We start from the raw sequence: 288,358 nt of genomic DNA, 5'->3' as shown, positions 1-288,358 counted from the left end.
CATTGTTTTTCCTTTTCTGAGTTCGGTTTTTCGTCTCTTGGTGTCGTCTCGAGTGCTCGGGAATGGTTTCTAAGACTCTTTCCTTTGGATTGACAACTTTCTTGTGAGGACCGAGTCATTTCCTCATTTTCATTTTTCGACACTATTCACCTTTCGTATTTTTCTCGGTTGTCACTTTGTTGGCACAACCCCACTTTTCATGTTCGGATTTGATTCCGGTTTTGCATGCATCCGTGATATTTAAATTCCACGCTATGTGTATTTTCACTTTTGTAGAAAAGCATGCTAAGTGCATACTTTTCTTGTAAAAGGTATAGACGCATAACCTTTTTGTAATTTTCTAAACTTTTGGGATTTTTGTGTAATTACTGTAAAGTAATTATTTTTCATCTTAGGGACCATTTTGCAATTTAATTTGGAAGATATTTTGGAAAAGGCCCTTTTTGTAATTTTCGAAAAGTGTGACAAGTGTCACACTCTCATTGGTCCACTTGTTGACATTTGTGTGGAAACACTTTGATACCTTGGATGATGACATGTGGAGGGTGGAGATTCAAGCACTTGTTGGCTTAGGATTGGTGCAGTTGTTGGCTTGGATGGTTGACAAGTGTAGGCTTGAGATTAAGCCTAGGATGGAGCCTTGGATGAGTGACAAGTGTAGGCTTGGGATTCAGTCTTGCAAATTACTTTTGGGACACTTTGCGATTATGGTTTTAAGGAGGGGTTTTTGTGCAATTGACCATAATTGTGTGTGTTGACCATAGTGTAGGAACACATAGTGAGTGGGGGATTTCTATTTCCTCCACTCACCCATTTTTCACCTTATGTCATTTCTTTCTCATCACAAACCCTAGCCTCCATGGATAGAGCTTGAAGCCTTAAGCTTTGACCTTGATTTTTGAGGGCCTTCCACTCACCTTAGACCATGAAGCTTGGAAAACTTTTTGTTCTCCTCATCCTCCTCTTCATAACCCTATAAGGGTTTGCCATTTTGTGTTAATTTTGCCTTGGATTCTAGAGAGACACTTCTCTAGTGAGGTAGGGGATGTTATAGGGTTATATGTTTGTTATCTTGCATGTTTTTGATGCTTACATGACTTATATGCTTGTGTTGTATTAATTTGAGAAATTATGATTAATGGTAGTTTGCTTATAACTCACTTTTGACTTGGTATATGGCATGGCCATGACTTGATCTTTGTTGTATGTTAATTTGGAATGATTTGAATAGGTTTTCAAATCTAGAGATTTAATGAATTTAAATTGATTTAAATTCTAGTAAATTGTGTATTGCTTGTATCCCATTTTGGACTTGATATATGGTATGACTATGACTTAGTGCTTGTTATATATTTATTTGGGATCATTTGAGTGACTTTTGAAAATTAGAGATTTAATTAATTTAGGATTAATTAAATTCTACATGATGGTATCTTACCCATTTTGCACTTTTGATTTGATATATGTAATGACCATGATATGTCTTTTAACATATATTATTTTGAGGCCATTTGGGAATGAATTGAAATCTAGAGAGTTTAATTATTTTCATTTAATTAAACTATATCTTATTGTTCCATGGATTCAAGCATGTTTTAGAAGTTGCTTCTATATTAGGATTATGGACTTAGACTTGTTGTATATTCACTTGGTTATGTTTGGAGCATTGAGTAACATTATTGTTATATTTATATTCATAAAATCATGTTTTCTTTGTGGAATATATTCTTGTCTTGTGTAATGAGTTGCACACTTTATTTTCGACATCTTCCATGCCATAATAGTGGTGGACTTAGCGCATGTATTGTATGTGTTTACAAATTTGGTTGTGCATGGTTGACAATTGGTTATCTTGTATATACACGTTGATATATACGTTGTTGCACAACTTGTTGATTTTGGAAACTTGGGGATGTCGTTGTTTGGCTACGACTAGGACTTGGTTCTAGTACGGGGGATTGTCCCTCTATATAGTCTAGTGCGCACATAGGGAGGTTACCCATGGGCTAGTAACCCTAAAGTAACTATGTTGTCGGTCTGATCCGGCGTGATGTCCGAGTATCCACCTTGTTTGATTTCGTATTCCATTTCAAGTTGATAACTAGATGATATCGTAACTTGTTGTTCTTTGTTTGATTTCCCATTTTAAGTTGCAAGGTGTTAACTTTGAGAAATCATGCTTTAAGCGTTGTATTGGAAGTTCCAATATTGGTTAAGTTGCATCGATATCACAATTTGTGTTTTGATGTTCAAATGTAGTTTAGGAATGATCCTATAGATTCACTTTGAACATAAACGTTAGGTGGCATGACCCACTCTTGTTGTTTTCGTATCTTGGATTTCAAGTTGAAGACTTTGAGAATCTATGTCTTGTTGCCTTGTATAGCATGCTTCTATGTTGTTTGTATTGCATGGACAGTGTGAATTATGCTAGAAATGATCTAGGGTAGTTTAGGATGCTCCATGAGTCTCACCCTTAACATAGACATTAGGTCGATGCATGCTCATCTCCTACGAGTAGCTTTATGTTACTCACCCACGTAGTGGGCACATTTTTCAGGTACAAACATCAGGGTTGAGTTTCTTATCATGCTTGGATGATTTGTGGACTTGAAGACTTCTATTCTTGTGAAGGTGGGCTTGAAAAGCCATTTGTAGCCCTTTTATGTCAAAATGTATATATTTGATTCCATATATGTAATGTGTACATGAGTACACTCGTTACAACGTAGTTGGTGTGTATGAGATGAGGCCGGAGGCCAATGACATGTAATTCGTATACTATGTAATATTTGACTTCATTGAATATTATGAAAATATTGAAGATTATTGAGTTTTTGTTTCACCATGTTTGCATTGGGTGAGGAAATTCCATTTTAATTCTTTCGTAGGATCTCATTAGTCATGTATGAAGTGTGTGGTCAAGGGCCAAACAGTCATTTGAAGTCATTTGTTGATTTTGGATTTCAAAATTTTCATTTTAAGTTCATTTTCGCCTTTTTGGCCGTTGGGGGGGTCGAATTTTAACTCAGCTATTTTCGGGAGCCGCGGACCATTCCCGCACACTCAAAATCACTTATTACGTGTGCGTGCATATTTGTTTCAGCTTAGAAGTGCATTTGGGGTCAAATGTATGCTTGGTGCAAAATTACATTTTTACCGTTTGAGCTTAAACTGATTTAAGGGCAATTTGGGGATTTACTTTGGGAAATAAATTCCGTTCTCAACTCCATCACATAGAAAATGTGATTTTAGGGGGAGTTTCCTTTTCGTGTTTTTCCGAAAAATGTTATCTTGACCTCGAAAACTTCATCGCAAGTTCATTTTGCTGTTAAAAGCACTGTTCCTGCAATTTTTGAGGTTCCAGACCACCCCTCGGCCTCATGTGGAGGGCCCTTGCAATGTTTTGGCGGACGCCCGCGAGAATCTACCATGTTTGGCATGCCCCCACGGGTCTTTGGCGGGCGCCCGCGAACACTGTTCCTACTCCAGACATTTTTTTTCAACGGGCCATATCTCACTCATTTTAACTCCAAATTGGTCCGTTCTTGAGTCTAAATTGACCATGTCGAAATGAGATTTCAAATGGTACTAATTAGAGCTTTAGATTCCTCTTGTAAGATATTCAAGTTTTAGTAAGGTAGTGTCAGAATTTGGTTCAAACCGGGATAGGGTTTCCTTTCCTTCGACTTCAGAACTTGATATCTTTTTTGTCCGAACTCCGAATCAGGTGATTCTTGAGTCTAACTTCATTAATTTTTTGTTTTCTTTCCGATGGTACCAGTTTTAGTTTCAGAATTTTCTCATAGCTCAAGATATCCTTGTTTTAGTGAGAGGGTGTCGGATTTGGTTTGAACCAGGATAGGGTTCATCTCGGATTTCTCTTCCTTTGGCCTTGGGACTTCATGTAAAATTACCAAAGGGTGTTTTAGGATGTTTTAGATCTAATTTGACTTGTTGAAAGTTAAATTCCTTCCTCTTAGGGTAAAATGACCATTTTACCCCTGGTTCTTCTCTTGTAGGGTTTTGATGCCCTTCTCATCATTTTGTTTCTGTTGAGTCTTAAAACTCCTTGAGAGTCCATTTTTGTGCCCTAGGGATGACATACATCCCTAAGGACTTGCCTTTGTCTTGCTTCCGCACTTTATTCATTTGAATTCCGTGACTTTATAGGGAGTTATCGTGGTGCCTAGGGATGGCGCACATCTCTTGAGGCCATTTTGCTTCTTTTGTTTCCACATCTTGGATCCGATTTGGGTCACCACAGGACACACTGGGTTGAAAAATCCAGGGTCGTTACAAGTGGTATCAGAGCTCCTAGGTTTGAATACCTTGGACGACGGGTTTTGGGTGCATATCATGCTATGTTGCCATGCTCCATGTGCTTATATGCTTCATGATAACATGTTTTTATGCTTATGTGCTTATGTGGTATATGTAGTATGCCGTTTGTTTAAGCATGATTTTATTCTAATGTAAAGAGCATGACATGTGATGTGTGATAGATTAGAATTGTATATGCAAAACTGTGTTGCATATTCAGTATGACACGGGATTGGTCTTTGAGGCAAGAGTTGAGGTTTATGGTGATTGAAGTCACGGTCTCGTGGTAGTATAGGTTGTTGTTGACCTAGGATCGACTTTAAGGTAGGTGGTGAGACACCTTTTATTTAGGCTCTCGTGAGGTGAGTCATTTGGCGTTGCCGTAGTGCTGGATTTATTGGTTTTGGGCCATGATGAGGTTATGGACCTCTTAGGATCCTTGGTTGTTCGGGATAATTCCTCTGGGATTGTGATTTTCGTGGGCGGGTATGTTTGTGGGCGGGTGCATGGCACTGTCATGATACCGTACTGGCTAGTTACAAGTGCAGTTTGGATGGAATCAGTGTTGGTTTTGTTGTGATAGGCGTTGTCCTTTTGAATAATGATGATGATGTTTATTTTGGAGATCAGTCGTAGTGATTGATTTAGTTGTTGTTGGTATGGCTATAGTTGCCTTTTTCTTTGAGTTCTCCTTATGTGACGATGCTTTTGGGGTCAAGTCGATTGATTGATGTTTCGGGTAGTGAGAGCATTACAAAGTTAGTGTCACTTGTAGTGTCACCTCTAGATTCAAAGTTGGATTGTTAGAGTCTTATTATTGTGGTAAGGGCTGACATTTGTTTTGAGACAATTTGTTGTCACATTGGGTTTTTGGAGACAGTTTATGGCTAGGATTGGTCTTTCCTTTTACCTAGACATTCTAGGACACGATGTCCATAAGGTTCATTATTGCATCATTTTTATCTTCTGTAGTTTCGTTTACTACCATGTTAGTAGTATAAATTATGATATTGTGATGCATGAGTAGGTAGTGTGTCCACATTGCTTTCTTGTTGTGTGGCATTAACATGCTTTATTTATATGCTTAGAGATGCCATGTTGTTACTGTACTTTAGTGACATGATTTTGTGCTTATGTGGAGACGTGCTGCATGTGACCTCGATTTCATCATTGTGAGTAGATTTGCCTTTTTGGTAGTTGCATTTCCTTGTTATTTGCATGACTACCATGTTTAGTTCTTCCTTTTGTTCCCCTTTCGTACTCGTCGTGTTGACATTTCTTCTCTTTTCTTAGTTCGACTAAGGGACTTCACAAGGAGTGAGTCTCTTCTCTTCGTTGCGTTGTGTACAGCCTTGGGGTTGGCTGGTCCATGGGGATCACCATTGTTGTCTTGAGTCCTTGGTGATGATTTGGTTGATTTGGGTCGACTTACTTCCATGTAGGGGGTGAAGTCATTGACCTTGTGTCTTTCGTTTCAGAGACTGAGTCATGGTGTTGTCCTTCTTAAGACTGGTGGTTCCCTTTCTTCTGTATCTTCCCTTGAGGAGTTTTTGCTGTGGTTATTGATGGGTTGTGGTGCTCAGAGTGAGTGGATTGGTGTGAGATCATTTTTCAGGGACTTGTGTCCATATCATTGAGGATTTATTTGATTCGTGAGGTGAGCTCGATGCTCTTTTGAGTATGCCTATTGGAGACTTGTTTCAGTTTTGGAAATCTTGATGTGGTTGACTCTTAGGAGGAGTTTTGAAGGATCGTTATTGGATATGGCTTGTTTGTGGAGTCATCTCATCCTAGTTGTGACTAGGTATAGTTTTAAGGATTCTTAATTCCAGTGATTGTTTATAGATGGAAATTGAGGAATTTTGACTTAACTTGGTGTGGCCAAGTACGGTTTTGAGAGACTCATTTTGTGATTTTGATTGTTGTCAGAATTTTGATATATGTGCCACTTGGTGGACTTGTGTTTCGAGGATCTAGTTATCCGTGATAGGGATGTGAATCCGATGTTTGACTTCGGTGTAGTCTTGTAATTGATCTGTTTCAGGGAGATATGTAGGACTTTCGATGAAATGTCTTGTAATGAGATTTATTTTGGTTTCTGGATGTTTTGACTTGGTTTTCAGGATTGGGACTCTTGATTGATGTTATTATGGAAGTATTTTGAAACATTGGAGTTGTCAGCTTTGTTGTACTGAGGATTTAAGGCATTAAGCGTAGCGGTACCTATGGCATTGTTGTCAGAGTTTGGGATTGGCCAGGATGGTCCGGCCGGACGTCTTTGGACCATATCTCAACTCTCACAAAATGTCTGGCCTCCGTGGTGCTTTTGGTATTGATCATTTTTGGCATTGATGTCATTTGTATCGAGAGGTTTCATGGGTAAACCTAGTGGGGGGCAAGTTATGAACTAGTGCCTTGTACTGTCATGCTACCGTACAAGTTGTGTGTTGTGGGCGAGTGCTAGTTGCCGTCGATGCTACCTTACTGACGAGTAAGTGTGGGTGGGCACTAGGCACTGTCATTGCTACCACACATTTGAGTACATCGTGGGCGGGTTCTGGTCGCTATTTGTACTGCTATGTCGTCTTTGTTCAGTACCCTGATTTGATACGTGGTTATTTTGGAGTCCTTTTTGGTGGATGTTTTTGGATCTGCATGATGGTTCAGCAGGAGGGATGATTTCGGTTGTGGTCTTCCATTCCTTTGTTTAACCTTGTGTTTTGTGTGTGACCTTGGACTTGTCGTGTGGCCATGAGGTCACTTTTCTTTTGAAGAGGTTTCCTGTCGTGAGCACGTGGGTGCGAATGACATTGTGTTGTATGTTGTCTTTCGATTTTGGGATTTGTTTTCGTAGCATGTTGTGTGGGATACTCGGAGATGTACTTCGCAGTTATCCTGGTTTCGCCTTTTGTTTTGTTGGGGCTGAATTTCGGGGACGAAATCCCTTTAAGGTGGGAAGATTGTAACGACTCGGTCATTTTCCTTCCTTTCCTTTTCTGAGATTTTACGGATATTTTTTTTTTCTCGTCGTTTTTCCTTTTCTGAGTTCGGTTTTTCGTCTCTTGGTGTCGTCTCGAGTGCTCGGGAATGGTTTCCAAGACTCTTTTCTTTGGATTTACAACTTTCTTATGAGGACCGAGTCATTTGCTCATTTTCATTTTTTGGCACTATTCACCTTTCGTCTTTTTCTCGGTTGTCACTTTGTTGGCACAACCCCACTTTTCATGTTTAAATTTGATTTCGGTTTTGCATGCATCCGTGATATTTAAATTCCATGCTATGTGTATTTTCAGTTTTGTAGAAAAGCATGCTAAGTGCATACTTTTCTTGTAAAGGGTATAGACGCATAACCTTTTTGTAATTTTCTAAACTTTTAGGGTTTTTGTGTAATTACTGTAAAGTAATTATTTTTCATCTTAGGGACTATTTTGCAATTTAATTTGGAAGAAATTTTGGAAAAGGACCTTTTTGCAATTTTTGAAAAGTGTGACAAGTGTCACACTCTCATTGGCCCACTTGTTGACATTTGTGTGGAAACACTTTGATGCCTTGGATGATGACATGTGGAGGGTGGAGATTCAAGCACTTGTTGGCTTAGGATTGGTGCAGTTGTTGGCTTGGATGGTTGACAAGTGTAGGCTTGAGATTAAGCCTAGGATGGAGCCTTGGATGAGTGACAAGTGTAAGCTTGGGATTAAGTCTTGCAAATTATTTTTGGGACACTTTGGGATTATGGTTTTAAGGAGGGGTTTTTGTGCAATTGACCATAGTTGTTTGTGTTGACCATGGTGTAGGAACACATAGTGAGTGGAGGATTTCTATTTCCTCCATTCACCTATTTTTCACCTTATGTCATTTCTTTCTCATCACAAACCCTAGCCTCCATGGATGGAGCTTGTAGCCTTAAGCTTTGACCTTGATTTTTGAGAGCCTTCCACTCACCTTAGACCATGAAGCTTGGAAACTTTTTGTTCTCCTCATCCTCCTCTTCATAACCCTATAAGGGTTTGCCATTTTGTGTTGATTTTGCCTTAGATTCTAGAGAGACACTTCTCTAGTGAGGTAGGGGATGTTATAGGGTTATATGTTTGTTATCTTGCATGTTTTTGATGCTTACATGACTTGTATACTTGTGTTGTATTAATTTGAGAAATTATGATTAATGGTAGTTTGCTTATAACTCACTTTTGACTTGGTATATGGCATGGCCATGACTTGATCTTTGTTGTATGTTAATTTGGAATGATTTGAATAGGTTTTCAAATCTAGAGATTTACTGAATTTAAATTGATTTAAATTGTAGTAAATTGTGTATTGCTTGTATCCCATTTTGGACTTGATATATGGTATGACTATGATTTAGTGCTTGTTATATATTTATTTGGGATCATTTGAGTGACTTTTGAAAATTAGAGATTTAGTTAGTTTAGGATTAATTAAATTCTACATGATGGTATCTTACCCATTTTGCACTTTTGATTTGATATATGTAATGACCATGATATGTCTTTTAACATATATTATTTTGAGGCCATTTGGGAATGAATTGAAATCTAGAGAGTTTAATTATTTTCATTTAATTAAACTATATCTTATTGTTCCATGGATTCAAGCATGTTTTAGAAGTTGCTTCTATATTAGGATTATGGACTTAGACTTGTTGTATATTCACTTGGTTATGTTTGGAGCATTGAGTAACATTATTGTTATATTTATATTCATAATATCATGTTTTCTTTATGGAATATGTTCTTGTCTTGTGTAATGAGTTGCACACTTTATTTTTGACATCTTCCATGCCATAATAGTGGTGGACTTAGAGCATGTATTGTATGTGTTTACAAATTTGGTTGTGCGTGGTTGACAGTTGGTTGTCTTGTATATACATGTTGATATATACGTTGTTGCACAACTTGTTGATTTTTGAAACTTGGGGATGTCGTTGTTTGGCTACGGCTAGGACTTAGTTCTAGTATGGGGGATTGTCCCTCTATATAGTCTAGTGCGCACATAGGGAGGTTACCCATGGGCTAGTAACCCTAAAGTAACTATGTTGTCGGTCTGATTCGGCGTGACGTCCGAGTATCCACCTTATTCGATTTCGTATTCCATTTCAAGTTGATGACTAGATGATATCGTAACTTGTTGTTCTTTGTTTGATTTCCCATTTTAAGTTGCAAGGTGTTAACTTTGAAAAATCATGCTTTAAGCGTTGTATTGGAAGTTCCAATATTGGTTAAGCTGCATCGATATCATAATTTGTGTTTTGATGTTCAAATGTAGTTTAGGAATGATCCTATAGATTCACTTTGAACATAGACGTTAGGTGGCATGACCTACTCTTGTTGTTTTCGTATCTTGGATTTCAAGTTAAAGATTTTGAGAATCTATGTCTTGTTGCCTTGTATAGCATGCTTCTATGTTGTTTGAATTGCATGGACAGTGTGAATTATGCTAGAAATGATCTAGGGTATTTTAGGATGCTCCCTGAGTCTCACCCTTAACGTAGACGTTAGGTGGCATGAGCCCTTTAACATGTTTCACCTTAAGGTGATAAAATTATAAAAAGTTAGGTCGATGCATGCTCATCTCCTACGAGTAGCTTTATGTTAGTCACCCACGTAGTGGGCACATTTTTCAGGTACAGGCATCAGGATTGAGTTTCGTATCATGCTTGGATGATTTGTGGACTTGAAGACTTCCATTCTTGTGAAGGTGGGCTTGAAAAGCCATTTGCAGCCCTTTTATGTCAAAATGTATATATTTGATTCCATATATGTAATGTGTACATGAGTACACTCTTTACAACGTAGTTAGCATGTATGAGATGAGGCCGGAGGCCAATGACATGTAATTCATATACTATGTAATATTTGACTTCATAGAATATTATGAAAATATTGAAGATTATTGAGTTTTTGTTTCACCATGTTTGCATTGGGTGAGGAAATTCCATTTTGATTCTTTTGTAGGATCTCATTAGTCATGTATGAAGTGTGGTTAAGGGCCAAACGGTCATTTGAAGTCATTTGTTGATTTTGGATTTCAAAATTTCCATTTTAAGTTTATTTTCGCCTTTTTGGCCGTTGGGGGGGTCGGATTTTGAATCGGCTATTTCCGGGAGCCGCGGACCATTCCCGCACGCTCAAAATCACTTATTACGTGTGCGTGCATATTCTTTTTAGCTTAAAAGTGCATTTGGGGTCAAATGTATGCTTGGTGCAAAGTTGCATTTTTACCGTTTGAGCCTAAACTGATTTAAGGGAAATTTGGGGATTTACTTTGGGAAATAAATTCCACTCTCAACTCCATCACATAGAAAATTTGATTTTAGGGGGAGTTTCCTTTTTGCGTTTTTCCGAAAAATGTCATCTTGACTTCGAAAACTTCGTCGCAAGTTCATTTTGCTGCTAAAAGCACTGTTCCTGCAATTTTTGAGGTTCCAGACCACCCCTCTTCCTCATTTGGTGGGCCCCTGTAGTGTTCTTGCGGGCACCTGTGAGAATCTGCCGTGTTTAGTGGGCCCCCGCGGGTCTTTGATGGGCGCCCGCGAACACTGTTCCTGCTCCAGACATTTTTTTTTTTTAACGGGCCATATCTCACTTGTTTTAACTCTGAATTGGTCCGTTCTTGAGTCTAAATTGATCGTGTCGAAATGTGCTTTCCAATGGTATCAATTAGAGCTTCATATTTCTCTTGTAGCCCAAGATATTCATGTTTTAGTAAGGTAGTGTCAGAATTTGGTTCGAACCGGGATAGGGTTTCCCTTCCTTTGACTTCAGAACTTGATATCTTTTCTGTCCGGATTCTGAATCTGGTGATTCTTGAGTCTAACTTCATTAATTTTTTGTTGTCTTTCCAATGGTACCAGTTTTAGTTTTAGAATTTTCTCATAGCTCAAGATATCCTTATTTTAGTGAGAGGGTGTCGGATTTGGTTTGAACCAGAATTGGGTTCATCTGGGATTTCTCTTCCTTTGGCCTTGGGGCTTCATGTGAAGTTACCAAAGGTTGTTAGAGGATGTTTTAGATCTAATTTGACTTTTTGAATCTTAAATTCCTTCCTCTTAGGGTAAAATGACCATTTTACCCCTGGCTCTTCTCTTGTAGGGTTTTGATGCCCTTCTCATCATTTTGTTTCTGTTAAGTCTCGAAACTCCTTGAGAGTCCATTCTTGTGCCCTAGGGATGACATACATCTCTAAGGAATTGCCTTTATCTTGCTTCCACACTTTATTCATTTGAATTCCGTGACTTCATAGGGAGTCATCGTGGTGCTTAGGGATGGCGTACATCTCTTGAGGCCATTTTGCTTCTTTTGCTTCCGCATGTTGGATTCGGTTCGGGTCATCACAGGACACACTGGGTTGAAAAATCCAGGGTCGTTACAATATAATCCAAATAGATAGTAAGCAGAATCTAAACAGTTCATCATCTATAAACCAGAATCCATACACGTAACTAACAAGACAAGGTTTAATAGTTCGTCAAGTTAATTATCCATCATCCATCCAAGCAATTGACTGAAAATATATATAATTAATTCTTCAATTAATTCCAGGCCAACCTCCAATTAGGTTAACAGAACCTAAGTACCAATTCAGCAATTTAAGTCCAAACCCTAATCCCAATAATTGCAGTGTAGTGCTTAATATTACAGCAATTAAAATCCCAAGCTTAATTCCATGTATCGCAGTACAGAATCAATATTTCCAACAATTAACATCTAAGGTATGCATAGATTAAACATGATATATAATGACCCTAGCATGCAACCAAAAATAAGATTATGAATATATATATAATCCGTTAAATTGCTAAAATTAAATTAGGGAATTAAACCCCTTCCATCCGTTAACAGCCGGCACCGCTGTATATTTTCCTACGATTAACTCCAAGAGTGCAAAGCCATTAATTTATTTAATGTGGCTTTAGTATAGCCTAATATCATGTTTAGAGTCCATGCTACAATCCGTTAAATTTTTAAAACAAGAATTAACAATTTAGTCTTTTCTATCCGTTAGCAGCGTAAAAAGTTCAATAATTTCATACTGTTTGTCCTATTGACTTAGAGGTCAAATTTAATCAATTTAAGGTCTTAATAACACCCAAAAATCAACTTCCTAACTCCCCTATGAAATCCCAGAACCATCAGAACAGTTCCCATACTCAAACAGTAACCACAGTTCATTAAAAAAAATGTCAGAATGTCCAATTTGAAGGGAGTTTTGGAGCAGGCTCAAAGTGTTTGGAGCCTGCTCCAAAACACTTTGGAGCCACCTCCAAAAAGGGGTGAGCCACCTCCAAACTTCTGGAGCCGGCTCTCTCCTCTTTTGAGCCCACTGTTCCGCTTCCTTCTTCGTTTTGCATCATCTGTTCATCTCCGGCCTCTTCCCACCCTTTTATTCTTCCTTAAGACTAACTTTAATAGTCTAATATTTATACATTATCATCCCAGTACTTGGTTTACAACAGTAAGTACCACAACAACAATTAAAACCATAACAGTTTCATGCTTTAAAACTAACAACGAAGAACAGGGATGCGAGGAAAATTTCAGACATATTGTAAACATATACAGATGATTATTTTGGCATATGATAGGCATGGAAAAACTCAATTAATATTTAATTAACACCCTAGAGACCATCTAAGAGTGCACAGAACACAAGCCAAGGGGAGAGAGACAGAATAGAACTTGCCTTTACAGTTTTGGATTCAAAACCATGTCGCTGTCTTTCTAAGCTTTTCGATGAAGTTCGAGTATTGTCAACTCCACCTTCTACTGCTCAGTCTTCCCTTCTCCTAAGTTCGAACCCTAATCCGCAGCCGAAACCCTCACCTAGGTTACTCTGTTTTCCTCAAACCCTCTCTCTGTTTTCACTCTAAAAGCTCTCTGTAAAATAAACCCTTATATACGTGAATAGGGTCTGTGTTTATTTTCCAACCCTAAGACGACCTATTGTTGTATTTATATAGGCTTTAAGAAAACCTAATTCCAATTTTGAGAGGAGATGGGAAAAATAAAATTATACTAAGTTGGCTAACTCGTGAGATTAAACGAAACCCTAAAATTACAATATTCATTTAATAATAATTTTCTAATTTAATTATTAATAATTTCTAATAATTAAATTAACCCAAACATACATATATCCCAATAAATACATGAATATAAAATCATGAGTATTTACCGTACCTATGTAATCCAACCCATCCAATCGGCTAAAATAAAAATAAAGCAACTAATCACAAATAAACCAAATAGACTAGTTAATCAGATACACGGAAAACTCAATTACACTATGAACAATTAAATCAAGTAAAAATAAAATAATTAAACACATACACAAATAGACACAAAATCAATTAAGAATGCACAAAAATAAACTTTAAATTCCAATTTTATCCTTTTGGAAACTTTTGGAAAATAGGGGTATTACAATTGGCCTAATTAAGATTTTGAATGAATATATGTAATGACCATGCTATGTTGTTTAACATATATTAATTGGGAACCATTTGATTGAGATTTGAAACCTAGAGAAATTAATTAGTTATTTAATTAATTTCTGTTTCTATTCCATTACTAATTTAATCATGTGTTGACATTGGTAGTATGTTTAAAGTATGATTTTAGGCTTGTAATGGATTCATGAGTTTATGTTTTCAATATTGAATTATATTGTTATAGCGTGTAATGAATCGCACACTGAAGATTCGACATGTGATGTTGTTATAGCGTGTAACAAATCGTACTCTAAAGATTTGACATTTGTCATCCTATAGTAGTTGTGGATTTCGAGCATGAGTTATGTGGTTACAACCTACTTGTGCATAGAAGGTAGCTTCATGCGTTATTCAAATTCGTGTATAAGTTGTTAACTTATTTGTTTTAGAGTCACTTGGGACATTGTTATGTTGAGATGGCTGGGGTTTGGCTCTAGTACGGGGACAAGAGTCCTCTAAGTCATTAGTGTGCACGGGGTGGTATTTCCCAGTGGGTTAGTGCCCGGAATAACCGTTTAGGTCTTGGTTTACTCCGAGATTTAATGTCCAAGTCTTCCACTATTTGTTTTTGCATTCAATTCCAAGTTGGCAACCAATGTTTAGTTGTGACTTGTGGTTTTGGTTATTGGCGATTTAATGTTGTTAAGTACATTTATGCATTATGATTTTTAAGGAATCATCGCATGTTTTTTAATGTTGTTAAGTACATTTATGCTTTAAATGTTCAAATGTAGCTTAGGAATGATCCTATAGATTCATTTGGAACATAGACGTTAGGTGTCATGATCCTCTTTAATTGTTCTCGTATTTTAGATTTCAAGTTGATGGCTTTGAGAATCTATATCTTGTTGCTTGTGTAGTATGCACTTATGTTATCTAGAATTGCATGAATGATGTGATTTATGTTAGAAATGTTCCAAGGTAGTTTAGGATGCTCCCTGTGTCTCACCTTTGACATAGACGTTAGGAGGCATAACCTTTTGAATTGTTTTGCATCAATGAGATAATCTTATAAAATGTTAGGTCTTTGCATGCTCATCTCCTACGAGTAGCTTTATGTTACTCACCCTAAAGTTACCGGGGACATTTTTCAGGTACAAGAATTAAGGTTAAGATTCTTATTATGCTTGGATGATTTGTATACTTGAAGGTTTCCATTTTTGTAAAGGTTGGCTGAAACGCCATTTATTGCCTTATAAGTCAAAATGTGTATATTTGATTTTAAACATGTAATGTGTGCCTATGCACACCTTTTGACATTCATTTTATGTGTATGTATGACGTGAGGCTAAGGGCCATTAATTTTATAGTTCATAGGTATGTTTTAAACTTGTTTCGGATCATTGGAATGCATGTTAAGCTTTAAGGTTGGACCTAACACCTTTTCCATGCATTGCAGCTGCAGTTTTGCTGCTTTCTATTTCGTCGCTGGGCTATTAAGAGCTTTCTGTTTCGTCGCTTGGCTGTTAAGAGCTTTGTGTTTCGTCGCTTGGCTGTTAGAGCTTTCTGTTTCATCGCTCAGCAGTTAGAACGCCTGACCATGTGAGTCTGAATGCTTGACTCTTTTGTCAGAACGTCTGACCATGTAGGTCAAAGCGTTTGAACATGTAAGTCCGAACGCTTGACCATTGGTCAAGACGATCGGCCTTAATGAGTGCCAAACAGGTGCTTGGCCTTGATGATTGCTGAACAAGCGCTCGGCACTGATGAGTGCTGAACGAGCGCTTAATGCTTTCTTTTCTTTCTCTTCCACATTTAGGACCCATTTTTGGGTCAACTTTCAGGTCATCACTGACTCACCAGGTAGAAAAACTTAGGCCGTCACACCCTGTTTCCAAAACCATTCTATCACAACATAACCCACTCTAAAATTGTTAACACTACCCTGACCCTAAGCAACTCCTAGCCATCACGAAGGGAACTGGCTAACTATCCCTGACTTAGTGTAACGACCCACTCCACCACATGGAATGATATTGTCGGCTTTGGGCCTGAGTCCGCACGGTTTTGCTCTTGGGCTTTACCCCAAAAGGCCTCAAACCAATTGGAGTGACACATCTACATATAAGCACTTCACCTTTTCCTTTCCTAGGTGATGTGAGATTGTGCACCCGTAACTTACCCAGTGTGGTAGCCTGTCAGTGTCTCGCACCCGCCCACGGCACACCCGCCCACAAGGTCATCACACCTAAGGTGTCTCCCTAGTGTCATTTAGGGCTTAGGTAGCTCAATTATACACGTCCAAATTTTATCTTGTGCCCCCTTCTAGATTGGTTAATCCTTGGACCACACGGCAACTCCAAGGCGCCTGGTTTTCACAAACCTTTCACGAAAACTTTTCAATTTCAAATTAACACTTTAAAACCTTTGAAAACCATTTCATCAAATCCTTCCAACCCATGAACCCAACCAATGTTCATGACATGCATGCTGTACATAAATCAAATTATTTGCATTCTCAAGAAATTAATATACAACATCATCATAATAGCATACTTTTACTCAATAAACCCAATCATCACATTTATAGCATGAATCAAGTAAGGCAACAAATATCTCAAGAAAATCAACTTGCAAAGAATAACACCTTAGTAAAAAATCATGCTTTCAACAAATACACATAAGAAAAACTCACAAAGATCAAAGACATTGTAGTTTAGACTTCCCTACCTCAAATAAAGAAATCAAAGCTCAAGATCCAAACCCGAAATCCCACCAAAATGATGCAAGATCGGTGTCAAAACGTATCCCTTACCAAGATCTACACTTTCTCTAACTATGGCCTCAATAAATTCCTACCCATGTGTGCAAGATTATAGAGAGAAGGTGAAAAAAAAAAAAAAAAAAAAATTAAGGAGAGAGGCAGATTGTGACGAGAGAGAGAGAGAGAGAGAGAAAATGATGGTGATGAGTGGTCCAAAAAGGTGACCCTAAGGTCATTTAAGTCATAGTCAACATTAGGTCAAAGTCCTCTTTGCATAAAATGACAAAAATACCCTCCAAACTGATTTAATCACATTCCATACCACAAAATATCTCTCTCTAGTAACCAACCACCTATATATATTTATACACACACCCTTATACATATATATATACACACCCATATATATATATATATAACACCTCAATGCTCAAATAAATAAATAATGCAATAAAATCACTGGGTCCCATATGGCATGTAAAACAATGCATAATAAATAAATAAATAAAATACTGAAAAATCCAAAAAAAAATCCAAGACATTATAATCTCCCCAAGTTAAAAAGATTTCGTCCCCGAAATCAAGCAGTACCTGAGGAAGAAAACAAGTTTGGGTACTCAAAACGAACCTCTTATTCTAGTTCCCAAGTAGCCTTCTCAACGCCATGATGAAGCCACAAAACCTTTACTAATGGAATCGTCTTATCCTTCAACACCTTATCCCATCTGTTAAGAATCTGAACTGGCCTCTCCTCATAGGTCATATCCTCGTCAACCTAACTCAAAACGTGTGATGGATCCGACTCGTACTTCTGAAACATAGATATGTGAAAGACATTATGGACTCTATCCATGTGTGGTGGTAATTCTAAACGGTAAACAACCTTGCTAATGCACTCCAAAATCTCAAACGGATCAATGAACCGTGACAACAACTTGCTACTCTTCCCAAACCTTATAAATCCTTTTCGTGGTGAGACCTTAAGGAAAACATGATCTACCACCTCAAAAGATAATGGCCATCTTAGTTTGTCAGCATAACTCTTCTATCGACTCTGAGCCGTGAGTAATCTCTGTCTGATAAGCTTGAATTTTTCCATAGACTCATACACAAAGTTTGGCCCTAAAATGGCTCCTTCGCCCATCTCAGTCTAACAAACCGATGACCTACAAGGTCTACCACACAATGCCTCAAATGGAGCCATCTCAATACTCGCCTAATAGCTATTATAGTAGGAAAACTCCACTGACGGTAAGTGATCTTCCCAAATGCCTCCAAAATCAAGAATGCAGGCCCGAAGCATATCCTCCAAAATCTAGCTAATACGCTCTGATTGACCATCCGTCTGTGGATGAAAATCTATGTTAAAATGCAACTGTGTAGCAAGTGCAGTCTGAAATCCTTCTTATAAACCGAGAATTTGTCTGCAACAATGGTCACTAGAGCACCATGTAATCTCATAATTTCTCTCACATATAACCAGTTAAGCGCCTCAACATCATTCGACATACTCATAGGCAAGAAATGGTCCGACTTGGTCAATTTGTCAATTATGACCCAAACTATGTCATTATCCCTTATTGACCTTGGAAGTCCTGTCACAAAGCAGTCCAGTCACAAAGTTCATGGTAATATGCTCCCACTTCCACTGTGCTACCTCCAATAGATGAAGTAAACCCGCTAGCCTTTGGTGCTCGGCCTTCACATGCTGGCAAGTAAGGTATCTAGCTACGAACTGTGCCATATTTTTTTTCATCCCTTTTAATCAATACTATCACCTTAAATTATGAAGCATGAAACTCCCATAAAATGTCCTCACAACAAGGCGTAGGAATTATTGTTAATCCTTTGAACCGTAATGCTTCATCCGAATGCAAGGTCCAACCTTCAATTATCTCACCACCCAAAATCCATGACTGGATAACATTAAGCTCTTAATCTTGCTTCTATGAATCAATGGCTCTACTAACAAGTGTCAGTTAAGCCATGAGACTGAACAATGTGGCGGGCTCACCACTATCACTGAAATACAATCCCATTGCTACAATATCCTCCATCATCTTCCATTCTTGAATGGCAAGAAAAGCAAAATTGCTACGAGACTTTCTACTCAAAGCATCCGCTACAACATTCGCCTTTCTAGGATAATACTGCAAATCAAAATTATAATCATCAATGAACTCAACCGGTCATCTTTGTCTATTATTCAAATCCTTTTTGCACGAAAAAATACATGAGGCTTTTATGGTCCGAGAAAACTTTAAATTTCTTGTCATACAAATAGTGCCTCTAACTCTTCAAGGCAAAAACAACTACTGCTAACTCCAAATCTTGAGTGGGGTAGTTAAGCTCGTGAGTCTTCAACTATATAGACCCATAAGCAACAACTCTTCCTTCCTGCATTAAGACACAACCCAAACCATCGTGGGAAGTATCACAATAAATGACATAACCCAAGCCATGCTTAGGTATAACCAGAATCGGTGTCGTAGTCAACCTTGTCTTCAATTCCTAAAAAGCGGATTCACACGCTTCATTCCACGCAAACTTCACACCCTTACGAGTAAGCCTCATTATAAGAGTAGCTAGGCGAGAAAAATCCTGCACAAACCTTCGATAATATCCCGCTAAGCCCAAAAACCTCTATATCTCAAACACATTCTTCAGACTTTCCCAATTCAAAACATCTTCAATCTTAGAAGGATCAATTGAAACTCCTCCTCTGAAAACAACATGTCCCAAAAACTTCACCTCTAACCACCAAAACTCACATTTCTCATACTTGGCATATAACCGATGCTTTCTCAAAATCTGTAGTACCATTCTCAAATGTACTTCATGCTCCTCCTTAGACCATGAATACACAAGTATGTCGTCCACAAGCACATAAGCAAACCTATCAAGATAGGCATGGAAGACATGATTCATCAAGTCCATGAATGCTGCTGGTGCATTTGTCAAACCAAATGGCATGACTAGGAACTCATAATGACCGTATCGTGTACGAAAAACAGTTTTTGAATTATCTTCTTCCTTGACTCTCAACTGATAATATCCAGCTTTCAAGCCAATCTTTGAGAAACAATAAACACCTTTTAATTGATAAAACAAGCGGTCAATTCTAGGCAACGGATACTTGTCTTGATGATGGCATGATTCAACTTCTGATAATCAATGCACAATCTTAAAGAACCATCTTTCTTCTTCACAAACAAGACCGACACTCTCTACGGCGAAGCACTAGGTCGAATGAAACCTTTCATCTTCAAATCATCCAATTGCTTCTTCAATTCCTCTACCGGTAACATTCAATACGACACCATAGAAATAGGCGTTGTATCAGGCATAAGATCAATAGCAAACTCAACTTCCCTTTATGGCGGTAACTTTGTCAAATCTTTTGAAAACACATCAAGAAAATTATACACAACTGCCGAATACAACTCCCCATGAAAATCATCATCGTCGGCTAAAAGATTAGCCAAAAAGAAGTCGCGACAGTCATGCCCCTTAGCGCTATAAAATGATGAAACAAGAGGATCACTGCGATCTCCTACAAAATAGAAACAATCTCCTTCCAGAGTGCAAACCAATACCCTGCACCTGAAACAATCAATAACCACCCGAAATATAAAAGATATGGAGTTTGATTTGTGATTTGAGCTATATTAGATCTCAAAATCCAATATTATGTGAACAAAAATGCATTGATCATTAAGGATACCTCCTATTGCTGTTTTCTGGTGCAAATTCAAGGTCTAGAGGTTTCAAAATGGTTTAAACTTACTCATGGACATTGTGAAGGTTGATGCAAGTGTACTTTATAATATTAAAACTGCAGAACTTTTTTTTACACTCTTATTCCTGCTGTAATTGATCTTGATGTCTCAGACCTTCATTGTGTAATGACCCAGTCATTTTACCTCCTTTCATTTTTCTCAAATTTTACGGATAAATTTTTTTCGTTTAATTTTCTTTTCCGAGTTATGTTTCTCATCACTGGGTGTCGTCTCGAGTGCTTGGAAATGGTTTCTGAGACTCTTTCATTTGGATTGATAACTTCCTTTAAGGACTGAGTCATTTCCACATTGTCACTTTTTGGCACAAACTCACTTTTCATGCTCGAAGTTGATTTCCGACTTCATGTACCTGCATCCTAAGTGGTTTCCACGAAACATGTATCTTTACTTTTGTAGAAAAGTACTCTGGTTGCTCCTGGTATCCATAGGGGCATGGATGTATAATTCTTTGGAAACTTTTGGAGATATTTTATTTCAGGGGTTTTTAAGAAAATATTTTTGGAAAATATTTTCATTCTGGGTCATTAGTGAAGTTAACCCTTTTTGGAGGGGCCATTGTGCAATTAACAAAAGTTATTACAAAAATATCTCGTTTTGAGCCTGGATCCTCGTACAAAATTCATTTTCACATTTCGTTGAATCGTGAACTCTTAAAATTTCTTTCTGGTCATTTTTTTTTTTTCCAGTTTCAGGGTTTCTGACCCTAGTTACCGCTGAACTTGTTTGGGCATATCTCTCGGCTCGGGACTCGATTTTTGATGTCGTTTCTTCCGTTGTTCATATTTTCTCATTTTAGTTCTTTTTGTTCATGGAGTTTTGCCGTTTGAGCGCGTTTTCTCAAATTCCACTTTTCCGGACCCGGCGGGGCCCTTTTGGGGGCACTTTTAGGGTTTTACTATAAATAAAATGTCTTGAAGTGAAAATTCACTTTTTCATCATCTTCTTCCTCTCTTTGGCCGATAACCATGGGAGCCCAAGGGGCTGCCACCACTCTTTCTTCTTCTCCACTTGATTTCCTTTGTAATTTGTCTTCCGCCTTAACATTTATCGTAGGCCTCGTCGTGCTTTACCTTTCCCCCTTATTAGAATCCATTTCTGACCACTTTTGAGTTCGGGTTTGGATTTTCATGGTATCTTAAAGGTTAAAATTGTTCCTCTCATTGTCCCCGACATAACCTAGGAGTATCGTCAGATTCAGAGCGTTTTTCTTTCAGTGGGAATTTGAGATTCCATCTCAAATTGAGGTGGGGGGTGTTATAGTTTTATATTCTTAATGTATTGCATGCTATTGATGCTTATACAACTCATTTACATGTCTTTGTATCAAATCTAGAAATTTTATTATTTATTTTTCTTGTATGAGATTTGATTCTCCTGGTTGGTTGTAGCTTGGTTTAAACATGTGACATAATAATATATTACACTTTGATATGATCATTGACATATATTGAATTGAGAGTATTTGGACAAGTATTGAAGTTTTTATTTAATATTTTTCTTAAATGAAAATTTAATTCATGTGGCCTTATCTAGCTTGAAATCAATATGTGATGTCATATTATATTAGGCCCTAGCATATTCTTCAACATATGTGAAAATTGAAAGTATTTGAAGATGTTTTAAAATCTAGAGATAATTAATTAATTTATTACAAGTGCACTATTCACTCCATTGGATTTTCGACTTGATATTATTGATGTGCATGCCATATGCTTTCACATATATTAAATCGGGAATATTTGATTAGGTTTTGAAACCTTTCATTTATTATTTTTCTTGTATGAAGGTTTAATTATCATGGTTGTAGCTTGCATGGAATTCACTTGTATCATGCTATTAAATCAAGTCTTGACATGTTATATAACATACTTTAATTTGAGAGCATTTGGATGAGTTTTGAAATCTAGAGATTTTAATTAAAAGAATTAATTAAAAACTATTCAATAGTTCCATGAGCTCGATTAAGTTTCTAACTTGGTATTCATGATTTCCTTGACAAGTTTCTTCACGTGTATCAAATTGAGAATAGTTGAATGAGTTTAGAAGACTTTATTTAATTATTTTCTTGTATGAAATTTAATTCACCTAGTTGTACCTAGTGTAGAATTAACTTGTAACTTGATTTTAAATAATGTCTTGACATGTTCTTTAACATATATTAAATTGAGAATATTTGAATGAGTTTAGAAGACTTTATTTAATTATTTTCTTGTATGAAATTTAATTCACCTAGTTGTACCTAGTGTAGAATTAACTTGTAACTTGACTTTAAATAATGTCTTGACATGTTCTTTAACATATATTAAATTGAGAATATTTGAATGAGTTTAGAAAACCCTATTCAATTATTTTCTTGTATGGATTTTAATTTGCGTAGTTGTAACTAAGGTAGAATTAGTTTGTGACTTGATGTTAAAGTAGGCCATGATATAACCTTCGACCTATATTATTTTTTAGAATATTTGGAGTTGCTTTGTAATCTTGAGAATTTAATTATTTAATTTAATTAAATTCCATTTATATGCTTCCATTGAGGTAATTAGGTGGTGTTGTTGTTTTTATGCTTAATTTATAAATTTGGAACTTGTTGTATGATTACATAATGATATTCCATGAGTTAAAGTTATAATTTAACTTGCTTATATACACATTATATATATATTTGACATGTCGTATGCCATTGTAGCTTGAAGACATATGACATATATTGTGTGTGTTTTACATGACTTGTTTGTACATGGTAGTTGATTAAGTGTATTGAGTATATGTAATATGCCTTGATGCACAACTTGTTGATTTTAGGAAAGCTTACATGGACATTGGAATATGTTACGGCTAGGGTATGGCTCTAATACGGGGGATAAAAGCACCCCCTACAACATATAGTGTGCACTAGGTGGTTCCCTGAGGGCTAGTAACCCTAAAACACCAATATACGGTTTGATTCTAGTTTAGTGCGCACTGGGTAGTACCTTGCGGGCTAGTAACCCGAGATTAGCTTGTTTGGTCATTGAGACTGTATGTTCTTGTCTTTTCACCACTACTTGATTTCGTATTCAATTCCAAATTGTTTAATATGGATTATTTGTAGCTTGTGATGTGGTGTTTGACATTTCAATTAGGTGTAGTATACGCGTGCTTAGTATACTTGCATGCCTTGTTTTTCAACACAAGTTAATAGCACTAAATTGTTATAACTTGTTGTTCTGTACTTTAGATTTCAAGTTGTTAACTTTGATAATCTATGCCTTGATGCGTTGTATTAGAAGTTCTAATGTTAGTTAAAATTGCATTGAAATTGTAATTTGTGTTTTAATTATTCAATATAACCTAGGATGATTCCTTAGACTCATTTGGAACATAGACGTTAGGTGGCATGAACTGTTTCGGTTGTTTTCGCATTTTAGGTTCCAAGTTGACAAATTTGAATACCTATGTCTTGTTGTGTCATACTATATGCTTCTATGTTGTTGAATTGCATGAATGATGAGGTTTACACTAGAAATACTCTAAGGTAGCTTAGGATGCTCCCTGAGTCTCATTTTGACATAGACGTTAGATGGCATGAGCCCCGTTAACATGTTTCACCTTAAGGTGATATTATTGTAAGAAGCTAGGTCTATGTATGCTCATCTCCTATGAGTAGCTTTATGTTACTCACCTCAAAGTTACCGGGGACGTTTTTCAGGTACGAAGACTTGGTTCATGATGCTTATTATTCCTTGGATGACTAGTAGTTTTCAAGTTTACATTTCATGCAAATGTTAGCATGAAATGTCATTTTGTAGCCTTATATGTTAAAACTTATATCTTTAATTCCATATATATAATGGGTACATAAGTACACCTTTTACGATGTATTTGACTTGTATGAGATAAGATCGGAGGCCAATGACATTTATATTGCATCTTATGTAATTCTTGATTTCATGAAATGTTATGAAAACCTTGAAAATTCATAAGTCATTGCTTCATTACTTTTGCATCAGGTGTGGGAATTCCATTTTTATTATTTCATAGAGTCTCATTAATCTTGTATGAAGTGTGACCAAGGGTTAAACGGTAATTTGACTCCATTTCATATGTTTGGATTTCAAAATTCCAATTCCAAGTTCATTTTTATCATTTTTGTTCGTCGGGGGGTCGGATTTTGAGTCGGGGCTTCTCGAGAGCCGCAGACCATTCCCGCGCACTTAGAACCATTTATTACACTTGCATGCACACTTGTTTCAACCTAGAAATGCATCTAGGGTCGAATGCCTACTTGGTGCAAAGTTGCATTTTATGAGTTTTTAAGCCTTAACTGATCTAGGGGCATTTTGTCCATTTCACAGTATGTTTTTTTTTTCATTTTCTCTCATGTAGCCGGGTAGAAAATTTGATTTTGGGAGGGGTTTCTTCTTCGTGTTTTTCTAAAAAAATTCGTTTGATAGCCCGTTTTTGCTCTCAGATGTGGACAGTTACTGTAGCAGCTTTTTGCCCTCTTAACCTCTTCTAATCTAGGGGCATTTTGGGGATTTCACAGTGAGTTTTTTTCATTTCCTTTCATGGATTCAGGTAGAAAACTCGATTTTAGGGGAGGTTTCTTCTTCGTGTTTTTCCAGAAAAATTTGTTTCGGACCTCGTTTTGGCTCACAGTTCTGGCTGAATCTTTTTTCCCCTAGCATGTCATGGTGCTAGTCAGGATGCTCGTGGGGTGCTCATGGTTCCCCATCTCGACGTCGTGACGTCGATTTTTGTTTTCGCTCATTCTCCTTCGTTCGGATTCCAAATTGAGTGAACTTTTTTGAACTTGACTAATTTTTTGCTGTCTTTCCAACGGTGTGCTCGGTTGCACCCGGATCTTTCTGAATAATTACCAGTTTACCCTTTTAGACTTAAGTGCTTGTTTTTCTTTGTCATGCCATTTCTCCTTCGTTCGGACTCCAAATCATGCGATTCTTGAGTCCATCTTGATTAGTTTTTTTTTTTTTTGTCTTTCCAGCGGTGTGCTCGGTGGCACCCAAATCCATATTTTATGAAATAACTATTTTGCCCTTAGGGTTATTTTTGTCCGATTTTTCTTGCTTTCCGCTTCCGCTACTTTCTTTTGAGTCCCGTGACTTCATGGGAAGTCACGGATGTGTCTCAGGAATGATATACATTCTAAGGATGTCATTTTCATGTAAAATAACTATTTTGCCCCTGGGGGCTTAATTGTTATTTTTTCTATCTTTTGCTTCCGCGTCATTTCTCATTGAGTCACATAACCTCATGGACGATCATCAAAGTGTCTTAGAGGTGTGATGTGCCTTGAGAGACCGTTGTCTTGTTTCTTGCCTCAGCATTTGGATCTGCTATCGGGTCAACCTTTGGTTCATCACAGGACGCACTGGCTTGAAAAACCAGGGTCGTCACACATTATGATGTTATTTTCTAGTTTAAGTCTATTATAATGATCCCACATTGTTATATCTTGATGTGAGTATGCATTTTATCATTTGACCAAGATTATATTATTGATTTGAGGTTGTTCTAGCTGAGATTTTTCTAGCGAATTAACCATTTCACTATTTGGTCTGTCAAACCTCAATAGTTAGGGTTTTTACTAGAATTTGAACTTTTTTGTGATTTGATTATGTTATACCATGTTATTCTTATTGTTATGATCTATTAAGCAGAAGTATAAAGTTGAAGTAAGGCTGTAGGAACCATGGCCTGATATGCTTTATTGTGAAATACCAATTTTACCCTTCAGAACTTGACAGCTAGGGTTTTCAAATGTAAAAGCTTCTAATCTGTGATTCATCTATTGTTAACTTGTTGTGCACTTCATGATTATTATTTGAGTAAGTCCATTATGTTATTTGGGAGTTGTGAATGCCATAGGTTGGGCTGAGTTGTGGTCATTTCTGGATTTCACTCTTGAGACCTAGCCAAGATTAGTTTTATGCATAATCCAGTATTGTTGTGCTCTAAGTTGGTTATACCTTGCTATATACTTTGAGTTTACTATTTAAGTAAGTGAATCTTGTTGATAGAAGACTAGGGACATCAGGCTTGGATCTATATTAAATCTGCATTGTATTTTAACATCCTTGATCTCAAGTTCTGCAGAAACTTGTGAAGGAATTTGTACATGTTTATACATTGAGCTATAATTCCATTCTTATCATTTGTAGTAGCCATTGTATATTTGTTGAACATCTTTTGTAATGTATGTGAGAAGTTGTGAGAGCTAAATTGGTCCAATTAAGGGTGCTTAAGATAGGTAGAGTGTTGTTGAGCACCAAGTGGAGCTAATGTTTGTGTGTAGAGGCTGTGAAACCAAGTGTTTCATCATGTCCAAGGGTGTATGCAGAGGGTGAGACAGTTAAGTGTGTAGTTACTTGCATACAACTAGTGGAGATTACATTGGATGTGGCCAAGAACCAAGGTTTTTGATCTCTAGTTGAGAGAGATTTTCCTTACAAAATCTTGTCTCTCTATATTTGATATTGTGGCTCAATACACTAGTTACTTAACTATGATTGCAACACTTGTAAAGTAAATTGTATAAGGTGCAGAAAAGTGTATGAACCAATTCACCCCCTCCCTCTCTTGGTTCATCATAATTAATCAAGATAAAATAAATTATCAAGTTATAGCTAACTTTAATAATTTAAAAAATCATTTAGGTATAGATGCCTAAGATAACAAAGCTTAAACAAGTTGTAATTAACTAGATGAACAAAAATTTATCATGTTGTAACTAACAATATAAAACAAATCTATCAAGTAGATATGCAAATCTATCAAGTTGCAATTAACAAGATATGCCAAAATTTATTAAGGTATAATTAACAAGATAAATAAATCTATCAAGTTGTAACTAACGAGATATGCAAATCTATCATGTTGTAATTAACAAGATACACAAATTTATCATGTTGTAATTAACAAGATAAACAAATCTATAAAGTTGTAATTAACAAGATACACAAAAATTTATCAAGTTGTAATGAACAAGGTACACAAAAATTTATCAAGTTGTAATTAACAAGATATGCAAATCTATCATGTTGTAATTAACAAGATATATAAGAGATTTATCATGTTGTAATTAACAAGATAAACAAATCTCACCCAAAATTTATCAAGTTGTAACTAACAAAGATAAATAAATCTACCAAGTTGTAGCTAACAAGATACGCAAATCTATCATGTTGTAATTAATAAGATATGTGATCGGTTGATCAACTATACATCAACCTTCGCAATAGCACGAATCACTGTAAAATAGGGCTATTGGTCGGGTAAGTCGAACCACTGGGACTGCGCTAATCTATGGCAACCTAAGTGTCTAGAGTCATTTTAGAGTGATAAGGGGTGTTCATAGAGGGTTTGTGTGTTTGTCACTAAACTAAGAAATTAAAGTGCATAAAACAATAGATTGCAATGAAATTGAAGAAGTGAGATACAAGTAGAAAAGACTAGGGAGATGAATCCACACTACACCCTAAGTACATGCTAGATTAGGTCTAAATCTGGGGATAAATAGCATATATGCAATGGTCAAGAAATATGAAGCAACTCCGTTGCTTAATAATCATCAAGAAGTTCACTTAATCAAAACAAGAATGATCCATCAAAAGCTACCATAGTTAAACTACTTAAACTAAGGTGTAGAATCAAATACACTATCTCAAGCAAAAGACCATCAAGCTTTCAATCAAATGGTGAAGCACATGAAGGTAGGAATCAAGTATAAACCATCAAAGGAGGTACTTAAGCAATGGAATATCAAGTTTCAAAATCAACATGCCTTGAAAAACATTCATAGTCTATATTTTCATTGTCACTATGAAAATAAAAGCAATGAGATTGATCCAAGAATCATCAAAGATATGACAATGAACTTACATCAACCATTTACACATTAAAATTCATTACAAGAAGGAATATGCTCTTAGACTATGAAACTTCCATACATTATACATTATAGTCCCCAAAAGTATAGCCTAATCTAGAACATGATCAAAAGAGGAGGCTTCATCACCTCCCTAGATGGAGGTTTAGCTCTCCATTGATACAAAAATGGAAGAAGAAGAAGAAGAATACAACTTCATTTTCGAGCTCTACTGTAGCACTCAAGAACACTCTCTTCCTTGCTCTCTTCTCTCTCCTCTAATCTTGTAAGAAATGAAGGATATGATGCATGTGGCCCTTAGTTGCCTTATATCTTTCAACCAAGCTCTCTCTCTCCTCTAAAGACATTCCCAACCACTCCATAAAGAAGGAGGGTGGAAATGTGGAAACCAATGCACAAGTGGGCTGAAGAGGGGTTCATTTCCGAGCTGCAATCTGGCCAAATTTCGAGCACTCGAAGGGTGGCCTCGAGCACTCGAAATTAGTGTAATGTGTAACATGCAATTCTTGCCCATCACTGACCCACTATGGAAGAATGACCATAACTTTGTGATCTGAACTCCGAATGATGATCTATTTGAAGATTTGGAGAGCTGATTCAGAGCTTTTAAAACTTCATGTTTTGATAAAGACCCAATTCTCAAGTCTGGGTGGTCGAAAATGGGGAGAAAGGCAGCACTTCAGTGCTGCCAGGCAGTTCTGCGCACCTCTGGTAAGAAAATCATAACTCTCTGCTCCGAACTCCGAATGATGAACCGCTTGAAGATTTGTAAAGCTGATTCAGAGCTCTAAATCTTTTATGTTATGATGGAAGTCCAGTTCTTGAGTTTGCTAGGTCGAAAATGGCAACAAAAGTCAGGTTCTACTGTTGCCAGAATTTCAAAATTGGCACCCTTTTTGTTCAAAATTCCACAAGGCATCATTTTTGCTTCCTTTTTGCAATTTAACCTGAAAATGTACAAAAACATGCAAATGGAGATAATCTACATAAAATAATCAATTAATGGACTTTGTTAATGTAATTTAGGGCGCTTGAATATACAGTATTCAGCGCTTATCAATATGCAAATTTATCATCTTATAATTAACAAGATAAACAAATATATCAATTTTTAATTAACAAATACACCCAAAATTATGTTGCAATTAACAAGATATGCAAGAGATTTATCATTGTGACGACCCTGGATTTTTATGAACATAGTGTGTCCTGTGATGACCCGAAACAGATCCAAAATGTAGAAGTAAAATATAAACAAGTCTATAGAGATGTAAATCATCCCTAAGACATGAGAGTGGCCTTCCGAGGAGTCCCATGACTCAATAAAAGTAAAATCGGAGTTAGGGTTTTAAAACCCTCCAAGGAATAGACCAAGGGCAAAATAGTCATTCCAAACTAAAATGGATGCTACCAAGTATACCATTGGAAATACAACAAAAAATGAATGAAGTTAGGCTCAAGAATTGCCTGATTCGGAGTCTGGACAGAAAAGATATGAAAATAGGACAAAACGGCGTCCTCTGATTAAGAGATACCACGACCATATCTCACTAAAACTATCATAACTCTCACTACGGTTGGAGTTTTTGTGTGTAGTTGGTACAATTGGAAAGCTACCTTCAAGATTTTAAAGTTAGGCTTAAGAATCACCCAATTTGGTTATGAAATTAAGGACATATGACCCTTTGAAGTTGGCTCAAAAAAGCTGTCTAAGAAACTAAAAGGAATTCAAGCTTCAGGGAGGATCAGCTGACCGATGGCAAGGATCAGCCAGTCGAAAGTGCATCATTAGCCGGCTGATGGCAAGGATCAGCCGTGTTGAAACGACCTGTTTCATATGCAAACTCACTGGAATTGGTCTTAAAAGGCTATCAGCCGGCTGATGGTTCTTGTCAGCCGATTGACGCAACAGATAGCAGCAAAAGTTGCTGCTGCAATGTGTGGGGAAGGTGCTCAGTCCACTCCAAATGCTATGCATGCATCCTAAGTGTCCTAAAACAAGTTTAAAAACCTCCCATGGTCACAAATACGCATCCATAACATGCTGAAACAAGATGGAAGCTTAAGTCAAACTCCAATGCATAAAATTTGCATAAAAACTCATAAATCGCCCCCATGGCGTTCCAAAGTTAAAATTTAAAAGTTTCGCGAAATGTAGACATGCACGAGAACGTAAAAAGACGTTTAAGACGCGTCCCAATGGTCCGCGGCCTCAAAATACCCCCAATGCAAAATATGACCTCTCAAACCTCAATTTTTCATAAAATTGCCTAAAAATGCAATAAATAAAACCAAAATGCAAAACCTAAAACAAAATGGTGTTTGACCCTTGGCCACATCTCATACATGGTTAATGAGACTCTATGAAAGAATAAAAATGAAGTTCCCACACCCAATGCAAACATGGTGAAACAATGACTTGACATTTTTCATTATTTCCATAATAAACCTTGAAGTGAAAATGCATAGAATACAAATTAGATGTCATTGACCCATTATCTCATCTCATACATGTCAAATACATTGTAAAAAGTGTACATATGTACACATTACATGTTTAGAATCAAATATAACACATTTTGACATATAAGGCCACAAGTGGCATTTCAAGCCAACCTTTATAAGAATTGAATTCTTCAAGTCTATGAATCATCCAAGCATAATGAGAATCTCAACCTTGATTCCTATACCTGAAAAATGTCTCCGGTAACTTTGGGGTGAGTAACATTAAGCTACTCGTAGGAGAGGAGCATGCATATACCTAACAATTTACAAGGTTATTACATTAATGCGAAACAATTCAGAAAGACGTCTATGTTAGAAGTGGGACTAAGGGATCATTTCAATCTACTCATGCAATTAAAATGAACTACGGCACACAAGTATATATGCTCAAGTACACAAGACAATGTTAAAACATGATATACGACATATAAGCATACATTTACAAGTATACTAAATCATGTTAAACGAGATAAGCAATATCTAGCATACCTACATAAGTATTCGATATAAATAGAGCACTCATAAATCAAGTGTACCAACACAAGTATACTAAGCTAAACGAAATACGCACAAGACAAGTATACACAGCATAAGCATACTAAATGAAATTTAAACTCACGGAGCAAGTATACAAGTTCAAGTATACTAAATAGGATTCAAATTCCCAAGTAAGCATCAATTCTCAAGCTACAAGTAATCCATGATTAACAACTTGAAATTAAATGCGAAATCAAATAGTGGAAAGACTAGGACATGCGGTCGCTAGATCAAGCAAGTATTTTCGAGTAATTACGACCCATAAGGTACCACCTAGTGTGCACTTATGACGTAGAAGACTCTTGTCTCCATACTATAACCAAACCCTAGTCATCACATAAATTATGTCCTCACAAGCTTTTCAAAATCAATAAGTGCGAAACTTATACAAAATCAAATGCAAGTTACCACATTCCATGCACAAGTAAAGTTGAATCTACACAAACCATGTCAAAGAATTCAAGTCTATATAACATATGACATGTCATGTCCTCAATATGCAATTTATATATAAAGTAAGAATATTTTACAACAATTGAGCCAAACTAACATTCTAAGGCACAAGTACTAAATAAGCTACAGTTTAGTAATAAGCTTTCAAGGTAATCAATTGTAATATTCTAAACAAGCTATATACCTACACAAGATATATTTAAACAAGCTTTGTAAGACAATGATATCCTATATCATGCTAAGTCCAATTACCATTTTAAGATGCCACAAGTACTAATTCTACATCTAATCAGTAATATGCTCACAAGGTAATTTATTGTACTATATTTCATGAGATTATCACCTTAACATGAAAAGTCTTTAGATTTCAAATCAATTCCAAATAGGCTCAAATTAATATATGTTAAAGGTCAGAACATGGTCTTCACATATATCATACCCAATATCAATTTAAGTGACTACAACACTTAAAATAAAATTTTATGCTAATTAATTAATTTTATCTAGATTTTTAAATAACTCCAAATGTCCTCAAATTAACATAGGTTAAAGAACACACCAACGCCTACTTTAATATCACATTACAAGTTGATTTCATACTTGTTACAACTATGTGAATTAAACTTTCATAAAAGATAATTATTAAATAAAATTTGCAATTCATATTCAAATGCTCTGAATTTAATATATGTTGATAAACATACCAAGGCCTAATTTACTAGCATGCCACGATTTAATTCAAAACTATACACAACCATATAAATTAAATCTTAAACATAAAAAATAATTAAATTAAATTTTAAAACTTGAACAAAGGCATGCTTACAAGTTGTATGTGCTTATAAAACAATCAATACAACATTAATATAAACCTAAGACATCCTTTACCTCAATTTGAGATGAAATGTCAAATCCCTACCGAAATGAAACCGCTCCGAATCCGACGAAACTTCGGGGTTTTGTCAGGGACAACAAGGTGATCATTAAACCTCAAGGGAGTCACACCAAAATCCAAACTTGGCTTCAAACCTAAACTCAAAAAATGTTCAAAACGGGATTCCAATCGGTTAGAATCGAAGGTCTTGCTAAGGCGAACATTAAACATTAAGGCATCACCACTTTTTAATAAAGGGAAGAAGTCCAAAAGAGGGAGAGAAGATGGCAGCCATGGGAGGAGCTTTGGCTGGCCAAGAGACGGAAAAGAGATAAAAATATCTCATTTTTTATTTTAGAGACCCCTATTTATAGAAAAACCCTAAAAGTGCCCCGAACGGGCCCTGCCGGGTCCGGAAAGTGGAATTTGAGCAGACACGCTCAAACGGCAAAACTTCGTGAATGAAAAAAAACCAAAATGAGAAAATATGATCAACGAAAGAAACAACGTTGAAAACTGAGTCCTGAGTAAAGAGATATGCCCCAAACAAGCTTCACGCTAATCGGGGACGAAATGTGAAAATGAATCCCATTCGGGGATTCAAACCCCAAGGAGACACTTAACAATTAACTTTCATTAATTGCACAAAAGCCTCTACACAAAAGGATAACTGCGCAAGTGACCCTGAATGAAAATATCTTCCAAAAGATATTTTCTTAGAAACCCTTAAACCAAATTATCTTCAAAAGATATTTATGAAAAACACCCCAAGAAATAAAAATGTTTCTGAAGAATCTCCGCATCCACGCCCCTGCCGAAAAAAGAAACAACCAGCGAGCTTTTCTCCAAAAGTAAAGCTACGCCTTTCAAGGAAACCAACAAGAATAGAAGTACGAGAAGTCAAAATCCAACTCCTAGCACGAAGAGTGAGGTTATGCGAAAGGAAATTTCAAAGAAAAAATTAATCCGTAAAAATTGAGGAAAAGAAAAGGAAGGAAAATGACCGGGTCATTACAACCTACTCTTCTTAAAGAGATTTCATCCCGGAAATCAGGAACATTCCCAAAAGAATCGAACAGGGACCGAACACATGGTCACACCAAGGAATAGATTATAAAACACCCAAGGACAACTCCAAAGGTCTCAAGATCAACGAAGAGACACGAAACCATGAACAGTGAGACACCTCTCTAAACGAATTGACATACTAACCCAATGTCAACCACCCAAAGGAGATCAAGGCAACTACACATAGAAACAAGGAACACAACTAAAAGCAACATGGCAGCACGAAAAGTGACTAGAACCCACCCACAACGTACTCAAGGTGTGGTAGCATCGACAGCATCAAGTGCCCGCCCACACTCACATTACTAGCTAGGTAATGCAAGGTAGCATCGACGGCAACTAGCACTCGCCCACCACATACAACTAGTACGGTAGCATGACAGTATAAAGCCCTAATTCATCACCTGCCCCCAATAAGCTTACCCATGAAACCTATTAATACAAATAACATCAATGCCAAATGATCATTACCAAAAGCACCACAAAAACCAGGCATTTTGTGGGAGTTGAGATATGGTCCAAAGATGTCCTGCCGGACCATTCTGACAACAATATCATAGGTACCGCTACGCTTAAGGCCTTAAATCTTCAATACTGGAAAATCTGACAACCCAAAATCTCAAAACACCGTTGTTAATCACACTAGTCATGAATCCAAAGCCTGACAAGTCTATGCCCTCAAGCCAATGGATCGGACTTTACAAAATCAAACAACATCATTATTGCCTTAGTCACAACGACTCCCATCAAAACAATCCACCCAAGAACTTCCATGTCATCCTAAAGCTGACCTACTACAAGGCTACGCCTAGAAATCAAGACATTAGATTAAGCTCACACACACAATCCCAACAACCATGGTCATACAACCCCAAGCACAGTACAGAATGATAAAGGAAATGAACTAATAAAGCAATTAGTCTTGAAATATATATATACATATGCAAGTATACATTCATAAGTATACTAAGAAATATCAAAATGGAAACGCAATATATGTATATGTATAAATATACATTCACAAGTATACTAAGCAGTACTAAATTCATGGCATACAAGTGTACAAGCTCAAGTATACTAAACCAAAATGAAATGAAATAAACAATGTGCAAGCATACTAGGTACAAGTATACTAAACGTAACTGAAAATCCACGCACCATACAACTAAACACATAGTGTACAAGGGCAATCAAATATGCTACCTATCACATAGGGGTTAAGCATCAAAGAAACACCACACATCACCTATGACGCTAGCATGACAAGCAGATATAGCAAATGAAAAACACATCATCTATATCAGCAAATAACTAGCAAATAGTCACATTCCCTAACTTGTTTATAAGGCATGCTCATAACAACAAGGCATATAAACATATAAGAATGACTATGCAAATAATAATCCCGTAAAATCATAAGCAAGAAAGGATGAAATGCCTCTCAAAAGGACAAAGTCACCGAAAGTGAATCCTAAAAGCCCGGATGGTTCCAATCTCTCACCGTGAAGAAAGGAATCATCTCCCATAATGAACACTAAGGTTCCCGAAACAAAGAGTTTACAAGTCTTTCCCAAGACTGGCTCAAACACAAGGTGGAATCCTAACGCCACACAAAACAAATAACGATGTAATGGATAGTCCCAATAATAACCATTACAAGACACTAACAAGAGAACTCAACCCAAGATGTCAATGAGTTCGATGAGAACTCTACAAGATCTTATCAGAACCCTAAATGCAAAATCCCAAGTCTCCAAGGATGAGGGAAAGTAATTAATTATACCAACACAATTAATTACATGAAAAAACTCACACCCCAACCTAAGCTCACATGAACTATCCAAGACAAGAAGAATCCTAGGTCAATGCACCTTTCAAATCCCAATCCCTAAGGAAGGACTCGAGTCAATCCTGTTGACCATAAGGATTCCATCCAAGGATAATCTAAGTATTTTGATGATAACAAACCATTAATGGTGTTTAAGGACTAATGTTTACATTGAGTGTTATAAATGATTTACATTCAAAGAAGAACCTCAATGAAGATCATAAAGACCATTCCAAGTATTCCATTACTCAAGATCACATCTATCGAAATCAAAGGAAAATGAAGTTGCTAGGAACCAACTGCAAAGTTCATCCAAAGATAGCTTGGACTACAATGAGTAAGAAAGCAACTCAAAGAAAGGAAGAAATCAAGTCTACCTGAAAGCCTACACAATCATAGACAAAGCATGAAGAAAGGGGTAGATAGATTAGTGAGTGTTTAGGATTCATTGTCAAGGTATTTATGAATCCATTTGAAGCTCATTTCCATAGGATCATGCATATCATTACATAATTAATATGTTCCTATATCTATTAGCAATAGACTATGCACTTCATTCATATAATTGACACATGAAGTCTTTGCTAAAAGAATGAGTTAGTTCAAGTTTGCATAAGCTTAGAAAGAACTCATCACTTGTGCTAGAAATGCTAAGACCATGCACATCAATCACATGATTCATATTGGTCAATAATTAAGGCATGAGAAGCCTCCATTACCGTAAGTTGGTAACGGACTTTAGGACCCTTGTATGCGTATCATGAAAACTGTGTTTTTGGCTAAGTGTGAAAAATAGATTTTTGAAGAAAACATTTTTCCAAGATAATTTTTCCCAGTAATTACTCTTTACACTTCAAATAGCCTAAACTGATTTTATGGGATTTTTTCATTAATTCTACATGAGCCTACACGGAGGATTAAGTTTTATCAAAACTGTTGGGAACCCCAATTTGTACTAAAATTGAATTTTCACATTTTGATTTAGTTGGATTTCAATTTTCTTATATTTTTTACTGAATCAAACTAAGTCGACTTGTGTTGGCCGAGACCAACCATTTCTGGAACCTCAATTGAGTTGACTCAGTCTCCAATCGAGCCGACTTGTTTGGACAGAGCTTTATCACTTTCAGAACCCAGAAAATAGGTAACTCAGCCGACTCAGTTTCTAACTGAGTCGACTCAGTCTTGAACTGAGCCGACTTAGTTCATAACTAAGTCAACTTAGTCCTGAAGGAATAGCCAACGGCTATATTCCTTCTATGTGAGAGCTGCGCCTCTTCTTTAATCCTTCTATAACTTTTTCCCATGCTTTACACAGACCTTTATACACATATTTCGAGCACCTTTGCATCAAATACAGATATGCCCATCAAGTAGAATCCAAAATAACGGTCATATTGCATCTCATAAACTTCATATACATGCATCAATTTTGTATAGCTGAAACTAAGAGAAGAGAGAGCCATATTTGTGAGCCTTAAATAGAGCTTTTGTTCTGGGTTTCACTTACCATTTACAGAGCTTTTGCTCTCGTATAATCCATCTTCAAAGGAGCTTTTGTTTTGATAATTTCCAGAACTTGAGTTCTGATTGTTTCCTCATCATCTCTCATACATTTAATACTTAGAGTTTGAGCTTCACTTGATTTCATATATACTCTATTGTAGGTTTGATTTGTATCAGTTCTTGAGAGGATTTCTTATACTCTAAATTATATCTACAAATTTTTTGTAAGCCTAAGATAAGGAGTTCTCTTAGCAAAGTTATTATAAGGGCTGGTGTGGCCTATATAAGACTAAGAGAGGTGGTCTCTTAGCAAGGATATTGTAAGGGTTAGTTTAGCCCAATAGAAGTCTAAGAGAAGGTGTTTCTTAGCAAGAAGAAGTAAGGGAGTTGCTTCACTATAAGGTTTGCTCTCCACCTGTAAGGAGAAGTGTGACGGCCCTGGTTTTAAGGCCAGTGCGTCAGTGATGAACCGAAAGGATAATCCAGTAACGGATCCGAAATGTGAAAGCGAAAATAGAAAACAAAACTCTAAGAAGTCAAAGTCACCTTCCATGAGGTCGTGGAACTCAATGAGAACTGATGCAGAAGCAAAAGATCGAAAATATGACAAATAAGTCCCCAGGGGCAAAATGGTAATTTTTAAAACTACGGATTCGGGTGCCACCGAGCACACCGCTGGAAAGACAACAGAAAAAAAATCAAGATGGACTCAATAATCACTTGATTCGGAGTCCGGATGAAGAAGGTATGAAACGTCAAAGTTTCAAAAAAATCAACTTTCCGGGTTTCAAATCAGTTCGGCAAGGGTACTTGACAAGGGGTAAAATTGTCTTTTCAAACAAAATAGACGTAATTAAGCATACCATTAGATAGATAAGGAAAAATTAATAAATCTAGACTCAAGAATCACTTGATTCGGAGTCCGGATGAAGGAGATATGAAACGTCAAAGTTTCAAAAAAACTAACTTTTGGGTTTAAAATCAGTGCGGTAAGGGTACTTTACAAGGGATAAAATGGTCTTTTTAGATAGAATTGGATGCAACTGTGCATACCGTTGGATAGACAAGCAAAACTTAGTGAACTTAGACTCAAAAATCACTTGATTTGGAGTCGGGACGAAGAAGATATGAAGCGTCAAAGTTTCGAAAAAACCAACTTTCTGGGTTTCAAGCATGTACAGGACCTGCATAGATTTTCAGAATTCAAATGGGGTTTTGAGCGCTTAAACGACATTTTTTGGAAAAAAAAGTTGTGAAGAAACCCCCCCCCCCCCCCCAACCCCCCAAAAAAAAAAAATCATGTTTTCTACATGACCATGTCAAGAGAAGTTTTTATTTTGTCAAGTGAAATACCCGAAATGCCCTTAAGATTAGAACTTTTCCGGAAAAACCTGAAACGCACCAGGTTTCCAGATCTGCGAGTTGTTTTCAGTATCAAAACGATTTGTTTTGTAAAAACACAAAGAAGAAACCCCCCCTAAAATCATATTTTCTACCCGAATGCGTAGAAGGAAATGAAAAAAACACACTATGAAATACCCAAAATGCCCCTAGATCAGAAAAGGGCAAGAGGGTCAAAAAGCTACTACAAGCATAGCAAACAACCGAACTTTGCACCGGATTTCTGTCACCAAGACGACATTTTTTGGAAAAACACGAAGAAGAAACCCCCCCCCCCCCTCTCTAAAATCACGTTTTCTAAGTGACCATGTGAAGACCGGAATTTATTTCCCGAAGAAAAATTCCAGAATGCCCTAAAACCGGATTATGCAAGAAAATTGTAAAATGAGTCCATAGGAGGCTCTCAAATCACAAAGGAAAGGGTTTTTCTTGAAAACGGTCATGCACGCAAATGTAACTTACCTATTAGGATGTGCTACAATGATCTGCGGCTTAAAAATACCACTGATGCAAAATTCGACCCCCCCCCACGGCCAAAAAGGCAAAAATGAACTAGAAATGGGAAATTTGAAAACTAAAATTAACAAATGATTTCAAATTACCGTTTGGCCCTTGGCCACACTTCATGCATATAAAATAAGGCCTAATGAATGTGCTTGTGCACACTTTGCACCACCCGATTTGGAAATGAACCCTTAAAGGCTCGGACTTTACTATTTTAGCCCAAAACGCAATATATGAAACTAAAATGCAAAAATGAAAACAAAATGGTGTTTGGCCCTTGGCCACACCTCATACATATAAAACAAATGCTAGATAATGAATTTCACACCCAATGCACACTCCGGCGCATAAATGACATATTAAAACGCATGGTTTTCATAATATTCTCATTAAGGCAAATTTCAACATTTATGAATATATATAAATTTCAAATATGTTTTGGCCCTTGGCCTCATATCATATATATAAAATGAGAATAAAAAAGTGTGCTTAGGCACATATTACAAATTTAGAATCAAATATACACATTTGACACATAAGGCTACAAATGGCTTTTCAAGCCAACCTTTACAAGAATGGAAGTCTTCAAGTCCACAAATCATCCAAGCATAATGAGAGTCTCAACTTTAATTCGTGTACCTAAAAAATGTCCCCACTACGTCAGTGAGTAACATAAAGCTTCTCGTAGGAAATGAGTATGCATCGACCTAGCATTTTACAATTTTATCACCTTAAGGTGAAACATGTTAAAGGGGCTCATGCCACCTAACGTCTATGTCAAGATGAGACTCAGGGAACATCCAAAGCTATCTTAGATCATTTCTAGCATAAATTACATCATTCATGTAATTTAAACAACATAGAAGCATGTTATACAAAGCAACAAGATATAGATTCTCAAAGTCCTCAACTTGAAATCTAAAACACGAAAACTACTAAAGTGGGTCATGCCACCTGACGTCTATGTTCTAATGAATCTATAGGATCATTCCTAAGTTACATTTGAAAATCAAAACACAAATCTCAACATGAATGCTATTTAACTAACATTGGAATTTCCAATATAACGCATAAAGCCTGATTTCTCAAAGTTAACATCATGAAACTCAAAATAGGAAACCAATTAAGGAATAACAAGTTACGATATCATCTAGTTATCAACTTGAAATAAAAAGCGAAATCAAACAAAGTGGATACTTGGACATCACGCCGGATCAGACCGACAACATAGTTACTTTAGGGTTACTAGCCCATGGGTAACCTTCCTATGTGCGCATTAGACTGTAGAGGGATAATCTCCCGTACTAGAACCATGTCCTAGCCGTAGTCAAACAACGACATCCCCAAGTTTCCAAAATCAACAAGTTGTGCAATTACGTATATATCAACAGGAATATATAAGATAATCAACTATCTACCAAGCACAACCAAATTTGGAAACACATACAATACATGCACTAAGTCCACAACTATTATGGGATGACAATGTTGAATCTTCAGAGTGCGATTCGTTACACACTATAATAACATCACATGTCGAATCTTCAGAGTGCGATTCGTTACACACTATAATAATATCACATGTCGAATCTTCAGTGTACGATTCGTTACAGGCTATAACAACATAATTCAATATTGAAAACATAACTTATGAATATAAATTTAACAACAATGTTACTCAATCCTTAAAATATAATAAAGTGAATACACAACAAGTCCAAATCCATGATCTAAACATAGAAACAACTTCTAAAACATAATTAGATCCATGGAACAATGCGATAGAATTTAATTAAATAAAAATAATTAAATTCTCTAGATTTCAAATCAATTCCAAATAACCTCAAAGTATATATGTTAAAGGACATAGCATAGTCATCATATATATCACATCAAAAACTTAAATAAGCCCATGGAACCATTAAATAGATTTTAATTAAGCCTTTCTAATTAAAATCTCTAGATTTTCATACTCATCCAAATGCTCTCAAATTAAAGTATGTTAAAGAGCATGCCAAGACTTAATTTAATAGCCTATCATAGGTTAATTTCATGCAAGGTATGGCCATGGGAATTAATCTTTCATCAAAGATAATTATTAAATAAAAAGTACAATTCTTATTCAAATAATTCCAATTTAATATATGTTAACAAACATATCAAAGCATAATTTATCATCATGCCATAATTTAATTTTAAGCTATATACATCCTTATGAATTAAATTTTATACAAAGAAATAAATATTACTAATTTTCTAAATTTGATACAAGGCATGCAAACAAGTTGTATAATCATAAAAAACACTTAATACAACACATATAAAATCCTAAAACATCCTTTACCTCAATTTGAAATGAAAATCTCAAAAGCTACCAAAATGAAACGGCTCCGAATCCGACAATACTTCGGGGTTTTGTCGGGGACAACGCCATGAACATTAAACTCCAAAGAGGACCTACCAAAATCCTAACTTGACCTCAAACCCAAACCCAAAATTTGGCCAAAAACGGGTTCTAATAAGGGGGAAAGAAGTGCGTAGTCAAGACAAACACAAAACGCAAAGGCACTATGACTTTATAACAAAGGGAAAGAGGTTTGAATGAGAGGAGAAAGGTGGCAGCCCCCCTTGGGCTGCCATGGGAGCTTCTGGTCATGTTTGAAGAGATGAGAAAGTGACTTTTTAATTTTATAACCCCCTATTTATAGGAAAACTCTAAAAGTGCCCCGAAAGGGCCTCGCCTGGTCCGGAAAAGTGAAATTTGAGCAGACGCACTCAAACGGCAAAACTCCATGGATAAAAAAGATTTAAAATAAGAAAATATGAGCAACGGAAGAAACATTGTCAAAAATTGAGTCCCGAGCAGAGAGATATGCCCCAAACAAGTTCAGCGGCAATCGGGGCCAGAAAACCTGAAACTGGGGGAAAACAACCAGAAGGCAATTCTAAGAGTACACGACTCGATGAAAAGTGAAAATGAGTCCTGTACGAGGACACAGGCTCAAAACGAGACATTTTTGCAATAACTTTCATTAATTGCACAATGGCCCCTCCAAAAAGTGAAAACTGCACTAATGACCTAGAATGAAAATATCTCCCAAAAATATATTCTTAAAAACCCCTGAAATAAAATATCTTCAAAAGATATTTATGAAAAACACCCCAAGAAAAGACAAATATTCTGAAAAACTATGCATCCATGCCCTTATGGACACCGGGAGAGTACTTTCCTGCAAAAGTAAAGATATGTATTTCATGGAAACCACTTAGAATGAAGATATGTGGAGTCAAAAACCAACTCTGAGCTTGGAAAGTGAGGTTGTGCCAAAAAGTGACAAACGAGGAAAAAGACAAAATAGGGAAAAGGACAAAAAAGTGAATAGTGTCCAAAAAGTAAAAATGCAGAAATGACTCGGTCCTTAAAGGAAGTTGTCAATCCAAAGGAAAGAGTCTCATAAACCATTTTTGAGCATTCAAGATGACACTAAGTAATGAGAAACCAAACACAGAACAGAAAAGACAACGAAAAAAATTTATCCGTAAAATTTGAGGAAAAGGAAAGGGAGGAAAATGACCGGGTCATTACAAAAAGCCATAGTGGATTGGGAAGTCTCAAGTGGGGTCTTGAGCCGAGGAGTAGAAGTTTCCAAACCTCGTTAAAATCACCGTGTCTATGTTTACAATTTCTCTTCCCTTATCTCTCTTATTATTGTGCCATTAACTTGCTAAATTTATATCTCTAGTATTGCACAATAGCTACAATTTACTTGCTAGAAATTGAAGCTGCATAATCTGAAAATTAGTAACAGCTTGCTACTACATCTATTTGCTGATTTTGTTTAGCTCATATTCACCCCCTTCTAGAGTCCATTCTTGGGCAACAAATCCGACTCATCGTCCTATGACGTTAGAAACAAGACCCCAATGACGTCATCACATCAAGGTCACCACGAAACTTCAAGAGATGATACCCTAGCATCAATCTCAACCAACCAAGTTGGGACAACCTGCAATGCCTAAACAAGACATAGAAATAAACAGATACTAAGTAACATAACAACAGACTACATACTCACACAAGTAGTAACGAATTACATAAGGCATGTCAATGTATGCATCATACAATCATGCTAAGGATAACAAGCACATGTAATACGCCAAAGCAAATAAACATAACCCCCACATGCTAAGCAGTCAAGCGTAAATCAACATGCTAAAATAGACAAGCATATACAGTATGCTATGGAAGACAAGCACATACAACATGCTAAGACCTACAAGCATATACAATGTACTAAAGTAAACAAACACATATATCATACGGAGACAGTTTAAGTAAACTTCTAAACATACGTCTATATAAGCACATGAACATGTTATCAAGAAGTAACTAAAAACATAAAGCATAGCAACACAAGCATGATATGCACCCAAAACCCGTCGTCCTAAGGCTTTCGAACCTAGGAGCTCTGATACCACCTGTGATGATCCTAGATATTTACGAACCTAGTGTGTCCTATGGTGATACGAAACGGATCCAAAATGCGGAAGTAAAACATAAACAAGTCTATAGAGATGTAAATCATCCCAAAGACACGAGAGTGGCCTTCCGAGGAGTCCCGTGACTCAACGGAAGTAAAATCAGAGTTAGGGTTTCAAAACCCTCCAAGGAATGGACTAAGGGCAAAATGGTCATTCTAAACTGAAATAGATGCTACCAAGTATACCATTGGAAATACAACAAAAAATAAACTAAGTTAGGCTAAAGAATCGCCTGATTCGGAGTCTGAACGAAAAAGATATGAAAATAAGACAAAATGGCATCCTTTAATTAAGATATACCACGACCGTATCTCATTAAAACTATCACAACTCTCACTATGGTAGGAGTTTTTGTGTGTGGTTAGAACCATTGGAAAGCTAACTTTAAGCTCTTGAAGTTAGGCTTACTAATAACGCAATATGGTTATGAAATAAGGGAGATATGACCCTCTGAAGTTGGCTCAAGAAAGCGATCCAAGAAACTGAAAGGAATTTAAGCTTCAGGGAGGATTAGCCGACCGACGACAAGGATCAGCCGGCTAAAAGTGCATCATCAGCAGGCTTATGGCAAGGATCAGCAAGCTGAAATGACCTGTTTCACTTGCAAACTCACTGGAATTGGTCTTAAAAGGCTATCAGCCAGCTGATGGTTCTTGTCAGCTAATCAACGCAACAAATAGTAGCAAAAGCTGCTACTACAATGTGTGGGGAAGGTGCTCGGTCCACTCCTAATGCTATGCATGCATCCAAAGTTTCCTAAAACAAGTTTAAAAACCTCCCATGGTCACAAATACGCATCCATAACATGCTAAAGCAAGAGGGAAGCTTAAGTCAAACTCCAATGCATAAAATTTGCATAAAAACTCATAAATCGCCCCCATAGAGTTCCAAAGTTAAAATTTAAGAGTTTTGTGAAATGTGAACATGCATGCGAGCGTAAAAAGACGTTTAAGACGCGTCCTAATGGTCCGTGGCCTAAAAATACCCCCAATGCAAAATATGACCTCTCAAACCTCAATTTTTTATAAAATTACCTAAAACTGTAATAAATGAAACAAAAATGAAAAACCTAAAATAAAATTGTGTTTAGCCCTTGGCCACACTTCATACATGGTTAATGAGACTTTACAAAAGAATAAAAATGGAATTCCCACACCTGATGCAAACATAGTGAAGTAAGGACTTGACATTTTTCATTATTTCCATAATAAACCTTAAAGTGAAAATGCATAGAATACAAATTAGATGTCATTGGCCTATGGTCTCATCTCATTCATGTCAAATACATTGTAAAGAGTGTACATTTATACACATTACATGTTTAGAATCAAATATATACATTTTACATATAAGGCCACAAGTGGCATTTCAAGCCAACCTTTACAAGAATTGAAACCTTCAAGTCTACAAGTCATCCAAGCATAATGAGAATCTCAACCTTGATTCTTGTACCTGAAGAATGTCCTCGGTTACTTTGGGGTGAGTAACATAAAGCTACTCGTAGAAAAAAAGCATCCATAGACCTAACAATTTACAAGGTTATTGTGACGATCCTGGTTTTTAGGCCAGCGTGTCCTGTGATGAACTAAAGATTGACCCGATAACGGATCCGATACGTGGAAGTGAAAATAGAAAACAAGACTTTAAGAAGTCAAAGTGCCCTTCCATGAGGTCGTAGAACTCAATGAGAACTGATGCGGAAGCAAAAATCGAAAATATGACAAATAAGCCCCCAGGGGCAAAATAGTCATTTCTGGAAACTGTGGACTCAGGTGCCACCGAGCACACCGTTGGAAGGACAATGAAAAACTAATCAAGATGGACTCAAGAATCACTTGATTTGGAGTCTGGATGAAGAAGATATGAAACTCCAAAGTTTCATAAAATCAAACTTTTGAGTTTGAAATCAATGCGACAAGTGTACTTTACAAGGGCTAAAATGGTCTTTTTAGGCAAAACTGGAAGCAACTAAACATACTGATATATAGACCAGGAAAAATTAATGAATCTAGACTCAAGAATCACTTGATTCGGAGTCCGGATGAAGAAGATATGAAACGTCAAAGTTTCAAAAAAAACCAACTTTTGAGTTTAAAATTAGTGCGGCAAGGGTACTTTACAAGGGGTAAAGCAGTCTTTTTAGATAGAATTGGATGCAACCGTGCATACCTTTGGATAGAAAAGCAAAAACTAATAAACTTAGACTCAAAAATCACTTGATTTGGAGTTGGAACGAAGAAGATATGAAGCCTCAAAGTTTCAAAAAAATCAACTTATTTTCCGGGTAAAAAATCTGGGCAGGAATAGTGTTTTTACAACAAGCAACATTTGTTTTTTTCTCGGAACTGAGGCTAAAAACGGACCCTTAAACAAGTTTTTCTGGAAAAACACGAAGAAGAAACCCCCCTTAAAATCACGTTTTCTACCTAGCATCGTGAAAAGAATGGAGAAAAACATGCTGTAAGATCCTTAAAATACCATTAGATCAGCCTAGGTCAAGAGGAACCCAAAAAGCTGCTACAAGAAATTTCTTCAGGATCAGTCCACAACTGAGAGCAAAAACGGGCTATCAAATGAATTTTTCTGAAAAAAACACAAAAAAATAAACCCCTCCCAAAATCAAGTTTTCTACATGAATAACGAGAGAAATAAATAATATAAAAAAAAAAACTCAATGTAGAATGCCCAAAATGCCCCTCCATGAAATCTGGTCATGAGGGTCATAAAGCTGCTAAATGTAAAACTGGAAGTTGAATTTTGCAATGGATTTCCGGTATCAAGACGACATTTTTTGGAAAAATATGAAGAAGAAACCCCCCACTAAAATCACATTTTCTACGCGACCATGTCAAAAGAAGAAAATAAAACTGATGTGAAAAGTCTAGAAAGCCCCTAAATTAGATTATGCAATAAAGTTTCAAAATAAGTCCATAGGAGGCTCATTTCACCAAAGAAGAGGGTTTGCCCAGAAACAACCATGCACGCAGACATAACATACCAATTAGGACGTACTACAATGGTCCATGGCTAAAAAATACCACCGATGCAAAATCCGACCCCCCAACAGGCAAAAAGGCAAAAATGAACAAGAAAAGGGAAATTTGAAAACCAAAATTAACAAATGATTTCAAATTACCGTTTGGCCCTTGGCCACACTTCAAACATGATTTATAAGACCCTATGAAAGAATAAAAATGGAATTTTCACACCCGATGCAACTATGGTGAGACAATGACTTAGCATTTTTCAATGTTTTCATAATATTTCATGAAGTTAAAACATACATAGAATTCAATATACATGTCAATGGCCTCCGACCTCACCTCATACATATCAAATACATTGTAAAGAGTGTACTTAGGTACATATTACATACATAGAATCGAAAGATACAAGCTTTGTCAAAATAAACAAAAGCAAACATGATATGCTAACATGTGCATATTCAATGTCATCAAAAATACTTCAAGACTTCTAGCATGTCTAAAAGTGTTGTGCATCCCACAACAAAGCTTCTTTACCTACAAAACACCCAGTAACTTCGGGGTGAATAAACAAGACTAACAAGTTTATTCATAGGGGATAAGCATGCATCGACTCGATTTCTTTAAGAGATTTTTAAGACTAACATGATATAGTTCAAAAGGGATCATGCCACCTAACGTCTGTGTCAAAGATTAGACTCAGGGATCATCCTGAGCTACCATGGAGTAATAGCAACAAGAATCATGATATATATACACACATGAAACAAGTCATAGTTGGGATAATCCAAGATCATGACAAGAGGGATACTAGAACATAGGTTAACATGAATTGCATTATCAAATACAATTAAGCAAGATTTAGAATGATTCCATACAACACGACAAAAAGATACTAGAATACAAGGATTTCATTTTCAATGCAATTATCATGGTTAAAGCATTCCAATTAACACGATAGGATTAATACACGAAGTCAAGAGCATAGCATAATATCTATGCAATTTAACAAGGTTTGGACATTCTAATTAACAAGACAAGAATAGTACATAGAATCATGGATAATACATAGTATCAATACAATAAAACAAGATTGGGGCATTCCAATTAACAAGGTAAGAAATTATACATGAAACCAAGAACAAGGCATAACATATATGCCATTTAATAAGGATGGAATCTTCCATACAACATGAAAGGAGTCTTAAATCTTCAAGGAATACAACACTTGAAATTTAAGGAATTAAATCACGAATGAAGCATAAAATCTATGCAATGAGACAAGATTGGACCATTTTACATACACGACAATGAACCGAGTCCTAGCCATGTCAATTCTTGATTGATATCCCAAGTCCCAAAATGTAACGACACGATCATTTACCTCCCTTTCCTTTTTCCTGAAATTTTACGAATGAATTTTTTTCGTTTAATTTTCCGTTCTGAACTCTGTTTCTTGTCACTTAGTGTCATCTCGAGTGCTTGGAAATGATTTCTAAGACTCTTTTCTGTAGATTGACAACTTCCTTTGAGGACCGAGTCATTTCTGTATTTTTACTTTTCGGACACTATGCGCTATTTCGTCCTTTTCCCCATTCTGTCTTATCTCCGTTTGTCACTTGTTTGGCAAAACCTCACTTTTCATGCTCAGAGTTAGTTTTTGACTTCACGTACCTTCATCTTCAGTGGTTTTCTCGAAATACGTATCTTTACTTTTGCAAAAAAGTACTCTGATTGCTCCCGGTATCCATAGGGGCATGGATACACAATTCTTCATAATCTTTTTCATTTCTTGTGGTGTTTTTCGTAAATATCTTTTAACGATATTTTATTTCAGGGGTATCTAAGAAAATATCTTTTGGAATATATTTTCATTCTGGGGCAGTTTCGTAGTTAACCTTTTTTGCAGGGGCCATTGTGCAATTAATGAAGGTTATTGTAAAATACCTCGTCTGAAGCCTGGATCCTTGTACAGGATTCATTTTCACATTTCATCAAGTCATGGACTCTTGGAATTCCATTCTGGTCATTTTTCTCCAGTTTCAGAGTTTCTGGACCTAGTTGCGCCGAACTTGTTCGGGGCATAACTCTCTACTCGAAACCCAGTTTTTGATGCCGTTTCTTCCATTGTTCATATTTTCTCATTTTAAATCTTTTTTGTTCATAGAGTTTTGCCATTTGAGGGCGTTAACTCAAAATCCACTTTTCCGGACCCGGCGGGGCCCTTTCGGGGCAGTTTTTGAGACTTACTATAAATAGGATGCCCTAAAGTGAAAAATCAGATTTTCACTCATCTTCTCTACTCTCTTGGCCGGCAGCCGTGGGAGCTCCTTGGCTGCCACCCTTTGACCTTTTCCTCCACTTGATTTCCTAAGTGAAATATCTTCGGCCTTTACGTTTATTGCTCCCCTCTACGTGCTCTATCATTCCCCCTTATTAGAATTCATTTCTGACCATTTTTTGAGTTTGGATTTGTAGTCAAGTTGTGATTTTCATGGGGCTTCCTTCGGATTCATGTAGATCGTGTTGTCCCCGACAAAACCCTTCGATTTCGGCGAATTCGGAACACTTTTTTTTCGGTGGGGATTTGGGGTTTTCATCTCAAATTGAGGTAGGGGGTGTTATAATTTACTTTCTTGCTATATTACATGCTTGTAATGCTTATACAACTTGATTGCATGCTTGAATCACAAAATCTAGATTTTATTATTTATTTTTCTTGTGAAGGATTTAATTTTCCCGATTGTCCATCGCTTTGTTTAATCATGTGGCATGATAGAATATTACCCCTTGATATGTAGATTGACATATATTAAATCTAGATTATTTGGACAAGTAATGAAGATTTTATTTAATATTTATCTTGAATAAAATATTAAATCATGTGGCCTTATCTAGCTTTAAATCAACATGTGTTAGCATATTATAGTAGGCCCTAGTATGCTCTTCAACATATATTAAATTGAGAGTAATCGGAGAAGTTTTGAAATCTAGTAATATTTAATTTATTAGATTAATTAATTTGCTCCAAGTGTACTATTCATCCCGTTGGATTTCTGACTTGAAATTCTTGATGTACATGCAATGTAGTTTCACATATATTAAATCTAGAATATTTGATTAGATTTTGAAACCTTTCAATTATTATTTTTCTAGTATTAAAGTTTAATACTCGTGGCTTTACCTTGCATGAAATGTACTTGTACCATGTTCTTAAATCAAGTTGTAACATGTTGTATAACATATATTAAATTGAGGTCATTTGGATGACTTTCAAAATCTAGAGATTTTAATTAAATGAAATAATTAAAATCCATTTAATGGTTCTATGCACTTGATTAAGTTTCCAACCTTGTATTTATGATTTTCTTGATAAGTTTCTTCATGTGTATTACATTGAGCATAATCGGATAAGTTTTGAAACTTATATTTATTCATTTCTCTTGTATGGAACTTGACTCATATGGTTGTGTCGTGTATGAAATGAACTTGAAACTTGACATTGAACTTGGCCTTGACATGATCCTTGACATAACTTGTTCGTAGAACATTTAGACTTGCCATGTAACCTTAATAATTTAATCCCTTAAGTAGATTAAATTTCCTTTTATGTCTCCCTCGAGTTAATCATGCCTTGATATCATGTATCTAGACTTCTTGTATCTTGGTTTCATTAATATGCTTAATGAACATACTCAATTGTTTCGGAATGGTTTATTCACACATGTGTTGTTTAGTATACAATTGAATCATGTATCTTATACTTATGGTATATTTGCTTCGATGGATTCCATGTGCTATTTATCTTGGTTGTGGTCTATATAAATGTACACATTGATTTCTTGACATTTCACATGCCATCATAGTTGAGAACTTAGGGCATGACTTGTGTGTTCCAAAATCGTGGTTGTGCATGATATGTGGTTAATGCATTTCTTGTATTTTGATACAATCTTGACTTGCACAACTTGTTGATTTTGAGACTTGGGATATCAATCAAGAATTGACATGGCTAGGACTTGGTTCTAGTACGGGGGAATGTCCCTCTACACTATAATGCGCACTAAGGGAAAGGTACCCATGGGTTAGTAGCCCTAAAGTGATCTCAAGAGTATGGTTTTAATCCGGGCGATATCCAAGTTTCCACATTGGTTGATTTCACTCTTTAAATTTCAAGTTGCTATTCCTTGAAGATTTAAACTTGTCGTGTATGTGAAATGCACCAATCTTGTCTCATTACATAGATTTTATGCTTCATTTGTGATTTAATTTCTTAAATTTTAAGTGTTGTATTCCTTGAAGATTTAAGACTCTTTTCGTGTTATATGGTAGATTCTACCCATGTTTAAATGCATAGATATTATGCCTTGCTCCTGACTCCATGTATCTTCCTTTCGTGTTTTATGGAATATCCCATCTTTGTTTAATTGCGTAGAGATTATGCATTATCCTTGATGTCATGTGTAACTCTTTTCGTGTTATGTGAATGGTTCCAACTTTGTCTAATAGCATAGATATTATGCCATGTTCTTGATTTCGTGTATTAACCCTTTCGTGTTAATTGGAATGCTCCAATCGTGTTAATTGTATTGATAATGCAATTCATGTTAATCTATATTCAAGTATCCTTCTTATCGTGTTCTTGGATTATCCCAACTTTGACTTATTTCATATATGTATATATATCATGATTCTTATTGCTTGGACTCTATGGTAGCTTAGGATGATCCCTGAGTCTAATCTTTGACATAGACATTAGGTGGCATGATCCCTTTTGAAATATATCATGTTAGTCCTAAAAATCTTTAAAGAAATCGAGTCGATGCATGCTCATCCCTTACGAATAAACTTGTTAGTCTTAGTTATTCACCCCGAAGTTACTGGGTGTTTTGCAGGTGAAGAAGCTTTGTTATGGGATACACAACACTCTTAGATAGGCTAGAAGTCTTGAAGTATTTTCGATGATATTGAATATGCACATGTCAGCATATTATGTTTACTTTTGTTTATTTTGACAAAACTTGTACTTATTGTTTAAGCCATGTAATGTGCACTTAAGTGCACTTTTTGACACTCTTTTGATGTGTATGTAATGAGGCCGGAGGCCAATATCATATATTATGTATGTTATGCACTTTTACTTACAAACGTCATTATGGATATATTAAAAATTCATGAGATATTATGTCATTTTCGCACCGGTGCGTGCATTGTGTATGTAATTCATCCTTTAGCATTCATTTGCCATATGTGAGGTATGGCCAGGGGGCAAACACCATTTAGTTTTCATTTTTGCATTTTAGTTCACATATTGCATTTTTGGGCTAAATAGTGAAATCCGAGCCTTTAAGGGTTCATTTTCAAATCGGGTGGTGCAAAGTGTGTTCCGGCACCTCTACTAGGTCTCATTTATCTTTTATAAAGTGTGGCCAAGGGCCAAACGGTCATTTGAAACCATTTCCTAATTTTGGTTTCCATATTTTCCATTTAAAGTTCATTTTCACCTTTTTGGCCGTTGGGGGGTCGAATTTTGACCCAGCCATTTCCGGGAGCCGCGGACCATTCCCGCGCACTCAAAATCACCATTTACGTCTGCTTGTATGATCGTTTCTGGGACTTTTCTTTATGATTTGAGCCTCTTATGGAATCATTTTTTAATTTTATTGCATAATCTGTTCTAGGGGTATTATAGACTTTTCACATCAGTTTTATTTTCTTCTTTCGATATGGTCGCTTAGAAAACGTGATTTTAGGGAGGGTTTCTTTTTCGTGTTTTTCCAGAAAATGTCGTCTTGGTGCCGGAAATCGATCGCAAAGTTCAGCCTTTTGTTTTTTTTAACAGCTTTTTGGACCTCCATGACCAGATTTCATGGAGGGGCATTTCGGGCATTCTACAATGCATTTTTTTTTTTAATTCTCCAAAAGTCATGTATAAAACTCAATTTTGAGGGGGGTTTCTTCTTTGTGTTTTTGCAAAACAAATTGTTTTGATGCCAAAAACAACTCGCAGATCTGGGAACCTGGTGCGTTTCAGGTTTTTCCAGAAAATGTTCTGATCTTAGGGGCATTTCGGGTATTTCATTTGGAGAACAAAATCTTCTCTTAACATGGTCATGTAGAAAACATGATTTTTTTTTTGGGGAGGGGGGGGGGGGGGGGGGGTTGTTCACAATTTTTTGCCAAAAAATGTAGTTTAAGCCCTCAAAACCACATTTGAAGTCCAAAAATCTGTGCAGACCCTGCACATGCTTGAAACCCAAAAAGTTGTTTTTTTTTAAACTTTGAGGCTTCATATCTTCTTCGTCTCAACTCCAAATCAAGTGATTTTTGAGTCTAAGTTTATTAGTTTTTGCTTGTCTATCCAATGGTATGCACGGTTGCATCCAATTCTATCTGAAAAGACTATTTTACCCCTTCTAATGTACCCTTGCCGCACTAATTTTAAACTCAAAACTTGGTTTTTTATTAAACTTTGGAGTTTCATATCTTCTTCATCCGAACTCTGAATCAAGTGATTCTTGAGTCTAGATTTGTTAATTTTTTGTTGTCTTTCCAATGGTGTGCTCGGTAGCACCCGATTTTATATTTTCAGAAATAACTATTTTGCCCCTGGGGGCTTTTTTGTCATATTTTTTATCTTTGCTTCCGCATCAGTTCTCATTGAGTTCTACGACCTCATGGAAGGTCGCTTTAACTTCTTAGAGTCTTGTTTTCTATTTTTGCTTCCGCATTCGGATCCGTTATTAGGTCAATCTTTGGTTCATCACAGGACACACTGGCTTGAAAAACCAGGGCCGTCACACAAAATCAACAAGTTGTGCAAGTCAAGATTGTAACAAAATACAAGAAATGCATTAACCACATATCATGGATAACCAAGATTTTGGAACACACAAGTTATGCCCCTAGTTCATCAACTATCATGGCATTTGAGATGACAAGAAATCATAATATGCAACTATATAGACAACATCCAAGATATATAGCACATGGAGTTCATTAAAGTAAATATACCACAAGTATAAGATACATAATTCAATTACTTTCTAAGCAACATATGAGTAATTAAATCATTCCAAGACAAGTGTGCATATTCATTAAGTACATTAATGAAACATAGATACAAGGGGTCATGATTAAACCGATGGAAGCATAAAAAAGAAAATTTAATCAACCTAAGGGATTAAATTATCATGATTACAAGGCAAGTCCGAATGTTCTATAAACAAGGTGTGTCAAGGATCATATCAAGGTCAAGTTCAATGTCAAGTTACAAGTCCTTTCATGCAAGACAAAACCATGTGAATTAAGTTCCATACAAAGGAAGTAAATGAATATAAGTTTCAAACTAATCCAATTATTCTCAATTTGATACATCTGAAGGAATTTGTCACGAAAAATATGAATTCCAAGTTAGAAACTTAATCAAGACCAATGAGCTATTGAATGGATTTTAATTATTACATTTAATTAAAATATCTAAGTTTTGAAATTCATCCAAATGATTTCAAATTTAAATATTTTATACAACATACCATGACATGATTTAAAAACACGACACAAGGGAATTCCATGCAATGAATGGCCATGAGCATTAAACTTTAATACTAGAAATATAATAACTGAAAGGTTTCAAAACCTAATCAAATATTCTAGATTTAATATATGTGAAACTACATTGCATACACATCAAGAATTTCAAGTCGGAAAGCCAACGGGATGAATTGTACACTTGGAGCAAATTAATTAATCTAATAAATTAAATATTACTAGATTTCAAAACTTCTCCGACTACTCTCAATTTAATCTATGTTGAAGAGTATGTTAGGGCCTAATATAATATGCTATCACATGTTGATTTAAAGCTAGATAAGGCTACATGATTTAATATTTTATTCAAGATAAATATTAAATAAAATCTTCATTTCTTGTCCAAATAATCTAGATTTAATATATGTCAATCTACATATCAAGGGGTAATATTCTATCATGCCACATGATTAAACAAAGTTATGGACAACCGGGAAAATTAAATCCTTCACAAGAAAAATAAATAATAAAATCTCTAGATTTTAAATCCAAGCATGTAATCAAGTTGTATAAGCATCATAAGCATCTAATATAGCAAGAATTTAAATTATAACATCCCCTACCTCAATTTGAGATGAAAACCCCAAATCTCCACCGAAAAAAAGTGTTCCGAATCCACCGAAATTGAAGGGTTTTGACAGCGACAACACGATCTACATGAATCAGAAGGAAGCCCCGTGAAAATCACAACTTGACTTTTAACCCAAACTCAAGAAATGGTCGGAAATGAATTCTAATAAGGGAGAATGGTAGAGCACATCGAGGGGAGCGATAAACATAAAGGCCGAAGAGATTTCACTTAGGAAATCAAGTGGAGGAGACGGTCAAAGGGTGGCAGCCAAGGAGCTTCCATGGCTGCCGCCCAAGAGGTGGAGAAGAAGAGTGAAAATCTGATTTTTCACTTTAGGGCATTCTATTTATATTAAGTCTCAAAAAGTGCCTCGAAAGGGCCCCGCCGGGTCCGGAAAAGTGAAATTTGAGAAAACGCGCTCAAACGGCAAAACTCTATGAACAAAAAAGATTTTATGAACAACAGAAGAAACGGCGTCCAAAACCGAGTCCCGAGCAGAAAGTTATACCCCGCACAAGTCTGACGGCAATTGTGTCCAGAAACTCTGAAACCGGAGAAAAATGACGAGAACGGAATTCTAAGAGTCCACGACTCAACAAAATGTGAAAATGAATCCCGTGCGAGGATCCAGGCTCCAGACGAGACATTTTTCAATAACTTTCATTAATTGCACAATGGCCCCTATAAAAAGGGTTAACTGCGAAACTGCCCTAGAATGAAAATTTCTTCCAAAAGATATTTTCTTAGATACCCCTAAAATAAAATATCTTCAAAATACATTTACGAAAAATACCCTAAGAAAAGAAAAATATTCTGAAGAATTGTGCATCCATGCCCCTATGGACACGTGAGCAACCAGAGTACTTTCTTGCAAAAGTAAAGATACGTATTTCGAGGAAACCACTCAAGATGAAGGCATGTGAAGTCAAAAACTAACACCGAGTATGAGAAGTGAGGCTGTGCCAACAATGTGACAAATGGGGAAAAGAAAGAATAGAGAAAAAGACGAAACAGGGAAAAAGACGAAATACGCATAGTGTCCGAAAAGTGAAAATGCGAAAATAACCCGGTCCTCAAAAGAAGTTGTCAATTCACATGAAAGAGTCTCGAAAACTAATTTTGAGCACTCGAGATGACACTAAGTGACATGAAACAGAGCTCAGAAAAAAAAAATTAAATGAAAAAAATTCATTTGTAAAATTTCAAGAAAAATGAAAGGGAGGCAAATGGCTGGGTCGTTACAACCTACCCTCCTTAAAGGATTTTCGTCCCCGAAATTAGGAACATACCAAAGAGAACAGAATAATGACCGAACAAAAGGTCAAATCAAAGGACAGCTCACAAGGCACTAAATGACAAATCCTGAAGTCTAAAGATCAACTGAAGGAACGCGAAACCATGAACTGAGACAACACCCCATACGAATTGGCACGTTAACTCAACGTCAACCACCGAGAGAATCCCAAGAAAACAAAACGTCAAACGCGGTGAAAGAAGAGAGTGACAAGGTAGAACGAACAGCAACCAGAACCCGCCCACACTTACTCATCAGTAAGGTAGCATGACAGTATAAGGCACTAGTTCGTAACATGCTTCAGAAGGGAACTTTTCGATACAAATGACATCAATGTCGAAAATGATCATTACCAAAGGCACTACGAAAACCAGGCATCTGCGAGAGTTGGGGTAACTAATCCCAAAACTCTGACAATAATGACACTGGCACCATTACGCTTAAGGCCTTAGATCTAGAAGCCACGAAGGAAAAGGAAATGAAACGGTGCCTCCCTAGCCCACGTCTCACTCCACCAGACAAGAATTACGATTCTACACTCACATGAGCCTTACTCGCATCAATTGACAGAACAGACAATAAGGTTCCCGACATGGGTCCTTACAGAATGAATTTCTCCTATCCAAGGAAAAAACTCGTGAAACAAGAATGCATCCAAGGGATACGACAGATCCTTAGAGACAATGCCAAAACCAGACATAGAAGTAAACAGCTTCCATGCATCATAGCAATGGACTATCTACTCAAGGTGCCACATAAGCAAACATGTCAAACAAAGAAGCTTTTAAACACATAAGCATATAAGTACAGAAAATATGTCATCACACCGAGCATGTTATCAAATTAAGCACGTAAACATGTTATCATACCAAAACATATTATCATAGGCATATAAACAAATCAAGGTACACCAACAAAAGTATGATATGCACCCAAAACCCTCCATCCTAAGGTTTTCAAACCTAGGAGCTCTGATACCACCTGTGACGACCCTGGTTTTTAGGCCAGCGTGTCCTGTGATGAACCGAAGATTGACCCGATAACGGATCCGATATGCGGAAGCCAAAATAGAAAACAAGACTCTAAGAAGTCAAAGTGACCTTCCATGAGGTCATAGAACTCAATGAGAATTAATGCAGAAGCAAAGATCAAAAATATGACAAATAAGCCCCCAGGGGCAAAATAGTCATTTCTGGAAACTGTGGACTCGGGTGCCACCGAGCACACCGCTGGAAGGACAACAAAAAAACTAATCAAGATGGACTCAAGAATAACTTGATTCGGAGTCCAGATGAAGAAGATATGAAATTCCAAAGTTTCATAAAATCAAACTTTTGGGTTTGAAATCAATGCGGCAAGGGTACTTTACAAGGGGTAAAATGGTATTTTTAGACAAAACTAGATGCAATTGAACACACCAATAGATAGACTAGGAAAAATTAATGAATCTAGACTCAAGAATCACTTGATTCGGAGTCCGGATGAAGAAGATATGAAACGTCAAAGTTTCAAAAAAACCAACTTTTGAGTTTAAAATCAGTGTGGCAAGGGTATTTTACAAGGGGTAAAGTAGTCTTTTCAGATATAATTGGATGCAACCGTGCATACCGTTGGATAGACAAGCAAAAACTAATAAATTTAGACTCAAAAATCACTTAATTTGGAGTTGGGACGAAGAAGATATGAAGCCTCAAAGTTTTAAAAAAATCAACTTATTTTCCGGATAAGAAATCTGGGCAGGAATAGTGTTTTTACAACAAGCCACATTTGATTTTTTTCTCGGAACTGAGGCTAAAAACGGACCCTTAAACGAGTTTTTCGAGAAAAACACGAAGAAGAAATCTCCCTTAAAATCACGTTTTCTACCCAGCAAGGTGGAAGGAAAGGAGAAAAACATATTGTAAGATCCCTAAAATGCCCCTAGATCAGCCAAGGTCAAGAGGGACCCAAAAAGCTGCTACGAGAAATTTCTTCAGGATCAGTCCACAACTGAGAGCAAAAACGAGCTATCAAATGAATTTTTCTAGAAAAACACGAAAAAGAAACCCCTCCCAAAATTGAGTTTTCTACGTGACACAAAAGAGAAATAAAAAAAACCTTAATGTAGAATGCCCAAAATGCCCCTCCATGAAATCTGGTCATGAGGGTTATAAAGCTGCTAAATGTAAAACTGGATGCAATGGATTTCCGGTATCAAGTTGACATTTTCTGGAAAAACACAAAGAAGAAACCCCCCCCTAAAATCACATTTTCTAAGCGACCATGTTGAAATAAGAAAATAAAACTGATGTGAAAAGTCTAGAAAGCCCCTAGATCAGATTATGCAACAAAGTTTCAAAATGAGTCCATAGGAAACTCATTTCACCAAAGAAGAAGGTTTTCCCGGAAACAACTATGCACGCAAACGTAACCTACCTATTAGGATGTGCTGCAATGGTCCATGGCTTAAAAATACCACCGATGCAAAATCCGACCCCCCAGCAGGCAAAAAGGCAAAAATGAACAAGAAAAGGGAAATTTGAAAACCAAAATTAACAAATGATTTCAAATTACTGTTTGGCCCTTGGACACACTTCAAACATGATTTATAAGACCCTATGAAAGAATAAAAATGGAATTCTCACACCCGATGCAACCAAGGTGAGATAATGACTTAGCATTTTTCAATGTTTTCATAATATTTCATGAAGTTAAAACATACATAGAATTCAATATACATGTCAATGGCCTCCGGCCTCACCTCATACATATCAAATATATTGTAAAGAGTGTACTTAGGTATACATTACATACATGGAATCGAAAGATACAAGCTTTGTCAAAATAAACAAAAGCAAACATGATATGCTAACATATGCATATTCAATGTCATCAAAAATACTTCAAGACTTTTAGCATGTCTAAAAGTGTTGTGTATCCCACAATAAAGCTTCTTTACCTACAAAACACCCAGTAACTTCGGGGTGAATAAACAAGACTAACAAATTTATTCGTAAGGGATGAGCATTCATCGACTCGATTTCTTTAGAGATTTTTAGGACTAACATGATATAGTTAAAAAGGGATCATGCCACCTAACGTCTATGTCAAATATTAGACTCAGGGATCATCCTAAGATACCATGGAGTAATAGCAACAAGAATCATGATATATATACACACATGAAATAAGTCATAGTTGGGATAATCTAAGATCATGACAGGAAGGATACTAGAACATAGGTTAACATGAATTGCATTATCAAATACAATTAAGCAAGATTTAGAATGATTCCATACAACACATCAAAAAGATACTAGAATACAAGGATTTCATTTTCAATGCAATTATCATGATTGGAGCATTACAATTAACACGATAGAATTAATACACGAAGTCAAGAACGTGGCATAATATCTATGCAATTTAACAAGGTTTGGACATTCCAATTAACAAGACAAGAATAGCACATATAATCATGAATAATACATCGTATCAGTGCAATAAAACAAGATTGGGGCATTCCAATTAACAAGGTAAGAAATTATACATGAAACCAAAAACAAGGCATTACATATATGCAATTTAATAAGGATGGAATCTTCCATATAACACGGAAGGAGTCTTAAATCTTCAAGGAATACAACACTTAAAATTTAAGAAATTAAATCACGAATAAAGCATAAAATCTATGCGATGAGACAAGATTGGAGCATTTCACATACACAAGAAGTTTAAATCTTCAAGGAATAGCAACTTGAAATTTAAAGAGTGAAATCAACCAATGTGGAAACTTGGATATCGCCCGGATTAAAACCGTACTCTTGAGATCACTTTAGGGCTACTAACCCATGGGTACCTTTCCCCTAGTGCGCACTATAGTGTAGAGGGACAATCCCCCGTACTAGAACCGAGTCCTAGCCATGTCAATTCTTGATTGATATCCCAAGTCCCAAAATCAACAAGTTGTGCAAGTCAAGATTGTATCAAAATACAAGAAATGCATTAACCACATATCATGCACAACCAAGATCTTGGAACACACAAGTCATGCCCCTAGTTCATCAACTATCATGGCATATGAGATGACAAGAAATCATAGTATGCAACCATATAGACAACATCCAAGATATATAGTACATGGAGTTCATTGAAGTAAATATACCACAAGTATAAGATACATAATTTAATTACTTTCTAAGCAACATATGAGTAATTAAATCATTCCAAAACAAGTGTGCATGTTCATTAAGTACATTAATGAAATCTAGATACAAGGGGTCATGATTAAACCGATGGAAGTATAAAAAGGAAAATTTAATCAACCTAAGGGATTAAATTATCATGATTACAAGGCAAATCCAAATGTTCTATGAACAAGGTGTGTCAAGGATCATATCAAGGTCAAGTTCAATGTCAAGTTACAAGTCCATTTCATGCAAGACATAACCATGTGAATTAAGTTCCATACAAAGGAAGTAAATGAATATAAGTTTCAAACTTATCCAATTATTCTCAATTTGATACATGTGAAGGAATTTATCACGAAAAGCATGAATTCCAAGTTAGAAACTTAATCAAGACCAATGAGCTATTGAATGGATTTTAATTATTACACTTAGTTAAAATCTCTAAGTTTCAAAATTCATCCAAATGATCTCAAATTTAAATATGTTATACAACATACCATGACATGATTTAAAAACATGACACAAGGGAATTCCATGCATTGAATGGCCATGAGCATTAAACTTTAATACTAGAAAAATAATAATTGAAAGGTTTCAAAACCTAATCAAATATTCTAGATTTAATATATGCGAAACTACATTGCATGCACATCAAGAATTTCAAGTCGGAAATCCAATAGGATGAATAGTACACTTGGAGCAAATTAATTAATCTAATAAATTAAATATTACTAGATTTCAAAACTTCTCCGATTACTCTCAATTTAATCTATGTTGAAGAGCATGTTAGGGCCTAATATAATATGTTATCATATGTTGATTTAAAGCTAGATAAGGCCACATGATTTAATATTTTATTCAAGATAAATATTAAATAAAATTTTTATTTCTTGTCCAAATAATTTAGATTTAATATATGTCAATCTACATATCAAGGGGTAATATTCTATCATGCCACATGATTAAACAAAACTATGGACAACCGGGAAAATTAAATCCTTCACAAGAAAAATAAATAATAAAATCTCTAGATTTTACATCCAAGCATGTAATCAAGTTGTATAAGCATCATAAGCATGTAATATAGCAAGAATTTAAATTATAACACCCCCTACCTCAATTTGAGATGAAAACCCCAAATCCCCACCGAAAAAAAAAGTGTTCCGAATCCGCCGAAATCGAAGGGTTTTGACGGGGACAACACGATCTACATGAATCCGAAGGAAGCCCCATGAAAATCACAACTTGACTCTAAACCCGAACTCAAGAAATGGTCAGAAATGAATTCTAATAAGGGGGAATGGTAGAGCACTTCAAGGGGAGCGATATACGTAAAGGCCGAAGAAATTTCACTTTGGAAATCAAGTGGAGGAGAAGGTCAAAGGGTGGTAGCCAAGGAGCTTCCATGGCCGCCGACCAAGAGGTGGAGAAAAAGAGTGAAAATCTGATTTTTTTACTTTAGGGCATCCTATTTATATTAAATCTCAAAAAGTGCCATGAAAGGGCCCCGCCAGTTCCGGAAAAGTGGAATTTGAGTAAACGCTCTCAAACGGCAAAACTCCGTGAACAAAAAAGATTCAAAATGAGAAAATATGAACAGAAAAAGAAATGGCATAGAAAATCGAATCTCGAGCAGAAAGTTATGCCCCGCACAAGTTCGGTAGCAATTGGGTCCAGAAACTCTGGAACTGGAGAAAAATGACCAGAATGGAATTCTTAGAGTCCATGACTCAACAAAATGTGAAAATGAATCCCGTACGAGGATCCAGGCTCCAAACGAGACATTTTGCAATAACTTTCGTTAATTGCACAATGGCCCCTACAAAAAGGGTTAACTGCGAAACTGCCCCAGAATGAAAATATCTTCCAAAAGATATTTTCTTAGATACCCCTAAAATAAAATATCTTCAAAATATATTTACAAAAAACACCCCAAGAAAGGAAAAAAATTCTGAAGAATTGTGCATCCATACCCCTATGGACACCGGGAGCAACCAGAGTACTTTCTTGCAAAAGTAAAGATACGTATTTCGAGAAAATCACTCAAGATAAAGGCACATAAAGTCAAAAACTAACTCCGAGTATGAGAAGTGAGGTTGTGCCAACAATGTGACAAACGGGGAAAAGACATAATAAGGAAAAAGACGAAACAGGGAAAAGGACGAAAGACACATAGTGTCCGAAAAGTGAAAATGCGAAAATGACTCGGTCCTCAAAGGAAGTTGTCAATTCACATGAAAGAGTCTCAGAAACCAATTTCGAGCACTCAAGAAGACACTAAGCGACACGAAACAGGGCTCAGAAAAGAAAATTAAATGAAAAAAATTCATTTGTAAAATTTCAAAAAAAAGGAAAGGGAGGCAAATGACCGGGTCGTTACAGTTATTACATAAATGTGAAACAATTCAAAAAGGGGTCATGCCACTTGGCATCTATGTTAGAAGTGGGATTAAGGGATCATTTCAATCTACTCATGCAATTGAAATGAACTACGACACACAAGTATGCATGCTCAAGTACACAAGACAATGTTAAAACATGATATACGACATATAAGCATACATTTATAAGTATACTAAATCATATTAAATGAGATAAGCAATATCTAGCATACCTACATAAGTATTCGATATATATAGAGTACTCATAAATCAAGTGTACCAACACAAGTATACTAAGCTAAAATATGCATAAGACAAGTATACACGGCACAAGCAAACTAAATGAAATTTAAACTCACGGAGCAAGTATATAAGTTCAAGTATACTAAATAGGATTCAAATACCCAAGTAAGCATCAACTCTCAAGCTACAAGTAATCCATGATTAACAACTTGAAATTAAATGCGAAATCAAATAGTGGAAAGACTAGGACATGCAGTCGCTAGACCAAGCAAGTATTTTCGGGTAATTACAACCCACAAGGTACCACCTAGTGCTCACTTATGACTTAGAAGACTCTTGTCTCCGTACTAGAGTCAAACCCTAGCCATCACATAAATTATGTCCTCACAAGCTTTCCAAAATCAATAAGTCCGAAACTTATACAAAATCAAATGCAAGTTATCACATTTCATGCACAAGTAAGGTTGAATCCACACAAAGCATGTTCTAGAATTCAAGTCTATATAGCATATGACATGTAATACCCCGTAATTTATTAAAGAGTTTAGTTATTTAAATTCAATTATGTGTGGATTCCTTTACCTATTATTGTGCATACTGCATTGTTATATTAAGTTCATTTAATGGTGCATGTAAATTAATTGTGTATGTTAAAATAGTAAATTTATTCATTTAATTGTGCATGTATTATTATAATTAATTTTATTTGTTGATTATGTTTAATTAAGCAATATTAGTTAATTAAAGTATTATATTTGTGTTATAAAGTATTATGATGATATAATGTATTCTTATGTAAAATTATAATAATAATAATAATAGTTTAATAATATAATAATAATAATAATAATATAATAATAATAATTATAAAAGTTTATTAATAATAATAATAATTATAATAATAATCATAGTTATAATAATAATAATAGTATTAAACCAATGTCATGATGAAATTAGAGATTAGGATAGGATTTCATCAATGTTTATAGGTGGACTTGAAGCCATATGGTCGGGAAGATGGTTAGTAGATGAAAAAAATTAGATATTTGTAATATTTATATTATATATTTTGTATATAAATTAACTAGCTTACCTTAGAAGAAAAGAAAGGGAGTTAGAAGCAAAGTATAAATTCTAGTGAGCTATTTTATAAGAGTGAAAGGAAAAGAGAAAGAGAAAGAAGCTTGGACCGGTGTAGGCGATTTTACCCGACTACGCGCAGACCGGCGGATTTATTTTAAATCCAAAAAGGCAAGTTATTATCTATTTTTCCCCTTTGAATTAATAAATTAATTGTTTAGTTTATTTATATTATTTTAGAGCATAGAGACCATGTAAGGAGTTTAATAAATTAGGAATTTTAGTTTATTAAATTTGTGAAATTTTAATTATATAGGATGGTATATATTTATTTAATGTCCTATGAAATTAATAATGGCTAAAAATAATTAAATAAGGCTTTAGGGATTTTTCTAGAATTTTCTAGAATTTTTCGGGATTTTTCTGTAATTTTCGGCGAGACTCCGGCGAGATTTCCGGCCACCGGCAACGAGGAAGGTGACCGGAGTGATCCCATGTGGTGCGGCGCACAAGGCTTACTATGCGCGCGCATCAGTAGCGGTTAGATTGGATTTTAAATCACAGATCGATTCAGTGTAGCGTAGCACACAATAGCATGGTGCACGCAAGTTAGGAGCCGTTGGATTAAAGGACGAGCCTTGGATCAATCCAGTGTAGCGCGCCCACATAGAAACGGTACAACCGACCAACCAGCACACGCCGCGTCATCAGGATGCATTAGTGCGCGCGTGGCAGCGCGTGCGCGCGCGTGGGACTCTCCAGACGCGCGTGGGAGCGCGTGGCTGATGCCAGACACGCGTGGAGGCGCGTGGGAGAGTGGGAAAGCTTGGCGGCGCGTGTGGGGAGCTCTGGGAGGCGCGTGGGGGCGCGTGAGGGACCCCTACAGCTATTGGAAAAGTCCAGAATACCCCTAGGGACTGTTTTGTAAATTCCAGAACCTTAAACTTGGATTTTTAGGTACTGTGTTGGTATTTACGGGTTTAACGGGCCACGAAATTATTATTTTAACACCCGTTACTTATTCTTATGGCCGATTAATCTTTTCTAAGCATTTATTGGCTCGTTTACAGTACGGATACTAATGTGATTTAATTAACGACATTGTTAAATATAAATAGTGTTTCAGATAAATTATCCATGATATTTTATGGGATGTTTATACTGTTAAATGATATATAAACCATGATTATTATGCTGTGTGCATTTCAGGAAATAAATGGACTGTTTAATTATGTCGCATTTATATTATATGGATGTGTTGCCATATAGAACCATATGAGCTGGCTAATAAGTTTAGACTCATTTATACCTTATGCATTCATTGCGATAGACAGATGTGTGGCTGTCGGGGTATGTGGTTTAATATTATTGGCATGTGTTGCCCAATTGATATACTCGGTATATTTATTAATATTACTGGCATGTGTTGCCTAATTTGTATGCTCAGTATATTCATCAGTACTTTGAGAGGTGTTAACACTGTGTAGTTCATTATAGTCTGTGTTGTCAGTACCGTGCACCATGTATAATAGCTGATTTCCCGGGTAGGGAAAGGCGACACTTAACCACCTAGTGTGAGTCTAAGTGATCACCGTCTATTCTGGTTGAGGTCATGTTATACATTGGATAGTTCCTTTAGGATGTATACAGATATAGTACTCAACCGATTCATAATGATTAATTTATTTGATTCTCTGATTTGGGTCATAGTAGAGAGGACTTGCTCGTGGGGTTGACCCACCATTGTTGTTATTTCAGGATACGGTCAGTATCCGTTTCAAGGTTGAGGTTAGCAGTGTGGGACCACCATCCGAACTCATCTACTCTTACGATCCAGTTCAGGGTAGAAGTTTTATGTGTTACTTCAGTTTCAGTTTTTATTTACTTTTGATGTTAAACTCTCAGGGTTATACTTAGGGATCCTTGACATAGGATTTCCAAGTTGTAATGAAGTACGGTATTAAATAAAGGATGGATGGATGTTGTATTATTTAGTGTTCCTTTCCTGTCTAAATTCTTTTATTATCATCATTTTTGTATTCCATGCTTGTATATTGCCAATTGTTTTTAATATCCCTCGTTTTTCGTGTATAAGCCTGATCAACTTATGCGTGGAAAATGTGGGGGTGTTACAGTTGGTATCAGAGCATTCCAGGTTCGAGTGTCTTAGGGATCTGTGATTACTATACTTTCGCGTTGTGTATTCTGATAATTAGAGCCTAAGTATTAGGGTTCTTTGTATTCTTTTAGTCGGTCCATTATAATGTACTGACGTTAGATTTTTTCTGAATTTAAAAGAAAGATGTCTCGGCGTGGGACAAGGAATGCGAACCACCATCGCAGTATTTCCCCAACTCAAAATGAGAATCAGGAATTTTCCCCTCAAGTTGCTGATATCATTGCACGAGCTGTGGCAGCAGGAGTAGCATCTGCTCTACGAAACCAGCAACCTCCTCCGATAGTACCTGTTCCTGAACCAGTGGCACAGCCAATGTCATGGGACAAAACTCGTCACTCGTTTATCAGGGGGAATCCACCGACATTTGCAGGGTCCACAGATGTCCTGTTAGCATATCAGTGGAAACAGGAGAGCGAGCGTCATCTTCGGATGGTAATCTATACCGAAGTACAGAAACAGATGCTAGCTACGTTTATGCTGATAGGCAATGCATTGCAGTGGTGGGAGTCTATTACTACTGTCGAAGAGAGGACCAGATTGACTTATGCTGAATTTCAGACTCGCTTTGACGACAAGTATTTTCCTATGTCAGTAAGATCAGCGATGAAGACTGAATTTCTAGATCTGCAACAGGAGGATATGACTGTGGCTGAGTATGAACAGAAGTTCATTAATTTGTCATTATTTGCACCAGAGGAGGTCAATACGGAAGAAAAGAAGAGAGACCGCTTTGTGAAAGGGTTAATATGGCCGATTAAAGTGGTGATCATAGGTAGTCCTGCATATACTACTTATATCCAGGTGGTTAATGCTGCCTTGCAGCACTGCCAGATGAGGAGTGATTACCGGAAGTCCAAGGGAGATAAGCGGGCTAACCGAGACTACCAGACAGTGGAGAAAGGAAGCAGCAGTGGTACCAAGTCCAATGATCGGGGCAGATTTCAAGGACATCAACCTTGGAAGAAAAACAAAGGAAACCCAGATGTGCAGAGGGATGGAGTCCCTAATCAGGGTAGACAAGGTGGGATACCTCAGACCGGACAGGAACAGTGGTCGGGAAATCAACAAAGAAGGCAGGCAGGTCCTTTTACGGGACGTTGTTATCACTGTAGAGAGATTGGGCATCCGGCCAAGATGTGTCCCAAAGCTAAGCAGGGACAGTATGGGCAGCCGAGACCTAATCAGCCGTTACCTCTACCGGCCCCACCGATGCCACGTGGGCAAATTCAGAATTTTTCGGCACTTCCAGCACCACCATTTCCTCCGGGACAACCTCCACAGCAGTTGCATCACGGCAGAGTTTATAACTTCATGCCACATAATGCGCAGGCTCCTCAGGCTATTGAGGGTATGTTTTCTATACATGGTAGAACTGCTCGTATACTGTTTGACACTGGTGCATCACATTCTTTTGTGTCTAGATCTTTTGTTATCTTATCTGGGATGACGACTCAGTTATGTGACCAACCTCTTAATATTTATACACCATTGGGAGTTGGCGCAACTTTACGAGAGTGTAGCGGTGATATCCTTATAGATATGGGCCGGCTTCGATTTCTTGCAAATTTGTTAGTGTTAGATATGCATTCGTATGATGTTATACTTGGGATGGACTGGTTATCTCAGTACCATGCTCAGGTTAACTGTTACGAAAAGTCTATTGTATTTTCTATACCAGGACAGGAGATGTATCTTCTCGTTGTACCACAACCTGATAGAGGGCCTAGCACTTATTTATTCGTTCTTGAGGAGGACTCGCAGGAAGCGACTGCGGTATCTCTTGACAGCATCCCGGTAGTACAGGAATTCCAGGATGTATTCCAGGAAATTCCAGGCTTGCCACCGAGTCGAGAGATAGACTTCGTCATTGATTTAGCTCCAGGCACTACGCCTATTGCTAAGGCGCCGTACAGAATGGCACCAGTGGAGATGCGAGAGTTGAAGGATCAAATTCAGCAGTTGCTCAGCCAGGGATTTATTCGTAGGAGTACTTCACCATGGGGAGCACCAGTACTGTTTGTAAAGAAGAATGATGGATCTCTTCGTCTTTGTATTGATTACAGAGAACTGAACAAGGTCACTATTCGCAACAAGTACCCGTTGCCCAGAATTGATGACCTGTTTGATCAGTTGAAGGGAGCTACTTACTTCTCAAAGATCGATTTGAGGTCTGGTTATCATCAGCTACGAGTCAGAGAACAAGATGTTCCAAAGACAGCATTTCTCACGAGGTACAGATCTTATGAGTTTCGTGTTATGCCTTTCGGTTTAACGAACGCTCCAGCTGTCTTTATGGACTTGATGAATAGAGTATTCAGAGAATACTTAGATTAGTTTGTCATTGTTTTCATTGATGATATTCTAGTTTACTCTAAGTCGGAGAAGGACCATGCCAGACATTTACGCACAGTATTGCAGACACTTCGAGAACATCAGTTGTTCGCGAAGTTTGAGAAGTGTGAATTTTGGCAGAAAGAGGTCAAATTTCTGGGTCATGTAGTGTCAGAAGAAGGGTTAGCAGTAGATCCAGCCAAGGTTGCGGCCGTTATGGAGTGGGGACAGCCTACCTCACCGACAGAGATTCGCAGTTTTCTGGGATTGGCGGGGTATTATCGCAGGTTCATCCAGGGATTTTCCAAAATTGCGGGTCCACTTACTCAACTGACTAAGAAGAATGTACCATTTGTATGGGATGATTCTTGTCGGACTGCTTTTGCTGAATTGAAGAGCAAGTTAACTTATGCACCTGTCTTAGCCACACCTCAGAGTGGAATCGAGTATTTAGTATTTACCGACGCTTCTCTGAAGGGTTTGGGTTGTGTGTTGATGCAAGAAGAGCGACCAGTTTCTTATGGGTCTGGGAAGCTTAAGCCTCATGAGCTTAATTACCCGACTCACGATCTAGAGCTCGCAGCAGTGGTTTTTGCCTTGCGTATCTGGAGACATTATCTTTTGGGGGAGACTTTTCGATTGTTTAGCGATCATAAAAGTCTACAGTATTTGTTCACACAGAGGGAACTGAATATGAGACAGCGCAGATGGTTGGAGTTCGTGAAAGACTATCACTTCTCCATTCAGTATCATCCAGGGAAAGCGAATGTTGTAGCAGACGCACTCAGCCGCCGACCCTATGTCAGCCTTTCAGCTTTGTTTGCAACAGAGTGGCATGCTTTGAAGACTGTTAATGAGTTAGCAGACGCTTTTATGGCATGTGTGGTAGTAACTCATTCTATCATTCATTAGGTCATTCAAGCGCAACTCTCAGATCAACAATGTATTGATCGGGTTTCGGAGTTAGCCTCCAGAGATGTTCCTTTTTATTCTATAGGGACTGATGGAGGATTGAGGTACAAGGGACGTTTAATTGTGCCTTCAGCTGATAATTTGAGAAATGTTGTGATGAGAGAGACACACACTTCTCAGTTCTCTGTACATCCAGGGGGAGACAAGATGTATCAGGACATGAAACGCCAGTTTTGGTGGGCCGGCATGAAAAGAGATATAGCTATCTTTGTCTCTAAATGTAGCACCTGTCAGATGATTAAGATTGATCATCAGAGACCGCCAGGATCGTTGCAGCCACTTCCCATACCAGAGTGGAAATGGGAGAGTATTTCCATGGACTTTATAGAGGGATTACCTACTTCACAGCATAATCACAACTCTATTTGGGTCATTGTTGATAGATTGACCAAGTCCGCTCATTTTCTGCCTGTTCGGTCAAATTTTACGTCAGAACAGTATGCTAAGCTGTATATTGCAAAAATGGTGAAACTTCATGGAGTACCATTGTCCATCGTATCAGATAGAGATCCGAAGTTTGTATCAGGATTTTGGAGGAGCTTTCAGCAGGCTTTGGGTACAGAACTTTATCTTAGCACTGCCTATCATCCTCAGACAGATGGACAGACTGAGCGAGTTAATCAGATTTTAGAAGACATGTTGCGGGCATGTGTTCTTGATTTTAAGGGCAATTGGGAGGAATATTTGCCGCTTTCAGAGTTTGCTTATAACAATAGTTATCAGAAAACTATTGGTATGGCACCATTTGAGGCTTTGTACGGTAGACCGTGTAGGTCTCCTGTCTGTTGGCTTGGAGTTGGTGAGAACAGCTTTTTGGGTCCTGAATTTATTAAGGACACGTCAGAAAAGATCGCTATCATTAAGGATCGGATGCGTACAGCTCAAAGCAGACAGAAAAGTTATGCTGACCGTCGAACTCGTGCTTTGGAGTTTAAGGTTGGTGATCAGGTTTTGCTTAAGGTTTCTCCTATGAAGGGAGTAATGCGGTTTGGGTCAAAGGGTAAGTTATCGCCTCGTTTTGTGGGTCCTTTTATGATTACAGATCGGATTGGGGCAGTAGCTTATCGTCTGGCTCTACCAGATAATCTTCATAGGGTACATAATGTTTTTCATGTATCTATGCTGCGAAAATTTCTACGGGAAGAAGATCGATATCAACACATTGATGTGGGTGAGATTGAGTTGCAACCCGATGCAACCTATTTGGAACAACCTTACTGTATTCTCGATCGTAGGAATCAGATACTGCGCACGAAGACTATTCCATTAGTACGTGTACAGTGGAGTCATCATAGTGCTACAGAGTCTACTTGGGAACGGGAAGATATTATCCGTGCTAAGTATCCAGAGCTCTTTAAAACGGGTATGTAGTGAATTTCGGGGACGAAATTCCATTATTAGGGGCGGAGAATGTAATACCCCGTAATTTATTAAAGAGTTTAGTTATTTAAATTCAATTATGTGTGGATTCCTTTACCTATTATTGTGCATACTGCATTGTTATATTAAGTTCATTTAATGGTGCATGTAAATTAATTGTGTATGTTAAAATAGTAAATTTATTCATTTAATTGTGCATGTATTATTATAATTAATTTTATTTGTTGATTATGTTTAATTAAGCAATATTAGTTAATTAAAGTATTATATTTGTGTTATAAAGTATTATGATGATATAATGTATTCTTATGTAAAATTATAATAATAATAATAATAGTTTAATAATATAATAATAATAATAATATAATAATAATAATTATAAAAGTTTATTAATAATAATAATTATTATAATAATAATCATAGTTATAATAATAATAATAGTATTAAACCAATGTCATGATGAAATTAGAGATTAGGATAGGATTTCATCAATGTTTATAGGTGGACTTGAAGCCATATGGTTGGGAAGATGGTTAGTAGATGAAAAAAATTAGATATTTGTAATATTTATATTATATATTTTGTATATAAATTAACTAGCTTACCTTAGAAGAAAAGAAAGGGAGTTAGAAGCAAAGTATAAATTCTAGTGAGCTATTTTATAAGAGTGAAAGGAAAAGAGAAAGAGAAAGAAGCTTGGACCGGTGTAGGCGATTTTACCCGACTACGCGCAGACCGGCGGATTTATTTTAAATCCAAAAAGGCAAGTTATTATCTATTTTTCCCCTTTGAATTAATAAATTAATTGTTTAGTTTATTTATATTATTTTAGAGCATAGAGACCATGTAAGGAGTTTAATAAATTAGGAATTTTAGTTTATTAAATTTGTGAAATTTTAATTATATAGGATGGTATATATTTATTTAATGTCCTATGAAATTAATAATGGCTAAAAATAATTAAATAAGGCTTTAGGGATTTTTCTAGAATTTTCTAGAATTTTTTGGGATTTTTCTGTAATTTTCGGCGAGACTCCGGCGAGATTTCCGGCCACCGGCAACGAGGAAGGTGACCGGAGTGATCCCATGTGGTGCGGCGCACAAGGCTTACTATGCGCGCGCATCAGTAGCGGTTAGATTAGATTTTAAATCACAGATCGATTCAGTGTAGCGTAGCACACAATAGTATGGTGCACGCAAGTCAGGAGCCGTTGGATTAAAGGATGAGCCTTGGATCAATCCAGTGTAGCGCGCCCACATAGAAACGGTACAACCGACCAACCAGCACACGCCGCGTCATCAGGATGCATTAGTGCGCGCGTGGCAGCGCGTGCGCGCGCGTGGGACTCTCCAGACGCGCGTGGGAGCGCGTAGCTGATGCCAGACGCGCGTGGAGGCGCGTGGGAGAGTGGGAAAGCTTGGCGGCGCGTGTGGGGAGCTCTGGGAGGCGCGTGGGGGCGTGTGAGGGACCCCTACAGCTACTGGAAAAGTCCAGAATACCCCTAGGGACTGTTTTGTAAATTCCAGAACCTTAAACTTGGATTTTTAGGTACTGTGTTGGTATTTACGGGTTTAACGGGCCACGAAATTATTATTTTAACACCCGTTACTTATTCTTATGGCCGATTAATCTTTTCTAAGCATTTATTGGCTCGTTTACAGTACGGATACTAATGTGATTTATTTAACGACATTGTTAAATATAAATAGTGTTTCAGATAAATTATCCATGATATTTTATGGGATGTTTATACTGTTAAATGATATATAAACCATGATTATTATGCTGTGTGCATTTCAGGAAATAAATGGACTGTTTAATTATATCGCATTTATATTATATGGATGTGTTGCCATATAGAACCATATGAGCTGGCTAATAAGTTTAGACTCATTTATACCTTATGCATTCGTTGCGATAGACAGATGTGTGGCTGTCGGGGTATGTGGTTTAATATTATTGGCATGTGTTGCCCAATTGACATACTCGGTATATTTATTAATATTACTGGCATGTGTTGCCTAATTTGTATGCTCAGTATATTCATCAGTACTTTGAGAGGTGTTAACACTGTGTAGTTCGTTATAGTCTGTGTTGTCAGTACCGTGCACCATGTATAATAGTTGATTTCCCGGGTAGGGAAAGGCGACACTTAACCACCTAGTGTGAGTCTAAGTGATCACCGTCTATTCTGGTTGAGGTCATGTTATACATTTGATAGTTCCCTTAGGATGTATACAGATATAGTACTCAACCGATTCATAATGATTAATTTATTTGATTCTCTGATTTGGGTCATAGTAGAGAGGACTTGCTCGTGGGGTTGACCCACCATTGTTGTTATTTCAGGATACGGTCAGTATCCGTTTCAAGGTTGAGGTTAGCAGTGTGGGACCACCATCCGAACTCATCTACTCTTACGATCCAGTTCAGGGTAGAAGTTTTATATATTACTTCAGTTTCAGTTTTTATTTACTTTTGATGTTAAACTCTCAGGGTTATATTTAGGGATCCTTGACATAGGATTTCCAAGTTGTAATGAAGTACGGTATTAAATAAAGGATGGATGGATGTTGTATTATTTAGTGTTCCTTTCCTGTCTAAATTCTTTTATTATCATCATTTTTGTATTCCATGCTTGTATATTGCCAATTGTTTTTGATATCCCTCGTTTTTCGTGTATAAGCCTGATCAACTTATGCGTGGAAAATGTGGGAGTGTTACATGACATGTCATGTCCTCAATATGCAATTTATACACAAAGTAAGAATATTTTACAACAATTGAGCCAAACTAACATTCTAAGCCACAAGTACTAAATAAGTTACAATTTAGTAACAAGCTTTCAATGTAATCAATTGTAATATTCTAAACAAGCTATATACCTACACAAGATATATTTAAATAAGCTTTACAAGAAAATGATATTCTATATCATGCTAAGTCCAATTACCATTTTAAGATGCCACAAGTATGAATTCTACATCTAATTAGTAATATGCTTACAAGGTAATTTATTGTACTATATTTCATGAGATTATCACCTTAACATGAAAAGTCTCTAGATTTTAAATCAATTCCAAATAGGCTCAAATTAATATATGTTAAAGGTCATAACATGGTCTTCACATATATCATACCCAATATCAATTTAAGTGACTACAACACTTAAAATAAAATTAATTAAGCTAATTAATTCATTTGCTCTAGATTTTTAAAAAACTCCAAATGTCCTCAAATTAAAATAGGTTAAAGAACACACCAATGCCTACTTTAATATCAAATTACAAGTTGATTTCATACTTGTTATAACTATGTGAATTAAACTTTCATAAAAGATAATTATTAAATAAAATTTGTAATTTTTATTCAAATGCTCCCAATTTAATATATGTTGATAAACATACCAAGGCCTAATTTACTAGCATGCCATAATTTAATTCAAAACTATACACAACCATATGAATTAAATCTTAAACATAGAAAATAATTAAATTAAATTTTAAAACTTGAACAAAGGCATGCATACAAGTTGTATATGCTTATAAAACAATCAATACAACATTCATATAAACCTAAGGCATCCCCTACCTCAATTTGAGATGAAATCTCAAATCCCCACCGAAATGAAACCACTTCGAATCCGATGAAACTTTGGGGTTTTATCGGGGACAACAAAGTGATCATTAAACCCCAAGGGAGTTACACCAAAATCCAAACTTGGCTTCAAACCCGAACTCAAAAAATGGCCAAAACGAGATTCCAATCGGTTGGAATCGAAGGCCTCGCCAAGGCGAATATTAAACACCAAGGCATCACCACTTTTTAATAAAGGGAAGAAATCCAAAAGAAGAGAGAGAAGATGGCCACCATGGGAGGAGCTTTGACCGGCCAAGAGAGGGGAAAGAGATGAAAATATCTCATTTTTCATTTTATAGACCCCTATTTATAGAAAAACCCTAAAAGTGCCCCGAACAGGCCCCGACGGGTCCGAAAAAGTGGAATTTGAGATGACGCGCTCAAACGACAAAACTCTGTGAATGAAAAAGAATTAAAATGAGAAAATATGATCAACGGAAGAAATGGCTTTGAAAACCAAGTCCCAAGCAGAGAGATATGCCCCAAACAAATTTGGCGCTAACCGGGGCTAAAAACCCAAAAACTATAGGGTTTGACCGCAAGACAATTCCAAGAGTATACGACTCGACGAAATGTGAAAATGAATCTCGTACAGGGATTCAAGCCCCAAGGAGACACTTAGTAATTAACTTTCATTAATTGTACAAAGGCCCCTACACAAAAGGATAACTGCGCAAGTGACCCTTAATGAAAATATCTTCCAAAAAGATATTTTCTTAGAAACCCCTAAACCAAAATATCTTCAAAAGATATTTATGAAAAACACCCAAGAAATAAAATGTTTCTGAAGATTCTTTTCATCCACGCCACTACGGGAAAAAGAAACAACGGGCGAGCTTTTTTTAAAAAGTAAAGTTACACCTTTCAAGGAAACCAACAAGAATAGAAGTTCAAGAAGTCAAAAACCAACTCCTAGCACGAAGAGTAAGGTTGCGTGAAAGGAAATTTCAATGAAAAAAATTAATCCGAAAAAATTGAGGAAAAGAAAAGAAAGAAAAATGACCGGGTCATTACCATCATGTTGTAATTAACAAGATAAACAAATCTCACTGATGAATTCATATTTCTTACATAATTTACCCCTAAATTTATATTTGTTAGTATTTTATTTATATTTATTTTAGTTATTTAGTTGATTTTTATAAAAGATTGGTTTATTTGTATTGTGCACAAAAAAAATTAAAAAAGATTAATTAGAAGGAAATTGGTAGACAAGTGAAAGTTGACTACACGTTGTAAGAGTATAGATAAATTTTCAGTCAACTTATAACACAAGAAGTGCGCCAGCAAAGATGGTTGAGTGCTTAGCCTATTTCTTCAAAGTTTCAAGTTCAAATCTAAAGAGCAGCATATTTTGTATTTATTTGGGTCCGCCATTCACCGCGTCATCATCAGTCGGGTCCTCCCACTGCCACATCATCATTCGGGAAAGAAGTAGATTGGGAATTTGTGGGCAAAAAAGGAAGAAATAAAGAAAGGAAGAAAAGTGATGAAATGGAAAAATGCAATTAATCTCTTGAAGGGTTCCGGCCATTTAATGCAAGGCAGAAAAATTAGGAGGAGCAAAATCAGGCACAATGAAGATATTAAACAATGGAAAGAATCAATAAAGATATTAAAGAATGGAAAGAATCAAAGTAAAATATTGCTTTGGAAATTTCCGCAGAATAATCAGGAGGAGCAAAATCAGGCACAATGAAGATATTAAAGAATGGAAGGAATCAAGGAAAATATTGGCCTTGCTTGGATTGCATTTTAGAGAATTGTTTTTGAGAACAGTTCTCAAGAATAGTTTTTAGAGAACAGTTTTCAGTTTTTTCAGATTTCAAACCTGATTGGTTAAGAGAATTTACAAAACAGTTTCCAAAAAACAAAAACTCATAAAACTACTGGGTTGTATGAGTTTTTGAAAATAGTTTTCTAAACTAAGAAAATAAATAAAAATATTATTGTACCTCATTTTTTTATTTCTTTAATTTATGATCTTAACTATTAATGTAAATAAGTGTTGAAGGTAAATAAGTGTCGAAGGTAAATTCATTTTAGCTAGTATTCTTAACTTAATAAGAATTACACAAATACATATATTAAGTTTAATTACAATCCTCTTTCTGCATAACTCCAAAATAGAGGTTTTGTTTGGTGCTTATATTTTGTTTCCCCTTCATGGGACTCCACGTACATTCTTCCTAAATTGAAATACAATAAAAGAGTTACATGAAACATTATAAATTAAACATAATAAAAAGTACACCAAAACAAAGTTTTCATAACATAAAACATAATAAATTATCCCACACACGAATATAACATAAAGTCACATGCATATGGGGAAAAAAAAACAAAATAAGGCATAAGGAAATTGTTCAATAACACATAAAACCAAATATGTGTTTCAAGTCACATGTAACCAAAAACTAAACCCTACATTCAGTAACCACTCAAGTCAGTCCAAGCTCTTCAACCAAGCAAACTTCAAGTTAGTCCAAGCTCTTCAACCAAGCAAACTTCCTAGAAATACCCATCTTAATGAACAATTCTCTATAGTGCAATTCCTTGAACTTTTCAGTTGCCTTCAAATATGTGACATCATCTATCTTATCAAGACCCTCAAGGCATTCAATACAATTACTTAGAGAGTATGCGTCTGGGCTAGTTGCCTTTTGAGTATGTTTCATTTTCTTATATGTCTCTGCCTTAGCTAATGAAGCTTCAGTCCTTGCTTTGGAAGCTTCAACAATACAAGTAAGAGTATCACTAATGGAATCTTTTTTACGCTCCTTTTTTTGCACGACGATCAGAGGATGTGGATTTACGACGACGAAGATTATTGTCTTCAACTAGAATATTATCTGAATCATCTTGACCTTCAACAGTTGAACTAAAATGGACACCTGTATTCATAAATTGATCCTCCTGCTCTCGTTCTTCATCTATATTAGGTGGATCTTGAGTGGATGCATAGTGAAGTTACCTAGTAACAGTCGACGTATTAAAAAGAACTCCCAAAAGTTTGTAATTTTCACAACCTTTTTTGCGAAAACACTTAGCATTGGGATGAGCCTGAAAAATATATATATATATATATATATATATATATATATATATAAAGATTGTTAGGAATAACCATGTTCAAAAATTAAACTAACTATTGTAAAATAATTAATTAAATACAAATTTTACCCGCAAATATGTTTGTCAAGTTTCTTCATCAGCAGTCACAGTGTTTGTTTCCACATCCCAACCAAACCCAGTTGTCTCATTTAGAAGAGTTGAAAACTCATGATGCTTTGTACGTAATCAATTAAAATTTTCCTTTAGTTGCTTCACATTATAAGCGTGATTAGTCTTGTTTTTGAACTCCTTCGCAATCTTTTTCTAACACTTGGAAGTAAATATCCCAGATGGCATGTTCCCCTTGTTGACATCCTCAACCATTATATCAACAAAACATCTTTCTAATTCTGTAGACCACAGAGCTGACTCCTCAACATCAGCAATTTGAGATGCCATCCTTTATTTGTGCATTAGGCAAAGAATTACAAGCAATAAAAGATTTTCACACAACTCAAATATATATCAGACCCATAAAGTTAATCCACCTCTGAACATAATTTCTAATCCAAATTGATAATGCTAATCCAATAGTTAAGAATCAAACAAGTTTTAAATATTTAGAAACACCAGTAAAATATTTAGAAGCTGTACACACACCATTCCAGTCACTGATTTAATTATAGCCTCAATTTCACACATGTATGATGAGATTCGACCACAATGATGCTGGGAGGTCGGCTTGCTCCACCCAATCTTCATGTTCAGTATAGCTCTATATAAATTATTTCTAGATGGGAATTAATGGACCATACATGTGTTGGTAATTAACATACTTTATAACTAAACTATATAATATATGTGTGTGTGTGTGTGTGTGTGTGTGTATTATAATATAGGGTGATGATTAAGTATGTCTATTTAACTATATGATTTAAATTATACTCAATCTTCATGTACTCAATTATGATTTAAATTAAAGACTATGTAGTAAAAAGTGATTTTCACCTATTTCTAAAATAGGGAGCTCTTATCTACTATCAAATTTGATCTTTTAATTAATTTTCACAAGTGAAAGATTGAGGTGTCCAATTTGGGTTTGGGTGTTGAACACATATCCATACCATGTTGTGATGTATTGATACGAGTACGTAAAGGGAGGTAAGAGGGTACATGTAACTCTGGATTTCAGTTGATTGTAGTACTTACTTTTGAAGGTCACCCACAGGATTTTCATGGTTAAGGATTTTTCAGTCAGCCTTAGCTGACAGGATTGAGGCAGCTTTCCTAGCAGAGCTAATCCCAATCAGATCTTCCCTTTAGGTCTTACTCATATTGTTCCAATAAAAAAAACTGACTTTTCCTTTTGTCAAGATATTATTAAATTGAAGAGACTTCCCTAATAAGTTTAACATCTATATAGTGTATTTCAAAAGGGCTGAGGTTACAACTCGAACAAGGTCAAAGCTGTTGGAAGCACTTTGGATAAGATCATAAATATGATGTTGCAAAGAGAGATCTAGAATGGGTGATGGTTTCACAACTATCAATTTTAGGGATCAAGATGGAGAATTCAGTTGTTATCTCTGAAATTTCTAGTTGAGATTGCTTAACTGATCTTGCTATGGATTATTTTGCAATAAACATTTGAAAGAAAAAAGGTCAGGAAACCATCAGGGACCAAAGTTCAGTTATAGGCAGGGATTGTCAATTGATATGTCATTGCTAAACTGGTTGCTGAAGTCCTCCTGAACATGGTTTTTGAGAACAACGTGATCAGAAGTCCAATTGCCTTTAGGGTCCTTTAAAGTTTTCACTTTATTTTCCCTTCTGCTGCTAATGATTTTCGAAATAGACACCTCCTGTTTTACTCCCCAAAAGTGATCCACATTACTCTGGACCTTTGAAGTCAGTTCATTTCTTCTTATTAGGGGATCTTACTATAAGATTGCCATGAAGTCTGTGTCTTTTTCCAAAAAGATTTTAAGGAAGTCTAAATAACTTAAAACCTAGTAGTGATTCTTCTCTTGTTTCTGAAAGAATTACCAAAATCATTTTTGTTCCATTCCTTCACTGCCTTCAGAAAGAAATAAGAAGCTACTACTGAATCATTGAGGATTTTGGGAGTTCTGTTGCCAGGCTTTCTCAAGGATTCCTTCAAATTGTTCATAGGCTGTCCAGAAAATTTGGGCTGAAAGGAATTTTTGTACTAGACATACTTGACAGTTGATGAAAAGAGGGTTAGGGCTTAATGAGTATACCCAGGCAAAGGATTATGAGTATTTTAGTATTGTTATGTTTAGGATATGGATTGCCGATGACATTGAAAATGAAAGTAGGATGAAGATTTTTTTTTTTTTTATAAGTGAAAATTGGATGAAGATAGAAGCAATTAGGAAAAAAAAAATTGCAAAGATTTAAGGTAGGCTTTAGATATGCATGTTGGTGATAGAACACTATAATTTGTGCATTTGTCTATTCTATTTTTTGAGGAGTACAAGTAGGCATCTCTATTAAAATTGCAGTCCTGAACTTGCATAAGTTTTGACTCCGATAAGAGATACTCTTAATCAACAGTATTGGACTGTCGAGGCAGACTATTTTTGGTCAAAATGCTCAAATTAGAGGAGACATGCATGTTGGTGAAGAAAATCTATCACTGGGTGGGTGAACCGAACCCAAGAATGACCATATATATATATGTAGACCAATATATACATACACATATATATATTGAAAATCAAATCCCTAAATTGAAAATCAAATCCCTAAACTAAAAACCATAAATCCCTAAACTAAATATCAAATCCACAACAAAACTCACCCAACCAACAAAATCAATAATCAAATCTGCAACCAAACTCATCCAAAAAACAAAATCCATAACCAAAAACTTGCTACAGAAAAATACCAGATTTGTGTTTACCTGAACAGATGGAGCTTGAAAAAATCTAAGCAAGAGTGTGGATGCAGAGGAGAGAAGTACAGTGTTACAAAGCGATCTTATAGAGAGAAGCGGTAGATAGGAGCAGGATGCCGGTTTCAGATGAGGTGTTGCAGAGCTTCATCGTGAAGGAGCGAGATACTGGTTTCAACTTGCACAAAACTGTTATAAATAAGGATTATAAAAACGTACGGGCCGCTTTTTTAAGTGGAGAACAGTGTTCTCCGTATGTTCTCAAAAACAAGGTAAACAACTCTGAGTTGTTCTTAGAAAACTGTTACTCTAAGAACTCAGTTTTGAAAAAACTATTTTTATAATATAATTCCAAGCAGGCCAATTTTTTGAAGAACTGTTTTGGGAGAACCATTCCAAGCAGGGCCATTGCTTCAGGATTTTCAGCTATAAATTTCCATAAAAGACTAAGATTTTGAGAGAGGGGAGCCACGGATTGGAGCACAACAGAAGGGGTTTTTGATAAGTGCTTAAATGTTGCACATTTCAGCACCTAAGTTAGGGCAATCTTTGCATCTATCTTAATTTCATGTTTTAGTTCTAATTTATGTTTATCTGTATTTCAGGGTAATAAAGTTAAAATGAGCTAATTTTGGTTCACTAAAGCCTTTTTAGAGTTATGCAAATATATTCAGAAAAAGTTCAGAAAATGACAAAAAGGAGGTCGTAGCCCATTGCTCGTATAGTATGTTTATTCTTCAAAAGCGGTCAATCTCAGGCCTTTGATGATGTTCCCAAAGATGAAGAAGCAAACCAATAAGCTCAGGGTCAAAATGGAGCTAAATATGGCTTAAAGGAAATTTCCAACTCTTGGGGGATCGATCCCCCAGGGTGGGGGATCGATCCTCCAGGACTTGGCAACATTATAGGATTTTCTTACTATTTGGGCTTATTTTGTGAACTATTGGGCTTATTTTGTGAACTATTGGGCTTTAATAGGGTTATTACTTACGGCCCAGTGAGCCATTAGTTTAGGGTTAGTTTTTATTTTATTGAGGTAGAGATTATTATTTTAATGATTAAGTTTTATATTCTGTACCGATATCACGTTCTCTCGAAAAACAAGCGAAAGAGGAGAAAAAGCAAGAACAGGCTAGGGTTTTGAGAAGAAGCTTAGAGATGATGAAGTAGATGATGGAACTTGTTGATACCTTGAGTCCATCAACTATGAGCGGCTAAATCTTCTACTTAGGGTTGGATAAACTCTAAGCATGTAACCTAATCTCTCTCTCTTTTAACTTTTTGGGGATTTATTTGTGTAATTTTTGTATAGCCTTGAAATATAAATTAATTCTTTCATTTGATTATCTATGTCAATTTCATATTGTCTTATATGTTTTTTATTGATAATTAATCTCTACACTTGATTTCTTTGTGAATTGAATCTTGTGATGGCTATGTATTGTGTTAATTAGATGTAATTGTGTTTTAATTTGATGAAATTTTCTTCTACTAGATGGGTTGTACTACATAGTTAATTTAATTAGGTTAAATTCTTGTTGAATTTAGTTAATTTCAGGCTTAATTAGTTTAATTGCACTTTCATTCTTAGGTAAGTAGACAATCCATGCTTGTGTTTGATTTCCATGCTTGTTGCCACAATTTACATTATCATCTAGATTAATGTGAGTTGAAATTGCTAACTGAATTGATAGACCATGCTTTGAATTGGTGAATTGATTTACATTTAGTTAATTGTCATTAGGTAAATGATTCAAGCTTTAAATTGATGTTTCATACTTTTCATTGCAATTGTTAGCCACATTTAGATTATACATTTTATTTCCCCAATTAGTTGAAAGTTAGTGAGTTAGGAAATATGCTTAGTGGTGAATCCTACACCCTAAGTCTCTTCCCAATCTCTTAAACTCTATTTATTTTATTGAAATCATTTAGCTTAAAATTAGTCTAATCATAAACAAAACCCTTTTTTGCAATCACATAAGCACTAAAGTAAAATTCAATTATGAAAAACCTATAATTGTTTAGATCTCTTGGGACAATCCCTGCTCACTTCATACTCCATAGTAGAAGTGTTTAGTGGCTTTATAAATTTTTAAATATGGTGCCCACTTGACATTATTTCTAAACCTAAAGTGTTGTGCATTATTTTGTGCACACACTCGGTCGCGCCATAGTTTTAGCGCCGTTGCCGGGGATCTAACGGTTTTAAAGAATTGAATTAGACATTAGTTCTTTGTTGATTATTTACTTTTAAGTCATTTTAATTTTTTTTATTTCCTCATTTGATTTGTCAATTAGGTACTTGAAGGAAAGTGGAGCAAACGCTGGACTTAGAAGCAATTAAAAAAAATTTGAAGTTGCTTAAGAACCATTTGTAAATTTCTCTTTAATTTTTGTGCTTAATTGTTTACTGTCTTACATGCTTTGGACAGCCCAAGTGGAGGCTTAATTTGAATTGTTTTAAGTCCAAGTATACCTTCTTGTAGAAGGCATCGGCCCGTGTGGAGGCATTTATTTGTTTTAAGTGCATTGATATTATTGAGGAGTTTGGGAACATCGTATGTGGAGGTTAAAATTTTGAAGTGTTGGTGTGTTGACTTATTCTAGTGCATGTGTGGTCGTAGATCACTTAATCGTCCTCTTGTTCCTGTAAATCAAAATCTCAAAGTTTTGCTTCGGCGTTTAAGAGGTAGTACTAGGAATAGTCATCCTAATCTTCTAAATTTTGATTTTCCATCACATTTAATGGAAGACCCAATAGATCCAATTGAAGATCCCATTGTAGATCTTGGTCATGTGGATCATAACGGTGTGCACCACCCACCAAAAGTTCATATTGTGGATCCTCAAGGTGTGCATCCACCCTTGGGAATGCCACAACCAGTTAATCATGCGGTGCAACAACCTAATCTAGGGATACCAAGGCCAAATGTTGTTCCCCCAATTGGTGAGCAACAACAACAATATGTTCAAATGGCATACCCTCAACAAGGTCAAATGGCATACAATCAGTAAGGTCAAATGCCATATCCTCCTCTCAATCCTCTAATGGTCCTTAGGGATCGTTACACTCCAAATCAATATAATGCACCCACTTGCATTCAATTGCCAAATTTCCGTGTTCATCATTATGAGATTAAGGCTTCCACCATTAACATGTGCCCCCTTTTCTATGGGTTGAGCAATGAAGAGCCTTATAAACATTTAGATGAGTTCTTGGAAGTTTTTTCCACCGTGAAAATCTCGGATGTTCCAGAAGAAGTCCTTAAAATGAAGCTTTTCCCTTTCACTCTTCGGGATAAAGCTATATATTGGTTTAACAACTTGCGGCCAAATACAATCACCTCTTGGGCATAATTGCAACAAGAGTTCCTAAAGAAGTATTACCCCGCAAGTCGAACCGATGCCATGAGAACTTCCATTCGTGAATTTAAACAACAAGAAGGAGAACCCCTTTATGAAGCATGGGAACGGTTGAATGACTTGCTACTGAAGTGTCCACATCATTACATTCCTAAGTGGCAATTAGTTCAATGTTTCTTCTCAAGTTTATCCGATGCCAATAAGGGCATTGTTGATGCTTCTTGTGGTGGAAGCTACATAGAAAGAAATGAAGATGAAATTTGGTTTCTTTTCGAAAAAATGAGTGAAAAGTCAATGCATAGATCTTCATCTTCTATGCATAGATCTGCATAGGTCTCTTAGCAAATATGGGAGGCAAGAAAGCTCTAAATCAAATAGAGTCTTCCATGGAAATTGCCGCCGAGATCAAAAATCTTACTCAAAGATTTGATAAATTCCTTTTGAATCAAGGTCCAGCAATTCAATCTTATTCTCATCCTTCCAATGAAATGTGCATGACTTGTTCTAGTTACACTCACCATACTTTAAATTGCCCTCTTGGACAAGTCATACCAAGTGAGTCTCAAGAACAAGCAAATGCATTTTTCATTCATCAAGGGAACAACCCTTATTCCAATACTTACAATCCGGGGTGGAAAAATCATCCTAACTTTGCATGGAAAAATCAAGGAGACGGTGCAAACCCTCCTTAAAATCAAGGTTACCAAGCAAAGTATGTTCCCCCACATCTCCAAAATCAAAATCAGAATTCTCAAGGTTACCGTCCTTCATTCTATCCTCAGAATGTGAATCAATACTCTCAACCTCAAGCATCAAATTCTCAATCCTATTCTCAACCTCAAGCATCAAATTCTCAATCTTACTCTGATCCAAATCAAGCGCCTCCTAAAAGTTCCGCTTTTGAGGACAAGGTCTTGCAAGCCTTAGGTGATCTTCGAAAAGATAATCAATTGTTTCATTCTCACTCTCAATCAATTGCAAAGCTTGAAGCTCAAATCGAGCAATTAGCTAATTCTTTAAATGTGATAGAGAAATGTAAGTTGCCTAGTCAAACTGAGACCAATCCTAAGGGGCAATTTATGGCACAAGCAAGTCCTTCATCAGAATTTTCTGGAAATGAGCAAGTTCAAGCAATTACTACCTTGAGGAGTGGTAGGAAAGTGGATAATAAGGTAGAGGTACCTAAGGAGGATTGTGAACTGAAGCAACTAAGTGGTAGCATCCGTCCCATTCCAAATCCTATTCCTATTTCTTTGGATGCTAGTGGTTCCAAAATGGACATTCCATCATCTTCATCATCATCTCCCCAATTAAAGAAGCCTTATGAGCCAAAAGCTCCATTTCCTCAAGCTTTGAGAGAGACTTCATCATTTGGGAGACAAGAAAGGAAAATTCATGATATGATGGAAGTGTTTAAACAAGTAAAAATCAAACTTCATCTTCTAGATGCAATTAGGCAAATTCCACCGTATGCAAAGTTCTTGAAGGACTTGTGCACACAAAAGAGGAAGAGTAAGGGAAGGGACCCCAAGAAAGTGCTTTTAACAGAACAAGTGAGTTCCATTATTCTGTCTAACACTCCTCTTAAGTTCAAGGATCCAGGTGCTCTGACCATTTCTTGTGTTATTGGAAACCAAGAGATTCGTTGAGCTCTCCTTGATTTAGGTGCAAGTATCAATCTCATTCCATACTCCGTTTACTTGAAATTAGGATTAGGGGACTTGAATCCAACATCGGTAGTGATCCAACTAGCCGATAGATCAATTAAGAAACCGAGTGGAATTGTTGAGGACATTCTAATTAAGGTTGATAAATTTTATTTTCCAGTTGATTTTGTGGTGCTTAATACTGAGCCAGTCCCTAACTTACCAATCACATTCCAGTCATCCTATGAAGACCATTCCTTGCCACCGCCAATGCCACCATTAATTACAGATCTGGCATTATTGACATCTCTTTTGGCAACATGATGGTTAAGCTTAATGTATTTAATGCAAGTCAACATCCCACAGATGAAGATGAGTGTTTCCTAGTAGATGTCTTAGATGAAACCTTAGAGGAGACTCTTCCCTCTATTCTCTCTAAGGACCCTCTTGAGGCGTGCCTTTGTGAAATGTTTGAAAGTTGTGGTTTTGACACAGAAGGATCCATAAGTGAGGTGAATGCTTTGATGGACTCTGTGGCCACTTTGGATTACCCACCATGGAAAAGCAAGAAAGAACCTCTTCCTTCACTTTCTAGTACTCCACTAGTCCATCTCTCATCTCTCCTCCTATTCTTGAGCTTAAGCCCCTTCCATCAAATCTGAAATACACATTTTTAGGCCCAAAAGAGACTCTTCCGGTCATCATTGCTTCCAATCTTGAAAATGACCAAGAGAATGATCTTTTGGAAGTGCTTAAAGCTAATAAAGAAGCCATTAGATGGAGTGTGGCTGACCTAAAAGGCATTGACCCTTCTATTTGTATGCATCGCATACACATGGAAGAGGATGAAAGGCCATTTAGGGATGCTTAAAGGAGATTAAACCCAAATATGAAGGAAGTTGTCATGAAGGAGGTTGTGAAACTTCTAGATGCATGAATCATTTATCCTATCTCTGATTCCAAATGGGTTAGTCCAACTCAAGTGGTTCCTAAAAAGTCGGGAATCACAGTTGTTGAAAATGCTAAGGGTGATCTTATCTCGAAACGCACCGCCACTTCGTGGTGTGTTTGCATATATTACCGAAAGCTGAATTCCGCCACTAGGAAGGACCATTTTCCATTGCCTTTCATTGACCAAATCTTGGAAAGATTGGCCGGGTAACAATACTATTGCTTCCTAGATGGTTACTCGGGGTACAATCAAGTGGCCCAAGATCCATTGGATCAAGAAAAGACCACCTTCACATATCATTTCGGTACATTTGCTTATCGACGGATGCCTTTTGGATTGTGCAATGCTCCTGCCACTTTCCAAAGGTGTATGATGTCAATTTTTTCGGACATGGTGGAGAAGTATTTAGAAGTCTTCATGGATGACTTCTCGGTTTTTAGGTCCTCATTTAATTCGTGTCTCCAAAATCTAAAAAAAGTGCTTCAAAGATGTCGTGAGACTAATTTTGTGTTAAGTTGGGAAAAGAGCCATTTCATGGTTTAAGAAGGAATTGTGCTTGGACATGTCATCTCTAAAAGAGGAATAGAAGTAGATAGAACAAAAATTGAGCTGATTTCCGAATTGTCTCCACCTACTACGGTGAGAGAAATCCGCTCATTTCCAGGACATGCCGGTTTTTATCGCCGGTTCATTAAAGACTTTAGCAAAATTGCTAGACCTTTGTGCAACCTTCTTGCCAAGGGGACTCCATTTGTCTTTGATGAAGCATGCCTAAATGTTTTTCATCAACTTCGCACTCTTCTATCATCCACTCCCATCATGCAACCTCCAAATTGGTCCTAACCATTTGAGATTATGTGTGATGCTTCCGACTTCGCAATAGGTGCTGTTTTGGGGCAAAAGGTAGGTAAACTACCATATGCTATATACTATACGAGTAAGACTTTCTCAGGTGCCCAATTAAACTATTCTACCACCGATAAAGAATTACTTGCCGTAGTATATACCTTTGATAAATTTCGATCATATCTCTTAGGATCCAAGGTAATTGTGTTTTCCGATCATGCCGCTCTTAGGCATCTTTTAATGAAAAAGGAAACCAAACCTTGCTTGATAAGATGGATCCTACTTCTTCAAGAATTTGACTTTGAAATCAAGGATAAAAAGGGCTCCGACAATGTCGTTGCCGATCATCTGTCTAGATTAATGGTTGAATCTTCTCCAAATCTTGAAATTCATTAATTATTTCCGGATGAACAACTCTTTCAAATCTCAAATGGGATGTTGCCTTGGTTCGCCGACATTGTTAATTATCTTGTAACCGGCAAACTTCCCATTACTTGGTCAAAACAAGAAAATGACTGATTCTTTGCTAACATCTTAGGAAGATCCCATTCTGTTTCGTTATTACCCGGATCAAATCATAAGAAGATGTGTGCCAGAAAGTGAAGTTTCGAGCGTCCTTGTGTTTTGTCACACACTCGCTTGTGGTGGGCATTTCAGTGGAAAAAAGACCGCTTTGAAGGTTCTTCAAAGTGGGCTCTTCTAGCCCACTATCCACCGAGATGCCTATAACTTTTGCAAGGTGTGTGTTCGGTGCCAAAAGTTGGGATCAATGTCAAAGAGAGACATGATGCCCTTAACTTCAGTCTTCGTTGTTGAAATCTTCGATGTATGGGGCATAGACTTTATGGGACCATTCCCAATGTCTTATGGCTTTCAATACATCCTCATTGTCGTTGATTATGTTTCGAAGTGGGTTGAGACTTGTGCTACCAAATCGAATGACCACTCCGTGGTAATTGCATTCGTTAAATCAAATATCTCTGCTCGTTTTGGTATGCCTAGGGCTATGATAAGTGATGGAGGAAAACATTTCTGTAATCAATTCTTGAAGCAACTTTTTCTTGAAATACTCCGTCACACATAAAGTGGCCACTCCCTACCATCCCCAAACAAGTGGGCAAGTCGAGGTGTCAAATAGGGAAATCAAGCATATTCTTGAGAAAACTGTCAATCCGACCCGAAAAGATTGGTCAAGGAAATTGAATGATGTTTTATGGGCTTACCGGACAGCTTACAAAACTCCAATAGGCATGTCTTCATATAGACTTGTTTATGGGAAGCCTTGTCATCTTCCGATTGAGCTAGAACACAAAGCACTTTGGGCAATAAAAAGGCTCAACTTTGATCTTGATAAGGCTGAACAGGACCGTTTGTTAGAGGAATTGAGAAATGATGCCTATGATAGTTCAAAAATCTACAAGGAAAGGACAAAAGCATTTCATGATAAACATATTGTGAAAAAGTCTTTTGAGGCCGGTCAAAAGGCTTGGTCATTCAACTCTAGGCTCAAATTCTTCCCTGGAAAGCTTCGAACCAAATGGGAAGGCCCTTATCAAATCATCTCCGTCTCACCTCATGGGGAGGTTGAACTTAAAAATCTAAAAGATGAAGGGACCTTCAAAGTAAATGGTCAAAGGCTTAAACCATACATTGATGGACAAACTTTTCAAAGAAATGTGGAATCTGCCCTCTTGGTAGATCCCATTTACTTTGAAGATTGAGAGCATCTCACATCTTTCTAGCAACGTTAAACATTAGTTGTTTCAAGTTTCTCCTTCATTGCATTTTAATTTCCATTTTATTATTATTTTATTTTATTTTTATTTTTTTTCCTTTTGTACATTTATGCATTTTTAAATTCAAAAAGAAAAAAAAAAAAAAAGTAACAAAATAAATAAATAAATAAATAAATTTATAAATGGGTAATGTATGTTGGTGTTTGATTTTATTTCTATTTTATTATTATTTTTATTTTTATTACTTTTATATAAATTTCATGTTAGTTTTGCTTTATTTAAAAACATAAAAAAAAAATTAAAAATTAAAAATTAAAAAAAAAAAAGTACTAATTAGTATAGGTTGATAAGTGATTTTATTTCAATTTTATTTATTATTGTTATTATTTTTATTTTTTTTATCTATTTTGCATTTTAGTGTATATATTCTTTTTAGTTTTGTTTTGTTTTTTTTTTAAAAAAAAGAAAATTAAAAAAAAAAAAAAAAAAAACGATCGATCCCCAAAATGGGTGGGAGATCGATCCCATTTTCTTGGTAGAGAGCAACAAAAAAATAGCCCAAGTGGATTGATCCCCCATCCATGTAGATTGATCCCATTTTACTTGTATTTCCCCCTTCTCATTACACAGTGAAGGGGACATTTTTTTGCCTAAAATTGTCGATCCCCCATCAAAGCAGATCGATCGCCCCTTAGCCCTTGAAACCACAAATACACTCCTTTTCTCTATTCCTTAAAATTTTGCTTCTTTCCCTAAAAATCTCTAAACCCAATTTCATCGTCCAACCCTCACGGTTCGCTCTTCTCTTCCGCGATGTGGCAGGCCTTCAATTCCGGCGGCTTTGCTTTCCTTTGTAAAACGTTGTTAGGTGCGATTACAAGGGTGGGGTTACCGTTCCTGAAAAATAGTAGCGCCGATGGTTAAGTTCTTCTCTAGTCGCATCTGGGTCATCTTTCTGGCGTCGCATCTCTGTTCTTTCAATGGCGTCGCAGCTGGGTTCTTCCGGCGAGCTTCCCAGCGATTCGCGGCTGTTCGCGAATCGGTTGTTCTTTCGGCGATTTTGATTTGGCCGACGGTTTTTGAGTTTGTGAATCGCCGTTTTCCTTCTGGCAATTTTTATTTGGTTTTCTCCACCGATTGCGGCTGTTCGTCTTTCCGGCGTCGTGGCTATTCGATGTTCCTTCCGGCGATTCAGATAGCGGCTGCTTCTTCCAACAGTGATCACGGCCGGTTCTTCCAACGGCGTCGTGGCTGGGTCGTCATTCTCCAACGAGCTTGTGGCTCACTGTTCTTTTATGAATTTGGCTTGGTCTCGCCGGCGATCAAGGCTGGTTCTTCTTTAGATCGCGGCTATCTTGTCGACGGTTAATCTCTTCTCCGACGAGCTTCTGTGTCGCCATTCTCCTGCGAGTTGCAGGTCCTTCCGACCGTGTATGGGTCTGATTCTTGAAAAAAAAAAAGAAAAAATTTATTACAAATGTAATGACCCGGTCATTTTCCTTCCTTTCCTTTTCTCAGATTTTCACGGATATTTTTTTTCCGTTAATCTTTTCCTTTCTGAGTTCAGTTTCTCGTCACTTAGTATCATCTTGAGTGCTCGAGGATGGTTTCCGAGACTCTTTTCCTTGGATTGACGACTTCCTTTGAGGACTGAGTCATTTTTATATTTTCACTTTTGTGACACTATTCACTTTCGTCTTTTTCTCGGTTGTCACTTTGTTGGCATAACCTCACTTTTCGTGTTCGGATTTGATTCCGATTTTGCATGCATCCACGATATTTAAATTTCATACTACGTGTATTTTCACTTTTGTAGAAAAGCATGCTAAGTGCTTACTTTTCTTGTAAAGGGTATAGATGCATGACCATTTTGTAATTTTTCAAACTTTAGGGGTTTTGTGTAATTACTGTAAAGTAATTATTTTTCATCTTAGGGACCATTTTGCAATTTAATTTGGAAGATATTTTCAAAAAGGATTTTTTTGCAATTTTTAGAAAATGTGACAAGTGTCACACTCTCATTGGTCCACTTGTTGGCATGTGTGTGGAAACATTTTGAGGCCTTGGATGGGGACATGTGGAGGGTGGAGATTTAACCACTTGTTGGCCTAGGATTGGTGCACTTGTTGGCTTGGATGGTTGACAAGTGTAGGCTTGAGATTTAACCTAGGATGGAGCCTTGGATTTGTGACAAGTGTAGGCTCACAATTTGATCTTGCATTAGTGTGTGTGTGAGAGGTAGTGTAAGAGCACATAGTGAGTGGAGGATCTCTATCCCCTCCACTCACATTTCATCTTCATCATTTTTCATTTCCTCCCTCTTTTGTAAAGAAAACCCTAGCCTCCATGGATGGAGCCTAAAGCCTTAAGCTTTGACCTTGATTTTGAGAGCCTTCCATTGATTTCCAAGCTTGAACTTGGGAATACATTTTGTTCCCCTCATCTTCCTCTTCATAACCCTAGAAGGGTTTGCCATTTTGTGTTGATTTTGCCTTGGTTTCTAGAGAGACACTTCTCTAGTGAGGTAGGGAATGTTATAGGGTTATATGTTTGTTGTCTTGCATGTTTTTGATGCTTATACAACTTGTATGCATGTAGTGTATTAATTTGAGAAATTATGATTAATGGTAGTTTGCTTATAACTCATTTTAGACTTGGTAAATGGCATGGCCATGAGTTGATCTTTGGTATATATTAATTTGGGTTGATTTAGATGAGTTTTCAAATCTAGAGATTAAATGGATTTAATTTGGTTTAAATTCTAGTAAATTGTGTTTTGTGTGTAATCCATCTTAGACTTGATATATGGTATGACCATGACTTAGTGCTTGATATAAATTAATTTGAGATCATTTGATAACTTTTGAAATCTAAAGATTTAATTGATTTAAATTAATTAAATTCTATTTGATGATGTCTTGCTTATCTTGCACTTTTGATTTGATATATGTAAAGACCATGATATGTTGCTTAACATATATTAATTTGAGGTTATTTGAAATCTAGAGAATTTAATCACCTTGTTTAATTAAATTCTATCTAATGGCCCCATGGATCTATTGGTATTTTAGAAGTTGTTTCTATATTCAAATCATGGACTTGAACTTGTTATGTATTCACTTGATTGTGTTTTGAGCATTGGACAACTTTGTTGTTATATTTATATTCATGAGAACATGTTTTCTTTATAGAATATATTGATGCCATGTGTAGTGAATTGTACACTTTGTAATTGACATTATGTATGTCATTTTAGAATTGAAACTCTAAGGCATGGATTGTGTGGTTTCAACCTACTTATGCATGGAAGGTGTTTTCATGCATTATATAAGTTATGTATAAGTTGTGAACTTATTTGGGTTAATTTTGGAATCTTGGAACATTGTTGAGTTGAGATGGCTAGGGTTTGGCTCTAGTACGGGGACGTGAGTCCTCTAAGTCATTGAGATAGTGCGCACTTAGGGTGGTCTTCCCTGCGGGTTAGTGCCCGGAATAACCATTGAGGTCTCGGCAGAATTCCGAGCTTAGATGTCCAAGTCTTCCATTATTTATTTTCGCATTCAATTCCAAGTTAACAATCATGTTTATATTGTAACTTGTGGTTTTAGTTATTGGCGATTTTGATGTTGTTAAGTACATCCATGAATATGATTTTAATGAATCATTTTGATGTTGTTAAGTACATCTATACTAAATTGATATATTTAGTTGATTTCACACTTTTAGGTTTCTAGTTAATAACCTAGAGAACCTATGTCTTGATGTGTGGTATTAGATATTCTAATTATGCTAAATTGTTATATTTAGTTGATGTTGCATTTTAGACTTCAAGTTGATTATCTTGAGAATCTATATGTTGTTGCTTTATGTAAGCATGCTCCTATGTAGTTGCTTTGTGTAAACATGACCCTATGTTGCTAACATTGCATGAATGAGGTGATTGATGCTAAAAATGATCCCAGGTAGCTAGGATGCTCCTTGGGTCTCACCTTTGACATAGACGTTAGGTGGAATGAACCACAATAAATAAATCATGCAAACTTGTAAAACGTAGGTCGATGCATGCTCATTTCCTACGAGTAGCTTTATGTTACTCACCCCTACGATACTGGGGCATATTTCAGGTACAAGAATCAAGGTTACGATTCTCGTCATACTTGGATGATTGGTGGACTTGAAGATTTCCATTTCTTGTAAAGGTTGGCTTGAAAAGCCACTTGTAGCCTTATATGTCAAAATATGTATATTTGAATTTAAACATGTAATGTGTACATGAGTGCACTCCTTACAATGTATTTGACATGTATAAGATGAGGCCGGAGGCCAATGACATGTATTTGTATTCTATGTAGTTTTGACTCTATGGTATATTATGAAAATATTGAAAAATGTCAAGTTGTTGTCTCACTAGGTTTGCATCGGTCATTTCCGGGAGCCGCGGACCATTCCCGAGCGCTCAAAATCACTTATTACATTTGCGTGCATATTCGTTTCAACCTAAAAGTGCATTTGGGATCAAAAGTATGTTTGGTGCAAACTTACATTTTTTGCCGTTTTGAGCCTAAATTGAGCATAAGGGCATTTTGGGGTTTTCACATGAAAAACAAAGTTTTCTTTTGGCATGGTTGGCTAGAAAACATGATTTTGAGGGTAGTTTCTTTTTTGTGTTTTTCTCAAAAAGGCCCAGAAAGTCCTCAAAATTGCATTTCAAGTCAGCATTTCAGGGCAGCCTACTGGAGTTCGAGCGCTCGAACTTTGTGCAGATTTCCTTGTTCGAGCGCTCGAAGTACTGTTCACGGGTGTGTGTGTCTTGGTTCAGCACTGCACCTCCGACTTCAAATCATCATAACTTCTTCGTTTTAACTCCGAATTGGTCCGTTCTTGAGTCTAAATTGATTGCGTCGAAATAAGCTTTCCAATGGTACTAATTAGAGCTTCAGATTCTTCTTGTGCCTCAAGTTATTCAAGTTTTAGTAAGGTAGTGTCTATTTTTGGTTCGAACCGGGATAGGGTATTCCTTCCTTCGACTTCAGAACTTGATATCTTTGCTGTCCGGACCCCGAATCAAGTGATTCTTGAGTCTATCTTTATTAATTTTTCATTGTCTTTCCAATGGTGTGCACGTTGGCACCCATTTCAATGTGGAATGACCATTTTACCCCTAGGTTCATTCTTTTCTGTTTTTGAAACGTTGCTTCCGCATTTTCTTCCTTTGGGTTTCGTGCCCTCGTCGAGGGTTACATTGGTGTCTTAGAGGAGTGTTGTATCTCTAAAGACCATTGTTCTATCTTTTGCTTCCACATTTTGGATCCATTTTGGGTCATCACAGGACACACTGGGTTGAAAAATCCAGGGTCGTCACAACAAAATTTTTATCAGTTTAGCAAAAAAAAATAACAAGAATAAGTTATTGAAAAAATTTTGGTTGAACTGGGTTGTTAATAATTTGGTTGTATTTGTGGGGATTTGTTTTGGACTTAAATTGTTAATTCCAAAAGTCTAAATTGATAAATAAATAAAAAATCTAGATTGATTATTTAAAAAAAAAAAAAAAAAATTCCCAGAAGCATTCCGTTTTGCTAGAGACGTTAAACTTAGCCCATTTTTTTTGTAAGTTGTATATACCTGTTCTTTTTCTTTGTTTCATTTTTAAAAAATAAATAAATAAATAAAATCAAAAATATGTGTTACCGGTATGCCCTTCTGACTGGTTATGATTTTTTTTTTTAATCTTTTATCAAGGTTTTCATCTCATATCTCTTTATATCGTGTGCTGTATTGTTTTGGAATGTATGCTTTACTTATCCCATTTGATATTTGATGTGAGTTGCTAGTATGGCTTTTCCAGTAGGTTTTTACATCCAAGTTTGGGGGAGACCTCTTTTGTCATGGATCATTGCCGGGCGTCATTAACTTTTGCCATCACGGTATACTCTTTTCATTTCTTCCATTGTTCTCATTACACATTGAGGACAATGTGCAGTTTAAGTTTGGGGGTAAGGCTGTCGTGTTACATTCTACTTTAAGTTTGGGGGCAATGATTTTGAACTTTTGAAACATAGTGCCATTGAAAAGCAAGTTATTAGAGTCTAATACTTCTTGTATGCTCTAGAATGTCATTTAGGGGTAAATTTTAATTTTTGACATTATGTTTGCTTTTGTGGTACACATCATCTTGTTGGTTGAAAATGCTTTAAAAATTGATTCTAGAATTCTACACTTGCACTTGCGCACACTAGCATTCAATTTGTGGGGTACATGCTTAGTTGATTATTGTCTTGGTTTATCCCAATCGAGCTAGTATGCTTTGAAAGCTTTCATTCTTGATAAAATGACCTTGCAAAGAAAAGAAACAAAAGCACTCACCAAAAGTGAGGAATAAAAAAATAATAAAAATAAATAAATAAATAAAAACTGCATTCTTTCATCATATCAACTGATTAAAAAGGAAGACAATGGAAGAATGTAAGATGTATGATTAGTTTGAGTTCGTACCCTAACCATTCCAAGTCATTACACCCTTAGGAGTATCTTTACACTTAACGCCTTAAGACCATCTGGTTTGGGAGTCGTTGGCTCAACGCTTGTTACATGGGGTGATTAGAGAGCTTAAGGAACTTGGACATTGCACATGGTCATACATAAAAATAAAAATAAAAATAAAAAAAATGAAATCAATAAAATAAAATAAAATAAAAAAAGAATGTTTGATAGAATAACAAGGTTCATTCAATGTCTTGAGGATTGTTACTATATTTGTGTGCTAGTTTGAGGGTAAGGCTACGCCATTACTTTGATTTGCTAGGATAGCAACACATTTTGATACTGGTTCACTCAAAAAGAATAATAGAATTGATTCAATTTGCATGATTAATTGCTTGATGTGTGGAGGACCATTCTTGCTTACATGATGTTGAAATGTTGAGAATAGCTTAGAAATGGCAGAATTTGCATACTTGAGGTAGTCTACTTTCAACACTTGTTTAATATGTGTCGTTGCTTCTCAAGTAAGAAAGAGCTTTTGATATTTGTGGGTACCATTTCTGGAAACCCTCACGAGACTTCACTCGTCCACTAGGGGTAACCTAGGGGTTTAAAAGGCTTGTTGCATATGCTAAATGCAACCATGATCCCTACGAAAGTGGTGTTATCTTTATTTGTTTTATTAGTTCAAAGTTGTATATATGTTTATTTCATTTTCATGCTATAGTTCATTGCTAGGGACTAGCAATATCTAAGTTTGGGGGCGTGATAAGTGCTTAAATGTTGCACATTTCAGCACCTAAGTTAGGGTATTTCAGTCTTTTGCATCTATCTTAATTTCTTGTTTCAGTCCTAATTTATGTTTATGTGTATTTCAGGGTAATAAAGTTAAAATGAGCTAATTTTGGTTCACTAAAGCCTTTTTAGAGTCAAGCAAAGATATTCAGAAAAAGCTCAGAAAATGGCAAAAAGGAGGTCGCAACCCATTGCTCATATAGTGTGTTTATTCTTCAAAAGTGGTCAATCTCAGGCCTTTGATGAAGTTCCCAAAGATGAAGAAGCAAACCAACGAGCTCGAGGCCAAAATGGAGCTAAATAGGGCTTAAAGGAAATTTCCAACTCTTGGGGGATCGATCCTCCATGACTTGGCAACATTATAGGATTTTCTTATTGTATGGGTTTATTTTGTGAACTATTGGGCTTTAATAGGGTTATTACTTATGGCCTAGTGAGCCATTAGTTTAGGGTTAGTTTTTATTTTATTGATTAAGTTTTATATTCTGTACCGATATCACGTTCTCTCTCGAAAAACACGCGAAAGAGGAGAAAAAGCAAGAACTGGCTAGGGTTTTGAGAAAAGCTTAGAGATGATGAAGCAGATGATGGAACTTGTTGACACCTTGAATCCATCAACTATGAGCGGCTAAATCTTCTACTTAGGGTTGGATAAACCTTAAGCATGTAACCTAATCTCTCTCTCTTTTAACTTTTTGGGGATTTATTTGTGTAATTTTTGTATAGCCTTGAAATATAAATTAATTCTTTCATTTGATTATCTATGTCAATTTCATATTGTCTTCTATGTTTTTGATTGATAATTAATCTCTACACTTGATTTCTTTGTGAATTAAATCTTGTGATGGCTATGCATTGTGTTAATTAGATGTAATTGTGTTTTAATTTGATAGAATTTTCTTCTACTAGATGGGTTGTACTACATAGTTAATTTAATTGGGTTAAATTCTTGTTGAATTTAGTTCATTTCAGGCTTAATTAGTTTAATTGCACTTCCGTTCTTAGGTAAGTGGACAATCCATGCTTGTGTTTGATTTCCATGCTTGTTGCCACAATTTATATTATCCTCTAGATTAATGTGAGTTGAAATTGCTAACTGAATTGATGGACCATGCTTTATATTGGTGAATTGATTTACATTTAGTTACTTGTCATTAGGTAAATGATTCAAGCTTTAAATTGATGTTTCATACTTTTCATTGCAATTGTTAGCCACATTTAGATTATACATTTTATTTCCCCAATTAGTTAAAAGTTAATGAGTTAGGAAATGTGCTTAGTGATGAATCCTACACCCTAAGTCTCTTCCCAATCTCTTAAACTCTATTTATTTTATTGAAATCATTTAGCTTAAAATTAGTCTAATCACAAACAAAACCCTTTTTAGCAATCACATAAGCACTAAAGTAGAATTCAATTCTGAAAAACCTATAATTGTTTAGATCTCTTGGGACGATCCTTGCTCACTTCATACTCCATAGTAGAAGTGTTTAGTAGCTTTATAAATTTTAAAATATGGTGCCCACTTGACATTATTTCTAAACCTAAAGTGTTGTGCATTATTTTGTGCACACGCTCGGTCGTACCAGTTTTCGCCCCCTTCATTGTTTTGTTTTTTTTTTTTATTATTCATTTTGTTTGTTTTATTTTTTGTGTTTGGAATTAATGCAATTATAATCAAGTAATGATTATCTGATTGTGTTTATAATTGAGAGAATTTGGTATATGTGTAGCAATTTGTGTAATCTAGAGAATTACATTTATTGTAATTAAATTTCATGTTGATAATCATTCTTGGTGAAGTATTTTTTTTGTCTTAGAAAATATTTTGTCTTGATTGAACCGATATAATTTTGCGTTGTTATGAGATTTGTGTTGAATTTAATTCCATATCTTTTCTTTTATTATTTTTATTTGTTTAGTTTAAATCCACTTTCCAAATCAACCAATTTCAACTGTGTTAGATTTAAATTAACTTAGATTCATATTAGTTTTTCATCAATGCATTCCCTTAGGTTCGACCCTACTTATCTCTATATAATTTTAATAAAGTGATTGTAGGAAATAAATTATTTTTGTAGGAGTGTATCCACAACGACAATATCTGAAAATACACGCCCGTCACTCAGCCAAAATTTATCAAGTTGCAACTAACATAGATAAATAAATCTACAAAGTTGTACCTAACAAGATACGCAAATTTATCATGTCATAATTAACAAGATACACAAATTTATCATCTTATAATTAACAAGATAAACAAATCTATCAAGTTGTAATTGACAAATACGCCCAAAATTCATTAGCTAACTAAATTAAATAAATAAATCTATCAAGTTGTAACTAACAAGATACACAATTATGTCATGTTCTAATTAACACGATATGCAAATTTATCATGTTGTAATTAACAAGTGTAGACACTAAAATTTTAGTGGACTTTGATTTGGATAAATGGACCCATTAAATATGGGCCTAATATTTAATTAAGTTATTTAATTGGCCCACACTTGGTCCACTTAAATTATTTAATTAGCCCAACCCAGATGGTTAAATAAAAAGAATAATTATTCTTAAATAAAATATATTTGGAATAATTATTTTTAAGGATAATTATCACAATATAACCAGCCCGGCCCAGTTATAATTTTATCCTTATCATCCTATTAATCCAAGAAGCCTATAAATAGAGGCCTGGAGGAAGAAGGAAGGGGGACACAAATTCAGAATTCAGAAATCTAGAATTCCAGAGAGAAATACAGAAACTCTCATCCCCAACATCCAAACCCAAAAGGGAAGAACACCAATCACATCAAATCGTGCCGTTTTTCATCAAATTCCACGATGATCAACAACAAGCACAGCCAAAGACGTGCCGTTCTTCATCAAATTCCATGGTGATTTAAGATCAAGCCTGTGCATCCCTTGGATCTAACCAACAACAAAAAGAAGATTGAATCAGAGGACCATTCTTTTTGTAAAGAATATTACAAAGGATTGTACCCCATCTTTGTTTATTAATAAAATTATATTATTTTGCCCATATTTTGTTTCTATTGCAGACTTACAAAATTTGTGTGTACAAATTTCTGGCACGCCCGGTAGGACATCATTTGCCTCTCATCTCTTTCTCTTATCAGCAAGTTTCTTCTCTATCCGACTCTATAGCTCCACCTAAGACTCAGACAGACAAGAAAGCCCAAAAGAACATCACTACCATAAAGGTCGACGCCAAAACCACCATAAAAAGTGGCACGAAGGCCAAATCAAGGGATGGAAGTACCTTGGCGGGCCCTGTGACACGTAGCAAGTCCCAGGCGATGGCTTCATCCAAACATCAGCAAGACTTGGTGAAAACCAATCTTGTAAAGCTGGCAAACGTGAAAACCCAACATGTCAAGAACCCTGACGTTGTTCTAATGGAGATTCCGCCACCAGATTCACCTCATTCCATCCATGATGCTCGCTCTAGTGTCGGTTCACCCCCAGAGTCACCACGTCAGACTTCAGAGTATTCAATCACTTCAAGAAACGTTGACTCTCAAGGCCTATCATACTCAAATATGGTCGCTGCTATGATGACTGGAGCTGCCACGGTGGAGGAACAACTAGCAACTATGTCTCGTGCCATTGAGAACCTCATAAAGACTGTTGAAGAGAAGGACTTACAAATCGCTACACTGATGAACAAATTGGAAGTTCAGACCTTCGGTGAATCACCAGTACAATCTGGGCATCCTACATCTTCCACAGCACCGCCAACTGGGAATCGTGCGACTTTCACACCACCACCGTCTGGGAATCTTACATCTTCCACAGCAATACCGAAGGAGATTCTTAATTCTACCGCACAAGGTACTCGCATGGAGGACCCCAAACAGACGCCGGTCACAGAACAGGTGGCTAATCAAAACCAGACGCCGGTGACAGAACAGGAAGCTAGTCAAACCAATCATGCTTCTTCAGTCTCTTCATTATCTATCGTACAATTGCAAGATATGATAACGAATACAATCCGAGCCCAATATGGAGGCGTTTCATAGAGCACTCTCATGTACTCAAAGCCCTATACAAAAAGAATTGACATCTTAAAAATGCCGGTTGGGTATCAACCTCCAAAGCTTCAACAGTTTGACGGAAAAGGCAATCCCAAGCAACATGTCGCACACTTTGTAGATACTTGCGGTAATGCTGGTACCGACGGAGATCTCCTTATCAAGCAATTTGTTCGTTCCCTCAAAAGGAATGCATTTGATTGGTACACAGACCTCAAAGCTGGAGGTATTGATAGTTGGGAGCAGATGGAACGAGAATTTCTTAACCGTTTCTACAGCACTCGTCATACTGTAAGTATGCTAAAGCTTACAAACACAAAGCAGATGAAGGGTAAACCCGTGGTTAACTATATCAACCGTTGGTGAGCACTAAGTCTTGACTGCAAGGATCGTTTATCTGAAATTTCTACAGTTGAAGCATGTATGCAAGGCATGCGCTGGGAGCTTCTTTACATCCTACAAGGGATTAGGCCTCACACATTTGAAGAGTTTGTTACTTGAGCCCACAACATGAGCTTAGTATAGAAAATTATGGTGCTAGGAAAGATGTTCCAGATAGACCCGACAACCTTCAAGAAGATGAGGAAAGTGAATCAGAAGAAGAAGACAAAATACTTCTTAACTCGGACGACGAAATAGCTTCATCTTTCATTATAAGCATCATCTCGAATCAAGAAACAATGACTTCAACTGAAAGTGCAAAATCACAGGGGGCATTAAGTCAAGGAAACGAAGAAGAAAATCCTCAAAGTGACGACGAGATAGTCTATACCCTTCAGCATAGGTTTGGATTGCCGTCTGGTTCTTACAAAGTTGGAGAATAATAAAAATTGATGATGCTCCCAGATACAAGCCTAAACTGTCGATGATGCTCCCAGATACGAGCCTAAACTATCAATGACACTCCTTGACTCGAGTTTAAACTATTTACCTGGAAAAAAAATGTATATCAAGAACTCCTTGATACGAGGTTAAACTGTCTCCCAAAAAAACAAAAATGATGACACTCCTTGACACGAGTTTAAACTGTCTACCTGAAGGAAAAAAAAATGACACTCCTTGATACGAGTTTAAACTGTCTACCTGAAAAAAAAAAAAAAATGACACTCCTTCACACGAGTTTAAACTATCTACCTAAGGAAAAAAAATGACACTCATTGACATGAGTATAAACTGTTTTCGAAAAAAAAAAAAAAAATTTGAACTACGTGATGACTTGATCCCTATTCAGGGTACGTAGGCATCTTGGAGGCCTATTCCAAGTTCAGTCCACCATAAAAAAAAATAAAAAAATAAAAAAAAAAAACCTCCTCAAAGTTGCAAAATGGCAAAGTCACTCATCATGCGATATCAAAAAGTGCTCGTCACACCTGTCAACTTGGCATGCCATCAAAGTACAGCTGCAAGGAATAAATTTGGCCCGCCGCCAAAGTGTAGCTGCAAAGAAGAATTTTGGTCTGTCGTCATAGTTGTAGCTAGAAAAGAAATTTTGATCTGGCAAAGTGTAGTTGCGAAGAAATGAATTGGTTCGTCGCTAGACTGTAGATGTATAGAAAAATTCAGCTCACTGCCGAGTATTTCTGAAAGAAAAATTTAGCTATCCGCTGAGGTGTTGTTAAAGAAAAAAACTATGCTCGCCGCCGAGGTGTTGCTAAAAAAAATAAAAAAAAAAAAATTTGCTCACCACGGAAAGGTTACTGAAATAGAAATCTGGCTTTCCATTGAGGCACTACGTCAAGGAAAATTCATTACGTTGCCAAGGTATTGCTGAAGTAAAAAAAAAAATCACCACACAGAGGCATAGGAATGCAAGCTGCGTCTGTTGCCTCCTTACACCATTTATAACAACTTCTCATCATGGTGCTTGTGGCCAAAGTGTATATTTCGTTCATTCTTCAAAGAGTTGATGCCTTGAATATATCAACCTTATTGGTGATCTTCTTATTGCAGACTATAATGTCTCCCTCTATGGCTATGGCAATCTACAATGAATGCAGTGGCGGCGGAATGATGAGGCTTGTTACAAAAGCGCTACTACCCATGAAGTTTATGCTCCTGATCGTACGAGCTTAAACTGCACTATGCTCCTAGCCCGCATGAGCTAAAACTGTGTACGGCCCAAAAAAAAAAAAAAAATTCATATCCCTTTTGAACTGCGTGATGACTTGATCCCTCGTTTGGGGGTACGTAGGCAGCTTAGAATTCATTCTAAATTCAGTATGATAATAAATAAATAAAAATTAAAAAAATTAAAAAAAAAAAATCGTTACTTGGAAGGGTTCTGAGTTTCCTTTGGACGATAAACTTTATTTTTTTCATTCTCTTTGAGGGATTGGCATGCCTCGATGCACCTTGAAACCAGAAACTAATCCAGTCATATATCTTCACATTCTGTTCTCCTTTGTACTTTTTGCGAAGTCTGTGGAAAGCCAAAAATAGATGTTAACAACTCAAAGGGAGAGAACGTTTGTTGTTGCTAGCTCTCGAGAGTTCATCTGCACACGGAATGACTTCATCATAAATTCTTCCTTGATGGGGGAGACCGCCTAGCGCATATAAATCTCGAAGGGAAATAGACAGCTTGCCAATAGAACAATGAAGAGTATTAGTGGCTAGGCACCAACATTCGAGGAATGCTTTGAAAACCTCTTCATGGTGATCATATGAAAACAGGGAGGCGAATAGAGCACCATATAGATTTTGTTTTAATAAGAAGTCATTGAAGCGCGCCAAGACATCTTCTAACCATTCTCAATATAATTCGGTGTGTGACAATTCAGCAGAAGGTGTACAGGGAATACTCCATGACACTTTCTTCACTTGAACATTGTGACCCAATAGTGAAAACTGGTTCTCCTCAACTATTCTTTCATGAAGTGGAGAATTTAATATCAAAGCCTCCGAGACAAGGGATTCTTCATTAATGTGATCAAGACCAAAGTTGGTAAGGTCGCCTGTAGCCTTGCGTGTCCAATGAGAAGAACAATGTTTATTCTCAGGATCAGGCATTTGAATGTGTGTCCAATGAGAAGAACAATGTTTATTCTCGGGATCAGGCATATGAATGGCATCGTGACCGAGAAGTGAATTGAATACGCTTAATATGGTTCCTTGATTTCTTCGACAATTTTTGCTCTCTAAAATAGTCACCTTTTGCTTCATAAAACACTTGAATGCCACCATGATGGAATAATACACAAATTTTGAAGCTCAATCAATGGTGTGAAGAAGGAACATTTCAATTTCTGATACGGTTGGTGTAATCAAGTTGTTATATCCAATCAAGTCCTGAAAAAAAAAAAAAAAAAAAAAAAAAAAAAAAAAAAAAAAAAAAAAGATCTTTTTGTTGGGTTTAATTCCTTCTATATGGAGGAAAGCCCAAGTGGGTTTTATTAAAAGCCCAAAGCCCAGCCTTTAGGGAAAAGAAAACCCTAAGGAAGTTAGTATAAAAAGAGAGAGAGGTTAGCCGCAAGTAAAAGAACAAATAGAAGAAAAATGCAAGTTTTTTCCATTCTGCCCAGGTTTGATGAAACGTCCGATCCCCTTCGTCCATGGTCCGATCAAGCTGAAATTTGAAGGAAAGGTTCATGACTCAGTGAAGCACAATCTGAACGGTGAAGATCGGATTTTGAGCTCAAGAACAGTGATTCGTGCCCATGAACAGTAACCGGGTTTTGGTAGAAAAACGCAGGTTTTTTCTATTCTGCCCAGATTTCATCAAACGTCTGAATCCGCTTAATCCGTGGTCCGATTGAGCTGAAATTTGAAGGAAACGTTCATCACTCAGTGATACACAATCTGAATGGTGACGATCGGATTTTGGGCTTGGGAGCAGTGATTCGTGCCCGTGAACAATAACCGGGTTTTGGTAGAAAAACGCAGGTTTTTCTATTCTGCCCAGATTTCATCAAACGTCCGATCCGGCTTCGTCTGTGGTCCGATCGAGCTGAAATTTGGAGGAAAGATTCACGACTCAATGAGTTAAAATTTGAAAGGTGAAGATTGAATGTTGAGCTCGGGAACAGTGATTCGTACCCGTGAACAGTAACCGGGTTTTGGTAGAAAAACGCAGGTTTTTTCTATTCTGCCCAGATTTCATCAAACTTCCGATCCCGCTTTGTCCGTGGTCCGATCGAGCTGAAATTTGGAGGAGAGATTCATGACTCAATGAGTTAAAATCTGAACGGTGAAGATCGGATTTTTAGCTTGGGAATAGTGATTCGTGCCCGTGAACACAGGAAGCGTGGAGGAGGAAAAAAAAAAAAAAAAAAAAAAAAAACCAGTCATACCTATGTGTTTAAGCAGATGTCACAATCCACACAATCTTCAGAGGCTGCGATCTTTCAAGTCCTTCAGAGCTGATTGAAATTGATGTCAAAATCCTATGACTTGGGTGATATATATATAGGTAAGGGATTTGTATAAATTAGAAAGTAAAATTTTCGAAGTGGGATTGAAAAAAAAAAAAAAAAAGGAAGTTGGATACTTCAAGTCCCACTTGAAAAAGGAGACAAGTCTTCTTAAGCTTGGGACACGAAGTGGGGGCAATTTATAGACACTAAAATTTTAGTGGATTTTGATTTGGATAAATGGACCCATTAAATATGGGCCTAATATTTAATTAAGTTATTTAATTGGCCCACACTTGGTCCACTTAAATTATTTAATTAGCCCAGCCCAGATGGTTAAATAAAAAGAATAATTATTCTTAAATAAAATATATTTGGAATAATTATTTTTAAGGATAATTATCACAATATAATCGGCCCGGTCCAGTTATAATTTTATCCTTATCAGGAGATGACACGTGTCATCATCCTATTAATCCAAGAAGCCTATAAATAGAGGCCTGGAGGAAGAAGGAAGGGGGACACAAATTCAGAATTCAGAAATCTAGAATTCCAAAGAGAAATACAGAAACTCTCATCCCCAACATCCAAACCCAAAAACGAAGAACACCAAGCACATCAAATCATGCTGTTCTTCATCAAATTCTACGGTGATCAACAACAAGCACAGCCAAAGACATGCCGTTCTTCATCAAATTCCACAGTGATTCAAGATCAAGCCTGTGCAGCCCTTGGATCTAACCAACAACGAAAAAGAGATCGAATCAGAGGACCATTCTTTTTGTAAAGAATATTACAAAGGATTGTACCCCATCTTTGTTTATTAATAAAATTGTATTATTTTGCCCATATTTTGTTTCTATTGCAGACTTACAAAATTTATGTGTACAACAAGATAAACAAATCAATTAAGTTTTAATTAACAAGATACACAAAAATTTATTATGTTGTAACTACCAAGATAAATAAATCTATCAAATTGTAATTAACAGATATGCCCAAAATTCATCTAGTCTAGTTGTAACTAAATTAGATAAATAAAACATTACCTAACTGTTTAGGTAAATAGGGATTCTATAGGCTTTGCACCTCGATAAAATAAGTACCCAAAATTTCTATTCTTCCCCATCATCTTCTCCTTCTTCCATACTCTTTCTCTTTGAATTGTGTTCTGTGCATGCCTAGGTAGTCTCTAGGAGTTTATTTAAATGTTGAATTAATCTTCTATATGTGTTTAATTTGATCTGGAATATAAATAAATCAGGCAAAAGGTTCATGAGAATTGGCTATTTTAAACCTATTGTATAATTGACCTTTGAGAAGTAATCCACCAAATGGCAGGGAGATCCAATTATTTAAATTCTTCACCGCCACTCGAGTATTAAGCTTCTCCTGCTTCTGGAAGTAGCTGGTGACAACATTATCTGTCTTGATCACAAACTGCGCCCCGAGCAAGTAGTGCCTCTAAGTACGTAGGCAATGGATGACCGCCATCATTTCCTTTTCTTGCACCTTAAGTGTTTCACAGATTACTAGTAATATCATCATTATTATTATTATTATTATTATTATTATTGTCAATTATTTACTTGTGGCATTAAATGGTTGGTCATATCATCATACTCATTAATGATGAAGCTTCCTGAACAGCATATATCTATAATAATTGTCAAAGATCTGCTATATCGCCTGGCTTAAAAAAAATTAATATATTACGACTTCTACGTGTATGTTACTGTATGGGCAACTTTAAAATCTAAATATGTTAACAAAAGTTGGAAAATCCTTTTTCTCTCTCTACCCAAATAAAGCAATAATGCCCATCCTCTCGTGGAACGCCATGAAACTACAATCATCATCGGAGACGTGGTGGAGACCGTGAATATCTACCGCCGGTGCGATCAAGCACCAATTTGACGGCCCGATTTGCAAAATTTGTTCAAATTACGATGAAATTGAATCTTCAAAAGATCTGAATTTGTGGGATTTCTGTTAATTTTTTTCTCTCATCTTGCTTTACACTTCTTTCTCACAGTGTTTGTATATATCTATTTACCCTATAAAAGTGTATTCTATTTGTATTTTTTATATACACATTTTTGTAATAATAATATATACTTTTCAAATAATTACTAACACCTCTTCTAAAAGTCACCTTTTAATATTTATATACAATTAAATCATTTAATTTATTTTAATAAATAAATGTGACTTTTCAAATAGCTACTAACATCTCTTCTAAAATTCACATTTTAACTATACTAACACCTCTTCTAAAAGTCACTTTTTAACTGCAAACACCAGTTTGTTCAATTCTATTTGTATTTTTTATATACATTTTTTTTGTAATAATAATATATACTTTTCAAATAACTACTAATTCCTCTTCTAAAAGTCACATTTTATTATTTATATACAATTAAATCATTTAATTGATTTTAACAAATAAATGTGACTTTTCAAATAACTACTAACACCTCTTCTAAAATTCACCTTTTAACCGCACTAACACTTCTTCTAAATGTATCATTTTAACTACAAACACTTGTTTGTTCAACCATATAAAATATATATAATAACTACTAACACCTCTTCTAAAAGTCACCTTTTATTATTTATATACAATTAAATCATTTAATTTATTTTAATAAATAAATGTGACTTTTCAAATAACTACTAACACCTCTTCTAAAATTTACCTTTTAACTGCATTAACAACTCTTCTAAAAGTCACCTTTTAACTACAAACACCTATTTGTTCATCTAATAAGGGGTACTGGTAGAGCACGACGAAGCGAGCAACAAATGCAAAGACCGAAAGATTTTCACTTAGGAAAAGTAGGTTAAAGGAGGAGAGAGAAGATGGAAGCTCCATGGGCATCCATGGCTGCCTTTGGTCATGCAAGGAGAGGAGGAAGAAGAAGAAAATCTGACTTTTCTTCTTTAAGGCACCTATTTATAGTAAATCACAAAAAGTGCCCTGATAGGGCCCCGCCAGGTCCGGAAAAGTGGATTTTGAGCAAACGCGCTCAAACAAAAAAACTCCGTGAACAAAAAAGATTCAAAATGAGAAAATATGAACAATGGAAGAAACAGCGTCAAAACCTGAGTCCCGAGTAGAAAGTTATGCCCCGAACAAGTTCGGTGGCAACCGGGTCCAGAAACTCTGAAACTGGAGAAAAACGACCAGAATGGAATTCTATGAATTTACAAGTCAACAAAAAGTGAAAATGAATCCCGTACGAGGATCCAGGCTCCAGACGAGACATTTTGCAATAACTTTCGTTAATTGCACAATGGCCCTTACAAAAAGGGTTAACTGCGAAACTGCCCCATAATGAAAATATCTTCCAAAAGATATTTTCATAGATACCCTTGAAATAATATATCTTCAAAAGATATTTATGAAAAACACCCCAAGAAATGAAATTAATTCCAAAGATTTATGCATCCATGCCCCTATGGGCACCGGGAGCAACTAGAGTACTTTCTTACAAAAGTAAAGATACGTATTTCGTGGAAACCACTCACGATAAGGATACGTGAAGTCAAAAACCAACTCCGAGCACAAGAAGTGAGGTTGTGCTAAAAACTGACAAACGGAGATAAAACGAAATAGGGAAAATGACAAAATAGGAAAAAGACGAAATAACGCATAGTGTCTAAAAACAAAAAATGCGAAAATCACTCGGTCTTCAAAGGAAGTTGTCAATTCACATGAAAGAGTCTCAGAAACCAATTCTGAACACTCGAGATGACACTAAGCGACGAAAAACCATCCACAGAAAAGAAAAGACAACGGAAAAATTTTATCCGCAAAATTTGAGGAAAAAGGAAAAAGGAAGAAAATGACCAGGTTATTACAACCTTCCCACCTTAAAGGGATTTCGTCCCCGAAATCTAGCCCTAACAAAACAAAAGGCAAAACTAGGATAACTACGGAGTACATCTCTGAGTACCCCAAACAACATGCAATGAAAACAACCCCAAGGCTGAAAGACAACGCTCAAGCCAATGACATTTGCACCCACGTGCTTACGACTGGACAACCTCTCAAAAGAAAAATGACCACATGGCTACACGATAAGTCAAAGGTCACTCACAAAACCCAACGCCAGACAAAGGAACGGAAGACAACAACCGTAAGCATTTCTCCTGATGAACCATTATACCGATCCAAAAGCAACCCAAAAAGAACTCCAAGATTATCACAGATCAAATCAAAGTACAAAACAAGGACAGCGTGGCAGTACGAATAGCAACCAGAACCCGCCCACACTTACTCGTCAGTAAGGTAGCATGACAGTATAAGGCACTAATTCATAACCTGCCCCCCACTAGGTCTACCCATGAAACCTCTCGATACAAATGACATCAATGTCGTGAATCATCATTACCAAAAGCACTACGGGAACCAGGCATCTTGTGAGAGTTGGGGTAGCTAATCCCAAAACTCTAACAACAATGTCATAGGCACCGCTAAGCTTAAGGTCCTAAGTCCTCAATACAACAAAACCAACAACTCTAACACCTCAAAATACTCCTATTAACAACCTCAATCAAGAGTCTAAAGTCTAACAAGCAAAACATCATCTTCGAAATCCCAGATATCATCCTGAAATAGATCAACTACGAAACCACACTAAAATCAAACATTGGATCAAAATCCCTACTACGGATGACTAAATCCTCAAAATACAAGTCTACTAAGTGGTACACACATCAAGTCCTGACAACCAAAGTCACAAAACGAATCTCTCAAAACCGTGCTTAGCATCGCTAAGCTAAATCAAAATCCTTTAATTTCAATTCACAATCAATCACTGGAACTACAATTCCTCAAAATTATGCCTAGCCATAACTAAGACGAGAAAACTCCATAAACAAGCCAAATCCAACGGCGATCTTTCAAAACTTCTCCTAAGGGTCAACCACATCTAGGTCTCCAAAAAAACAAAAGAAGTCTCCAAAGGATATTCTCAAAAGAGTAGCGAGTTCACCTCACGAATTAAATAAATCCTCAATGATATGGACGCAAGTCCTATAAAATGATCTCACACCAATCAACTCACTCTGAGCACCACAACTCCTTCAACAACCATGGCAAAACTCCCCAAGGAAAAATATGAAGGAAAGGAAACCACCAGTCCTAAGAAGGCTCCACCTCTGAAATGAATGACAACAAGGTCAAAGAATTCACCCACTACATGAAAGTAAGTCAACCAAAATCCATCAAATCCTCGCTAAAGACTCAAAATGACAACGATGATCCTCACGGACCAACCAACCCCAAAACTGCGCACAAGGTGACGAAGAGAAGAGACTCACTCCTTGTGAAGTCCCAACCACGAACAAAGAAAGAAGAGGAATCCCATTCCCCCATTTCCCACCTTAAAGAAATGGACAGCTCAAGACCAAACAAATGTGACAACTCCTCTACAAGGAATCTCACAACAAAATCGAACACACTACATACGACTGAGGGAAACAGAAAGGAGAATCAAACATGGAAGTCATGCATATGATAAGGAATGCAACTACCAAATAAATAAATCTACTCACATAGATAAAACCAAAGGTACATGCGGCACGTCTCCACGTAAGCACAAAAGTCATGTCACAAAAATGCAGTAACAACATAGCATCTCTAAGCATATAAGAAGGCATGCTAAAGCCACATAACAAGAAAGCAAATATGGATAGACCTCCACTTACTCATGCATCGCAATAACATAAATCATACTACTAACATGGTAGTAAATGAAACTGTAGAAAACAAAAGTGATGCAACAATGAACCCTATGGACATCGTGTCCTAGAGTGTCTAGAGTGTCTAGGTAGAAGGAATGATCGGCCCTAGCCATAACTGTCTCCAAAAACCAACGCAACAACAACCTTTCTTAAAACAAACGTGAGCCCTTACCACAATGGTAAGACTCTAACAATCCATCTCTGAATCTAAAGGTGACACCACAAGTGACACTAATAATGTAATGCTCTCTCTACCCAAAACATCAATCAATCGACTTGATCCCAAAAGCGTTATCACGCAAGGAGAACTTAAATGAAATGGCTACTCTAGCCATACAATCAGATAACCAAATCGATCACTATGACTGATCCCCAAAACAACCATCATCATTATCGATCAAAAGGACTACACCTGTCGGAACAAAACCCAACGTTGATTCATCCGAACTGCACTCGTAACTTGCCAGTACGGTAGCATGACAGTTCCATGCACCCGCCCACAACGTACCTGCCCACGAAAATTGCAATCTCAGAGGAACCTTCCAAAACAACCAAGGATCCCAAAAGGTCCAAAACCTAACCATGGCCTAAAATCAACAAATCCAGTACTACGGTTATGCCTAATGGCTCACCCCACGAGAGCCTAAACAAAAGGTGTCTCTCCACCTACCTCAAAACCAACTCTAAATCAACAACAACCTAAACTACAATACAACCGTGACTACAATCACCATCAACCTCAACTCATGCCTCAATGACCAATCCCGTGTCATGCCAAATATGCAACACAGTTATGTATATGCGAATCTAATCTAGCATACATCATATGTCATGCTCTTTATATTGGAATCAAAATAAGTTAAATAGATAGCATACCACGTATAGCACATAAGCACCTAAACATGTTATCAAACCAAAACATGTTATCATGAAGCATATAAGCACGTAAAGCAAAGCAACAGAAATGTGATATGCACCCAAAACCCATCGCCCCAAGATATTTTCTTAGATGCCCCTAAAATAAAATATCTTCAAAATATATTTATGAAAAACACCCCAGGAAATGAAATTAATTCCAAAGATTTATGCATCCATGCCCCTATGGACACCGGGAGCAACCAGAGTACTTTCTTGCAAAAGTAAAGATACTTATTTCGTGGAAACCACTCACGATAATGATACGTGAAGTCAAAAACCAACTCTGAGCTTAAAAAGTGAGGTTATGCCAAAAACTGACAAACGGAGATAAGACGAAATAGGGAAAATGACAGAATAGGGAAAAGACGAAATAACGTATAGTGTCCAAAAATGAAAAATACGAAAATGACTCAGTCCTCAAAGGAAGTTGTCAATTCACATGAAAGAGTCTCAGAAACCAACTCTGAGCACTGGAGATGACACTAACCGATGAAAAACCATCCACAGAAAAGAAAAGATTACGGAAAAAATTTATCCGCAAAATTTTAGGAAAAAGGAAAAATGAAGAAAATAACCGGGTCATTATACTCCTTTAGATGAGAACACTGACCCTAAAAATCTAGAGAGGGAAATATTTTTCTTGTCTTCCAAATTATGCACAAAGGTCTTGCCTACAAAATACATGGACTCTATGTATATGTAGTCAAAATAAATATGAAAACAATATATTTCTCGACCAATCTCTAAAATTCAATTGATATCTCAAATCTAATGGGCCTCCAATATCAAGTTGGGCTATGGGTGAGAATCCATTGGGCTACAATGAATTAATAATTGGTCTGGTCCATTATACCATGGACCCAATTCAATTAATTCATAAATCAATTTCTACTCCACTAAAACAAATTAATTGAACTCCAATTAAATTGTAAATAACTTCTAAGTCAATGTTGCATTTTGACCCCTCTATGCATAATTAGTTATCAGATAAATAAAGTCATCAATCCGACTACTAAATTAATATATTTATTTTGGTACGTTTGATTATTTCCGGCTTGATCACAATAAACATTTGTTTAACAAAAATAATAATTTAGTAAATAAATACATAGAAAATCATTTTGTGTAAAACACACGAAGGCCTTCGAATTTACTTCGTGATCAACTATAATCAATGCAAAATAAATTCAAGTAACAATGATGCAAATATTGATAACATAACTCTCTAACTATTAGTTACATAACTACCCAAAGTGTCGGTCTTTGGATTCTAAAGAATCCGCTGAACAAATCAAAGTAATTACTAATTAATAAAAGAGTATACACTTCTCTCATGCTTAAGAGTCAAATACCATGACAGTGATAGGGAGCAATTGCATACGACAGCTCTCACAATATATCTCAACCTAACGCGGATCCAGTTCAAGTCTTAGTTAATTAAAAGTCCATCCATAATTACCAACTATGAACTATTTATGATTACTATTTATGATTTCTTTTAATCAAGTGGACACTATCAATTCCATAATGAATCGAAACATAGTATATTGAATTCACCAATTGCATAAAGCATAAATATATCATTTCAGATTTGCTAGGAACATATGTTACTTTAATCCAAATAGGAATTCGCTATGCTAGGGCATACAAATCCGAACATCTTGCACAGAAGTTGGGTTCTCTCGTCCTATTGAAGAGGCAAGTTGTCTGACACTGGTGATGACTAGAGTTGCAATGTAGTCTTTCTGGTGGAGAGGTTTGACACTTTTGCTGGTCATGTGGCCTAGCCTGATAAGTTTAACGGAGACTTTGACCAGTGAAGGCAGTGTAGGTTGACTACTCTAGACTTATGCATTCTGGGCACTATGCACTTCCCTCACTTGGATAGAAAGGTCGATCATAATGTTTATGATGTCCTGGAGGGGATGGGGGACAGGATATGCGTTACTCCTATTGCCTTGGCGGAGATTTTAAGAACCCTAACCATTATCGATCCCGGTTTAATCCTTTCTTTTCTGGGAGCTCCTCGCTTCTTCACGTATGAACTCTGTTATGATGAAGAAGCAAAAGCTAAGGAAGTGAGTAGAGGAGTAAATTGGTGGAGTCATCAAATCCTAACCCGTTAAAGGAAACTATAATAGATTAACAGCAAAACAATATATTGACATTTATGTGAATCAGTTCACTTTTTAGGGTTTCAAACAGAGGTTTTGCAGAGAAGACGAGGGCAAAAACTGAAGAAAAGAAAAACATAAGAAAAAATAAAATGTGAAAAAAGTATATATATATATATATACTCATTTGTGAAGAATTATAGAAAAAAATTTACAAACTCATGTTTAAACAATCTCACCTCATTTGTGAAAAAAGAACAAATCAGAGAAGCAAATGACCGAGATATATATTAGAACAAAATATAAAGCAAACAATAAATATTGTTGATACCTTTTTTGGTAAATTTTGTATCAATGACATGTCAACCAATTTGGGGATAATGTGACACGTGGGCAAGTGACGTAGCAATAAGCTTGGACTGAAATGGAACATTCGGCAGTATTATTGGGCAATGACATGGCCGTGATTTGGATGAAAATGGGGATATATTTTTATCGTGGATTCAAATGGCATGTAAAGGTGGTTAGAGTATTTAGCTGGGTAAGGTTTGTAGTTGCTAATAGTTATCTGTAGGACAATTTAATTTAAAAATGCAGTTGTTTAGGTGATGGAGTTGTAATCAAGTAGGATGTTTATCTATAGGATTAGTTTTATTTGAATTTACTTTTAGTTATGTGATAGAGTTGTAAAGTAATTAGGATGTCTGTTTATAAGTATTTGTTTTACAAATAATTTTTATAAATAAACAAAGGGGCATGTTGTGATAGAGGTCCAACACCCTCATAATCTTTTAATTATTATTGTTGCTTTCTCAAGCTCTTTCCTTATATAGCATCCTTTCTATCTCTATCTCTTTCCCTCTCTATTTCATTCTCATTCTATTTTTCTCCTTATCTCTTCTCCCTATCACTTTCTATATCATCTTTCGATTATCAAATTATTACTATATATTATTCACTGATAAAGTCCTTTTAATTACAGTAATTAGAACTCAAAGAGGAGTTATATTTGTTCTATTTCTCCTCGCATCGCCTGATAGTCAATATTCTCAAAGAGACTACAGTTCACAACTCACACTCGAACCATATAATTGGTTCTAGCACGCGCACATCACATCAATTCAAAATCGGCTCTAGCCAGTAGATTTTAGCGTCAACATTTTTGGCACGCCCTGTGGGACCCCACTAGGTGAGTGATTTATAGTAAAAATATGCAGTCGGCTTCTAAACCGATATACAAATATTCTAATCAGTCAAATCAGCCGATGTTCTAGTATTCTAATCAGCCATATGGTTGGCCAGACAATTATCGGCATGTTCCAGCAACTGATTATCGGCATGTTTTAGCAGTCGATTATCGGCATATTCCAGCAACTGATTATCGGTATGTTCCAGCAGTCGATTATCGGCAGACGCCAACAGCCGCTAATTATCGACATGTTCCAGCAACTGATTATCGGTATGTTCTAGCAGTCGATTATCGGCATCTTCCGGCCGCTGATTATCGGCATCTTCCAGTAGCCAATTATCGATATGTTCCAACAGTCGATTATCGGCATATGGTAAATCAACAAATGGGAGAAATAAGTTCCTAACTAAATCTCCAAATGGGAGAATTTAAAAAGGCATTTTTCGATTATCGGCAGGTGGTAAATCAACAAATGGGAGAAATAAGATCCTAACTAAATCTCCAAATAGGAGAATTTAAAGAGGCACTTGCCGATTATCAGAAGGAGAATCAGGAGATTAAAGTAATGATGGCTCAGGTTTACCCTTAATCTAGGCCGAAGTAGTTCAGTAAGGTCCACCAGCACTACTAGCAGCTGCCGGGGGTATGTGATTGCAAACTTCCAACAAAAGTTAGTTAATTTTTACCCTCTACTTCAGCCTGCCGATTATAATGAGGTTATGCTTGCCGATCAAAGGACTTTTGGGTATGATGCAGTCCTGCTGATTGAGTTGAATGTAAAATCGTCTGAGGCAAAATTAGCTAAGAAAACTCCTTGCTGGCATAATGTCATTCATCTAGTAGAGATAATAGGTAGATCGGCTAGATTGACGCTTCACAATAATTTAATTCCTGCCAATTATGATCAAGATTTGTGTGACGACTTGTAATGACCCGAAAATTTCCCTCCTTTTCTTTTTCGATAAATTCATTTTTTCGTCTTTTCCCTATTTCGTCCTTTAGTCATTTTTTTTTCATTTTTCCTTGCATAACCTCACTTTTTGTACTCGGATTTGATTCCTACTTTGCATACATCCATTATATTTCATTTCCATGATATCTACATTTTCACTTTTGTAGAAAACCATGTTAAATGCTTACTTCTCTTGGACAGGGCTTAAAAACAAGACTTTTTTATAATTATCCATAACTTGAGGGTTTTTGGGTAATTAATAAAGTAATTATTATTCATCTTAGGGACCATTTAGCAATTTAATTTGGAAGATATTTTTAAAAAGGACCTTTTTGCAATTTCTGAAAATGTGACAAGTGTCACTTTCCTAAGATGCCATTTGTTGATTTTATAGTAAAGCCACTTGTGGGCTTAATCCTTTGACACATGGAGGGTGGAGATTAAACCATTTGTCGGCCTAAGATTGGAACATATGTTAGAATCGATGGTTGACAAGTGTAGACTCAATATTTGATCTTGGAAGCTCACTTAGATTCATTACAAGTGTAGGCTTCACAATTAGTCTTGGAAGTGTGTGTGTGAGAGGTAGTGTAAGAGCACCTAGTGAGTGGAGATCCCCACCACTTTTACTTAAGGTTTTCTAATACATTTTAATTGATTCACCACCTTTCTTCCAAGAACCTTAAGAAATCTCCGTTGAAGCTAAGCCTGAATTAAAGCTTTGAGCTTCATTTTGATAACCTTCCACTCACCTCAGAACTTTGAACTGGGAATACAATAGTATCCTCTCACTCTCCTCTATATAAAACTTAGCTTGGTTTTCCATTTTGAGCTTGTTGCATAGGATTATAGAGATTCTATTCTCTATTGAGGTATGGGGTGTTATAGTTTATTATTCAAGTCAATTATTGTTTTTCATAATGATGTATAAGTTGTATGCATGTCCTATGTTAATTTAAGAGATAAATGACTAATGATAGCTTGCATATAATTCACTTAGACTTGATATATGGCATGGCCATGACTTCATCCTTGTTGTATGTTAGTTTGACACGATTTAAATGAGCTTTTAAATCTAGAGAATTAATTGATTTAAATCTTACTTAATTGTACTATACTTAAATTCCATTTTTGACTTGATATATGGCATATCCATGAGTTATTACTTGTCATATATTTAATTGGAAACATTTGGACAACTCTTGAAATCTAGAGAAATTACTTAATTATTTTAATTAATTTCTATCTCAATGTTCTAATGATTTAGTCATTCAATTCATGCAACTTGATGTATTTTATCACATATCATGACTTGTTGCTCAACTTGTTGATTTTGGAAACTTGGGATATTATCAAGAACATGACTTGGCTAGGACTTGGTTCTACTATGGGAGATAGAGAGATCCCTACATTATAGTGCGCACTAGGGGAAAGTTATCAGTGGGTTAATAGCCCTAAAGTGATCTCAAGAGTACGGTTTTAATCCGGGCAATATCCAAGTATCCACTTTGGTTTGATTTCGCATTTAAATTCCAAGTTGTTAACTTTGTGAATTTGCATCTCATTATGCTATGTTAAAAGTTTTAATGTCACTTTAATAGCATGGATTAAATTGTATTGAATTACAAACCTTGTATAAAGATAAACCTATGCATTTCCTACGAGTAAACTTGTTTAGTCACCCCAAAGTTATCGGTGTTTTTCAGGTAAAGAAGCTATATTGTGGGATGCACAACAATCTTAGACTTGCTAGACTTCTTAGAGTATTTTTGCTATGTTAGAATACGCACATGTTAGCATATCTTGTTCCATTTTGCTTAGTATGAAAAAATATGTATTTGTTGTCTAAACTATGTAATGTACACTTAAGTGTACCTTTTGATGCTCTATGGATGTGTTGTAATGTGGCCAAGAGCCAAACATGTTTCCTTTAGTATTTGTATTCAATTGGTGCATTAATTTGCCTTAAAAGCATACTTTAGCTAAATTGTAGGTTTAACATATGAAAATTATGTAAATGAAGTGTATGAGGCCCATGAGCCAATGTTTTGTATTCATTCATTCATACCTAAGTTGTGGGTATGTTCACACACTTGAATCCTCATGAAAATCAGTTTTAAACTTCATTTTTGAACTAAGTCATCATAAAAATTCAAAGCATAGGTTGAACCTTAGTAATTTATGCATTTAGCAGCTTTTTTAGCAGGTTTACGAGGTGTTTTGGTCGACCGAAACTCCATTTCAGTCGACCGATGGTTAATGGTTTTGTATTTGAACAGTAAAACTCAATTCCAATAGCCAAATCTACTATTCAAGAGTCATTTCGGTCGACCGAACCTTTATTTCGGTCTACCGAAGTAGCACGCACCTTTTCTTCATGATTTTAGCTCTCATCATGTTCATTTCGGTCATCTAAAACTCCATTTCGGTCGACCAAAATAGCAAGAACCCGAGCATAGCTTCTGTTGAGTTTCAGCACTGATCTTCCAACTTCAAAGGGGCATAACTTCTTCATTTCTAATCCAAATGGGGTGATTCTTGAGCTTAAACTCAAAGATTTTGAGTCAGATTTCCAATGGTACCAATTCCATCCTCATATTCAAAACAAAATGAGAGATATACAAGTTTTAGTGAGGTAGGGTCAGTTTTCGCTTAAACCGGAAAAGGGCGTTTTGTGGGATTCTTATCCAAAATTCTTAGAACCTCTTGGAATGTTATGAAATGATTAGATTAGGTTATATTCACCTTGTTTGACTTGTTTAGAGTCAAAATTCTCCTTTTAATTGGGAATTGACTATTTTGCCTTGTTTGACAGATTTAACCCGTTTTAACTCCAGTTTCCTCTTTTGCTCTTTTTAGCTTTCGTGACCTCATGGAATGTCACATTGGTGTCTTAGAGATGATTTATATCTCAAAGGACTATAGTTTATCTTTCGTTTCCGCATTCTGGATCCGTTAACGGGTCAATCCTTGGTTCATCACTTACCTACCGAGTTGAAGAAAACCCGGGTCGTTACAAGTGGTATCAAAGCTCTTAGGTTCGAAAACCTTAGGACGACGGGTTTTGGGTGCATATCATGTTTTTGTTGGTGTACTTTGATTTTATTCATATGCCTTGATAACATGTTTTAGTATTATAACATGTTTACATGCTTAGTTTGATAACATGTTTACATGCTTAGTTTGATAACATGTCTATGTGCTTATATGCTTAAGTACCTAGAAGATTTCAGCATCTGTTTAGCATGTTGTATATGCTTACCTATTTTAGCATGACTGTATGTCACATGCATTGACATACTTCTTGTTTCGTGCATTCATAGCATGAGTTGCATTCGGTCATAATAACTTGTGTTATTTTTGACCTCTTTCTTCTCATGCATTTAGTAGCATGGTTGTCACTCGTGGCGTCAGGGCGTTGAGGAACAGGTGGATGACACCGAGTTTACGAGGGCTCCGGGAAGGCCTAGGATTCCAGTTCGTGGCACGGTTCCTAAACCACCACAAGCGCCATGAAGAGCAGATTGCACAAGGAGTGGCTCTGGGGATGTCAGAATCCATTCAGCAGATGTTTCGTCAGCATATTGTAGGGATGCAAATTCCGGTACCGGCACCAGCACTGGCACCCGTTGCTAATGAGGCATTGGATTACTTCATAAAGTTACAGAGGGTTAAGATCGACCAATTTGCAGGGAGTATGGATCCGCTTACTTCAGAGGCATGGCTAGATCTTATGGTACGCAAGCTTGACAATATGGCAGTGCCTACAGACCGATTGAGGATCTCCTTAACAGCCTCTATGTTCATAGGAGATGCCGATATCTGGTGGAGGTCTATGACCAATGTCCACAATATTAAGTTGATGACTTGGAATGAGTTTAGAGGTTTGTTCTTCGAGCGCTTCTTTCCTAGGGCTATGAGGCGGGAGATGAGGATACAATTCATGGGTCTTTACCAGGGCACTATGAGTGTCATCGAGTATAAGACACGATTTACTTCTCTCTCTCGTTATGCCGAGGATATGGTAGCGACAGCTGAGGCCAGGGCAATGAAATTTCAGGATGGACTACATCTTAACATCAGGCCATGGGTCTCAATACTTGATTTGAGGACTTACAGAGAGATAGTCCAGAGGGCAATGCTAGCTGAGGCAGAAGAACGGGATCAGTTATGGATCAGGGGTTCACATAAGCAGCCTCGTAGTGACACTCCATCATCTTTTGGGAATCAGTGGAAGAAGGCTAAGGTCGGGGACAGTTCATGCACTCAGGGACAGGCACAGTAGGCTCGGTCTGCACCCACAGTTCCTGTATCTTCGGGATCAGCCCAGAAAGTAATTTGTCACCATTGTCAGCAGCCGGGGCATATCAAGCCTCGTTGTCCACAGCTTCAGCCACAGACCAGTCAATCATAGGCTAGTAAGCCTACAGCTTAAACGAAGGGGTTTCAGGGGACTTGCAACTATTTCAAGCAACTCGGTCACATAAGGAAGGATTACCCTCATCCACGAAGTAGAGCACAGGGTGGCACTGGTTCACAAGCCACACCAGCACAGTCTGCAGTTGTTCAGTCGGGTTTCAGGGTGCCTCAGGCACCACAGCCAGTGGCGCCACCAGTTAGTTCTTATCCGGGTAGAGGTTTTACACCTACTGCTTCAGGACACCAGTCAGGCCACCAGGGTAGTTCTCAGTAGTCAGGGGCTCAGGGACGAGCTTATGCATTGCCACAGGCCGATACCTCCGCTAGGACTTCTACAGTTCGTGGTATCTTTCCAGTCTTTAGTTCTTGGGCTAGAGTCCTTGTTGACACAGGTGCATCACATTTATTCATATCTGCATCATTTGCACATTCTTTGGGTCTGGAGGTCACGCAGCGGGATGGTTTCCTTTGTGTTGACACACCAGTTGGGGGTCCAGTGTTTTTAGACCATGTTTGTCAGGGTTGTGCTATCGAGATAGCTGAGCGGACTTTAGAGTTTGATTTTATCGTTTTTAACATGACAGGCTTTGACATCATTCTCGGGATAGACTGGTTGTCTTTCTTTCATGCCACAATTGATTACTTCTGCGGGCGAGTATTTATTTGCACTCCCACGGGAGATCGTTTTCACTTCGTGGGAGATCGGAGCGATTCCCACTCGACGATGATTTTCAGTATTCGTGACTGGAGTCGCCATAGGTCCTACTTGGCTAGTTTGCTAGTCGATGAGGATAGTTGTTTGGGCCGTGTTCTTCTGACAATTGTTGAGGATTTTGTTAATGTCTTTCCAGAGGAGCTGACAGAGTTACCTCCTCTTCGGGAAGTTGTCTTTGCCATCGACGTCATTCCTGGTACAGCGCCCATTTCTATGGCACCGTACCGTATGGCACCGGCAGAGCTTAATGAGCTTAAAGCTCAATTGGATGATTTGAAAGCTAAGGGCTTTATTCGTCCTAGTGCTTCACCCTGAGGAGCACCGGTTCTTTTTGCGAAGAAGAAGGATGGGTCCTTGAGACTTTGCATCGATTATCGCAAGCTGAACCACGTCACAATCAAACATAAGTATCCTTTGCCTAGGATTGATAACTTGTTTGATTAGTGGAAGGGAGCCACTTGCTTTTCGAAGATTGATTTGAGGTCAGGTTACTATCAGTTGAGGGTTAAGGATGAGGATGTATCCAAGACCGTTTTCCGCACACGGTATAGCCATTATGAATTTCTGGTGATGCCATTTAGGTTGACCAATGCTCCAGCAGCTTTTATGGACTCGATGAACCGTATATTCAGTGACCATCTTGATCAGTTCATTGTGGTCTTCGTTAACGACATTCTTGTATACTCAGCTACGGTAGAGGAACATGAGTATCATTTAAGGAAAGTGTTGCAGATCCTTAAGGATAATCAGTTGTACGCCAAGTTCAAGAAATGCAAATTTTGGCTATCGGAAGTAAAGTTCCTTGGACATGTTGTGTCAGGGGGTGGTGTTGCAGTAGATCCGTCAAAGATTGAATCGGTGATGGATTAGGAACGTCCGAAGACAGTGTTTGAGATTTAGAGTTTTCTTGGCCTAGCTGGCTACTACTGGAGATTTGTTCGGGATTTCTCTCGTTTAGTGGCACCTATGACTCGACTTACCCGCAAGGGGGTCAAGTTCGTATGGAACGAGGCTTGTGAGTTTGCTTTTCAGGAGTTGAAGGTTATGTTGACATCTGCTCCAGTTTTGATCATTCCTGAACGTAGTTTGGATTATATGATCTTTTGTGATTCTTCGCGAGAAGGCTTGGGTTGTGTCTTGATGCAGACAGAGTGGGTAGTAGCTTATGGGTCTCGATAGTTGAAGACTCACAAGTTGAACTATCTGACACATGATTTAGAGTTGGCAGCAGTTATCTTTGCCCTAAAGGGGTGGAGACACTATTTGTACGGGGAGAAGTTTGAAGTTTTCTCCGACCACAAGAGTCTTAAGTATCTCTTCTCTCAAAAGGATTTGAACTTGAGACAGCGCAGATGGGTTGAGTTCATGGAAGACTATGACTTTGAGTTACAGAACCATTCGGGTAAGGCCAATGTGGTGGCCGATGCATTGAATAAGAAGTCACGGGGACTCTTGCTAGCATTTCCATTCACAGATGGAAGTTGTTAAAAGAGCTTACAGACTTTGGTTTATAGTCTTATGAGGATGCTTCATCGGCTATCTTGTTTAGCCTTGTGACTCAACCGACTCTTTTTAACAGAGTTATTGGGGTACAATTGGAGGATGGGGAGATGAAGGCCATCCATGTTCGGATTTCAGGCGGCGAGAATGTGGAGGGTTGGACCTTACATTCAGACAGTGGTCTCAGGTACAAGGGGATGATGTTTGTTCCTTTGTCTTGTCGTGAAGACGTTCTTTAGGATTTTCACCACTCTCGACTTGCAGTTCATCCTGGTGGTACTAAGATGTATCACAATCTGCGATGACAGTTTTGGTGGCAGGGCATGAAACGGGATGTTTCACAGTTTATGGCTTGATGCCTTACTTGTCAGCAAGTGAAGGCAGAACATCAGAGACCGGCTGGATCATTGCAACTATTACCAGTAGCTGAGTGGAAATAGGAGCACATCACTATAGATTTCGTGACAGAACTTCCAAGGTCCCAAGCAGAGAATGATGCCGTTTGGGTCATAGGTAACAGGTTGACTAAGATGACACACTTCTGCAGAGAGATTGAGTGGGCTATACGTGAGGCAGATTGTCAGGCTTCATGGGGTACCAGTATCTATTGTTTCAGATAGGGATCCCAGGTTCACATCTCACTTTTGGCAGGGTTTCCAGGAGGCTCTTGATATGGGGCTTCATTTCAGCACAGCATTCCATCATCAGATTGATGGTCAGTCAGAGCGCACCATTCAGATATTGGAGGATATGCTACAGGCTTGTATCTTGGATTTTGGAGGTAGTTGGGAGGACTACTTACCCTTGTTTGAGTTTGCTTACAACAACAGTTACCAAGCCAGCACTGGCATGGCACCTTTTGAGGCGTTGTATGGCAGACCTTGCAGATCCCCAGTTTGTTGGACCGAGGTCGGTGATACTGTTGCCTTGGGTCCCAACATTGTCATTGAGACTACAAAGAAAATCAAGCTGATTCGACAACGGTTGGCTACCGCACAGAGCAGACAGAAGAGTTACACTAACAGGAGGAGACGATCCTTGTCTTTTGAAGTAGGGGACCATGTCTTTCTTAAGATTTCTCCACGGAAGGGACTTTTGAGATTTCGACAGACGGGCAAGTTGTCTACTAGGTTCATTAGGCCATTTGAGATTTTGGAACGCGTCGGTGAAGTTGCTTATCGTTTGGCATTGCCACCAGACCTGGATAGGGTTCACGACGTCTTTCATGTTTCTATGCTGAGGAAGTACGAGCCAGATCCATCACATGTTTTACGATGGACAGATGTGGTAGTTGATGAGGATGTGACCTACGAGGAAGGTCCAGTTCAGATTATTGATTCACGGGAACAGGTCTTGCAGACTAAGACCATTCCATTGGTTAAGGTCTTGTGGAGACACCGCGGTGTCGAAGAGGCTACCTGGGAGCTCAAACAGGAGGTTCGCTCTCGGTATCCCCACTTGTTCACTCTTTCAGGTACAATTCAATTTCGGGGACGAAATCCCTTTAAGGAGGGTAGGTTGTAATGACCCGAAAATTTCCCTCCTTTTCTTTTTCGGTAAATTCATTTTTTCGTCTTTTCCCTATTTCGTCCTTTAGTCATTTTTTTTTTCATTTTTCCTTGCATAGCCTCACTTTTTGTGCTCGGATTTGATTCTGGCTTTGCATACATCCATTATATTTCATTTTCATGATATCTACATTTTCACTTTTGTAAAAAACCATGTTAAATGCTTACTTCTCTTGTAAAGGGCTTAAAAATAAGACTTTTTTGTAATTATCCATAACTTGAGGGGGTTTTGGGTAATTAAGTAAAGTAATTATTTTTCGTCTTAAGGACCATTTAGCAATTTAATTTGGAAGATATTTTCAAAAAGGACCTTTTTGCAATTTCCGAAAATATGACAAGTGTCACTTTCCTAAGGTGCCATTTGTTGATTTTATAGTGAAGCCACTTGTGGGCTTAATCCTTTGACACATGGAGGGTGGAGATTAAACCATTTGTTGGCCTAAGATTGAAACACATGTTAGCATGGATGGTTGACAAGTGTAGACTCAATATTTGATCTTGGAAGCTCACTTAGATTCATTACAAGTGTAGGCTTCACAATTAGTCTTGGAAGTGTGTGTGTGAGAGGTAGTGCAAGAACACCAAGTGAGTAGAGATCCCCACCACTTTTACTTAAGGTTTTCTAATACATTTTAATTGATTCACCACCTTTCTTCCAAGAACCTTAAGAAATCTCTATTGAAGCTAAGCTTGAATTAAAGCTTTGAGCATCATTTTGATAACTTACCACTCACCTTAGAACTTTGAACTTGGAATACAATAGTATCCTCTCACTCTCCTCTATATAAAACTTAGCTTGGTTTTCCATTTTGAGCTTGTTGCATAGGATTATAGAGATTCTATTCTCTATTGAGGTATGGGGTGTTATAGTTTATTATTCAAGTCAATTATTGTTTTTCATAATGATGTATAAGTTGTATGCATGTCCTGTGCTAATTTAAGAGATAAATGACTAATGATAGCTTGCATATAATTCACTTAGACTTGATATATGGCATGGTCATGACTTGATCCTTGTTGTATGTTAGTTTGACATGATTTAAATGAGCTTTTAAATCTAGAGAAATAATTGATTTAAATCTTACTTAATTGTACTATGCTTAAATTCCATTTTTAACTTGATATATGTCATATCTATGAGTTATTACTTGTCATATATTTAATTGGAAACATTTGGACAACTCTTGAAATCTAGAGAAATTACTTAATTGTTTTAATTAATTTCTATCTCAATGTTCTAATGATTTAGTCATTCAATTCATGCAACTTGATGTATTTTATCACATATCATGACTTGTTGCTCAACTTGTTGATTTTGGAAACTTGGGATATTATCAAGAACATGACTTGGTTCTAGTACGGGAGATAGAAAGTTCCCTACATTATAGTGCGCACTAGGGGAAAGTTACCCATAGGTTAATAGCCATAAAGTGATCTCAAGAGTACAGTTTTAATTCGGGCAATATCCAAGTATCCACTTTGGTTTGATTTCGCATTTAAATTCCAAGTTGTTAACTTTGTGAATTTGCATCTCATCATGCTATGTTAAAAGTTTTAATGTCACTTTAATAGTATGGATTAAATTGTATTGAATTGCAAACCTTGTATAAAGATAAACCTATTCATTTCCTACGAGTAAACTTGTTTACTCACCCCAAAGTTACCGGGTGTTTTTCAGGTAAAGAAGCTATATTGTGGGATGCACAACAATCTTAGACTTGCTACACTTCTTGGAGTATTTTTTTTATGTTAGAATATGTACATGTTAGCATATCTTGTTCCATTTTGCTTAGTATGACAAAATATGTATTTGTTGTCTAAACTATGTAATGTACACTTAAGTGTACCTTTTGATGCTCAATGGATGTGTTGTAATGTGGCCAAGAGCCAAACATGTTTCCTTTAGTATTTGTATTCAGTTGGTGTATTAATTTGCCTCAAAAGCATACTTTAGCTAAATTGGAGGTTTAACAAAAGAAAATTATGTAAATGAAGTGTATGAGGCCCATGAGCCAATGTTTTGTATTCATTCAATCATATCTAGGTTGTGGGTATGTTCACACACTTGAATCCTCATGAAAATCAGTTTTAAACTTCATTTTTGAACTAAGTCATCATAAAAATTCAAAGCATAGGTTGAACCTTAATAATTTATGCATTTAGCATCTTTTTTAGCAGGTTTACGAGGTGTTTTGGTCGACCAAAACTCCATTTCAGTCGACCGATGGTTAATGGTTTTGTATTTGAACAGTAAAACTCAATTCCTGTAGCCAAATCTACTGTTCAAAAGTCATTTTGGTCGACCGAACCTTTATTTCGGTCTACCGAAGCAGCAAGCACCTTTTCTTCATGATTTTAGCTCTCAGCAAGTTCATTTCAGTCATTCAAAACTCCATTTCAGTCAACCAAAATAGCAAGAACGGGTATAGCTTCTGTTGAGTTTTAGCACTGATCTTCCAACTTCAAAAGGGCATAACTTCTTCATTTCTAATCCCAATAGGGTGATTCTTAAGCCTAAACCCAAGAATTTTGAGTCATATTTCCAATGGTACCAATCCCATCATCAGGTTCAAAACATAATAAGAGATATCCATATTTTAGTGAGGTAGGGTCAGTTTTCGCTTAAACCGGGAAAGGGCATTTTGTGGTATTCTTATCCAAAGTTCTTAGAACCTCTTGGAATGTTAAGAAATGATTATATTAGGTTGTATTCACCTTGTTTGACATGTTTAGAGTCAAAATTCTCCTTTTAATTGTGAATTGACCATTTTGCCCTTGTTTGACTGATTTAACCCGTTTTAACTCTAGTTTCCTCTTTTGCTCTTTTTAGCTTCTATGACCTCATGGAATATCATATTGGTGTCTTAGAGATGATTTATATCTCAAAGGACTATAGTTTATCTTTCGCTTCCGCATTCTGGATCTGTTAACGGGTCAATCCTTGGTTCATCACTTACCCACCAGGTTGAAGAAAACTCGGGTCGTTATACGACCCTAGATTTTTCAACCCAATGTATCCTGTGATGACCCGAAACGGATCCAAAATGCGGAAGCAAAAGAAGAAAGGTGACCTCTAGAGATGTACGTCATCCCTAAGGCACCAAAATGACTCCACATGAAGCCATGGAACTCAAATGAGAAGTAAGAATACCAAACTCGAAAAGAAATGAACCAAGCAATGAAGTAAGAATACCAAACCCGAAAAGAAATGAACCAAGGGCAAAATGGTCATTTCACACCAAAATGGGTGCCACCGTGCACACCATTGGAGATACAATAAAAAATATACAAGGATAGACTCAAGAATCACTTGATTCGGAGTCCGGATGACAAAGATATGAAGATAGAACAAAGCGGCGTCCTGCGACTAAGCGACACCGGGAACCTATCTCACTAAAACCATCATAACTCTCACTACGGTTGGATTTTCAGGGTATTTTTCATATCATTGGAAATCTGACTTCAAGCTCTTGAGTTTAGACTAAAAAATGACCTAATTTGGACCTCGGATGAGAAAGTTATAACCATTTGAAAACAGGTCATCGCTGCAGCCAAACTTAGTCGGCTCAGTTGAGAACTTAGTCAGCTGAGTTAGGCCGAAAGCATAAAAATGATGCCCAGATGAATTCAGTCAGCTCTTTTATCAACCCAGTCGGCTCAGTTGATGAAAGAGTCGGCTCTTTTGGGCTAAAGGCATGCTGCAACAGCTTTTTGGAAAAAAAAATAGCAGAAACAGAAAAATGAAAGGAGATTTGGGATTTTCGAGGCCGAGACAACATTTTCTGGAAAAATACCGTGAAGAAACTACCCCTAAAATCACATTTTCTATGTGATAGAGTCAAGACCGGAATTTATTTCCTGAAGAAAAACCCCAAAATGCCCTTAAACTAGAATATGCGAGAAAAATGAAAAATGAATCCAAAGAAGGCTCATTTCACCAAGGAAAGGGTTTTTCTCGAAAATGATCATGCACGCAGACGTAAGTTACCTATTAGGACGCGCTACAATGATCCACGGCTTAAAAATACCGCTGATGCAAAATTTGACCTCTCAAACCTCAAGTGCGTGAAAAATGCCTTTTAAGGACAAACCATGCAACAACCAGACTTAAATGCTTTAAAAAGGCTGTTTGACCTTTAGCCACACTTCATGCATACCAAATAGGTCCTAGTGGATGTGCCGGAACACACTTTGCACCACCCGATTTGAAAATGAACCCTTAAAGGCTTGAATTTTACTATTTTAGCCCAAAACGCAAAATGTGAAACTAAAATACAAAAATGAAAACTAAATGGTGTTTGACAAGTCTATGCCCTCAAGCCAATGGATCGGACTTTACAAAATCAAACAACATCACCTCCACCCTAGTCACAACGACTCCTAACAAGACAAAGCACCCAAAATCCTCCACGTCATCCTAAAGCTGACCTAGTACAAGGCTACGCCTAGGAATCAAGACATCGGATCAAGCTCACACACACAATCCCGTCAACCAAGATCATACAACCCCAAGCACAGTGCGGAATGATAAAGGAAATAAACTAATAAAGCAATTAGTCATGAAACATATATATATCTATGCAAGTATACTTTCACAAGTATACTAAGAAATGTCAAAACAGACACGCAATATATGTATATGTACAAGTATACACTCATAAGTATACTAAGTAGTATTAAATCCATGGTAGATAAGTATACGGGCTCAAGTATACTAAACCAAAATGAAATGAAATGAACAACGTGCAAGCCTACTAGGTACAAGTATACTAAACGTAAATGAAAATCCACATACCATACAACTAAACACATAGTGTACAAGGGCAATCAAATATGCTACCTATCACATAGGGGTCAAGCATTAGAGAAACGCTACACATCACTTATGATGCTAGCATGACAAACAGATATAGTGATTGAAAAACACATCATCTATATCATCATAACCAAGGAATTACCGGCATTTTGGGAACTTTATAGCGGCGGTTTAGACCGCCGCTGAAACCCTTATTTGTTGTAGTGTCACACAACCACCAAATAGTCACATCCTCTAACATGTTTCTAAGGCATGCTCAAAACAACAAGGCATATAAACATGTAAGAATGACTATGCAAATAACAATCCCGCAAAATTATAAGCAAGAAGGGATGAAACGTCTCTCAAAAGGACAATCTCACCGAAAGTGAATCCCAAAAACCCAGATGAGTCCAATCCCTCACCGCAAGAAAATGAATCATCTCCTAGAATGAACACTAAGGTCCCTGAAACAAAGAGTCTACAAGTCTTTCCCAAGACTGGCTCAAACACAAGGTAGAATCCTAACGCCACACAAAACAAACAACGATATAATGGATAGTCCCAATACTAACCATTACGAGACATCAACAAGAGAACTCAATTCAAAACATCGATGAGTTCGATAGGAACTCTACAGGATCCTCTTGGAACCCTAAATGCAAAATCCCAAGTTTCCAGGGACAAGGGAGAGTAATTAATTGCACCAATGCAATTAATTACACATAACCGCTCACATCCCAACCTTAGCTCGTATGAGTTGTCCAAGGCAAAACAAGAAGAATTTTAGGTCAACATACCTATCAAATCCCTAACCATCACTCTAAGAAAAAGAGACGCAATGACCTCACCATTGAGGCTCACAAAAACAAAACTCCCAATCCCCAAGGAAGAACTCGAGTCAATCCGACCTATCGTCCCATGACGCTAGAAACAAGATACCAATGACGTCACCACATCAAGGTCACCACAAAACCCCAAAAGATGATGCCCTAGCATCAATCTCAACCAACCAAGCTGGGACAACCCACAATACCTAAACAAGACATAAAAATAAACAGCTACTAAGTAACATAGCAACGGACTACATACTCACACAAGTAGTAAGGTCGTATAAGGCATATCAATGTATGCATCATACAATCAGGCTAAGGATAACAAGCACATGCAATACGCTAAGGCAAATAAGCATAACCCACATGCTAAGTAGACAAGCGTAAGTCAATATGCTAAGACAGATAAGCATATACAATGTAATAAGGCCAACAAGTATATACAGTATGCTAAGACAGGCAAGCACATATAATATACTAAAGTAACAACCATATATATCATGTTGAGACAGTTAAAGTAAACTTCTAAACATACGTCCCCATAAGTACGTAAACATGTTATTAAGAAGCAACTAAACAAATAGAGCATGGCAATACAAGCATGATATGCACCCAAAACCCGTCGTCCTAAGATTTTCAAACCTAGGAGCTCTGATACCACCTGTGACGACCCTGGATTAGTGTATCCTGTGATGACCCGAAATGGATCCAAAATGCGGAAGCAAAAGAAGAAAGGTGACCTCTAGAGATGTACGTCATCCCTAAGGCACCAAAATGACTCCACATGAAGCCATGGAACTCAAATGAGAAGTAAGAATACAAAACCTGAAAAGAAATGAACCAAGCAATGAAGTAAGAATACCAAACCCGAAAAGAAATGAACCAAGGGCAAAATGGTCATTTCACACTAAAATGGGTGCCACCGTGCACACAATTAGAGAGATAATGAAAAATCTACAAGGATAGACTCAAGAATCACTTGATTCGGAGTCAGGATGACAAAGATATGAAGATAGAACAAAGCAGCGTCCTGCGACTAAGCGACACCGGGAACCCATCTCATTAAAACCATCATAACTCTCACTACGGTTTGAGTTTCAGGTTATAGTTGGTACCATTGGAAAGCTGACTTCAAGATCTTGAGTTTAGACTCAAAAATGACCTAATTTGGACCTCGAATGAGCAAGTTATGACCATTTGAAAATAGGTCATCACTGCAGACAAACTTAGTCAGCTCAATTGAGAACTTAGTCAGCTGAGTTAGGCCGAGAGCATAAAAATGATGCCCAGATGAATTCAGTCGGCTCCTTTGTGAACCCAGTAGGTTGAGTTGATGAAAGAGTCGGCTCTTTTGGAACCGAGCCGGCTCTTTTGGGCTGAGGGCATGCTGCAACAGCTTTTTGGAAGAAAAAAAAAATAGCAGAAACAGAAAAATGAAAGGAGATTTAGGATTTTCGAGGCCGAGATGACATTTTCTGGAAAAATGCTGTGAAGAAACTACCCCTAAAATCACATTTTCTATGTGACAAAGTTAAGACCGGAATTTATTTCTTGAAGGAAAATCCTAAAATGCCCTTAAACTAGAATATGCGAGGAAAATGAAAATGATTCCAAAAAAGGCTCATTTCACCAAGGAGAGGGTTTTTTCTCAAAAACGATCATGCACGCAGACGTAAGTTACCTATTAGGACGTGCTACAATGATCCCCGGCTTAAAAATACCATCGATGCAAAATTTGACCTCTCAAACCTTAAATGCGTGAAAAAAGCCTTTTATGGACAAACCATGCAACAACCGGACTTAAATGCTTTCAAAAGGCCATTTGGCCTTTGGCCACACTTCATGCATACCAAATAGGTCCTAGTGGATATACCGGAACACACTTTGCACCACCTGATTTGAAAATGAACCCTTAAAGGCTCGAATTTTACTATTTTAGCCCAAAACGCAAAATGTGAAACTAAAATACAAAAATGAAAACTAAATGATGTTTGGCCTTTGGCCACACCTCATACATGGTAAATGAATGGCAAATAATGAATTTCATAGCCAATGCAAACTCCGGTGCAAAATAGTATACTAAAACGCATAGTTTTCATAATATTCTCATTGAAAGCAATATTCTACATTTGTGAATATACATGAATTTCAAATGAAGTTCGGCCCTTGGCCTCTTATCATATACACGAAATAAGCGTCAAAAAGTGTGCTTAGGCACACATTACAAGTTTCAAATCAAATATACACATTTGACAAATAAGGCTACGAGTGGCATTTCAAGCCAACTTTTTAAAAAGAAATGAGAACTTCAAGCCTACAAATCATCCAAGAAATATGAGAATCTCAAACCTTGATTCCTGTACCTGAAAAATGTCCCCACTACGTGGGTGAGTAACATAAAGCTACTCGTAGGAGATGAGCATGCATCGACCTAACATTTTACAATTATATCACCTTAAGGTGAAACATGTTAAAGGGGCTCATGCCACCTAACATCTATGTCAAAGTGAGACTCAGGGATCATCTTAAGCTACTCATGCAATTGAAATGAATAACGACATACAAGTATACATGCTCAAGTACACTTAACCGTATTAAAACATGATACACGACATACAAGCATATATGTTCAAATACCCTAAATCATGTTAAACAAGAAAAGCAATATCCAACATACATACACAAGTATTCGATATATATATATAGAGTACTCATAAATCAAGTATACAAACACGAGCATACTAAGCTAAACAAATATGCACAAGACAAGTATACATAGCACAAGTATACTAAAATGAAACATGGAGCAAGTATACAAGTTCAAGTATACTAAATAGGATTCAAATACCCAAAGTAAGCATCAATTCTCAAGTTACAAGTAATCCATGATTAACAACTTGAAATTAAATGCGAAATCAAATAATGGAAAGACTAGGATTATTGGCTGCAGACCAATCGAGTTATTCCGGGTTACTAGCCTGCAAGGTACTACCTAGTGCGCACGTGTATAAGTTATTCAGGGTAATTACGACCCACAAGGTACTACCTACTGTGCACTTCATATGACTTAGGAAACTCACGAATCTGTGCTAGGGCCAAACCCTAGCCATCACATAAACATGATCCTTACAAGCCTCCAAAAACAATAAGTTCAAAACTTATGCAAAATCAATAAGTAAAACCAAACTTATACATATCAAATAATGTCTAGGAATCAATTTACATGCACAAGTAAGGTTGAATCCACACAAACCATGTCTTAGAGTTCAAGTCTACAATGACATTCACAATGTCGAATCTTCAGTGTGCAATTCGTTACACGTTATGACAATTTCATTTCAAATTCAAAATGTAATCTCATCTAAACGATCCCTAATTCAAATATGTTAAACAACATAGTATGGTCACTACACAAACCAACTCAAAACTAAATTGGATCATTGAGACAACAAAATAGAGTTTAATTAAAATGCGGTAATTAAATCTCTAGACTCTAAAGCGTTTCCAAATGGCCCCAAATTGGTATATACAAGTGAACAAGCCCAAGTCACTACCATTATCAAGTTAAAACTCAATCAAACTAGTGGAACCATTAATTAGATTTTTAATTAATTCATTTAATTCAAAATCTCTAGATTTCTAAACTTATCCAAATGCTCTCAATTTAACATAGGTTAAAGAACATGTCAAGGCCTATTTTAATCTCACATTACAAGTTGATTTCATGCTTGTTTCAATTATGTGAATAAAACTTTCATAAAATATAAATATTAAATAAGTTTTGCAATTCTTATTCAAATGCTCCAAATTTAATATATGTTACTCAATATATCAAGGCTTAATTTCCTAGCATGCCATAATTCAATTCTAAGCCACATACATCCATTAGAATTAAATCCTATATAAAAAAATAATTAAATTAAATTCTAGGATTTATACAAAGCATGCATACAAGTTGTATAAGTTCATAAAACAATCAATACAACACATATATAATCCTAATACATCCCCTACCTCAATTTGAGATGAAATTTTCAAAAGCCACCAGAATGAAACCGCTCCGAATCCGACAATACTTCGGAGTTTTGTCGGGGACAACACAGTGAACATTAAACTCCAAAGAGGACCTACCAAAATCCAAACTTGACCTCAAACCCGAACTCAAAAAATGGTCAGAAATGGGTTCTAATAAGGGTGAAAGATGCGCGTCGTCAAGACAAGCATTAAACGCTAAGGCACTACGATGTTTCAACAAAGGGAGGTGGCTGAAAAATGAAGAAGAAGGGTGGTAGCCCCTTGGCTACCATGGCTGCCGGCCAAGAGAGAGGAGAGAGAGAGATAAAAATCTGATTTTTCATCTTTAAGTCCCATATTTATAGAAAAACCCTAAAAGTGCCCCGAAAGGGTACCGCCAGGTCCGAAAAAGTGAAATTTGAGCAAACGCGCTCAAACAGTAAAACTATGTGAATGAAAAAGATTTAAAATGAGAAAATATGAACAATGAAAAAAATGGCATCAAAAACTGAGTACCGAGCAGGGAGTTATGCCCCGAACAAGTTCAGCGGCAACCGTGGCTAGAAACCTTCAAACTGGAGAAAAACGACCAGAAGGAAATTCTAAGAGTACTCGACTCGACAAAAAGTGAAAATGAATCCCGTACGAGGATCCAGACTTAAAACAAGACATTTTTGCAATAACTTTCGTCAATTGCACAATGGCCCCTCTAAAAAGTAAAAACTGTACTAATGACTCAGAATGAAAATATCTTCCAAAAATATTTTCTTAAAAACCCCTGAAATAAAATATCTCCAAAAGATATTTATGAAAAACACCCCAAGAAACAAAAATGTTTCTGAAGAACCTTGCATCCACGCCCCTATGGATACCGGGAGCAACTAGAGTACTTTCCTACAAAAGTAAAGATATGTATTTCGTGAAAACCACTTAGAATGAAGATATATGAAGTCAAAAACCAACTCCAAACACAAGAGTGAGGTTATGCCAATAAAGTGACAAACGGGGAAAAGACAAAATAGGGAAAAGGACGAAAAGTTAATAGTGTCGAAAAACGAAAAATATGGAAATGACTCGGTCCTCAAAGGAAGTTGTCAATCCAAGGGAAAGAGTGTCAGAAACCATTTTCGAGCACTCGAGACGACACTAAATAACGAGAAACTGAATTTAGAAAAGAATTTTCAACGAAAAAAATTCATCCGAAAAATTCTGAGGAAAAAGAAAAGGAAAGAAATGACCGAGTCATTATAATTTGCTAACGGAGTTAGAAAATGCATGGGGGCAAGTCCTTCCTGGGTTTATGGGCAAGTGATATCGGCAAACTTTCTAAGAATCTAAGAAGAAGCCTAAATCGGCAGATTTGGTTAAATAAAAATCATCTTAGAGGTGATTCAGAAGAAATAAAGCTTTGGAGCTCGTTGATTTGTAATCTGGTTCCAAGTGACTAGCGCATCCTTTGTTCAAAATTTCCTTCCAATGTACTTTAAATTTCAAATATCTTATCGACTTGGGTAGCCGACAGCCAATGAGACATTTAAAATTGGGGGGCATTGTTGACACCCTTTTTGGTAAATTTTGTATCAATGACATGTCAACCAATTTGGGGATAATATGACACCTGGGCAAGTGACGTGGCAATAAGCGTGGACTGAAATGGAACATTCAGCAGTATTATTGGGCAATAACGTAGCTGTGATTTGGATAGAAATGGGGATATATTTTTATCATGGATTCAAATGGCATGTAAAGGTGGTTAAAGTATTTAAATTAGTTGGGTAAGGTTTGTAGTTACTAATAGTTATCTGTAGAATAATTTAATTTAAATATGCAATTGTTTAGGTGATGGAGTTGCAATCAAGTATGATGTTTATCTATATGATTAGTTTTATTTGAATTTACTTTTAGTTTTGTGATAGAGTTGTAAAGTAATTAGGATGCTTGTTTATAGGTATTTGCTTTACAAATAATTTCTACAAATAAACAAAGGGGCATGCTGTGATAGAGATCCAGCACCCTCAGAATCTTTTAATTAGTATTGTTGCTTTCTCAAGCTCTTTCCTTATATAGCATCCTTTCTATCTCTATCTCTCTCCCTCTCTATTTTAGACTCGTTCTATTTATTTTCCTATATCTTTTCCCTGTCAATTTCTATATCTATTTCTCTCTCCTTTCTATTATCAAATTATTACTATATATCATGCACTGATAAAGTCCTTTTAATTAAGGCAATTAGAACTCAAAGAGGAGTTATATTTGTTCTCTTTCTTCTCGCATCGCCTGATAGTCAATAGTCTCAAATAGATTGCAGTTGACAACTCACACTCGAACCATATAATTGGTTCTGGCACGCCTCACATCAATTCAGAATCGGCTCTAGCTAGCCGATTTTAGCGTCAACAAATATAAAATTCAATGAACAAAATATTGTGGAATCCCAAATTGTTGAATCAATGTCACCACATATTTGAGAAAACCAAAAACCAATTTCTGGAAAAAATAAACCAAAAAACAAAAGATCGAAGAGAAAATAGAACAAAGGAATACATGCCTTAGAAAGTTGAAATCCTTCGGAGTTGCTACAGTTTGTTGAAAGCTTGCCAAGGTAGTGAGCTTGCTCAAGGTCGTCAAAAATTTCACAACTCATTCCAAGTATAACGCAAGAGGGAAAGAAACACAACCCTAAATTTTTCAAATCGTAAATTTTTAGCCCAAATTCCTTTAGATAGTGAATTTTTTGCCTTCGGTTTTTCAGTGAGAGAGAAAAGGAGGTGCAGTGAGAGAGTGAGTGATTACTGGTTAGGTCTCCAAATTTGTGCGAGAAAATTAGAGATGTAATGGAAGAGTGAATGACCAAGCAAGAACTGAGAAATTGGACTCTAATATTATTGGTTAGGGTTTCAAATTTATGCCAAAAAATAGGGGATGGGGTGAGAGAGTGTTTGAACGAGATAGGAAATTAAGTGAGTGGATCCATCATTGGTTAGAGCTTTAAATCAGTAAGAAAATTAGAGATGAAGTGAGAGAGAATGAGCAATGGAGCGAGTGAAAATGAACTATCCTATCACATATGTTTTCCATATCAATCAGTTCTTGAGTTGGGTATAAAGTGTCTTTAATTCTAGGGTAAAGTACAATGACACCCATGAGATTTAGCATAAGGACAATCATATATAAGTTAGTTTATTTTTGGATAATGACACCCCTCAAGTTTAATAAAATGGACAAAGACACCCTTACAATAGTGAATTGACTTTATTACCCTTTTATAAAAAATTAACAAATATAACCCTTTTTTATTGACTTAAATACTTTTGAATCCAAGTATAACCCATACGAGAAACCCAATTTTTCTCTCTCCTCATTCTCTTCTTCTCTTCCCCCTCTCAAACCCTAACCCAAAAAAGCCTAACAGAGTCACAAGAACGGAATGACAGAACCCTCTCTCTCTCTTTCTCTCTGTATATACACACACATATATATATATAGACACACACATATAGATACAGATTGAAAGAGAAGCTTAAGCCCAAACAGATTGAGAAAGAGAAGCTTCAAGCCCATGCTCACACCGGCGACACTTCATACAACAGAAGTTAGCGAGATCTAAGTTTAAACCGGAGGGACTCGGATGGAACATATAGGAGATCCTTGTTTTTTTTTAATCGACGGTGTGGGCCCTCACGCTGTTGCCAAAGGCGTTGTTGATATAGGCGATGAAGCATAGGTGATCAGAGCACTCTTCGACGGCGATGTCGATGTCGAAGAGCAATGGTGACGGTATTAATTGGCGTGAGGTCAGAACGGATCCACTAACGATGTTGTTTTGATTTCTATGTCTTGGAAGCGAGGGACTGTTCTTGGATCCTTGGATCTGGCCTAGGCATCGACATCGCTCCTGCTCGACGGTGGTGGTGGTGGTTGCTTCTGATCGACGGTGGTGGTGGTCGCTTCTGATTCCTCTGGTCGTGTTCCTAGAATTGCCAATTGCAGAGAGCTCCACGGATTGATCCCTACCCCTCATTGCTTCATATTCTTCGGCCTTGTTATAGAGAAGTCCACGGTGGCGCGTGCGGCGCGTGTAGGGAAGGCAATACGGATGAGGAAGATGATTGTTGCCACGCGTTCGGTTCGTTCTCAGGGTAGTTGTACTCCTCTAACTCAAGTTGCCACCGCGGCAGTGGTGGCGAAGCATAGTAATCCGATTCGCCTCCTACATGGGTGTTGTGGTAACGTGGATCAGTGGGTGGGTTCAATTTGGGCGTACTAAGAAGGCGGAGGTGGTGGAGGCTCATTTTTGGCGTAATAGGAAGGTGGAGGTGGTGGTGGGTGATCCAAGTCAGGTGGTGTGGGTGGTTAGAAGGTGTGGTTGTGGATGTTTGGGGTCTGGGTGTACGGTGGTTTGGGGTTTACAGTAATACATATACATATAGATATATACATATACATATAAATATATATAAGTGTAATGAATGTATAAGGGTAAAAATATTATTTAAGAATTTTGATATTTTATATTTAAAATTAATAAAATATTAAAAGGTATTCTTGACTTTTTATAATTTTTAAGGGACTATTTGAATCCAAATTCTGAAAAGAAACTGTCATTATTCAAAAAATATCAACTTTTATATATATATATATATATATATATATAGATGATCATCCTTGTACCAAATCTCAATAGCTGTGATTCTACTTTACCCTTAATTCTATCATTTGCCTTACTGAAATTGTCAACTCTTGGGCCATTTGTCAACTTTTGTAAATTTTGAATCAAGTTGATTAATGGGCTCCAAAAGTAATTATATGTGGAATTTTGTCAGAGAAGTTCAATCCACAGCTACAAAACTAACTCATTAATTCCTTGTCGCCACATTGTATTGCGACAACCCCAAAAAACTACTTGAACTCTCCTCATAGCATCTGAAAAAGAATCTAACCAGTGAATGACATAGAATGTATCAATTAGTAAAATGGTTCTTTTTCAATATCACTTTCATCATAGAAAATGTCATGTCAATTGCAATGTGACAACTTTTCTTGGAGCCTCGTTCGTACCAAAGAACCATACGTGAACAAAGTTCTAATAATGCATACAAACAACAAAAGAACAGAAGAGCGCCAACCTGTATCGTTATTGTTTAGGTTTTATATCTTTAAACAAAAGCCTACCCCCATCCTCTTCCCATCTCACAAATCTCTCTCTCTCTCAAGTTTCCCTAGAACAAGAGCCACAAGACATTGAAATATTAGCCAATACTCAACCATTGAAATTTATCCATTAATATCATTTTTCCAAGTACTGCGTTATCTTCTATTTCACTCCTTCAACATGCAGAGGCGTTTCCGGCAACTATTTACGTCTCTCAAAGAGCACGGCTGTGTAGCCAACGCAAAGATCGCCACCATCGGAGGATTCTGTGACCTCGACCTCTTAATCATAAAAGCAACTTCCCCTGATGACTTGCCATTGCCGGATAGGTATGTCCACGAGCTCTTGAAGATCTTCTCCGTCTCACCCTCTTCGTTTCGCGACTTTTCTCTCAGCTTCACTCGCAGGTTTGGCAAGACAAATTGCTGGAGAGTTGCACTCAAATGTCTAGTTCTCCTCCACCGTTTACTCCGGTCACTGCCTGATAAAACCCCATTAAGAACCGAGCTCCTATGGACTCGATCCAACGGATTGCTCTCCCTCTACCCATGTCATTTCCGCGACACATCCTCCTCAGCTTCCGAAGATTACAACACTTTCATCAGATCATATGCTCAGCTCCTCGACGAAGCCCTAGACTGCTTCTCCATTAAAGAAACATCCGAAGAACAAGAACAAGAAGAGAAATTGCTCGAGAGCTTACCGGACAAGATGAAAAAGGTGGGATGTTTGCTTGAAGTGCTGCCACAGCTTCAGAGCCTAATAGACCGAGTCATGGATTGCCGTCCCACCGGTGCAGCTGCTAGAAACTTCGTGGTTCGATCGGCCATGAAACATATCATTCGCGACAGTTTTGTGTGTTACACAACATTTCGAAAGGAGGTGGTGGTGGTGCTGGACAATCTGATTCAGATGCCATACCAGAGTTGTGTTGCAGCTTTCGGTATCTACAAGAAAGCAGCTCTTCAAGCAAGTCAGCTATGTGAGTTCTATGATTGGTGCAAGTCAATGGTGTTGTGTGGATCATATGAATATCCCTTCATAGATCGAATCCCGCATATACAAATCCGAGCTCTTGAAACTTTTCTCAGTGGAATGTGGCAGCTAACGGAGTCATCTTCGTCCACCACGGTGTCGCCTTTGACGTCGTCCATGACCGAGTCTCCACCGGTTGATGAGAGCGAAAAGCAACTCGTGAAATCTCCACCGGTTGATGAGAGCGGAAAGCAACTCGTGAAATCGGAGAATGTATGTAGTGACTTGGCAAGGTTGGAAGAAAATGATTTCCCAGGAAAAATGGTGCAAAGTGAAGAAGAGAAACCATTAATTGAGTGGGAGGAAGAGAGTGAAAATCTTAGTTGGGAGGCCCTTCTAGAAGCTTCCGCTAGTCCCTCATGTGTAGCTTCTAGAAACTTCTTTGTCCATCCTAATGGGAACGGATACGGGTACAGATACGAATACGGATACGAAAATGGCACAGGACATGGTCATGAAAATGAGGTAAATCAATGGCAGATGCAAGTGTACAGTCCTAATGCCCAAAATCCCTTCTATCAGCCACAGCATCAGCCAAAAAACATGTCCCGTTACTATGGATAATACCCTTGTAGGCCTAATTATTCGTGGGGATTTTGATTCTGGGGAGATCCTTTGATCACAACACTATTAATTAATTAATTTTTTTTTCTTTTTTTTTTTTTTTTCCTTCGTTGGGTAAACAACACACTCACACACTACATTGCCTCATGTGGGACTCGAACCATTCACCTCTCTGTTGAGCAGGTAATCAAGCTCATGTGAATATGTTGTTCAAAGTTGGGCTAATATTTATGCACGTATTCAATAAATTTTCCTAGTGATCATACGAAAATTTAGAATCTTAATTTTGTCTTGTGGGTCACTTGAAATGTACTTCGAATCTTACAAAATTTAGAACTTTTCAGCCTTGCTGGACTCTCAACTCTACATAACATTTCTATGAATCTAAAATAATAAACATGTCTTATCTTAGTGCTGGTTCTTATTTTGTTACAGTGTTCTTATCTATAGGGAAGTGCCAGTGTTAAAACAGGGAGAATATAAACTTACGTTATGAAAATAGGGTTTATTTGATAAACAAAAACTATGTCGTTTCTAATCACCCCCTTTATGTTTCTTCCAACTTCTCAATTTTGTTTTTCATTAAGGTATTTATGAAATTATGCCGATCCATGCTTTTGTCACTCACGTGCACACACACACAAGAGAGGAGAAGAAGATTTATCCAATAAAGCAATGATGGGATCGTATCGCATTAAACATGATAATGACTTTGAAAAGATTGCCAAGCCGAGTCAAAATTGGCTTGGCCATGCTATATCATTAAGGTCTCCTATCCTCTTCTCATTTTCTTCCAGCCAAAAAGGGACAATTAAGAACAGAACCTACCATAAACCCTAAGAACCAACAAGCAAACACCTTCACTCAACGAATTGTTGTGCATGCTTGCTTTTTGGCTTCGAGTTCTGCTCAACACCAGCTCCTGAAACTCTTGGCTATAGTGCAAGCTCCTGGTAGTGTTTTTGCCATTTTAAACTGAGCCATACAACAGGTCTATCATACTCGAGAAAATGCAGCAGCTCCGTCTCCGGCTCCATTTCATATCCTGCACTGGAAAAACCCTCTCCATGACAACGTAAAAGTTTCCCTTTACATATCTGCTAAAATTCAGTAACTTCCACTTTAAGAATCAAATATCCAGTATATTACATGTATTATGACTGCTCAAAATTTACAACTGGTAATACAATGATCAGGTCACGAATCACATTGACGACCTGCCAATTAATCACCCTATCAATGAACCATCAACACAGTACTGCCAGAAAGAAAGGGCAAGTCAAATAAACGAGTGTAAGGAGATGGGAACCCTCAAGTTTGCTTGCCGTTAAAATATAATATATCAGCAACGAGATGGAACAAGTATCTGGCATAACTTGGTGAGATCCTCAAAACAGATGGGAAGAAATATTTTGATTTCCCTCAAAGCCCTATTTCCGGTGCCTCCTCTTTGGTTCAGCTCTCTGCCTTTTCTCATCCTCCCATTCTCTGTCATATATCCTAAAGCATGGGAATTAAGGAGCAGCAAAGTTTTGATAATAACAACCCTTTAAAAACAATGCCAACCCAACATTAACATTCCAAAAAAAAAAAAGGATTAATATAAGCTTTTGAAATATGGTTCCATATGACTATTGTCCATTATTATTCATTTCACCAATCAAATTCAAAACACATTATAAATAGGGAATGCTACGATGCTTCCCATTAGAAGGGTAATTTAGCAATTAAAATATATTGGTCTGGCATGGAAGGCCAACACCCCACCTCACTGACATGGCAAGAGATTGATGATAAAAATGATAAACTGGGGTTTTGGAGAGGAACAGAACGCACTTGCATAAGGCAAATCAATGGTCCTCTTCTGGCCTCTTAGGGTTAGGAGTTGGCTTGTGTGGTTAACCCTTAGGTCAGCAGTTCGAGGATTGGTAAAGAGAGGAGAGAAAAGAACCTAGCATAGCAAGTATTTGGGCTACTAAAAAGTAAAAAATAAATAATTAAAGGCATGGTATGTATTTGAACCTAGCTTAGATGGCATAAACATATACAATGAAGACCAGAAAATTCACCAAAAAAGAGAACATTAATTAAAGTATAAGGTAAAGAGGTAAACCAAAATTAATGTGGCATGAATTAGGAAAAAAAGACCTCAAAATTTTGGATATAATATGATATAAGACTTAAAAGAGAAGAAAATGGAAAAAGAAAATTAAAGTGGCCGACCCCATTTGAATGAACAACGCATAAAAGAATAGATGAACTTTTTAAGGATACTGGTCTGTCTCACGACGGGTTATCTTGCTAGTTGCTTCTTTACCATGTATCCTGGGACCTGCTTCCTCCAAGTAACCTGGACGCTGGACCATGGCCGCCTTCCGGTCACCCCTTTCTCTTCCATCATATGGTTGTGACATATTAATGGTAAGGGGAGGAGCTGGTGGAGCTGCAGGTAAGTACTCACCAGCTTCTGATGCCATATGCTCCCTTTTGAGTTTCCGCCTCTTAGCACCTGGATCCATATCCTCCTTCAAAAGGTTTGCTTTCTCTCTCTCCCTCTCCCTCTCCCTCTCCTCCCCCTGCATGCAGCGGTCAAAATATAAGCAACAACCACACATTTCATGTTCCATAAAAAAAATTTAAAAACAATAAATAAAAACAGAATCTAGATCAAATCAGTCAGGGCATAATATATCATAATGCACCAATCTGTTCGAAAAACAGCAACATGACCATGAATACCTAAGCTTTATAAAACAATGCATTCAATATAAATCAACTGAATAAGAAAAGTCATCTCTCCATCAACGATTTATACATGCATTAAGAGAAAAACACGCTAAGTAAAGTAGCGAGAAGTGATTTTGTGCAAGAAAAAATTGACAACAATGACGACAATGACAATGACTATGAGTTCATCTAATAAAAGCCACTCAAAGAACAGGACAACCACTTCCCAATAGAAAGTAATCATTGTTATAAAGCCTCCATAACCTAGTATACTCCAGTTTCCTGTGCAGGATGTTTCCATTCCCACTCAGGACCCACAGACTATGATGTCATAGCACACTCACCAAATAACTAAAACAAGAACCAACGACCATTTCCCATCCAAGAGCCTTGCTAATGATATGCACATTGTATTTCAACTTCAGGACCTTAGAAAACTAAGTTCTGAAAAGGCCTAACACCAACCAAAATAACCAAGTCATACTTTAACATAGTTTAATAAAGAAATCATATAAAAAGGCGACAGTACATAAATTCAGGAGCCCCGTGACTGCTGATTATTATTTTTAAATTTGATGCTTCATATTGGTTATGAATCTACAAGCATAAGACACTAATTTTTACTTAAAAATAAATCTGGAAGGAAGTTATTGTTGAATAACTACATATTTTACAGAGAACAATGAAATTAGTCAATACACTCAATTCTTTTTATTAATGAGGGTAGGGTCTTCAAAATAAAAGTTAGTAATTAATATATATAGCCACCTAGAGCCATGCTAATAAAGTAGCGAGCAGATGAAAGCTAGAGTGTCTATTGAAAGTCAGAAGGGCTCAAAACAAAAGTCCATATAGGAGGGAGGGGGTGGAAGAGAGAGAAAACCAGGAACTCTTGACATTTTAGTCAAACTTAAGTAAACAGAACTGTAACTCCAAAGCTGAAGTTCACATTCCAACAACTTGAAAAGGATTATTATTAGGTGCTTGATACAAACAGATAAGAGTTGCCTGGCATTGGCTGATTCTGCGCTCCAAAGAGCCAAAATACCAACATAAGATTGAACAACGAATATTGATTAATTAAATTGGACTTCTTGTTAGGTTAATAGGACTCGGTGTTGCAAATTTCGTATTAGAAGTCACTGTCAGTAATTTAGTTTCGATTTTATTAAGTTTTGAGTATATTTCTGATCCGTGGACTTAGAAGAAAATTAAGTAAAGATCATCAGATCATGTAGATGAAGAAAGGGTAAAAAGTAATTATCGCCTGAATAACACTCACCAATTACAATTAAATTTTTCACATCATATAATGTGCTTAGAATGCATAAAATGCATTTTAGAATAGAATCGATATATGAGGTTTAAAATTAAAATTAAATTGACCTATAAATGGATGTCAACTAGACTAAGTTCAATGTCATGCTCAGAATGGATTGACCAAACCTTGCAGATTCAAGTTTCCTATTTTGATTGTAAGACTAAAACCCAATATTATTTTAGGCAGAGAATATATATATATATATATATATATATATATATATATATATATATATATATATATATATAGGGTAAAGTGCAAAAAAAAAACCCCTTGAACTATTGCCCTTTTGCAAATAACCCCCATGAACTATTGATTTGTTGCAATTAAGGACAAACTCATCACAAAAGACTATTTTACCCTGTTTTTCTCTTATCTAAATATTAATTATACCATTTACCTTAATTTTATTAATAGTATCAATTAACATAAAAATGGAATATATATATATATATATATATATATATATAGATTTGTAACTACCATTTTCTAAAATGATTAATTTATTATTAAAAATTTACAATTTATAATAAAACTTATTATATTCAGCTTAAAGCTTAAACTTTTTTACCGGAAAAAAAATACCTTCTTTTTCATACAATATATTCATGAAAAACTAATAAATTACTTAAATATAAAAACCTTCTTTATCATGCAATAAATTCATGAAAAATTAAAAAATTACTTAAACTTTTTTAATTAATGTTTTTATTTAAAAAAATAATTTCAAAAATTAAAGGTAAATTTATGCAAATTTAATGGAGAATATGTCATCAAATTAGTATGAAATTTTTTTTATAATTTATTTCAACAAGAAAAATAGTTTAAGTGTAATTCAATAAGAAAGGGGCATTATTGTCATTTAATGAAAAATAAACTAGGCATTGGGGCATTTTGCAATAAAATGTTATAACTCGGGGGGTATTATGCACAAAATACAGTTCAAGGCAGTTATTTGCAAATTTGGACATAGTTCAGGGGGTTTTTTTGGCACTTTACCGTTTATATGATGAAAACCAAAGGGATATGCTTGTATGCGTTGCAAATTACATTACTCGATCTTATGTGTGTACTCTATATAATATCTCTTATATAAACCTATATATCTAGGGGAAAAAAAAAAAAAAAAAAAAAAAAAAAAAAAAAAACCTAAACTATTGGCCAACTTGCAACGAACCCCCCTTGAACTACAAAAGTTGCAAAAAAAAACCCTGAACTATACATTTTTGTTGTAGTTTGCCCCATCCGGCAATGTGCCGGTTGAAAAATTGTCATAAAAACATCACATGCAGTCACGTGACACACTTTTTGAATTTATATGACCATACTGCCCTTGTGAATATGAAAGGCCAATAATGCCCCTTTTTTACCATCAGATCCAAACACCACCCATACACCCAAACCCATTATTTCTGATGAATATAGGAATTGATAGGTCGATTTCAAAGTTGGATTTTGAGAGATTGTGGTGGTTGTGATGCGCACAAAAGGAATAACCACTTCGTTAGGTCTCATATCAAGAATGAGTTGAGAAGAAATTGGGCACCCAGAGAGATGAATGAACCGGTATACCCAATGAAAAAGAAATCCAGATGTTGACAGTGGCAACACCCTCGACAACTTGATCACTCCATAATTCAATAAATACACGAATTGCTCCGGATTCGATTTTGCCTAATTCAATCCAAAACTTTATTAGGACGAATTGCTCCGGCATATTTCCAAAAACTCTTGAATTAACGGCCATCTCAACTTCAAGTAGTTCGGATGAACAGCCACCATCGAAGTCGCAATCTTTGAATGCTATATGGACTAAGAATTGTTGCTCTGTTGGTAGTTTTTGAGAGCTTTTTGTGTGATCCATATAGTTTAGAGAGAGAAAATGGACTAAGAATCATATGAATGCAATCAGCTATGAAGGAAAGAAAATAAATCTGAAGAAGGGAAAACAGAGAGTAAAGATTAACCTAATGAATAACTTAAACAAACACACAACTCAATCCCATAAAAAGGGAGAGGTAAAAGGCTGCTATAGCAGACTGAAAATATTGATAATACATCAAAAGATGCTGAATACAACTTGGTACCACCCTTTTATAAGCCCCAAGGGATACCCTAGCAAAGATTTAATCCTAGCCCTTCTTATAAATATAATCTAACGGCTACTATTCTGTCCAGCAGAATAAAAGATGTTAAAATTGACAAAACAGCCCTTAAGTGGTCACATGACTCACTCAATAGGCACATGACTCATTAAATAGAAGCGAAATGACAAAAATATCACAACTAAAGCTTAAGCAAACATTAGACAGAAAATTTAGACAGATTTACAACTTAACTTAATGACTTAAACCTAATAAACAATGATGCCCCTATAATGCGATCTCAGTCTAGTCTTCTTCGGATCTTCAACTGTTTGAAGAAAGTCCTATTCCATTTGCACTGCATCAGTCCCTCCAGGTGAGAGAAAACTCGTCCTCGAGTTAGAAACAAATTTCCACGATCAATAAAAAATATGAGCATGGTGTTCCATCCCTTCTTTCTTCTTTTCCTTACTCGAATCAAATACAATAATCTTCTTATACTAACAAAGAACACATGCATAATCATCATGAATTTTGCTGGATTTTCTTTGAAATTTGGTAGTTTTGCAAAACTCGGTGGAACACATATCCTGAAGTAGAAGTTTAATCAACTTTAACTTTTGTTCCAACAAACACCTTGCAGTTGTAGTGCGCTCCAAGAATTCACTCCAAATCATATCATAAAAGTGAAATATATTATTTTCCACATCCATGGATCCAAAAGCCTTATAATCCACCACGTTTTCCAAGCTACGTAAACTTGTTTTACTGCTCGAATCTTCCACCTCCTCTTGGATTTGCAATTTGAAAAATTCATTAACTTGATCATCAACTAATCCATGTTGCTCACCTTCATTAGCAAATTTCTTGTCATCATCCTCTTCTTTTGTCGTATTGAATTTCTCTACTTTATCATCCTCATGTTTCAGAATCAGTACTTTTGCATTACCAAGAATTCACCTACATCACCATATAGGATATTGTCATCTTCCTCCTCCGGGTAATCATCATATTTTGGCTCGACCACCAAGATTGCATCATCTTCCTCAATCAAAAGTTGTTTTTCTTCTCCACTAAGACATCTTGCAAAGTCAGGAATTTCCTCCTTAAAGTCACAAACCCAATGCCTTTCTTCAAATAGAATAGGTGCTAGTTTGGTTGCTGCATTTCTGCAAAAAGGATTAACAAAATCCTCTTCCAGATTGTCCTCCTCCTCATATTCAACACCATCTTGAGAAGGGGCCGGGGTTTGCACAACGCGCAGGACTAAAACTTCAATCTGCTTTCTTAGATCTTCTATGACAGCAAGCACTTCTTGTTGATCAACTGCTGCGTTCTGATGAGGACGAACAGCTGGTCTGCGAGGCGGGTTTCTTCTTCTTGGTGGCATGTTGCAAAACCTAAGAGAGATATCTGATAACCCTACACAAAACCACCGGACCAGAACTTGCTCTGATACCAACTAATGCAATCAACCATGAAAGAGAACAAATAAATTCGAAGAAGGGAAAAACAAAGAGCAAGATTAAGCTAACGAATAACTTAACACCCACAACTCAATCCCATAGAAAGGGAGAGGTAAAAGGCTGCTACAGCAGACTGAAAATATTGATAATACGTCAAAAGCTGCTGAATATAACTTGGACCAGCCCTTTTATAAGCCCCAGGGGATGCCCTAGCAAAGATTTAATCCTAACCCTTCATATAAATATAATCTAAAGGCTACTATTCTGTCCAGCAGAATAAAAGATGTTAAAATTGACAAAACTGCCCTTAAGTGGTCACGGGACTCACTTAATAGGCATATGACTCATTAAATAGAAGCGAAATGACAAAAATATCCCAACTAAAGCTTAAGGCAAACATTAAACAGAAAATTAATATAGATGTACAACTTAACTAAATGACTTGAACCAAATAAACAATGCTGCCCCTATTTTTTCCCCCCTAAATGATGGGAAAATTTTATAAATATGGAAATTAGTACAATTACAAAGCAGGGAAACCCTCACACACATCCGGCCTTACCAAGAAAGCAGGAAGAAAACTAGGGAAGACCCCTAGGCAGCAATGACACTACTAAAGAATATCTTGGAGACAGGCCCCCAGGACATCCAACACATCCCAAACACTACACCTAACCAAAACAATTGGATCTCTAGAAGCAGTAGTATGAATCCTACAATTCCTCTCAGTCCAAATGTAATAAAGAGCGGCTGTGAAGACTACACGAAGAAGCTTGTTTCTAAAGGAATCCGCAGCCAAATGTTGCACCACAAATGGTATACCTATATCAGCAGAATGGAAACACCCAGGCTGCTACTTAAGAAGTTCCTCCAAACCCTTCCAAACTAGCGGGGAATACTGATATTGAAAGAAGACATGATCTATGTTTTCCACATGCTTATGGCAGAAGAAACACATAGAAGCCAAACAGATCCCTCTCCGCGGCAGATTATCATTTGTAAGGACAGCATCTTGAATAACCAACACAGCATGAACCGACCATCTGGGACGACCCCCATTCCAACACAGTTTAGCCCAAGAGACCAGCGGCCTAGCAACCCTGCAAGCTTCCCAAGCAGCTTTAAAAGAAAATTGTTTGTTCTTCCATAAAAGCTTGTCTTTTTTTTTTTATTAGTAATAATTGAAATAAAATAGGCGTTCAAGAGGGGAACGCATCCCTTATACAAAAGTGGAACTAGGGATTAAGATCCCAAAGAAGCCAAAAAAATAATTAAATCTTCAGAAGAAGAACCGGACTTCCTCTTCACATAACTGAAAAAAGAGCGTATGATGTGAAGTTTCAGAATCGCCGTGGACGATTCTTTCCATTCGGACATTCTACTATTCCTCTCCTTTCAAATGCATCACCGAACACAATGTAGTACAACTCTCCAATAATCACGAACAACGCTACTCACACAGCATCCTCTCCATATACAAATCAAATCCTTAGGATAACGAGGCATAACCCAACGCATACCAAACAGACAAAAGATAAGATTCCAACAATCCCTTGCTATAGGACAATGCATGAGAATGTGAGCAACTGACTGACCATCTTGTTTACACAAGCAACACCAGTTAACAAGACAATTGCCCCTTTTCCTTAAATTATCAATCGTAAGGATCTTACCCCAAACAGTGGTCCAAATAAAGAATGTCACTCTAGTTGGAGCCATAGAACGCCAAAAAGTCTTCCATGGAAAATCAAAAATATCGAAATCAAAAAGACATAAGAATAAGGAACGAACTTCAAAGCGACCATGGGAAGAGGGAATCCATGTCATATCATCACTGCCTCTGCCAACTGCCTCCTGTCGATACAACAAATTCAGGAAAACACATAGCTTGTCCACCTTCCAATCCTGAAAAGAGCATCGAAATTGCACGTCCCACGTAATCCCTCTGCTATCAAGTTGATAACAGTTGGCTAGGTGGGCAAGTCTATCAACTGCAATACTGTATAACCTGGGAAATAAACAAGATAAAGGCCGGTCTCCACACCAGAGATCCTCTCAAAAGCGTAAACATCTGCCATCGCGAACTTTGAATCTGATATGAGTAGAAAAAGCGTCCCATCCATTCCTTATGAATTTCCACGCCCTAACTCCTTCCTTATGAAGACCACCAAACTTCATTTGCTTGCAAACTTGTTCCCAATTGACAAGGTGATACTTAAATTCATCACCTCTCCCACCCCAAAGGAAATCGCTTTGAATTTTCTCAATCCTATCAGCAACAGAGCAAGGAATTTGGAACATAGATAAAAAATATGTGGGAAGGCTCGATAAGGTGCTCTTTAAAAGCGTAACTTTCCCTCCCTTAGACAAATATTGCTTTTTCCATCTTGCTAATCTCTTTGCATACCTATCAATCACAAGGTCCCAACACCCCACCGTTCTAGAGGAAACCCCTAAAGGCAAGCCCAAATACGGAATTGGAAAAGAACTCACCCTACACCTAAGGACTTCCGCTAAAGAAGAAATATCCTGAACATCTCCAACCGGAACAAGCACACTTTTAGCCACATTAACTTTCAGACCAGAGACGGCCTGTCTGTCTTTGAAAACAAGCCAAAATGCACCTCAAATATCTAAGCTGAAACACATTAACATCACAGAAAACCAGGGTGTCATCCGCAAAAAGTAAATGAGAGACCTCCATCTGATGGACAGGATCTCTTCCTACCATAAAGCCTTTGATAAGATCAAGATCCTCTGTTCTTCGCATAAGTCTGCTTAAGCCCTCCATAACAATAAAAAAGAGGAAAGATGACAGAGGATCTCCTTGTCTTAAACCCCGAGAGCACCCAAAGAAACCAGCAGGAAACCCGTTAACAAGAACAGAGAATTTGACAGACGAAAGGCATGTCTCAATCCATTTCCTCCATTTACTTCGAAACCCCATTCTCTGAGGCAAATAAAGCAGGAAATTCCAATTCACATAATCATACGCTTTCTTAATGTCAAGTTTACACAAGACTCCGGGAACACCACTTCTCAATCTGGAATCCACACATTCACCTGCAATAAGAACTGAATCAAGAATTTGTCTTCCTCCAACAAAAGCATTCTGGGAATCTGAAATAATCCCATCCATTACTCCCCTCAACCTAAGAGCAAGGACCTTAGCCAGAAGCTTGTAAATACATCCCACTAAGCTGATAGGACGAAAGTCTTTAATGTCAGATGAACCTCCCTTCTTAGGGATAAGGGCAATGAAAGTTGCATTAAGCGACTTCTCAAAGGCACCAGTAGAATAAAACTCCTGAAAAGTGCCCATGACATCTTTTTTCACAATTGTCCAACTTTCCAAAAGAAACCGCATGGTAAACCCATCAAGCCCCGAAGCTTTGTCCCCATTACAACTAGATAAGGCCTATAGAACTTCTTCTCCAGTAAAAGGAATCTCAAGCCCTTCCCTATCAATCTCGGAAATGGCCTTGAAATGAAGACCATCAAGTTTAGGTCTCCAAGCAAGCGGTTCAGTATAAAGCTTTTGATAAAAGGAAGCAATCCCATTACGCACATCTTCCTCCCTCCACAACTCTACACCTTCCACCCGAATACGACCTATATGATTACTTCTTCTATGAGCGTTAGCGAGTCTGTGAAAAAAATTTGTATTGCGATCTCCCTGTTTTAGCCAAAGAGCCCGGAATTTTTGTCGCCGAGATATCTCCTCTATACTAGCAATCTCAGCAAAAGCTGTCTGACAAGAAGCTCTCCTAGAACGCAAAAACTCCACATCCCCACCCGCCTCTTCTAGGCAATCAATCTCATAAAAATCAGCAAGGACTCTACACTTCCTCCATTCAAGATTCCCAAAAACGTCTTTATTCCACTTTTTAAGATCGAATTTGAGAGCCTTCAACTTTGTGGATAACATGAAACTAGATAAGCCTATGACAACAACTCCCTCCCACCAAGACTGAACTTTTCCTTGGATGTCCTCCGCTCTTAGCCATATATTCTCAAATCGAAACGGAGACCTTTGAGAACTCAAACCTCCACAATCTAAAACCAAAGGAACATGATCAGAAATAACTCGAGCTAAAATTGCTTGAACGACATCCGGGAATTTCTCTTCCCACTCCCCAGAAATCAATAAACGATCCATCCTTGAAAAAGTGACCGGGTCCCTGCCATTTGACCGTGTATAGGTTGCGCCTTCCATAGGTAAATCAATGAGAAGATGTTCGTCAATGAAATCAGAAAACTGATCCATTTCAGAAGACCTCCTACCTCCTGTGGACCTCTCTAATGGGAATCCCTAACATAATTGAAATCCCCACCCAAGCACCAAGGAAGAGACCACATTTCTTTAGCATAATTAAGCTCCTCCCAGAAAAAAGGCCGATCAATATCAACAACTAGTCCATAAACCCCAATAAAAACCCAACTGAAATTGTCCCCTTCCAATTTGAACTTGCAAGACACTGAGAATCACCCCACCCACACATCCAACCAAGACACCCATCTACAATCCCACATAACTAAGATACCGCCCGAAGTATCTGTAGCATTCAAGACCTCCCATTCAACAAACCTTCCTCCCCACAAACTCCTAGCCACCCCATCCGTAATAGATGCCAACTTTATTTCTTACAAACAAATAACTTGGGCCCCCCACTTCCTCAAAGCAACCTTAACCACCCTCCTTTTATTCGGGTCGTTGAAACCACGAACATTCAAGGAAATAATTCGTAGCTTCATTAAAAACAAGATAATATAATCTCCCCCCCTCCTTTCTTCGCGCTTTTACTCCTAGTCCTTCCCCTCTCCTTCACCACCCCTTTCTTTCCTTCATAATTAACTTCAGAGATAAGATTCTTGATCTCCTGTGCTCCTTTCTAGAATGATAAAGGCCTCGGGTTCACTACCTCTTCAGTCACAACTACCTCTCTACCATCCACTATTGCTTGAAGAATGGAGAGTGTCTGGTTATTGTTTCCCTCTGAAGAAACACCTAGCAACTCACTAGCAGCTCCTATATTTTCAATCATCTAGTCCTTACCCAAATCAACATTTGTTACTGAACAACCAGATCTCTCAATTGCCAAAGGTTTCTCATCACTTCAGAAAAATCATTCTCCATCCATGGTACAGACTTGTTAGAGCAGACTTCTTGGATAGAAACCAAATCAGTAGCCACCTCCTCATCACAATCCCTTCCAAAATCAAAAGGCTCTGAAAACGAGTCAGAATCAGTACAGTCTCCCATTCCACTGCTCAAGAAACTAACCAATTTATTCTCCTCTTCCCCGTCAGAAGATATGCAATTAAAACCTTTCAAAGCAGCATAAAGGCGAAGTTCTTTAAGCAGAGCCATGGTTGACTCATTAGACAGCTGAAAGTGAAGGTCTCTCCCAACTCGGACCGAGACCCCATCTGATGAGTCCTGAACTTCACAATTGAGTGAATCAACTTGGCCTAAAGTGACAATTTCGCTGGCAGTCTTCTCTGTAACCAGCCCAAACTCTTCAACAGGTGCCGAGGGCACATCAAACATAACACAACTATTCTCCATTGACATCCCAACATCGCCCCTCACCTATCCAGAAAGGGTGGAAGAAGAAGGTACTTTAAGGGAGCTCTGAGAATGAGAAACAGAGGACATTCCTGGGTCAGTGGAGGTCCATTTCTGTTTATCTTTCCTCGACCATCTGTAAACATGGCTGCTTCTGTAAGAATCCCGAGATGAAAGTCTAGAGCTGCTTCCCATTATCCGAGTTGTAGCTGGAGGGGGCTTAAGTGAAGAATCAGCGCAACATTGTATATGACGAAAGCCCTTCTTGTCTGTTCCCACACCAGCCTCATCTTCACTTAATTTCATCCATCTCCTCTTCTCCGGTGAGTTCCAGAAATTCACAGAGGGAGCATGAGGAAGACGACCCTGTATATGATCAATAATTGGTTCAGTGGCTGGACTGGGTTTTGTATTAAGAAAAGAAACTGACTTCTGATTATTGGCCCCCAATGAACCATTAATGAACCATTCTTTTTAAGTCTTCAAATGGCCCAATACGTAACTTAGCATTGTTTCGGCTGGACTTGGGCAACTGTGGTTTGGGCTTATCATTGAGGAAAGAAATGGATAGCTTATTGTTGGGTCTCCACATAACATTCCTTTTAAGTGAAGCTTGTGGTCCATAAAAACCTAACGGCCCATTGTTCAACCCAGAAAAAAGAGGCCCATACTTACGCCCATCTGAGTCTGCTGCATGAAAGGCCCTCGTAAAGCCACGTGGTTGCCCACGTGGTTGATTACCATCAAGGCGATCAAAACGAGGATTTGAAAAGCGCTGATGACGGGCGTTATGCGTACGCCTCGGAAATCTGTCTACCCCACTCGCTGCCGACGCGTTGGCGAACGCTCTTCGCTTTCCTTGAGAACTCAGTTGAGTTTGCAAATGCCGATGACGCCCACCGTTGAATTCTCCATCAGACGGAAGGGGAGAAGCCTCACCAAACCCATAATAGGATTTTGGAAGAATGCAAGGTGAAGTTTCCTCAATCAAACTAATCTTAAAGGCTACTCGTTGTTCTTCAACAAAAACAAACTTCGGCACCACAGCTCCGGCGGAAACAAGAAGGAGAACTCGTTCGCCTCTCGCTTGATCATCCGCTTCCACTCCTCTAAACCCACCGCAGAGGTCTCCGATGGCTACTAACAGTTTGTGGCACCATAGATGGAGGGGCAAGCCGAACAACACCACCCTTCGTAACCTGTCGCGATCAACCACGGCGGAGCAGCCCACCGTGAAATCCCACTTGTCGATGTGTAAGGAAGCTTCACCCCATCTCTTCCTCCCCACATTCAAGACCCTACAAGCTGCAGCCTCCGATGGTAGACGGAACAAGAACATGCCGTCAGGTAGGGTTGAAACTTTTACTCCACACGAGATCTGCCAACATTTCGTCGCCCACTCCTCGATCCTTTTAGTGCACCCCACATCACGATCAAAATGACCAACCAGACAAGATTTCAATACGGATTCACGTTCTGCAATGCTCTGATGATCAACCCTAAGGACCACATCTCTATCAATTGAACAACTTTTGATCTTCCCGTGAAGATTGATACACCTCCCGAATTTCTGGACTAAATTTCGCAGCATCCCAAGAATTAAGAGTCACGAAAAATTCCACAAAAACTGTCTTCACCGGATGCAGCCTCCTCAATATTCTATGATTAAATTTTTGGGCTAGGAATCCTTTGAACCAAGGATCAAGGAAGAATTTGATTGAGGATCCATCTCCAATCCTGTAAGTGCATCCTTGCAAAACAATATCTGTAGTTGACAGGATACTCTTCCAAATAGAGGATGACAAATCTGTCACTACCACCTGCCAAAAAGATGTATTCTTCATATAGCAGTTCTTAAACCATGCCACCCATGACCGATCTTTCGAGGCCAAGAAATACCAAGCAAACACGCATTTAGCAGCTGTGTCTATGTCCTTAATCCTCCTAATACCAAGGCCCCCTTCTGTCTTCAGTGTGGCCAATCTCTTTCACCCAAAACGATGGTGTTTTTTGGTATTATCTTGGTGACCCCAGATGAAGTTCCTCATTCTCCTCTCAATGCTATTAATGCGATCTCAGTCTAGTCTTCTTAGGATCTTCAACTGTTTGAAGAAAGTCCAATTCCATTTGCAATGCATCAGTGTGTGTATTTATAGAAGCCATATCTTTACTACGCGTGTTGGCACAATTTAATTGGCTTTTGAGATTTTACTTTACACATCACCAACTTAAGTTTATAAAGCCTTGAAACCATGTCGTTTTTATAAGGGGTAATTGGTCTTCTGGCTTTTCTGGTACCGGAAGGTGAGCTGGTGGGGCAAACTGCAGAAAATATATAATTCAGGGGGGGGATCTTGCAATACCCCAATAGTTCGGGGTTTTTTTTGCATTCTACCCTCATATAAATTGCATTAGATGGTGAGTTTATTTCCATGAGCGTAGATCATATATTTGTGAAGTGTTTCTTCTCAACATTCATGAACAACAGTCAAATAAAGGTTCGAAGATTTGGATTGCTAGATAAGAAAATCAATCACAAGGTGAAGAGCAGATAGGGGAGTATGGGGTCCTAGATCGACAGTAATAGAGTTCAAGAAAGAATATCTAGTCCAAGTCTAGATTTGAGGTAATTAGGGGATCCTATGGGGTTCAGAATTTGTAACCAAAGGTCGTAAACTTTCTTCTTATGGTGGATTGATTTGCTATAATTCCACCAAGTGCTTTTGTGATTTTTATTCATAGCGAGCCCCCCCCCCCCCCCCCCCCCCCCCCCCTTCTCCTCTTGGGGGGTATAAGTTCATGCCCATAATTATACTTGGATGTATCAGAGCTAAAGGTGACCACCCTGCTTCCATCAAGGGATTCAGACCAAGTATATAAGTTCATGCCCATAATTAGACAGCTCAAAAGGAACTCCTGGACATCACACAACAGAGTTTTCGATTGTATATGAACAGCTAAATCAATGATCTATATTAGTTAGCTGCAACAGAAAATATAAATTGACAGCAAACTGCATCAATCATTCATATAAAGCTTATTGCATACATTAAATGCCAAAATGCTGAACTGGACATTTCTCAACCATTTGCATGCCTAGTGGTATCTCCTCTACCCCCCTAAAGTGGAAGGCCGAGGGTTCAAATGAATCAAATCCCATTAGGGAAAAAAGTGGTGTGTGAGTCTCTTGCCTAGGAAAAAAAATGTAGAATGGAAATAAAATCACTTAGATTAGGCATACCTTCATTGACAGCCCCTCTCTTTCTTCCCTCTTTCTATCTCGAAAATCATCTTCTCTTCTGCGTTTTGCATCATCCTGAGAAACTAAGGTATTCTCCTCAGATCGTCTCCGCTCTCTATCTTCATGCCTTGGGGAAAGTCTTTGAGTATGTCTGGCAGTTCCAAACCTTCTATCAGAATCTTCATCTCTTCTACTGGCATTAACTGATTGGGGGACCACATGAGGAGGTAATGGCGGTGGTGGAGGCAAGTTTTGCCCATGGAATCTATCATCAACATAAGATTTTTCCGAAGATGTTTCATTATAACGCAATTTACTTCTGTCTTCTTTGTTCCTTTCATCCTTAGCTTTTTCTGTAAGCCTATCAAACCCCCTATCAGCACCTCTCTCTAGCACTCTTTCTGTTGAGCGCTCTCTTCCATACCTTTCCATTGACCTATCCCTGGATTTTTCATATAGAATATCATCTCCACGAGACTTTTCAGGACGTTCCAATCTTTCCCTGTAGTCCCTGTCATGTCTTTCACTGCCCTTATCTTTTGACCTATCCAGAGGCTTATCTATTGCCCTACTGATAATTACCTCATCAGACCCTGATTTTTCAAGATCAATAGGATAATGTTTGTCTATTATTCGGTGATCTACAGACCTTTCTCTATCAGAGAATCGCACTTCACCCTCTAAATCTCTTGACTCAACATCCCCTTTCCGACGTTTATTTACTCCATCCAATTCTTCAGCAGGGCTGGCTCTCTTTTGTGGCTTATCGCCAGATTTAGAAGCTGTAACAGAGTTGTCATGTCTAGGAGAATGAACTGATCGAGAAGGAGCTCTTTGTACATCAGAAACCTCAATGACATCATCTTTTACAGCAGACACTCTCAAATCAGAAGATTTTGCAGCTCCACTCTCTGCCTTCGGTTCACTGCTATGACTATCTAATGATTTTATAGATTGACTTGAGATTTTAACCAAAGCTGTAGTATTACCATTGGATGAAACTGCAGAAGAAACATTAACAGTTCCACCTTGCCTGCCTTCAAATTGATGAGTAGGAAGTTCTTTATCACTGGTGGAAGAACCTGATGTTCTTCCAACGGCTTTTCCACTTTTACTTTCATCTTTTGAAATATCTTGTTTTGGTTGCTTCAAAAGAGATCCAGTAGGCACTGACCGTTTTACTGGAGCTCTCGCCTGTCAATAGAAATGGAGAAAATTGAGGATAAATAAAGAAAATAAAAGTGAAAAACATGCACGCTACAAGAAACAAATGGCGAAAAAATATTCATAATGCTTCATATTGGATGCATCACTCAAAAGGAAAATTGTGGAACAGTAGCTTCAACGAGGGGAATTGTTAAGCAGATCAATAGTGCTAAATAATTTGGACCAGTTGCAATGATTAAGATCTCAATTTTGAGACCTACCACAGTCCGCAAATCTACCATACCTAGTAAATTCATCATTCTGAAGACTAATAAAAAGCTTTAATTTCTTAATTGTGTGACTGGGATCAAATAGCAGAGAAGTTAACCTCAAATACTGGTGTAGGTCACTAGACCAACCTTTTAAAGTAATTATAAAGGAAAACAGATAACGTCAATATTTTCTTCTAGTGACTATAATTACAAAGTCAGAGCACGAGTGCACGGAAGGCAAAGAAGGTTAGAGAGACGCAGGTAGGGAATGGTGGTGCAACTAGAATGCAATAGAAATGTGTTAGTGAATGTTATTAGGACACTACACTTACCAAAAAAAAAAATGTTATTAGGACACTACAAGTTCACGGGGCAATCGAACTAGAAATAACGGAGATTAAGGATCAAAAATATAAGTGAGGGCCTATTTCTGTCTTAATTAATTAAATACCAAACACCAACCTTGTTAAAACTACAGTCAAAAACCAAAGGGAAAGGAAAAGGACCTGGATTGGGATAGCTTTTCTCTTAGTTGAAAATCCCTAGGGCCCGGGCCCAGGCCAGGCTACCTCGAGCATATTCCCAGTACTGGTCTCAACAAACAACTCTAAACACCCCCCTCTTCTAAAGAAGAAGAGAATAAATTGTGTTTTAATGATTACTGCTCAATAACTAATATATACGATCGTGATCATCCCCTATAATCTTAATAGCAACCAATTCAAAATCTGTAAGTATGACTGCAAATAACGTAAAGAACAAACTCAGAAAGGGACATTATTATTGTTATTACTTTTTCTTTTAGGTGGACGGGTGGGGCTGTGGGAAGGGGTGGGGCTGTGGGAAGGGGTGGGGAAGAGAAAATGGTACTGGGCGGTTTTAAAGCTCTTTTTTCAAATGCATCACTCACTTTAACAGTAGCTTCTCGAAAACCAAGCTTCCTTCCTTATTGTAGACCTTCAATTTTACATCTGCTTGCATTACAACATTTACGGCACCCATAAAAAGGTAACAGCTCATGCTTCCGACTATTACTTTGTGTTCATTCCATTAGGCATTGCAAATATTAAATCCATGTTGGTTGACAGTGAAATAACATTCAAATATAAAACAAAAATGAAATAAAATAAGATTTATATACCTAATATCAACTTGCCTGACCAACTACACATAAACAACTCCATGTCAATATACTCAAAACAAACCAACAATTCAAACAATACCTCAGATTCTGAGGGTGTTTTTGACGTAACTTTTGTGACATTGTCATCCAATGTTCTATTTGTGGATTCATCCATCTGCTTCTGATTTTCTGTTGATTTGGATGTCCCAGCTTGTACAGCAGCAGAGGGTAAGGATGACTGAAGATCTGACCCATTTGCTAACAAGCTACCTTTTAGTTTTACATGTCCGGAATCAGATTTCAGTGAAGAACTTTCTGTTCTTTCCAACCTCCCATCCACAGGCTTTGTTCGCAACACCTGGTCTTTAAAAGCATTTCCAGAATCTGTATGTTGGCTTCCTGTAGAAACAATTCTTCCTCCGGCAGGTTCACTGTGACAAACATTAATGCCAGAACCATTTTGCACACCAACTAAATTACCAGCTAGAGACTTTAAAGCAAGCGATGGTGCAGGCTTTAGTTCAAGATAGCCCATGCCGAATTCTTCTTCAGTAACCCATGAAGGCTGCAAATAGGGAGGAAAATAGATTAATATTCTAAAAAATGAGCAAACAAGCACATGTTAATCTGTTGCCCAAAAACAACATCTACATCCAACTCTCTGCATAGAAACGCCAGAGAGAGACAACATCAAAAATACTACATATAGATAGCTGTTATTTGCACTTAAGTAAATGTCTTAAGAGCTTACATTCGGCAATTTACCTTTCTAGATGCCAAAGCTGCAGCAACTCCTGTTGCCAACACCTTGAGATCCTCCCTTTCATCACTTTTAATTTTAGCTACCTGTATTAAGCAATAAAGAATACCACAGGTTAGGTCTCTCAAGTTCTCCCTCCCCAGGACCTCGTTGTAGCGAGACAAAACTGGTAATGTTCCTTTTATAGAGGAATAAAGAAGAGTAGCAACAGAGAGATCATTACTCAGCACAAAGAGATTAAAATGTGCATAAAAGAATTCAGTTCAAAATATTCTTACCCGTTTTTCAAGGTTGATCCCAGACTTTCGAGTTACTGGGAAAACACTAGAAATTTTTGTCAACATTATAAGTGCATTTCGAATTTCCATGTATTCAGCTGATTCCAAGCACTGAATGAGTAACCTCGTGATCCTTTGACTCCATTTCCAGTGTACCTTTCACCAAAAAATGGATGAATGAATTGCTTGAGGCAAATATCAGAAATGCTTGTATTCTGTTGTTCGGTTAATAATATTTTGCTTAGAAAACAAATATATCAGAAATAATAAAACTTGATCAGGTTCAAGTCATATTACGGGGAACAGCAGCCCTGCGGCAAATTGAAAGGTTTACACAGCAGCAGAAATGTCCATTTTAAAGACACACACACACAGAGTAAGAAAGAAGGATGGATGATCCAGATTAGGCCAAAGTCTCAACATGCGTATGTTGATTGAACATCATTTTAACCAAGAACTTTTTTACATAAAAAGGAAAGTCTGACCAACTTAACAAGGTAGATGATACAGTAGGAGAAACGGCCTTCGATGCATGCGGCATGCTGGAATATAACTTTTGATAGATACTTGATTCAACTCAACTCAAGAAAGCGTCTTCCAACTATTTGGGGTGGGCTATATGAATCCTTTTTCATCATTCCACCTTGCGACAATAGCCAAGGTTAAACCACAAGAGATCATCTCTCCTATCTCAACTCATGTTAATTTTGGTCTTTCCCTTCCCCCTAGCATGACCACATCATTTTTTCCTATGTTATATGAACTCTTCAAAAGTAGGTAAAGTACCCATGTCAAACACAATACTCGGATATGGGTATGGGAAATGTATCCTACACTTTTGGTGGGACATGTATTTAGAAAACATATCAAATAAATAAATTGTATTAAATAATTGCTTCAAAACGAGTTAAATGCCTATATTGGACACTATATTACAAACAGAAATTATTTTATTCTAAAAATTAGAATAAAAATTTAAAATAATACAAAAATTAAGCAGTGTTTGTGTGTCATTCAATTTGGAAATTTGATAAGTCCGATGCATGGATACATTCTTGCCCCCACCCACGTTCCATGTCCATGAGAAAGGTTTTTTCTAACTGGTACAAATAGCGGTCATCGCTATTTTCCGTTACAAATGTCTGGTACAAATGTCTGTTCTCCCCCACTATATCTCCAATCAGCTCCAATCAGCGCTACTTCAAGAATCTCAAGGATATGCTATTATTTTGAATTCTCTTTTTTTGTCTTGCCACACATTATTCTCAACATTTACATTTCTGCCAAATTTCATGAGTACTTTTTCAACTGCCCAACATTCTTCCCAGAGTCTAATAGTTGGTTTAAAATTTTACCTTATAAATTTTTAGGTACTACACAAGATGTCTGAAACACTCCTCCATTTCACATATCCTACTTAATTTACATAAATAACATCATTCCCAATTTCTCCTTGTAGAAGTAATCGAGCCCATGCAACAAAAATGTTAGCCTTTCAGTACCTCCTGACCCACTGTTTACCCTACATCCCTACTTGCATTTATAGTTTTATTACAGTTTCTTCCATATATTGAATATTATTCCTACCAAGTTTTTCTCCGAACTAATTCCTGCTCTAATTTCCTTAATCAAAATGATATCATAAGCAAATAGCATATCCTCATCCAATATGCGTTTCGTTATCCATAACCAAGAAAGCACGGGCATTTGCACCAAGCAGTCCTATCCATGTCGGACACTAACAATTCGCACACTCCTTGGAACATGTGTCCGACACTTTATATGTGTGTCCATAATTTAAAAATAAATTTAATTATTTGAACACTAAGCCAACACTTCAGGACACTTCCGAATATCGCTAACACAAGCCTTATATAACACAAATACATCTAGAGTAGCCATGAGTGGCAATCTTGAAAAGAATGTAAGCACATTTCAAAGTGTCCGACTCTTTTCCTTAATGAATTGTCATAATACACATGGTCACAAGTGAAGCATACAATGATACCCTAAGAAGTATGCACACGTAGACATACGAAACAGATACGCCAACATGCCAAATTCTAAAAAAGTAGGACACGCACACAGCGTGGACACGAGCCACACGGCTAATATAAATATAAATTTTCATTTATATCTCCATTGAATTGAATGAGACAATCATAGAACTTTAATTAATTTAATATTTCTTTACTAAAACTACACAAGTAAGAAGATAGCTAATATCAAAAGGAATGTTCTATTATATATGATATTACTATCCTATCTTGTCATTATAGTTATGTTTTTGTTCCTAGGTTGGAAAATTATGTTCATAATATTGTTTCCACAACTGTCTGTTAGTTTTTTTCCCCCCTAACCACCCCCCCCCCCCCCCCCCCCCCCCTACTCCTCCAAGGAATTGTTTGCACCTAGCAGGACTGTCTATTAGTTTTATGTAAGCCTAACAGTGTAAAATGTATTTGTCCCCCCCCAGCTCCTCCAAGGAATTGTTTGCACCTAGCAGGACTGTCTGTTAGTTTTATGTAAGCCTAACAGTGTAAAATGTATTTGTCTAGTGTCCGAAATGTGTCAACCAAGTGTCCGAGATGTGTCAACCAAATGTCCAGGATGTGTCAAACCAAGTGTCCGAAATAATAAAAATTATTTTTAAATAATGAACACGGCCATGAAGTGTCGGACATGTGTCTAGGAGTGTCAATGGATTGTCAGTGTCCGCCGTAGTGTCAGACACAACACCTTTGTAGAATTGTCTGTGCTCTTTACATGTTACCTTTTCATGAGGAACAAAAAACATAATTTAGATGATACCTTTTAAGAGGAACAAAAAACATAATTGTAATGACAAAGTAGTGGTACAGTAGCATATGTGTTATATAACTTATTATAATAATCGCATAACTTCATCTTCTAAATTATGTTGGAGTAACTTGTAATACAAAAGGTAAATGAATTGAGGTTCTATAATAGTCTTACTCAATAGACGTATATAAAAGAAAATATATATATATATATATACACACACACATATTGTTGTGCCCTAACTTTTTAGAATATCGAGTGTCGATGTATTCACGCCATATTGTATCTGTCCCGTGTTTGTGTCTATGCTATTTAGTCCATAACTAAGACGCAAAGATATGAGATCAATATTGATCCTCAATGTAAGCCTACGATAACAAGGAATTCATTTGTTTCTCCTGCAGTTGTTCTTAACTTCTTACTATGGTCATTGTTTCATCATACATGTCAATTACCACATTAAAAATCCTTTCATATCCAAAACCCATAAAATAATAAAGATTACCATCATAGGCTTTTCCCAAATCTCTAAAAACCATATATAGATCATTCTCTATCTATATTTAATTATTGTCATTCTCAATATTTAAATAGATCCCATTGTTGACCTTCCCGACATAAATCATTAAATCCTATTGAATTTTCCAGAATTGTAGTTTCATGCCTCAATTGCTATTTTAAATATATATATATATATATATATATCTTCCAAAATTTCAGTCATTAATGTGATACCTCTATAATTTAACAATTTTATTCCCTTTTATTTTATGCATAAGTATTACTTTTTTACGCCACCCAACAGACATCTATTTAGTTATTATATCTTATTGAACAATTTTGCCAACCAGAGACATGCAATCATCAACTAAAGACCTCCAAGCCACAATAGAAATGTCATTAGATCCTTAAGTCGGTTCATATTTTCATCTTATTCAAAGCAATTTTTTTTTTTACCTTGCATATACCGATCCTACATAGAAAAATTATATATTATTGTCTAACCTCCCTAGGGTTACTTTTTTAATCTAAACCTACACTTCCCATATGATATTAATTCATCAGCTTCCCATAGTGAGGTGAAATGTACGAATGTTAAAAGACAAACATAATACAAAAATATGGCGTTGAGGGATGAGGAAGAGATTCGGCTCTAAAACTATGAAAGAGGCAGAATATCATAAAGATAAATATTATATTATGAAAAATGAAAATGCTGCTGAATATTGAATCACTGCTAGGACTGCAAGAAAAGAGTGACAAATTTAATATTGTCTCACACGTTTATAGAGCATATACAGAGTACAATGAACAGATTGCATAACCTTTTGTATTGAAAGAGTCAACAAAATACTACGCAATTAAAATGTCCATAAACTCACCTTAATAAACTGGCTATATGTAACACGCTGACTGTTTGGATATCTATAATAGACCGCAAAGCCTGGCATGTTTCCACACTCACGTTCATATATTGATTCATCACTCTGTAAAACAAAGCAATGGTGAAAGCTGTTAATCACCTGAATTAATGTCATCATACTCATAAGTCATAATTATCTTTGAGAATCCAAGATTTACTAAAATAGCTAAAATGGTAATGCACCTTCCAATGGTATGCAATCTTCAACGTCTCATATAAAAACCTCCCAAGTCGACCCACTTCATACTCGGTGCAGCAGCATATCATAGGTTGCAAGGTTTTACATATCAGAACATCAATGTGGTTCACAGTATTAAAAAATGGTGTTCCTAAAGAATGGAGAGTATGTACAAAAATGGCACAATAAACAGCATCTGGCATACTGAAAGTACAGCGTGGAAAAATACAGCGCTGAAGAAACTCCATGTTAATCTTTAAAGTATCAGGGCAGGAACTCAACCATTTATCCTTTTCACGAGCAAGCCGTCTACGAACAGATGCAACATTTTCTTCATGCTTCTGAAGCTCACTAGTAAGACGATCTAGAGATTCTTGAATTCTTTCCTTGTCTTTCTTCCTCTTAGTTATTGCCGAATTTGAATTATCAGAAAGTTCTTCCAGGGCTTTCAGAGCGGCATGCTGCTTGGCAATTTCAGACTCGTAGCGGTTTCTAGGAACATAAAGATCATAGAGATTGAGACCCCAAAAAGTAGCATATAAATCAGGAGAGAGGCTATTCCATGCTTTTGAAGGCAACATTGTTCTAACAATATCAAGAAGATCTGACCACCTGCATATAACGAATAAAATATGAAAGAAGGGAAATAGGTAGTTAGAAAGTAGAAGTTTGAAATAAAGTGACGTAAAGAATTTTTAGAATCCATATAACAAAATTAAAATTTTAAAGAGAGTAAATCACACACATCCACAAATGGATACTTACATGCATACATATTCAAGTAACTATATATAATTATAAATGGGTAAGGTAAAGTGCAACAAAAAAAATAAAAAAACTTTCTATATTAAAATTGTGCAAAAAACACCCCTGCAATAATTTTGTATGTTCATATTAATCCCTAACATTTGAAAATGTGCAATTTGACTGTCAATTGATGAGCGCTGAAAAGTGCGCATTTAAACCCCTTAAGCTTAGGTATTCTAGGACCTTTATCTATCTTATTTTCCCGCTTTAGATTGATTTTGTATTATTTCCATTTTCAGGTACTTATCCCCAAAATAAGCTAACTCAGCTAAATAAGAGCATAATTGAAGCAATCTTTTTTTGATAAGTAAAAATAATATTAAAAAAGGCGTTCAAAAGGAGAACGCGTCCCAATTACAAAAGTGGAACCGGAACTAAGGCCCCAAAAAATCCAGAAAAGTAATTAAATCATATGAAGAAGAACAAAAGCTTCTCTTCACATAATTGAAGAGAGAACGAAGAATGTAAAGTTTGACCGTTTCTGTAGGCGACTCTTTTCCTTCAAATATTCTGCTGTTTCTCTCCTTCCAAATGCACCACCATACGCAATGTGGTACAATTCTCCAGAACTCGCGAACGTCTCTTCTCACTCGACAACCTCTCCAAATATGAATCAATTCCTTAGTAGATCGTGGCATAACCCAACACATACCAAACAACCCAACAATAAGATTCCAACAGTCAATCGCCACAGGGCAATGCAAAAGGAGGTGGTTAACGGACTCCTCACCATCCTTGCATAGACAACAACGATTAACTATACAATTGCCCCTTTTTCTCAAATTATCAATTGTCAGAATCTTTCCCCACACAGCAGTCCAAACAAAGAAAGCCACCCTAGTTGGAGCCATAGACTGCCAAATAGTTTTCCACGGGAAGTCTCGATTAACAAAATTTGACAAACATAAGAACAAAGATCTAACTTCGAAACGACCATGAGAAGAGGGAACCCAACTTAAAACATCATTACCTCTGCCAACGCCCTCCTGTCGATACAGAAGATCCAAAAAAACACATACCTCGTCCATCTCCCAATCCAGAAAAGATCGCCGAAAATGCACATCCCATATAATCCCGCTGCTATCAAGCCGATAGCAGTCGACTATGTAGGCGTGTTTATTAACGGCAATACTATATAATCTTGGAAAAGTACGAGAAAGTGACTGATCCCCACACCAGAGATCTTCCCAAAACCGAATGCAACGTCCGTCATGGAGTTTGAATCTGATATGAGCCGAAAAAACATCCCATCCTTTCCGAATAGCCTTCCACATCCCTACTCCTCCCGCTAGGGTAACCGGACGCGTAGACCAACCTCCAGCCTCTTCGCCAAACCGACAAGAGACTAGCCTGCGCCATGGTCGATGTCTTTCCCTCCCAAATCTCCATAACCACTTACCCAAGAGAGCTTGATTGAAAGGAACTAAACGTCTTATACCAAGTCCACCCAATTTCACAGGCTTAACAACATCCTCCCATTTGACAAGGCGGTACTTGAACTCATCGCCCTTACCACCCCAAAGGAAATCCCTTTGAATTTTTTCAATCCTGTCTGCAATGGAACAAGGGATTTGGAACATAGAGCGAAAATAAGTGGGAAGGCTCGACAAGGTGCTTTTTATAAGAGTAACTTTACCCCCTTTTGACAAGTATTGCTTCTTCCAACCTGCTAATCTCTTCGCGTACCTGTCAATCACAGAATCCCAACTCCCCACAAAACTAGAAGAGACCCCTAGGAGCAAACCCAAATAAGGAATAGGGAATGAGCTCACTCTGCATCCAAGGACTACAGCTAAAGAGGAAATATCCGGAACATTCCCTACTGGGACAAGCACACTCTTTGTCACATTGACCTCTAGCCCGAAAACTGCCTGAAAACAAGTTAGAACACACCTCAAGTGTCGAAGTTGAGACACATCAGCATCACAGAAAACCAAGGTGTCATCTGCAAAGAGTAAATGGGAAATCTCCATCTGATGGTCTAAATCTCTACCCACTCTGAAACCCTTAACAAAACCAAGGTCCTCTGCCCTATGCATCAGTCTACTTAACCCCTCCATAACAACAAGAAAAAGGAAAGATGACAAAGGATCACCTTGTCTTATACCTCTAGAGCAACCAAAGAAACCGGCGGGAGAGCCATTCACAAGAACTGAAAACTTGACAGACGAAAGACAGGTCTCTATCCATTTCCTCCATTTACTTCCAAACCCCATTCTTTGTAACAAATAGAGTAGGAAATTCTAATTCACATGATCATATGCTTCCTCAATGTCAAGTTTGCATAGAACTCCAGGAATACCCCTCCGCAATCTTGAATCCACACATTCGCCAGCAATAAGAACTGAATCAAGAATTTGTCGTCCGCCAACGAAAGCGTTCTGGGAATCCGAAATAATTCCATCCATAACTTCCTTCATCCTTAAAGCGAGCACCTTAGCAATGAGTTTGTAAATGCAGCCCACAAAACTAATAGGACGAAAATCCTTTATATCTGAAGCACCTCCCTTTTTTGGAATAAGGGCAATGAATGAAGCATTAAGCGATTTCTCAAAGACGCCAAAAGAATGAAACTCCTGAAAAGTACCCATTACCTCATTTCTTACAACCGCCCAACTTTCCATCAGAAATCGCATAGTGAAGCCATCAGGTCCCGGAGCTTTGTCCCCATTACAGCTTGAGAGAGCTTTAAGAACTTCTCCTTCAGTGAAAGGATTCTCAATCCTATCTCTATCAAGCTCAGAAATAGCCTCAAAATAGAGACCATCAAGTTTGGGCCTCCAATCTAAAGGCTCTGTGTAAAGCTTCTGATAAAAGGAAGTAATACCGTTACGCACCTCTTCCTCTCTCCACAACTCCTCACCATCCACCTGAATTCTTCCAATATGATTACTCCTCCTATGAGCGTTAGCTAACCGATGGAAGAATTTTGTGTTCCGATCACCTTCCTTTAACCAAAGAACCCGGGATTTTTGTCGCCACGAGATCTCCTCCATACTAGCAATCTCAGCAAATACCGCCTGACAAGAGACTCTCCTGGAACGAAGAGATTCCATATCCTTTCCGGCCTCCTCAAGACGATCAATCTATGAAAATTCAGCAAGTACTCTATTCTTCCTCCATTCCAAATTCCCGAAGACATCCTCGTTCCACTGTTTAAGAGCTAATTTGAGAGCCCTTAACTTCTTTGCAATTGTGAAACTGGGCGAGCCTGAAGAAGTGACTCCTTCCCACCAAGAACTGACTTTTCCTTGGAAATCATCCGCACGCAACCACATATTCTCAAATCTAAACGGGGATCTTTGAGAGCATAAACCCCCGCAATCCAAAACCAAAGGCACATGGTCGGAAGTGACCCTTTCTAACACCGCTTGAACAACATCCGGGAACTTCTCTTCCCAATCCCCAGAAATTAAAAATCTGTCCAGCCTTGATAGAGTTACTGGATCCCTACCATTGGACCAAGTATAAGCTACTCCTTCCATTGGTAAATCAACAAGAAGATGCTCATCAATAAAATCAGAAAACTGATCCATTTCCAGAGATCTTCTTCCCCCTGTAGACCTCTCTGGCGGGGATCTAACAGCATTGAAATCCCCTCCCAGGCACCAAGGGAAAGACCATAGTCCTTGGACATGGCGAAGCTCCTCCCAAAAGATAGGTCGAACATCATCAACAACCGGTCCATATACTCCAGTAAAAACCCACTTGAAGTTGTCCTCTTCCATCTTAAACATGCAAGATAAAGAGAATCTTCCCATCCATACATCTGTTCGAGTTAACCATCTACTATCCCACATAACTAATATCCCACCCGAAGATCCTATAGCATTCAAAGCCTCCCATTCCACAAACCTTCCTCCCCCCAAACTCTTAACCTCCCTGTCAGTAATGGATGCCAACTTGGTTTCTTGTAAGCAAACCAGCTGGGCACCCCACTTCCTTAAAGCTACCTTCACCACCCTTCCCTTGTTCAGATCATTAAGACCACGAACATTCCATGAAATGATTCGTAGCTTCATTGAAAACCAGATAAAATAATCTCCCCTCCACCCTTCTTGAGACTCCTGCTCCTGGTTTTTCCCCTTTCCTTCACCACTCCTCCTTTGCCTTCGTAGTTGACTTCAGAAATGAGATTCTTTATCTCCTGTACTCCTTTCCAAGATGATAAAGGCTTCATGTTAATAACTTCATTAGTCACTGCAACTTCTCTCCCTTCCACAATTGTATGAAGGAGCAATCTTGAGATGAATCAAAGAAAGAAGCAAAGTGAGAGCAAAAGGAAACAAGTGGTGAAAATTCAGCAAGTTCGATCGATCTCAGCAAATATTTAATCGATTGAAAGTTCATCGATCTCAGCATTCCAAAATGGATCCAAGCTCTTTTGTCCTTATCCAAAGATCCCACAAAGTTCAATCGATCCAACTTTCTTCCGATCGATCGAAAAGATTCCATCTTATCCACTTGTACCACCCTACCTACCACATTTGTCTTTTTCCCAAAAATATCTTCAAAATATCTCAGATTTGTTTTTATCCAAAAAGGCGCCGCCATAGAGGATCGATCCAGCTTAAATTCGATAGATCTCAGCCATGTTCGATCGATCTCACCACAAATTCGATCGATCGAACTTCCTAAATCCCGAGAAAATCCAAATTCCAGCTCATTAAAAGTTGTCTCATATCCAATCATTGAAAGGAATATTAGTGTACGAGCCCAGCTCATTTGGGGTGATATTTAACCTACCTATATAAGGAATATGAGCCACTTTTTGAGAGATATACTTGAGAGTAGATAGAAACACAATTTCCATATTCTTAGGAAGGAAGAAAAGAAAGAAGGAGGCTAGAGACACAAGCTTGGAGTTCTTCCATCAACCAAGAAGAGGAGCAATCTCTACCATGGAGTTAGCCCTTGAGGGGTGGAGGACACCATCCATGAGTGGCTAGACATCCTCTTAGGGCTAGAGTTGGCCCTAAGCAAGCTTTCTACATCTTGATTTATGTATTTTTGAGGGGATTTGTATTGTGATAAATGTTTTGACAGTTTTATATATATAGATCTTGTTTATTCAATGATTTGTGTGGTTTAATGCTTCCAATTGATCATTTCATTCTATCCATATATCTATGTATGCTAAAATAGATGTTCATGTGCTTGTCTCTATGTCTTGTGTTGTTGATGCATGTCTATGTGTATTAATGCTATAGATCTAGAGATTGTCAAGACATAGTACTTAATGGAATGCTCTTGTGGTTTATTTGATGGTTCATTCTCATTTCTTGATGGATTGTGCCTCTCCCTTAGTTTAATTAGTTTAATTTCATGTCATTAGCTTAATTGTAGTGTAGTTGTAATTTAGATGCTAAATGGGAGGACAATCCATACTTGTTGTTTGATATTCCATACTTATGAAAGCAAGTAGCACATATCTCTAACCTTGTGATGTGTTTGGATTGTGAGCTTAAAGAAAGGATTAATGGCTTAGTTTGATATATTGTGCTATCCACCATGTTGCTTAATTTGTCATCCATGCTTGTTGAAACAACCACACACACATACTATGTTGCAATACATGTTTTTCCCCCTCATTAATCATTCATTAAGAGTGTAGAAAAGCTATGTTTAGTGGTGATCGCTAAATCCCAAGATCTCTCTCTTATTTTCTCTCCATTACATTTAATTGCCTACTTTAATTTAAATTGCATCCTAGTGTAATTCAACCACCAACCAATCTTTTGATCACTCAACCTACTAAACCCTAATCTCGATTCCACAACTTAATATGACCCACCAATCCCTTGGGACGATCCCTACTTACCCTAACTATATTTTTAGTGAAAGGTAGTAGTGGCAATTTCTAAATGTAAAACTTGGCGACATTCATCATAGCTCTACACCATTATCTTTTGGTGCACAAACTTTGGGTTTGGGACGTGACTAACCAAACAACACACCATCAATTTTGACCAAAAAATTTTATAAAACCCCAAAATACCCTTAATAATCAGTTTTTTATGAAATCATTTTTTTCTTAAGGGCATTTTAGGTATTCCAGTCTTCAAATTGACAAAAATGCCCTTATTTGCTCAATTTGGAAGATGTAGGGGACTTTTTTGAACACCAGGGGGGTACTTGCACATTCTGTATATCACAAGGGGTTTTTTTTATAAATATAAAAATTTTCATATCAATCTAGTGGTGCTACCACTATAAACAAATTAAAAGGAATAAGCTTGGGAACATTACATAATAGCCTTCCGAGAAGATCCGAGATCCAGAACCAATTTGTCAAATGAATCTGTAGGTTCAGACTCCTTTTCTGCAATTGAGGAATTTGAAGATTCACTGTAATCTAAAGGCCAGAAGACCTCAGAATTAATCTGACAATTGAACAGCCTCATTACAGGTCGATAAATCAGAAAGGCCACCTAGATCAAAGAGAAAAAATAAATAAATAAAATAAATAAAAAAAACCATTGAGCACATTACTGCTGTATCTAAATTTATATGTAATTGTCAACTTAAGTTAGTAGAAAACATGGAGAAAATCACTATACGGGGTATGTAGAGATACAATAGTGCCTATCAGAAATTGCTACAGAAGTATCTTAATCAAATCATTAAAAAAATAATAAAATAAAATAAAATAAATGGAAAAGGACACTAAAAGCTCATAGTCAGAGAGAGAGGGAGGGAGAGAGAGACCTCAGGATCAAGGTGGTACAGATGTACAAGATCATCAAGATGGGGAATTAGCTGTGCATAAGAGGCTGTCGGTGTTAATGCACTACAAAGGAACTCCACATACTGAAGAAGGGTTCCATGGCATCTATCAAACTGCTCACTAACCACCTTAATGTGAGGCACATGTGCGTTTATGACAACCCTGCAGAACATAGATAATTAGATAATATTTTCAACAACTCACTACAATTACAGTTACCGTTCTTGTGGCAATCAACCGAGCAAGTAATTTATTCACAAATAATGCTGTAAATCTTACACAGAACGATGCTGAGCAATAAGCAACAGAAGGGGAAGTGCCAACTTTGGTTCTTCCTTCGGAAGTAATGAATCCCTTAGCCTGTTAGTGGATTTGATCAACGCCTGCAAGAATGGTGAGATTTTAGCATCTCCGACCTTAACAGGCATGTCAAAAACATTAAAGACATATCACTATCGATTTGAAATATATCTTATATAGAAAGCACATTATACTTCTCAGATAGTATGTTCTCTCAAATATTATGTTCTATGTATCACATATAACATATCATGTAGCACACGATACCTCTAAATCCTGAACACACATGCAGATAACGTCTAAAATCAACAAAACAAAATACACTATTCATTTACTTGACGAATTAAGCATAAAAACAGTCCTTCAAATCCAAAATTTAAAATTAAAATCTAGATAACATAGAGTTTCAAAACATGATAATATATACCATTTCATTAATCAAAATGTGCAGGCATGTCATAAATTCATTGAAGCTAGTAATGTTACTATAGATACCAAAGGGAAAAAATAAATAAACAAATTATTTGGAAACAAAAACCAAAAAAAGGAAAATGAAGTTGTAAAATTTCAAGCATGTCCTTTTCAAAAAAAGCTATAGAATATAATAATAGTAATGTTTTACAACTTTAATTAGGTTCTGATTGAAAGAACCACGTTTTTAAAATCTTTCCATCAATAGAAAATCCTCTATTGTTCAAATTGTTGGATCAGAATCAAATTGGTAGGTTAGATAAGGTCTGTCAAGTACTCTTCGTAAGAGCTGATTATCTTCTATATAGTTTTTCTCTTTGCAAGAACTCATAATTTAATTAAATTGCTTCAAAAAAACTTGATTGATGCAGTAGATCCTCAAACTGTCCACCTTGTTGTTTCTTGCTATCCCAAAAGAAGTAGCCTGATACCGGAGAGTCTCACTCCCAGCCATGGCATCCAACTGTTCCTCAGTCATGTTCTCTGTATATTGGACATTTGCCATTTGCTGGATAAGCTCCTACACCAATCACAAAAGTTGAAATGTTAAGCTTATGGCATAAAACTGAGGTCATAAACGTCATATTTTAATATCTTAAAAGTACCTGCAGGAGAAGAAGCTCAATTCCATTCCCCTTTTTCAACTGATTCACAAGATACTGGAAAAGACCCCTCAGTTCCATCGATGGGTATTTCTTACACCTACAAATAATGGCAGCGGCTTTAGAAAATTTTCAAGTAATCATTAACAGTCTGTTTCTTTCTGAAGCTCCACTTACACAACAAGTTTCCAAAAAATAAAAGGGAACTACGTTATCAGCTAATAATCGAGTGAGTATGTTTCTTTTTGAAGCTCCACTTCCACACCAAGTTTCCAAAAAATAAAAGGGAACTACATTAACAACTAATAATCTAGCGAGCCATATAGGAATATAAAAAGAAAAATGAATGAATAAAATTGCAAATTTTTCCACCATATACGAATCAGGAATTATCATGAAGTTCCAAGAGGAAATAAGAGAACCACCAAATCATTTAGTAGACAAAGTATTTTATAAACATATAAATAGAAAATGACCTCACATACGGAGGAAGCAAATATCCATATTGTAAAATAAATCTGTACTTGCACAATTAATACCTAGAGGCTTAGATTGACTGAAATACCAAGCCAATCATCTTATAATAAAGAATTTTGATGCATTCAGTGTGTAGAAGAATGCAATAGAGTAAGAAAAGTCCGGGGGGTAATCTCATAATAAGGGAAGAAATCCACATGTTAGATAACTGTTGGCTGAATTTTTTATATGACTTGGAAGCGCACACCTCACAATACATGGCAAACCATTGATAGAGATAAACGGCAGACATCTTTAAGAAATACAAAAGGCGCAAAAAGGAACGTTATAAGGCTCAAGCCTTAATTCGGCAAATGCTAGATGATGAGGGGTCCACTTGGAGTCTTGCATTATTTGGGGGATTTGGTCAAATTGCATAATTTTGGTAATTGCATCAATTATGGTGAAATTGCAGTGTTTTGGTAAATTGCATCAATTAAGTTATTTGTTACTTTATTATGCTAGAGTCAACTTTTGATTACCTCCATTGTAGGGTAATCCAAGGGTCATCAGTTATTATAAAAAGAATACTATGCAATTCTGATTACTCAGTCAATGAATGAAATAAAAAAAATTCTTTGAGATTTCTTTGTGAGTGATTCACAAATTTTGAGGGTGTGAGGCCTTCTCTAGGTGTGATACCTAGGTCCTGTTGGAGTGATTCCAATAAGTTTTTGTTTTCTATTGGTGTAATGCCAATAGGCTTTTCTTATTTTCAAATCCTCTGTGTCTTGAACCATAATCTGTTTCTCTGACCAAGAGGCAGCTCTTATTCTATTCTCCTTGATTTCCTACATTTCTACTATCAAACCTTTCAGCCCTAGTTTTAGAACTTTCAGACTCTTGAGTTCTTTGAGTTCTTAGCTATTTAAGGCTGTTCTCTTTTCCTACATCAACCATATAATCAAGCAAGGAAAACAGAAAAAAGAAAAGACCACCACATAATAAGAATACAAGACATTATATGGTTCAGACGTTTCCCAGGTCCAGGGAGAAGATCAAACCCACATTCACAGAGACTAGGCTTGGAATAAGGAAATTACTCTACCATCAGCATCCAAAATAGAAACAGTAATTTCTTGATCACACATGACCCTCAAGTTTATCCAAATATGAATTCTCACATATCATGCAAACCAATGCTCTAAGGGACTATATGTAACCAACTAGTCATGACAGTCAAACTAGAACCAAATAAAACTATAGGCCAACGTAAACAACTCATAATCGTAGTTGACTGAATTGATAACCCAATAGAGAAAACCATGGAAAACCCAAAAAAGGTACCAAGAGCACAAGAAATCAGTTAAACTAGATGGTGGTGAAAGAGTTTAGGAATATTAAGTAATGCCACTAAGCATAAGCAAGGGTAATAATAAAAAATAATAAAAAAATAATAAAAAAACAGAAATAAATAACATATACGCTAAAACTACAATGACCGTTGCTCAAGACAGCCCAAGGACAGAGAAAATTGACCAATACCTAGACACACAACAAGATTTGCTTAAGGTCGCACATATCTTATCCTTGTGTCCATATAAAGTAAAATGTGTTTTTGGCACAGTTTTCCGTATCGACCAAATCTTTGCATATCAGCCAAGTCTGTGTCCAATACTCACTGATATATAGATGGGAATCAGAGCCACATGAGAATCAGCCAGGTCCGTAGGATATCAGCTGAGTCTCTTTTGAGTCCCAAGGGACAGAGCCAAGTCAACAAATCTGATGGTGTGCAAGGTCAATAAAATTTAACGACACGATAGCCTTTTCAGATCTATTCAAGCTACCTCTTTCTCCAATTATGGAGTAGCTCCGCCAGGGTGTAAGGAAAGAACCAGGACACCCAAATAAAGCCAACTGAAAATACCAAATCCCGATCAGCCCAACATTCAGTAAGCAAGTAATCCACCAACTCCCTAGCCTTCTAGAAATACAAAAGCAATTAGCACCTTTTTCATCTCTATTCTCTCTCTCCTCTTCCCTTTATTTCTCCAATTCTGAATTTTCTCTTATCTTCTCTCTTCTATTCTTCAGTCCTATGTTTCAAGGACTCTTCAAAAGTACATGAAGTACCAATATCAGACACACAATTCTTGGAGCTGGGTATGATGGGAATGGGATAAATGTCCGACACTTTTTGTCTGACATGCACCTAAAAAACATATCCAATAATTCGTTTATATAAAAATTTTGCTTCAAACAAGTGAAATGCCTTTATTGAACACTATATTACATGAAGACATTATTTTACTCTAAAATAGATAAAAATATTCAATAATATTATAATTTGTGTCCATCCGTCTTGTTTGAGGAATTGACATGTCCAATACATGTCTACATACCTGCACCCGACATGCTTACCTGAGTCCACGTAACATAGCTTCAGTCCTTATCTTTGTTTCACTGTATCTCATAAAATATTCTTTTCTCCCAATCACTTCTCAATATCTTTTCTTACATCTTAAAAACCCTAATTGAGGTTAATTAAGTTTAGAGATCCCTGGCAGAGGCTAACTCACTTCCTAAGCAAGTCAAACATTATGATAAGCTACAAAAAGATAATAACCAAAACTGAAATATACAAAGTAACAAGTTAATGATATCAGATGTTAAATAGTTCGTCTTTGGAAGCCCATTTGAACCTCAGCATCATGATCTGGTATAAGGAATCATATTTTATAAATTTGAAGTAACAATACACAAAAATTACAATAATATTTCCTAAAGGTATCAACCAAAAGTCGGTTCAAGTCAACTCATATAAGCTGTGATTATGTAGTTCTTTTAGCTTATTATTTCTGGAGGAAAATAAATAAATAAATAAAACAAAACAAAACAAAAAAAAACTAGCACTACTGATTGTCAAATCAATTTAAAAAGAGAACTTCTGGAGGCGGCAACATGCCAATGATAGATTGAGTTCAATTTGGAGTAATCAAAAAACAAATTAAACGAAGATGGTAAGACAGACGAGTGTCACAATGAGAATGGTGAACACTGGAATAAGCAAATAAGATTGGAGGTGATAAAAATATAATTCGGCAACAATGACAAGGTAACCAGCAAAGAAACCAATGACAAGGACTGTACATGCAGAGAGGGTTCGGGGAGATGACTGATAAAGGAGGTTAGTCCCAAAAAAAATTTTATAAACTTGACCCCAAGAAAGATGCCCATGAGTAAAATACTAAAATGTAATCAAGCATCCAATACAACAATAGATGAGGTTTTAAAGACCTTTTTTTTTTTTTTTTTTTTTGGACAAGGCTTTAAAGACCAATCAAATAGGTCAAACTCCCTACCAACACTGTCAAAAGTAAATCATTTCACAAGACCAGTTTAAGAATGAAAATGAAGTAATGGACTGCAGTTTCCAATTTGTTGGTGCTGCTGAAACCAATATGCATCAGAAATAAATGAGTAAGGTATTGTTTTATTAAACTGAATATTTTAAAACCTGTCTCTCAATCTTACTTGTTACTTACCGAAAAAATAAGATAAAACTGAAAATTAGAGTACCGAATTTAATTGCATTGAAGAGTTTAACAGAAGAATTTGTAGAAATGAAAATTTCTGAGTAAATCTGACATTTCATAAGAAACTTTTCAACCCACCATCCTAGAGTACAATGAATTCACTAGAAACACAGCCTTGATTCAGAACATGACCCTTTTCGAGAGAAATCAAGTGGAGGAATAGGAGATATTTTGAAGGAAAGGAGACTCCTATTGGGACTCCTATGTTCCCTATTATTAGCACTCTATTTTGTTGGGTTCTGGGGAGAAATTGTAAATCTATAGAGGAAATAGTAGATATTTTGGGCTGTCTGAGTGTTTAGAGGCCCCATTTGGCCTTGGGTTTCTTCTGTGGGATGTATCCCCCCCTTTTGGGCACTTTAATGCAATCTTACTTATCAAAAAAAAAAAAAAAAAAAAGTGATAAAATAATTGTGCAACATCAAGTTTGACAATTTTCAATTTTTGGTACTTAGCATGGTGACCAACCAGTTCCTAAGTAGTTATTCTAATTCCATTTAGGGAAAATAACAATAATAATAATAATCAAAATAAAAAATAAAATGGAGCAGCAATGACACCCTTTAAAAACTGAATGATCATGCATTTCAAAAAAAAAAAAAAAAAAACCTAATTTAAAAATATATATATCTTAACCATAAATGGTTTGCAAAATAAAAGCTTTCTATCACTAAGGCATTATTAACAGTGTAAGAGAACTACTTAACTGCCCCGCACAAGAAAAGGGGCATGGACTATCATGCTTTTGCGTGAATAACCTATCTATCAAAAACAGTAAAATCGTTAAATAACACATCATAATTGTCATGTTTCATGCACATGACTACATTTCAGTCTTCCTTTACATGAAAACATGACAGTAAGGGGTATCTGCAAAACCATAATTGTTCGAAGGATTATTTGCCAATTTGTGTAGAAGGGTAGAATGATTATAGAAACAATAAAATGCGGCTCGTGCATTGTATTGTCAGTTTTCAACTGGGGATTATTGCAACAATTTGAATATGTTCAAGGGGTTTTTTGCCAAATTAATAATCTAAGAAGCACGGACACAGATACGGGACACGGACACGGCGACATGGCAAATCCAAAAAAATTAGGACACAGACACGGCAGGAACACGGCAAATAGTATATATATATATTATATATATATATGATGTAGTACTTTAAAAATTACTGTGTTACTATTTTTCATCAACCTCATAATGAAAAAAATACACAAACCATCACTCATCTACTGTAATAGTGTAATGAATGGCCCTTAAAAATCTATTTGTTTTGTCTAAAATTGCATATTAACCTTACAAGTTTAAAATTATATGCACTGACCACATAAGTGAGTAAAAGTTGTTAAATAAACCAACAGGCCAGTGGTCTAGCGGTACCAAGCCACTACTTCTCAAAGAGAGGTTAAGGGTTCGAGCCTCTGTGGAGGCATGTGTGTGTTCGTACCCAACTAGGAAAAAAAAAGTTGTTAAATAACTTCACATATTTATACTTTAACCCAATTTTCTCTCAAAAATTATCCTTTAGACCCCCGAAAATAAGACACGTGTGTTGGACACACACCCCTGGGGTGTCGGACGCATGTCCGCAGAGCGTCCGAGCCGTGTCCGAAAATTAAAAAAATAATAAAAATTTCCAGACACGTTTTTTGGTGTGTCCGACATGTGTCGGGGCGTCTCCGACGCGTGTCAGGGTCCAAGAAAAAAATAAATAAATAATAAATAAATAAACAAACAAACTTATAAAATATCCTCAATTCTTGAATTAGAAGAAATACAATACAAAGGAAGGAAGAAAAAGAAAAGAAGAAGAGGAAGATAAATACAAATAGCAACAAATTTAGCCTGCAGTCATAACCCCCTTATAAGCTCTAAAACATCGGAATTGAAAATTCTGCAAGAAATCCAATGCCAATTTAACATCTTTGTGTCTCTAACAGCAAAATATACTTAGTATGCATATAAATGAGTTCCACATTAGAACAAGTATTATTTTAAAAATGAGATCTAGACAAACCATGCATAGATTTTCCTTTTAACATATTACTTAAACAACTCATGTCAAGCCACGCGAATACATGCTAGAATCACACAAGCTCAAGAGGATTTTAGACAGACATCATTAGAACTATTCCCCTTACAAATGTAACAAAGAATCATAGTCTTTGAAGGGCAAAAGTCAAGTCAAAAACTTGTGTTCCACTTGCAAGGAGCCGCAGAAACCTCAAGATGTGAAGCATGAGTAGAATAAAAAATTCAACTTATTAAAGACGAGAAAAAAATATATATAACAGTGAAAGAAAAGTACAACCAACAAATATAAAATAAAAAAAGATAATAAATGGAAGAATCATTACATTTTATAGAAGACAAACAAAATTTTGATATTTAAATCCTCTTATGGAAAAAATTGAATTTTTTAATACAACTACTCAGGTATCTTGCAACAGTAAAATGATATCTAACACAAGCAAGCCTTCATGCCACAGGTGACTTAAGATGTACCTAGAAACAATTCTGTTGACTGTCATATATGGACATCAATTACATATACACCCCAAAAAAAAAATCAAGACAAAACAAAATTCTTTAGATTACCATACTCATTCCAGATGCAAAAAGAAAAGAAACAATGATATTCAAGACAACAAATGAGACACACAAGCAACTTCTGCCAAAGCTAAAAAAGACGGGAAAAATTAATATCAATCACCTTTTTCTGTTTTTCTACAAAGTTGATCTATTTTTTATAATGCAAACTGAAGCGAATGAGCACTGCAGCGCACATTGGTTGTGATTATCCATGAAAAAAAATAAGAATGGCAAAGCAAAATTCTTGAGGTCTCTGATGAAAGGATCCCATTCATTCTAAGATGTAGCAGCAATGACACCCTTTAATGCTTTGGTGGAGAAGCCCAAGAAAACATCACTCAAACTTTCGCCATCAACCCTAATGAAATTGAGTTTTGCTTCAAAAAGTCCTCATAGCTCGATGTAAGACGAATGAAGAAACAAGTAGGACATCTCTATTTTGAAAAGATATGGGAATACACCAGTTATGCAAGGTATTGGACAATGATGAACTCAGGCATAAGCAAAGAACCATCAACCAGACCAACATCATGAAGGTGCGATCAATAAAGAATTTTCTCTATCAAATTTCTTATCAGACAAACTGCATCTCATATCCAATCATAGTATTCTTCAGTTGCGCTTACCAATGATAGGAATGTTAAAGCAAACACCCAAAAGGACCAACAAAATATCACTTTTCTTGAATGTCCCAGTCAATCCCTAAGAAAAGCACAGTTGCAAGCTGGTAGGATCCACAAGAAGAATAACAATATAGCCAAGCATTTAACACAATCCAGTACTAAGCAACTTCTATCTTCAGCCTTCCAACTAAGTCTAAGTTTCACGATAGACCAACAAATTCAGTGTAGAGACATATTCCTATCTATCTATAATTCAGTGGGGAAAGGGCATCCAAATGCGCAGCTTCCCACTCTGACGGTAGAGTTCGTCAAGTGCTCCGAGAAACAAATCACCAAGAATTTCACCATATTTCCGTTTCCACTATCAATTTTCATTTCATCTAAAAACAACAAGAAAGTAAATTATGCCTACGCACAACCCCCTTCGTACCTCAAGGCCACCTGAAATATGTCTGACATGTTTCAACTGCAGTGTTGACACACCACTCCACCACTAATTCCCAAGGCCATCCATCATGAAAAATGAAACCAATTATTCCGATAAAACCACCTACCTTGGACTGGAGACCTTCCATCTAACCCGGTACTGCTTATAGGTCTCTCTTCATTGAAACTTTAGAAGGGAATGGAAAACAAAATTAGCAAGAAGTTTCTGACGGTGTACTTCTTATTCTGACACTTCCCACTGTTAACATGTTTAATTTCCCTCCTTTTTTTCTCCCATTCTGACAAGCTTTCATCAATCTCTGCAACTAAATCTCATATAGATATCAGACTGATGCCTGCCTAAATGGCAAGAAAAGATAAGAAGTCCGAAGTGATTTGACCATCAAAAAGGGTGCTCAGGGATATCTCCAATGCCCACAACATCCCCAGTTCCAGCCACCCTGCTTTTGCTGAGGTTAATCTGCAACCCGGAAACTGGGGTAAAGTATCCCATAAATATCTACATGCTATATGCATCTGAGCTAGTGTATAACAATAATAAATGTGTTATCAGTATTTTCTAAAAACACAACCACAAGATTACAAGCCAATTATAGACCTATTAGCAGGCAAGTAAATTAAAAGAAGAAATACTTGGACAATAATGTTTTTGATAGAAAAATTACATGGATAAACAATATTAATATTATTTAGGAAAAAAAAATATTAATATTGCAGAAGTGCAAAAAATACAACCCAGCAAAAAGTAAAACTAAAATTGAACCCTCATAACCAAATGTAGCAGCATAAAATTTTAAAATTTATTGTCCATTTGCCACGAGTGTAAAAATATGCTGCTAATAAAATCGAAAAGGCAAATACTCAAGGATACAAACAAAAGACCAGAAGCGTAATACTTCTATAACATAGTCAAAACGACATGCTTTAAGCAACAGTGGAGTAGTGCATAGAAGAAAGGAATACTTACAAGTGACCCCAAAATGAAGCCAAAGATTGAAGCCAATCTGACAAATTAAGGCCATCATCTTTTAGCTTCTCACGCCCACCTTGTGCCAAGCGCTCAATCACAACATACTCCAAAATATCATACTCGAGCTGTGAAGCAAAGTATGCATTTAACAAGGGTCAATGTAAAGGACTAAATTAGAAAGGGGGAAAAAGGGCAGGAAAAGAAACAATTACCCGAACAAATATTATCATCATATTTTAAAAAAATTTATGGAAAGAACATTAATCACGTCTAAACAGATAATTGAAAACAACACCATCGATAAAGTGTATCAAGTGACTTGCCACTTGCCAGCAGTTCAACACTACAAAGCCAACTTTTTAATGGACCTGAAGCACATTTTAAGTACACTTAACCACCATAATAAAATAAGTACATGATCAGCATGCTAAATAACCGACAAGCAATAATCTACAGCAGCAGCAGCATATCAGCAATCATAAGAAGTTCGATGAAAGTAAAATTTTAAAAAAAAAAAGTTTTAAAAAATACTATAACTTGATTACAGAGAACAAAGTTTTCATAAGTTCAATTTTAGCAAGACTGAAATGCAACAAGGAAAATGAATACAAGGACTTCAGGACCAAATGGTCTATCTACTTGAGGTTGAAAGTCTTTAGAGATAATTATCGTGTTTCTGGGCTACAATAATTGTTTCATGACATCATAACTAAGAAAATGCCAATAAAATCGCAAAAATGTATTGCACTACCTATACGGCTACATATAAAAATAAGGGAGCTTTTTTTTTTTTTTTTTTTTGACAAGTAAAGATTTCATAAAAGGCGCTCAAGAGGGGAGCAGTCCCAGAGGAATATCCCCCTAATCAATATAGGGGGGATATTCAAAATTGTACAAGTTATTAAAGACTCAAAGCATTACAGTAGTGAGTAATGAGCTATGAAGGCTCTTAAATGGCCACACAGGAGGAAGTGGCCAAGTCTAAGGCAGAACAGAACAATTAGAACCACCTCGAGCATGTATCGATGCGACAAGAAATTGGAAATGAACCCGCAGTTTAAGAGAGTGGTTGAGCAGCAACAAATACTTCATATAGTACTAGTAGTGCTAGAAAACCAACCAAGGTTAATAATGGAAACTATTCACCTACCAGGTTGACTAATGAAAATAAGTAGAAAGAAGAAACAACTTCATATGATTTTATAGATTTGGAAAACTTCCTACAATAAGGTTCCTAAGAAAGGAAGAAGAAATAGAGAGATATTAACATGATAGGACATGATCAAAACAGAGGAGAAACAAGTAAATTTGTCATTGATCAGCATTGATTCCCCATCTTTTTGCCTTGCCTTAGTTCTGATAAACTGACAATAAAAATTCATGATTGTAGATAAGATGATTTTTAGACATGGTATTCTCCATAACTTCTATTAATTGGTCATAGATAGCAATTAAGATAGATTTGCAACACGTGTCTGTGATGTGTGAAGGGGTATGTTTTGTGGTTGGTATTGATGATATTGTAATTGGTGGTAAGTGATGGAAACATTGGAAGCTTGGTCAAACTGTGTACAAGAACAAGATGTTATATGGTCAAATTGTGTGCGAGACCGTGACATTGATCATGTAGTTGAACTGTATGCGAGCTCCTGATCATTATTGCATGGAAAAACTGTTTGCTAGTCCACATTACTTATGGTTCTCCTATCATTGGGGTTAAGCGAACTCATATTGGTGGTTTAAGGCGAGAGATACTAGGAAAAATTGTGTAGGACCCTAACCATTGGAAGGTTGTGGACTTTTTTCTGGTTTTCAGGTTGATGCTACTCTTCAAAAGCTTGAGAAAGAAATCGATGATGTGGATGCAGAAATTGGTGATCGCTGGCGGTGGCTTGATAGGTATGTCAGGAAAATTCTCCATCGCAAAAGTAACATCTTATGTTTGACTTTTCTCTATTCTCTCTAATCTTTTTTTGACGCCGGAGTCTTTCACTCCGGCGTCTGTCGTTGTCATTTATGCTCTTTGCTTTTGGATTTTGGCCTTTCGGCAAGGATTTTTGTCATGCTTCGTTCCTATCTCAGTGTCGCGACCTTACCACATCTTAACTTCCATGGTGAAATTAAAAGATGTTCCATAGGGGGTGATTCGGTCTTTAGGGTTGATCATCAAAGCATCAAGGATCGTGAATTCGCTTTGCGGTCATGTCTAGTAGGTCGTTTCGACAGAGATGTAGGGTGATTGAAGGGATTGAGGTATGGGCTACGAGAGCTTGGAAGGTCTCAAGCGGCGTAAAAGTTTCTTCCCTTCCCGATGATCTTTTTCTGTTCAGGTTTCCGTCGGAGCAAGAGGCTTTAAGGGTGTTGGATGAAGGAAGAAAGAGGTGGGATGAAGCTGTGTTATCCATCAACATATGGTATTTCGCGGTTGAATGCTCTACAGCGAAAGATCGCAGTATAAGGAGGGTGACGTTATTTGGCTTACCCCTTCACTTGTGGTGTCAAAAGCTGTTTGAAGCAATCGGTAATCTATGTGGTCATTTTAGAGGTGTTGAGGCGGATGATTCGGCAAGTGGAGAGAGAATCCTCCTCTACGTTTCCGCCGGAAAAAAGATGTCGGAGTACGTCTTTGTTGAGGATCAAACAGTGGCCTTTAAGGTCAACTTGATTGAGGAAGTCACACCTTGTATCCTCCCGAAGTCTCACTATGTAGGAGGGGAGAATTCCTACTTCCCACGTGTTGCAACGATCATCAGAGGGGGTCGCCGGAATTTACAGTTCCGCCGGGGCTTCAAAGAAAATAGCCGATTGCATGCCCACGCGCCTAAAGCAAGTAGAAAGAGTAGATCCAGGAGCCGTGTTAATCAAGTCCTTGATCAGCGCCCACCGTCTCGGTTTGGTCGTTTCAAAAATTATCAACCACGTGGCAAAGATCGTGGCATTAATGTAGCCACTCATGAAATAGCCATTGATGGGCCTAACTATGGGCCAGATGCACGTTCTGGGCCTCTTTTATTTAATGGGCTAACTAACAGTGTTCAGAAAATTAAAAGGGCCGTTAATTGGGACCCAGCAACCATCTATCAATTTCAATCCTGAACAAGAAGCCCAGCTCTCTTATGGTTAAGCCCAAGCGTAATGGGCAACACTTAAGTAATTCAATGACCAAGGTTACGCGGGGGCCCATCTCTTTTCTTAATTCAAAGCCCAGCTCACCTCACTCTCATGTTCTAAGCACTTCGCACAATCCACACTTCAGTGGATTTTTCGGAACTGTCTGGAACTCGCCAGAAAAGAGAAGATGGATGAATCTCTCTGCTGCAGAGGCTGGTGTAAGACCTGTTGTCAAGAGGTTTCGTCATTCTCAGTGTTGCGCTGGCCTTTCTTCTACATCCTGCTCTGCTAACCCACAGCTGAAGGGAAGTACTAGACCTCCGTCTCAGAGCCATTTTCCTGGAGTTCGGTGGTCAAGAAAAGAAAAGCAAAAGTGGGTGACTAACGGTTCAGGTATGTCTTCAGATCTTAAGAGCCCCTCTACTGATCCACCATCTTCTTCTACCCTTTCCTGTGAGGTGATGAGGGATGTTGTAGATGTTACGGAGAAGAAGGATGGGCTAACTCTCTTGAACTCTGAACATAACGATGGGAAAAATGGTGAGGAAAACTGTAAGATTGATCCTCCTGGACAATTGGTTCCGGTTGGCAGTACAGATGATTTGTCTGAAGGAGTAACAGTCTGTTTGGGAAGAGATTTGTAGTTTAAGCTGTCTAATGATGAGGCTGCGGCTCTGTTCAAAGAGTTACGTTTGAATGTTGCATTGAAAGGTCTCAATTGTATGCCATTTGCAACAGATGAGGAGAATGAGGTTGGAAGTAGTGTTGGATTAGATGCTTATGTTACAGATTCAGATTCTGTTTATGAGTTTGACAGAAAGACTGAAGAGGAGGTGGCTAATGACTTGGGATCTATCCAACAGGTTACTGAGCTTCAACCTTGGCTGAAGGATGACTCTAACATTTCAGTGGCGGAACCCTTGGCAGTGGTGAGACCTGATGATGAGGTTACTGACTTGGGGAGGGATTGGGTGGTTGACAACATTAGAACTACTAGTGAGTTGTTGGGAGTTTCTACAGAAGGTAATAATGCTCAGACTTTATCTCTTCTTTAAACAATTGTGACGGGAACTGAGATAGCAGTCACTAATGAAGTTATAAATACGAAGCCCATATCATCTTGGAAAGGGATTCACGAGATTAAGAATCTCATCTCTGACGTCAATTACGACAAGAAGAAAGGTGTGGTGATGGAAAGAGGCAGGACTAGGAGTAGGAGTTTGAAGAAGGGGGGAGGGGAGTTAATCTTAACTGGTTTTTATTGAAGCTACGAATCATTATATGGAATGTTCGTGGTCTCAATGACCCGAACAAAAGGAGGGTGGTGAAGGTAGCTTTAAGGAAATGGAGGGCACAGGTTGTTTGTCTGCAAGAAACCAAGATGGCATCCATTACTGACGGAGTGGTTAGAAGTTTGTGGGGAGGAAGGTTTGTGGAATGGGAGGCCTTGGTATTTTAGTTATGTGGGATAGCAGGTGGTTGTCTAAAATGAATGTGTGGAATAGGAGATTTTCTGTTTCTTGTGAGTTTAAGATGGAAGAGGATAATTTCAGATGGGTTTTTTCTGGGGTCTATGGACCGGTTGACAATGCTGAGAGACCTATTTTATGGGAGGAACTAAGCCTCGTTCAAGGACTATGCTCTTTACCATGGTGTTTGGGTGGGGATTTCAATTCAGTCAGGTTCCCGTCAGAGAGGTCTACTGGAGGAAGAAGGTCCATAACATGGATCAGTTCTCCGTCTTCGTTGATGAGCACCTTCTCATTGATCTACCAATGGAAGGTGCAACCTATACCTGGTCTAATGGTAGAGACCCAGTTACTCTCTCAAGATTGGACAGATTTTTGATATTCGGGGAGTGGGAAGAAAAATTCCCAGACGTTGTTCATGCGGTCTTAGAAAGGGTTACCTCTGATCATGTTCCTTTAGTTTTGGATTGTGGGGGTTTGTGTTCTAGGAAAACCCCATTCCGTTTCGAGAATATGTGGTTGAGAGCGGAGGACTTCCAAGGGACTATTCGTTCTTGGTGGGAGGGAGTGATCGTTACAGGTGCACCCAGCTTCATATTAACACAGAAATTAAGAGCTCTCAAACTCGCTCTTAAGCAGTGGAATAAGGATGTTTTTGGGAATCTTGAATGGAGGAAGAATAGAGTCTTTGCTGATTTTTCTGAGATTGATCGGCTTGAGAAGGCGGGTGGGAATGTGGAGTCTCTTTCTACTAGGAGAGCTTCCTATCAGGCAATTCTTGCTGAGATTGCTTGCATGGAGGAAATTTCGTGGCGACAAAAATCCCAGGCTCTTTGGTTGAAAGAGGGTGATCGTAATACAAAATTTTTTCACAGACTTGCTAATGCTCACAGAAGAAGTAATCATATAGGTCGTCTACGGGTTGAAGGCATGGAGTTGTGGAGGGAGGAAGAGGTGCATAGTGGGATCGTTTCTTTTTATCAGAAGCTCTACACAGAACCTTTAGGTTGGAGACCTAAGCTTGATGGTCTTCCTTTTGAGGCCATTTCTGTGCTGGAGAGAGATAGGTTAGAGCGTCCTTTCACTGAAGAAGAAGTTCTTAAGGCTTTATCCAATTGTAATGGGGATAAAGCCCCGGGGCCAGACGGGTTCACTATGCGCTTTTTGATGGGAAGCTGGGCGGTTGTGAGAAATGAAGTGATGAGTACCTTTCAGGAGTTTCATTCTACTGGTGTTTTTGAAAAATTGTTCAATGCATCATTTATTGCCCTTAGCCCTAAGAAGGGAAACGCTTCAGATATTAAGGACTTTCGTCCTATTAGCTTAGTGGGTTGTATTTACAAACTCATAACTAAGGTGCTGGCTCATAGAATGAGAGAAGTTATGGATGGGATTATTTCAAATTCCCAGAATGCCTTTGTTGGATGACGGCAAATTCTTGATTCAGTTCTTATTGCTAGTGAATGTGTGGATTCAAGGTTGCGTAGTGGTGTTCCTGGAGTTCTTCGCAAACTTGATATTGAGAAAGCTTATGATCATGTCAACTGAAATTTCCTTCTCTACTTGCTTAAAAGAATGGGGTTTGGAAGTAAGTGGAGGACATGGATTGAGACCTGTCTTTCGTCTGTCAAGTTCTCAATTCTTGTGAATGGTTCTCCAGCTGGCTTTTTCAGGTGTTCTTGAGGTTTAAGACAAGGTGACCCATTGTCATCTTTTATTTTTCTAATTGTTATGGAGGGTTTAAGCAGACTTATGCGCCAGGCAGAGAATCTTGGTCATATCAAGGGATTCCGGGTGGGAAGAGATATTAACAATAAGGTGGAGATTTCACATCTACTCTTTGCAGATGACACTCTGGTTTTCTGTGATGCTGATGTGTCTCAACTTAGATATTTGAGGTGCATTCTGGCTTGCTTTCAGGCAGTTTCTGGGTTAAAGGTGAATGTGGCCAAGGGTGTGCTTGTCCCGGTCGGGAATGTTGAGGACATTTCTTCTTTAGCTGCAATTCTTGGGTGTAGGGTGAATTCCTTTCCCATCCCTTATTTGGGTTTGCCCCTAGGGGTTTCTTCCAGGTTAGTGAGGAGTTGGGATTCTGTGCTTGATAGGTATGCAAAGAGGTTAGTTGGTTGGAAGAAGCAATATTTATCTAAGGGGGGTAAAGTAACTCTCATTAAGAGCACTTTATCAAGTCTTCCCATTTATTTTCTTTCTTTGTTCCAAATTCCATGCTCCGTTGCTGATAGAATTGAACAAATTCAAAGGAATTTCCTTTGGGGAGGAAGGGGAGATGAGTTCAAGTATCATCTTGTTAGATGGAGCAAGTTTGCAAGCCTATAAAGTTGGGGGGTCTTGTTATTAGACGATTGATCCCTTTTAATAAAGCTCTTCTGGGTAAGTGGTTGTGGAGATACGGGGAAGGAAAGACATCGTCCTTGGCGTAGATTAGCGTCTTGCAGGTATGGGGAAGATGCTGGCGGATGGACTACACGTCCGGTTTCTATTGCGGGAGGAGTTGGGGCTTGGAAATCCATTCGGCAAGGATGGGATGCCTTTTCCTCTCATATCAGATTCAGAGTTCGGGATGGTAGTTGCGTTCGCTTTTGGGATGATCTTTGGTGTGGGAACCAGCCTTTATGTTGTACATTTCCCGGGTTATATAGTATAGCAGTTGATAAACATGCCATAGTAGCTAACTCTTATCAGCTTGATAATAGTGGGATTATGTGGAATGTTCATTTTTGGCGTTCATTTCAGGAATGGGAGTTGGAAGAGGTGAGCATTTTCTTGGATCAATTGTATCGGCAAGAAAGAATTGGCAGGGGTTTTGAAAATTTGATTTGGATTCCCTCCTCTCACGGGCGTTTTGCAGTAAAGTCCTTGTTTTTATGTCTGTCTAATTTTGCATCCTATGATTTTCCATGGAAGACTATTTGGTGCTCCATGGTCCCTAATAGGGTGGCATTCTTTGTATAGACTGCTGTTTGGGGAAAGATTCTGACGATCGATAATCTGAGGAAAAGGGGAAATTTTCTTATTAATTGGTGTTGTTTATGTAAGCAGGATGGGGAGTCAGTCGATCATCTCCTACTGCATTGCTCTGTAGCGCACGATTGTTGGAATCTCATTCTTGGTCTATTTGGCATGTGTTGGGTAATGCCACGCTCTACTAGGGGGCTAATTCATATTTGGAGGGTTGCCGTGTGAGTAGGAGCGTTCGTGCTTATTGGAGATCTGTACCACATTGTATTTGGTGGTGTATCTGGAAGGAGCAAAATAGTAGAATGTTTGAAGGGAATGAGTCGTCTACAGCGACACTGAAACTTTTTATTATGCACTCTCTTTTTTGTTATGTGAACAGAAGTTCGTGTTCCTCTTCTGTTGATTTAATCTCTTTTTTGGATTCTTTGGGGCCTTAAACCCCAGATCCTTTGTCCACGAGACGCGTTCCCCTATTGAACGCCTTTTTTAATTTATTATTATTTATCAAAAAAAAAAGGATGTGGTGTTGACCAGATTTGCTATGATATTTTTGGATGAGTTGTATCCAGAATTGTATATGGCTTAGAGGTTAGCCCATAGGTGTGGAATCTGTAGCATAGAATGAATCATAATCCAGAAAGTTCAGTTAAAATTGACAAAGGAGCAAAACAATCAGCCACTGACTTTCCTTTCCTTTCCTTTCCTTTCCTTTCCTTTCTTCTAAATGCACACACACTTTTGGACTGATGGTTGACTTTCCTCTTGACTTTTTCTTTCTTCTTTGACGCTGGGGTCTCCTACTCCGGCGTCCGTCATTTTCTTATTCTTTTTCTAGCGGTGGTGCTTTGGATTTTGGCAGGGATCAGTGTCATGCAACGATCGTATCTCAAAGTGGCGACTCTACCTTGTCTGAATTTCAGTGGGAAGATCAAATTTTGTTCAATTGACAGAGACGTGGTTTTTAGGGTTGATCACCAGAGTATCACAGAACGTGAATCCATCCTAAAGGCTTGCTTGGTTGGCCGTTTCGATCGTGATGTGGGGTGTACTAAAGGGATTAAGGAGTGGGCAAGGTCTTGGAAGATTTTGTGTGAAGTGAAGGTATCAACCCTACCTGACGGCCTTCTCCTGTTTCGACTACCACAGAGGCCGAAGCACACAGGGTCTTGGATGTAGGAAGGAAGAGATGGGGAGAAGCTTCCTTACACATCGAAAAGTGGTACTTCGAGGTGGGATGCTCAGTCGTGGTTGATCGAGTTAGTATACGAAGGGTGTTGCTGTACGGATTGCCCCTTCATATCTGGTGCCGTAAATTGTTCAAAGCCATTGGAGACCTCTGCAGTGGTTTCAGAGGTGTGAAGGCGGATGATCTGGCAAGTGGCGAGAGAGTTCTCCTTTATGTCTCTGCCGGAGCTGTGGTGCCGGCGTATGTTTTTGTAAAAGACCAACAAGTGGCCTTTAAGATCAATTTGATTGAGGAAACCTCACCTTGTATTCTTCCGAAATCCTATTGTGGGGTTGGTGATATTTCCCACCTCACGTCTGATGGAGAGCTCAACGGCGGACGTCGCCGGCATCTGCAAATTCAACCAGGTCCCCAAGGAAAAAGCTGAGTGTCATTTGACGCGCCAACAGCGAGTGGGGAAAGCAGAATCCCGAGACGTGCGCATAACGCCCGTCATTAACGCCTTTCAAATCCAAATCCTTGTTTTGAACGCTCTGATGATATCCAACCACGTGGACGGTTACGTGGCTCCACAGATGCCTTTCTTGCAGCGAATTCAGATGGGCTTAAGTTTGGGCAAGATTTTTCTTCTGGGATGAATAGTGGGCTTTTAGTCAGTCAAGGGCCACAAGTCACAAAGGATACTAAGAGGCATGTCATGTGGGGGTCTAGCAATCACTTATCTATTTCATTCCTAAATGACAAGCCCAGCCCAGCTGAGACAAAGCTAAGTTACGAAATGGGCCACTAGAAGAGTTAAAAAGAAAGGTTTCTCGGCGGCCCAAAAATCAGATTTCTGTTTCTTTTCTTAATACAAAGCCCAATGCAACTTCTGTACCCATCATCGACCAACCACAGGGTCGTCCTCTTTATGAAACGACTTCGCCGGAAAAGAGAAGATGGATGAAACTTAGTGCCGACAAGGCGGGTGCGAGTATTGACAAGAAGGTTTTTCTTCATCTACAGTGCTGTGTCGATGATTCAAACAAGTCCCTGCCAGTCACTACTCGGACAATGGGAAGAAGCTCTACACTCTCATCTCGGGACTCTCACAGACTTGGCCATTACAGATGGTCAAGAAAAGATAAACAGAAATGGACCTCTACTAATAACCCAGGTATGTCCTGTGTTATTCATCCCCAGCGATCTCTTACAACTCCTTCTTCCTCTTCCTCTCCTTCTTGTGGGGCAGTGAGAGGTGATGATGAGACTATAATGGGGAAGAGCAGTGAGTTGTCAGTTGTGCCTTCGGCACCTAAAGTTGAGTTTGGTCTGATTAGGAAGACTACCAATGGGTATGTCACTCCAGGGCAAGTTGACCCACATGACTGTGCAGTTCAAGATTTCTCAGATTGGGTTTTGGTCTGTGTGGGGAGAGATCTTCATTTTCAGCTGTCTAATGAGTCAGCTATGGCTCTGCTCAAAGAACTCCGCCTTTATGTTGCCTTGAAAAGCCTCAACTGCTTGCCGTCTGTAGGGACTGGGGAGAATGAGATAGTCATATTTGTAAGTAGTGGAATGGGAGATTGTACCACAGACTCTGATTCATTGACAGAGCCATTTGAACTAGGAAGAGATAGTGAAAAAGAGGTGGTTATTGATCTGGTTTCCATCCAACAGGTCTGCTCCAATGAGTTTGTCCCTTGGTTGGAGAATGGTTATGCAGACGAGATAAAGGAAGAACCACGGGCAGTTATGCGACCTGGCTGTTCAGGATCAGATGTTGATTTGGGAAAGGACTGGGTGGTCGATAATATAGGAGCTACTAGTGAGTTGTTGGGTGTTTCATCAGGGAACAGTGACCTGACATTATCCATTCTTCAAGAAATAGTGGGAGGAAGAGAGGTTGCTGTGACTGAAGAGGTCATGAACACGAGGCCTATATCGTCTTGGAAAGGGGCACAGGAGGTCAAGAACCTTGTTTCTGAAGTCAATTATGAAGGAAGAAAGGAGTGGTGAGGGAGAGGGGAAGGACTAGGAGTAGGAGTCTGAAGAAGGGAGGAGGGGAGATCATTTTATCTAGTTCTTAATGCAGCTACGAATTATTACTTGGAATGTTTGTGGTGTCAACGACCCGAATAAAAAGAGGGTTGTAAAGGTAGCTTTAAGGAAGTGGGGGGCCCAGGTTGTTTGTTTGCAAGAAACCAATTGGCATCCATTTCTAATGGGGTGGTCAGGAGCTTGTGGGGAGGAAGGTTTGTGGAATGGGAAGCCTTGAATGATACAAGTACTTTGGGAGAAATTTTAGTTATGTGGGATTGCAAATGGATATCTAGGATGGATGTGTGGGTAGGGAAATTCTCTGCGTTTTGCAACTTCAAGCTGGTAGAGGACAATTTCAGATGGGTTTTCACTGGGGTCTATGGACCAGTTGTTGTTATTGATCGACCTTTTTTCTGAGAGGAGCTAAGCCACGCTCAAGAATTGTGGTCTCTTCCTTAGTGCTTGGGAAGGGATTTCAATTCTGTTAGATCCCCATTAGAGAGGTCCACAGGAGGAAGGAGGTCTTCTGAAATGGATCAGTTTTCTGACTTCATTAACGAGCATCTTCTCATTGATTTACCAATGGAAGGTGCAGCCTATACATGGTCAAGTGGCAGGGACCCAGTCACTTTTTCAAGGCTAGATCAATTCTTGATTTCTGGAAAGGGAGAAGAGAAATTCCTAAATGTAGTTCAAGCAGTTTTAGCAAGGGTCACATCTGATCATGTTCCTTTGGTTTTGGATTGCTGGGGTTTGTGCTCTCGTAGGTCTCTGTTTCGATTTGAGAATATGTGGCTGGGAGCGGAGGACTTCCAAGGGAAAGTTCAGTCTTGGTGGGAGGGAGTTGTTGTTACAGGCTCGTCCAGCTTCAAGTTAAGTACGAAATTAAGGGCTCTCAAATTCGATCTTAAGAAGTAGAATAAAGATGATTTTGGGAATCTTGAATGGAGGAAGAATAGAGTCCTTGCTGATTTTTATGAGATTGATCGTCTTGAAGAGGCGGATGGGGATGTGGAGTTATTGCGTTCCAGAAGAGCTTCTTGTCAGGCAGTTCTTACTGAGATTGCTAGTATAGAGGAGATTTCATGGCGACAAAAATCCCAGGCTCTTTGGTTAAAAGAGAGAGATTATAATACAAATTTTTTTCACATACTCGCTAATGCTGATAGAAGGAGTAATCATATAGGACGTATCCGGGTGGAAGGTGTAGAGTTGTGGAGGGAGGAAGAGGTTCAAAATGGGATTGCTTCTTTTTATCAGAAGCTTTATACCGAGCCACTTGCTCGGAGACCTAAACTTGATGGTCTCCATTTTGAGGCTATTTCTGATATAGACAGGGAGGGGCTTGAGATTCCTTTTACTGAAGACAAAGTTCTAAAGGCTTTATCAAGTTGTAACGGGGAAAAAGCTCCGGGGCCTAATGGGTTCCCTATGCGGTTTCTAATGGAAAGTTGGGCAGTCGTGAGAAACGAGGTGATGGGCACTTTTCAGGAATTTCATTCTACTGGCGCCTTTGAGACGTCACTAAATGCCTCATTCATTGCCCTTATCCCTAAGAAGGGAGGTGCTTCTGACATTAAAAACTTTAGACCTATCAGCTTAGTGGGTTGTATCTACAAGCTCATGGCTAAGGTTCTTGCTCTTAGGATGAGGGAAGTGATGGATGGGATTATATCAGATTCCCAGAATGCTTTTGTCGAAGGATGGCAAATTCTTGATTCAGTTCTTATTGTAGGCAAATGTGTGGACTCTAGATTGAGAAGTGATGTTCCTGGAGTCTTATGCAAACTTGACATAGAGAAAGCATATCATCATGTGAATTGGAATTTCCTGCTTTATTTGCTACAGAGAATGGGATTTGGAAGTAAATGAAGGAAATGGATTGAGACTTGTCTCTCATCTGTCAAGTTTTCTGTTCTTGTGAACGGGTCTCCTGCTGGCTTCTTTGGGTCTACTCGGGAATTAAGACAAGGAGATCCCCTGTCGTCTTTCCTTTTTCTTATTGTCATGGAGGGCTTAAGCAGACTTACGCACAGGGCAAAGGATCTTGATCTTATTAAGGGATTTATGGTGGGAAGAGATCCTGCCCATTAGATGGAGATCTCTCATTTACTTTTTGCGGACAACACCCTGGTTTTCTATAATACTGATGTGTCTCAACTTAGATATTTGAGGTGCATTTTGGCCTGTTTTCAGGTTGTTTCTGATCTGAAGGTCAATGTGGCTAAAAGCGTGCTTGTTCTGGTTGGGGATGTTCAGGATATCTCTTCTTTAGTTGTAGTCCTTGGGTGTAGGGTGAGTTCTTTTCCTATTCAGTATTTGGGTTTGCCTTTAGGGGTTTCCTCTAGAACTGTGGGAAGTTGGGACCCTGTGATTGATAGATATGCAAAGAGATTGGCAGGATGGAAAAAGCAATATTTGTCTAAAGGGGGGAAGATAACGCTCATAAAGAGCACTTTATTGAGCCTTCCCACATATTTTTTATCTATGTTCCAAATTCCATGCTCGGTTGCTGATAGGATTGAAAAAATTCAAAGGGTTTTCCTTTGGGGCGAAAGGGGAGAAGAGTTTAAGTATCATCTTGTCAATTGGGAACAAGTTTGCAAGCCTTTGAAGTTTGGTGGTCTTGGTATCAGAAGACTGGTTCCCTTTAATCAAGCTCTCTTGGGTAAATGGCTGTGGAGGTACGGGAAAGGAAGACATCACCCATAGCGAAGGCTTGTATCATGTCGGTATGGGGAAGAGAGTGGAGGTTGGTCTACTCGTCCGGTTTCTCTCGTGGGAGGAGTAATGGCGTGGAAATCCATTCGGAAGGGATGGTATGCTTTCTCTTCTCACATCAGATTCAGAGTTCGTGATGGCAGATGCGTTCGCTTTTGAGGGAATCTTTGGTGTGGTGACCGGCCTTTATCTAGTTCATTTCCCAGTTTATACAGTATTGCAGTTGATAGACATGCCTACGTAGCCAACTATTATAGACTTGATAGTAGTGAGGTTACGTGGGATGTGCACTTTCGACATTCTTTTCAGGATTGGGAGTTGGACAAGGTATGTGTTTTTATGGATTTGTTGTATCGATAGGAGGTAGGGGGCAGTTGGCAGAGGAAGTGCTGATCTGACATGGATTCCCTCCTCCCATGGTCGCTTTGAAGTTCGATCCTTATTCTTATGTCTTTCTAATTTTGATATCGTTGATTTTCCGTGGAAGACCATCTGGCGCTCTATGGCTCCAACTAGGGTGGCATTCTTTGTATGAACCGCTATATGGGGTAAGATCCTGACGATTGATAATCTAAGGAAAAGAGGCAACTGTTTAGTTAACTGGTGTTACCTATGCAAACAAGATGGTGAGTCAATTGATCATGTTCTCATGCATTGTCCTGTGGCAAGAGACTGTCGGAATCTTATCTTTGGCCTGTTTGGTATGCGTTGGGTTATGCCTCGTTATCCTAAGGATTTGTTCCACTTTTGTATAAGGGATGCGTTCCCCTCTCGAACGCCTTTTTTTATTCAATTTTTACTTATAAAAAAAAAATGTGTTTGGGCACATTTGATTATAGGATACAGATTCACATGTGATTTTATTGTATAACTACAATTTATAAGACTTCTGATAACAGCCTAAAATTGCATTATTATTATAGTATTAGTAGGTATTATTGCATTTATATTCCATTAATTTCCATATTTTATATATAAATATAAGAAACTCCCAATTTTCCATTGTAAATATTTTCTTGGTTAAAAATAGCATGTTAATGTTATCTATCAAAAAAATATAGCATGTTAATGCATAAAAACATATAATTTTATTTTTCATCCTACTATTTATTATTAAATATTTTCTTTTTCAGAAAATTGGAGCATCGATCGAAGAATCCAGAGCTTTGATAGATCGAAAGTGCATTAATATCGATCGACCGAAAGGAATATGCAAGACCGGGCCCACATGAAGATCCAATGGTCAAGATCATTCAAGGAGAATTCTAGAAGACTTTTAAAAGAGTTTCCAGCAAGCAAAAATCGTTTTGGTCATTACATGAAGAAAGGAAGCTTTTATATTTAAATAAGGAAACAACTTGAGCAGAAAGTTCTGGATCCGCTTCAGTGTTTTGGTCATAACTTTTGACTCGAAACTCGGAATTGAGTAAACTCAGCGACCAAGACTCGAAGCCCGTCATTTTTGTGTCTAATAGAATTTTCGTGATTCGCACTCCAAACAGGTCAAAACAGGGCTACAAACTGACTAAACATCCATATAGAGGGAACCGTCCAGAATATCATACACACTTTATCTTCATTATTTTTCAATTTTATATTTACATTATGAGTTGCTAAAACTTTTTACCAAGGTTAGGAGTGAAGCCACAACATTGATATGGTGTTTGCTTAACGATTATTTAGGGTTTTAATGTAATTTTTCTTTGAATTGATTCTACTATTTTGGAAAAATATTTATTTTGCATAATTCTCTGATTCATCCTTGACTCTAGGCATGGTGAATGCTTAGTATAATTCTTTGATTTATCGTCGACTATGAGTACGGTGAATACTTTGGATTCCATACGGATTAAATTACTAGTTTTTTCAAGTTTATGAATCAATCAATTTTATGAAATCATCTTTTGAGAAATATTTTGGATAAAATACATATCTTCCGATTGGGATCATTCTTCATATGAATCTCAATTGAGTTATAAAATAAAATCGTTAGCAAATACTATGGATGTGTGTGTGTGTGAATCTCTGAAACCTTAGTGTTTTCCAACTATAATTTTTTACCTAAATCAATTCTCTGTTACCAAACAAACAAATATTCAAAAAAAAATTTAATTAATTTTTATTTTCTTTTACTTCATCAAAAATTATTGCTTTCCCCATTCCCTGTGGTTCTGCGACATCCTGCACTTGATAGGAATATAAAAACTTCTTGAATCACAATGAAATAATATAATTAATCTAATTGCGTCACTGCTAGATATATGGTGATTATTGTCGATTAGTTAGAACGTTGCTTATTGGGCTTCCCCATGCTCACCCTCCTCTTTCCTACCATTTCAAGCACACATTGATTTGGCACATGGCGGAGGTTGATGAATTGGATTCAGTTTGGAGTAATGATCTATTATTTCACGCACCATAATTAGGAATGGGATAAGATGTCTTTGTATTCAAATGAGGGCAGGACAGATATTATGCCTTGAGAGAGAGAGATAGAGAGAGAGAGAGAGAGGAATGGCAGAAGACGCAGAAACTATCATCCCAAATGACACTGTATATTAATGGAAGTGAGATATTTTGGCTATTTATGATATTGGACCTGTTCTTCAACTTTTGAGAACATTTTCCCTCTCAAATAATTAACCATTGTTTACAAAGAGAGTAAATTTGGCCTATTCAACTGAGATTCATAAGTTGTTCCCTGAATTCGACAAGTTGTCTAATGACATGCAGCAATTTTCTGAACTTACATTCTCTAATCCCTGCCCAGGAAACTGTGTCATCTTAAAGAGGAACCTGAATCCTCAAAATAATATTAAAAATGGCACTACTCAATTATGTAACCTACTCTAAAGTCGTACAGAGTGAGAACGGGAGCAAAAATGAGAGGAGCGGGAGCGTCAGAATGGCAAAACTAGAAATTTGTTTAGAGCAGAAGCATTAACAGGGCATGGATCTTACAATATTTATATATATGTATTAAATTACGATAAATATTATGTCATAATATCTAAATTTCATTACACTTATCAAAATATATATATATATATATATATATGTAAATTTCATTACTAATTAAGGAATTAAATTATAGAACATTTATGTATATTTGGACTTTTAGATAATACAATAAAGAAATGACTTGAAGTGCTTCTAGTTACACCATGGTCAGAGGTTCGAGCCTTATGGTTGCAATCCAAAAAGCAGTTTTTAATGTCTGCTTATATCAACATACGCTTCTCTCCTTTCCACTAGAACTACTAAACTCTCAAGTGGTCAAACTTTGATGGGGTGATGATCTGGCACTTTTAACTCCTTAAACTGTAAGGAATAGTTTTTGAAACTAGGAGAACATCCAGGATCCACGCTTCCAAAAAGTCAACCCGCACTCTTAAAATATCCTATTTTTGAATGCATCACGGATCCACTTCCAATTTATCAAAACGCAATCTGGGCGCTCCAGCGCCCATGTTGGGCGAATTATGTGACTTAGATCCTCGTCTATACAAGGTGTTGGAAGGGGTACTTCTCAAACAGAAATTTTTCCATCTAATCCATTTGGTAAGCGTATTCAATTCACAATGAACAGAAACCCATGAATGAAGAGACCCATGAATAACCAGGTTTGTTCGACGAACTCACTGATCAAGAGAGAGAGAAAGACTTTTACTACTTTATGTGTAATGTACCTTACTTTATACATTATGTGTAATGTAACATAGTAATTAATTATCTTCTTTTTTTTCAATTGGGAGAGATGGCTGAGTGGACTAAAGCGTCGGATTGCTAATCCGTTGTACGAGTAATTCGTACCGAAGGTTCGAATCCCTCTCTTTCAGTTGATGACTTGATATTTGCTTTATCTTTCAAATTTCCCCAACCCTTGGTTAAACGTGGAATAGATAAAATCCTAATAAATTTGAAAAATCAAGGAAGAGTAAAGAAAACATATATTCCATTTATATTTAAATTGGTTCCAGCAACATTCCTATGCACGCTGAAACTTGTGAGATTCAAGTCAAACACCAAAACTGAAATTAACAGTAAGGAAACAATAATTCCATCATCGGTGATGTTTTAAGAAATTTTGAAACTTCATGTCAGAGCAAGCAGAACTAAAAAAAATTCCAAACACAAATCAAAATGGTATCACATTTAAAAGGAAAAAATAATTATATATATATATAAAGAGACTACTTTCTATCATGCATAATACCATATTCTATTAACATCAATCAAATGCATAAGTATGCCAAAAGAGAAAGAGAGAGAGAGAGAATTTGAAAAAATCAAAATGAATCCACACCTGTGTCAAATACTTGAATGCATCTACAACCGGAGTAATCATATCTCTGTACGCCTCTATCTACACATCACATTCTCAGAACATTAAGTTTTCTTGTGCACAAAACGAAAGAATAAATAAATAAACTAAGAATAAAAATCAAGGGTTCTAGAAATTTAAATACCCTGATAAATGAAATACCTGATGGACAATCGTCCGAAGAACAGTCATTGGATTGGCATGAGCTAGTTTTGCAACCATTCGACCCAGCTGCTTCAGATTTTCTTTAGCTAGCCTTTTCAAGATCCTTCTAGTGTCTAACTGCAAAAGAACGTGGCAAAGAAAATTTTAATCCTCGGGCACAGAACTGGCAAAAGTCAACAGTAAAACAAATTCTATAACATTTATACACCTTTGCTGTTTGCCTTGCAGCCAAAACCATTGGAATGCGCTCATCATCTTTTTCCCATTCACCATATAAACGATAGCGCACCTAAGAAAACGTCATTTAGCTAGCATTATTTTTTTACCCTATCCGATAATATCTTAAATGGATGTATCAAAAAGCTCTGTTGTAAAGCCAACCTCATATGGAAGGAGATTCATCACTTCCCAAATCTCCTGCCCAACTGCCGGATTTGCAGGTATTAACTGTAAAGAAGGAAGTAGACATGTTCCTAGAGCTTCCTCAATCCTTAACCTAACTTCTTTTAGGTGCAGACGAGGATTTCGATTTCCACCAATGTCACTGTCAGGACTAAAAGCTCCTTCACCCACATTGACAAGCTCAAATGCAGAAATGTAGTAGCCACGTAATACTCTACAAATCTGCTCAGGGATAAACCACAAAAAACCAATCTTTGTGAGCACAAAATAGAACCATGACTCGGGGAAAAGGAATCAGCTCATTAAAGGAACAGAAACCAACACAATGCACCTTCTGCAGCAATGAAGTGTCACGATAAAGATAAGGTCCAGCAGATGTAAGCATCTCAAAAAGCTCTTTGGGAAGATCAATAAAAGATCTATGAACTAATGAATTTGATGGCTCCATCGAATCACTACCAGCTCCCGGAGGATATAGATGTGTTTGACGAACAAGTTTATAAGCTGAAGAGATTGCTTTTCCAATGAGCCTGTACGTAAAGAAAACAAGATCGAAAGAAATAGAACTTGTTAAACCTCCGTACCTGTTCTAAAGATGTAGAATGGAACTTCAATAGCAGAAGAAGCTCAGGAGTTTTAAGATTGACTACTAAGATTGCACACAAACCTAACTTACAGAACATAGACAGAGGCAGAGACAGGAACAACTTATACATTGATACTAATTTAATATAACAAATAATTTAAATTCAAGATATACTTAAGATTCACCTGAACAATCCATCACAAATTTGACTATGCGCCACTGGATTAAGAGGTGAGAGCCGCTTAAATAGTGTATGGGCATGATACCTGTCAAAGTTTACAAAAGTTTAACATCCTATACCAAGTTTTTAAGATACAAACTACTAAAACATGAATAAAACTATACAAAACTAGCAACAAGGGGAAAGAATAAAACTTCAAACATACATGCGGCCACCTGACTACATTCCAGGTGGTATGGTCTCAACCTTTATCTCAGGAGCTCAGGTCCCCATGTGACATAGCAAAATTATATAAATATATCTACATATATATTCATCTACTCATATATTGAGGTATGCTTAATTCTTGTTAATGTTCTATTAAACAAGAAGTATAAAGCCGATATTTGGTGTGATGTGCAGAGCAACAAAACATCTTGCACATCTCTTGAACTCACAAATGCTAGAGAGTTGTCAAGTTAATATGATCTCGAGTATTTGTGCATTTTAATTACTTCCTCGTGTCTTTCTGAATCACTATGATATTGTTTAAGTTGATGAGACTAGAGGAGGAGTTAATGCCAAATTGGAGGTTTGGAGAGAAGTTTTAGAACTAAAAGGGTTTAAGATAAGTTGAAATAAAACTGAATATATGGAGTGTAACTTCAGTAAACCTAGAAACATAAATGATGATGTAGTGAGGATTGAGAATCAAGAGATACAAAAAAGTGAACATTTCGTTGTTTAGGCTCAATTATTCATAATGAGGGAGAAATTCGAGATTACGTTGAACATAGAGACTCAAGGCAGGATGGGTTAAATGGAGGAGCGCATTTGGTATAGGGTGTGATAGGCGCATCCCCTTACGATTCAAAGGGGAATTACATACAACAGCTACTAGACCAGCCATATTTTATGGTACTGAATGTTGGGCAGTTAGGAAACAACATTTGCATAGAGTGAGTGTGGCCGCAGAAATGCAAATGTTGAGATGGATGTGCGGTAAGACTAGAAAGGATAGAATTAGAAATAATCACATTTGGGGGATGATTGGAGTAGCACCAATTGCAGATAAAATGAGAAAAATTAGGTTAGGATGGTTTGCACATGTGCAAAGAAGACCTTTAAGTGCATCGGTTAGGAAAAGTAGTCCACATTGAGGGTAATACTAGGGGAAGAGGAAGACCAAAGTTTAAGTGGGTAGAGTTAGTAAAGAAAGATATGATAACATGTGGATTGACTAAGGCTATGGCCTTAAATAGAGCGGAATGAAAACATGGAATTCACGTAGCCAACCCCAAATAATTGGGAAAAGGCTTGGTTGTTGTTTTCTTTCTGATTCACTCAATACCCATTCCATCATAGTCTAGAAAGATAGTTGCAAGCAGAAAGTTCATTTGATAAGAAAGATCAAGAAAAATACTTTTAAACAGTAATAAGGAACAATAGAATGGTCAAAGACAGTTAAGTTCCCCTCATCATTGCAAAGCAAGTCCCCCATATGCACACAAAATATGTAAACCAAGAATAAGGAGTTGAAATTCATCAAAAAACTGACAAAAGAAATCCTGAATCAGAAAGAAGACACAATCATTCCATTACGTCCCCCGAAGTTAAGGGGGATGTGGTTAGATGATCGGGAAAAAAAATACAACTGATAGGATGCAAGAAATTTCATAATTAATAAATAAAATAAAGATTCTGGGATTTTGATAATTAAATGCATGGTGAAAGTACATACTCCAACTCAAATACACAAGCCACAACAAGAATCAAGGAAGGTGGTGGATAATATTGGAATGAAGACAGAAAACAGGCAAAAGAAGGAATTGGAGATCATAAGGCCCACAAAAAAGGAGAATAAGAAGAAGAAGAAACATTTCTAACAATACCAAAACACCAGAATTCAATCCTCAAATTACCAGTCATCCACTGCAAGAAATCCAGTAAGCAAGCCCAAAGTTTGATTATTTTCGAGCTCCGAAGACTGTTCAGCAACTGCTTCAGTTTCCAAGTCCAAAGCAGTAAAAAGATCTATTGTCACATCTCCTTGCTTCTCATCATCCATAAGATCCTTTCCAGTAGCAGCAAGATTTATTTTGCCAATTTTATTAGCCTGTACAAATAAGTAAAAGCCCCACGCCACATCAAAAAAATGAGTTTGTTAAATTACCACAATCCGAAGAAGCACAACAAAATACATGCATTAGTTAGAATACCACAGTTCATAGGAAGAAGATGAAGAAGAAAAAGATGATGATGATGATGATGATGATGATGAAAGCTACTATTAAAGCAGATATACCTCATCAAGTCGTTTAGCAGAAAAAATATTATAATGCTCAAATGCCTCATCATCCTTGGGAAGTAAATGTGCATATCTGAAACATATAAGAAACTTCTGATAACAGAGTAATATTACATTCACTAAAACAATTAATAATAATAATAATAATAATAAATGGTCAAGGATATGAAAAGCATAATCACTGAAATGACATGAGCAAATTTCACAAAACCATACTAAGCCTCCAGCAAAACCAAGATGAGGATATAGAAGAGTTGGCCATTAATCTCTAACAAAACTAATATTTTAAGCAGCATCACATATAATACTAAAAGACGCATATTTCAATGTTCAAAGGTGAAATAAATCAAACGTTCTTACCAAAGCAAACCACTGCTGAACTAAATTTTTGACTGTCTAAATCATTTTAATAAAAAGTGTTGTGAAGGATTTATATATTAAAGTTACACCCTCTCTAAGAGCTTAAGCTTTTAGAGTAGATGGTTATTAACATGGTAACAGAGCCAGGTTAGGCCATGTGTCAAACCTCACCGTCTCCCTGATAAATAAATTGAAACAAGTGTTAGACCAAAATAAGGCCACACATGTGGGGGCGTGTTGAAGGATTTAAATATTAAAGTTACACCCTCTCTAAGAGCTTGAGCTTTTAGAGTAGATGGTTGTTAACAAAAGCATTACAGCTTAATAAGCTTTTAGAGTAGATGGTTGTTAACAAAAGTATTACCTAATTTCAATCAAATCCGCTAAAGTATAAGCAATTATTTCAATATTATCATTTCTTGGAGTAATCTTTAAGGATGATTTTAAATCAGGAATTTAGAATTGATCCTCCTATGAAGTTTTTAACAACTCACAAAAAAATCAACCCACTAAACAAGTTTTCCTTTAGAGTGACCTATCTTTTTCTTCTTAAAGTAGCCAATCATAGTACATAATTTACAGGGATATGTATCACCATTGCTTAGCATCACTCAACCATATCAGCCAACTTCAGATTTAACCATTACACAACGAACCAAGCCGAAAGATACTGCAGGGGCTTCAAGGCTTGACCTTCCATCTTTAATAAGAACCATTATTTGTTCTAATGGATTAACATAATAAAATAAGTTGCATTTAGATAGAAGGAACATAATAAGATATTTCATACTTATCAACTAAAAGCCTAATTTTCTCAGATCTCATTTCGAAAAATAAATAAATAATAGTCTCTATTAGAAACCCAAAGTGAAAGGAACCTAAGTTGAATATCATGGATAAATGTTACGACATAAAGGTTGACTACATGAAAAATAATTCAAAAGAATCACCACATTACAAGGCCAGAGCGTGCACAAACACTCACATGCCATCAAGATCAATGAAGTCTTCCTTCACAAGCAAAGCTGCAAGCTTATAGAGCCCAAATGGTACTGGACAGTTGATTTCCATACGCTGATAGTATTGAAACTTGAAGCCAAGAATTTGTGAAGCATGAGACTGCAAAACATCAGAAATATAACAACAAAGAGGACTGATCCTTTGAGCATAACATTGCATAAACAAGTTAACAGTCAACGAGAACAACACAAATATAGTATATGTATTTACGTTACATAGATCCATACCTTAGGAAAAATGGGAATCAGGTCCAAGAAGACATCGTTATCTGGTTGAAGTTCAAAACACTCCAAAACCTGAAGCATTGAAACACTAATCAACAACTAAGAGAAAAAATTTTAAAAACATATCGTTAAAAATTAACACCAACTACAAGAAGTTGCAAATAGGCACGGCACATTAGTCAATATAATATAGAAAACAACTTACAATATCAAACACGCGGTTCGGATCCAGATCAAACTGTCCAATTAATGACTGCAAATATTGTATTATTTAGAAACCCTACAAGAAAATATAAGAAAGGCAATAAAATAAATCAGGTTCAAGTCAAAACCTTAATAATGCCAACTGTTGCCGCTGATGCATTTTGAGTTGAAGCTTCAGAACCCCGACAAAGAAGGGTAACCTAAAAATTCACACAAGTTAACAACAAAAATGAAAAAGAAAAACAGAAAGCCTGCTGACTTGACTAATTATATGACAAGACAGCTACAAGCATGATTGAAAACTACAGAAACACACTGTAACTCTCAATCTTATTAACTCAGGGGTGAGCATAATTCTTTAAGTAACAACTTTCAAAAAGGCAACTAAGATGGAAGGTCAAGCCTCAAAGGGCTTCAGGAGGATACTTTTATCGAGGACCTCCTATATACAGATAAGCATTGAAGCCGGTAAATAATTATAAGGACTCTCTCTTTACGGATAAGCCTTAAGATCCCTCGAGGAGCTCCTCTCTACAGATAAATGAAAGAACCAAAGGCCCTTGAGGAGCTCCTCCCTATGGAAAAACCTAAGGCCCTGAAGGAGCTCCTCTCTATGGATAAACTTCGAGGAAGAACGAAGACCCTTGAGGAAAAATCATAAGGATAAAGACTTGAAAAAAATGCATCAACGTCATTTCTTTCCCTAAAAAGCCTCTTTGTTCTAAAAGAAGGGTCACTATCTCAACAAAAAGAATAAATATTTTCTCCTCATCCGTAGATTTTATTGATCTTTTGGACTCCATAGGTCCTTAGGTCCTTCTTTCGCTTTTGTATCCGGGACGCGTTCCCCTTTTGAACGCTCTTCTAATCAATTATTACTTATCAAAAAAAAAAAATCGGTATGTAATGGATTACTAAAACCAAACTTCTCCAATAATGTTAGAGATAGAGACAAGGGGTCCAACCAGATACCAAATTAGACATATTTACAATAACCAAATAGAGACAAATTAAAAATTACACATACCAGCTTTGCATAGCCCTCACACTCTTCTCGGAGAAGGTTAAATTTTGTTTGCTGATAAAGAAGACGAGTGTTGACCCTGACCTGAAATCGGTAACACAAGGGCATTATAGATGAACAGCTAAAAAGTAATTTTACTCCAAACTAATTGTGTAGATCTAATTTATCTTAGTTATGCTGCCCAGGTGTAATTATTTGACTTCTCTGTTCGATGAGCGGAATAAGAACCATAGATTCACAATGATACATGTTAGATTTTCCAAATAATGATTACCATTTTTGTACATTCAAAAACACAAGTCTTTCATACGCACTTTATTGTATCCTCAGTTGTCACAATTGCTATACTAAGGCACAAATTACATCAACTGATGCATCAAAAAATTTCAAAACCTTAGACCAAAAGGGGGATGGTTATGAAGCGAAACAATGACAATTAATATGACAGGTAATATAATACAGAACTAGTTTGAAAGTCAACATTGCGATTCGTGACACCATGACTAAAGTATATAACTACAAGACTATGATCTGAGTACCTCTTAATCCTCAAAACATATATATATATATATATATATATATATATATATATCTATATATATACCTCTTTTGACTTCAAATCTGCAGCCTTTATCTTGATCATTTCAGACTCCCACAAAAATTCTTCCTGCAATGTACAAAGCATACAACTGAGTATGTTCTTTTCTTTCTTTTCTCCAGCAATTAAATATATAACGTAAACATGAAGAGCATTAAACAAGAACTAAAATTCACCTCACAGCGCTCCTGAAAATTCCTCAGTTGGACCAGCGCAGATTCAACCAGCCACTTTGCCTACAAAGAAATTAAAAAATGCAGCATGAGAATAAATACAGTATAAATAACTGAGAGCACAAAAAAAATTTGAACAAACAACAGATTATGGTATCCTGCACAGTCTGCACTTGTAAAATACTATCAGCATACGACGAGTCTAGAACGATATTTTTCGCAGCATGATGAGTTCATAAGAGGTTTGCTTTACAAGGACTACAGTTTCCTTTTCACTGGGGCTGTAAATTTACAGTATTGAAGCCCCTTTGGAATAAATTTTTCATTCTCCCTTGCTTTGTACTTTCCTTATTCTTTTCCTTACATATTCATAGTTTATATCATCAAAAGAAATTATTGAATAAAAAAAAAAAAATAAAGGACCAGCTATGATGATATTGAGATAGTTTAAATAGGAAAAAAAATATATATATATATATATATATATATGATTTGATTAAGAAAATCAAAGCCATGAGGCAGCCTTCTCCCAAGAAGTTAGAACTTCGTATTCCCCAGAGCCTAAGGTGCCAAGATTTGCTACATCTGAGTGGAACAATGTGAATCCATATATGACAAAGTGTTTTAATAACTTTAGCTGGGATTAAGAGGTTTCTGAGCCAAGTTGACCAGGAAGCATATAACAACTCACTAGTAAAAGAATAAACAATGGAAAAACAAACAATTTCACGTCGGTTCAACGGTATTCCAGATGGGAAGGATTCTGCAACTCTTTTTTGTTCTAGAATCTGGAATCATCTTCGGTGCTACATTTTGATTTAAGAAGGGAATCAACGGATAGAGACAATCTTAGTACGAAGCCTTCTATATGAACATAAAACTGATGTATTTAAAGGCTTCATAGAAAGAAAAGGTTTGGATTTCATTATCTAGGTTAGGTTTACAATAGCAGAGGGCTATTCTTGTGGCAATTAGTGTACCTGCATTAGGGTTTTCGCGAGGAAGACTAGGGTTTGCATGCATGAAGGAGGGTCAAACTTCTTCCTTGCCAGCGGCGCTTCTCTTCCCCGTAGTCATTCCACCCCCACAAGCCTCATTGAGGAACCTATTCACCAATTCTTCTCAAAATCCAATTGTGAACTTATCCTCCATGCATGACTGCCATCAAAGCAAAGTGGCACAAATTGAAGATGAGGATGTAGAGGAAGATATAGAGTATTGGAGAATGCCTGTCATTGGATACGTAATGGGAAAACTTTTCATCAGTAAGAAATGGGGATCGAAAGTGAAAGTGGTGCAATTGAAAATGGCTTCTTCCAAGCACAATTCGAATCCAACAAAGAAATGGAGAAAGTGATGAAGAGAGTGCATAAATTTGAAGGTATACCCATAAAAAGTCAAGCGCTGGAATAAAGATGTGAATCTGGAGCAAGACCACCTTGAATCAGTTCCTAAGTGAATCAAATGCCAATTTATGTCCAACACAACATTGCCATTTTAGAGGTTTGTTGACATCTGCGGCTAGAGATAGAGGGATATTTGCTAGGGTGATGGTGGAATTGGAGTTCGTGGGGACTTTCCTTGATGAAATTACAGTGTTCACCCATGGGGAAAGGATGTAAGGTTAATATGGAGTACAACTGGAAACCACAGGTCTGTTCTTACTGCAAAAGGGGTTGATCACCTTGTGGAAAAATGTCCATTGAAGATCCCAAAGTCTAAAACTGAGAAGAAAAGTACTGAAAAGTGGTTGGTGAAGAAGGGAAGGGAAGGAGGAGGAGGAGGAGGAGGAGGGCGGAGGGGGGGAGAGGGGGGGGACGGTCAGAATGATTTTCAGAAAGGCGAGACTAATAGTTTTTCTAAAGTTGAGGAAGCTATGGCCAACTCATTTGCTGCTCCGCAAGAATTGTAAGTGTAAGATGCCCAGGATTCTGGACACAAGGATAATGATAATGAGGAAGTTCAGAGGGATAACATTCATGTTACAGATGAGAATAATCATGATGGTAGTGTAACTGATACTGTTATTACAGAACAGCCTAATTTAGTCAGTATTATTATTGATAAATCCGGAGAAAAGTCGACCAGTATGCTTCTCGTAGGGATAGTGCCTCCCCCCTTCTAAGGACGGACAAAATGCTGCAATGTCTAGGGAGAATGAGCAGCCCCAAGCTTTAGTTTCTGGATTTGATTAGCCTTCACCTGATACGGGTAAAATTCCTTCTGGTCAGGCCCCTCCAGTTGAGGGAAGCAGGTCTCTGAGGGTAATAATAAGAAGAGTACAGTGCAATCTAAAATTCTTACTTCTGCTACAGTAACAAGGGCAATGGCAGCTGGTGGTGCTCATTCATCAATCCAAACGTGAGAAGATTGATTGTTGGAATGTGAGGGGCCTCAATAGGCCCAGAATGCAGAAGGTGGTGATAGATGGATTGAAGAACAAAATCTTCTCATAGCATGTTTGGTTGAAAGCAGAGTGCAGCAGAAAAACTTCAACAGAATTTCTCTGAAGATTGGTAGGAATTGGAAATGGTTTGGTAATTATAATGGAGCTGCTTGTGGTAGAATTTGGCGTGGGTAGCACCCAAACATGGTGGATGTCAAGGTAGTGGTAGAGGACACTCACTCAGTGCTGTTTGAGGTGGAGTTTATTCAGTCTCAGAAACATTTCTTTCTGTCTTCTGTTTATGCTGCTACAACTGATGTAGACAGAAGAAAGTTGTGGACTACTTGGCAGCAGCATTATAATTTGGCTCAAAGTCCTTGGCTCTCAATTGGGGATTGAAACGTGGTTAGATATCATAAGGAGAAAATTGGGGGGCTAAGAATAACTCAGAGAGTGATTGATGAGCTCAATTTCACTTTTGATTCAGTTGGTCCTTTCCTGTTGGTAATGGGGGTCGGACTTTGTCCAATAGCCAATTTACTAGGAGGAGGATATGTGCTAGAGTGCTAGAGTAAATAGAGGGTTGACAAACCATCACTGGCAGTATGATGAGATTGATGCTTGTACAGAGAGGTCAAAACCTCATAAATTTCTCAAAATTTGGTGTCAATTACAGGAAGTGGAGCAGCTGGTAGCCTCTGATTGGCAGGAAAATTTCATTGGTAGCCCTATAAAGAGTTGTCTCGTGTCGTTTTGGTGAGGAGAGTGGGGGCTGGTCATCTCTTCCAGTCACTATTACAGGAGGCATTGGTGTGTGGAAATTCATTCGGAAGGGCTGGGATCTTTTCTCCACTAGTCCACTCACATTAGATTCAAGGTTCGTGATGGCAGACATGTCCGTTTTTGGGAGGACCTTTGGTGCGGAGATCAGTTGTTGTCTCACTCCTTTCCTAGACTTTACAGTATTGCAGCCAATAAGCATGTCTACGTGATTGATTGTTATCAACTTGATAACAATGGAGTTACGTGGGATGTGCGGTTTAGGCGCCCCTTTCAGGATTGGGAAATGGAGGAAGCTTGTGTTTTTTTGGATACATTGTATAGGCAGAATGTTATTGGCAGAGGGTGTGATGATATTTTGTGGGTTCCTTTAGCTCATGGTAGGTATGGTGTCCGATCCATGCTCTTGTGTTTGTCCAATTTCGTTGGTCACGAGTTTCCTTGGAAGTTTGTTTGGCGTTCTAAAGCTCCTCTTCGAATCGCATTCTTCGTTTGGACTGCCACATTGGGAAAGATTTTGACTTTGGACAATTTGAGAAAGAGAGGCAACATCATTGTTAATTGGTGTTGTTTATGTAAAGCTGATAGTGAATCCATGGATCATATTCTTTTGCATTGTCCTGTGGCGTATGATTGTTGGAGCTTTATTTTTTGCATGTTTGGCGTTTTTTGGGTAATGCCTAAGCACTTCTCACAATTGATTAACGCTTGTAGAAGGTGTCCTGTTAAAGAACAAGCTCGTGCTTATTGGAGGATTGTTCCACATTGTGTCTGATGGTATTTGTGGCGTGAGAGAAATAACAGATCCTTTGAAGGAAAAGAATCGTCTTTAGCTAATTTAAAAATTCATATTCTTCGTTCTTTGTTCTGTTATGTAAGAGGAAATGGATGCTCCTCAATTGATGATTTCTTTGATCTCTTGGATTCTATTGGTCCTTGGATCTTTTTTCTTCTTGTATTAGGGACGCGTTCCTCTTTTTAACGTTTTTCTAATATATTTTTACTTTAAAAAAAATAAAAATAAAATAAAGAAGAATAGATGGACAGTTTCTGATCAGTAGGAGATAACAGCCAAGAAAGCTGGACGTTTTACAGTATACTTTAGTCCATGATCCTTTGAATGAAGTCCTTGTCGGAGACACTAGTAAGACTGAGGAAGTGGAATTTCTGTAATCTCGAGAAGATATTTTATGGGCTCAAAAGTCTAAAGTGAAATGGCAGGCTGACAATGATAAATTTACCAAATTCTATCAGAAGGTGAAGTAAAAGGAGGGCAGTGAACTTTATCACCAGACTTGAGGCCGAGGACAGGACTATCAAGGAATGGTTGGTGTACTTCGATGCTAAATTGTACCGAAGATATTCTAATGCTGCGGTAGAAGAGGAGTTTCACTTGAAACAGCCTAGGTTGTGCCTCTCCTTGGATCAGAAGACATCCTTAGAAGTTCCAGTCACTGAGGAGGAAATTAGACAGGAGGTTATGGGCTTCTCTCATGATAAAACTCCATGACTTGATAGCTTCCCAGCCAGAAATTTCCAAAGGTACTGGACTATTACAAAGGATGATCTTATTTCTGCCTTTGGCAATGACTGCAATCTTTTAAACCTTAATTCCTAAGAAAAATTATAGTTGCAAGATTTCAGACTTTAGACCTGTTTCCCTATGCAATACTATTTATAAAATAGTTTCAAAAATTATGGCAAATAGGCTGGGGAAAGTTTTACATCAGTGAATAGGGTTCCCACTCATTCTTTACTGCTGGGAGGGGTTTAAGGCAGGGATGCCCTCTGTCCCCATTGCTTTTTACTTTGAATTGAGAATATTTCTCTAATCTGCTTAAGAGAGATGATGTTGTGCAGGTCTGTAAAAATGTGGCTAAGGGCTGAGTATAAGTCATTTCTCCTCTGCAGATGACGTGTTCATGGTTGTCAAGGCTCATATTTTTGAAGAATTTTATGAAGTTGCAGGGCTGGTGGTGAGCAAGGAAAAGGAGTTATCTCTTTCTCTAGAGCTGTTAGGAGGAAGAGAAGACTGTTGAAGGTTTTGCAGTTCAGAATAGAGAGATATCTTTTTCTCTATATGCTTAGAATGATTTTCAGAAAAATGTTCATATGCTACCATTCTATGGAATTTGCGGAGGGAGAGGAACTGCATACTACATGGAGGTTCTGTTAGAGGTACTTCTCAGATTGGTATTAATGCTATTATGGAGGCTGCAACCCTCTTATGGAACACAATTAAAAAATCTATAAAAATGTATTTATATATTCCAACTCAGAGATCATGGTTTATATGTGATCCTTCCATTTTTGGTCCATTTTTTAGAATTGCTGGAATTTAAGTCGGTCAAAGCTTGCACAAACTGAGTTAATCTGTTCCTCTTAGAATTAAATGGATTTTCATAAACCAACAATAACGATAGTACCCCTTCTCACTTCTTCTCTTTCTTCTCCTCTCTGGTTCCTTATCCTCTTGGTATGCATATCACGATTTTTACGAGATCTGCTTCTACGCACAGAGATCCGTCGATTTTGCTGTTGGATCTTCGGTTTTTAATATCAGCTACTACGCACAGAGATCCGTCTACTTTGTTGCTGGATTTTCGGTTTTTGGGTAACGAATCATGATATACATCGATCCTACCTCAGTGTCGCGACCTTACCATGTCTCAACTTCCATGGAGAAATCAAAAGCTGCTATATAGGTAATGATTCGGTTTTTAGGGTTGATCATCAGAGTATCAAGGAAAGAGAATCTGCCTTGCGATCATGTCTGGTAGGTCGCTTTGACAGAGACGTGGGATGTATTGAAGGGATTGAGGTGTGGGCAACGAAAACATGGAAGGTTTCAAGTGGGGTGAAAGTTTCTCCTTTACCAGATGACTTACTCCTGTTCAGGTTTCCATCGGAGATTGAAGCTTCAAGGGTTTTGGATGAAGGGAGGTTGAGGTGGGGCGACGCCTTATTATCCATCGACATTTGGTATTTCACAGTTGGCTGTTCAGCGGTGAAAGATCGAGCAGTACAAGGGGTAATTTTGTTCGGTTTGCCCCTTCATCTATGGTGCAACAAGTTATTTGAAGCAACTGGAAACTTGTGTGGTGGATTTCAAGGTGTAGAGGGGGACGTCTCGGCGAGTGGGCAGAGAATTCTCCTCTACGTTTCAGCCGGAAAAGTGATGCTGGAGTATGTTTTTGTTGAGGATCAACGAGTGGCCTTCAGGGTTAATTTGATAGAGGAAATCACACCTCATATTCTTCCGAAGTCTTACTATGGCACTAAGCAAAGACCACACATTCTGGCTGCTAAAGAAGGAAGCCACCGGAATGCACAGACCTTTCAGGGCGTTAAAGGAAAGTGGCGACTGCCTACTCACGCGCCAGAAGCGCGTAAAGGAGGCAGATCAAGGAGCCAAGTCAATCACGCCCTTAATCAACGCCAACCACTCCCTCGTAATGTCCGCGTTAACGGTTACCAACCACGTGGCCGAGATCGTGCTTCCAAAGAAGATATTGATGTCGTGCCATCTGTTGGGCCTAAGTATAGAACTGAAATGGACTATGGGCCCGTTAACTTAAACGGGCCGCTTGCTTATCACGGCCCACAGATGATGAAGAGGGCTGTTAAATGGGGGCCTAGTAAACATTTGTTCCAAAACAAGTCCAACCCACATTCTTTGTCCAAGCCCAACCGTGAAGCTGCTAAGTTACAAAAGGGGTTAAAAGTGAGTAATATGGAGAGAAAGGTCTTGCGGGGGCCCAATAATATCATTTTAGTCTCTTTCATTAACTCCATGCCCAACCCATCTACTCAAGTTAGCAAGACACAGAGCCACACATCTGTAACTCTCAGGAATTCACCAGAGAGAAAGAGATGGATGAATCTTTCTGCTGCCGAGATTTATGAAGGACCCGTCAAGAAGGCCTCTCGTCACTCTCATTGTTGCGCAGGTATTTCCACTTCATCCCTCTCTGATGTTCCACAGCCGAAGGGTGAAAATGTCAGATCTTCATCTCGGGGTCCTTACAGAAATCGTCACGGAGTTCGTTGGTCTCGTAAAGAAAAGCAGAAGTGGACTTCTACTCTCATTCCAAGTATGCCCTTAGTTCCACATCCTCAGAACTTTAACGTTCCATCCTCTTCTTCTACCCCTTCTTGTGAGGAGTTGAGGTGTGACGGAGTAGTGACGGAATCGAAGGAGTGTGGGTTGTCTATTACAGATACTGGACATGATGTTACGAATGGGTTGAATACGGAAGGAAAGGAAGTCAGTGAGTCGGTTGTCTCTAGGCAGATGGAACTAGTTGAAGGTACAGTCAAGGACTCGCCAGAAGGGGTTACTGTCTGTTTGGGGAGAGACTTGCATTTTCAGTTGTCCAATGAGCTTCGATTAAGAGTAGCATTGAAAGGCCTTGCAGAGGTTGGAGAGAACAAGTCTGGCTGCTTTGTGGGGAAGGGCGGTTTTGCTACAGAATCAGATTCTATTTATGAGCATGACAGAGAGTCTGAAGAGGAGATGGTTGATGATTTGGGATCTATCCAACAGGTTTACTCGAATGAGCTCATACCTTGGCTGGAGAAGGGTTCTGAAATTCTAGTGGAGGAACCACTGGCTATGGTACGACCTGATATCGAGATTGTTGATACGGGACAAGATTGGGAAGTAGACAATATTGGACTCACTAGTGAGCTGTTGGGAGTCTACTCAAAAGGAAATGATGATCAGACATTATCTATCCTCCAAGCAATTGCGGAAGGGAGAGAGGTTGCACTGACCAATGAAGTTATGAACACGAGGCCCTTATCGTCCTGGAAAGGGGCACACGAGATTAAGAATCTCATCTCTGAAATCAACTACGAAGGGAAGAAAGGAGTGGTGAAGGAAAGGGGAAGGACTAGGAGTAGGAGTAGGAGTGCTGGGAAGGGAGGAGGGGAGATAGTCTTATCTGGTTTTTAATGAAGTTACGAATCATTACATGGAATGTTCATGGTCTCAACGATCCGAACAAGAGGAGGGTGGTGAAGGTAGCTTTAAGGAAGTGGGATGCTCAAATTGTTTGTCTACAAGAAACTAAGTTGGCATCAATTTCCGATGGGGTGATTAGGAGTTTGTGGGGAGGAAGGTTTGTTGAATGGGAGGCCTTGAATGCTATAGGTACTTCGGGTGGGATTCTAGTCATGTGGGACAGAAGATGGTTATCCAGAATGGATGTGTGGTTGGGAAGTTTTTCCGTGCCTTGTGTGTTTAAGATGGAAGAGGACAATTTTAGATGGGTTTTTACTGAAGTCTCTGGACCGGTTGTTGATGATGAGCGCCCTTCTTTATGGGAGGAGCTTAGTCACACTCAAGGACTGTGGTCTCTCCCTTGGTGCTTGGGAGGGGACTTCAACTCTGTCAGGTCCTCGTCAGAGAGATCTACAGGGGGAAGAAGGTCCTTAGAAATGGACCAATTTTCTGATTTTATTGCTAAGCATCTTCTTGTTGACTTACCTATGGAAGGTGCAGCCTATACTTGGTCAAGTGGTAGGGATCCAATCACTCTTTCAAGATTTGACAGATTTTTAATTTCCGGGGAGCGGGAAGAGAAATTCCAGAATGTCGTTCAGGCGGTTTTAGCAAGGGTCACTTCAGATCATGTTCCTTTGGTTTTGGATTGTGGACGTTTGTGTTCTCGAAGATCCCCGTTTAGATTTGAGAATATGTGACTGCGAGCGGAGGATTTCCAAAGAAATGTAAGATCTTGGTGGGAGGGAGTTATTGTTTCAGGTTCGCCTAGTTTCACAATAACAAAAAAGTTAAGAGCTCTCAAATTTTCTCTTAAGCAATGGAACAAGGATGTTTTCGGGAATCTGGAATGGAGGAAGATCAGAGTTCTTACTGAATTTTCTGAGATTGATCGTCTTGAGGAGGCGGGAGGAGATGTGGAGTCTCTTCATTCTAGGAGAGCTTTTTGTCAGGCTGCTCTTGCTGAGATTGCTACCATGGAGGAAATATCGTGGCGACAAAAATCCCAAGCTCTTTGGCTAATAAAACAGAGATCAAAATACAAAATTCTTCCACAGATTAGCTAATGCTCACAGGAGGAGTAATCATATAGAAAGAATTTGGGTGGATGGCGTGGAATTGTGGAGAGAGGAAAAGATGCACAGTGGGATCGTTTCTTTTTATCAGAAGCTTTATACAGAGCCACTAGTATGGAGGCCAAAACTTGATGGTCTCCATTTTGAGGCTATTTCTGAGCTAGATTGAGATAGGATTGAGATTCCCTTTACTAAGGAAGAAGTTCTAAAGGCTTTATCAAGTTGTAATGGGGACAAAGCTCCGGGGCCTGATAGTTTTACTATGCATTTTCTGATGGAAAGCTGGGCAGTAGTAAGAAATGAGGTAATGGGTACTTTTCAGGAGTTCCATTCTATTGGCGTCTTTGAGGAGTCGCTTAACGCTTCATTCATTGCCCTTATTCCTAAGAAGAGTGGTGCTTTGAATATCAAGGACTTTCGGCCTATTAGCCTACTGGGATGCATTTATAAGTTAATAGCCAACGTTCTTGCCTCTAGGATGAGGGACACTGTGGATGGAATTATCTCGGAGTCACAGAATGCATTTGTTGGAGGACGGCAAATCCTTGATTCTGCTCTTATAGCAAGAGAATGCGTGGATTCCAAATGGAGGAGTGGTATTCCCAGTGTATTATGCAAACTTGATGTTGAGAAAGCCTATGATCATGTTAACTGGAGTTTCCTTCTCTACTTGCTTTAGAGGATGGGGTTCGGAAGTAAATGGAGGAAATGGATTGAGACATGTATTTCGTCTGTCAAGTTCTCTGTTCTCGTGAATGGGTCTCCTGCCGGTTTCTTTGGGAGTTCGCGAGGATTGAGACAAGGAGATCCTCTGTCTTCTTTTCTTTTCCTCATTGTTATGGATGGTTTGAGTAGACTTATGAGGAGAGCGGTCAATCTGGGTTTTATTAGGGGATTCAGAGTGGGCAGAGATTCAGCTCATCAGATGGAGATTTCTCATTTGCTGTTTGCGGACGATACTTTGGTTTTCTGCGATGCAGATGTGTCTCAACTTAAGTATTTGAGGTGCATTCTTGTTTGTTTTCAAGCTGTTTCCGGGTTGAAGGTCAATGTTGGCAAGAGTGTACTTGTTCCGGTCGGGGATGTTCCAGATATTTCCTCCTTAGCCGCAGTTCTTGGTTGTGGGGTGGGTTCTCTTCCCATTCCTTACCTGGGATTGCCTTTGGGGGCCTCATCTAGGAGGGTGGGGAGTTGGGATCCTGTGATTGATACAATCGAAAAAAGGTTGGCTGGGTGAAAGAAGCAGTACCTGTCAAAAGGGGGGAAAGTCACTCTTATCAAGAGCACCCTCTCGAGCCTTCCTACCTACTTCTTATCCATGTTCCAAATCCCATGCTCTGTTGCAGAAAGGATTGAAAAGATTCAAAGGGATTTTCTTTGGGGCGGAAGGGGTGAGGAGTTTAAGTATCACCCTGTCAATTGGGAGCAAGTCTGCAAGCCCATGAGATTAGGCGGCCTTGGTATTCGAAGATTGATTCCCTTCAATAGAGCTTTTTTGGGAAAGTGGTTGTGGAGATTTGGCAAGGAACGTCATCGCCGGTGGAGGAGGATTATTTCATGCCGTTTTGGGGAGGAGAGTGGTGGTTGGACTTCTCGCCCAGTCTCTACGACGGGAGGGATTGGAGTGTGGAAATTCATCCGAAACGGCTGGGAGGTTTTCTCTTCTCATATTAAGTTCAAAGTTCATGACGGTAGATGTGTTCACTTCTGGGAGGACTTATGTTGCGGTGATTAGTTGTTATCTCATTCCTTTCCTAGACTTTATAGTATCGCCACCGATAGACACGCCTATGTAATTAACTGTTATCGACTTGATAATAGTGAGATTACGTGGGATGTGCGCTTTAGGCTTTCTTTTCAGAATTAAGAGTTGGATGAGGTTTGTGCTCTCTTGGAGATGTTGTATAAGCAGGAGGCAATCGGAAGTGGAAGGGATGATCTTTTGTGGGTTCCCTCCACCAAAGGTACTTTTGATGTCCGATCCATGTTTCAATACCTGTCCGACTTCGCTGGTCTTGTTTTCCCATGGAAAACTATATAGCGCTCTAAGGCTCCTCTTAGAATGGCTTTCTTTGTTTGGACAGCTTTTTGGAGTAAGATTCTATCTTTGGACAATCTAAGGAAGAGGGGCAATACTATTGTTAATTGGTGTTGTCTTTGCAAAAACAACGGCGAATCTATGGATCATATCCTTTTGCAGTGTCCCGTGGCGCAAGACTGTTGAAACCTTATCCTTGGCCTTTTTGGCATGTGTTGGGTTATGCCTCGCTCCTCCAAGTGTTTGATTAGCGTGTGGAGAGGATGCCATGTGGGAAGTCACGTTAGAGATTATTGGAGGATAGTTCCACACTGTGTCTGGTGGGGTATATGGAAAGAGAGAAATAACAGAATTTTCGAAGGAAAAGAATTGCCTCTTCCTACGCTGAAACTTCATATTATTCGTTCTATCTTTTATTATGTTAAGGGGAGATCTTGTTCCTACCCCGATGATTTTAGTTGATTCCTTGGACTCATTGGGTCCTTAGGCATCATTTTTGGCTTTGTACTTGGGCCGCGTTCCCCTTTCAACGCTTTTTATTGATTATTACTTATCAAAAAAAATAAACCAACAATAAGATCCCAAAGTCAAAACCAACTTCCAAAAATTGAAGCTTTGGCAATGGGAAACCACTATAAGTCAGATTGGTATTAATGCTATTATGGAGGCTGCAACACTCTTATGGAACACAATTAAAAAATCTATAACAATGTACTTATATATTCCAACTCAGAGATCATGGTTTATATGTGATCCTTCCATATTTGGTCCATTTTTTAGAATTGCTGGAACTTAACTCGATCAAAGCTTGCACAAACTGAGTTAATCTGTTCCTCTTAGAATTAAGTGGATTTTCATAAACCAACAATAAGATCCCAAAGTCAAAACCAACTTCCAAAATTTGAAGCTTTGGCAATGGGAAACCACTAAAAGGAATTTTTTTTTTTAAGACATAAGGTTTCAATAAAGAGTTTTTTTCCTGATAAAAAGGTTGGCAACTCAAAAGTTATAACTTGTGGTCGCTGGTGGACGTGGTGTGTAATGGACGTTACATAACGGACACGGACATTGAAGCTGTAAATTATTTATTTGTTTTCTGATGCACACAACTAATCCAAATAAGAGTTGTATCCATTACAAACCTTAGAATCCCATAAATTGGGAATTTAATGATTGTTGATGGAATTTTTCTTTTATAAGTAATACGAGGATTTTCAGCCCTCTGCTTTACCAGCTGAGCTATCCCAACCATTCCTGATGCACCATCCTCATTTTACTAGATGACTTGAGCCTATGTCAATTAAAAAAAGGGCGAAAGGATATTACAAAGTCTTATCCAGCCCCTGGAATTTCTTAAAAGGAAGACTTTGTAAATTACCGTACTCGTACTGATATGGACCACAAATCATTGAAATGGAGATTACATGCTCAAAGATGTTCATTTGTGCGTGTATCATATATATCAGAAGACCTATAAAAACATTTCCGATCGGATCCATTTGTGAAAGAGTAGATTGAATGAAAAAGATATTGAATTTGGAACCGCTAGCAAAAAAAAAGTATAGCTAGGAAGTCAAATAGGCTTTTTTGGGGAGGAAAAAAGCGTCTATACTCAGCTCAACACATTAGCATGAAATAAGTGTATAATGAATTTTATATAATATTAAGTCATTGTTCAATGAAATACTTTTTATTTTGCACTCCTTTTGGTACTTATTATTAGTTTTCTTTTTTTTTTTTGACAAGTAAACATATATTAACAAAGGCGCTCAAAGGGGAGCGAACCCTTAACAAAGCAAACAAAAGACGCCAAAAGCGCCATTACAATGATAAGTTGTCAACAGAATCCAAAAAACTATCCAAAGATGAACAATTTTTCCCAATAACCCAAAAATAAGGAGAAAGCAAAATATTCAACTTAATAACCCACGCCGGCGACTCCTTTCCATTGAAAGATCTCCTATTCCACTCATGCCACAATCCCCACCATGCACAAAGAGGGGCTACCCTCCAAGCTTTTCTAACACGGCTGCCCGCTGGTCTCCCTCTCCAAGCCACTAACATATCCATCGTGGTCCTTGACACAACCCAATCAACCCTAAAAACATTCAGGACCATACTCCAAACTTCCGTTGCCACTTTGCAGTGCAACAAGAGATGGTTAACCGATTCACCCGTCTTCTTATACATGCAACACCAATTAACTGTAATTTGGCGTCTTCTTCTAAGATTATCGAGAGTAAGAATGCTGCCAAGCACCACTGTCCACATGAAAAAAGCCACCTTCAGTGGAGCTGAAGTCCTCCAAATAGCCTTCTAAGGGAAAACATTGCTTATCGAATCCGTAAGGCTTTGGTAAAACAACCTCACCTCAAACACCCCTCCAAAACCCCCCATCCACACCATCTCATCCCTTCCTTCCCCCTCCTCCGCTTGACTATAAATTAATCCCATTAAATATGTAAATTCCAGCAGCTCCCAATCGTTGAAATTTCTACGGAAACTCACATCCCAACTAGCTCCCATTTTCAAGCCGAAAATAATCTGCAACTACAGCATACTTATCCTCAACCATCCTGAAGAGACTAGAGAACCTACAAGCCAACACCACATCCCCACACCATAAATCCTTCCAAAACCTCACATGACAACCATTCCTAACTCTAAACCGTATCCGCATAGAGAACTCATCCCAACCCTTCCTAATACCTTTCCATGAGCACATGCCTGCTGATGAAGACACAGCTCTAGACATCCAACCTCCCTCCTCTTCCCCAATCCGATAAGCAATAACACGCCTCCAAAGCACGGACCTTTTACACCCAAATCTCCACAACCATTTCCCTAACAAAGCAATATCAAACATTTCCAACCTGCGAATTCTCAAACCTCCTCTTTTAATAGGGGTGCGGACTTTCTCCCAATTCACAAGATGGTACTTGAACTCCTCCCCTAAACCCCCCCACAGAAAATTCCCCTGAATCTTGTTAAGTCTGCTAATCACTGTTCTAGGAATCGGAAACAAAGACATAAAATATGTAGGAAGATTAGAGATGGTGCTTTTCAACAATGTGAGTTTACCCCCTTTCAACAAGTATTGCTTCTTCCACCCGGATAACCACTTTTGGAAACGTTCCACCACTAAATCCTAAACGGCAATTCTCCTCGTAGAAGAACCCAAGAGCAACCCCAAATACGAAAACGGAAAAGACTCAACTCCGCTGCCAAATCATGAATGTGATCCACCTCCCCCACTGGAACAATCACACTCTTGCCAATGTTAATCTTCAGCCCAGAAACAACTTGAAAATAGGCCAGTACACACCTCAAATGCCTCAAATGAGTCACACTCGCATCGCAAAAAACAATAGTGTCGTCAGCAAACAGCAAGTGAGATGTAACAATCTGATTTGGCGTCCGCCCCACCGAAAAACCTTGAATAAAGCCTCATAATTCTGCCCTTTTCATGAGTCTGCTCAAGGCTTCTATTAGAATAATGAAGAGAAATGGGGACAAAGGGTCCCCCTGACGTAAACCTCTCAAGCTTGCGAAGAATCATGCTGGTGACCCATTCACTAAGATAGAGAAGCAAGCCGTCGAAATACATTGATGAATCCACCCCCTCCATTTGGTTCCAAACCCCACCCTCTCCAACAAATACAATAAGAACATCCAATTCACATGGTCATAGGCTTTTTCAATATCCAATTTACACTCAATCCCCGGCTCACCACTCTTGAATCTAGCATCAATACATTCACTAGCAATAAGAACAGGGTCAAGAATTTGCTTCCTCCAACGAATGCATTTTGTGACTCCGAAATGACCCCATCCAAAACTTTCTTTAGCCTAATAGCCAAGACCTTCGCAATAATCTTATAAACAAAGCCCACCAAACTGATTGGTCTGAAAGCCTTAGCTTCAACCGCTCCACCCTTTTTAGGAACAAGGGTAATGAAAGAGGCATTCAAACTCTTCTCAAAACAGCCCTCCTCAAAGAAGGCATCAATGGCTCTCATCACATCCGCTCTCACCACCTCCCAATTCTTTTGGAGAAACGCAATTGTAAACCCATCCGGACCCAGAGCTTTATCTCCGTCGCAACTCCTTAGAGCTTCCAGCACTTCCTCCTCCCCAACAGCTCCTTGGTACTTATTATTAGTTAGTGTTCATAAGGATTCTTCAACTATTAACTTTAGATTAAAATACTTAATAGTTATAAGCTATTATTCTATTTAGGATATTTAGAATGGTTGGCCATTGCTGCCCAAGTGTTTTGTGATTGTTTAATTAATGTGGCAGCACCCTGTTTTGCACTTTTGAACTGCTTATGCTGCTGAAATTTTCATATACTACACTATTTTGTCCAATTTTCACATTGATATACATCTATCCGCTGATCCCTTTGTCTCCCAATGTCCAAATTAAGAAGAGAAATGATTCCATGTTGTTCTAATATAGTGCTTAGTCAAGAAATTTGATGTTGCAGATTCTCAAGGTCTTCTTTTTGTGGCTAGCTTCCTTGTTTGGTCATAGATCCATAATAATCACAGATCATAAAGGAAAGGCTCTGATACCACTTGACTTGAAGCAAACAGAAAGAAAAGAAAGTCCTCAAAATGGACTATAATCGATCCAATCACGGTTGGAGCCTAGATTTCTAAAGGAAAATCTGAGAAAAAACTGATTAAAAGTTATTAATCAGATAATTTCTCAAAATTATATTGATTAAGACTTGTTTTAGCATAAAAAGTTGTCCATTTTTTAATATAACTTCTAATGAGTCTTGATTTCTCCTACAACGGCTTTTAGAATACCCACAAAGCATTGATAACATTTTTACCACTTTCCTAAATAAACACTTAATAATTACAAAGCTTTATTACTACTTAGTACCCAAAAAATAGAATGACTCTTTGACTTTTTCAAGCCACCATTCTTTATTTGCATCAGTAGCCAAACAGCCTCATACATTTGTTCCCTTAGCAATTCCCAAGATTTTAAGGAAAAAAGAATACCAACATGGACAAACAGCCTACTCTCTGTGCAAAGACCAAATTATTCCCATCAAAAGAATGCAATTCCAAACTATTTCACTACTGAACTGAACACACCCAAAACCAAGCCAACATTCTGAAAATTAAATTGAAAGACACTTAATTTACAAATTGTGCACCAAAACAGTACATGTATTGAATGAGATAAATGAAAAATACAAATTCAAACTAATAAAATTATATACAGAACAAGAATGCGTTGTTTGACTAGATACTAACCAATTTAATTAGACGAGCACGATACTCCCCAGGCATTGTAAGCTGCAAAGTAGGTGAATGAACGCATAAAGATGAGACAAAGCTTTTACTTAAAAGAAGAAGTAGAAGAAGAAGTAAAAGTACCAATTTTATCAAAAGATTGTGTGCTACTATAAAACATATTGAAAAACAGATAAGTTATTTAACAATATAGTAAGCATCATGCAACACATTGTTCACGACTTCTCTAGCAGAAAAATAAAAAATGAATTCCACCTCAAAGAGTAGTTTCAAAGGTTCTTTTTATGGGGTACTAATTATTTTCACTAGCTTTATTTCTCAGGAGTGGCTGTTTTGGTTAGATTTTCTAGATTATAAGAGTTCTTCGGTAGGGATCCCATTCTCAATTGCAGTTTAGTTTATTAGTTGTTTAGTAATGAAATTTCTGGCATATTAGGTCACAGTACATAGTGGCCTACTTTTAGAAGGCTTGAGTTTTCAATTTTTACGACTGACCTAGCATCAACTCCTTTCACAAACAAACAGCCCTTCCTATTACAAAAACTGATCCCCTCTTAAAAAAATTGATCGTATAATTGTATCTATGCATTTTTTATTCATTAATTTGACAACTCTGTAGCTTAGTCATAAGCATACACAAATAAATAAATAAATAATCCAAGCCCATGTAAAACCATAAGGAACTGCTGCCGTTTGCCTCAAGACAGCTTTTCTGAACAGATCAAAAGCTTTGGCCATAATCCCTGAAATCAAACAATTCATTTCTAGGAAAAGGAGTGCCACTGAAAAACAGTGCTAGCAGAACACTACTAATTCATATTGTTACAGCGTGGTCCTTTGATTACAGGCCTGCTTCGTTCAGTTTTCGAAAAAGGAACTATTTTCTTTTTGCAAAAACAACACACAAAAAGCCTGTTCTCATATAATGTCCTTTATAATTCTTTAAAACCTGTATTTTCAGATTTCTTGAAAACTTTTTTCAGATAATAAAACCAAACAAGCCCTTGTTCTCTAGGTTTATGTTATCGATCCACGCAGAGCTTCTCAACGTGAGGATATGAAAGATTGACAAGAACATAGGACTTGCCTAGGGTCATTGGATTATACAGAAATTAAGAATGCCTTCGCAACCATTAATTTATTCAATTAGATATCAGAATCCCAAAAAAAATAGTGTTCTGATCATACATCTTTGAAGGAATGTGACAAAATTTATGCTTTCACTAAATATTTTAAGCTCGAACAACATTGGCTACTCATGTATTCATAATTCCATCACCTGCATGATTACATAATACATGTTGCCTTTTTTTTCTTGCTCAACAAATTACCGTAGTTCGTTTTCATTTGTACCATTCATTTTATCCATCAAGGTACTTTTAACTTATCAAAAAAAAAGAGTACCAAAAGCAAACTACAGCTTTGGAATTCCACACTTCCATAATCTCAAACACCGAAGCCTCACCAACTCACACAATGAAAAGGCAACAGAGTGAATTCCACCCACAATGATACCAAGTTTAAATCTACCCATAAGTCACTTGATATTAAACTAAAGCCAAAAAAACGAAAAAAAACAACATTTATATGCATGTGTTTACTAAGCATTTTTTGGGTCAGCAATCAAAACCACTCACATCTTGAGCCATCTGGGCAACAATATCAGCGAAATTCGAACCCATCTCTTCATCTGAAGCTTTATCCAAAAACTCAACCGAATCCAACGCCGATTTACACTTCTGAAATGGCAATTCACCTCGAACCTAAAACCGAAAACACACATGATTCGATACCAATTAAAAAAACCAAGAAAAAATAAGATTTTTCTTTTAAAAGTACCCAAGATAACATAAACTGAGCCAAAACCAATTGAAATATATCACATACCGTAGTCCAACAAAGCTCGTAGAGAAAACGTAGCATTGGGACCGGGTTCGGAACCTTGAAGCTAAGGTTTCCATTCTTCCATTCTCGAATACAGTCCTCTGTGACGTATACACACTCAACAGGCGGAAGAGACATCTTCGTGAACGGAGCAGCAGAGACAAACCCTAGAGTTTTTGGATTTGAGAATTGAGTGATTCAGAGGGAATGATGAGTGCGAGCTAGGGGTGTAATTAGGGGCATTTTCATGGGGAAAGAGAGAGAGAGCGTTTTCTAGGGCTTCGTGTGATCGAAGTAGGGGTTTGGGAATGGCGGTGTTGCTGTTTCTAGTTTCTCTCTCGTTTCTTATGGTTTGGAGTTTTGCGGGTTGATTGAGCTTCATAAGTTGGGTCAAATTCGGGTCGGGTCGATCCATGTAGACTCTACCCCTTATCCAGTAATAAGATCTCTAATTGATAAGAATATAGACAGTTCCTTTCAAATCTGAAGTCAATTAACAGAATTATAGTCTACTTTAAGACAGCCGCCCCCAACTTTCTCTAACCCCTTCGTCTTCTTCGTCACTCAGCCTCCCCGGTCCCTTTTATGGGAGCAGAGAGATGATGACCGCCTCTCACAATTACAATAAACTCGACGTATTTTAATAAATGCGCTTTGTGAGTTTTTTTTACGCTGTTTTTGTTTTTTGTCGGCTCGATGTATTCATGTTCGGTTCATTTTCGGATTACATGAGCGGATCTGTTGTTTCCTCCTACTAGATCTCTGATCTAGATCAGTTTTGGTTTTCCCTGCCTCGATTTATTCTTTTTCCCCTTAATTTGATCTCGTGCGGGATTTTTTGTGTGTCGAAGCGCCTTGTAGTTGTAGCTTTGAAACGGTTGCCTTGCTGATGGCCAGATCTTTTGGTCTCTCCAGTTTGTTGCGTTCTCCCGTGGTAGTTTCATTTGCAGAGTGTTGGGCTCTATTTCCTCCACAAATCTAGAGCATGTTCTTCATTTATTTGCTTTGCTTTAAGATTTGTATGTCTTTTCTGTCCTGCCTTTATACCTCTGTCATCTTGACTTTTGGCCTTTGTACCTTTGAATGACAAAAAAAAAAAATAAAAATAAAAATAAAGGAATTATAAGTTTTTACAAGATTATCCTTATCAGTGTTTTTTAATTGAATAACATTACAAGAGAGGTGAGATAGAGTATTCACATAATTATCCACCTTCTATCCTCGATTGTTTCAAAATCAGCTTAGCTCTCTCTGATTCAAAACAAAAAAAAAAAAAAAAAAAAAAAAAAAAAAACAAAACAAAACAAAACAAATCCTACTTCCTCATATTTCATCTCTCCTCTTTTGTCGAAACTTGAGAAGTTATAAATCTCTACACACACACACGCAGAAAAACAAAAGATGTATGTCGATACTAAAAGGGCTATCATTCTTTGTAAACTTGTGGACTTATCTTTCGAAGTGTTGGGTTTGTGGCTCAAAATTAAAATTAGTTTACTTTTTTGTTTGGGATGATTATATTTTAAAATTGTAACTGATATAGTAACTCCTTATTGTCTAGTTGTGAAATTTTTGTACAATAAGGAATTGAGTTTTGAAGATTATAATTATTTCTCTCTCCCTATTGTATATGAGAAAGAATCTCACCAACCGGTTAGTCTTGAAACAAAAATTGTATTCCTTTAGGAGAAAATAAGGGGTAAGCCTACAAGAACAACTTGGTGAGTTCAACAAAATTATTTGTTATTTATCTAATGCTAATGTCAAGTTAAGTGATGACGATAAAGCAATTATTTTGTTAACATCGGTACGCTCCACTCATAAGCATTTATTCAATAATTTGCTTTGTGCGAGAGATACCATCTCGGTGGAACAAGTTAATAGTATTTTGTTCTTTAATGAAAAGTTGAATGATGAATAAAATCATAATGTTCAGGCTCAAGTTCATATTTCTCAAAAGAAGAAGAGATTTGGAGCTTCAAGAAACCTTGTGCCATTGTCAGAGAAAATATGCTACTACAAGTGTGGGAGAAAGTGGTGTATTCAGTGATACTATCCAGAAAGAAATAAAAGTCTGTTGCTATTGTTGTGTCTGAGGATACGAAATAATGAAGTGATAATGATGAAGTGTTATTAATCATTGACAACAAGGGAGAAGCTAGCTAAGGAGTGGATACTTGATTTTGCTTGTTCCTTCCATTCGTGTCCTCATAAGGAGTGGTTTGCTACTTATAAACCTGTAAGTGGTAAGGTATATAAGGAGAATAATGCTTCTTGTGATGTTATCATAATTGGAATAATCAAAATCAATACAATGAATGGTTTAGGAAGTACTTTAATGAATGTACATCATATTCCAAGTGTTAAAAGGAATGTGATCTTTGTGGGAGTATTGAATTCCAAGGGTTGTTGGTGGGAAGTGAATAATGAATTGGTGAAAATTATACGGGACCACATGTTATGTTTTTGGTAGGGAAGGTTAATAATATCTATAGATATACTATGCTAAGTGGAGCAATTGTAAAGCCCAAATGGAAGCGAGATCTACTAGATTGGACGATCAAAAGCGGCAAGAGAATGAAGAAGTCTTGGCAATTGCAAGAGCACCAACCTTTATTCTAGAAGCAAGAAGAGTTCGATTTGGTGATGCGAAAGTAGATTCCAGGTTCAATTCTTTGGACTTGGAATTTGTTAGGAATAGATGAGTGTGGCGGAATGGCAAAGAATGGCAAGGACAAAAGAGTATATTAGGTTCAAGGTGGAGAGATCTCTAGTCAAGGTAGAGTTATGGAAGAGCATGTGAAGATGAATTTCAAGCCAAGGTGGAGATTGTTGGGTTTGACGCTCAAAATTAAAATTAGTTTCCTTTTCCATTTGGGATGCTTCTATTTTAGAATTGTGACTGATATGATAACTCCTTGTAATCTAGTTGTAAGATTCTTATAGAACAAGAAATTGGGTTGTGAAGACTCTATAAATATAGATGGCTTTGGGTAGAGGGGTAAAGAGAGAAATAAATAATTATAGAGAGAAAAAAGTGAGTTTAGTTTATGAGAAGAGAAAGAGTGTGTAATTGAGGGGGCATAAAATCCCACTAGGCAAGCTTGGCCCGACCCACCAATTCAGAAGCCCAGTGATTTCCCAACCCATTCTCTGTTATGTGAGGCATGTTTTAATCTAGGGATTAACCCAAACAGAGGATGATCCCGTTGAAGATGGATTAGGCCCATGTTATCTTAAGGACTAAAAAGGCCTAGGAGCTTATTAGGGCAACAAATAAACTTCTATAAATAGAAGAGGAGACAAAAATGTAAAGGATTCGATTGAAGTGTAACAGATATAATTTCTGAATATAGAGAGAGATTTATTGCACTTTCATTTGGTGCCATCTGTGGGAAAGCGACAAGTGATTTTCTAATCTATTTAATGATACAGCTGCGTTTCGGAATGATGATCGGAGAAGCAAGCACACAGAACCACGATCTTGGCTGGAATGATCAGCACAAGGACCTTTGGCATCTGATCCAGACCCTGTGTAATGAAAACGTGGAGGTCATGGAAATGTTGCGCCGAGAGAACGCTGAGCTCCGATTACGACTAGAGCGGGAAATAGAGCCCTACCATCCACCGCCACCGCCGAATCAGGCAGCGGCAAACGAGATCAATCCTCAGAAAGATCGAGCTGGTTTTGTCCACCACGACCGAGTTGGCTCCACTCATCACGATCTTATTGGATCCATCCACCACGATTGTGCTGATTCCACGCATTATTGACATGCAGGATCCATCCACCACGACTGCAAAAGACCTATTCACCATGACCGAGCTAGATCTACTCACCACGATCCACTTCTAGGAGGACTGGACAATAGACAGAGGGATCATTCGGTCGACCAGGAGAGTACTAGACCTATACTCCATAATAAAATGAACTGGCTGAGTGAAAGAATAGACAGATTATGGAAATAGCTCGGGCTTCCCTCTTTGGCATGAACATGCCGAAGTTCTATTAGGGTAAGGCAGTGAAATCGGCTGCCTATTTAATCAACCGTACATCATCTAGTGTTTGGGATGATAACTTCATCTGTATCAAAAGACAAGGATGTTAAGTTTACAAGTTTGAGAATATACAAATACTATCACACCAATAAATTCATCTATCACCATTTTAGTTCATGCATACATATTATATTAGTTAATTTTTCAAGTTTATTAAACTTATTTAGGTAGTTGCTTATCCATTAGGTTTTTATACATGCATACAAACTTATTTTAACAAATTTAAAACTCGTATGTTACTTATGCATAAAGAAATCTTTTTGAATCTCATTTTAGGCATTATAGACTCCAATAGCATGCATCGATGAAGCTCTTCAGAGGTATTAATCTAGGACATGCTAGCCCATTAAATTATTTTATATTTTATGCATATAATTTATTAAATTATACATAATGACCCCCTAAATTATGTTTTTTTATAAATAAAAAAAATAAAAAAAAAAATCCTTCTAATTCTTTTTTTCTTTCTTTCTTTCCCTTTTTAGTATTTTTCTTCAATTTTTTTATTCTCTTCAAGGAAAGTTGTATTTTATTTCTTCAATCAAATTATAATTTTTTCTTTCAAAATTTTCCCACATATATATATTTTTTTACTAACAAATTATTTTATTACGTATTAACCTGCTCCCATGAGTCAAATTTCTGACTCCGTCTCTAAATCGAAACCCTTATAAGAACTACTAAAAGCATATGCAGACAAATTTTCAAAACATTTTTCCCAAGTTATTTCTTACCTTAACTTTTCTAAAAAGTATTATTAATACTTTTCTTATCATGGTGAATTATTTTGATGGAGTACGTCCTGAAGTTTTTTGAACTCTCGGGAAAAAATCTGGTGGGACACTAAAATTTATTTTGTTTATTTTGCACTTTAAGGCTCTGGTTTTTTCAACTCTCAGGGAAAAATCTGGTGGAACTTTAAACTTTATTTCGCTTACTTTGCACTTTAAGGTTCCGTTTGTTTTGAGCGTAAAATATTTTTTGAAAAATATTTTCTGGTATTTGGTTGTCGTAAAATATTTACGAAAAAAAAAAATTAATAAAAAACAACAAAAATAACTTATTTATCAATTTTTAGCAAGCTATTTTACATGCCCTACTCGATGGACTTACTTTAACTTGACTTAGACTTTTGCCAAACACCGAAAATATATATATATATATATATATATATATATATATATATATATCACTTGAAAAAAAAAATGGTACATGGCATAAGGCCTATTTCTGAAGTGGGGATTGTCCCACTTAAATAGCGGGATCGCCCCTCAAGTCGTTGAAAAAAAGGCTTGAAGGCAAATAAAAGAAAAAACCTAAAAACTAAAACCATCAATTGCGTTGGGGTGAAGAATCTATTTCAAAGTGCAAAACATACAAAAGCAACTTCGCTTTGTAGAATTACAGAGAACTTGATTACCATAATGTGGATAACACAGCATGAAACTTGATTACCATAAAATTTTCTTTTTCACAAAATTTTTTCCCTCTCATACGGTTTGGTAAAACAATGTCTTCCTCTGGCCAAAAGCAACAGTTTCTTTAGCTTTCACAGGTGGCAACCATAATCTTTCACCTGTATTCTTGTATTTAAAGTCTAGATATTTTCATTCACCTATAAATAAGAATGAAGCATGAATGAATGTAAAGAACAGACATAATATAAATCAATGTAAAGAATCACAAATTGAAATAAAAAATGGTACTATTACCTTATTCGATACCAACTTCTTCCGAGAATCACTATTTGGATCCAAGGCAAGACAACGATTCATTAGTAAATATGTGAAAATAAGGTGGCTGCAGAATTTCTAAATTAATCTACTCTAAGGTGAATCAGTGGAGCTTTATGGTTTAGAAACCACGAAGAAACAATAATTTTGTTGCCTCCAGAGCCAATTTAAGTGACAGATTTGTCAATGGCTCTTGAACTTCTAAGGCTAGAGGCAAAATTACTCGTCAATAGTTCTTAAATGCATGTACCAAAGTCACTCAAAATCAACTACAAAGATGTGTTTCTATGCACAACAGAACATCACTAGTTTATAAATTCTTGAAGAAATATTCGTGTATTTCCCTTCATAATTGAGTAGAGCTCACAGTGCTCCCAAATAAATTGTACTTCCAAAATCATTTTTAATAAATGAAACCAATCGCAAGTGCTCATTATTTAAAGATAATTAAGGAACATGCCTCGATGAATTAAAAAGAAGAATATAGGGGAAAATAAAACTAAAAGAAGAAAAAAGAATCCTAAGATGTAAGTAACTTAGTGTGAGATTTTAACTTTCATAGAAATAAAAAAACACACAAGAGACCAATATAATAGAACAGATCATGTTCAACCAATGCCATTTGTAAGATCACTAATCATACCATTCAAATTGAAAACCACAAAGCTCGATATACGCTACCATTTATGTTGGTCCCACCTTTGAATTAAGGTTTACCCTTTCAAATGTCAAAAAGCTGTCACATGTCCACTTTATGGTGTTCCAAGTGATTCTGGCATGCACAGTGAATTATATTGATCTACAGGGCAGTATAGTCATTTTACACTCTTGACATGACTATTCAAATCGCCTGAGGAAGGTACATTGTTATTGACAGTACTCATTACAGGCCAATTATTCAGGCACTTGTTTAGAATATGATATTTGGCTTCAGAGACATTCAGGGGCAATTTAGTCTTTTTACGATTGTATTATATCATAATACACTTGTTTGAGATAGTGCATTGTATTGAATTACTATAAATCACACTTTGATCAAGTGTCCGCAGCTACAACTACAGGATTCTGTGCATATTGACCAGTGCCCTTCAACACGGGTATTTTGGTCTTTACAAATGATGAGTATCCATGTGACGTGTGTCTTGGGATCCTAGTGTGAGAAGATGCAGGTTATTATTCATTGCTTAGTGATTAAGTTTGATAAATATTGTTATATATATACGCATACAAGCTGTCATTTGGCTTGGTCACTAGAATACAATTTTTTAAAGCTGGCAGGGGTATTGTGGTCCTTTCATAGAAGAAATTATATATTATTTTGTGACCAATGATCGGATGATGATGCCAGATATATTTTCTCATTGGGGTTGGAACTGGACTCAAGGACTACTATATATACACTGTTATAGATTGTTTTAGGGTTTAAGCTTCTTTGACAAACCTTAAAGGCAAGCTATATTGTGTAAGACTAGAAAGCTAAGAATGAATGAAGTTTTTTGAGATTATATGTAATGTTCAAAGCTTGAATTGAACTCAAAAATGTGTATTAAGTAAATATAAATGTAATATATATCATGAAGGGCTTTTGCTGTGAGTTTTCTGGTGCAGAAGCTGGTTTGGAGGTCTGTATTTGGTTTGAGCAAGTTATGGTGCTGAGACAAGGCTGAGGCAAGTGTAACTTATCATTTTATATCTGCATAAAGCATGTTTGTGACCATTTTATTGCTGCATTTGATTTTGGTGCCTCAAACCTTCATAATAGCTTGAGTTTTCTAGTTTAGCTTTCTGATTTGAACATATGCATATGATATATTGCTGTAAATCCAATTCTTATCATATGAGCATGCTTAGATATGTGATTAATTAAGGCTATGCAACTTAAGCTTTGGCCAGAAAAGTGACCATAACTATTTTTTGTTTTATGAACCCTCAAAAGTTAGGATTTCATGTGATACCCCCGAATTTTCGAATACGGGTTGGCCAAGCCAACGCTCGAATATCAGGGGATATCAGAAACAATATGGCAATAAACGAACACATAATACAAAAGGGTAAATAAGAATAAATAAAATGCTGAAATGAAATCTAGAATAATAATTAAATCCTCAAAATAACTTTCATTAAATAATAATCTCATTTGATAACAATAATTAACCAAAATACAACTCAGGAATCCACACTATGTGGACCCCTATAAAATTCCAAACTGAAATAAATAATAGTAATAACTGTCTACATCTGAATACTAAAAACATAAACTAGAATCCTACGTAGATAACTGGATGAATGATGATAACTGGTCTCTACTTTACACGAACAAAATCTACACGTGGTACTACTGACATACACCTGAAAAATAAATAATGGGTCAGACCTACAAACAAGTTCTTTCTTCTACATCCCATAGAGACCTAATGAACGAATACATCCTAGTTAACTTATGCAATAGCTACATAATCTGTATATACATATAGATACACACTAAAGGACTCTCACTGGACTATAGGGCAGAACACACAATCCTCTATATCCAGCTATGCATCCCCAAAGCAATATACGCTCCTTAACCCAACGATCCTGAGAACTCAAATTTATATCATGGCACATAATCATATATATATATAAATCCACATCATATCCAAAATAATAAAATAAACTATCCGCTCTAGTCTTTCAATGGCATGTCATTCACAGGAATCCATGACCTGACATGAAAAATGAGATTAAACTTATTAGCCAGCTTATTTATAATATGTCCCCATATCCTGACAATGGTGCATAAATCCAAAACCATATCCTGACAATGGTTCCTAATCCAATAAATGATGCAAGCATATATGTACATCAAATAATCCATAAATAAACATGATAATAATCTTACAAATATCCATTGCATTTAATTAAGCAATAAACAACAATTCTAAGTAATATGTAATTAACTTACAAAATAAGTAATTAACTTACATCTCAATTAAATTGTATAACCTCTCATAGTCCAGTATGATTAATACCCTAGTCCTCAATTATAATCATATGATAGTTACTACCATTTACAACACGAGCAATAATATAAATCTCAACAAACTATTCATTTTTGATTAATAATCCGATTTATATCGTGAATCATAAATACAACTCCCAACAACCATGAACCCAATATGCTAACAATTATTTAGTTAAGCCTGGGGTCCAGGAAAAAATACCACTAAAACGCTTAACTAAAAACGTCTCACTCCGAATACTAACTTATAATTTATATTAGTCAATTTGAGTCCTTCTAATTACATATTCTAGCATACTATCTTAAACTAGGCATTTAAGGATTTTAATAAATCCATTTAACCTATTTAAATTGATAAAAACATATTATAACATCATCTGAAAACAAAAAACCTAAAAACTAACCTCCAGACCAACTAAGTTGACTTAGTTACCCACTAAGTCAACTTGGTTCCTAACTAAGTCGACTTAGTTCCTAACTAAGTCGACTTCTTCCCAAGGAAGTCGACTTAATCAGCAACTGAGTCGACTTAGATTGACTCGGTCTTGCTGCGAGTCTTCTTTTTCATTTTTTAGCCTCTGCAACACCTCCAAACTCCATTGTTATGGGTCCTAAGCTTCATTCTAAGTCCCATACGTCCTTAATAATTTATTTAAGATGATTAAGCATGGATAGATTCAATTTAAATAACAATTCATGCATCAAAGTTCAAAATCAAAATAAAACATGAAAACATATATACAAACATGTAACTTCTTGATTTTAATTCGATTTAGCATGCATACATGTTCATTAATCTTTCTTAAACATCCTAAAGCTGTCCAAGACATATATTGGACACTAGATCAAAGGAGATGAGTAGAACAAAGAACTTGCCTTAAGGATTTCGGATTGAAACCCAATCTCCTCCTTCTCTGGCCAACTCCTCAACGCCGGCAGTCTCTGGAAGCCGTCATCCTCCTCTACTAGTCCGGTCCTAACCCCACACACAACCTCCTTCCTTCCTTTCCTTAGTGCAGTCTTTAATTCCTTAGCCTTTGCTCGCAAAACTCTCTCTATTTCTCTCTCTATATATCTCTCTATAAAAACCTACGTAACTGCCCCTCACAACCTTATATATGTGTGTGTGTATATATATAGGCCTCATATAATACTAACCCTACTCCTAATTATACTATTAATTCTGCCTTACACATTAAGAAAAGAAAAATAATATAATAATTATAGTAATTATATGATAACCATACTGGTTCATCTGATACGTGACTTATAAGGAATAATAATAATAATAATATGCATATACCATATATATATATATATCAATGTATATATTTACAACTAATACTTCCATGTATTATTAATAATAATAAATAATAATAATAATAATAATGCATCAATATATATATATATATTTAAAATACACCGATGGACTATAATCCTTGCCCACTAGGATTTATATTCAAGTAGTCCATGAGACTTATTTGGTTGGTCCATTACTACTATTCAAATCCATTCCTTTTAAATTAAAAAAAAAAAAATAGAATTTTAAACATTTAGCTAACATATAATTATAAACAACTACACAATTAAATTACATAGATCACCTCATACAAATACACACAAATAAAACATATAATTCACATCAAATAATTAAGTTATTCAAGCACATAAACACATAGCCACATAATAAAATAAAATAAAAATAAAATAATTAAATAAATCATTTTAAAATCCTCTGAAAATTAGGGGTATTACATTCTTCACCCCTAACAAAGGAATTCTGTCATCGGAATTCATGAAACTTTGAATTATTTTTTTTAAAAATTCATTTCCGTTATCAAGTGGACTTAGCCTCTGTGTATAGGCTCCACTGAACTCCAATGCATTAAATAATACACATGGTTCCTATTATTAAGAACTCAGGAATCATACTACACATAGATTGTATCTAACAATAACTCAATTTACCTAATATTTATACAAGGGAACTATCCACATTTTACCAAGTTCTATAACATATATACACAATATTCCTTATGCGCACAGCACTAACGATTTGATAATGCTAATCTATAGGCTACTTCCTCAATTGATAAACAAAATTTTCAAAAAGTCAATATAATAAGTAAAAATTGATCTTCCTCCAAAAATCACATTACTTCCTAACAAAGAAGACATCACAAGCAAACTGCTTCTCGATATGTCATTCTAATATATGAGTTCAACTATTTACACAATCCCACTATCGCCTCCAAACTGCGCGCAAGCAATCACAAAGGAGAGTATTTCTTTCCGACGTGTCTTTGATGAAGTTAGGATCCGATTGTACAACTCTCACTTCAACTGCAAACCAACAAATGAGAGCTCTGCACTATGTAATATACAAAACCTCAAACGTTGTCACACCAACATCCTTGTGCCAACATTACCACAGACAAATTCTGAAAAACGAAGTAATACTTCCAATTGTCCATGAAAACCTAGGAGATATGCCTTAAGCATATTCTCCACGATTAATTAACTCTCTCAATCAATTCCTCCATCTAGAGATATGAAGTAAAGCTAAGATATATGCTGCTCTAAAATCTTCAAATTTTTTTTTTTCGTAATAGCACTTTTCATCCACAATAATGGACAACCACATGCTATAACACCATTGTCACTGCAATGTAGAATTGATATGAAGCTCTAAAGTGAACACTACTCGAATTAATATCCACAAGCGAACTTGCTCAATTCATCACTTTTAACCCATATGGAAATAAAATTTTGATTTAATGTCGATAATCCCTACATACCGTCCACTCCTGTTTAGTCCTACTCTCATTTTGATATAGAAAGTGGGTAAAATTCCAATAATATCCGATGATCAATGTTCCACCTTTCTATCTGGTGTTACACTTAGAGACAATTATGTACATGTTCCTACCCGTACCTGTTCACCAAAACTGACATTTGATGTCTTGATGTAACTTATAACTATCTAAGTGCACCAAAATTATTAAATTTACATCTCAGTCACTCCGACTTCTATAACATCATTTACAGAATCTATTAATCCTCCCCAGTACCTTAAACTCTATCTGAGTAAGGTAACACATACTCAATATTCTAAGTTGACTTTCTAATTACCTTGATAATAGCAAGTGTCATTATTATACATGTTATAAATTCAATTGATAACTCAACAACTGACCGAAAGATTTATATACTATATTGGTTGTTGAGAACATCCACTTCCACATTCGATTCCACCAGATGGAACTTAATGCAAAGTGTGAGTCTTCCACCAGTTCTATCCATCTATGTCGTCTTGTGATCAGTTCTATTCGTATAAACTGATGTCTTGAACTAAGGTAGACACTAAACTACCTGTAAATGTTTCTTAAAATAACGTTCTCCGGTACATAAGGTGATACCACTACTGCGAGCTTCAAAATTTTCTAGTAAACTCATTAAGCTGTTGTATCATAAGCTTAGTGTAAAATGAACCACGATATGCCATATATCTTTACTATCTCTACAATGTAAAGATTTGGTAACTTTACTGATGTCATACCAGTTCGAATAGACCAGAAATAAGCTGATTTAGTTAATCAATCAACCAATATCCTAAACACAATCATGACCCTTGTGCGAAGTCAGAAATCCCTCAACAAAATCTATGGAAAATGCTCTCATTTTCACTTCAGTATAGAAAATTGCTGCAAGGATCTGGTGATTTCTAATGATAAATCTTGACTATTTGGTAAGTAGTACACTTGGGGACAAAAATAACTATGTCCCTCTTTATGCCTGTCCACCAAACTGCTGCTTTATGTCTCCACCTGGACGGATAGAGAATTGGGAATTGTGGACCTCAGTCCTCACATCCTCCCTCAAATCGTCTGCAGAAGATACCACTAATTTGGTACCACAAGCCTTCGTCTTCACCCATTGTTTAAATTAGAGCATCTTCAAAAACTAACTCTGCAACTTTATCCATGCATCACTAATCTGTGATAAGCTTACCGACAATGAAAGTCAACTGGTAATTCAATTCATCAAAAGTCAACTAACTACAACTTTCACATACACACTATGCACCTCTTATTGTTATATAGGTGATCGGTCTTACCATCCTGTCTTTGACACACCCTGTTTCTTTAACATATGTAAACATCAATCAAACTTCTTATCTAACTTCAAAAAAATATGGAACCTCTCCATCTAGCAAATAAGTCATCAATTTCCTAGCAACAACTATTTGTTGTGAATTGTGACCTATTTTTTTTTTTCATCTTATTTATGTAAGTGAAGAAACTCAGTTTCCTCCTCTATGTGCAACACCGACAATTCCTTCTAACGACATGCCCTTGTGAATGAATTCTTAATTAAGAATAAACTGATAAAAATTTATTTAGTCTCTCGTCATCACTTGGCATCATCCTAATAGGTACCTGAGTAATAAAAGAGATACCTAAACTAAACCAATTTAAAGTCTTCATTTCTTTTTGGTTACAACTCTAGAATTTTCAAGAAGATGTGTTACAAATCCTGCACCTTTAATAAACCATCGTGGTATTATAGTAGTCTTTATTTACCACATCCTCACGAATACAGAAACATTAATAACCACCATTATCATGGTATTGCAACAAGATACGTATCCCGACCAAGTGTAAAAATATATCAAATTAATCGTACCAAATTATTTGACTCGTAGTGATGGTTTAACTATCCCATCCCAGATAACATATCATACTGATATATGTCCAGGTTTAATAAATTGGCTAGAATTATATATATCTACCAAATTCTATTACCACATGCTCGCAACTCTAGCGTAAAATAGCGCTATTACTCCATGGTGTAGAAATATTAGGTGGCTGATCACTTACTTATGTCACTAACTAAATCACATACAAAATCCTGAATACCAAATAAAGTTACACATATATATATATATATATATATATATATATATATATATATATATATATATCATACAAATTAACACTTAATGTACTCATATTTAAGACAGTGTTCTTTCTAGGAAAAATCTCCTCTTCACTTTTCTCCTTTTTGAGAACAATTGAAGTTGTGTTGGCTCCGCAATGCGGTGACCTATCACATACACTTAAAATCTTCGTTGGCTTATACTTTGAAGTAGTGCCAACCGGAACTAAATCCTTGATCCCTAATTCTGCCTTCTGGCAAAGAAATCAATAACGTATTCTTTTACTTCTTCGGGTCTCTATCGTTTTCGCTTTTGACCCCATCATCTTCCTAGTGCCAACCATTCTGTAACTACAGAATATAATTGATATCAGTTCATCCTAACAGACCGTAAATAGAGTATAACGAATCCTATTATAAGCTCTAAGTATCAAGAGGTGCAACGCAGAAATCACATAACGAAAGACACTCATAAGTACACTTGAACCTAGAGTGCTCTGATTCCAACTATGATACCGCCGAATTTTCGAATGCGGGTTGGCTAGGCCCACACCTGAATATCCAGGGATATCAGAAACAATAAGGTAATAAATGAACACATAATATAAAAGGATAAATAAGAATAAATAAAATGCTGAAATGAAATCTTAATAATTAAATCCTCAAAATAACTTTCATTAAATAATAATCTCATCTAATAACAATAATCTTCCAAAATACAACTCGAATCCACATTATGTGGAACCTTATAAAATCCCAAATTGAAATAAATAATAGTAATAACTGTCTATATAAGCAAGAATCCTACGTACATAACCGAAAGATTGATGATGATTGGTCTTTGCTTTGCATAAACAAAATCTACACCTAGTACTGATATAGACCTGAAAAATAAATAGTGGTCAGGCCCACAAACAAGTTCTTTCTACTACATCCCACAGAGACCTAATGAATAAATACATCCAAGTTAACTCATCCAATAGCTACATAGTCCGTATATATACATATGGATACACACTAAATGACTCTTACTGGACTATATAGGGTAGAACACACAATCCTCTATGTCAAGCTATACATCCCCAAGGCAATATACGCTCCTTAACCAAAGATCCTGATAACTCAAGCTCATATCGTGGCACATAATCATGTATATATAAATCCATATCTTATTCAGAACAATAAAATAAACTATCCGCTATAGTCTTTCAGTGGCATATCATCCACATGAATTCGTGACCTGACACGAAGAAAGAAACTAAACTTATAGCCAGCTCATCCATAGTATGCCCCTATATTTTGAAAATGGTGCATAAATCCGAAACCATATCCTGACAATGGTTCCCAATCCAATAAATGATACAAGCATATATGTACATCAAATAATTCAGAAATAAACATGATCATAATCATACAAATATCCATTACATTTAATTAAGTAATGTACAACAATTCTAAGTAGTATGTAATTAACTTACAAAACATGTAATTGACTTACATCTTAATTAAATTTCATAACCTCTCCTAGTCCAGTATGATTAATACCCTAGTCCTCAATTATAATCATATGCTGGTTACTACAATTTACAATACGAACAATAATATAAATCTCAGCAAGCTATCCTTTTATGATTAATAATCCGATTAATATCGTGAATCATAAATACAACTCCCAACAACCATAAACTCACTATACTAACAATTATTTAGTCAAGCTTGGGGTCTAGGGGCCAAAAAATATCACTAAAACGCTTAACGAAAATGTCTCGCTCTGAATACTAACTTATAATTTACACTAGTCAATTCGAGTCTTTATAATTACATATTCTAGCATATTATCTTATACTAGGCATTATGGGATTTAATAAATCCATTAAACCTATTTAAATTGATAAAACATGTTACAATGTCATCTGAAAACCAAAAACCCAAAAACCAACCTCCAGACCAACTTAGTTGACTTAGTAACCAACTAAATCGATTTGATTCCTAACTAAGTTGACTTTTTCCAGTAACTCAGTCAACTTAGTTGGAACTAAGTCGACTCGTTCCTGCTACGAGTCTTCTTCTCCGTTTTTCAGCCTCTGTAACTCCTCCAAACTCCATTGTTATGGGTCCTAAGCTTCATTCTAAGTCCCATATGCCCTTAATAATTTATTTAAGATTATTAAGCATGTATAGATTCAATTTAAACAATAATTTATGCATCAAAGTTCAAGATCAAAATAAAACATGAAAACATATATATGAACATGTAACTTTCTGATTTTAATCCAATTTAGCATGCATACAGGTTCATTAATCTTACTTAAACATCCTAAAACTGTCTTAGACATGTACTGGACACTAGATCAAAAGAGAAGAGTAGAATATAAAACTTTCCTTAAAGATTTTAGATTGAAACTCAATCTCCTCCTTCTCCGGCCAACTGCTCAACGCTGACAGCCTCTGGATGCCACCATCCTCCTTTGCTAGTCTGGTCCTAACCCCATGCACAGCCTCCTTCCTTCCTTTCCTTGGTGTGGCCTTCAATTCCTTGGCCTTTGCTCACAAAACTCTCTTTGTTTCTCTCTCTATATATCTCTCTATAAAAACCCACGTAATAGTCCCTCACAGACTTATATATTTATATATATATAGGCCTCATATAATACTAACCCTACTCCTAGTTATACTATAATTTTGCTTTACAAATTAAGAAAAGAAAAATAATATAATAATTATAGTAATTATATGATAACCATACTGCTTTATCTTATACGTGACTTGTAAGGAATAATACTAATAATAATATGCATATACCATATATATTTAAAATACACACATGGGCTATAATCGTTTCACATCTAGGCTTCCTATCCAAGTAGTCTGTGAGATCCATTTGGTCGGTCCATTACTATTACCCAAATCTATTCATTTTAAATTAAAAATTAAAATAAAATAAAACAGATTATTAAGCATATAGCTAATACATAATTACAAATAACTACGCAATTAAATTACATAGATCGCCTCACACAAATACACACAAATACAACACATAATTCATATTAAACAATTAAGTCATTCAAGCACATAAACACATAAGCACATAAACACATAGCCACATATCAAATAAAATGAAAATAAAATAATTAAATAAATCCTTTTAAAATCCTTTGGAAATTGGGGGTATTACATTTCAGCTGTGATAACCCCTATTGAGTGATGATTGTGATACACCTTGCTTGAACTATTGAAAATATCATTTAAGCAATTGTATAATGTTGATATAAGGTTGAGGGTACCTTTAACAAGTTTGTGACAATACGAAATTTCAATTTTGCCCTTCTTCACAGATTTTGCAGAATGATGTGTAGATTGTTGTTGTTGATACTTTAAGCTGTATTTCCGCTCTTATATTGTGTAATAGCTTGAGTATAATTGTAATATATCCCTTTTTATGTATTTGGTGAGCTGTGAGAGCATACAGGGTCCAACCAGGGTTGCTTAAGATATGGGGAGTGCCATTGAGCACCAAGTAGAGCTAGCGCGTGTGTGTAGAGGCTGTGAAACCTAGTGTTTCATCTTGTACAAGGGTGTGTGTAGAGAGTGAGACAGCTGAGTGTGTAACTACTTGCATACAACTAGTGGAGACACTTCACGTAGTTGTCCACATACTAGTGTAAGATTCGGCATAGATGGTTCTGTGATCTACGACTATCCTGGAATGGAATTGATGACAAGAACCATTTTAAGAATCTGGTAAAGTTACCCAAGGTCAGTTAAGGCCATAAAAGAAAAGACGATTTCTCTCATCTCACTTGATTGACGGTCATCATCGTTGGCCCCTCGAAGCACTCTCAGGGTTTTTGACCAAAAATTGGGAGATGAATGTCCCCTTATTTCTTTAGGCGGAAAAGATTTAAAGGATCTAGGCAGTTTTAATTGTTGTCTAAACATAAGTATGGTTTTGGATAAAGATGGATCCATTGTGTTCGAGAACATTGGCTATGACCAAAAACCAAGGTTTTTGATTGAGCATAGTATTGAAAGCACTCCAAGTATTGAAAGATGTTAAATTAAGAACCAATTCACCCCCCTAATATAACTCCAAAGAGAGAATATGTTTAATATTCCCTCAAGCTACCACAATGACCTATAATTCGATAAAGGCAATGTGTCTAAAGTAATTGACCCTTTTGATTCAATCTTCATTACCTAACTGGAAGGATTGGTCTGCCAATAAAACAGAGCCATGATTGTCCCTTTCTGATGCTTAAGCTTCACAAAGATCTAGATTATTTGTGACAAATGTTCCAAGTTATTCTCATTGAAATACACACAAACTCTATCACACAAATAGCCCAAACAAAGACAAACAAACATTTCACTATAACATGGCTACTGCGGACCCAAAACTAACAATAAGGCTAGTTCCCTGTAAATGAACTATGACATGGATTTGATACACAACAAAATTTGTATAATAACAGTACTACAAGCTGTAGCATGGAAAAGTGAGTACTCAGAGCAACATTGCTAATTTTTGGCGGACCCAATTTGAGCACTTTATCCGTCTGAAGTTTGATATTTTGCACAGCAAAACAGGCTCAACAAAGTAAGATCTCTCTCTTTTTCACAAACACCAAAGACCAATAATTCTCTCTCTTAAAGAATCGTTCAATGCCCTTCGCTATATTGAAGACATCATAAAAACATGCTTAGTAGATAGGAGAATAAAACCCCAATTTCATCAGAAAAATCATTGATTACGTTTTGGATGGTTTTGATGGTAATAATATCACTTGAGTTATTCAATCAGAAAGCAGCCTTCTAAACAGACTACCAAATTGGGAACTGGCATTGGATTTTAGGAGCTCATGTTTAAACTTTAAGAGCCCAGACAACTGGTTTTGGGAATCTGCGAACCGATCTTGGACTTTTTTATCTTACTGAGAACCATTTCAAAACTAAAAACCAACTGTTAACTTTAAAAGCCCCCAAAAACAACAGTATCCATAATGGCATGTTGTAACAGGTGGGCGCTTGCCCATTTATCTAAAAGCTCGAACTGTTAGGTAAGGCTGCATACCCACCCATTTATACCCAATCTCTTTCCCATCCGATTCCGATGTGGGACAAAATGACCCTTGTTACATTCTCCCCCACCCAAACTCGCAACGCCCTCGTTGCGGTTGGGCCACCCTGCCTACCCGGGTGAACTCACCCGGACGCCTTCCGGACCGGGCGCTTGGCGTGGCACCGGATCAAGGACTGGGTTTGGCTCTGATACCAACTGTAACAGGTGGGCGCTTACCCATTTACCCAAAAGCTCGAACTATTAGGTAAGGCTGCATACCCACCCATTTATACCCATTCCGATGTGGGACAAAATGACCCTTGTTACACCTGTCCAAATTAAAATCAAATATATTTTTTCAAATTAAAGTCCTGAATTCGTAAAGATAAGAGTTTCACAAACGTTCAAGTGTGACTAAAAATCATAAAGAAACCTAAGCATTGATTTTCAAGTTGTTCCGGACCTGCCTTGTCTTCAACTCTTTCTAAAGAGTACAAAAAATAATAAGGTTTTAAAATGAAAAGCGGTGCTAAAGTTTAGAAGAAAATTTTCAAAAATTCATATAAAATCCAATACTCGTCTACCAAAATTCCTTTAAAGCTAGACTCAAAATGCTAAAACAAATGCATTGACCTGCTTCAGTGGAAAAAACATAGGCTGAAAATAAAACAGTCAACGGAATTTGGTCCTCTGGAATATTTAGAGTGATAATAAAATCTCAGTGCTTTTAGGTTTTTAGAAACTAGACACAAGGAGCTTCAAATCTGGAAATTTTTATAATTTTCCGATGTCACAAAATTAGTAAAAATATGAAAATATTCCAACCGCAACAATAACTCTTCTTTTTCAACACCTCAATTATCATCTCTAGTTCAGACAAACCATATGCCACCAATAGACAAGTTTATTTGATTTACTCACAAGTTAGTTTTCAAATGCCAAGCACAATTAAGAAAAACCTAAAAACTTCATCAACTATACATGAATAAAAGTATAACTGGCTTCTCCATAACATACATGGTATAGATCATTGGCATACAAATACTAGACATTTTAAGAGTTCCCAAAACAGATAAGATTCTACACTGGTAAAATCCGACCATGCATCGTACCATAACCTGATTTTTCCTATACTTGCAACACAAGATCTGATTCATCAATAAGACAAACAAGGCACCTTGTAAACCAGTAGCTGGGCATTATCATCAAAAGCAGCATTCCATCAACAAGATTTAAATCTTCACATAGCACCAAGATGATCACCACACGCGCATCTCAACACCTGAAATTATTAAGGAGTGAGACGATGCCCAGTAGAGAAGTCTTAACAATTACTATAATGGGGTTCGAATGCTACATGAGTAAAATAAAAGAGAATGAACCATTGTTGCAAAACATAAACAATTCCAAAAGGCTTTTAAACTGAAAACACACAACTTTGAGATACAAGTTCAAAAAAAACACGAGACTTATATAATTGTAAAATCCTTGCTTGTTAAATTCCATCTTAAATTTTCCATCAGTAAATGCATTTTATCAGACACATCGTGGTCCTCCGAGAGGTACACACCAGCCAAACTTTCGCACCAGAGTGGCCCCAACTCTCAATACCCAAACAAGGGTCTACCACGCGGGTTTCAGGTCTTTCACCCTTGGGTAACTCATACCCCACTTATCTCTTTACGGATTTCACCCTAGGACCGCAGCCTTATGATTTTTGATTCAATGCATTCATCAACATCCTCTCAGTTTAATTCCCAGCAAAACAATAATTTTATCAATGTAGAATTTCAATTCTAAATACAATTATGTCAAACAGTTAATGGTCCATTCCCTGGTTTGAAACCCCAAAACAGAACATAGAGATGAAGCATTTTTTTCCCGTTAAAGATCCAACCTTTTAAGCTAAAACCAAATTTTTTAAACACAATTTTCAAGAAAAATGCTATAAATCAAATGCAAGATATATGAACAACAATTCAATAATCTAAACATTCCTCTTTAAACATGCAGAGAAAATAAATCAGGTTTGGAACAATTTAGAGAAAGATCAAATCAATTTCACAAGAATGGAAAAGCACCCACAATAGAAGAGTCAGATTTCCCTACCTAACACACAAGTTTAGTGATGATCCTACAGTTCCCTTGCTTCTCACTCCACTTCTTCTCCTCCTCTTCCTTTCTCTCTCTTTCCCTCTCTAAACTCACGGCCAGATCTCTCTTTTTCTCTTCTGTTCTTTCTTTTGTTTCCTCTCTCCCTCTTTTCTTTTCACATTTCCTAAAACAGTACAGATGTATAGGGACTTGGCCCATACGTGTCTTCTATCCCTTTGCATTAGATGGACACATGTCCTCCATGCTTTCCTCCTCCACTATTCCTAGTCAAATTATTTCTGTCCTTCAAGGTGTACCATATCTTTACACAATTTAGTGAGTACCAACTATAAAAAAAAAGGAATAATTATTTAAATTAATTCCAAACCAACCCATTAAACAGAAATAATTAAACAAAAATAATTAACCATATAATAAATATTTAAGATATCGCAACTTGATTAAGGCTTTTCTACGAAATTTGCCAACACTAAGTCCTAACACACACTACACAATCCAGAATGGACTCTTAACAACTCCATAGGATTTAACTCAAGCAACCATACAATTTGTTGTCTTTTTTGTTTTGCGTGTGTGGGTGGTTGGGTGAGAGAGAGAGAGAGAGGTGGAAGTAGTTAGATATAGTTGATGCATTGCAAAACCACAAATATTTTATATTAATAATTGATATTTTATCCCTTTTTTTACATCACAGTGACTTGATAGTTGCATGACTTTTTTACCCTTATTCTCTCAAAAAAGGCGAATTAGGGTTTTTCAACCTAGGTGGCCGGGACGTCGATCACAGGGATGGAGGAGGGCCAATCCTCCTCCCCTCTACTGCCAGTGGGTTCTCTAAACCGGACTACAAGCCCTACCACCTCTTGGTGTCGTTTCTTCTCTGAAACGGCATCCGATTTCAAGAACTTAACGTACCATAGCAATATACATGGGAAGAAAGTTTCTATCTCTGAAGATGATGTTGCTGATGAAATCAAGTTCTGGTCTTCTTCTGTTGTAGGATATGTGATGGGAAAGAAGCCGTACTATCACTATTTTTAAGTCATTTGTGGAGAAACGATGGTCCAAGAATTTTTCTTTGGTTTACTTGAAGGACGGTTCTTTTTGGTTTGATTTCATGATGATTTAGATGTTATAAAGGTGTTATCTCGCATCCATACATTTAAGGGTCGACCCATTATTCTTAAGAAATGGAGCAAGAATGTTAATCTTGTAAAGGAGGTTTTGGAATCTGTTCCAGTGTGGATGAGAATTTACGATCTTCCAGTTCATTGTAGAAAACAGCAAGTGGTTTCTATGATATGTTCTTCCTTTGGTAAGCCGATCTACATGGATGTTTCAGAATCCAATACAGACAAAGGAAGGTATCTACGTGTAATGGTTGAGGTCGATGTAAAGGAAGAACTTCCTGATTCAATGGCAGTGGATATACATGGGGTTGACTGTGTTCTTGAGTTAGAATATGAATGGAAGCCTCAGATTTGTACTCTCTGTCAAAGAGTGGATCACGTCAAGGAAAAATGTCCACAAAATGTTATACAAGCTAAACCTAAAAAAGTTGTAGAAAAGTGGACGGTAAAGCAACAAGGCAAACTGGTCAATTGTGATGAAGCCATTGTGTTTGAAGAAATGGTTCATAAGGAATCCTTGATAAATGTTGTTGAACCACTTGTTACTACAAACACCTTCCAGCTATTGACCATAGAACAAGAAGATGATCAGGTGGAGGTTATATCAGAGACTAGGGCTGCGGTTACAATGGATTTGGAGGCCAATTTTGCCCACATTCCATCACAAGAAGAAGTGGTGGAAGAAATACAGCTTCATACTAGGGCTGAGAATCCTTTAGAATTGAAGGCAATTCCCACCTCAATTCATTTACAACAGTCTAATATTTCTTTGCCAGAAGAAGGAGCTGTGAAAGGGGATGACAAGGTTGTTCTTTTTTTTTTTTTTTTTTTTTTCTTCCTGAATGACAAGGTTGTTCTTACTACAAGTGCAGTAGGGGTTGATGTTGGTAAAATACAGCAGAAGAACAATTTGACAGATGAAGGAGTTGTAAGAGGTTCTGGCAAGGTTGATTTTGCAGATTCTGAAATTGCCAAAATCTCAGGGAAAACCAAACTCATTTCACATAAGGGTAATATTTCCTTAATAGAAGAAGGTACTGTGAGTGAGGCTGATAAGTGTGCTGTATTGATTGAAAGGGTTGAATATGGTAGCTCTACTACTGCTAATTCAGGGAAAGCAAGGTATAATAAGGCAAAAGTCGATGATTGTGGTGATCCTAAGGAGAAAGAAGTGATTAATATCTCTGAAGAGGCTGCTTCTCAAGTTGATTTAAAGCCTTCTATTATTAAGAACAAGAATACTACAGGGTCGTTGGCTACTTCTAGAGCTAGAAGTAAAGGGGGTGCTTCCCATCCTCCAAATTCTAAATGATTTGTTCTTGGAATGTGAGAGGCTTGAATAAGCCTAGAAGGCAAAAAGAGGTGAGGCAATGGATTAAATCAAATGATGCTCATTTTGTCTGTTTACAAGAGACTAGGGTGAGAAGGCCTAAATTTGATTCTATTTCCAGAAAAATTAACAAATCTTGGAATTGGCTTCACAATTATAATTCTTATGACTTAGGCAAGTTATGGATAGGTTGGGATCCGATAATGTTCTCAGTTGCTGTGCTTTCAAAATGGATCAAAGTATTCTTTTGCAAGTTCATATAATCCAGACTGGAGAGGTAATTTTTTGTACTCTAGTGTATGCCTCAAATTATGTTACAGTTAGGAGAATATTGTGGGATCATTTGATTATGCAAGCTACAATGGTTACTGGTCCTTGGTTGGTTGGTTGGTGATTGGAAAGCTACTAGATACCACTCTGATAAAAAGGGAGGGCATACAGTTCCTCAAATACTCCTTGATGATTTTAATGAAAGCCTTCAGAAAGCAGGCCTGGTGGAATTAACTGCTTCTAATGGAGAGTGGACTTGGTGTAATAGACAGAGAAAAGATAGAAGAATTCTAGCTAAAATTGATAGGGTTTTTACAAATGATGCTTGGCTTCAGCTTTTCACAGGTACTAAAATGTCTTACTCAGCTTCTACTTCTTCTGATCATTATGGGGTCATTATCAACATCTTTAAACAATTTGCTAGTGGTCCTAAGCCATTCAAAATGTTAAAAATCTGGTGTTTGCAAGAGGGTATTGTGGAAGTGATTCAAAAAGCTTGGGATGATGAGGTTTCAGGGAATCCAATTCATATATTGCTCAAAAAGTTGAGAAATGTTTAAGGCAGCTATAAAGTATTGGAACAAGACTACAGTTGGAGATATTGCAGAGAAGGTTATTCAATCAAAGCAGCATTTGGAAGATATACAAGTGGACCTCTTAACTTCCCCTACAGATGTCTTATTTAATGAAGAGCAAAAAGCTAGAGACATCTATCAGGATGCTGTCATCTCAGGAGATTCTATATGCGCAGAAGTCAAAGGATTTTGTGGTTAAAGGAGAATGATAGATATTCTGGTTTGTTTTATCCTAAGTTGAGACAGCATCAACAATTCAATGCTATTACATCTATTGAAACTGATACTGGCCATGTTTCTACAGATCCATCTGTGGTTAGTAAAACTTTTGTGGATTATTATCAAGATATTTACCAAGGTGCAGAGGTTGATAGTCCATTTGATATTCAAACTAGGTATTTGTTATCAGCTGAAGATCAATTGGTTTTGGATGCCCCTATATCTAATGAGGAAATTAAAGATGTTGTTATGAATTTCAAACCTGATAAGGCTCCAGGTCCAGATGGCTTTCCTGCTCGATTTTTTCAATCTTTTTGGTCCATTGTGGAGACTGAAGTGTGTGCAGCTGTTCATCACTTTTTTAGTTCAGGAAATCTGCCTACAGGGGTGAGTAGCTCCTTTCTTACTTTGATTCCCAAAGTAGGTAATGCTGTTAAGCCAAAAGACTATAGGCCTATAGCTCTTTGTAACTTAGTTTACAAATTCATTTCTAAGATTTTGGCTGTAAGGCTTTCTCTGGTTTTGACTAAATTAATTGGTTTGGAGCAGAATGCCTTTATACAAGGTAGAAAAATTCAGGATGCTATTATCATGGGGCATGAAATGGTCAGTGAATTCAAATATAAGCATCCTATTATGGCTCTGAAAGCTGATATCTCCAAAGCCTTTGATTCAGTTTCTTGGAGTTTTCTTTTAAAATCTTTGACAGCTTCTGGTTTTTGTTCAAATTGGATTAAGTGGATCTACAATCTTCTGTCATTTACAAGATATTCTGTCCTCCTTAATGGCTCTCCTGCAAGATCTATTCAACCTACAAAGGGGCTGTGTCAAGGATGACCTCTTTCCCCCCTTCTTTTCACTATGGTGACAAATCAACTCACTCAATTCATTAACTCTGAAGTTGCTAATGGGAGGATCAAATTATCTCATACGGCTTTGAAGGCTGGTTCTACTACATGTCACTTTCTTTGCAGATGACCTGTTGATCACATGTAAAGCTTCCATATCAAATGCTAGATCCTTGCAAGGTTTGCTTAATATCTTTGGTGAGGCCTCTGGCTTGAAGATTAATTAACAAAAGACAAGTGTTATTTTTTCTAAGGCTGTCAGACGAAGAAGAACTATACTTGATTTGCTGCAATGCAAAGAAGAGTTGCTTCCTTTGAAATATTTAGGCATACCTTTGTGTTCCATAGGTCTAAAGAAAGCTCATTGCACTGTGCTTATTGACAAAATTTCAAAACAGCTCACTATTTGGAGTAACAATTTACTGTCAGTTACAGGGAAGGCTGAGTTAATTAAGACAGTTATTACTCCAATTTGTTTATACTGGTGTAGCGTTTTTCCCTTGCCAGTTAATGTCCTAAATCACATTCAAAAGTTGTGTAGAGACTTTCTGTGGGGCAGCAAAGAGAATATGAAGAAATTGCATCTTATGAGTTGGGATTTAATGTGTAGACCTAAAAAGGAAGGAGGGCTGGGTATCAGAAAATTGCTTAATTTACAGCATACTTCCCAGTGCGTTTGGGCTTGGAATTATTTGCAAAATTCAGACAGAATTTGGGTTCCATGGTTCAAGAACAGGTACTCCTCTACTTATTGGAATGCAGTTCCAAAGTTCTCATTCTATTCTTTGGAAGAACTTGATTAATTCCAGGGATCTTATGCATCTCAATATTAGTTTTTCTATTGGTACTGGGAATAGTTTTAAGATTTTGAAGACCCTTGGTGTGAAGGCCAAACAATGATTCAGAAATTTGGTCATAGAATTGTTAGAAGGCTGGGGTTACTTGGGATACTCCTTTGTCTAATCTTTTGGACAATGGTGAATGGAATTTGGAGCTTTTACAAAGACATTCTGTTTCGGCCAATTAAGGATTATGTTCAGACTTTGATTATTTATGCAAGAGCAGATCGTCATATGTGGGATGGAGGTCCTTTTACTTTCAAATCAGCTTGGGAAAGTTGCAGAATAAATCATCCAGAGGTGGATTGGTTTAAAGTTTGTTGGGGAAAATCTCGGCCTAGATGGTCTGTGTTTGGTGTTTTTCTGTTTCAAGATAGGCTTCCTACAATGGTAAATCTTCAGAGGAGGAAGGTGCAATTAGCTTCAAGGTGTTCTTTATGTCTACAGGAGTGTGATACCAGAGACCATCTTTTTGTTGGGTTGTTCTTATGCAATTAGTTTCTGGAAATGGATTGTGGATATTATGGGCTGGAATTTTGATATTTCTTTATTTTCCACATTAGAAGACTTGCTATACTGGTTCTCTCAACAGACCAATAAGATGAATTATTCAATTTTTGTGGCTGCATTGTGGAGCATTTGGCAAGAAAGAAATGGCAGGTTGCATGGTCATATATTTAGACTTCCTCAAGATGCTGCTAGACAAATCTTATTTGAAGTTCTTGATATCTACAATGTTGCTATTCAAGATTTCTCTAGATAGTAATTTTGTTGATTTGCTTTGATTTGAAATTTTCATTTTAAGAATTGATCTTTCAATTCTTTTCAGAGGGTATGCCCTCTGTGTGCCTGTAATTATTCTTTTTCCTTTTTTATACAAACACCAATTATGAAAAAAAATATATTTTATCCTTTTTTAATCGTGAAACAAGTGGCATGCTTAGCCCGAAAAAAATTAGCATGGATCCTGTAGGAAATAATTATATTAGCAGTCTCATCACTACCTCCAAAAGTAAGAGAGTGACTTTGCATTCCACATAGTAGAGATAATTTTGCACATAAAAGCTTTGTAGTGTCAATGATTATCATATTATAAATGATATCATTAAGACTTCATATCTAGAGGCCTTGAGTTATAGGATTAACCAATGAATATTCTGTATGTGCTCAGTTGAGCAGACAACATCAAATGGGCGTCCTTAAAATGTTGAGATGGGCTTTAAAGATTGAAATTTTGAAACTATAGTTGATAGTATAGGCACTCATTCACGAAGTTAAGCCTTAAGCCTATCTCCGGGAATGATTCTAAGAAATACAACTCAGTTTAAATCTACATAACAGTTGAAAGTCCTTTAGACTTTTATCAGGTTTCCAAGAAGTAGGTTGGACTTAATTTAACCTAGCAATGACATCCCCTATATATATTTTTTACTATTCAACCAATGGACCAACTTAGGAAAAACTATTAGGATGCATGTGAGGCAAAATTTGACTCCGATTTTGATAGATTTTGATTAGTCAAAATCTGATAATTAAGAAGTACATGAAAGAGTTCTCCAACAATGTATCATAAGACAAACCTTCAAAGAAAAATGAACATTTCCCATCATTAATTCCAAAAATTGACCTACACATGGTATTTTGTAAAATCTCTCATAAACCACTACATGTTTTTAGCCCAACCAATTTTAAATGAAAGCAAAAGTCCTAAACTTTCTAATAATGGATCAGACTTTAGATGAGGGACAAAGTTATTTTTGGGTAAATAAAAAAAACAAAAATCCAAAAATTTAAAATTGAAGACAACAAGAACCCAACAGTCCATTGTTGAGCAAAGGGGTTTCTCATGAGTGCCATTGGACACCTTAAGGTGACATTTGGACTTTTTTTTTTTTGATAAGTAGACATTTGGACTTTTTTTGTTTTTTTTTTTTGATAAGTAGACATTTGGACTTTAAGCCTTCAAGAGCCCATGACAACTCATTTCAGGATTTCATGGTTTGGATTCTGATTTCCACATTTGCTTCAGATCCCCAAAAGTTCCTTCCTTAAGTGTGGAAACACCCCAAAGAAATCCAAAAACCTCCTCAATATTAAAATGAAAGAACTTGGAGGGCCAAGAGAGAATTAAAATGGAAATCTTAGCCTGGAGATGCATAAATACACGCCCTAAATCTCACAACAGACCGTATGGATTTTCTATGCACTGCCTTTGAGAAAACTCTGAAAAACTGCAATGGTGACAAAGCTCCTGGACCGGATGGATTTTCTATGTGCTTCCTTCTTCATCATTGGGAGGTGGTTAGGAAAGGGGTGATGGACACTTTTCATTCTTTCATTCTCAGGGCCGTTTTGAAATAAGTTTGAATGCTTCATTATTGCCCTTATCCCCAAGAAGGGGGAAGTGTTGTCAGATGTTAGGGACTTTAGACTTATCAGTTTCGTGGGCTGTTTTAACAAACTAATAGCTAAGGTTCTAGCCTTGAGGCTGAGGAGTGTTATGGATAAGATTATCTCAGAATCCCAGGATGCCTTTGTCGGGGGTCGACAGATTCTAGATTCGCTTATTGCCAGCGAGTGTGTGGATGCCAGATTAAGGCTTTTGCTTTACATGTTGGAGAGGATGGGGTTTGAGGAGATGTGGAGGAAATGGATTGAGTTTTGTATTTTCTCAGTTCTAGTGAACGATTCTCCGACTGGTTTCTTTAGGAATTTGTGTTGTTCGAGACAGGGAGACCCACTTTCCCCTTTTTTGTTCATCATTGTGATGGAGGCTCTCAAAAGGTTAATGAGGAGGGCAGTGGATTTGAAATTTATTAGAGGCTTCAGCGTGGGTAGAGACCCATCCAATCAGTAGGAGATATCCCACTTATTGTTTGCCGACGATACCTTAATGTTTGTGATGCAGATGAGTCTCGGATGAGGTATTTGCATTGTGTCCTGGTATGCTTTCAGGTTGTCTCAAGCCCGAAATTCAATATCGGGAAAAGCGTGTTGGTTCCAGTGTGAGAGGTTGTGGATATCTCCCTTTTGGCAGATATTCTGGGATGCGGTGTTGGACACATCCCCATTTCTTACTTGGGGCTGCCCCTAGGAACATTGTCGAGGATTGTAGGTGGTTGGGACCCAATTGTTAAGAGTAGAAAGAAAGTTGCCGGAGTGGAAGAAGCAACATCTTTTGAAGGGTGGGAAGATTACCCTTTTGAAGAGTTTGTTATTGAGACTTCCTATTTTCTTTCTTTTTTCAGATTCCTTCCTCTATGGCAATGAGGATAGAGAGGCTCCAGTAGAACCTTCTTTGGGGTGGTTTGGGGAAGGAGTTCATCTTTGTCCATTGGGAGCATGTCTACATGCCGATTCAGTTAGGTGGTCTGGGGATCCGGAGATTGGAGCCTTTTAATAAGGCTCTTTCGGGAAGTGGCTTTGGAGACTCAATGATTCTCAAGGTGAGGATCCCAGCTGGGGTGGGTGTTTGAAATTCATCAGGAAGGTGTGGGATGAATTTTCTAAACAAATCAGATTCAGGGTTTAGGGGGCACATTTATCCGTTATTGGGATTTGGGAGGACAGTGTTTTCCAGGCTCGTCAGGATTGCTACGGATAGGCATGCTCTGGTTGTCAATCGTTATCACCTTGATAGTGAGAAGACAACTTGGGATGTGTGCTTTGTGAGGCATTTGTTGGATTGGGAGATGGGAGATGGGAGATGGGAGATGTTTTCAAGCTTTTGACTCTGTTGTACCGCCAGGAGGTTGTTGTGGGTGAGGCTGATTCCTTGGTATGGATTCTATCTTCTCAAGGGAGGTTCAATGTTTGCTCCTTCTATAGAGAGCTTTTAGATGATCCGGCTGCAGCTTTCCCCAGGAAGGCAGTGCGGCACACCAAGGCCCCCCTAAAGGTGGCTTTCTTTTGTTGGATGACCGCTCTTATGGGGAAAATTTTGACCCTTGACAATTGGAGGAGGAGACAAATTAGTGTCAACTGGTGCAGTATGTGCAAGAGGGGTGAAGAGACGGTTGATTATCTTCTGCTGCATTGTCAGGTTGTTAGGGCCATTTGGGGTTTGCTTTTGGCTTTGTTCGGGGTCCATCGCGATATGCCTCAGACTTCGATAGGTTTGATTGAGGCTTGGAGAGGTTGTATAGTGAACTCCCCAGCCCACGAAAACACAAGAGGAGATCCTTTGACGGTGAGGAGCTTCCAATTGGGCAGCAGAACTTTTCTTTTCTTAGTTCTCTTTTTTGTTGGGTTGCTAGGTTGAATTGCAAATCCTTGGTAGTAAATATGGTTGATTTTTAAGACATACTGAGAGATTAGGGGCCCTAATCAGCTCTTCTTTTGTTTTTGCGGGGCACGTTCCCTATTTGAACGCTTTCTAACACAATCGTACTTATCCTCCCCAAAAAAAAATTATATTCCTATATAGGTGATTTTGCTGTGCTTTTGCTCTTTACCATTTGGTGCAATGGTACAAGCCAGACTAATAAGCCTGAGGACACTGCTTCGAGTTTGAGAGCAATCACTTTTGTGTAAAGAAAATGCAAAGGTCAGGTCTATCTCATTTATTCCCACCCAAACATCCCATGCCGGGTAATGGCCATTTATAAAGACCTGTAACAACAATTATTTTCTTCACCTTTTTGAACCCTAAATTTACAAGGTGCCCACAATCATAACCCACTATATAACTACTTGTCAGCAATACCCGCAGTTTTCAAGATTCATCTCCCTTTTTCTCTTGCTTTCACTTTACTATATTATTCACCCATTGTAAACTAGAACCTTCAAATATATGCTGGTTAAACCAGGAATTCAGAAATAAAGAAGTCTTAAGTTTATTTTCCATCCAACATAAACTCATAAGTTTCTCTCTGAGAGGGAAAAAACTGTTAAGGTTGCAAAATCAGCGACTTCATGCTTTATTTACGTGAAGTATACTGCAACTCCCATGAGAACTCTGATTTGGACAAGGGCTAAAGATCTAAAATATCTTCACATCAGCAAAAATTCAATGTGCTTCATCTCGTTTACTTCTGCCACATCTATACAAAGTACATCAAAAATACAATTGAACTTCGACGCATTTCATTTGTTCCACATTAGATAAAGCCTACTGTCATATTATTATAATACATAAAGAGCTGAGGAAATCTCATTCAAATTGAAGAATGCAGAAAGCCCAGCCGTACATGTTGCTATTAGTACATACAACAAACAGGTTGAGAAAATTTAGTGTCAACTTCTCAACAGTAACATGGGGTTCTAACAAAAATTTGCCAAAGGCAAGAATTTATGTGACTATTGTAACACTAATATGTGGTAGATCTATTCTACGCAATCTTCACGCCAAGTTTCTGATACAATATCAGAATGTTTCGACAATATTCTACGACAGTTCTGAGACAATCGGTAACAATGTGCTCAACAGGTGGTCATTTGGGTGCACTGACTTCCAAGTTAAAACAGTAATTCATGTTACAAGTAATGTCAACCTACTAATGGAATGAGAATTTCATCATACTTAATACTCACCTCTACTCCCTTTTACTTGTTTCATTCCAGGAGGTTGAACATCAAACTCCAATCCTTCAAGTTTTGTAAGGAACCATTTTGGAGCCCTGTCAATCCAGAGTGCGAGACCACTATCCTTGTGTTTAAAATCTGGATAGTTTGGTTTCACCTAGAAAGCAAACAAGGGAAGAGTAAATTTCATCTACAAAATCCATGCGGCATATAACAAATATCAGGAGCGAGGTACTCACCAACCCATTGAGCTTATTTTGACGGTGATCCCACCATCTTTCTGGATTTTTGAGGAGCTCACTCCAAGAGCTCAATGCAGGGTCTCCTTTTTCTGACATACTAGCTGGAAGAGAATATACAGACATATATATATATATATGTACGCATATAGAAAGAAGTCACTCTAAAATCTCTGACTAGTGTCAACAATATAATAATCAGTGGTAACAACAGAAACTGTAGACTACCAGAAGTCACACAAGAAATTGTGTTCAAGGAAATGATCACCAAATTGGGTCGGCATGAAGAAATAAAAACACGAGTATCTTATTAATTCAAAATGTTCTGTTTACTTGTTTATCATTTTTAACCTTAGACATCAAATAATTGCTTAGCACAACTAAATTCAGGTGCATATATAGAACACCAAGAAAGTAACTAGCCTAGTACAGCCTAGAGAATACCAGCCCAACCACAACATTCACGCACTGTGCAAAACGCCACGTTCCACCTCGGCGGGATGCGATAGGAACATGCCACTTTGATGCCGCATATATTGAGCTAATCATGTAATTGCAGATACTTTCTTTGAGGCCTCTATGCAGCTCCACTCAGGTGTGCAAAGCATGGTCTGCATTTGAAGGCTAATGGTGGCAGAAAGTTTGGGATGTGAAATCTGACAACCATATTACCCAAGGCTCTGATCAGTCTTCCAAAAAATATTTTGAAAGTAACTAGCCATTAAAATTACCATTATTCCTTGTTTGATTTTTAGTTAATCAGTTAGACTTCACAGATCCCCAAGTAATTGGGAAAAAGGCTTGGGTGGTGTAGTAATAGTAGTTTGATTTCATAGATCAATATATGCACACAACCACATAGAACATAAAATAAATAGAGCAGACACCAGATTTTTAAAGACCCATTTACAGCCTACAATCTTCTAGCCCTTAAGCTTTTCAACTAGCTCCCAAGTTTGGTTCTAATGAAGAGACTCAATCTCCTCACTCACGACAAAAGACCACTGTGCTAATTCTCCACCCGTGAAGGCCTCGTGATAAGTATGCGGTACCTACTCATCAATACTCTGTGCCAAACTAAATGCATAAGCAACCGAATCAGCATGTGAAATCTCATACTTTTGAGGTGGCTTAATCTCCCTCCTTGAATTGTCTCTAGCTAAACTATTCTGCTGCAGTTATGCATCTTCATCAGTCCGAAACTGCACATGCTCATCATTCAACCGTTCAGGAACATCCTCTAATTGAACCTCTACATAGTTCACCTACTCACTGACACCCTGAGCTCTCGCTGAATCAACTACTTCCTTCTGCGGAGTAAGCATCGCACACTCATGAAAGGTCACGTCACTACTAACAAGAATCTTCTTTCCCGAAGCATTTGGGCACCACAATCTGTATCCCTTGACCCCAGGGCTCATAACCAAGAAATATGCATTTCTTTGGCCTCGGTTCTAGCATGAGAACTAAATCATACCTCCTCTGGAGTCTTTCAGTCAATAACAGTCAATGGAGACCGATTCACTAGGAAATAGGTTATAGAAACAACTTCAGCCCAAAACACTTTGCCTAACCTAGCAATGGACAACATACATCGTGCTCTCTCCAACAATGTTTTGTTCATTGTTCTGCAACTCCATTCTGCTGTGAAGTTTTCCTCACTATGAGGTGTCTCACAATCCCACGAGCATTGTTGTTAAAGGCTCGCCTAGGCTCACGTCTAGGCTTGAGGCACAGGTTTAGTGCCTGTTGTTATCTCAGGCTCACTGATGTTTACTAGGCGCGCGTCTCGGTTGCGCCTCGTCCTGTTTGTGAGGCACGCCTCGTTGATATTTGTTTAAAAAAATACGAGTGTTCTATTTCTTAAGCCAAAAAGGATACTTTTGGCAACTTAACAAACAAAAAAAAAAAAAAAGGCCATGCATACGATAAAAGGAACTTTTGTTCAAAAGAATAAAAAAATAAGAAAGCCCAAGAGTCAAAGTGTTAATCGAACAGCAATAGAGTGAGATTGTGAGACGAAGACGAAGCCTTAGTTGCAGAGATGAACGACGAAGACACATCAGTTCTTTCTTTCTTTTTCTCTCTTCTCCACTAGATCTCTCCTCTCTTCTTATCTTTGTTTACATTTCTCTCTTCGTCTAGTTCTCTTCTCTCTCATGTCTTTTTTTTTTTTTTTTGGCTCTGTTTTTTGCTTCTTCTTTTTTCTTGTTAACACTTTTTTTTTTTTTTTTTTGTTAACATATTTATTTCTTTTTGTGATTTGTTTTGCCATTCAAAAAAACACATTTTGCTTTGCCTTTCAAGAAAACAAATTTGTGCTTTGTTTTATGGTTGTTGGAAGCTTGTATAGTTGATAGATTTACTTTTTTATATTTGATATTAATTTTTAGAATATTGATATGACTTATGAGATATGAATGTTATTATGGTAATTTCAATTTTCAATTGTGCACCTCACTTCACTCAGGCGCGCGCCTCGCCGTGTGCCTCGCGCCTAGGCTCCAAAGGAGCTCTAGCGCCTTGGGCCTTTAATAACACTGCCCATGAGTGTTGCAAAACTCACTAAATTCTAAGTCGTTGTCTGTCCTCAAAACGCTTGATTTGTTTTCCAGTCTGCTTCTTAATCAAGGTCTTCCACTGCTTGAATGTGACAAAATCCTCATTCTTGTGCTTCAAAATATCAACCCAAACTTCCTGATACAACCATCAATCAGCGTCATCATAAATCTAACACCACCATGTGAAGCAACCCGAGACGGACACCAAAAATCAGAATGGATATAATCCATTGTACCCTTGGGCCTGTGAATTCCCATGCTGAGCTTCATTCTGCACTGTTTCCCGAAAACACAATCCTCGCAGAAATCCAGCTTCCTAGTTTTTTGACCACTAAGCAAACCCTGATTACTCAGAACATCCATCACCTCACTCATATGCCAAGCCATATATGCCACAATCTAGTAGTATCAGAATTCAAATCTGAGAACAATACTGCAACTGAACCTATGACTGTGCTACCCTGCAACGCATATAAACCATCCTGCTTCAATCCAATTATTACCACAAGAGCACCTTTTAAACCCAAATGACTTCATATCCAGACTTGTAACTGCACCCGATGGAATCCAGCGTACCCAAGGAAATCAAAATCTTTTTCGATTATGGTACATGCGTGACATCAATCATTGTCCTCACTATGCCACCATACATCTTGATTTGAAATGTACCGATACCTACAACCTTGCACGACACATTATTCCCTATCAAGACTTCCCCTCCATCAATGGAAAATAAGAGGTAAACCAATCCCTGTTCGGACAAATGTGATACGAGAAACCCGAATCAAGAATCCACTCATCGCTAGCCGCCGACAGAAATCATGAGAATGCTACCACCATCTGAATCATTACCCTTTGCAACAGCCACTATTGCCTTCAAAAGATTTTTCCTTTCCCTTCTTACACGGGAAGTAATGCTTACGTCCATGGCGAAGATCCAGCGAAAGATTTCACTACGCGAAAATCATGAGATTACAAGTTTCAAATTTCAACCCCCAAACCTTACCTCTCGCTTTCACTCTCTTTCTTGCGATTTTTAGAAAATCACTCTATCCCACTCTGAACCCTAAAAACCCTTATATATCGGGCTACAAGAGAATATTAAACAGGATCCAAGACCCGCAAGCAAAACAACAAGTCAAAACATATCTTCGCATCAGCCAAAATTCAATGTGCTTCAGTTTGTTTACGTCTGCCTCATCTATAAAAGTACATTAAAAATACAATTGAATTTTGATGCAGTTTGTTTGTGCCACATTAGATAAAGCCTACTGTTATACTATCTTGTTAGTACATAAAGAGCTGAGGAAATCTCATACTATTTTGTTAGTACATAAAGAGCTGAGGAAATCTCACTCAAATCCAAGAATGCAGAAAGACCAGCCGTACATGTTGCTATCAGTACATACAACAAACAGGTTGAGAAAATTCAGTGTCAACTTGTCAAGTGTAACATGGAGTTCTAACAAGAATTTGCCAACGGCGTGAATTTATGTGACTATTGCAACACTAATATGCGTTAGATCTATTCTAGACAATCTTCACACCAAGATTCTGATACAATATCAGAATATTTTAACAATATTCTACAACAGTTCTGAGACAATCGGCAACAATGAGCAAAACAAGTGGTCATTTGGGTGCACAGACTTCCAAGTTAAAACACTAACTCATGTTACAAGTAATGCCAACCTACTAATGGAAGGAGAATTTAATCATACTTAATACTCACCTCTACCCTCTTTTACTTGTTTCATTCCATGAGGTTGAACATCAAACTTTAATCCTTTAAGATCTGTCTGGACCCATTTTGGAGCCATGTTAATCCAGAGTGCGAGACCACTATCCTTATGTTTAAAATCTGGATGTTTTGGTTTCACCTAGAAAGCAAACAAGAGAAGAGTAAATTTCTTCTACAAAATCCATGCGGCATATAACAAATATCAGGAGCGAGGTACTAACCACCCCATTGATCTTATTTTCACGGTTTGTTAGTACCTTGCTCCTGATATTTGTTATATTTTGGTTTCACCTAGAAAGCAAACAAGAGAAGAGTAAATTTCTTCTACAAAATTCATGCAGCGTATAACAAATATCAGGAGCGAGGTACTAACCAACCCATTGATCTTATTTTCACGGTGATCCCACCATCTTGCTGGATTTGTGACAAGGTCTCTCCAAGAGCTCAATGCGGAGTCTCCATCCTTTGACATACTAGCTGGAAGAGAATATAGAGGTATATATATATTATATATGTACGTATATAGAAAGAAGTCACTCTAAAATCTATGACTAGTGACAACAATATTATTATCTGTGGAAACAACGGAAACTGTAGAACACCAGAAGTCACACAAGAAATTGTGTACCAGGGAATGATCAACAAATTGGGCGTGCATGAAGAAATAAAAAACTAAAGTGTCTCATTAATTCAAAAAGTTCTGTTTATTTGGGATGGGGGCAGAAAGTTTGGGATGTGAAATCTGACAACCATATTACCCAAGGTTCTGATCGGTCTTCCAAAAATTATTTTGAAAGTAACTAACCTTTAAAATTACCATTATTCCTTGTTTGATTTTTAGTTAATCAGTTTGATTTCATAGATCCCCGAGTAGTTGGGAAAAAGCCTTGGTTGTTGTTGTAGCAGTAGTTTGATTTCATAGATCAATATATGCACACAAACACATAGAACATAAAATAAATAGAGTACACACCAGATTTTCAAGTAAAAAACCCTAAACAGGAACAAATCAGAGGACACGAGTAAGATCTTTGACCAACTCCTTTGAATTTCTCTCTAATAAATTTGTCAAACTTTGATGGCTTTATGCTAATAGGAAGTCAGCTCTTTCCTAAGACAATATTATTAACTTTTGATACCTTTTTTACTTTCCTCCTGTTTTGGTAGCTTCAGATAAATCCCATAGATAGCCCATTTCAAAATTGGCCATGCATAAACACTATTTGTCCCGCTAATGCTATATATATATATATATAGCCCGTACGAGATTGTTGTGGAACCATTTAAAAGTGCTTGTATTTTAAAGCTTTGTTTTTGTAAACAGGCCCTAAATGTGTTTGATAACCAAAAAAGCATTTTTAAATCATAAAATAATTATAGCTCACTATACCTTTTGAATGAAGCTAAAATTTAGATATTTTAAAACTGCATTTTGAGTATAGGGTCGATATTTTAGGTAACCTTTTTTTATTAGACAATTTCATCCCTTTTATTTTTTATAAAGACAATTTTATTTCATTTTTTATAAAGTCCTGCTATTATCTTACTTATCAAAAAAAAAAGTCCTGCTATTATCAATATATATATATATATATATATATATATATATATATATAATAAAAATAATAAAAAAAAAGCATTCCATCAAAGAGCATTACTATATAATTAATAATAGAATTGCTTTAACAATATTGTCAACAAACAAATTAAAAAGTAATTTAATTGTGAAACTACTTTTTGTAGAATCACCAAACACTTAACATGCTTTTACTAAAAGAAATTTAATGACAATTGTATTAATATAAACGTTTTGTTTAGTTTTTTCATTACAACAGCAACGCCATACAGGCCCGCATATTTTTTATTTTTTCCTGGTCATGTCATACATATTCCATCTTAACTTCCACAATTACCAAGGTACCAACCAAATGTCTTAAAATAAATAAAAATAGTTGTATTTCACTGTGATCAGGTGCATAAACAACTAAAACTCCACTAAATCAAAATGGTAATAGAAGAGAAGTAAATCAACTAAGTATCAACTTAACTTCAAAAGATAATTTCAACAATTTTTTTCAAATTAAATGTGTATTTTGTATTGTAGATTCAATTTCAACGTGTAATTCAACAACTCAAAAGACCCATTTGTGCATGGAACAAAAACAAAACATATAATCTATACTACTATATATATAAAGTTATAAACAAAGGAAAAAGCCTCTCTACAAGAAGGTAAGGTTGCGTACATCTGACCCTGCTTAAACACCCGCAATGACGAGAGCCTTGTGCATTGGCTAACAATATTTGCCGACCCCTTTCATATGGGATTAAGGCAAGGATGATTATGATATATATAAACAAACACACACACGCAAGAAAAGGGGGAAAAAAAAAAGAAGAAGAAGAAATCATTTATCCCAAGTTACCCAATAGTCTTCCTAAGGTATTCAAACCTAGTTTGGTCTAATGATTTACTTAAGATATCCACAAATTGATTGTCAGTGTGTAGTTTTTTCAAGATTAATAAAATTATGCTCCACTAGTAAACATATAAAATAATGTCTAATACATATATATTTAGTTCTAGAGTATAACACCAGGCTCATGGAAATATTAGTTGCACGACTGTTATCACAAAAGATAGACATTATTTCTTGTTTTATTCCATAGTGCGCTAGCATTTGTTTCATACATTGAAATTGTCTACAACAACTCTCGGATGTGCTATATATTTCACTGCTCTTGTAGTTTTAAATGAATGAATCCTGTAATCTTACTACGAAAACTTCGGGGATGGACAAAAGTTCTAAGGCTTCCATAGGTTACCTTCCAACTAAGCTGAACTTTATGATTTTTCACAAGGCTGCAAAGAGGAAAAAAAAAAAGTTTGATAATCTCATAGAATCGCTTACCAGAACTGATAGTCTTTTCTTCTTTCTGGCATGATGCAGAGGATTTCTTCAGCTTAGATGAGTGTTCCACAAAGTCCACGCTACGCACCATAACCTGCACGGTCATATGTTGGAAATCGGGAATATATTAATAACAGTAATATCACGGGGAGAGAGAGAGGGAGGGGGGATGCCAAGCAACAGTTTTTCCTTTTCGTTTTTACCCTTTTCAGATGACTGGAAAAACGGAAACTTAAATAACAATGTTAAGAACAATCATCCACAGTTTTTGCCTTAATAAAATTACTATTTGTTTATAGAACTTCTTTGGGTAAATTACTCGGTGCTCCCTTGAGGCTTGCCCTTCCCATGGATCAAACTTCGTAAAAATCACTTTGGCTGTCTGGCAATACTGTATGGAGCAGAGTCAGCGATGGAGCTAGAAAATGATTCGAGAGGGGGCCGCCTTAAAAAGTGATAATATGAAATATATATATATATATATATATATATATATATATATATATGTATATGTATATGTATATGTATGTATTATCGTAATAAACAAAAGAACTTTAACTTAATAGATATTTTAAAACTAAGCGTGAATCGATAGAAATCTAGCATTCGAAGTTGCACAAAACTATAAAAGAGAGGAAAGAGAAGAACAAGGAGAAAGAGAGAAAATTCTTCATCACTCACTAAATTTTTTATTTTAAAAACCGTTTGTACAATCTATGCGATATATACAGAATGAAATAAATTTTCCGACAGAAAATGTTACAGAGAGAGAGAGAGAGAGATTTGTGGGTTTAGTGAAAGCTTCAAAAGTTGATTTTGTGAAATTAAAAGAGGGAGATGATTGTGGTGGATTTTGGGGACATGTATAAAGGGTTTTGTCAAAAAAAATTAGTGGGGGCATTATTAGAATTTTGACAAAATTTTAGGAATATGATTTAAATAGGAAAAAAAATCAATGGGGAAGCTCACCCCCCACTCAACCCTTCATGGCTCTGTGCCTAAGCGGAGTGCTGGGCACTAAAAAAGACAAAATTACAACATTCATGTGGCAAAAATAAGGATGCTACGTTGGATAATAAGGATTACTAGAAGAGATAAGATAAATAATAAACATGTGAAGGGAACATTAGGTATGGCACCTATATAAATGATAAAATTAGGGAAAGTAGATCATATTCAACATAGACCCAAAGACGAACCTATTAAAAGAGGAAGAGTTGTTAGATTAAAAGGTAAGTAACAAAGAGGCCGACCAAAGCTTACGTGGGAGGAAGTAATTAAAAACGACTTAAAAAGTTTCAATTTAAGAGAAAATATGGTGTATAATAGGAAAGAATGAAAAAAAAGAGTTCACGTGGCCAACCCAATCCATATGGGATAAAAGTGATGATGATGATAACAACGACTTCTTTGACAGTCTAGCAACCCTAATGTCACTAAATTGCACATCTTTTTACCATTTTGCCCTCAATTTATTTTAATTCTTCTAAATTAAAATTAGCAAAATGATAGGTGCACAAAACCCATTATTTTATTAGTATTTTAAATAATTTAAATATTATTATATATAGGTTTTATGTTTTATAGATATAAATTCCAAAACGAGAAAAAAAGAAGCAAAAATGTGAGAATTTATGGTTGCATAAAGGATGGGAATTATTTATAACTGAAGAAGAGCGCCAGAAGCATAGTAAGAGAGATGGTCTAATGCATAACCTACTTCACAAGAGGTCTCAAGTTCAAGACTTGGTCGCAGCACAATTGCTCTATTTTTTATACATGGCCATTCAAATTCAAAATTGGCGCTTCATCAAATCAGAAAATATCAATTCAAATTGGAAAGCAACAAGATTTTAGGAAAATTTTATTTTTTTTATTTTCCCTCCTGTATTTTGATTTTCGAATTGCTTTCTTTTTCCCTTCCTAATTCCTCCCTTCTAAACTCTATAAATATGGACATATGTAGGGAGGTAGGGGGTTAAACAGAGTTAGAGAAAAAAGTGAGTGAGCGAAACAGAGCTTGCTCCCCTTGTATATATTTTTGTATTTCTTCTCATTCAATTGATGTTTTAGTTTTGTGTCTTTTATTTCTTGTATAATAATTCCTCCGGAGAGTATTCTTTTATGAATCTCAATAACAAAAACCTCACAATGAAGGTTGGAGGCTAGAAAATTAAAGGAAGGATTTTTCACGATTTCCAAATAGTGCAGTGGAAATACGGGGAATGCCTATCACTGTTTACAATAAATTTTACTTGAGAAATAAAGGAAGAATTCTTCGTGATTGCCAATTAATGATAACACGGTGAATGCCTGCCACTATTTATTCTTTATCAAGAGGTAGTCGTAGAAATTTTAGAAGAAGGTCTCTCAAGAAATATCCAATATATTTTATGCCATATTCTCCTTCATCTTTTCAAGATCTACTTGGACTGGTGGAGTGATTTATTTATTAGAGGAAAATTTATATAAGAAAAAATATACTATTTATTTATATTGATCCATGGTGGTGACTTCTTCTTCCATGACATTTTCCCCTTTAATTTAATTAGTTATTTAATAAATCAAAAATCAGCAAATAGTTTTAAAAGTTTTTTTTTTTTTTTTTTTCATCCCATAAATTCTGGTTTTGAATTTGAGTTAAGGAAATCTAATCTTGAATGTGTGGTTCGACCTTGCTTATTGCTATACAATTTTTAGTTTAGGTATTTGCAGATTTTATCTTTATTTTTGCAAAAGTGCAGAGAAACAACGACAAAATTCTATAATTCTACATTCGTTACAAAACTAACAAAATAATATGAAAATAGTGTCAAACCCCACCACCATAGTCAACAACATTGTCCACTATGGGCTCCTCCTCACAGCTTTAAAATGCATTGTTGACATATGGTGAGCAATTCTACCTTATAATCTCAGTCTACCTTCCCAACGCAATGTAGGATCCCGTCTACAAGTGGCTACCACGCTACCGCACAGACGTTTCCTCTCACGTGCACAGCTCAAGAACCCCACACTCATCCAATTTAACTCATTTGACCATTACAATTTAGACAACTTTATGTCAACTAGTAAAGAGTAAAATTGATTTCTCCAAGCTTTTTCACACATTTTTTTTTCTTACATAAAATTTCACTAGAAGGCGCCAACGTGGATGCAGCCATGTACTGCGATGTAAACCAAAAATAATAATAATAAAACTGTATACCTTTGTATCTCCAAAAATTCTACAAAGATATCACCTAAAACAACAGATTTTCAAATTGCACAAAAAAAGCAAATAAATCAACACAATGTTGACTCTTCTACTCAATAAGAGCAGCCTAATTCCTTCTTTCCAAATATATCACAAGATACAAAATAGAGTTACCTACACCACTTTAGATCCATACTTCTCAATCCGCCAACATAAAAACTTATCATACAATGAGGAAATACACACTAAATGCTAAAAAGAGAGACCAACAGAGCCCACATATCTTTAGTACAATGAATCAATAAATGATTCAGACTCTCCATTCCCCTTCCACAGTAAGCACCAGTTCACAATGATTTGTCTCTTGATTAATTTATGGGATAACTATACTTACCTGCCCTGCAGAAAGCCAGTTTTGCCCTTGAAATCAATGAAAAGATATTTTTATCCTATTTATGTCATATGAAATGACTTGAATCCCCCCAAATTGCCTAAAATAAATTGACAACAATGTCGATTTTGCAAGCCATTCATCTTAATCTCCCTCCTCTAACTTATTCTTCTTCCTAGCATCAAAGTATATGTGCACACACATATATGTGTGCACATATTTTGTTACTACAATATGATAGAATTCACCCACAAATATTCCACTTAAAACCCTTCCAAATCATCTTTCCAACAATCAGAACACTAATCAAATAAATTGATATGTTATGTCAAAACAGACCTCTTAGAGAGAAGACTAAACTCACCGATACACAGACATTCACAAGCCGTGTTCATATATATACTAACACACACACACACACACATATAGCGAATATGTGTCAAGGACCCAACCTACTCTGTTTTCCAGGTGCCAAGAAAGGGGTTTAGTCTCCCCTCTACCACCGAAAAATCACCAAGAAAGACTCGCTGGACTTCGGTACCAGCAAGAAGAATCAATCAGGTGACAAGATTCTTCCAACGAGAGAAAAATAGGGTATATTTGAGGTTTAAGGGCTTTCTTCAAAAGAGAGAGAAACTCAAGAGAGAACTGTTGAGAGTTTCCTGGTTTTGATTTACCAAAAGATAAAAGAGAGTTCCATGGGTTTGCATAGATTGATGGTGGTCACTGCAACAAGAAGTTGCAGACAAAGAGAGAGAGACGTTATTTAGTTTTAAAAATAATTTAATACATTCTTGACGGTAAAAATATCACATTCAAATTAAGCTGTTTATTATTTTGTAAGGTGAAAAATCAATTATCTCCACATTTTTTATAAACTTCAAATTTACAAACATTCTATGTTCCCGTACATTACCTGGGCATGTGCTCGGCTTTGGGAATGTGCTTGAATTTCACTTATAGTGATCTGTGGTTGATCTGCACTTAGTTGTCCAGTAATGTGAACATAATCTTCTTTCTTCAGATGATAATAAGCAATATGCGCTAGATCACCTTCAAATATTAACGGAATCCTGATTTGTGAAAAGAATGAAGCAATTAAATCGACAAAAGTTAGTATGACATGAAAATTCAAATAAACTAGTACCAAATTCAGCATTTTGAGTGTGACCTAGGAGTTTTAATTACAGTGAGCTTACAAAAAGAAAAAAAGAAAAAAAATATATATATATATATATATATATATATATATATATGTATGTATATATTTTATAGAAACTAGAAAATTAACTTATGTGTTTTTATAAGAAGAACAAATTCTTTTGCCACAGCCTAGTTTGTCATTTCAAACTCAAGCCAATTACCAAATGAGATGTCATTTTTTTATTGATTATTCTAAGCTAGTATTAATTAAATTGTAAGGGGAACCTAGTTAATGCAGGACCTCGTTAATTAGTTGGCCCAACAAAAAAAGCCACAACTTTCCAGCAACATAAAATGCACCATCAATTTGAATCATATATGGTCCTCTGACCACGAAGTACCAAGAGACAGAAACAATTCACACACTGCAACTAAATAACAACCCACTATACATTGATATGTTATAAATGTGAATTAACAAAAATTAAATATACATGAACTACAGCAAACTAGAAAAATAAACTGAAAGTAAAAAGTAACAAACAAAGAAAACACAAAAACTTAGAGAATGGTGGAGACAATTGAGTACCAAAAAGATGGATAATCAGAAGCATTGTCGCCCTTGTCGTCGTAGTCCTGTTGGGTGATTATGGTGCCAGCCCAGTACTGGCCGTCGGGGGAAACTTGAAACTGAACAGGAATGTGAACACGGCCGATCAGACTCACCGAATTCGCAACCTTTGCCTGAAACGGAATCTCTTTGGGCCTTGGCCAATCCTTCGCTTTCTTTTGAACCATTTCAGAACCACTCAACCATGATGGTGAGGATGATGATTGATGTGGTTCGGCTTTGGGATTCAAGGCGGTTTGTGTCTTCTGTTCGTAATGTGTCGTTGAGGAGTAGGAATAGTGTTGCAGAGTACGAACGCGATGAATTGATAACAGTAGACATTTCCTTGGTGAAGAAGAAGACGAAGATACAAGTCCTCCTGCGATTGCCCTCCTTAAAAAATTCATGGCGCCTGCCAGGGCTTACACTTTTGAAACTGGGGTTTTAGAAAACGCAACAAAGAACTGGGGTTTGGTTGATATTTATATCACGAAGTACTTTGGAATTCGTGAAGTTCGCCCACTCCCATTTGTGCGAAATTATTATAGCGGGTCGCCCTAATTTGAAACGATGGGATGGGGGCCAAATTCTAAGGGTATGTTTGGTATGGTGGGAAGGGAAGCCAAGGATAATATTAGTTAAGAGGGAAAGGAAAGGAAAGGGAAGGATAATTTTAACCCATGTTTGGTAAAAAATATATATATATATATATATATATATTTTAATAAATTTATTATTATACCATTTTATATTCCAATAGTTGCCTTCTTCCATTTGTAGATATGTTTGTCTTCCATCCATCGTGAACCCTTGTAAAAAGAACGTAGGAAACAAAGTTTTCACTAAACTTAGGGACATGTGGTTTCATTACTCAGGGTTTAGGGTAATTGAGAAGGAAACATTCCCAAATTTTATTTAACAATTATTTTTAAGTTTTAACAATTATTTAGTAAATGATATTCTAATAACTTATCAATAAAAGAAGCCATTTATTGAAGGAATATCCTTTTCCACTATTATTCTAAAGAAGTATTTAGAACTCAAGTTCAATTTATATATATTTATTTTATTTTATAATAAAAAAAGGGATAGGCACGGAAACCATAGGAACCCAAGCTTATACAGAAGTATGTGGAAAAAGTTTAGATATCTGGGGAGCAGACAAGTATAGGAGCAATCCATCTATTGGATCAAAAACAAGAAGAGGGGCGCCAAGTGATTGTAAACCAATTTCATTTGAAGGTGTGCACCTCCCTTTGCTCTTGGAATTACAGTAGCCCTCCAACCAAAAATAAAAGGAATAAGAATTAGGCTAACCAATCAAAGCAGTATTTAGAATCGTTGCATTTCAATTTGATCAGAGTCAACAAAATAAAACTACAATGATAGCATATATCTCTACATTTCAAAATTAATCAAGTATAGGAGCAATCCATCTATTGGATCAAAAACAAGAAGAGGGGCGCCAAGTGATTGTAAACCAATTTCATTTGAAGGTGTGCACCTCCCTTTGCTCTTGGAATTACAGTAGCCCTCCAACCAAAAATCAAAGGAATAAGAATTAGGCTAACCAATCAAAGCAGTATTTAGAATCGTTGCATTTCAATTTGATCAGAGTCAACAAAATAAAACTACAATGATAGCATATATCTCTACATTTCAAAATTAATCAAGGTGGGGCACTCTGTTGCTCCAAAGTACAAACCTTCATAAGTTCTGCACTTTGAATTTTATTTTGAATTTCTATTAGAAATGGCTACACTTTTTCACCATCTCTGTTCGTGTTTTATCAGTAAAACCCCTCAACATGTCTTAAAAAAACATGTGCATATATAAAACAGGAAAAATTATGTGATTGTAGAGTGAGTGTGGTCTGTACAACTCTTAGTGTTACAACTTTTATCCTGTATAGATGCATTCAAACCCAAAATTCCCACAAGCTAGGCAGTCAGGACAATCTAATTATTGGGAAGGAAATAAACCAAAAAACAAACAAACAAAAGAAAAAAAATAGGATACATTTAGTCAGAATTTTTTTAATTTATCAGCAAAGAAGGATTTTTGCACAAACTAAAATTGAAACAATATTTCCCCAAATTTTCATATAGTCTTAGAAAGTGCATGATATGTGTTTCAAGGCTTGCACATCAAATGTGGCATAAGTTGTTTGAGTAAAACAACTTAACTCCAAGGGCCCTGCCTTGATTATCCAGTGCATTAAATATTCCAATATAATATTCTCCAAGGCACATGCTGTAATTCAAAGCATAGTTTCTTATTTCGCTCTGGTTTGATAGTCCACTAACACAACCCCAATTTCAATGGAAAAAAACTGATACGGAACCAACAAAAGAAACCCCAATAAACACAAACATCACTTACTAAATAAAACCAAGAGACCAAAAGTATAATAATTATAAAATTTCATAACCAAAAGAGTAGACAATAATAATTACATCATAGTCAAGTTCCCAGATTTAAATCACTCTAAAAGGGTTCCCAATACATAATTTTTCCATAATATAGCATCACAAAGTTTCATAAAAAAAAAAAAAAAAAAGAATTCATAGCATTCCCAGGGTAAATTATCATAAGTGTTTCTCAAAAAAATAACCTATACCCAACAAAAAGAAAAACTACCCATCATCAATCAGCATTATTTTGAACCATACATCTTACCCATCATCAATCAGCATCATGTTGAACCATACATCATTTTCTCCAAAATATTCTTACGCCTTGCAACTGGAACACTAAGGAATTGCCTCGTTTGATTAGGATGGTTAGCGAGATAAAAGAAAGCATCATCAATTAAAAATGGCTCAAGTCCAATTGATTCCAGCTCATTATAGATTTTCTCCTTCGAATGCACCTTATGATTATATTTTCCATAAAGAGCATTTCCCTCTTTAATAGATTCTGCAACAGAGGAAATTGCCTTTACTATTTATTGGGTATTATTATAGACACTACATGAAGTTCATTTCCTCTTTCCTTTTGCACTTGAAGATGCATTAGAATGTGCCTTAGGGGACATTGTCCTTTCAGTCTCATCAGCCACATGCTCAGCATTCTCCAAAGTCACCTCATTTTCTGCGACTAGCTGTTCAATACCATCAATGCTTCCTATTAACTTGTTATTGGTTGAGCTAGCCCATTGAAAACGTGTCTCCTTAGCAGTTGCAGCCTCATCACCAATTGCTCTATCTTTTGCAAACAACTCTAGCAACTTATCATAGTTGTTAATAAGTGTAATTCTCCATTTTTCCACTTACGGTTTTGCCTATTACAAGAATATAAAAAAAAATATTTAAAAAAATATAGTTTATCATAGTTACTAATAGGTAAAGGTTGCAAATAGAAATATACCATTATCAAGCCTCACTTTTTAAGGTCGAGTTGCACTTTAGCCATAAATTCATAATATTGGAATTAGAAATAATTTAACCTACGCCATGTGTTATAATTTTTTTTGTAAAAAAATTATTTCAAGGATATATGCCCTCATTTGGCCTAAGGTATGTCATGCCCCAAAACTATAGGGCGCAATTTATAAGATTAAAACGAAAAATGGAATAGTAGTGTTTAGCTTAAGAAAATTCTTTTTTTTTTTAATCGAAATGAGGCAAACTAAAATTACTTAGAAACTAGACTTAGAGTAAAATGTGAGTGAGCCACATTCGGATGCTGGAAAAACACCAATGAAAACAGTTTTTGGAAGGAAGAGAAGGCTCTTAAAGCTTGTGCTGAAATTTAACCAAGTGTCAAACTTTGGCCTGCTTAGTCTTTTAGGAAGCCGATAAAATTTTGGGGCCTTGATATTTAAAAACTAGACACATGAACTAATAAAATTGGAAAGTTTTGTAATTTATCGATGTCGGAAAGTCCGTCAAATTCATGTCTCAAATTTAGTTTCCAAACTGTGACTAGAAACCAAATAATAGATAATCTAAGATTTTTTTAAAAAATATCTACCAACTCAAAAATTATAAAATTTTACCAAGAGACTTTAGACACAGAGAGGAACATATGCTAAAAATTTCGTAGTGTTTGAAGTACTACAGCCCTTGGCAAAAAAATTGGTTTCCAAGCAAGAACTAGAGAAATTTTAAAACATTTTTTTATTTTTTTTTATTTTATGAACAGTTTATTGACACAAGTACTAATTCACTTAGCCACATAGATAACCATCTGTGCCAACATCAAAATTGAAGGAAGATGAAAGAAGAAATGAAAATAAGAAGAGCAATGAAAACTATCATAGATCAGAATTTTATACAGAATGCCCAACTCATGATTTGTCACTTTCTAACTAATTACACAAGTAGCTGTCAAGGAACATGGTATAAACTAATGAAAGTATAAACTGAACAAAATAGAGAAACCCTAGTATTAGTAATTAAAGAATATAGGAGCAAAAAATGATGCCACCATGTGAAGTCCAGATAAGTCCAGGGAGGTAGAAAGCGACTGTGATGGAATGAAAGGAAAAATTGGAGCTTTTAACAAAGCTAGCTAGTTAAGTACTGCATTACCAATAAAGAAGAATTACATACATTTTTCAGTATTATTAACACATAACCACATGAATTTGGGCAAAACAACGACATTAGAACAACAAAGAAGAACATTTCAAGAGTGCCCTTATGAATTAGGCTTTAAACATACTTTAATAGTAAAAATAACTCAAAATTAATAAAAAAACAGTACCTCAATTAATGAATTCCAAACCTCTGGCTCCGCACTCCACATCTTTGTCTCGTGACTCTAAGAAAATCTGCTCAATCCATTCTTAAACAAGTCATACCACTCATTGAAATGAGTCTTTATAGTCTTCAATCGATTCTTGATCCTATCTTTGGTAAAATCCACTTCAAGTTTTGCACACAATTCTTTAACCATTTCATCATATGCTTTAGTAGTAAAAGTTTCTTCAACTCTGTTCCCTTTAATATGTTATGAAAAACGTCTAGACATGTTTGATCAAAGACAAATGATGTCTCATTGGTAAGAAGATTGCATAAGGGTCTAGTAATTTTACTAAAATCTTTGATGAAATAGTGATAGAAGCCGGCATGACCTAGAAAGGAAAGGATCTATCTCACCATAGAAGGTGGAGACAATTCGGATATAAGTTCAACCTTCGCTTTATCAACTTCAATACCCCTTTTAGATATGACATGGCCCAAAACAATCCCCTCTTGAACCATGAAATGTCTCTTTTTCCAACTAAGAACGAGATTTGTCTCACGACATCTTCAAATAACAGAAATATAAATTCCTCCAGTGTAAGTTAACTATGCTAACTTACCAAACTAGGTAGCATATAAAGAGTTCATCCATACAACCCAAATCCTATCCTTCTTTTGGAGGTACTACCAACGCCAAACTACACTTATCAGCTAGAGGAATTTATTCAAATTTCATAAAACCAAAAACTCCCTTCTTTGTTATCGTGCTGTAGAGATAACAGTCATTCGTTAGGCTAAATAGAGATGTGTGTAATTTAAAATTTTCTTTTGAAATGTAGCAGAGAATTAGACAAACTGGACACGGATAAAGTAAAATACATTAACATTGCTTACTCAATATTTGAACAATTATTGCTGAATTAGACGGCTAATCCCTGAGTTTGGCAGTTGGGACATTGGTGTGAAAGCCGATTGCCCGAGGTTGGGATCAGGTGTCTTTATTTATGACCGTGGAAAGAAATTTGAATTGTTAGATAAAATAAGAAATAACTCATAACAGATAATAATATTGATTTGGCTGACATAATTTTTTTAAGTAGATACCATTTGATTTCCTAAATTAGTCGTGCACGATTCGTCATACGAAGAAGGAGTACTAAATAGTTTAGATGAAAACAAACGTGAAAAATTGTTGCTGAATTAGACGATTAATCTTTGAGTTTGGCAGCTGGGTCATTGGTGTAGAAGCCGATTGCCCGAGATTGGGATCAAGTGTCTTTATTTATGACCGTGGAAAGAAATTTGAATTATTCGATAAAATAAGAAATAACACATAACAGATAATAATATTGATTTGGCTGACATAAAATTTTTAAGTGGATACCATTTGACTTCCCAAATTAGCCGTGCACGATTCGTCATACGAAGGAGTACTAAATAATTCAGATGAAAACACATGTGAATCACCGATATAACTCTGCAACATTTTATATTGTTCATTAGAAATTATGGGAATTAAATCCAGAAAGCATGTTCCACTAACACAATGCAATTGATTCAACATAATTACTTAGTTACTTAATGGAGTGATGGGTTAAGGAAAATGAATACCATGGTTGTATGAGGTTGGAAAGCCTGCCTATTATGCATTATAGGTGGTCATGGCATATAACATTGATGATGTACAGATTTTTATTGCCCTTCAAGAAATATTGTGTACTTCTGTTAGGTTACAGTAAACTTGTAAACAAAATTAAGCAATTATATAAATGTCATGAAAATAAAGTATTGGATATGATATAGTTGTAACAATACTAACATAAACTAATAGATAGGAGGGGATTGTCTGACTACAACTTCCACCTGCCTCTCCAGACACCATATTATCATTGGCTTTCTAAAACACAATGAAATTGTGAATTTATTCGATCGAGTGTTCAACCAGAAACGACAATTAAATCCACAACATCAATATAAAACAAGGACCACAATTATGTAAGTACAATTTAAAAAGTAAAGTAAAAGATTTTGGTAAATATCTCAACTATTCGTTTCATACTTTTGGTCTTCTTCTTGCCATTTTTCTCAGTCGGAGATTTGCGCCTACGCATTTTTCCTTTAGACGTATCTTTAGTCTTGACACCTGTGGTGATTATTCCAGTGTTTTTTATTTCCCCAGTGTTCTACTTTTTACCACAATTTGTAATGTCAGCCGAAGTACGGGTATAACTTCTTTGCGTAGATTTTTTCCATTCCATCGCTTTTACTAATAAATCATTGTATCCCTCATTGTCTTCCGATGCAATGGAAGATACTTCGATCAGAATATGACAAAGGGTCCTATGTCGTTGCCTTACCTCAAGTTTAGGATCCAACAACACTTCACGGGCAAGAATCTCATCCAAGTTCCCGTCCTGGCTTTCTTAGTCCACCTTGTTAATATATATTGAGGAGGCAATTCAGTGATATTTATGCAATCTTTAAGGAATTTTAAAATATGACTGCACAAAATTACCACATGAACAAGATAATTCATTCTCAACTGTTTTAGTCACACAACATTGCATCCCATTACGACTGAAAATTTTATAAACACGTTGTCTATTATTATCCATGTCACCACAACTATTAACATTGTCACTGTCACAAGTTATTAAAAAAAACTCCTCCTGAAAAAGCTGAAATATAACTTTTGTGTACGTCTCTCCCACTTTAACTAAATGCCACACTTTGTTTTAACTTGCGGAAGCCTCTGTAGCAAACCATACTCGGTTTCATACTCCTTGTAACGCTTATCCGGCAACAGCCTATCAAAATGAGTGAATAAATCAAGAAGAATGAGTTGCCTCGATAAGTACTCCTTCAAGTGAGTATTGAAACTTTCACTCAATTGCGTAGCGCGCATTCCTACACACTACGTATGTTTAACGAATGTCATGGCCCATCTATGTCTCAAGCTAAACAAATTGTCAAGCCATGTGTTACCAACAAGATCATACACCTTAGCATTGAATCCCATTCTGACATAAATTGTTTCTCCTCATCAATTTCAAATATTAATTTAGATATCACATTCTTGATACATTCATCACGTTTAAACAAGAACCCAATATGCTTTTGTGCATTTTGCATTAGATGTCACGTACATAGATGATGTTTTGTACCAGTCATAACCTAAAATATAAATCATGTTTAAGTCATGACAAGCAAAATAAACCCTAAACCCCAAATTTGAATAATCCAAAAGAGTGTAATATTATCAAACTCCAACTGTGTTCTAACATATATGGGTCATCAAACCTAACAACCAATTTATAGCTATAGTAGGAAACACATATAAAAGATATATTTTATTCTTGTTTTATCATATTATTGGTTGTTTCCAATTTATTCGACTATTGGAAAATATATTTGCTTATAGAGGCTTATTAAAATCATTAATCAACTATACCACATGCTTCATGTACTTCCCCAAGTAATCATTATGTGTACATAAATGCTTCAACCATAATCACAGTAAAGGAAATGTTATAATAATAAACATTTTTTTTGACTCATGAAATACAAACAAATTCCCATTCCAAATTGAAATAATCCCAACTGTTAGACTTGCAAACTCCAACTTTGTTGTGACATGTATGGGTCAATTAATGCTGATGAGTAATATAATAAAATATTTCAACTTTAAACACCCCGATAATTCAACCTTTAAATATTTTGTATATATAGTGATTGAGGGTTGACATTCCATTTTTCACTTCATTGTATCAATTAGGCATTACAGGTATTTTCAGCAAATAAAAAGGAGTAGAGATCTGAATTCAACTTACCTACATCAAAGCCTTTGCCATTGATGCATCTTGATCAGTCAGAATTGTCTTTGGTGTTTTCCTTGAGGTAAGTTTGTGTTTCAATTTCCATTTTTGAGCTTCAACTTACATACTTGTGATGTTTCCATACTAGATCTGAGCTTCCCATGTTTGATTCTTGCCATCTTTGAGTTTACTAAGTATGTGTAAATAATTTTGTATATATCTTGATTTTGATTTTAATTTTGAGGGTCACATGCTAAAACAAGTGACAAATATTGTGTTGTTGTTGTGTGAGAGGGCCCAACAAGCTTGCGTGGGTGCTCTCGTGCCATCCACGTCACAGATCTGTGATTGTTTGCATTTGTTACAGAGTTCGATCGATCTCTGTTTTTCTCAGATTGATCTCACTTAAGTCCAGATCGATCCAACTTGAATCGATCTCAAATTTTTCAGATCGATCAAACATCACAGATTTGCATTTTCACTTCACATACCATCTTTTGTGTTCCATGCTATCTCATTTATGCCTAATGCCTATGTTTTCCACATTGGATGCATTCTATACTCATCTTGTTTAGCATATTTCACTTGATCACTGTTTATTTGGCTGCGTCATCACTTGCATAGATTCATAATTATTATTCTGAGTTGTCTATCTTATTTGACATATATGTTTCTATATACTGTGCTTCACTTCTTTATGCCGGTACTAACTTATTCTGCAAGTGTTTTTCTTTCTATCTTGCAGGCCATGGCTAGGGTAAAGACTGTTGCCCGTAGGCATTATCCACGCCGAGTGAGGCAGCGAGTAGAGGAGCAGGTAGGACCATTTCATGTTTAGGTCCCCATTCCAGAGCCAACTCCAAAGCAGGTTGATGAGGCTAAGCAGTTAGAGCATCTAGAAGCAGATCCAGCTTAGTCCCTATCAGCCGACTCTAGACTACAGTCTTCAGCCTCTGCATCATCTTCTTCAGCTGAGGCTGCACATATACCTTCTCCCTCACAGCTAGGCCAGGACCGCGACAGACCTACCAGGAGATACTCACGCCTTGAGGTGGCGCATGAGTCAGTATTTGACATTGTCTTCTCCTCCCGATATCTCTTAACCCGATCCACCTACGATGATATTGACCGGAGGGGCATTTCAGCTATTTTGGCCCCAGTCACATATCCAGTTTACCCGCGACTTGTTCGGTTGTTCTACCAGAACCTCCGGCTGGCCCCGAGTAACCTGTCAAAGCTGCACACTATTATTGATGGCTACCCTATCCAGATCACGATTGATATTTTTGCCAGAGCTTCTCGATGCCCGCATGTCTGCCCTCCCGATGTTCATTATCCTCTCTTGGAGTGGAGGCCTTCTTACGCAGACATAGCCGTAGCACTGACTGGCCACTATGCCGATGGCGAGACTTTTACCACCCAGACTTATCTGCCCGATGACCTTTGGTTCTACGATTCGGTACTCTTCCGAAACGTATTTATGGCGGGCTATAAAATCCAGAGGCATTCAGACTTTTTGGTAGCTTTATATGCATTCTATACAGGCCACTGGGTATCCATGTCGGCACTTTACTGGAGTGTCATAATGAGGCTGTATTCGACTTACATCAGTAAAGCCAAGCCCAGGTAGGCCACCTTCCTACCATTTAGCCATCTTATTACTTAGATCTTACGAGCTTAGCGCTATCCCTTCCACCCAGATGAGCATCCAGAGACAGGAGCTTGCCATTATGGCAAGAAGGAGTGGAATAAGAGCTATAATGCTCTTAACAAGAGTTTGGTAGAGAATGCTGTTCTAGTAGCTAAGGAGCTGGAGGAGGAGGAGACGGCAGCAGCAGTAGCAGCATAGCCAGCAGCAGACGATCTAGCAGTTGCAACGACAGCTGCAGTACATATGGCAATTGACTTGGAGCAGGAGCCTCCAGTAGAGGAGATCCCATATCACTCTCCAGCGGAGTCACCATTACATTTCCCAGAGCAGGCTCAAGATGTACATCATTTTCCTGATCCAGTGGTACCTGAGGCTCCAGCACCGACACCCGGCTTTAGAGAGTGTATCCAGGCCTTGGAGGACACAGTTGTCTCTCTTCGGTCAGATGTGGCATCTCTTCGCTCCGATGTCTTAGCTGCACTGCAGGGCATATCTAGAGATATCAGGGGATCACGCCCCACTCGCCCTACCTCATCTGCCTGATCTCTATTCCTCTATTTTATCATGTTATATATCTGTGATACATTCCTGCTATTTTGATACAGTCATATTATTTTTACGACCAGTCTGTCGACCTTATTACTGTGATGTACCATATACTGTTCTTATTTTCCTATTTTATGCATAATCTTTTGGATGTCATATTCTACTATTGATATATCTGTCTGTGACTGACTCCAGTATCAGGTGCATCTGAATGACGTCAGTGAGAGAGTGTTGCCCGAAATTTTCAAGACCACCCTTTTCCTCTCTCAGTAATTCATTTATTATCCCATTTACAGTTGCTTATCCACTGTGCACCATTATTATCCCCTTTGTTATCTAATCAGCTTTTCTCCCAGTGCCATCTTTTCAGGACCACAGTTAATCCCAAGTTTGGAGGGGGGTGCTATACCACCCACTTTGGATACTTTTGTCCCGGCCCTTCTTTGCCATAGCCGCACTGGTATACTCTTTCCTTTGTTCTCTTTACACATTGAGGACATTGTGCCATTTAAGTTTGGGGGTAATGGGGTATTGTTTACAGTATTTGCTTTCAATTCAAAATTTTGAGCATGACTTGTGTATTTGAGGGATTTCTATGATTGGTCCATGACTAGCTATGATTTTGATCTTTTGGGGACTATATAATTTAGAATTTAAAAATTGCTTGACTTGAGAGTCCAATACTCCTTGTATGCCTTGTGGATGCCATTTAGGAATAATTTTTTTCGAAAAATTGATATCTTGCTTGCACTTGTGGTCCACATCATCCTGATTTCGTGATTGTTTTGAGATTCACTATAGTATTCTACACTAGCACAGGCGCACACTAGCATTCATTTGTGGGGTACATGCTTTGTTGACTATTGAATTGGTTACATTCCAATTGAGCTAGTAGTGCATTGAAAGCTTTCGTCTTGATAAAAGTGGATAACAAACCCTTTTCATTGAGTAGCCGGGATTCTAGCCTCATCAAGCACTGAATTTATCACGCCGAAAGGTGGAGGGCCCAAACTTTAGGTTAATAATTGAACTTAAAAAAAAAAGAAAAAAAGAAAAAGAAAAAGAAAAAGAAGTTACAAAAGTAATAAAAAAAAAATGAGGACTTCTCCCAAAAGGTGAGAAGTGAGAAATGATTAGATGGAGGTTGTTTCGATTTATAGCCTAGTTGATTTGAACTTGTAAGTCCTTAGGGGTGTTTCAACACGTAGTGCCCTAAAGCCGTCTGGTTTGAGAGTCATTGACCTAACGCTCGACCTCATGGATCGCTAGAAAGTTTAATAGATCAACTCATTGCACCATGCTTCCATCTTTGATCCTTAGGTTAAAAAAAAAAAAAGAAAAAGAAATTGAGTGAAAAGAATAAGCGTACCTAGAATAATAAAGTTTTAATAAAAGGTCCATTATTTGTCTTAATAATCGATACTAGATTTGTGTGCTAGTTTGAGGGTAAGGACGTGATCATTTCTTTAGTTGGCTAAGATAGTAATATATTTGATGCCGGTCCACTCAAAAAGGATTCTAACGTTGTTTTGATTTGCACGATCATTTTCTTGATGTGTGGAGGACCATATTTGCTTGTTTGATGTTGAAATTTTGGGAGATTGCTTGGAAAGGGTTAAAAATTGCATACTTAAGGTAATTTTCTCCCAATGCTTGTTTGCAATATTGGTGCCTCTTTAGTGAGAATGAGCTTAATGTTTGTGGGTATCATTTTTGGAAACCCTTACAAGACTTCATTCGTTCACTAGGGGTAACCTAGGGGTTTAAAAGGCTTGTTGCATACGTTAAATGCAATCGTGTTCCCTACGAAAGTGGCGTTATCCATTTATTACTTTCTAGATTCATACTTGTATAGTTGTTCATTTCATTCATTTACTTTGTAGTTTATTGTTAGGGACTAGCAATATTTAATTTTGGGGGTGTGATGAGCGCTGAAAAGTGCGCATTTAAACCCCTTAAGCTTAGGTATTCTAGGACCTTTATCTATCTTACTTTCCCATTTTAGACTAATTGCGTGTTATTGTCCTTTTTAGGTGCTTATCCCTAGAATAAGCTAATTCAGCCAAATAAGAGCTTAAAAGAAGTTAACTCAAGCTAGATGGAAGAAAGGAGCAAAGTAGAAGCAGAATGAAGCAAAGTGTGGAAATCAGCATGTTCGATCGATCTCAAGAATACTTCGATTGATTGAAAGTTCATCGATCTAGACTCTCTAAGATGGATCCAAGCTCTTTTGTCCTTATCCAAAGATCCCACAAAGTTCAATTGATCCAACAATTCTCAGATCGATCGAAAAGATTCCATCTTATCCTATTGTACCACCCCACCTACCACTTTTGTCTCTTTCCCCAAAATATCTCAGATCTGTCTTTATCCAAAAAGGTGCCGCCATGGGAGGATCGATCCAGCCAAAGTTTGATAGATCTCAGCCAAGTTCGATCGATCTCAGCATAGGTTCAATCGATCGAACCCTTTCAAGTGCGAATTAAATCAATTTCCAGCTCATTAAAAGTTGTCTCATGGTACAGTCATTGGAGTAGCCCTTATGTACGAGCCTAGACCATTGGGTGTGACATTTGAGCTACCTATATAAGAATTATGAGCCACTTTTACACATATGCTTTTAGGAGTTGATAAATACATTTTTTTTATTATTCTTAGAGAGGAATAAAAGAGAAGAGGAGGCTAGAGACACATTCTTGGGAGGTCTTCCATCTAACTCAAGAAGAAGAGTATTTCTACCATGGAGATAGCCCTTGAGGGTTGGAAGACATTATCCATGAGTGGCTAGAGTTAGCCCTAAGCATGCTTTCTTTACCTTGATTTATGTATTTTTGAGGGGATTTGTGTTGTAATACATGTTTTGACATCTTTATATACATAGATCTAGTTTATTTAATGATTTGTGTGGTTTAATTCTTCCAATTGATCAATTCATTCTATCCATATGTCTATGTATCCTAGAATAGATGTTCATGTGTTTATCTCTATCTCTTGTGTTGTTGATGTATGTCTATATGTGTTGATGCTATAGATCTAGAGATTGTCAAGACATAGTGTTTAATAGAACGCTCTTGTGGTTTATTTGATGGTTCATACTCATTTCTTGATGGATTGTGCTTCTCCCTTAGTTTAATTAGTTTAATTTTCATGTCATTAGTTTAGATGTAGTGTAGTTACCTTAGTTGTTAAATGGGAGGACAATCCATACTTGTTGTTTGATGTTTCATACTTATGAATGTAAGTAGTATGTTTCTCTAATTATGTAATGTGTTTGGATTGTGAGCTTAAAGAAGGATTAATGGCTTAGTTTGATATATTGTGCTATTCATTGTGTTGTTTAGACAATATATACTTAATTGGTCATCCATGCTTATTGAAACAACCACACACACTCACTATTGTTGCAACATATGTTTTCCCCCTCATTAATTATGAATTGAGTGTATAGAAAGGTGATGCTTAGTGGTGATCTCTAAGTCCCCAGGCCTCTTTCTCTCTTATTTTCTCTATCCTTTAATTATTTGTTTTATATTGAGCTTGTTTAATCTTAATTGTAGTTTAATCAACCAAACAATCTACCTTTGATCACTCGACCCACTAACCTTAAGCACTGTTTCCATGACTAGTAGCCCTCTAATCTCTTGGGATGATCCATACTCACCCTTGCTACGTTAGTAGTAGTGGTTTTTATAAATTTAAACTTGACCCAAAAGGCTTTTTCTTGAACCGTATATTCATTACATTATTTTGGCGTATAGAAATGACCACCGTCACATATGAATTGATACACGTATCTCTTCAAAAAAAAAAAATCTAACATGTATAATTATACAATGCAAAAAAAAAGAAAAAAAAAAGGATTAATTTGAATTGAGTAATCCCAAAAAGCGTATGAAGTGGACGTCCCGACATGCTAATGTGAATAATCCCCATCTCTAAGATTATCACATCCCAACTTTCTTCTAACATGCCTAAGCAATGAAATATATACAAAATCAATTTTGTTTTTGTTTTTATTTTTATTTTTTATTTTTTAAAAATTTCATTTCAATATATGAATTGATACACGTATCTCTTCAAAAAAAAATCTAACATTTATAATTATACAATGCAAAAAAGGAAACAATTGATTTGAATTGAATACTCCCAAAAAGTGTATGAAGTGGACGTCCCAACATGTCAATGTGAATAATCCCCATTTCTAAGACTACAACATTCCAACTATGTTCTAACATGCCTGGGTAATGAAATATATATTTCAACATACAAATTGATACACACATCTCTTCAAAAAAGTCTAACATTTATGACTATACAATGTAAAAAAGGGAAAAATTGATTTGAAATGAATAATCCAAAAAAGTATATTAAGTGCACATCCCAACGTGTTAATGTAAATAATCCAATGTCCAAGACTATAACATCCCAACTCTGTTCTAACATGCCTACCCAATGATATATATACAAAATTACATATTTTACTTTATTTTACTATATAAATTCATACAAGTATTTAGAATCAATAGTTGATCGCAAATATTATACCCAACTTTTATTAGGGCAAAATAACAGATAGAACATTTGATAGAGTTCAAAAATTAAAACTAAAAAACATACCCAATATCAGTTGTAGAGAATGTGTTACTTGAAAATCTTTACAAAATTCCTTAACTTTGCCTTCAAAGATCCAAAGAAGAGAATCAACCAGTCCACAAGTTTAGCTTGTAGCTTGTGAAGAGAAAGAAATGGGTAACAATAATAACTTTGTGATCATTTTTTTCTTGGGATTGTGTAGAGAGAGAGGAGAAAGTGAACGTGTAGAAAGAAAAACTAAACATTTGAGGTGAAAAAGATGAAAAAATGAAAAAAATGGAGTTTGAAAATTCAAATACAACTCATTGCCTTTTTAATTATTGTTTATTGTTTGGTGGACTCGCACGTAGAAATATAAGAGACAATAAACAAATATAGTATTGTACGATTTTTACCCTTGTGGCACTCGAGTGGATTTTTATCGGTGGCTGGCATCCTAAGTTCTTTGAAAAAAAGAAAAAAAAAAATTACAATTAAAACGGATGGTTTCTATATTTATCGATGACTGTCGACCAATCAAAGCCGTTGATTGTATTATCGGCAAAAACCATAGGTACAACACAACATATTGATTATTATGTTGGGCCGAGTACAAATAGAAGGGTTAAAGGTCTTTCTCTGGTAACAGTTTAGGTACAATAAATTGATTATTATCGGAAGGTAAAAGCTCGACGAGGAAGAAGAAGAGCGTTAAAGGTATTTCTCTACATTTTTTTTTTAATTACTAAATTTATCTGTTAACAATTCCTCGCCATGGAAAATGTTTTCTCTATATATCGACCAATTTCCCGTTCTGATATATCATACTTATTCCTTACAAATGGTATCCTTTCTCGCATTTCTTTATTACAAAAATGGAAGAACTGTTAAGAAGTTGAGAAGCTCCCTTACGTATTCAAATGTTGTCCGAAAATGCACATGATTTAACCCATAAGGTGTGTCATATTGAAGTGAACGTTGACAACATACCCCCACCAATAAAGAATTTTCTAGACATGCAATTTCCAGTGCCAATTGTGAAGTATTTGAAAGGTCACAGAATTGAACAACCCACATCTATTCAAGTGCAGGGACTTCCTGTTATTTTTTTAGGAAAAGATATGCTAGGGATTGGATTAAAAGGTTCTGGAAATACTTTGGCCTATGTGTTGCCACTAATCCTGGTGGCATTGCAACAAGAATTGAGGTCTGTTGCTAGAAAAAAGCCTTGTTGGATTGATAACATGCGTCATAACGCTTAGCCATGCGTCCGGACGCCCAATGCCACCAACCCCATGAGCCAGCGCCCTACGCGCATGCCAAGAGAGACATGGACACTCAGCTTCCGAACGCACTTCCTGGGGTCCGGACGCAAATCTACGAAGCTTTGAAATATTTTGAAATTTTAGTTACTTTTCTCTTTCCTCCTCCCATGAATGCACAATTTTATTGGTTTTTGAACTGATTTCTGGCAAAGGGGGTTATATACACTTGTATAGAGTTGTATCACATATGACATATTAATATAGAATTCGAATTTTGAAGTTATAGAGAGAGAAAGTGAGAAATAGCTAGGGTTTTTGAGTGTTCTTGGTTTGGGGCTGCCATGGAGTTGAAGATAGAGTCTTCCTCTTCAATCATTGGAGCTTCTACCAACACCAGGAAGAGCTAAATCCCCTTTTAGGGGATTGAGGTAGCCTTAATTAAGTAATCATGTGGTTTTGTAATTTAATTTAGGAAAAACTTTTGTATGTGATGAGTTTCATGAATAAAGATGATGATGTACCATTCAATTTATGTAATTGCATTGAATTGATTTACAATCTGGGTAGAATACTTTTATATATAGGTATATGTATCATGTAATTCTTGTCTTAGAAAGCATGATTATATACTTATACTCTTAATATTTTCCTATGTGACAATGAAAATTGATATTCATTAAATAGGATTATAAGCATGTTATGTATGAATTTAGATAGATTATGCTAAGGGAAAATGGACCATGCTATACCCCTAGATTAATGTATTTAGATAGGTGGTACATGCCAACCAAAGATATTCTATGCTAGAGAATTGATTTCATGTGCTAAAACTTGTAATGTCAAGACCTTCATAGGCCATGCCTAGAGAAGATGGCTTATACCACACTCTAGATTAGGTGGATGAGCCATGCTAATCACAGATAGGTTATGCTTAGTCTTGACTTACATGAGTTTTTGGGAAATTATTGTACTTGTTTTATATTTCTACACTTTAAACATCACACGTAATTGTATCCCCAAGTTATTTACAAGTATGCATGATTACGAGGTCTTGGTGAACTCAATTCCTTAGCCTCCCTTTGAATTCAATTTAGTTTATTTTAATTTTTATGCAAATGACAAACAAACAAATCAACCATCTTTTGTGACATTAACATGCATGAAATTAATCTTCAAAACTTAATTGCCACAAGCTTTGTGGATCGATACCCCTACTTAGCCACTTTCTTGTGAATTTGTGCTATAGCTAGTGTGATTTTATTATTGACGCGCACTAAGCAACATTAGTATCCCAACGATGGCATATCAACATAAACAATATAACAAACAATAGCCATATCCTGACAATGGCCTAACATAGAATGAGTCTAAACTTATTAGCCAACTCACCCTTAATATACAACCATATTCTAACAATGTGTATAATGGAACCATATTCTGACAATGGTCTCTAAACAATCAAACAGATAACCGATCATAAATATAAGATCATACATATTGTCGCAACATGATTATAAACATTAAAAGCTTCAATTGTAATTGTTATAACAATATAAGCATAATGTAAATAACTCACAACCTAAGTAAAGTCCATTATATCTCAAATCCTAGCATATTGACGACGGCCGTTCCAATACGCCAAACTAAATGTAGTGAATGTGTGGTTCAAGAAAAGCCTTTTATGTCAAATTTAAATTTATAAAAATCACTACCAACACCACTACTAACGTAGCAAGAGTGAGTAGGGATCGTTCCAAGGGATTATACGTGTTGGAATTTCAACTTCGACTCTAGCGTACCAAATGATTGCAAAAGAGAATTGGGTTGGTTGATTACTTCTAGAAAAGAATTAATTAAATTGCAATTAAAATAAAACTAAGTAGAGATAGGGATTTAAGAGATGAGAAGAGAGGACTTAGGGTGTTGGAATTATCACTA

The 288,358-nt window shown here is 37.0% G+C and overlaps 3 protein-coding genes, 1 long non-coding RNA gene and 1 other non-coding gene across 5 annotated transcripts; 1 reads left to right on the top strand and 4 right to left on the bottom strand.

Moving 5' to 3' along the window:
- Positions 1–76,504: 76,504 nt before the first annotated feature.
- LOC132295522 (uncharacterized) lies at positions 76,505–80,528 on the bottom strand. Its single transcript, XR_009478518.1, has 3 exons — positions 80,236–80,528; positions 77,439–77,769; positions 76,505–77,318 (listed from the first exon to the last, which is right to left on the bottom strand). It is a non-coding gene; the product is annotated as an uncharacterized LOC132295522 (long non-coding RNA).
- A 3,106-nt stretch (positions 80,529–83,634) lies between these two features.
- On the bottom strand, positions 83,635–83,741 carry LOC132297865 (small nucleolar RNA R71). Its single transcript, XR_009479435.1, has one exon. It is a non-coding gene; the product is annotated as a small nucleolar RNA R71 (small nucleolar RNA).
- A 54,748-nt stretch (positions 83,742–138,489) lies between these two features.
- LOC132295521 (putative clathrin assembly protein At2g25430) lies at positions 138,490–140,216 on the top strand. Its single transcript, XM_059793817.1, has one exon. It carries the CDS (start codon positions 138,555–138,557, stop codon positions 139,971–139,973), a length of 1,419 nt encoding a protein of 472 aa, XP_059649800.1. The 5' UTR covers positions 138,490–138,554; the 3' UTR covers positions 139,974–140,216.
- Positions 140,217–141,041: 825 nt separating this feature from the next.
- Positions 141,042–225,784, bottom strand: LOC132295520 (THO complex subunit 2). The gene is made up of 32 exons (XM_059793816.1): positions 225,449–225,784; positions 225,199–225,324; positions 223,562–223,603; positions 207,004–207,063; positions 206,834–206,896; positions 206,233–206,313; positions 205,334–205,405; positions 205,207–205,254; positions 205,005–205,073; positions 204,743–204,876; positions 203,395–203,470; positions 203,012–203,205; positions 201,115–201,195; positions 200,675–200,873; positions 200,323–200,565; positions 200,150–200,230; positions 199,939–200,058; positions 199,759–199,818; positions 181,962–182,089; positions 173,274–173,370; positions 173,060–173,188; positions 172,177–172,280; positions 171,879–172,059; positions 171,420–171,601; positions 164,369–164,975; positions 164,145–164,249; positions 159,961–160,116; positions 159,688–159,768; positions 159,023–159,487; positions 156,382–157,575; positions 142,248–142,549; positions 141,042–141,473 (listed from the first exon to the last, which is right to left on the bottom strand). Exons 1-32 carry the CDS (start codon positions 225,581–225,583, stop codon positions 141,404–141,406), a joined length of 5,685 nt encoding a protein of 1,894 aa, XP_059649799.1. The 5' UTR covers positions 225,584–225,784; the 3' UTR covers positions 141,042–141,403.
- A 19,340-nt stretch (positions 225,785–245,124) lies between these two features.
- Positions 245,125–270,438, bottom strand: LOC132295519 (protein OSB2, chloroplastic-like). The gene is made up of 8 exons (XM_059793815.1): positions 269,860–270,438; positions 269,044–269,200; positions 264,541–264,634; positions 262,002–262,105; positions 261,620–261,767; positions 257,327–257,430; positions 257,097–257,244; positions 245,125–245,520 (listed from the first exon to the last, which is right to left on the bottom strand). Exons 1-8 carry the CDS (start codon positions 270,285–270,287, stop codon positions 245,498–245,500), a joined length of 1,206 nt encoding a protein of 401 aa, XP_059649798.1. The 5' UTR covers positions 270,288–270,438; the 3' UTR covers positions 245,125–245,497.
- Positions 270,439–288,358: the final 17,920 nt, after the last annotated feature.

The sequence above is a fragment of the Cornus florida genome, unplaced genomic scaffold (assembly GCF_030987335.1).
Source record: "Cornus florida cultivar Cherokee Brave unplaced genomic scaffold, ASM3098733v1 CherokeeBrave_3.0.0_Hap2_Chr02, whole genome shotgun sequence".
NCBI lineage: Eukaryota > Viridiplantae > Streptophyta > Magnoliopsida > Cornales > Cornaceae > Cornus > Cornus florida.
This window is presented reverse-complemented; position numbering and strand designations above follow the sequence as displayed.

Coding starts and splice junctions, on each gene's coding strand:
- LOC132295521 (XM_059793817.1), top strand. CDS start 138,555: ATGCAGAGGCGTTTCCGGCAACTATTTACGTCTCTCAAAGAGCACGGC.
- LOC132295520 (XM_059793816.1), bottom strand. CDS start 225,583: ATGTCTCTTCCGCCTGTTGAGTGTGTATACGTCACAGAGGACTGTATT. Junction 200,566..200,674: donor ACACTTCATTGCTGCAGAAG/GTGCATTGTGTT, acceptor ATCCCTGAGCAG/ATTTGTAGAGTATTACGTGG. Junction 142,550..156,381: donor GAGAGGGGCTGTCAATGAAG/GTATGCCTAATC, acceptor CGCTGCATGCAG/GGGGAGGAGAGGGAGAGGGA.
- LOC132295519 (XM_059793815.1), bottom strand. CDS start 270,287: ATGAATTTTTTAAGGAGGGCAATCGCAGGAGGACTTGTATCTTCGTCT. Junction 264,635..269,043: donor AAAGCCGAGCACATGCCCAG/GTAATGTACGGG, acceptor ATGACCGTGCAG/GTTATGGTGCGTAGCGTGGA. Junction 261,768..262,001: donor AAAATAAGATCAATGGGTTG/GTTAGTACCTCG, acceptor TTTGCTTTCTAG/GTGAAACCAAAACATCCAGA.